General features: G+C 39.5%; 3 protein-coding genes across 4 annotated transcripts; 2 read left to right on the forward strand and 1 right to left on the reverse strand.

Moving 5' to 3' along the window:
* The first annotated feature begins 24043 nt into the window (after nucleotides 1-24043).
* Nucleotides 24044-136114, forward strand: LRPPRC (leucine rich pentatricopeptide repeat containing). Its single transcript, XM_007190096.2, has 38 exons — nucleotides 24044-24236; nucleotides 43838-44037; nucleotides 45344-45466; nucleotides 51720-51841; nucleotides 51946-52004; nucleotides 52691-52777; nucleotides 53400-53526; nucleotides 53860-54004; nucleotides 54318-54463; nucleotides 54720-54825; nucleotides 54907-55014; nucleotides 60703-60821; nucleotides 62556-62649; nucleotides 65757-65823; nucleotides 75805-75832; nucleotides 77600-77657; nucleotides 78731-78837; nucleotides 79051-79128; nucleotides 79852-79896; nucleotides 80258-80371; nucleotides 81432-81562; nucleotides 82274-82359; nucleotides 83778-83985; nucleotides 92311-92435; nucleotides 92933-93039; nucleotides 103043-103111; nucleotides 103915-104005; nucleotides 111729-111871; nucleotides 112012-112117; nucleotides 115737-115863; nucleotides 122166-122254; nucleotides 125899-126103; nucleotides 128182-128321; nucleotides 128458-128573; nucleotides 130920-130994; nucleotides 132261-132345; nucleotides 133933-134075; nucleotides 135955-136114. The coding sequence occupies exons 1-38, from the start codon at nucleotides 24088-24090 to the stop codon at nucleotides 136009-136011; spliced, it is 4185 nt and encodes a 1394-aa protein (XP_007190158.2). The 5' UTR covers nucleotides 24044-24087; the 3' UTR covers nucleotides 136012-136114.
* An 11481-nt stretch (nucleotides 136115-147595) lies between these two features.
* ABCG8 (ATP binding cassette subfamily G member 8) lies at nucleotides 147596-165154 on the reverse strand. Of its 2 annotated transcripts, XM_007190097.3 has the most exons (13): nucleotides 165039-165154; nucleotides 160570-160671; nucleotides 158781-158931; nucleotides 155208-155446; nucleotides 154610-154742; nucleotides 154250-154519; nucleotides 151829-151991; nucleotides 151657-151740; nucleotides 150588-150787; nucleotides 150084-150160; nucleotides 149148-149415; nucleotides 148033-148160; nucleotides 147596-147947 (listed from the first exon to the last, which is right to left on the reverse strand). In XM_007190097.3, the coding sequence occupies exons 1-13, from the start codon at nucleotides 165114-165116 to the stop codon at nucleotides 147810-147812; spliced, it is 2031 nt and encodes a 676-aa protein (XP_007190159.2). In that variant the 5' UTR covers nucleotides 165117-165154; the 3' UTR covers nucleotides 147596-147809. The 2 variants fall into 2 exon arrangements, with proteins under 2 accessions (XP_007190159.2, XP_057414311.1); XM_057558328.1 differs by lacking the exons at nucleotides 147596-147947; nucleotides 148033-148160 and adding an exon at nucleotides 148173-148267.
* Nucleotides 165155-165313: 159 nt separating this feature from the next.
* Nucleotides 165314-200400, forward strand: ABCG5 (ATP binding cassette subfamily G member 5). The gene is made up of 13 exons (XM_007190098.2): nucleotides 165314-165624; nucleotides 166316-166437; nucleotides 174070-174206; nucleotides 174290-174388; nucleotides 178512-178644; nucleotides 180223-180362; nucleotides 181121-181250; nucleotides 182081-182294; nucleotides 182377-182582; nucleotides 183396-183534; nucleotides 188647-188832; nucleotides 199043-199155; nucleotides 199957-200400. Exons 1-13 carry the CDS (start codon nucleotides 165479-165481, stop codon nucleotides 200148-200150), a joined length of 1959 nt encoding a protein of 652 aa, XP_007190160.1. The 5' UTR covers nucleotides 165314-165478; the 3' UTR covers nucleotides 200151-200400.
* Nucleotides 200401-207309: the final 6909 nt, after the last annotated feature.

Here is a 207309-nt window from a genome sequence, read left to right on the forward strand (position 1 = left end):
GGATCTAAATAGACAGGGCCATGCCATCAGAGATTGGATTTTGACATTTCTTGAGAGGTCTGGGAATTTTTATTTCTTAGACCTGCTTCCTTAGACCTTCCGCCAAATTACCCAACCACAGCTCAAATCCAAACCAAATAGGTTCTTTCCAGCACCCTCTTACTGAGACATCCCATGGTTCCCCAGGGTTTGTGCTCCCTCACTGCAACAATAAACCCAATTTGTTCAACTACAGTACAGGTGTGTCCCTGGTCATGTTTGGCTGAAGGGCATTAATAAAATACAAAAGCCTCTTTGGTAGTTCTAACATCTAAACAATTGCTGTAGTATCTGTTGATTTTTAATAAAACATACGCTACCTTCAAATTAGGCCATTTTTATTACTTTTAATAAACACTGTATTCTTTGTGAAAGTTAATTTGGAACACTCAGTTATACAGTTGTGTCCCATGCATATGAATTCAGCTATGTGCATTTATCTCAAGAGTAAGTTTGTAACAGTTTGGTATGGTTCTTGCTCTTACGTCTCCAGCCCCTATGATACTACATATTCCTGTGGATGTGTATTCCACTGCATATTCTAGTGGAAGGAGAGATCATCCAAGTCCACAAAGCACAAACATCACTTGACAGTAGATTAAAAATAACAATAACAGTATACAAAACAGTGATTGTAAAGAAACACAATTTTAAACACAAATACAAGCTCCAAATGGAAATATCTAGAAGTCTCTAGAGTCAGTCCTGAGGAAACAAAGACAAGGAGAATATTGCAGCCTCATATATACACTAATATGTATAAAATAGATAACTAGTAAGAACCTGCTGTATAAAAATAAAATAAAAAGAATATTGCAGTCTCTGGAATTTATTGTGAAATGGAATTTTTATGAATCTCTACCAAACTTTTCCTAATTATTTGCATGTTTGTTGCCTCATGTGAAAGAAACTTATCAAAATTACAATTAAATAAAAATGTTTTTGATCAACTATGAGTGAAGACACGTTGACAAATCTGGCTATACTGACTACTGAATGGGAATGTGCAAAGAAAAGCAGTTTTGATATAGTCAATGACAAAGATGCAGAAGCTATATTTCAAAACCAGAAACTATAATGTTAGTATTCGTTCAGCTACAGACCAATAAGTAGGTATAAGTTTTTTCCCCTTTTTCAAAAAAAAATACTTATTAAATTTAAACTGTCATTTTATTACCTTTTTCTTTTTTGTATAATATCTTTTTGTTTTATTTAAAGTTTTACAGGCACGATTATACACATGATATTCAGCAAAAGATTTTCACTATCTGCATTTTTCACAGGCCATTATTCTTGCGTGTGTTTACTGAGGTATAATTAACATTATAACTAATGTTAATTATAACTAATGTTAATTATAAACTAATTAACATTAGTTTCATGAGTACAACATAATGATTCCATATGCATATATATTGCTAAGCAATCACCACAATAACTCTAGTTAACATCTGTCCCCATACACAGTCACAAAAAATTTTTTTCTTGTGATGACTTTCATTATTCCTTTGTTTCATCAATGATTATTACTGAATAATTGTGTTGAATAGCGAGGGAGTATTTAACAAGAATCTGCTCTGAGTATCCAACATATGAGGTGCATCACTGCAGATGAGACTCTCTCTGCCTTGGGACCTCAGCCTGGAATGCACTTTCTCTTTCTCCTGCCAGGTAACCTTTACTCATGCTCAGGCCTTAGCTAAAGTGATATTTCTGGGAAACCACCTTTAAACCTTCTGCAGTCCAGAGCTCCTGTATATTTCCCTCTGGACCTATATTTCCTTTTTTCATATTGTCCATGCTCGTTTAACTGTTTACTACTTCAGCTAGCTTGTGAGCAGCATAAGGAAAGGGCTTGTATTTCTCCTGCTTGCTCAGTAAGTGTTTGCTGAGTGCATTAAATAATGAATCCCCACCCCAGACACCTAAGGAAACAGATCAAATAAGTAATTGGCCTGAGCTACAGAGCAAGTCTTTTGGTAGAATTCCCAAAGCAGGAAATTTCTAAATAGAAAGTTTTCTAGGAGGAATTCCCACAACAGACTTGTGAGAATCAAAAGAACCAACTTCAATTTTACCTTCTCTCTATTCTTCCAGTCCCTGCCTCTCTCTACGCTTTAATATCACAGAAGTGCCCCAGGAAAATTCAATGCAAAGACAAGGAAGGTAAAAATCCACTAGAGATGTCTAAAAACAAATAGAATATCAAGAGGAATAGGACTTGAGGAAAAAGAGAAGAGCAGGAATGTCCTCCACCCAGAATAGAACTGTGAGGAGCAAGCACTTCCCCCCTTAATCCCTGACCCTGACAGGTACAAAGTTCTCAGAATTAGGAGGAGTGAAGGGGCAACAAACTTGGGTCTCCAAGGCTGAGGCGAACCCAGAGGAGAGAAAACAAGACTGATTCCTGGGGGAGGGGATCAGAGAGCCTCCAGTTTTCCTGAAGATCCATTGCTAGTCCAGGTCAGCAGATAACAGGAGGCCAGGCATCCTGGATGAGCAATGCCTTGAGTTCTCCTTTGTCTTTTGCATTTTAACATGAGGATTCAGGGTGATAAACACTTACAAGCGACTCACGTTCCCAAGAGCCCTTGGATCGCTTGTGTTCAGGGTTGACACCCAATCCACAGGATGGCTCGCAGGGGACCCTGAGCAGGGCCGCAGCCTTGACCATCAGAGTTGCCCCAGATATGATATGAATATCTAGTGCTGATATGAATGTCCAGTGTGGGTAATTGAGTCTGCTTCCCCAGCAGAGAAACCCAGTATTCCACATACAGAACTGCCGTACTGATTAAAATGTATGTTTTGAGGCAGAAAAAGATTCCCTACATTATAGTGGGACTGAGAAACTTGCATGTCAGGGTGAAGCCTCATACAAATTAAACAAATGGGTAACAAACCTTTCTGGAGAGGAGCTTATAATGGAAACACTGACGGGATATAATTTTGATCCGGATTTTGATCACTACCTTCTTTGAAGACACCTCTGGTATACAGTAGTTATGTAAAATACCTGTACACTGTTGTCAAGTGGCATTTTAAAAAAGCATTAAAGTTAATTTTTAAGAGCCTCAAAAAACACAGTAATGATTAAATGAGGAAGCCAACACTGCATTCTCTTTGCTACAAAGGAATTCAAGAGAGGCAAGGGGAGGAGGTGACTGGTGGCAATCCACTTAAGTCCTGTCTGTTTTTCCTTCACTTCTAAGAGATTCTCAGCCTTCATAGTCTATTTTGAAGGTCTAATTGAAGGACTGGTACACAAATGTAGCCAGATAGCATTTTTCCAAATAATTAAACTCAACAAATACTTATGGATTGCTTGTGGTACATACAACATAAATCACAATTATCGCTCTCGAGGAATTTACAATCTAGTGGAAGAGAGATAATCCAAAGGCACAAAGTACCAATATGCAAAGCTATGCATTGTAGATACCATGGGGCCTTAAGGCTCCTTATTTAGTTGGGAGATTAGGAAAAGCCTCTGAATATTCAGGGCTTAAACAATAGGCAAAATCTTCAGGAGTAGACAAAGGTGAGGAGTGTTTAGGGCATGGCAGGCAGAGCGAACAGTAAGAACTATGGTGTGGAGGCCCTTAAGGTCTGAATTGGGCAAAGCACTAGACAAGAGAAGTAGAACTTTCCAATGCGTGACAGTCATTAGTACGAGGTCAGCCTGGAGTGAAAGACTGGAAAAAGACCCCATGAATGGCATGCTGAAGACTTACAACAGTAAGAATGCTTTATGCATTGAAGATTTGTTATCAGGAAGAAGTCCCATTAGAGTCATGTTAACATCTCTAAGCAAGAACAAACCTGATAATGCCCCTTAGTGACAGAATTGTCCCTTTAAAAAAACATAGATGTGCTTCAGATGCTTTTAATAGGTTCTAAATCCTTTTACACTTATCTTTCCTTCCTTTTTTTTCTCTCTTAATCAAAGAATACTACCCTGGCTCCAGCCCTCAGATGTCAAACCTGAAGCTAAGCCTGATTGAGAAGTTTGCAGATGAGAATTAAGAAACCAGAAAAAAAAAACAACCCCTCAGATTATACTCTTAGAATTAGACCACCCAGCTTCTGCAGCTTTCTTGTCCTTTTCTATCCTGGGCCTCAGCAGGAGGCAAGCTGGGGGCCTCAGACTAGGGAGGATTGGCTGGTCTTAGGATGCTATTATAGACAACAGAGTTCCATGTCTTGGTAATAAGGGAAAGTTGAGTTCAGAAGGGTAAAAGTGCCACTACTCATTTTCTTCTTCCAGGGTCCTTAATCTTTGTAAAAACAATTAGTTTTAATTTTCTGAAAGCTTTGAGTTTTCTGTACATCTGTACACATCTGTACATCAAGTCTCTAAAGAGAGCACATGTAGGGCTCTCCTCCCCCTGGTGGGAGTCCAAAGAAAGGGAAGCTTGGTAGAAAGATTCATCTTTGAATTTCCTGAAAGATTCCGTTCCACTTGTTTGGTACTGACAGATCTACTTCACCAAGTCTAAATTCCTCTGCCTAGAGATGCAGCGCGCCGCCACAGATTCGCTGTCCATGGTGCTGACAACCACTGTTCCGCTAAGAAGACATGGTTGTTTCTCTTATTTCTGAGACACTGTTGATGGTGAATTGAAGGTCCTTGTGTGCACTATGTCAAAATGGTCATAGTTGTATGTATTTTATCTTCTATCTGAAGAGTAACTTTATTTTTTACTATACTGCATAACAAAATTATGGTTTACATTTTCCAATGTAGGTAGAGGATTCACATACACTGAGAGTTCTACCATGTTTCCGTTGATGATAAAATATCTCCCTCTGGAAGGCATATGGGCTATCCACTCTTTCCCATATCTCTCTACTTATAACTCTACCTGGGTTTGAAAGTACTCTCCAATCTGATCATAATACCTGCATATCCCTATCTCCTGCTTTCAGCACACACTCTCAGCAGCAGAGAGCAACTGCCTTTTCACCCCTCACATGCCACTATCAATCCCCACTATTTCTTGACTCATTCTGGTTCCCAGACTGTAATTCCCCTCTATGACTTTCCTTCCTTCTCATAAAAACTCTACCCAGATTTCAATGTTCAGCTCCTACCCTGCCTCCTCCGTGTAACCTTCTTTGATAATCCAATTACTTTGTTCTTCCTCTTCACCAAATTCTTTCAGAATTTGTTATTTGGAAAATCTGGCGTTGCATCTGGGATCATAGCACATTTGGAAGGGAACCTCAACTTTAGTTCCATGCCTGTGCCAACACAGTGCAGTGGAAAGTGAATATGTTTTAGTATCAGACAATTCGTTTTTTTTTTTTTTTAGTATCAGACAATTCTTTTTTTTATTTTTTTTAAAGTTATTTATTTATTTATTTATTTATTTATTTATGGCTGTGTTGGGTCTTCGTTTCTGTGGGACGGCTTTCTCCAGTTGCGGCAAGTGGGGGCCACTCTTCATCGCGGTGCGCGGGCCTCTATCGCGGCCTCTCTTGTTGCAGAGCACAGGCTCCAGACGCGCAGGCTCAGTAATTGTGGCTCATGGGCCTAGTTGCTCCGCGGCATGTGGGCTCTTCCCAGACCAGGGCTCGAACCCGTGTCCCCTGCATTGGCAGGCAGATTCTCAACCACTGCGCCACCAGGGAAGCCCCTCAGACAATTCTTAATTTCAGTTCTAACTCCTCCATTCCCTAGCTTGAGTTGAGGTACTTAACCTTTTAAAGACTCCTTTCTTCTCTAATCATGAAGAAAAATGTTTAACCTATATATCATGAAATTATATATGCATTATAAATTATTTGGCACACAATAGGCCCTCGGTAAATGAGTTTTTGCTCTCTTCTTCCTCTCCACTGTAGCCTTCATACTACCTAGCACAATGTTGAACATATGGTAAATGTGACTTTACTGAAATGCACAGAAAATTCAGTTTGACTACTCAGCTTTTCTGTGAAATCTACCTGCAAGGAACTGGCCATCTCTCATCAAGCACATTTTGGGCAGAGAAGTGTCCACAAGGCCTGAGAGAGCAAACTTAAGAGAGACCATTAGAGTAGACGTTAAACTACTTGGCTCTTGAAATGGTTATAGTGATGGTTAATTTTATGTGTCAACTTGACTGGGCTAAAGGGATGCCCAGAGAGTTGGTTAGACATAATTTCTGGGTGTGTCTGTGAGAATTTCTGGATGAGATTAGTACTTGAATCGGTAGACTCAGTAAAGAAATTGACCTCATCAATGTAGGTGGGAATGATCCAATCCACTGAGGGCCTGAATAGAACAAAAAAGTGGAGGAAGGGCAAATTTGCTCTCTACCTGAGCTGGGACATCCATCTTCTCCTGTCCTTGGACATCAGCACTCCTGGTTCTCAAGCCTTCAGAGTAAGACTGAATTACATCACTAGTTTTCCCAGTTCTCCAGCTTGTGGATGGCAGATTTGGGGAATTCTTGCCTTCCATAATCCTGTGAGCCAATTCCTATAATATTACCTCCTTTTATATATATCTCTATATATCCTATTGGTTCTTTCTTTGGAGAACCCTAACACAGTCATGTTCTCAGTCAAGGTCTGATGACCAAGTACAAAACTCATGGACATGGGCACTGGCGAAGGATACATGTAGCTGTGAAAATCTGACTCCTGCACAACCTGTGCCCAAAACTCTTTAAAATTCAAAGTACAGTGTTGGAGGAAATTTGTACTCTCTACAGTTGCCAAATTTTGACATTTTCCCCCTGACATTTTTATTTTCTATTATCAGAAAGGGCAGAATTTCTCTGAAAAAGAGAAGAAAAAGAAGATACATAGAATATCGGTTTTAAGTGTTATTTTTGTTCTTGAAAAGGCTTCTCATAGACTTTAAAAGAAAGCTTTTTTCCTTCAGAGATTTATTTTGATAGAATTATCTGAGCCTTGTCAGGAAGAACAAAATTTTTGTGAGCCTACCGTACCAGTAAAATGCCAAATTATATGCTGTTAAGTTTTTTGTTTTATCTCTGGGTCCAGTCAAGGAGAGAAAAGATTTTGAATCCAGAACTATTAGCATTTGGAGACAAAAGAGAGCCTTCACTGCAGCTGATACCCTGAGGCTTGTTCCCCAGCCCTACAGGCTCCATCACTCAGGTGGGAAGATGCTATATCCCCGACACACACACACACACTTCTGGAAATCTAAGGAGTTTACAAACAAGATCAATTTCCTCAGTAACCTCTTTTTTTTTTTTTTTTTTTTAATTTTTTTTTTATAGCTACTTTATTTATTTATTTATTTTATTTTTGGCTGTGTTGGGTCTTCGGTTCGTGCGAGGGCTTTCTCTGGTTACGGCAAGTGGGGGCCACTCTTCATCGCGGTGCGGGGACCGCTCTTCATCGCGGTGCGCGGGCCTTTCACTATCGCGGCCTCTCCCGTTGCGGGGCACAGGCTCCAGACGCGCAGGCTCAGCAGTTGTGGCTCACGGGCCCAGCTGCTCCGTGGCATGTGGGATCTTCCCAGACCAGGGCTCGAACCCGTGTCCCCTGCATTAGCAGGCAGATTCTCAACCACTGCGCCACCAGGGAAGCCCAGTAACCTCTTTTAAAAGCGTTAAGTCAACTTTATAATGAGCACCAGGAGATGAGTGCACGCACACATGCACACACACACACACCACACCCCCACCAAAAAAGTAACATTTTACTGAGGGCATTAAGTCTGCACTGGTATATCCTGATCACAAAGAAGTAACAGAGTGCAGTGGGAAGAGTTTAGACTTTAAAACCAGACACACCTGGATGTGAATCCCAGTTCTACCACTGTCTGGCTCTGCTACTTTGGGCAAATTACCTAACCTCTCTGAGTCTCAGTTTCTTCATTTGTAAAGAGGAGATAATAATAATATCTATGTTGAGGAGTCATGGTTAGAATTAAAAATTATATAGGTAAAAATGCCTTATGTATTGGCTTGCCTGCAGTAGGAGCTCCATAAATCGTATACTGTTACTATAAATGAAACCTGGGACTGACACCTGAGAGACAAACTTCACGTGTTGGAGACACCACAGGCAGGCTAGTGTGAGTGGAAAGAGGCGCCAACAAGTCGGTGAGGCTGCAGAAGTGAGCAGGGGCCACATCAGGTAGGAGCTCGCGCAACCACAGTAAGGACTTTGGAATTTTGTTCTCAGTGTGACGGGAAAGCCAGAAAGAGTTTTGATTAGGGGAATACAATTTTTCGATTATGTTTTAAAAATATTTCTTCGGTTGCTATGTAGAAAACAGACTGTGGTTGAGTGGTTAGGAGGCTACTTTAGGAGTCCAGGTGAGAGCTGATAATGGTGGGAGATGATGATGCAAATGGCAAGAAGTGTTCTGAAGTGCAGTATGACTTGATGGTAGAGTTGACAGAACTTGCTGATAGACTGGGCGCATCGTATGAGAGAGAGGGGAGGAAAAATATGATTTTTAGGGTTCTGCACTGAGGAATTAGGAGAATGGAATGGCCATGAAACAGGGCAGACTGTGGGAGAAGCAGTTTGGGTCAGAGAGGGCAGGGAATGAAGAGTTCTGCTTTGGGCATGGGAGGTTTGCAATACCTATTAAACATCCAAGTAGGGATTGGAGACTGGACCTCAGAGCAGAAGTGAGATAGGAATTTGGATGCCGTCATCCTAAAGATGGTATACGGAGCCACGAGAAGAGGAGATTGCCAAGGCAGAGACAGAAGGAATCTGAGGCCCAGGGCACTGCAACATTTAGAGGCTGGAAAAGGAGGAAATCCAGTAAAAGAGACTTAGGAGGAATATTCACCCCTGGATTTAGCTACACAAACACATTGGTAAGTGGAATAGTGGGGACAAAAGCCTGATGTGAATAAGTTCCAGAGTGAATGGAAACTGATGGAGGAAAAAAAAAAATAACAGTATAGGCAACTCTTTTCAGGGATTTTATTGTAAGGGGGAAAAAGAGAGAATAGCTGGAAGGAGAAGTAGAGTCTTGAGAGTTTTTTTTTAAGATGGAAAACATATTAGAATGCATGCTGATGAGAATGATTTAGTAGAGAGGGGAAATTAATGGTGCAGGAAAAAGAAGAGAAAATTTCAGAAGTGAAGTCCTTGAGTAGGCCAGAGGAGGTGAGATCTGAAGAAAAGTGGGAGGGTTGGCCTTAGACACAGTGAATTGTAAGAGGAAAAAAAGCCAAGTTTATGAGCAGAGATTCAGGAGGCTGGTAGAATAATTGCCTCGCATATTCTAGAACCAGGCCTAGGCCAAAGCACATTACTGGAGAGTACCCTATATCGGGGATGGGGGCATTCTACAGTATGATATTTCACCACACAACATAGGGAAAGGTAATTTTGTTTTTCTCCTGGTTCCCTGCCATCGACCCCTCCTGCAGCCTCTGTGGCTTTTCTAACCAGACTCCAGCATGGACACTGCAAGCTAATGAGACAACACTTGGTCCATTCCCAGACACTTGTTTCTGAATAATTAATCTGGCATTTTATCAGCACCTACAGCCTTGGTTTTCCTGATGATTAAATAAAAGGCCAAGGCTCTTAACAACCATCAACTAGCTCTTTGGTGTGGTTTGGCTCCATGTCATATTAACCCACTGGGAAGTCTGGAACAATCTGATGAAAGGAGCACACCCTCCCCCTTTTGGGTCCTCCCCCAAAGCATAGCTCAGACAGCAGGGGTTCAGGTAAGTCTTTCTGGGAAGATGGAGGAGGACAGGATGTCCTGACAGTTTCAACTCCACACACCCATTTCGAGCATCACCTGGGCCCTCTGGCTTTCCTGAGTCCCTTCCCACCATTCAAAGGCCTTGTTTTTGTTTGCTTTCTGGCAATTCTCATGTCTCCCTCCTTTCCGTCTGCTAGTCTTCTATTTCTCCTGAATGTGATCAAAGTCAGCTTAAGTATGACTCAAGCCCTAAATTCAAAATAAAGGAAAGTCTCCTTCCTATTGAGAATTAAAAAAAAAAAAACCCAAACAAGAACAGGTTTCTCTCAGTTCAAGTTTGAAAATGCCAGGCAGAAGCTATACCTTTTAAATGAGCTTTGAGATTTCTTTGAAGATGGCAGAAAGATGGAAGAGAAAGAGGATCGGGTAGCAACTGGCTTTTGTGAAGTCCAGCTGGCACTGTAGAGCTTCCTGAATTCACAAGGGGCATCAGAGGCACTGAGATGGCAGAGATCGTTGTGGCAGAAGCAACTGGAAAATGTCCTGGGACTGAAACACAGACAGATTAACATCACCCCGGTGGACACTAATGACTTGCACTTTGAAATGCCAGAGGCTCATACTGCCAGTTAAGACAAGGGAAAAACACATTTCTAGTCTCCAAAGACCTTAGATCTTTCCAAACTCTGCAGGCAAATGCAGCCGTCATGAATTTCTGCAGCAGGGCAGCCCCTTTGTGCCAGTAGGGGAATCACTGCCAGAGTTGCTATGGGCAGCGTAGTCAGCAAAGCTGAATAAAACAATCCCTGAAAACCTCTCAGAAGTCAGTAATGATTCAATTTATAATTCAACGCAATCAAGCCTACAGCATTTCCAAACACCAAGCTTATTTTAGTGATACCAGGTAAAACACTTTTTCCTCTGAAGGTTTACAGGCTAGACAAAAGGGTTTCCAAAAAAGTTTTATGATTTACCATCAACAGATAATTAGAATGTCTTTTCAATCACTGGCATCTGGATAAAGTAATTTTGCCCCAGCATGGGCATTTCTAGGAAGCAAACAAAAGTCAAAGAGGAGGGCGGAGTCAGATGGCGTACTAGGAGGACGCAGAATTCACGTCTCCTCACAACTAGGGCACCTACCAGGCACCGGTGGGGGACCACGGACACCTCAGACGATGGGAGGAACCCCCAGCGACCAGGTAGGACGTGGGGCATGGGGGGAGTGAAGGGGGAGGAGAAGTGAAGGTGGGACTGGACTGGCTCCCCTAAGGGGCAGCTGGGGGAGGGGAAGGGATCCCATGTCGGAAGGGGTAAATTGGGGGACCACTGGGAGGGCAGAGGATCAAAAGGGAGCGTGGCCAGGTTTCCCCTGCCCACTTGGGCCCCCAGGAACCTGCTGAGCTCCCGGGCCTCATCCTCTGCCCCCCGGGGCCCCCTCCAGCCACGCGGGTCCTGAGGGAGTAGGAGGGAGGGAAGGGGGGGCAAAAGCAAAGGCCGGACCTCCAGGACCGGCACCCCTGAGGGGTGACTCGGGGAGGGGAGCTCCTACAGCCAGTGGGACCCACCCGCGGTTAGGGGTCCAGCGGTGATGAGGGACACCCTGGGGGAGACGGTGGGGGAGGGGCACGAAGGAACGGAAGGGAATGCGGCCAGTGCTTTGCCTGTCCACTTAGGCACCAGGGAGCCTGTTAGGCTCGGGCCTAATCCTCTGCCCTCGGAGCCTCCCTCCTGCTGCTCAGAACCTGAGCCCCGCCCCTACGCCCCCACCCAGGGCCCCACCTCTACACTCGGAGACCCCCTCTGAGACCCCCTCCAATGCACTGGGCCTAAACCCCACCCACACACCCTCACTCCGGCCCCTACCTCCAAACTCCAGAACCCCACACTCCAGAGGCATTCCCTTCCACGTGCTGCCTCTCCCCACCTGCACAGGTCCTAAGCAGAGGCCCTGCCCGACCTTGAACGTGTCCCAGTACCCTCCTAGGTCCTGCCCCACCCTACACCCCACCCCTGCCTAAGTTCCACACACACACACACCCCGCCCCCCTGCCTAAACTCCGCCCCCATAGCCAAGGCTTTTTTTTTTCCTCTTTTAGATTGGGGTTCTGTTTTACCTTGTTGATTCATTATTATTGATTCTTTTAAACTTTTATTTTTCCTAATAAATCTTTTATTTTTCTAATTTTATTTTATTCTTTATACTTTGTTATTGTTCTCTACTTTTGGCTTGTTCCCCACCCCCCCCCCCCCGCCCCGTTCCTTTTTTCTGTTGTGGTTTTATTTTACCTTGTAGTTGTTTCAATTACAGTTTTATTCTTCCTAATATATTTTTTATCTTTCTAATTTTATTTTGTTTTTTATTCTTTGATATTGTACTGCTCCTTTTTCTTTCTTTCTTTCTTTCTTTTTCTTTTTTTTTTTAACCACGCCACGAGGCTTGCAAGATCTTGGCTCCCAAGCCAGAGGTCAGGCCCGAGCTCCTGTGGTGGGAGCTCCGAGTCCAAACCACTGGACTAACAGAGAACCTCAGACCCCAATACTAATCAGAGTGAGGCCTCCCAGAGGTCCTTATCTCAGCACCAAGACCTGGCTCTATCCAACTGCCTGCAAACTCCAGTGCTGGACGGCTCAGGCCAAACAACCAGTAAGACAGGAATATAGTACCACCCATCAAAAAGAGAGAGAGAGAAAAAAAAAGAGACGACAAAAAAATATGTTACAGATGAAGGAGCAAGGTAAAAACCTACAAGACCAAATAAACGAAGATGAAATAGGCAAACGACCTGCAAAAGAATTCAGAGTAATGATAGTAAAGATGATCCAAAATCTAGGAAACAGAATGGAGAAAATACAAGAAACATTTAACAAGGATCTAGAAGAACTAAAGGGCAAACAAACAGTGATGAACAACACAATTACTGAAATTAAAAATACTCTAGAAGGAATGAATAGCAGAATAACTGAGGCAGAAAAACGGATAAGTGAGCTGGAAGATTAAATGGTGGAAATAACTGCTAAGGAGCAGAATAAAAAAAAAAAGAATGAAAAGAATTGAGGACAGTCTCAGAGACCTCTGGGACAACATTAAATGCACCAACATTCGAATTATAGGGGTTCCAGAAGAAGAAGAGAAAAAGAAAGGGTCCGAGAAAATATTTGAAGAGATTATAGTCGAAAACTTCCCTAACATGGGAAAGGAAATAGTCAAGTCCAGGAAGCACAGAGAGTACCATACAGGAAAAACCCAAAGAGAAACACACTGAGACACATATTAATCCAACTATCAAAAGTTAAATACAAAGAAAAATATTAAAAGCAGCAAGGGAAAAGCAACAAATAACATACAAGGGAATCCCCATAAGGTTAACAGCTGATTTCTCAGCAGAAACTCTGCAAGCCAGAAGGGAGTGGCAGGACATATTTCAAGTGATGAAAGGAAAAGACCTACAACCAAGATTACTCTACCCAGCAAGGATCTCATTCAGATTCAATGGAGAAATTAAAACCTTTACAGATAAGCAAAAGTTAAGAGAATTCAACACCACCAAACCAGCTTTACAACAAATGCTAAAGGAACTTCCCTAGGCAGGAAACACAAGAGGAGGAAAAGACTTACAAAAACAAACCCAAAATAATTAAGAAAATGGTAATAGGAACATATCAATAATTACCTTAACTGTAAATGGATTAAATGCTCCCACCAAAAGACATAGACTGGCTGAATGGATACAAAAACAAGACCCATACATATGCTGTCTACAAGAGACCCACTTCAGACCTAGGGACACGTACAGACTGAAAGTGAGGGGATGGAAAAAGATATTCCATGCAAATGGAAATCAAAAGAAAGCTGGAGTAGCGATCCCCATATCAGACAAAATAGACTTTAAACAAAGACTATTACAAGAGACAAAGAAGGACACTACATAATGATCAAGGTATCAATCCAAGAAGAAGATATAACAATTGTAAATATTTTTGCACCCAACATAGGAGCACCTCAATACATAAGGCAAATGCTAACAGCCATAAAAGGGGAAATTGACAGTAACACAATCATAGTAGGCGACATTAACACCCCACTTTCACCAATGGACAGATCATCCAAAATGAAAATAAATAAGGAAACACAAGCTTTAAATGACCCATTAAACAAGATGGACTTAACTGATATTTATAGGACATTCCATCCAAAACCAACAGAATATACTTTCTTCTCAAGTGCACATGGAACATTCTCCAGGATAGATCATATCTTGGGTCACAAATCAAGCCTTGGTAAATTTAAGAAAACTGAAATCGTATCAAGTATCTTTTCTGACCACAACGCTATGAGACTAGATATCAATTACAGGAAAAAAACTGTAAAAAATACAAACACATGGAGGCTAAACAATACGCTACTAAATAGCCAAGAGATCACTTAAGAAATCAAAGAGGAAATCAAAAAATACCTAGAGGGCTTCCCTGGTGGCGCAGTGGTTGAGAATCTGCCTGCCAATGCAGGGGACACGGGTTCGAGCCCTGGTCTGGGAAGATCCCACATGCCGCGGAGCAACTAGGCCCGTGAGCCACAATTGCTGAGCCTGGGCGTCTGGAGCCTGTGCTCCGCAGCAAGAGAGGCCGTGATAATGAGAGGCCCGTGCACCATGATGAAGAGTGGCCCCCACCTGCCGCAACTAGAGAAAGCCCTCGCACAGAAATGAAGACCCAACACAGCCATACATACATACATAAATAAATAAATAAATAAACCCAAAGTTTAAAAAAAAAAACAAAAAACCTAGAGGCAAATGACAATAAAAACACGACAACCCAAAACCTATGGGATGCAGCAAAAGCAGTTCTAAGAGGGAAGTTGATAGCAATACAATCCTACCTCAAGAAACAAGAAACTCTCAAATAAACAACCTAACCTTACAACTAAAGCAATTAGAGAAAGAAGAACAAAAAACCCCCAAAGTTAGCAGAAGGAAAGAAATCATAAAGATCAGATCAGAAATAAATGAAAAAGAAATGAAGGAAACAATAGCAAAGATCAATAAAACTAAAAGCTGGTTCTTTGAGAAGATAAACAAAATTGATAAACCATTAGCCAGACTCATCAAGAAAAAAAGGGAGAAGACTGAAATCAACAGAATTAGAAATGAAAAAGGAGAAGTAACAACTGACACTGCAGAAATACAAAGGATCATGAGAGATTACTACAAGCAACTCTACACCAATAAAATGGACAACCTGGAAGAAATGGACAAATTCTTAGAAAAGCACAACCTTCCAAGACTGAACCAGGAAGAAATAGAAAATACAAACAGACCAATCACAAGCACTGAAAATTTCTCAGAAAGAGAAAAACAAATACCGTATGCTAACACATATATATGGAATCTAAAAAAAAAAAAAAAAAGTTCTGAAGAACCTAGGGGCAGGACAGGAATAAAGATGCAGATGTAGAGAATGGACTTGAGGACACGGGGAGGGGGAAGGGTAAGCTGGGAAGAAGTGAGAGAATAACATTGACACATAAACACTACCAAATGTAAAACAGATAGCTAGTGGGAAGCAGCCGCATAGCACAGGGAGATCAGCTCAGTGCTTTGTGACCACCTAGAGGGGTGGGATAGGGAAGGTGGGAAGGAGATGCAAGAGGGAGGAGATATGAGGATATATGTATATGTATAGCTGATTCACTTTGTTATAAAGTAGAAACTAACACACCATTGTAAAGCAATTATACTCCAATAAAGATGTTAAAGGAAAAAAGAAAAAAAAAGTCAAAGAAGAAAGAGCTTGCTGGAAACTTTCTCAAAAGGAAAATCTTTCAAGAACTGCTCTCAGCTGCAGGAAGGGAACATTCTCACACCAATTTGATCAGCAAAATAAATCGGGGCTTTGAGCAGTGCAGATCAACAAAAGAATATCTGGTGTGACTGAAGGAAGGAAATCTCTGGTTAAACATCTAAAACTGCAAATGGGTAGGAACTGATTAAATGTAATGTCAATCTCATGAATTCAGTCCTAAATGAATCTAAAATTCACACGTCACATGTTTCTAAAGTCAATTTAGCACTTACAAATCTGGTCGACAAATAACTTTCCGATGCCCTGCACCAGGGGCTACAAGCACGGGGAGAAGTAAGACTAGACCTGAGTTCTCAATTTCTCATCCAGTTGAGAAGGCCAAACTAACAGAATGAAAGGGGCATAATTAAAGGCCAAATTGTGTGATACTGATTTTAAGTTGAATATAAGTTCAGAAATGAGAGAAATCAGTGTTGGTTGGGGTGGAAGAATTCCTGGGAGGCAGAGTAGCAAAAGACCCCCAATGAACCCAGACATATTCTTCTACAGGCCTGCCTGCAATTGTCACCATCATTGCTGTGCCTTTGCATTGTGGTTATTATTTTAAAACAGTGTAGGATAGTGGTTAGATACACACTGGCTTTGGAACCCGCCTGCCTGGTTTCAAACCTGGCTCAGTCACTTATTAGCTGTGTGATCTGGGGCAAATTAGCCTTTCTGTGCCTCAGTTTTCTCATTTATAAAATGTAGTTACTAACAGATCCCACCTTATAGAACCGTTAGGAACGTTAAATGAGTTAACGTATGTAATTCACGCAATGAATTTTTAATTTGGTGTGCATCAGAATCACCTGGGGAGTTATGTAAAATATGGGGTCTGTAGAAGTTAAAGAAACTAAGCTCCCTAGTGCAGCTAATTATATTTGGGGAGATGGTGGTAGAGTATAGTGTGGAGACTTTTTTGAGTGTCTTATTTCCAAGCCACTTGGTCAGCAGACCATTTCACCTTTGTTCTAGGGTGTTTCTCCTCAACCTCTTGCACAATTTTGCTGTGGAATATTTTTGGTGTGTTAGTTTCAATTTGGAGTATATCCGATTTTTTAAAACATTCATTTATTCTTGACTTGTTCCCTTTTGTTGAAACTTTGGAGTATAGCTTAGTTATATTTTAATCTTTCAACATTTTCAGTGTGTTATCTTTTTTTAATGTAATGAAGTTATAATCAACAAAATGATAAAGAAATGAGAACACAGAGAATGAATTAAAACAGTAAAAATAATTTAAAAATCAACTTACTGATGTTTAGAGGAAGCATGCTGTTAAAGAATTAAACCTAAAACTATGGAGAATAATGGTACTACCCAAAGTCAGTATGTATTAAGTTGGGCCTTTTTCTAGTGCAACAGCAAAAGCTCTCTCAAACCAGCTTAAGTACAAAGGTAATTTATTGGCTCATGTACCTGGTAACTCCAGGGGTAAATCTGGCTTCAAGCACAACTGGATACGGAAACACCAATAAAGTCATCAGGCTTCTCTCCAGACCTTGGCTCTGCTTCTCTGTGTTGTTCTCATTCTCTCCTACTACATACAGGTGTCTTGGTGGGGCAGGGAGAATGGCCACCAGCAATTGCTGATTCACGTTTTCATGGCTGATAACTCTAGGATAAGGTGTCTTTCCTACCAGCTGCCATTAAAAATTCAATGAATTATGCCATTTGCCTTATTTTGGGTCCCTATTACTCTAGCCAAAAGGATGGGATTCTCTCATAGGCTAGGCCTGGCTCATGTGCTGATCCCTTGACCACTAGTGGGGTGTAATATTGGAAATTAGAAGTATGAATGTAGGGGAAACATTGTGGAACAACGACAAAAAAATGCTGACAGTCTCCTCCTTCTAACATGCAGCGATAAACACCTATCTTTCTTGCCATATATAATTGAAAAAAGTGCTTTAATCTAATGTAATTCAACTGTCCCACACTCAACGAAAACACACCACTCACTTTCCAGTGGGAGACAACCCCAAGACACACATTGGTTCTACATCCTGCTTGCTGTGCCACATTTGCATTCCTCCTAGTCAGGCCTGGAAAGCAAGATGGGCAGCCAAGAACAATTGCCATATCAATGTCTTTGCAACTTAATGCAATGAAAAATCCATATATTCTTTACTAAGCACAAGTAAACTCCATTAGTTTCCCTCTCCAGCTTAAACTGAAATTATCAGAAGGTAAGTTGCATAAAAGTATCCAACTTGTAAAAGAAATTACTTTCCAACCCTTAGAGAGATATAAGCTAAAACAAAATTTCATATTACCTATTGCTCTTAGAAAATTAAATATATTTTCTAGTTCCTTAAAAACAACAACAACAAAAACTTCAGTTAAACAGGAAATTTAAGAGACCCATGTCACATTTTAGGAATTAACAATGACTGTTAATAAAGACTTCCTAAAGTTTATGTTCAGCTATTACAAGGATGATAACTGTTTTCTGTCTTGAAGGGATTCAGTTGTATAGTACATTGAAATGCCAATTACGTTTGACTATATTCTATATTGATTTACCCAGACACTATCCGCCCTGTGGGAAACACATAAACTTTCAGCCTTCACACATGGTAACACTGGGAAAATATCAGCAATAACCCCTTGTTGCCAATGCTGGTTACTTTCTTATAGTAAATGACCCTGCATCTGTCTTCCTGGTTTGTGCACTTAAGAAAGAATTATTGTTTGATGGAAGTGTTGCTGAAGGGTGTAACAATGACAAATTGGACCTCCACTTATAATGAGAATCTCGGGGCTGTGTGCAAATAAAGGTCTGAGCAGAATATTTTTTGAATAATTGGGAATTACATACATGTCTAAATTTGGATATGAAAAATGTAGTCACAGATGAAAGACGCCCTTGATTCATCAGACAAGTTGCCTTAAGAAAAAATACAATCATAACTAAACATTAAATCTGCTGCTTAAAATATGTTAAGGCTTTTAAGCAAACCAGGCTTTTAAACTCAAGGCAATCACTTGGTTCTTTGCTCACACTAGTTTGGATGTATTTGTGTGAAAATTGGAGGAGACTCCAAAAAGGCCAACAAACAATTATGAATGATCAGCTCTAGTTTTTGATTCTTTGCGATTCCTCATAATTTATATGAGGCCAAGAAAAGGTTAATTTGACCTAAGTGAGAGTAATGTCCACTGCCTTGTAAATTTCCCATTCAGGGCATTGAGTACCATACTTTCAGCTAAGAATTTTGAAGTTAAATCTTTTTTTTTTTTTAAACTTTGATCTTAAATGAAAATCTTTGTCTTAGATTGTATTAGCTACAATCTCAGATATTTCATGTTTTATTTAAAATGACTTAGCAACAACAGCAAGTTTTGATGTTTCAGCAGCTATTTGCTGGAGAAGTCAATCAACCATGTTGTTCCCATGAGCACGTCTCCAGTTCGAAGAGGTACAGTCTGAAACATTTATCTGCCTGTTTCTGTTTACCCTGCATTTATATTGACATGATTGAGTACGGTGTTTTTCAAACTCCAAGTCATGCTGTATTAATGAATAGTGAAATCAAAATACAACCAGCATTTAAGATCTTTTTCTTTATGAACACTTAAAACCATATACAAAGTAGAGAGAATAGTAAAATGAACTCCTATACACCCACCACCCAGATTTAAAAAATAGCAAGATATTCACACTTGCTTCTTATGTCCTTTTGTTCTAACTTTTATTCCTTGGGGAAGTTTCTTCAAGAAAATTCCACACAGCATGTTAATTTACTTCTACATATGCCAGCATGTATCTCTAAAAATATACAAGTATTTTCTTACATAGCAACAGAGCCCATTATTACACTAAAAAAGCAATAATTCTTGTATTGTGCATTATACTCGTCTAAAAAATGTCTTCTTATAGCTGGTTTGTTTGAATTAGGATCAATCAGCATTTTAAAAAATGAAATAGAAAATAGATAAGTAAATATCTAATGGCATCACATGTAGCAAGGCTCATTATTGTTTTATAAAATTTTTTGGTATGTGTGTATTTATGTCACTTATAAAACGTATTTTCTTACCATTGGTCATAGCCACGGAAGCGTGAACACCACTGGTTTAGAGATCCTCTCCTTTACTCGATAGGCTCTGGGCGGACTTCTGTGTCCAAAAACACTTTGCAGTTTAAGAAGGGATGTATATACAGAAAGGAGAGCTCTGTATCTTTACTTTTACTGTTCCCTCTGACTAGATGTCCTCTCGCCATGATGTCTACTACTTAACATCTTCCCCAGCCTACGAGGGCTGAAATATCATTCCCACTATGAAACCTTCTTCTGTTCTCCTGCCTGGCTATCATTTGGCTTGTCTCTTCTTCATTCAACTCATCACACTGCCTAATGTAATGGTTATCTATATACAATATGTGTTTTATCCTCTCCTATAAATTAAGCTCATCAAATGTAGTATGAATCATTTCTTTGCCCTGAGATGTAACTTGCCCCGTGCTTTGCTTACACTAAGCATTTAGCAACTAGAAAACTGAGTTAGGAATTTGGGACACTGGCTATAGATTATTAGGCAGTAAAGATGTTGGTGTCAAAACTGGACCCCAAGGAGAGACTGGAGAAGAACCCAGATTCATGAGGTTTAGACTTGATTATGAAAAGCAACAACAATATTGATGGTAGTAACATTATTTTTCACAGTTTCCTATGCACCTGTAAGTACGTCACTAATATTCCCAAATAATCCTGGGAGGAAAGGGTAGATATCACCAGTTTTACATATTAAAAAAAAAAGCAGTTAAGTACTTCTGCAAAGTCTGGCTTCTAAACTGTTAAGATTCTGTTCAGAGGCTATTCTATTTACTGGGATGGGGACCCCTAATTTTCTAACCAACAGCTGAACGCATTTCATAGTTCAGAATAACTGAGGGAGAAACCAAGGATGCTCAACCTGGGCTTCTCTTCCACTTTGTCACATCTTTGGAGACTAAAGAAATCTGAGAACAACTTGGTTAAGTCTGAACAGAAAAACAGGCAAAACCACTCTTTCTCTCTTACACACACACAGCACATACCTTGCGTGTGTTAACAGCTATTCATCCTTCAGACCTCAACTTAAAGATCCCTTCCCTGGAAATTTTTTGATTCCCAGGTGAGGCATACTCGCTCAAGGAAACATGTCTCTTTCCTTCAGAACCCCTGTTTCAGTGTTGAATTCATTTAGTGTGATTATTTGATTAATATCTGCCTTGTCCCTTAGAATGTAACTTCCATAACAGTAAGGACCATGCCTGCTTTTGCCCATCATATTTTTTTCTACACTTAACTTGCTGCCTGGCAGAACTTAGGGGTTTAATAGTGAATACATTCATGATTGAATAAATGAATGCCTAGACAAATTTCATCAGTATTGCCTCATACTTCACGAGGAAGCTTGGTACAAGAACAGAGAGAATCTTGGTTGGGGATTAAGGGTTTCAGAGCTAGAAGCAAGTAGAAAAGAATATGCATTCATTCTCACTACTACCTCTACCAGCCTCATTGGTTCTGCAACCACATGCCTTGTCTTTCCTTCTGTGACATTGGTTGGACTGTCTGGATTCTTACCTAAAGTCAATCCCTTCACTTTTGTACTGGATCCCATCCCGTCTTGCATATTCAATGTACTCTTTCTCCATCTTATGCTGCATTATCAATTTTTCACCCCTTACTGCAGCACTGTCCAGTAGAATTTTCTATGATGATGAAAATGTTCTCTGTGCTGTCCAATATGGTAGCTACTAGCTATATGTGGTTGAATGTGGTTAATTACTAAGGAACTGAATTTTAAAATTTATTTAAATTTAAATCTCCACTTCCCCTTCCTTCATGTACTCTTAAACTTGCTTCACTCAATCATTTAGCTCAATATGTCACCAAAATGGCTCTTCTAAGCATCACCAGGGACCTCTGAGTTGAGAAATCCTATGGTCAATGTTGAGTGCTCATTTTACCAGAACTAACAGCAGCATTTTACATGGTTGATAATTCCCATGGTTGAAAGATTTCTCTCTGTTATTTGTGAACTCACTACACTCTCTTGGTTCTCCCTCTACCTCTCTGACTATTCTTCTCAGTTTCTTGTGCTGGATTTTCATCTTCGCAACCTCTAAATACTGAAGTGTCATAAATCTCAGTACTTCGACCTCATCTTTTGTCTATCCATATTTTCCTCCTAGGTGCTTTCATCCATTTCTCATCCATTTCTATGGCTTCAAATAATGGATACAGACTGTAAACTCCCAAGTGTATCTCTAGCTCTGAACTCCAGACTTGTATGTCATACAGCCAACCCCCTACTCAAACTTGACATTTGGATGTCTAACAGGCACTTCAAGTTTAATATTCCAGACTACTTTTGATTTCACCTTTTAAATCTGCTTTTCCCTCAGTCTTTCCCTTCTTAATCAGTGCCATCTCTATCTTTCTAATGGCTCAGGTCAAAAATTTTGGAGTCATTTTTGACTTACATCCCATAGCCAATCCATCAGTAAATCCTCTTGGTTCTACTATTTAAATAGAGTGAGGATCTGACCCTTTTTCATTCTCTCACCTGCCCACCCCCCTTGTCCAAGCCACTACCATCTGTACTCTGGATTATTGCAAGGAGACCAGCCTCCTCACTGGTCTCCCTACTTTTATTTATCCTTATCCTCTTAAAATCACCTTTTCAAACAGCAGCCAGTGTGATCCTTTAAAAATGCAAATGGATTCATATCACAACATACTAAACTTTCCAATGGTTTCCCATCTCATTCTGAATAAAAATCAAAGTCCTTACTACAACGCTCTGCATGATGAGGCCCCGAACTACCTCTCAGATCTCAACGCCCACGGTCCCACCACCCCTTTTGCTCTTTCTTCTCATCCACACCGTCCTCATTGTTCTCCGAGGGGGTTAAGCGTACCACCCTCAATTCCTTTCCCCTTATTTATTTTACATCACAGTTCTTATCTGTCTTCCCAAACTAAACTTTGGAGCCAATCGAATCCAAATCCAGACTTGGTCTGTTTTGTTCTCTGCTGTATCCGCATCTCAAATAGTGTCTGGCACTGAATATGTGTTCAATAAATCAGTGTTGAATGAGTGAATAAATAAATTATATCCTAGTGCCTAGTAGTATAACCCAGAGTAAATCATTTAACCTTTCTTTGGATCTCATTTTTCTCATCTCTCAAAGGAGAAATGAGCTGGATAACCTCCAAACACATTTATTCAGTAATTATTTAATGCAACCTACCGTGTGCTTGGCACTGGGTAGGTGCTTCCGCTACAGGAAGAGGTCTCACAGTTCCTGCTTTCAAGGAGCTCCTCGTCGGGCTTCCGGAAAAAACTTCTGAGCTTTCACCTGGGAATGCTTAGAATACAGCTAGGTGGAGAGGGCGTTGGAAAGTTGTCTATACTTGAAGCCTGTTCTCGGCTTCCCACATAACTCCGATTGCCCCAACAGATACTGAACGGGCAAAACTTTACTGAGAAAGCTGCTCTGAATTGTGTTTGAAAATACATACATAACTTGACTATCAGTTAGTGTTTTTACAAACTGAGATGGCAAGATATCACAGTACTGTTTTAAAAGAGTTATGTTTATGAGTCGAAACCTTTGGGTAACTTGGGAACTTGTAACCCAACTATACATATATAATATGCAAAAAATCTTTAAGTTGATTTACATGCACAGGGTACCCTTCCAAGTCGTAAGGCTGGGGGCCTCCTATTTTATCCCCAGATTTGGCTTAGGACTTTTTTTTTTTTCAGGACTCTTAATTATACTGTTATCTTGCTGGTGCATTTACTGAAGGAAGGGGTGGGGTGGGAGTTGGGTAATATAATGCGTTCACCGCCAGCTTTAAAACTATACGACCTTCGTTACAATCCATCCATTTCATAAAGCAAGGCACTGCTCATGGACTTAAAAGTTGGACCTCCGTATACCTTTACACTGTCCCCTGGCCCCAAGCACACAAATCACATATTTAACCTTGGAGGCCACTAGCACAGTGCAAAGGTCCTTAACGTTTTTCAGGTCCCACACTTCTGACTATAGAACGTTGCTCTCCGTAGGCGCGGCATCTTGGGCTTGGAGCCGGAACCGCGTAACATCAGCCACTACTCCCGCACTCTGCAGAGAAATGTCCCACACTCCGGGATCTTCACAGTCGGCTCTTCTCGAGGGTTCCCGGGTGTTCTAGTTGGCCCCCCGCAAGCCCTTGCGCGAACCTGGGAGGAGTCGACCTCTTCCGACTCTACCAACTGAAAAGTGCAGGGGTGGAGGGACTGAACATGCTGACGTGAAGGAAAGAGAACGGAAAGAGACGCTCTCTGGAATGAGATATCAAGCCACCTTGTAATGCACATATCTCGTGGGGAATCATATGTCCTGGGAGAAACAGGTTTTTCCATCTTCCAAGTTATAACAACACGTGCCTCCCCCTATGTCTAGCGCGCCCGGCCTTTGGTCTCTCCCGCTCCGGGCGACCCGGCGGTCACGTGCTCCCCCTGTCCTTGCCCGGCGTGCAGCCTAAGGTGGGGACGGCTGAGCTATGGCGGCCCTGCTGAGACCGGCCCGCTGGCTCTTCCGCGCCGGGGCGGCCCCGCACCTCCCGCTCTCCCTGCGTCTTCTAGCGGGCGGCCCGAGCCGGCCGCACGCCGCCTTCTGTCCGCGCGCCGCTCGCGCCGGGCCCGTCGCCGGGTGAGTGCCCGGCCGCTTCCTCAGCCCGCCTGCAGCGCGGCAGTTCCTCGGGGTCGTGGACGTGGGCGAGGACCGGGTCCCACCTGTGCCCTTTCTACACCCTCCTCGCTGCTCCAGGGCCAGGCGTCCCCGGGCCTCGTATCACGCTCCTCTCCGGGGTGTTTAGGGTGACAGGGTTGGTCGCCTTCAGAAGGTTACGGCCACGAACGTGGCTTACTTCCGTCATGGATCCTGCCAACGCCGCCTCGGACTTGGTCTTCCTGCCCTCGGGTTATCGACGTCCTAAGAAGCTGAGAGGGGCTTTGAAGGCTGCTGCCGGGGGTCAGGTGTTACTCTTCTATGATTGACCGGCTCGGGTGTTGTCCCACGTGCAAGCGTTATTGGTGCTTAGAAAACATCTAGGACTTAAGTTTCGAGAGCTTTTTTTTTGGAGGGAGGATAGGTTGGGAATTTTGGGTGAGCTAGGGGTAGCTTAGAGGTGGAAGTTTAATTATCTATCATTAGTTTGGGCTTTTGCCTCCGTTTTCTTCAGTGGAGTTTACCTCTCAGTATTTATGAAGATGTGCAGCGGGTTGGGAGTTGTGACAGTAGGCTCTGTAAGTGTCAGTGAGTGGATATGTGGACACGTTCTAGGCACTCTGTGGGAGCTGGGGGTGCAAAGGCAAATTAAGTTCTCAGTGGGTGTCAAATGTGTGAATAAATGCTCTCATGGATTGAGGTTTATCAGGAGGTAAGTTTGGTATAGACTTTGACAAGGAGAGGATAAGAAAGTTTGATGAAGGTGTTAATTAGAGTAGTATTCTGATCACCTGAGAAGGGTAGGGGGGCACTGAGATTTTTGAATTGAAGAAAAACTGATTTTGAAAGACTAGTGTTTATAAATAGAGGTACTTTGGGAGACAGTATAAGGACTAAGAGCTGAGGGTCTGGAATAGGCCAGGGCTGGACTGCAGGCTTCTCTATTTGCATTGTGTCACTGGACAAGTTACGTAACGTTGACAGGCCTCAGTTTCTTTAGTTATAAGATGGGAGTAGTAATAGTGTTGGTGACATTGCATGAGGTTATTTATATAAAGCTCTTAACATAGGGCCTGGTGCCTAGTAAATGCTGTATTAGTTACTATAATAGTAACAGTAATAGCTGTGATTGCATGGATTTTTTGTGGTCCTCCTTGGAAACCTACTTTATGTGTAGAATTACATGGAGGAAATGTTTTATGACTTCTTTTTTTTTTTAATCAGTCATCAATTTTATACACATCATTGTATACATGTCAGTCCCAATCGCCCAGTGCAGCAAACCACCATCCCCACCCCACTGTGGTTTTCCCCCCTTGGTGTCCATACGTTTGTTCTCTACATCTGTGTCTCAACTTCTGCCCTGCAAACCGGTTCATCTGTACCATTTTTCTAATTTCCACATACATGCGTTAATATACGATATTTGTTTTTCTCTTTCTGACTTACTTCACTCTGTATGACAGTCTCTAGATCCATCCACGTCTCAACAAATGACTCAATTTCGTTCCTTTTTATGGCTAGTAATATTCCATTGTATATACGTACCACAACTTCTTTATCCATTGGTCTGTCGATGGGCATTTAGGTTGCTTCCATGACCTGGCTATTGTAAATAGTGCTGCAATGAACATTGGGGTGCATGTGTCTTTTTGAATTACGGTTTTCTCTGGGTATATGGCCAGTAGTGGGATTGCTGGATCATATGGTAATTCTATTTTTAGTTTTTTAAGGAACCTCCATATTGTTCTCCATAGTGGCTGTATCAATTTACATTCCCACCAACAGTGCAAGAGGGTTCCCTTTTCTCCACACCCTCTCCAGCATTTGTTGTTTGTAGATTTTCTGATGATGCCCATTCTAACTGGTGTGAGGTGATACCTCATTGTAGTTTCGATTTGCATTTCTCTAATAATTAGTGATGTTGAGCATCTTTTCATGTGCTTCTTGGCCATCTGTATGTCTTCTTTGGAGAAATGTCTATGTAGGTCTTCTGCCCATTTTTGGATTGGGTTGTTTGTTTTTTTAATATTGAGCTGCATGAGCTGCTTGTAAATTTTGGAGATTAATCCTTTGTCAGTTGCTTTGTTTGCAAATATTTTCTCCCATTCTGAGGGTTCTTTTCGTCTTGTTTATGGTTTCCTTTGCTGTGCAAAAGCTTTGAAGTTTCATTAGGTCCCATTTGTTTATTTTTGTTTTTATTTCCATTACTCTAGGAGGTGGATCAAAAAAGATCTTGCTGTGATTTATGTCAAAGAGTGTTCTTCCTATGTTTTCCTCTAAGAGTTTTATAGTGTCCGGTCTTACATTTAGGTCTCGAATCCATTTTGAGTTTATTTTTGTGTATGGTGTTAGGGAGTGTTCTAATTTCATTCTTTTACATGTAGCTGTCCAGTTTTCCCAGCACCACTTATTGAAGAGACTGTCTTTTCTCCATTGTATATCTTTGCCTCCTTTGTCATAGATTAGTTGACCATAGGTGTGTGGGTTTATCTCTGGGCTTTCTATCTTGTTCCATTGATCTATGTTTCTGTTTTTGTGTCAGTACCATATTGTCTTGATTACTGTAGCTTTGTAGTATAGTCTGAAGTCAGGGAGTCTGATTCCTCCAGCTCCTTTTTTTTCCCTCAAGACTGCTTTGGCTATTCGGGGTCTTTTGTGTCTCCATACAAATTTTAAGGTGATTTGTTCTAGTTCCGTAAAAAATGCCATTGGTAATTTGATAGGGATTGCATTGAATATGTAGATTGCTTTGAGTAGTATAGTCATTTTCACAATATTGATTCTTCCAATCCAAGAACTTGGTATATCTCTCCATCTGTTGTAATCATCTTTAATTTCTTTCATCAGTGTTTTATAGTTTTCTGCATACAGGTCTTTTGTCTCCCTAGGTAGGCTTATTCCTAGGTATTTTATTCGTTTTGTTGCTGTGGTAAATGGGAGTGTTTCCATAATTTCTCTTTCAGATTTTTCATATTTACTGTATACGAATGCAAGAGATTTCTGTGCATTAATTTTGTATCCTGCAACTTTACCAAATTCATTGATTAGCTCTAGTAGTTTTCTGGTGGCATTTTTAGGATTCTCTATGTATAGTATCATGTCATCTGCAAACAGTGACAGTTTTACTTCTTCTTTTCCAATTTGTATTCCTTTTATTTCTTTTTCTTCTCTGATTGCTGTGGCTAAAACTTCCAAAACTATGTTGAATAATAGTGGTGAGAGTGGGCAACCTTGTCTTGTTCCTGATCTTAGAGGAAATGGTTTCAGATTTTCACCATTGAGAATGATGTTGGCTGTGGGTTTGTCATATATGGCCTTTATTATGTTGAGGTAGGTTCCCTCTATGACCACTTTCTGGGGAGTTTTTATCATAAATAGGTGTTGAATTTTGTCAGAAGCTTTTTCTGCATCTATCGAGATGATCATATGGTTTTTATTCTTCAATTTGTTAATATGGTGTATCACATTGATTGATTTGCGTATATTAAAGAATCCTTGCATCCCTGGGATAAATCCCACTTGATCGTGGTGTATGATCCTTTTAATGTGTTGTTGGATTCTGTTTGCTAGTATTTTGTTGAGGATTTTTGCATCTATATTCATCAGTGATATTGGTCTGTAATTTTCTTTTTTTGTAGTATCTTTGTCTGGTTTTGGTATCAGGGTGATGGTGGCCTCATAGAATGAGTTTGGGAGTATTCCTTCCTCTGCAATTTTTTGGAAGAGTTTGAGAAGGATGGGTGTTAGCTCTTCTCTAAATGTTTGATAGAATTCACCTGTGAAGCCATCTGGTCCTGGACTTTTGTTTGTTGGAAGATTTTAAATCACAGTTTCAATTTCATTACTTGTGATTGGTCTGTTCATATTTTCTGTTTCTTCCTGGTTCAGTCTTGGAAGGTTATACCTTTCTAAGAATTTGTCCATTTCTTCCAGGTTGTCCATTTTATTGGCATAGAGTTGCTTGGCGTAGTCTCTTAGGATGCTTTGTATTTCTGCAGTGTCTGTTGTAACTTCTCCTTTTTCATTTCTAATTTTATTGATTTGAGTCCCCTCCCTCTTTTTCTTGATGAGTCTGGCTAATGGCTTATCAATTTTATCTTCTCAAAGAACCAGCTTTTAGTTTTATTGATCTTTGCTATTGTTTTCTTTGTTTCTATTTCCGTTATTTCCGCTCTGATCTTGATGATTTCTTTCCTTCTGCTAACTTTGGGTTTTGTTTGTTCTTCTCTCTCTAGTTCCTTTAGGTGTAAGGTTAGATTGTTTACTTGAGATGTTTCTTGTTTCTTGAGGTAGGCTTGTATAGCTATAAACTTCCCCCTTAGAACTGCTTTTGCTGCATCCCATAGGTTTTGGATTGTTGTGTTTTCATTGTCATTTGTCTCTAGGTATTTTTTGATTTCCTCTCTGATTTCTTCAGTGATCTCTTGGTTATTTAGTAACATATTGTTTAGCCTCCATGTGTTTGTGCTTTTCACGTTTTTTTCCCTGTAATTCTTTTCTAATCTCATAGCATTGTGGTCAGAAAAGATGCTTGATATGATTTCAATTTTCTTAAATTTACTGAGGCTTGATTTGTGACCCAAGATGTGATCTATCCTGGAGAATGTTCTGTGCGCACTTGAGAAGAAAGTGTAATCTGTTTTTGGATGGAATGTCCTATAAATATCAATTAAATCTATCTGGTCTATTGTGTCATTTAAAGCTTCTGTTTCCTTATTTATTTTCATTTTGGATGATCTGTCCATTGGTGTAAGTGAGGTGTTAAAGTCCCCCACTATTATTGTGTTACTGTCGATTTCCTCTTTTATAGCTGTTAGCAGTTGCCTTATGTATTGAGGTGCTCCTATGTTGGGTGCATATATATTTGTAATTGTTAATATCTTCTTCTTGGATTGATCCCTTGATCATTATGTAGTGTTCTTCCTTGTCTCTTGTAACATTCTTTATTTTAAAGTCTATTTTATCTGAAATGAGTATAGCTACTCCAGCTTTCTTTTGATTTTCATTTGCATGGAATATCTTTTTCCATCCCCTCACTTTCAGTCTGTATGTGTCCCTAGGTCTGAAGTGGGTCTCTTGTAGACAGCATATAGATGGGTCTTGTTTTTGTATCCATTCAGCAAGCCTGTGTGTTTTGGTTGGAGCATTTAATCCATTCACGTTTAAGGTAATTATCGATATGTATGTTCCTATGACCATTTTCTTAATTGTTTTGGGTTTGTTTTTGTAGGTCCTTTTCTCCTCTTGTGTTTCCCACTTAGAGAAGTTCCTTTAGCATTTGTTGTAGAGCTGGTTAGGTGGTGCTGAATTCTCTTAGCTTTTGCTTGTCTGTAAGCTTTTGATTTCTCCATCAAATCTAAATGAGATCCTTGCCAGGTAGAGTAATCTTGGTTGTAGGTTCTTCCCTTTCATCACTTTAAGTACATCATGCCACTCCCTTCTGGTTTGTAGAGTTTCTGCTGAGAAATCAACTGTTAATCTTATGGGGGTTCCCTTGTACGTTATTTGTCGTTTTTCCCTTGCTGCTTTAAATAATTTTTCTTTGTCTTTAATTTTTGCCAATTTGATTACTATGTGTCTCGGCGTGTTTCTCCTTGGGTTTATCCTGTATGGGACTCTCTGTGCTTCCTGGACTTGGGTGGCTATTTCCTTTCCCATGTTAGGGAAGTTTTCGACTATAATCTCTTCAAATATTTTCTCTGGTCCTTTCTCTCTCTCTTCTCCTTCTGGGACCCCTATAATGCGAATGTTGTTGCGTTTAATGTTGTCCCAGAGGTTTCTTAGGCTGTCTTCATTTCTTTTCATTCTTTTTTCTTTATTCTGTTCCGCAACAGTGAACTCCACCATTCTGTCTTCCAGGTCACTTATCCGTTCTTCTGCCTCAGTTATTCTGCTATTGATTCCTTCTAGTGTAGTTTTCATTTCAGTTATTGTATTGTTCATCTCTGTTTGTTTTTTCTTTAATTCTTCTAGGTCTTTGTTAAACATTTCTTGCCTCTTCTTGATCTTTGCCTCCATTCTTATTCCGAGGTTCTGGATCATCTTCACGCTCATTATTCTGAATTCTTTTTCTGGAAGGTTGCCTATCTCCACTCATTTAGTTGTTTTTCTGGGGTTTTATCTTGTTCCTTCATCTGGTATATAGCCCTCTGCCTTTTCATCTTGCCTGTCTTTCTGTGAATGTGGTTTTTATTCCACAGGCTGCAGGATTGTAGTTTTTCTTGCTTCTGCTGTCTGCCCTCTGGTGGTTGAGGCTATCTAAGAGGCTTGATGGGAGGCTCTGGTGGTGGGTAGAGCTGACTGTTGCTGTGGTGGTCAGAGCTCAGTAAAACTGGAATCCACTTGACTGTTGATGGGTGGGGCTGGGTTCCCTCCTTGTTGATTGTTTTGCCTGAGGCAACCCAACACTGGAGCCTACCTGGGCTCTTTGGTGGGGCTAATGACAGACTCTGGGAGGGCTCACACCAAGGAGTACTTCCCAGAACTTCTGCTGCCAGTGTCCTTGTCCCCACGATGAAACAGAGCCACCCCCCGCCTCTGCAGGAGAACTTCCAACACTAGCAGGTAGTTCTGGTTCAGTCTCCCATGGGGTCACTGCTCCTTCCCATGGGTCCCGATGCACACACTATTTTGTGTGCGCCCTCCAAGAGTGGGGTCTCTGTTTCCCCCAGTCCTGTCGGAGTCCTGCAATCAATTCCCACTAGCCTTCAAAGTCTGATTCTCTATGAATTCCTCCTCCCGTTGCTGGACCCCCAGGTTGGGAAGCCTGACGTGGGGCTCAGAACCTTCACTCCAGTGGGTAGACTTCTGTGGTATAAGTGTTTGCCAGTCTGTGAGTCACCCACCCAGCAGTTATGGGATTTGATTTTACTCTGATTGCGCCCCTCCTACTGTCTCATTGTGGCTTCTCCTTTGTCTTTGAATGTGGGGTATCTTTTTTGGTGAGTTCCAGTGTCTTCCTGTTGATGATTGTCCAGCAGCTAGTTGTGATTCTGGTGTTCTTGCAAGAGGGAGTGAGAGCACGTCCTTCTACTCCGCCATCTTGGTTAATCTTTATGACTTCTTAACAACTTAGTTATACATCTTTGGCATGTAGTCTGCTTATGACTTGGGGCCTACCTCAATTTTCTCATTAGGCCTGAACAGTTAACCTTTAGAAGTTGTGACTCTGCTTTCACAGATCTACACTTCTTGGCTTTCAGAGAGGTTCTTTTGAGAAAGTTGTGCCAATTATTTATATTTTTCTAGTCCTTAACATCCCCGTGAGGCCAGGGGAGGGTCGATGTTACAGTTCGTCTTCGCTGTTGCATTTGAGGAAAACAGTAGGGAGAACACAATCTAGTAGAAAGGGTGTTGGTCTGCTCATCAGACCTGGGTTTCATTTACTTGCTGCGTAACCTTACCTAACCTTTTTATTTATTATTTATTTTTGGCTGTGTTGGGTCTTCGGTTCATGCGAGGGCTTTCTCCAGTTGCGGCAAGCGGGGGCCACTCTTCATCGCGGTGCGGGGACCGCTCTTCATCGCGGTGCGCGGGCCTTTCTCTATCGCGGCCCCTCCCGTCGCGGGGCACAGGCTCCAGACGCGCAGGCTCAGCAATTGTGGCTCACGGGCCCAGTTGCTCCGTGGCATGTGGGATCTTCCCAGACCAGGGCTCGAACCCGTGTCCCCTGCATTAGCAGGCAGATTCTCAACCACTGCGCCACCAGGGAAGCCCCATTACCTAACCTTTTTGATCCTCAGTTCGTTGTCTGTGAAGTAGAGGTAACAAGGCCTTTCCCCCTTCTTTGTAAAGCTCGTTTCTTGTCATTCAGGACTCAACTTAAATGCTGTCTCTTCAGAGAGGCCTTACCTCAACACTCAGTGCAAACCCTATTTTAGTTGTATCATGGCATGTCTCACTTGTCTGATATTATTTATCTGCTCGCTGCTTGTTTCCTTAGAACTTTGTCTTGTTCACCACTGTGTGCTCAGCTCATAGCAGGCAGTAAAGAAGTATTTGTTTTCTTGTTCTCCTGGACTCTGAACATTTTCTATATGGTTTCCTACCCACAGCCTGTAAGCATGCTCACATCTTTCCCACCTGAAAAACAAAACCTTTCCTGAAACTGGACTTAACTCCACATGCTCCCCAGTCTCTTCTTCCTGTCTGTACTCCTGTCTCCTTCATTTCTTCACTTCGAATTCGCTCTTTGACCCACTGCAGTCACACCACTGGGAATAGCCATCATTGTTTTATTTATTAACTTTTTATTATGTATTTTTAAATTTTAGAACTTATGTGCCTTCAGGAGCAATTGCAAAATATTAGGGGGGAAAGCAATAAACTAAAAATCACGCTTAATTCTATCACCCACAGAGAGCCATTGAGATGTGTGTGTGTGTGCATATATATATGTGTATAGAGAGAGAGAGAGAGAGAGAGAGAGAGAGAGAGGGAGAGAGTGCTTTTAAAATTAGGTGTGTGTGAGATGTAAGTTTATTTCATTTAATTTTTTTAAGGGACTTGTTAATAATCAGATCCACTCTTTTTTTTATTTTATAAATTTATTTATTTTTTATTTTTATTTTTGGCTGCGTTGGGTCTTTGTTGCTGTGCGCGGGCTTTCTCTGGTTGTGGCAAGTGGGGGCTACTCTTCGTCACAATGTGTGGGCTTCTCATTGCAGTGGCTTCTCTTGTTGCGGAGCACGGGCTCTAGGCGCGCGGGCTTCAGTAGTTGTGGCACGCGGACTCAGTAGTTGTGGCTCACGAGCTCTAGAGGGCAGGCTCAATAGTTGTGGTGCACGACGGCCTTAGTTGCTCCACTGCATGTGGGATCTTCCTGGACCAGGGCTCCAACCCATGCCCCCTGCATTGGCAGGCGGATTCTTAATCACTGGGCCACCAGGGAAGCCCCCAGATCCACTCTTAAGGCCTTGATCTCTGGCATTACTGTCTCCCATTTCCCCCTTAATGAAACCCTTTTATTGGCATTGATGATGACACCACTCTTTCTTGATTTTATTCTCTTTAGAATTTTTCTCACTTTGTTGCATCCTTTTTCCTCTGTTCATCTCTTAAATGCTGATATCTTTGGTGGGTGGCGGTGGTTGTCCTTAGTCCTTTTGTTTTCTCATTTTTTTTCATTCCCTTTGGGCGACCTCTTCCATTTTTAGGGCATCAGCCCATACCTGCCTATCTGATGATGGCAATATTTTCCTTCCTGGAGGTGCCTGCCTGCTACTAGGCACCTCCACTGGTTGAACTATAGGTACTTCAAACCCATACATCTCAAAATGGATTCATCACTTTGCTGTACACCAGAAACTAACACAACATTGTAAGTCAACTATACTTCCATTTTAAAAATTAAAAAAAAAAGAAAATATCAAACTGGATTCATCTTTCCTCCCAAATCTGTTCCTCGTGCGTTCCCTGTTTTAGTGAATGTTGCTATTTCTGTCAGCTTTCTAGAGATTTTTCATTCATATTTCTTTGACACTTCCCTGTTCCCATCCTCCCTCCTATGTATTGATTGCACAAATGATTAAGTTCTGTTAGAGCTACTTCATCTGGAATGGTTTCCCTCTTCTTCCAGCCCCCACTTTATTCTGTAGTTTCCCTGGTAATTTGATCTTGTCTTTTTCCTACTTAAAAATTAGACAATGTGGTGGCTCCCATTTGTTCCAGGATAAGGTGCTTCATGATCTGGAGATGCCTCTGGAGCCTCACTTCTTGTGAGTTCATTCCCATGGTGTCCTCTGTCCTAGCCATATCAAACTCTACTTCAAAGTCCTCCATAGCAGGGCTTCTAAAACCATAATGAGCATAAGAATTCCCTGGGGATCCTCTGAAAATGTGGATTCTGACTTTGTAGGTATAGGTAGGGGACTGAGATTCCGCATTTTTCACAAGCCCCCAGATGATAAAGGTGCTGCTGGTCTGTGAACCAGCAAGGCTTCGATGGACCACGTTGTACATCTCTTTACCTTTGATTGTGATGTTCACTTTTGGGATGTGTCTCCTCTTCTCTGTTTAATCTCTGTTGCTGGCTTCTCCCTTTGACCACTCCCTTCTTGTGCTTTCTCTCAGATCCGGAATCACTAAAGCACCCATTAACACTATTGCATGTGTACCCACCAGCACTCCAGACCTGGTTGAAGGTTCCTTGAAGGCAGAGACTTTGTCTTACTCTTTTTGCCTCCCCTGGTGTCTGACTTTGTGGCACATAGTAGATGTCAAATGTTAGTTGAGTAAATCAATGAAAATCTTAGACATTGAGGAAGGAATGTTTGTGGGATGCAAAGGAGTTTGAAGGGGTACTTAATCCATTCATGTAGTGCGGTGGATCTCCACAAATTCACCCTGATCTTGATTTCCAGGAATGTCTGAGAAGGACAGATGAGTATTATTAAGTGAAATTATTAGAATTTATTAATCCTTAGGTGCTTCAGAGGAAAGGTAAGCTTTGAGCTAAATCAGTTTGGAAGAGGATCTGGATTGATGATTATCTTAAAGGTGAAGAGCACATATTGCCCTATGACAGAATGATGTGACTTCTGAAATTGAAAGGAGAGAAAACTTTTCCTTGTTTACCTCTCATTAAAAAAACTTTCTCAGCACATCTTAAAATCTGTCTGGGTCCTTCGGAGTTGCGATTCAGCCTCTGCTCCCTGTGGGTTTGAGTTTATCAATTACAGAGGACTATGATAGGCACGTGTACAACATATTATATATGTGCTATCCATAGAGAGGAATATAATACTGTGGCATTTCAGAGAGAAGAAGGAAAGAAACATTTGTTTTGTGGTAGGGGATCGCTCAAGTTTAAGAGGCCATGTGGTAATGAGTAGTCAGAATGTTGCAGGGGAAGAAAGAGGAGGAAGAAACTTGGAGGTCATACTTTTATCCTGTGTGTCTACATGGGGTGGGATGTAGTGGAAGTTGATACTGCAAAAGCCAATCAGTTTTTTTTTTAATAAATAAATTAATTAATTTTTGGCTAGGTTGGGTCTTCGTTGCTGCGCGCGGGCTTTCTCTAGTTGCGGCGAGCGGTGGCTACTCTTGGTTGCGGGTGCGCGGGCTTCTCATTGCGGTGGCTTCTCTTGGTTGCGGAGCACAGGCTCTAGGCACGCGGGCTTAGTTGCTCCACGGCATGTGGGATCTTCCCGGACCAGGGCTCCACCCCGTGTCCCCTACATTGGTAGGCGGATTCTTAACTGCTACGCCACCAGGGAAGTCCCCAGTCAATTTCTTAAAGCTACCAGGGTTGATTAGAAAGTTGGTCGGAAGCCATTGGAGGCTTTTGAGAGGTACAGGTCTTGACAAAGTTTACAAAGACCCTAGGAGAAATAGGGACTGGGGATAGATAGACCAGTGAGGAACAACATTGATACATACTGCAGATGAGGGTTAATAGGGCCACGACTAGGTGGTGCAGAACTGAAGAAAAGATACTTCCTTTTCTGAGAGAGAGAGAACAGGAGCTTGGCGAGAATGTTAGAATTAGGAAGAATTGATTTGGAGATTAGGATAAATAATAGTACCTTTGGGGTAGATCTTTACCGTTGTCAAACTGTGTATGAATTTATCACACACACGTTTCATCTTCTGTGGGTTGATATTACAAATTTGGGAAATTGAGGTTTAGAAGGGTGAAGTAATTTATCCAGGATCTCCAGTTGGGATTCAACTGCAGATGCTGTGATTCTCAGTTCCCAAGTGCTTTGAATATGTTGTGTTTTAGGTGCTGAAAGGATTACTCATGGACATAAAAACATTTTTTTAAAAAGGCAATACATAATACAGTATAAATTGAGGAATTAGAGACTATCACAAGTAAGTAAGCACATCATAAGATCTCAGAATGTAAACTTTGGAGGGCATCTCTAGAATAATCTAGTCTATGCCACTCTTGCTTTATATTGATAGATTCTACAGAGTATCTTGCTCCACATTACATCAAAGGTCCCAGCCTGGTTAACTGACTCTTATTACTTCCTGTCATAGCTGAGACAAAGGAAACATCCCTTTGGACTGGAAGAGCCTGAGATGGAGGGGACATCTGGATAGGTGGAAAGGAATGGCATTGGTGTTTCAAGCCAGAAGACTGTTACCAAGTGTAGAAGGGTTGCTAGTGACTTTTTTATTCTGAAGTTCTGTGACTTACTGTAAAGCATAAAGCAGTGTTTGGGGGACAGCTTAGCTGGGCAAGAGTTTTCGGAGAATTGAGGTCTTGCAAAATTCAAGGAGAATTTTTCAGGGAGAAAATAGTTCAGGGAGAAAGTTCATTGTGACAGCTTTACAAAGATTTTTTAAAAGATCAAACAGCAGATATTTATTGAGTACCTTCTATAATAAGAGCTATTTATTGAGCACTCTTTTTGTTAGGAATCTTGTATTTATTTTTTATGTGATCTTTACAAGGTAGGTATTTTTTCTCACGTGAGGGAACTAATGCTTAAACCAAATATCTTTCCCAGAGTCACGTACCTGTTAGATAGCATAGCTTGGATTTCAGTAGGCCTTTTAAAATAAGTCTTGTACTTTCTGCTAAGACATTTTAAAAAGAAGAAATAATGTAGTTGATATTTATTATGCTTACTTTGCTGGGTCCTTTATGTATACTTTTCTCAGTGTTGCCCAGACCTTGGGCATTTGTGTACTGCCTTCATATTTTTTGCCAAATCTAGTACTACCTAAACTATTATTTAAGTTTAGCATTTTTCTTTTCATTGGGTTTAGGTTTAAACTGACATTTTATAACTTAATTTTGTTTTAAGCAAGAATGCTAGGAAGATAAAGAGCTAGATGCAGTAGTTACTTTAAACTATTTATTGAAGTAAATAAAACTACAGAAATAGGAAGTCTTTGTCTACATGCTATCTAAAATCATTTTCCTGGCAGAAGTGCAATATTTTGGGAAATTATCTGCATTATCTCAGTCTTTGTGATATTCCTGTGAGGTGAGTACTATTATCTCTGAGATTTTACAGGCTTAGAGAGAGTTGTGGTAACTTGGCCAAAGTTACATATCTTAGAAATGGCAGAGCCTGAAATCAGGACAGACTGGTTTTTTTTGTGTTTTTTTTTTTTCCCTTCCAATGAGAATGTCTTGAATGACCTAACTTTTGCATAATGGCTAACCGTTTATCCTTTTTTTTTTTTTTTATAATTAGAGACTTTTGGCTTATAATTAGTGATAGTTCCCAGGAAACATGGCAACAGATATAAAAAGAATATGTTAGACGTTTCTTATTGGAATCTAGGTTTCTATTGAGTCTGGTGGTAGCAAATTTGGAATACTAGACTTTTCAGTACAAGCTCTTCTGTTCTTAAGCTTCTTTCTTTTCTCCTTATAATATAGACTTTACAGTTAGGGGCCATGTTGGAAATTCTTAATTTTTTTAAACACATAAAATATTCATGTTAAATTTGACTCTAAACAAGAATTTTAAGGACCAAAATTAGGAGTAATTGCCAAAATTTCCCCTCCTTATCCCAATAACCATTTTACATTTTTACATTCAAGCCCACACTCTGAAAGCTGGTGTGTTTCCACTATGCCATGGAGCCTTCTGTTTTTGTCTCTAAGATTGTGCTTATCAAGTGTTATGAAAATGATATGTAATACGTTAAGATATATACAGAGGATTAATTAAGACCCTCTAGGGCTCTTTTACATGCATTTTTCTCTATTACGTGGAAGTGAGAATTAACAAATTGTACTGGCAAGACTTGTTGCCTGGAATTTGCAGTTAAATCAGGTGGGAGCCTTGGTGATTCTCATCTCTGCGCCCACCCTCCTCTAAGCTTCAGTCTCTCACTCGGACTGCTGCAACAGCTTCCTAAGTGGTATCTCTATTAAATTCTTGCTGCTGTCTAATTTATGGTCCACCCTGCAGCTAGACTGATCTTTTCTAAACAGAAATAGATCATACCACAACCCCTGCTTACAAAACCTTCAGTAGGGTTCCATACAGTTTTGTACTTGGAATGAAATCTGTATCTAGAATAAAATCCAGACTCCTTACCTTCACAGTCCTCCATGATCTAGCCCAGCCTTCCTCTCCAATCTCATCCCATCTGTTGCTCACGCACTTGGTCTGCTGACTGTTCTACTTGGCCTAGAATACTCATCCTCTGCTATCTGTATGGCTGCTGCTTTTTATCCTTAGTTAGAAATTTTGAGTGTCATCATCTTTGTACGTTTAATCCAAAGTAGAACCCTACTGTTATTTCATTGGAGTCATAGAACTTAACACAACTGGTGGGTTTTGTTTTGTTTTGTTTTGTTTTTTAAGTTTAACTAATTGATTATCCGGTTTACTTACTAGATAAGTAGAAAGGCTGATCCTAGCACAGTGCTTTATACATAGAAGGTGCTTAATAAATCTTTGAATCAATAAATGAAACAATTTAGGTGTTGTGATACAAGTAAAAAAAAACAGTTATAGGATCCTAAAGAGGTAGTGACATGAAGACGGTCTTGGGGGAGATTGATCTGGCAGTTGTATGAAGAAAAGCTGAAGCCTGAGAAACTAATATGAGTTTTGTTGCAAAAATCCATGTGTTCTGGATTGAACAAGGGACTCAGAAATAAAGAGGTATCTGAGGGCTCAACAGATGCGCTGTGAAGGATGAGAGGGATTGAGCAATTATCCTAAGATTTTGAGCTTGAGGGAACAATGTAAAGATGGTGTAGTCAGTAGCAGTGAAGAAATTTGAAAGGAATACCAGCCACTTTTAGGAGGAGTCATTGTTTTTTGAATTTTTAACATGTTAAAACTTAATTGGAATCAGTATATACATAAAATGTATAAAAGAATTATATACTGCAATGAAGTTGGGTTTATTCCAGGTGTGCAAGCCTGGTTCAACATTTGAATAGTCAATTGATGTTATCAGCCATATCAACAGACTAAAGAAAACCCAAGTAGAATAGCTAAAATAAGGGATTGGTGAGAACATAAGAGAAATTTGGATACCTATTGCCTACAGAATAGTTCAGCAAAATATGCTGCTGTGAGAGCAGCATTGTGAAAATCAGTCTTGTATTTTATAAGCATGTCATAAAATCCAAATCCCGTAGTTATCAGCCATTGTAGACTTTCCCTTATCTCGTATCACATTCCCTGCCTAGGTTTAATTTTTACCACTTTCCAGTGTGAACTGCCTGTTGCAGCCAGATTAGTTTCCTTGATGCCCTTCCGCCATGTTGAGCTCATTTCAGAATGAAATTACCCAAGTACAAGTACAGGTCCTGTCAGTTAACTAGCTTTTACTGTGACTTTGGGCAAGTTACTTCACTTCTCTCATCTGTAAAGTCAAGATTATAGTCGTAATTTTCTATTACCTTGCATGTCTTAAATGCATAATAAACATTAGCTACTGACTATACCTGTTCTATCGCTGTATCTTTAAACTCTGATAGGTCTAAAGTGATGCCAAATTGGCTCATAATAGCAGTGAAAAAGGAAGAAGAGAATAGGGAAGGGAGAGTTTTAAAAATGTATGTGATTAGTTTGGTGTATATTCAGAGTTTAAAAGGAATGAATAACAGTTCAATAAAAAGTTTACTTGAAAGAAATAAACACTGAGACTATCCAAAACATACAAAGAACTCTTAAAACTCAACAATGAGAAAACTTAATGACCTAGTTGAAAAATGAGCAGATCTGAACAGTTCACCAAAGAAATACTGAAGGCAAATAAGTATATGAAAAGATGCTCATATCATATGTCATTAGGGAATTGCAAATTAAAACAACAATTAGATAACTACTACATACATGTTAGAATGGCTAAAACACCTATGGCATCTGTGGTGAGGATGTGGAGCAATAGGAACTCTCATTTATTGCTAGTGGGAATGCAAAATGGTACAGTCATTTTGGAAGATAGTTTGACAGTTTCTTACAAAGATAAATAAACATAAGCTTACCATATGATCCAGCAGTCACACTCCTAGATATTTACCCAAATGAGTTGAAGATTTCTGTCCACACAAAAACCTGCACACAAATGTTTACAGTAGCTTTATTCATAATTGCCCAAAATTGGAAGCAACTAGTATGTCCTTCAGTAGGTGAACTGATAAGCAAATTGTGGTACATCCCTACAATGGAATGTTATTCACTAAAAAGAAATGAACTATCAAGCCATGAAAAGACACACAGGAACCTTAAATGTGTATTGCTAGGTGAAAGAAGCCAATCTGAAAAAGATTACATCCTGTATGATCCAACTATATGACATTCTGGAAAAGGCAAAACAAGACAAGTAAAAAGTGCTTGCTAGGGGTTCAGGAGGAGGGGGAAGGGGATGAGTAGGTGGAACACAGGGCATTTTGAGGGCAGTGAAATATTGTGTGGTTCTGTAATGCATGTCATGTATTTGTCAAAACCCATAGATACGTACACACAGAGAGTGAACCTTTTTGTATACTATAGACCTTAGCTAATAAAAATGTATCAATATTGGTCATCATTTGTAATGAATGTACCACACTAATACAGAATATTAATAGAGGAAATTAGGTGGAGGGGGAAGAGGGTATAATACATGGGAACTCCGTACTTTCTGGACAGTTTTTCTGTAAACTTAAAAATGCCTTGAAAAAGTGAGGCATTGATTTTTAAAAGTGACAGGCTTAATAGGGGAGCCTATTAATTAGGGAACCCATGGAAGCCTGTTTATAATAATATAATAATCTAGTCCTTGTATCTTTTTGAAATATGGACGCTAAACTATAAAATCATTATTTTTTTCACTAAAGAGTCAAAAAACACTAGTACCAATTATAAAAAACAATAAAACCTGAGAAAAATAACTTTATAAATGCCAGATTTTGCCAGAGAAAATTCATGGGTAACCTGGAAGTTGGTTGTGAGTGCTGGAGTCTCAGGAGGGAACCTGAGAAATTTAACTCAAAAATATAAAGGAACCATTTATGACACTTGGGTGAAATGATAAAATAATTTTCCCTTATGTGTTTACATCACTTGGTCATCAGGTTTTGGAGGCAGTGCATTCCAGCTAGTGCAGGCCTGATGGTTAGGTTCCTGCCTTGCATGGACCCACCTTAACCCCTGCACTTGTTCTTTCCTTTCCTTTCTATCACAACATACCTATCATTCTAGGCTATGAACACACCCTTTTTCCTTCAGGGTGTGTTCAAGTGAATTTAAAAATAAATTCTGGGTCAAATAAGAAATGTAGAAAGCGCTGCTATGTGAGGAAGCACTGGAGAATCCTTTTGAAGAGTGAAGAATCCTTTGGTTTAAATATGTAACCCTTCCCCTCCCCAGTTTATTTTATAGTAGATTCATATTTTGACTTAACTAATTAAAGCCAAACACACGTGAAGGAGACTTGGCAGCATTAAAGATTTATTTTGTGAGAAAAATTAGCTTTAGAATGTTCAGCATGCAGTGCTGGTTTATTAACATCTCTGTTTTCTGCCTGAATTTTATTTGTGTTTGTTTGATCGTACATTTTATTTTATTTTTTAATATTTATTTATTTAGGCTGCACAGGGTCTTGGTTGCGGCCTGTGGACTCTTAGTTGCGGCATGCATGCGGGATCTAGTTCCCTGACCAGGGATCGAACTCGGGTCCCCTGCATTGGGAGTGCAGAGTTTTACCCACTGGACTACCAGGGAAGTCCCTGATCTTACATTTTAAAACTGCATTTTAAGCAGAGGTTTTATTTTTATGCCCCTTCACAGTTTATCAGATTTGGGTTGTGTAAAAAACACTGACAAATACACTTCACTACAATTTTGAAATCTCTTACGTTATTTAGCTTTCATTGTTGAACGATATTATTGCACACTCACCTGAACCTGACACATTGTTCTGGGTGATTTAAAATAATATTTTGTGTTTGCCTGACTAACAAGGGCATAGGTTAGTAACAGCCAGACAAACAGCCAGAGAAAACTTTTGAAAATAAGGGATAAATATATGTAGGCATGTATCTTCTGTGGTTTATAGGTAAAAATCTAGCATTTAATTAATTCAGTTCATTTAACTAACTTTAATCAATTAGCCATCTACAAGTGCTGATCATTAGGCTTCTTAACTAAACAGGATAAGACATTGTCTTGTTTAGTTAGTATTTTGATTTTTTCCATTGTTTTCCAGTCTACTGATTTACATAGGTGGAATCATTGATGGCCAGAGTGGTTGTGATTTGTCCCAGGTCACAGTGGTAGAATTTCTAGTCGAGTATCGGTTACTGCCTCTGTGTTTTACATAACCTTGTTGTGAAACTACTGGTGTAGCTTTCTTTAATGTAACATCACGTACTTAATCATTCAGTTTTGTGACTGGTTTTCCAGGTTAATAACATAGGATAGGAAGTCAACAATTTTATTTTTAAACTCACTAGTATGTAAATATTTATTTTGGTAATTGTGGTAAAAAATGTGCACATGCTAGAAAAATGTGGTTGTCATCCTAAAGGCATTCTCAAATTAATAAGTAGAGTGTTTTTACATTATACTTAGTTACTATATACTTAGTGTGTATTATTTAGTTATACTTACTGGCTACTTCTGAAAAGTCTTAAGATATTTGGGGATAAAGATGTAAATCTCTGTGAATTAGATAATTTTGTGTGAGATTTGAATGCACAGAAAGAGTTTAAATTCAATTCAAAGATTTATGACAGGGTTTCCTTCACACATAAGGATTATTTCTAAGTTTGATGTTTGTAAATCAGGTAGAGCCTTATTTCTACAGCGTAGAATACCTCTGATTTCATGTTTTGGAGCATTTGGTCTGCATGCTAGACCTGTTTTATTAAAATGTTGAATGGTTTAAAGGTTGTTTGCTTTTTGTAAACACACATGTACTAGTCTGACCTTAATTTATAAGCATTTTTTTTCCTTTTGACTTTCCCCAAATTAATGATGTTTAACAGCAGAAATCTAGTTTTATATTTGTTGGTTGCAGTTGTTAAAATGATTAGAAAAGTATACAGTTAGCATTTTGACACATGAATTGAGAGTTGAAACATCACTATAAAATGTTTCAGATTTATTTAGAAAGATGGGAAATTCCTTTGTCGTTAATGAGCCTTTAAAAAACTGCATAATTTTAACTTGGAAATTGGTCTTCTTAATAATTCATAAGAAGCAACACCTAGAAAGCATTTGAAGAATACTTTAGAATTCTTCAGAATTTTAGATATATTTTAGATCTCGTCTCATTTGTAGAGGTGAGAAGAGCTTTGTAGCGTAATCTTCATTTTCCTTCATTGACTTGGTTTTGGTTAAGGGAGATTTAAGAACACTTAAAACATACCATATTATTGTCTTAGTTTGAGTTGATTCCATGTGAAAAGTTATCGAGACATTGTCAGTTATTCAAGAGGTTAATTTGCATGCAATTTATGTGCATGTGACTTTATTTAAAGCAAAGGTCAAAACTTTCTTCCCTACCAATTTATACTTCTCTGCGCATTTTTGCTATTGTGCTATGAATTTAGGTATTTAGTAACTAATAAGAAAGCTTTGTATAAATTTTACTCACAAAGATGACCTATGTGGTTAGTAGTTTACATAGTTTATTTCTAATTGTCTTTCATTTTGTAGAGAGCTACTGAGCCAAGCCAGGCTATATGCCATTGCTGCTGAAAAAAAGAATTATCTTCAAGAGGAGCCCAGTTCTTCTCATAGAAGGAATGCCGGTCAGTTTGATTGGGCTCTAATGAGGCTAGATAATTCTGTCCGAAGAACTGGCCGCATCCCTAAGACTCTTCTACAGAAAGTCTTTGATAACATCTGCCACTCAGGTATTTCAAGATTTTCTGTTCAAAAAGTTGAACTTCTTAAGTACTGGTTTGGTGGTAAGCTCATTATAGAGCACATTACTTGATACTTTAAATTTTGTTATTTCTATTCATGATTTTATGTTATGATCTTTCTGTTTTTCCAACTCATCAGAGCAAAGTTTTGAGTAAAACATTTTATTTTGCATGTTTATTTCAAAATCAGCAAATAAAAACTGTCTTTTCCCACAGTTTATGAAGGAATCACTTTCAGTGGTAAATTTTCTTGGAAGGTATTAGTTTTTCTTATCTTCTATTGTATAGTGTCTGCTTTCCCTAAGATAGTCACATATGACAAATTCCCAGAAAGACTGATAATCACTATTTCCCTTTCATTTTCACTTAGCTATTAAAATTTATTTGAGTCACTTATGCAACTTTGATAATCTGATAGAAACTTGCCCTCAACACTCCCCCCCCCCAAAAAAAACCTAACCACACGTGCTCACACAAAAGCCCACGTGCAAGCCACACACATATTTTGTATATAGTTTGAGAGCATTCACCAGCTTCCCAAAGCCCATCCATGATTTCAGTCACATTAAGAAGCTGTAGAATCTAATGATGAGGGATACTAAAGAAGTATCAGTAATAACTTGCATTTAAAGACAGTTTTTATCATTTTCTCTCTTTGATTTATTGAGTTGTACGGCTATCATCACAGTCAATTTTAGAACATTTTTATCACCCCCAAAATAAACCTCCATACTCCTAAACATCAGTCCCCAAACCCCCATCCCTTCCAGCCCTAGGCAACCACTAGTGTACTTCCTTGTAGATTTGTTTATCCTGGATACTTTATATAAATGGAATCATGCAATAAGTGGTTTATTTTTGTTTTTGTTTTAAAGTCAGCTTTCAGAGACATGTGGATAAAGGGAGAAGGAAGTTAATATTTTGTAGAAGATTATAAACCTAAGTTGGATATTCTTGGGTTTTAATTGTACTGCTTTGTACTATTTTCATAAGATACTGAGAAGTTTAGCCTTTCAGTAAGCACTAGGTTCTTTGTATTTGTAGTCTTGCAGATTGTATAGATTTATAACCTTAGCTTCCCTAAGAAAACATCAGTTTTAAAAACTTGTAGTAACATTGTAAATGATACTTGTTGATTGGGATAGGATTTTTCTGATTTATGAGTACTCTTTTAATATTATCTTTAGTGAGGCAGGAGATTTTAAAATATTTACAGATTTCAACTTAAGTTTTGATATTTATCTGCATGGTACTGATACTATGTTAAATATTATCTGTTAACCTGTTTTCATAGGTAGCCCAGGTGGTAATCAAGCCTTGCTTCTGCTGCGCAGCTGTGGTTCTCTCTTGCCTGAACTAAAGCTCTCAGAGAGAACAGAATTTGCTCATAGGATATGGGACAAACTTCAGAAATTGGGTATGATTGTATGAATATATGGTGTGTATAAAGGGTGTAGATACTTTTTCTTTTAGTAAAAAAGAATTTCTTTGCATAAATGCTGTAATTCAGTTTTATGGAAGGGTTTTACTTGATTCATATTTTTTTGTGATATGACTTATTTGGTGAGTTACAGTGACATCTAGGGGCATTAAGAATAAAATAATTTTTCATAACAAGTATTACTTTTAGGGTAAGTTAAAAAGAACAAAATAGAAAGACACTTAGTCTGTCAAAGTTATAAATGCACATACCATTTGACCAAGCATTTCTATTTGTTAGAATTTATTAACATATCAAGCATTTCAGTGTTTTAATATGTTTATACTTAAAAAAATTCCTTTTGAAGTATAGTTGATTTACAATATTATATTAACTTGAGGTGTACAACATAGTCTATTTGTTAGAATTTAGATAGATATACTCACATATGCAAAAGGATAGTCTTCATTGTAGCTTGCTTGCAAAAGTAAGAAATTGGAACCAACTGTAATGTCCCTCACTAGGGGTTTGGTTAAATAAATTATGGAGTGTCTGTAAAATGGAATACGGTGCAACCATTAAAAGAATGGAGTTCTTCATAGACTAATGTGCGGTTTTCTCCAAAATATAATTAAAAATTAAGATGCAGAACAGAGTGTATAGTTTGATACCATTCTGAAGAAAAATGTTTATGTGCATATGTGTATGTGCATATAATATTAAAATATTTCTGGAAGGATGATAAACACTAGATACAATTTTTACTCTATACTTTTTAAAAAAATTATAGTTGATTACCCTATACTCTTTTATACTTTTTCATTTTGGGGCTATGACTAGTACCTATTCAAAAAATAAAATAGTTTAAAAGGTCATTTGATAAAATTCAGTGTTCATTCCTGATTTAAGAAAATCTTAACAAAGCAAACTAGAAATGTCTATATGTCAGTAAGTCACATAATTTAAAAACACATGTTGAACTGGGAGAAATATTTGTGAGAATGGTTATATTCTAAAATAGAAAAGAGTCCTTACATAGTAGTCATAACATTAAACACCTCATAGAAAGATAGACACGCATTACTTTCTATTACAATTGTTCACAGACATGTCTTTTCTCTATACTGTATATCCTCTGTGAGAGTAGAATTCATAACATCTTTGTTTTTCTCTTTGCCAGTAGAATAATGCTTTGAACTTATTACACTTGTTAACTAGTTGTTGAATTAATATTGTTAGAAACCTGGTAGATTGCCACCGTGACTCTTGTTCACAGACTTTTAAAGCTGTAAGAGATTTTTTAGCTTAGGTAATATGTCCAGAGTTACAGAATGAGCTGTGACAGATCCGAGACTGGAACTGAGTTTTCCAGACTAAAGGGGATTCTTTAGTCCCCTTTAGTCTGGAAATGATAGGCTCTCATTTCAGTGTTGCCATATGCTACATTTTTAAAAATAGAATGACTTCTGGTGTACTTCTTGGCCACATCGTGATAATATATATCTCCTTAAGTTTTTTTATTCAGGTTATTTATCTTTTCTGGAGTGTTCTTTTGTTTCTTACTCTTTATTTTTTTATTTTATTTTTTTTATAATGCAGTTGACAGTGTGATTTTTTTTTTTTTTTTAATTTTTATTTATTTATTTATTTATTTATTTTTGGCTGTGCTGGGTCTTTGGTTCGTGCGAGGGCTTTCTCCAGTTGCGGCAAGTGGGGGCCACTCTTCATCGCGGTGCGGGGACCGCTCTTCATCGCGGTGCGCGGGCCTTTCACTATCGCGGCCCCTCCCGTCGCGGGGCACAGGCTCCAGAAGCGCAGGCTCAGCAGCCGTGGCTCACGGGCCCAGCTGCTCCGCGGCATGTGGGATCCTCCCAGACCAGGGCTCGAACCCGTGTCTCCTGCATTAGCAGGCAGATTCTCAACCACTGCGCCACCAGGGAAGCCCCTTACTCTTTAAGTCAATCCATTTTTCAAGCTATAATTTAAATCCCTCCTTTCTAGAGTTTTACCTCCAGTCCCAATTAGCGTCTCATCAGTTGCCTGCATTAGAATTGTGAATTTGTCTTTTTTTTTTTTTTTTTTTTTTTTGGCTGCGTTGGGTCTTCGTTGCTGCATGCGGGCTTTCTCTAGTTGCAGTGAGTGGCATCTACTCTTCGTTGTGGTGCGTGGGCTTCTCTTGTTGCGGAGCACGGGCTCTAGGCACGTGGGCTTCAGTAGTTGTGGCACATGGTCTCAGCAGTTGTGGCACACGGGCTTAGTTGCTCCACGGCATGTGGGATCTTCCTGGACCAGGGATTGAATCTGTGTCCCCTGTACTGGCAAGTGGACTCTTAACCACTGCGCCACCAGGGAAGTCCCTGAATTTGTCTTTTTAATAGATATTCTTCTCTTGGAGGCTGATGATCTTATCTTATTCATATTTAGATCTTTGTCATGAACCTTCCAGTGTTTTGCACATGTTGGGTACCAAAGTAGTAATAGTTGAAATTGTAGAAAATGTTCAAGCAAATTTAACTTGACTTTAAAAAAATTTAAATTCTACTTCATTAAATAGTAAATCTATTAATATTAACATGGTTCAAATGCAAAAGGTTCAATAAAGTTTATAGTGAAAGGCTTTGACCTATGTTCCCCAGACACCCAGTTCCACTCTTGGGGGCAATCAGTCAAATCTAACTTAAAAAAAATTCTCTAAGATAATAATCACATTTTGGAAAAATATAGATGTAATTTTTTTAGAAAACTGTTTCTTACAAAGGCTGTTAATCTATTTGGGATTGCAAAAAACCTTGATCACTAGAACTCTGGTTTAGAGACAAAGGTAGGGAGGGATAAAAACTACTCTGAACAAAAAAGTGCAAACATGTTTTTAAGTACTGGTATTAGGGCAGGTCCACATTTAATATATTTATATAATTTTAATGAAGGGAACTATATAATGACATCTTAAAGTTTTCAGATGACACCATATTTTTCTTGAACAGTAAAATGCCAAGCTAATTAATATAACTACACATAAAAAGCCCTGTGAGATGCCAGAAAAGTGGCAGGTAACTTTTACTGTGGGCAAGCACAAGGTAATACATGGAGGAGAGAATAATTATCCAAAATACACCAATGGATGGGCACTAATCTAGCAAGAAACCTGGCTTTTATCTAAAATAGTAATATTTTAGGATATTCTTTCAAGTTTGAACAAAATAAGTGTAAGATAAATGTAAGTGGATGACAATTTACAAAATTATTACATGACGAGATTGAACAAGAACATAATATTAAAGTATTAAAAGCAATGGACAGCAGAGCCAGAGCCATGAGATAGTATTAGAGGTATAAGGGTATATGGTAAGGTACATAAGGAAATGCTATTATATAGCTTTTGATTATTAAAGTAAGATATTTTAGGATTATGTCCCTAAACTTTGAGTTATTAATTAAAATTTTAGACAGTTAAAGACTTTAATTCACTCTATGAAAGATACACTGTATTTTTAAAAAATCCTCTACAAGAAATGACCCATGAAATTAGCTAGACATAACAGTAAATATGGGGATAAAATTTTTACTGAAGTTCACAGAAACGTTTTTGTCATCTGTAGAACCATGTCAATGTGGCAGAAATAAAGAAATGAAACCCAGTTGAGTTATGTTAACATTAATCTTGACTAAAATCTGTATGAAAATCTAGAATAGATGTTACTTATCTGGATTTTCAGCAGTTTCCTCAGCTTTTCCAGCACACTAGAGTAAATACCTTTATAAAATTATAGAATATACCTTCCTCAGCCTTAGAGCTGTAGCCAACCATTGTTAGAGTTCAGCTTGAGTTGATGGTTTTTTGAAAGTTCTCAGACACTACATGGTAACCTTGTTGCATAATTATATTACAGATGTGGACTTGCACATGGTTCCCTATAAGGCCCTGTATAAAGTATTACAATGGTTAAGAGATTGAGCTCTCAAGGCAGACTACCTACATTCAAATTTATGGTCACATACTAGCCTTGTGGCCTTGGGTAAATGGAAGAGTCAGTTTTCCTAATCTGTAAGATGGGGATGATAATAGTACCTTCCTGAAAGCTGATGTGAAGAGTAATTCAACCTCTGTATGCAGAGCACTTAGTACAGTGCCTGAAACAAAGTAAGTACACTGCATGTCTAAGGTTAAAAACAAGTTTTAATTTAATAGAACAGGACTCTACTGCTTTGAATGTCAAACTGACACCACAGGCCTGTGTAGCCATAGGCAGTTGAATAAAGATATAAAATTTAATTCCCGACAATTTAGTAAAACATGTTAGCACTGTATTGATATGGTAACCATGATGTCATGTTGTGCGTTGCGTGTTGGTATAGTAAGGCTGAGTGGTAACCTTAACTGATATGGCCTTAGGCAAGATGAACATAGAAAGAAAAAAAAGGGCCTTGGAATACAGGTAATTAACAACAGCAGACTAGAAATGGTGTTCAGCAACTGGAAATGGAGCCTTCAAACACTGAGTAGCCTGGTTAGTAAATAAGCAAAATTGTTAGCACAGTCCTACCTGTATATAACAACTGCAGTCACAATCCATCCATCTCAGGGTATCTGTAATGTGGCAAGGACTGCTTTATAAGGAAAAATCTTTCAGCCACTTTAAATATAGGGGTCTTACTATTATAAAACTCTTAGAGGAAAACATAGGCAGAACACTGTATGACATAAGTCACAGCAAGATCCTTTTTGACCCACCTCCTAGAGAAATGGAAATAAAAACAAAAATAAACAAATGGGATCTAATGAAACTTAAAAGCTTTTTGCACAGCAAAGGAAACCATAAACAAGACGGAAAGACAACCCTCAGAATGGGAGAAAATATTTGCAAATGAAGCAACTGACAAAGGATTTTAATCTTGAAAATTTACACGCAGCTCATGCAGCTCAATATCAAAAAAACAAACAACCCAATCCAAAAATGGGCAGAAGACCTAACTAGACATTTCTCCAAAGAAGATATACAGATGGCCAACAAAGACATGAAAAGATGCTCAACATCACTAATCATTAGAGAAATGCAAATCAAAACTACAATGAGGTATCACCCCACACCAGTCAGAATGGCCATTATCAAAAAATCTACAAACAGTAAATGCTGGAGAGGGTGTGGAGAAAAGGGAACTCTCTTGCACTGTTGGTGGGAATGTAGATTGATACAGCCACTATGGAGAACAGTATGGAGGTTCCTTAAACAACTAAAAATAGAACTACCGTACAACCCAGCACTCCCACTACTGGGCATATACCCTGAGAAAACCATAATTCAAAAAGAGTCATGTACCACAATGTTCACTGCAGCTCTGTTTACAATAGCCAGGACATGGAAGCAACCTAAGTGTCCATTGACAGATGAATGTATAAAGATGTGGCACATATACACAGTGGAATATTACTCAGCCATAAAAAGAAACGAAACGGAGTTTTTTGTAGTGAGGTGGATGGACCTAGAGACTGTCATACACAGTGAAGTAAGTCAGAAAGAGAAAAATAAATACTGTATGCTAACACATATGTATGGAATCTAAAAAAATAAAATAAAAAATGGTTCTGAAGAACCTAGGGGCAGGACAGGAATAAAGATGCAGACATAGAGAATGGACTTGAGGACACGGGGAGGGGGAAGGGTAAGCTGGGAAGAAGTGAGAGATTGGCATGGACTTATATATGCTACCAAATGTAAAATAGATAGCTAGTGGGAAGCAGCCGCATAGCACAAGGAGATGAGCTTGGTGCCTTGTGACCACCTAGAGGGGTGGGATAGGGAGGGTGGGAGGGAGAGGCAAGAGGGAGGAGATATGGGGATATATGTATATGTATAGCTGATTCACTTTGTTATAAAGCAGAAACTAACACACCATTGTAAAGCAATTATACTCCAATAAAGATGTTAAAAAAAAGAAAATACAGGGGTCTTGTCAGCATTTTCTAACAGGAAGGGAATGCTATGCTTCCTAAGTAAGAGAACTTTTAATCCTTGAATAGGCAGTTACTTGTAACTGTCCATTAATTCAGTAATTACTCTCTTGTATACTTAGTTTCCTCTGTTCTGGCAGGATTTCTATATAGGTGGGTCTAAATATGGGGTATAACGCTGAAGTGATCATTTTACCCTCCTTGTTTGTTTGTTACATTTAAGTGCACATATTTCAGTTGTGATAAAGGGTATGACTTTTAAGTGCTCTTCTAAAAATTCGATTTAAATTTCATTTGTAGGTACTGTGTATGATGTAAGTCACTATAATGCTTTGCTTAAAGTCTACCTTCAAAATGAGTATAAATTTTCACCAACTGACTTCTTGGAAAAAATGGAGAAAGCAAACATTCAACCAAATCGAGTAAGTAGTTGCTATTATAAATGTTTATTGGTCATATCCACTTTTATTTTTACCCAGAAAAAAAAATTTATTAGGAAGTATTAACTGGCCCATTTCATTGACAGGTGACATACCAAAGGTTGATTGCTGCTTATTGTAATATGGGAGACATTGAAGGTGCCAGGTATGTAGTTCTATAAATGTATGTTTAAGCAAACAAATTTGTAAGTCTTGTAAACCTAGAATATTTTCATTCTTCTTCTTCTTTTTTTTTTAAGTTTCTACTTAGTAAGAAATTTATTTCAGAAGTATTTTAACCTAGCAAATTTGGTCATATGACTTAGATAAAATGTAAAATTTTGTAAAAGGGGAAATGTAATTGAAAATTGCTATTTTAATTAAAAATTTCATTTACTGGAGCAGAAGTTGAAAATTGTTGAGGTACAAAGCTGGCTTTACTTTTTTTTTTTAATTGCTGTTTCCAAAAGTAAATGTTCTTAACCATTTACACTGTATTCATTTATAAAACTGATAATATTCTCTTTATTTCAGTGATTTGTATAAAATTAGTTATGACATTGCTCATGTAAAATTTATTAGTACTTTTGGATGGAGGGTTTAGGAAATAAGGAATAAATTGAAATGTACAATCTCATTTTTAATGAAATGAATCATTAAACTTTACGCTTTTTAAAGGTTAATTAGTACAGAAGAAACAATCAGATTTTTAAAACTTACCTACTATTTTTAACAAGAGTACTTCAAGACTATTGATATAACTTCAGGGAGTGGAATTCTGTGTGCACGTGTTGTAAAAAGTGTTTTTCATGTGTATTTCCAAGAAGTATTTTTATTTCTCTTTTGTTGCAGCAAGATTCTTGGATTTATGAAAACTAAGGATCTTCCAGTCACAGAGGCAGTATTCAGTGCTCTTGTTACGGGGCATGCAAGAGCTGGGTAATGTTCCACCTAAGGTTTTATTCTCAAGTGAGATTTAAATTACAGAAAATTATTGTGGAAAATTCTTAAACTATGTTTATCTACCCTCTCAAAAAAAATCTTGAGTGTGTGTGGTAGAACATGCACATCTTAAAATAAATTATTCTTAAATTTATCTGTTTCATCAAACTTTTATTTGAAGATTTCAGTTTTAAAAATTGGACTTGATCCAAACTAACTGACTTTGTAAAGTTTATTAACTGCTCTGCTAGTGACCTGGAAAATATTTTTATTTTTGAAGAATAATTTACCAAATGTTATTCCTTCCTAAAAAGGTAAATTTGAGTCACAACATACCAAGTGAAAGAGGGCACGTTATTTAATGTCTATGTAATTATTATTTAATTTGGCTTCTCTTTTGGAAAAGTTACCTATAAAAATTTGAGATGTTTATGATCTTTATTATTTCAGAAACCTGTTACCAGTTTAATATGTATTTATCCTTTCTGATGTTACGATTCTAAATGGTACTTAAGAATTTTAATTTTAATAAGCGTAAGTAATACATTCTAGATTAAATGATAACGACATTTGGCAGTATTATGGTAATCTGTTTTATTTTCTTTGAATTAACTTACAGAGATATGGAGAATGCAGAAAATATTCTCACAGTGATGAAAGAGGCTGGAATTGAGCCTGGTCCGGACACATACCTAGCACTGTTGAATGCATATGCCGAGAAGGGTGACATTGACCATGTTAAACAGGTGTGACTTATATAAATAAACATACTTTAAAATCATTTGTATAAACTGTGCTACATTTTGCATGATGCAGAAAAATGTAGTTTATATCTGTTTTTAAAGATATCTCTTGTAGACAGTCTTGAAGGAGAATTCTTACTATAGTTCAGTACTTTGGTGTCAATGTTACAGTTAGTGTTGGAATAGAATGTTTTTCTGTTTTGTAAAAGAAGTCTTAAACCTTTAGATGGTATGTGTTTCTAATTTTTTAAAATCTTGGTATTTTAATTTATTTAGCTTTAATAAAAAAAAAACTTGTTTCTAATTTGTTCTTCTAATTTCTGGAACTGTCTATAGACCCTGGAGAAAGTGGAGAAGTCTGATCTTTACCTTATGGATCGTGATATATTGCAAATTATCTTTAGCTTCAGTAAAGCTGGGTATCCTCAATATGTCTCAGAAATTTTGGAAAAAATTACATATGAAAGAAGATATATTCCAGGTAGTTTTACAATTTTTATTTTCATGATTTTTCTAAAAATAAGAATTACTATTCTTACATGATGGAAAGGGCATTCTCTAACAATAGGGTATTGTGGTAGATGAACATAGGATTCTTTTAAAGTCAGCTTAATAAACTGAAAAACTTGAGTGAATGAATACATGGGAATGTTTTGATTTGGAAGTGTTTCACTGTTGTTTAGGCAGGTAAATCCTTTTGGTATTTGTAGTTCATAAGTTTGTCTTTCATATTGGTAGCAGTGTAGAAATATTGTTCAAATCAGTAACAAAAGATGTCTTTGTTTTCTTTCCAGATACAATGAACCTCATTTTGCTTTTGGTCACTGAAAAATTGGAAGATACAGCATTGCAGATTTTATTAGCATGTCCTATATCAAGGGAAAACAGTCTGAGTGACTTTGGCAGTTTCTTTTTACGACACTGTGTGACTATGAATACGGTATTTACATAGTCCATTTTTACTTTGTAGACAGTGTAATCGGCAGTGAAATAATATTCTTTAAAATACGAGAACATATTATGAGATTAGACCAACTATAAATACTAAGAGAACTTTGTTTTTGTGTTGGAAGATTATTGGATAGAAAGAGGGTGAGAGGTTCAAATTTTTTATCTCAAAAGTGGTAGAATATTTGCAGAAGGTCAAATGGTAGGATATTTGCAGATTCAGCTGATGTGGTGCCTTTCTTTTCTAGCCTGCAGAGAAGCTTAAAGACTACTGTAAGAAATTAAAGGAAGCCCAGATGCACACATCTCCTTTCCAGTTCACACTCCAGTGTGCTTTACTAGCCAGAAAATTCGGTACTATATTCTCGTAATTAAAACTCACATAAGTAAGTTTTGCTGAGGTAGCTTTGTAATATTTTATGGTGTCTCTTTCAGATTTGGCAAAAGCTCTAATGAAGGCTCTGAAGGAAGAAGGTTTTCCTATCAGAACTCATTATTTCTGGCCATTACTAGTTGGACATCAGAAGGAGAAAAATGTTCAAGGTTAGGTTTTACCTTTTACAGATTTAATAGTGGTTTAGATATCCAGTATAACAGTTTCTACACACATCTAATTGAATTATTTGGGAAAACATGCTTATTAGATCTTATGAGAAAATAGAATTAAGTCATAGTAAAGTATTAGGTAAACGTTTAAAAAACAAACATAATGGATTTCTTTCATCTTAATTGCATTTCTTAATTCATCTCTGATCTTGATATTCAGACTTGTGATTGTGGTTTTATATAGTTCATTATTTTTAAGTTTTTCAAAAAACTCTTTAGTTCTTGATTTTACATACATATAGTGTTTGAAATTAGTTTAGCCTTATTAAAGATAAAATATATACAATCAGACCATTTTCTTTGTGGACCAGTCTATTTCTTCTTAACTGAGCTGAGTTAAAATAATAGGAAAGGCAGGAAAACTTTTATTGCAGAATGAATGCTCATGACCTGACAGCCAACTGATTGAAGGACAGAAATGTTCAGTCTTTCAGGTTCTTAAGTACGTTTAAGCATTTAGCATACTTTTCCCTGTACACATGGGATGTCTATAGGATATGAATAAGAATTGAACAAATATTAAATTTTAGAGTACAGTATCTAATTCTTTGGTTTGCATTATTGGTAATTCAGAAAGAGTAGTCTCATAAAAAGATGCTTTTAACAGAAGTACTTCCCCCTTGGGGAAACAAAAAATGGTCTTTTTCATTTTATCTCGCTGTATAATGTGCTTTAGAATGAGATGCAGAGTTGTTAGTATGACATTGGGTGACAAACAAAATGCACAAACAACAAAAAAAAGTGCTTTTAGCAGACTTTCATATTGCAATTTTATTTAAATATATAGCCATCTTCTGGTTTAAAGGAAATAGTGAAACAAGTATTCCCTAATTGTTTCTGGCTGTAAAAGTCTCTGAATCCTTTTTAGAAAAATTTTTGTGAAAACAATATGCTAGTTGATTAACTCTTTGCATATCCTCCAGTTCTGAAAGCTCTAAGAGTTAACCTTTAACCCTAGTATTTTTGAACCACAGAAAGTTTACATCATTCCATGAAAATCTTTGGCCATGTTAGTATTGTCCACAATACATAGATATGAAAATACTTTTGGTATTCCTGTTGAAATGTTTGTTTATTCATCAGGTAAATTTGCTTTTCTCAACCTATCATGGTATCTAGACTTGAATTGGTTACTACATTTTTACTACTTAGTAAACATGAAAGAATTCAGGTAATTCTTTTCCATAGTTGTAACTCAAACTAGTAGAAAAATGGACTTTATCTTGAAGCCATTTTTTTCTTAGAATCCTAGAGTCAAAGGTGCCTTGTTGAAAGCTCACATTATATTAATGAAGGAACTGAGAGCCCAGAGAGATTCTGTGGCTGATCTTAGGTTCCACATCTAGTTGTCAGTAGTGCTGGGATTAGAACTAGGATTTCTGTCCTCTTGTTTTAAATACTTATTTTTAATACCATAACACCTCCATATTAGACACTTGTAAATATGCTGTACTTGTTTTATACAAATTCTTAGCTATTGGTTAAAAATTAGGTATCGATTTTGGCATTAAGGACATATTTAAAAAGTGGTACCAAGTTTTTTAATCAATGAAGGTTTTAACTGGAAAAATAGGAAAGCTGGAAAGTTAACTTGAGAGTACAAGAGATTGTCAGCTGTTTTACAGTTTTTAAAAAGTACTTTCTCCTTTGCAGGAAGTCCTGAAATAGAGTAAAGTATGTATTCTACAGTCTTTTCTTCATGTAACAGGGAAATGGCTGTATATATTCTGTATAGTTTCTTTAGTGTAAGATAAGAAAGTAAGATTCTTTTTAGTGCAGTGAATTTGTTTTTGTCTGGGGAAAGTCATTATAAACTGGTAGAAATAAATAATTAACAGAAGAAAATAATGGCTGCAGAGATGGAGGATGTAGAGGAGTGTTTCATAAGGAGTAAATAAAACCCTTCAGGAAATCAAAGAAAGGTATGTAGAGGTCAGATCAGACTGAACCAAGTGTTCAACAATAGGATGATCAGACTTTTATTGAATTCTGGAATTTTTCTGGCTGCAAATTTGGCCATCACCAACCCTTAAAAAAGATTCTTATAATGACTTCCTCATGGCTTATCTTGCTAGTACTTTTCTCTGTTGTGCAAATGGAAAAGTCCTCTCTTAGAATTTTAGCAAATTGGCCCAAGTGAGAGGAAATAATGCAGAATGATTGAGGGATTATCTACATCCCTTGGTATATTTAGGAAACATGAAAATAAGAATATAAAACAGGTAAAATATAAAAGGAAGGGCTGGTATGAAAACCTAAATGCCAGTTGAGTGAAATGGTTGAGTAGATGATACTTTTTAAAAAGTAAGAAATTGTCTCCTCATAAAGTGAGCGCTCTGGGTAGAGTCTAAAATTATGTGCAGTAAACAGTCCTAGTTGGTGGAATTTGTTCAGGAAAACCATTATCTTTCCCAATAGTTTGAACTACTTTAATTCTTATAAAACTTTTTGAATGGAGACTTTCCTTTAGATTCGTAAACTTTCTTGTGCCTACATTTGAAATATTTTTACTAGATTGTTTAGATTTTCTAAGTTCACAGAGGTTTGGGATCCTCGTTTATCTAAGTTAATATATGATTATTTTAATCTTTTATTTTAAAAAGAAATATGAATTGTATTTTTGAGGAGGATGTATGTAGGTATGTCAGATCCATCACCTTTCTTTCTCCTTATTGAGAAGTGTTTCCCTCTTCCTGTCCAGCTATAGTTACTGAAGGGAATATCCTTGTGTGCTTCCTCAGAGTGCTTGAGGGAGTGACTGAACTTGGCTGAGCAATGGTGTGAACCCAGGTTTTCTTAAACCTGCTTTAGTTTCAGTTGGAAAGATACATAAGTTACAAATGCTACCAACCCAGGTCATCTAAACGAGCAGAATGCACTCCTCTCCCTGAAAAACATTATTGGAAAAATGAATTAAGAGAATAAAATGTATTTGAGGCATAGATGATGAGGGGAAGTGTTTGTATAGGAATAGGAATCTTCTATCTGCAATCAATTTGTTGACCTGTTTTCAAACATTAGAAAATGAAATAGATTTACCTTATGCTAAATTTTAGAAATTATTAGAGTATTTTAAGACAGCTAAAAAAATTAAATCATTGTTACTATTAACATTTGTTTAGTATTTTTAGGGTTTCACACTTTTTTTTTTTAGTTTTAATGACCACCCTGAGAAGTAAATAGGCAGCTTTATTATCATTCCTGTATGCAAAATGACTTGATCCCAAGTCCTTCTGATTGGAGGGAAAAGTGAAGGTTTTTGCATTTTTGTAGTGTTACAAGCACCTGCCAGCAATTAGGAGACAAGGTTTCTTTTTCAAGACATGTCTCTGATCTTGAAGAAATCGCTTACTTCAACACTTTTATTAAAATACAGATTATTGGACTTCTAAAGGCATTTCCAGCTTTATTTAAATAGAGAAATATACACCCCCCTTCTCCCCGGCCACCCAGTAGGCTGAAATGAAAGCCTTGTTATTATGAACCTGATATATTGATCTAAACTGAGTTGCAATACTGCAGTTTTTTTTGTTCAGTATGTTCTCTTTTTCCTCTTGTCCTCCATCTTCCTGTAGGCCTAGACCACAGAATTTCTTCCATACCTGTGGGTAATATTTACAATTTTTGTTACTTTGCTTCTATCCATTCAATAGGCATGAACTCTTATAGGTCAGAAAATTGTTCTATTTATTGAGTGCCTTGACTCGTATTGCCTTGCTTAAATGGATGGTGGGTAGAAGGATCAAACCAAAAGGTACATGTTAAAGTGTCTAGAAGGCACGGTTCTGGCATATTGCCATTTCTAGTGTGTAAGCTAAGAAATTATGGCTCAGAAAAGTGGAGTTACTTGCTCAGATTTACACTGCCATTAAGTGGAAGAACAGGGTTGAAAGGTAGGTCTCTTTAAATTGCAAAACCTGTTTTTGTTTTGTCACTTCACTGTAGTGTCTTATCAGACATTTAGCTACGTACTTTAAGCCATGGTCATGAAAGCAGTCATTACTGACCAGAAGGGACATTGAGGACATTAGATTAGCACAAGTCTCTTACTAGTAATTGAAAAGCAGCTAAAAAGAAAAGAAAAACAAAGCAGCTATGTCCTCCTGTCAGGTGCTTAGTAATCTTTGCATATGAAGAAGAGCACAGTGTGATTGCCATTTTTATGATAGATATGAAGGTGACTAGTACTAATTCCCAGGAAATTGTTAGAGGAATAGTTCTAAATTTTGCTTACAATTATTGTTAGACTTGTGTGTGCTATATGGACCAACTCTACATGCATGTTCTCTTAAATTTATAAGTAAGCACATGCTTTGTCTTTCAGGATTTTTTCCCTCTGTTATTTTTACAACTTGAGAAATATATCTAATTATCTAAGGTTTTGAAGATATTAGGTAATTTTAAACATAATGAACTGTTTAAAATGTTTTGATCCATAATCTAAATTTTATCTAAAAGAATTGTGCAAATATTCATAATGTAGTTGGACTTGCATGTATGTTTCTGTATTCAGTGAGAATTTACAGTCAAGTTTTTGTATTAGAGTGTATTACATAACAAATATATGGAAATACAATTTTTCTGTAGATGATACCATAGGGCAAAAACAGGGACATTTAGGGGAAGTTTTAATACTGTGAAAGTAATGAAGCTAAAGAAGTAAATTTTAAAGAGGAAAACAAGTGAGTCCTTTCTTTTATTAAACTGCTGCCTCTGTCAAAAATAAGTAATACCTGAGTACTTTGACAATATTCTAGAATTAATTGGTCTGATTTAAATCAGTTTGTACTATTTGAAGCTAACTGTAGCTTTGGAAAACATGAACTGTACTTTTAAGAAGTTAATAAAAGATATTTTTACAAATGGGTGAAGATAAAGGACTTTTATAGTTTAAAATATAATGAGACATTCGTTAGAATCAGTTCTCTATTCATTTTTTGTTCTTGTATTATGAAATAGGAAATCACTAGTTGGTCACAATTAGGGAATTCTTTACGTAAGTGCTTAACTTTTTTTTTTTCCTTAAACTTATTTTTAATTTTTTATCAAAGTAATCACTCAGAAAAATCATACATAGTTTTACAAGTCAAATATACTGCAAGGTTTATAACAAAAGCAGCCATCCTCTGCCTACTCCATCCCATCTGAGTCCCATACCTGAGACAAAGTGTCCGTAAGTGCTTAACTTAAAAACACTTTTGTCTTGGAAAGATCTCCTCTCTTCCCATTCCTCTAATCCCTTCTCTCTGCAGTATTTAGTCATGTAAAGTTCTATTTTGTAGATCCATGTTGCTCTGTGATAGCAATGCTGTTTTATGATCTCTGTTCAATTGGGATACTGGAAATTACTAAGCATCTTGCTTGTTTTCATTTTTCTTATAATTTCTAGGGTATTTCCTTAGCACTTTCTCCTGAATTAATAGGGAGAGATGAAGGAAGGGGCCATAAAATTTTTTCATTTATCATCTTATTATCCAGTTCTGTTGTTCTTTCTCTTTCAGATAAACAAAATGCTGAGTACTTTTCCTATATTATAATTCAGAAAGTAAATGAACTGAACTTTTTGATTTTTTGTTAATTTATTCCAAGTTCCTCATCTTTGTGCTTCTAAATTTGACTTTACAGGTATAGTTGAAGTCCTCAAAGGAATGCATGAAATAGGAGTAACTCCTGATCAAGAGACATACATAAATTACGTGTTTCCATGCTTTGATAGTGTAAAGTCAGTTCGTGCTATTTTGCAGGTGAGTGCAAGTGTGGTTTTAATTTCATAATTGAAGAGAACATTTTTCCTCCCTAATGTTTCGTGGTAATCAAAAAAATAAAAAGTCACTGAGCTGAGGACTAAAATGGTTATGTTGGTATATAATTTTCTGAAGCTTTGTAAAAATATTGGTTAGTGTAACATCTGTAGTTTTTAAAAAATATTTATTTATTTATTATTTATTTATTTATTTTGGCTGTGCCAGGTCTTAGTTGTGGCATGTGGGATCTTTAGTTGTGGCATTCAGGCTTCTTAGTTGTGGCACATGAACTCTTAGTTGCAGCATGCGTGCGGGATCTAGTTCCCCTACCAGGGATCAAACCTGGGACCCCTGCATTGGGAGTACAGAGTCTTACCCACTGGACCCCCAGGGAAGTCTAGCATCTGTAGTTACTAAACTTAAAAGTCTTATAAAAGTAAAACAGTATTTTTCTTGTGTGTTGAAAAGACAGTATGCCAATATCAGACAAAATTTAAATGAAACAGTTTCACTTTTTAATCCCACTCTACAGTGCAACTGCACCTTTTATTTTTGAATATTGCTTTTCACTTCTATATGAATTTTCATAATAAACTCTTAGTATATTTATATTCTGTTTTTTTTTTTTTTTAAGTAATCTTTTGTTTGACCCCAGAGCATTGTTTTCCTGCCAGATAATTCCTGTCCCCACCAGAATAAGTAAGGCATTTATAAAGGGGCATATGAAAAATTGACCCAGTGCACTGACTCAGCAATGGTTACACTTTCCATTTTCAGAATAAAGTACTATACAATTAGGAACAACGTGGCGGAGTACCACACATTTTAGTAAGAAATATTTTGTTCAGAAGACCTGTTTCCTAGGTGGTTATTCACATAAAGCCTTTATTTTTCTAATATTGTTAGAGTGTTCTTTTCTTTCCTTGAAATGATTTCATAATTACACCTCTTAAAGGGAGAGTTTATGTCTTGAGTGTCTTTACCTTTCTTCCCTGAGTATTTAACAGTGTATTTTGACACTGTGCTATACATATTTTACTGTTAAAAAATATATTTAAAAAAGTAATTTTCCCACATATTCTTATTTCCCCAAAACCTACTTTTTTCACTTGGCACCTTTACATTATAGTATGTAATTCCACAAATGATTGCTTATGCTTGTATGATGTTTTATTGTGTGGATATACTGTAATTTATCTTTATTCATTTCTTATTATTGATTAGTGAATTTTTAATATTGTGCTCTTATTATAAAGTGGTTCAGTAAACATGTTTGGCTAAATTTCAACCCATATACTTAAATTATTAAATATGATGTTGAGATAAGTCATTAGCCATTTGGAGTTAAATAAAAATAAATTTGCTCTTTACCTCATTATATGTCTTAAAATATCATTTTAGATCAATGCATTCAATTTTTATTTTGTTGTTAATTAGAGAATTGTTCTAATGTCTTCAATAGTAAACTCTTCCTAGAAGGAAGGCACTCTAAGGGTAACAGATTATATGAATTTGAAGATAGCATTTAATTTGGGATGTTGGGACTGTATCTCATAGCTTTTGCTGAAGTTTGGTTATTCAGTTTATTTGCATTATTTTAGAAAACGATCTTTTTTAAATGAAAGATTATCAGAATAAGGTCATATAAAGAAACGGGAAAACAGGAAATTTGAATGACATATCAAAATATTTTTAGCTGAGGTGTATTATCATTGAAATATGCTTTATCCCTAGGAAAATGAATGTCTACATGAAGATAGTATATTTTCTCAAGCTGAATTGAGAATTGAAGCAGTAAATGGAAACTTAGACTATATTTTATCATTTTGTAAGTATGCAGCATTAGAAGTAAGCTTGACAGGTGTTAATTTCAGTTACTTTTGAGGGCATACAGGGTGGTTCATGCCCTCACTGCCTGCCTCAGGTAGTTCAAAGTATTTTCCTCAAAAGCAAGGAAGTTTTTATATGTTTTATTTAAGTTAGCCTTATAAGATAGTTTATGAGTTGAACTTGTAGATAATTTGGAAGTAACTTTAAAGTTAATAGGACCTTGGAGATAACATGGTGTTAGGTTGGACTGGGGATCCAGAGGACTTGGGTCCTATTTATAATTAAGCTGCTGATTATGGGACCTGAAACAAATATCCGTATCGTTCTTTTATTTCAATTTTATGAAATGGGATAGTATTGCCTATCTGTCTACCTTGTGAGAGTTGTGAGAATCATATGAGATCTTGTTTTTGAAAGTGTTTTCTAAACTAATGCCTATTATGGCCCTAAGTTACACGAAGCCATCTCCCAGTCCTCATTATTAAAAACACAGTAAATGTTTCCAAACACTTATAAATGATAGGGTGCTTTACAACGTTCATCACATGTTAATAAACTTCCATCTTTGATAGATGAAGAAAGGCATAGAGATGTTAAATGATTTGCCCAAAGTTAGTGATTAAGTCAGAACCAAGATCATCTAATCTTAAACTTATTTTTCCACTATACTATGTTTTAATTTTAATAAATTAGACATTTTTTAATTTTAATTTTTTAACATATCTGTGGCATTGTCTTGACAGTGTTTCAGATCTTGTGAAAGAGATATTTAAAAATAAATATACAAACATCAACTTGTAGCCCACTGAAATGTTAAAAGTTAAGCTTTTATTAACGTATATTCAAATTGTGTAAGTGGAAGCTTTGTAAAAACCAGATTACTGGTATATATTACCTGTGTTTATTTAAAATAGTTTATTGTATTATTATAAAGGGAAAGGCGAAGTGTTCAGTATGAAAGCGTTGACTGTTAGAGGTGTAGTTATTTGAGTGTAAGGTTGAGTATTAATGCTGGCTGCTATCCGAGAGTATTGATTTTGCCTTCTACTCTGTATAATATATAGATTTTTCCATACTGACAAGGTGAAAACAGAGAAGCATTAGCTGAGGAATCTGGGTGCATAAGGTGGATACATGAGAGCTGCCTTTTCCCTTTATCATACCACCCATTCCACTTCATTGTCAACCTCTTGAATTTTTTCACACTTGTTTGTTGCTAAGGAAACTAGATGCTTCTTGTCAGCAGCCTTCCAGCTTGCTGAGATGTTTCTGGTCACCTTTTTAATGAATAAAAACTTGATAATATTCTGTAAAATACTAATCTGAATAGTTTAGAAATAAGTTTCCAAGAGGCTCTTTATTAAATGTGAAAAAGAAAAATGCCATGAACTTAAAGACTAAAGAAGATTTCAGCTCCCTCACCCTTTGAATTACAGATCTTTGAAGAGCAGTTAGTTCTATAATTGCTGGTATTCCCTGTAGGCTGCTTATAGATAGGCACTTTTGGTTACTACAAGGAATGGCAGGTAGTAGAGAAAAGTAAATGGCTTGTCCTTTTTTTTTTTAATTGAGGTATAATTGATATACAATATTATATTAGTTTCAGGTGTACAACATAATGATTCAATATTTCTGTATATTGCAAAGTGGTCACCACAGTAAGTCTGGTTTACATTCGTCCACATACATGGTTACAAAAATTTTTTTTCTTGTGATGAGGATTTCAAAGATCTACTCTCTCAACTTTCACATATGAAATATAGTATTATTAACTGTAGTCACCATGCTGTACATTCCATCCCCCTGACTTATTAAATGGCTTATTTTGATCAAGTTTGTGGAGTAGTAAGAAACATTTTCCCACTTGATTTTGTAGGTGTGGAAATTAATTTGATCAAGCAAAATTAAAGGTTACCAAAAAGCATGTGGTGTATGCACTTTAAAATTCCTGAGTGACTAAATACAGCTCATTCCAGAGACGATTTTTAGAGTTTTAAATGCTACATGAAACCACTGAAAAACTTATGCTTCCTGTTCAAGGGATATAACAGTCAGTCTAAAGTATTTCTCCTTAGGTGTGCGGGTTAAATTTTTATTTATATTTAGGGAGATGAGCAAATCTTAAAACCTACTGTGATTTTTCCCATGAGTTTTTTGTTTTTCAAGTTAACCAGCTATCTTAATCTTTACCTAAACTGTATTTATTAATTGTGTCTTCAGAATTTGCCTCCACTATGAGTTCCTATCTAATTCCATCCCTCTTGAGTCATTCAGTAGCCACTTTGCATATATACTGAAAAGATTAAAACAATTACTTATAACATGGCACTATTTTAATATAGTGACAGGGGAAAATAAATTCAGGATATGCCTACTGTTATTCTATCCCAAGCTAATTATGGCAAGGGTTATGTGGAGAATCAGGTCTTATGCATTAAGACCTGATTCTTATACTAAGGCAAATCAGGCTTAGAATGTCAGCATTGAAACATACAAGGCTGTAGACTTAAATACCAAAATGAATAGTAGAGCAAACAAATCATCAGAAAAGTGAAAGATCAGTATAAATCAGTTACATAACAGAGGTAAAGAGGTTATTATGACTTTAGGTTGTCACTGTTGCATGAATGCAGGCCATAGATCATGTGGAAAATAGAATGAGAAAGTGTGAGTGGTTCAACAGAATCCAACACCACTCTCAGAAAGGAACTTTCCCCCTCATCTTCTGTCTTTAAAGGGTAGTTACAGTCTCTCCCTTCATAGTGCCATGTTGTCCAGGAACATACAGCCTTGGTATGTGTACCAGACTGACTTTGAGTATGCTGGTAGGTTAGTTATTGCCATTTATACAAAAGAATATTTATAAATTCATTAGTTGTATAGATTTATGTAAATGAAGTAAAGTGTTTTAAAAGGATAGCTTATATTGCCAATATGTATTTCTGCAATTTCTAATTAACTTTGTATGAAAACTTTTCCATTTTTAAAATAATATTTCCCAGATGAAAATTGAAAGGTATTGGTATAAATGTGCTTTCAAATAAATTGATAATTTAAGTTTTTGGTTTTGGTCTGGGGTTTCATGATGATTATTTTCTTTTGCAGTGGAATCAAATACATTGCCTTTCTCATTTGCTTCATTGAGAGGCAGCCTAATTCTAGGCTTTAGGAGGTAAGGTGATCACCTTATATAATCTTTGCCTGAATATAGACTGATTTCTCCTGTCTTTTTGACCTACTGTGTGAGGAAAGAAACGGATATTCTTATCTTCCAGTATACTAGTTACCTGAAATAACCTTCTCTATTTTATTCTTCCTACTAAGTAGTTGTGAGTTTAGGCTGCCTTTTTTTTATCATCTATTCCAAGAAATTCATACTGATTTGGTAGAGGTCTTGTTTCAAAAAAAGAAAGCACTCTTTGAAAATGGCGAGTTGGAGTTATAGACAAATTTGCATGTATATTTGACTTATACTTTGAGCGTTTAATTACAAGAGCACTTTTATTCAGTGTAATACAACTCTCCTCCTCGGTGTGCTCAGGGAATGTTAATGACCTTTTCTCCCAATTTTGTTATTTTGAAAATATTCAAACATAAAGACAAGTTGAAAGAGTGGTAAAGGAAATACTCACATACCCTTTATGTAGATTCACCAATTGTTGATATTTTGCCATATTGACTTGCTTTCTCTCTCATACACTTTTTCTCTGATATATACATATGGACATATACATATACATATATACACTTTTTCTCCTTTTTTGCTGAACTCCTTGAAGTTGTAGACATCATGATACTGGATCCTTCAATATATCTCTCTTAAGAATAAGGTCATCATCTATGTAATCACAATACCAGTATCACTCCTAAAAATTAACAGTACTGTAATATCAACTAATGTACATAGTGTGTGTTAAGATTGTCCCAGCTGTTCTAAAATTCTTTTATAGCTGTTTTACTTTTTGAGGATTCAGTTAAGTTCATGCACAGTATTTGATTGCTATCTCTTTATTCTCTTAAAAACAATTCCTTACTTTTTTGGTGGTGGTGGGGAAAGAGTCGAGGCTTCTTTCTCTATAGAATGTCCCTCTCATATTTTGTGTTTACCTAATTTTTCCCTCATGATCAGACTCAGATTGAACATTTTTAGCAAGTATATTTCATAGGTGATTGGCAGTTCTTAAGGAATATAATGTCAGGTGTCCAAATTTGGTGCCATCAGCTAATTTTGATCATTTGCTTACATTGGTGGCCCCCACTTCTCTTCCTTGCAAAGGAACCTCATCTCCTTTGTAATTAGTAAGGCGTCTGTGGGGTGATACTTTGAGATAGTGTGTCTACCCTGTTTTCTAGCACCTTTCACTCAGTGGTGATAGTAGCAGTTGGTAATCCTTGTTGAATCAGTTGTTAGCAGAGGTGGTTGCAAAAGGATGAGTTTCTAATATTGTCATTCTTTCTGTGTTTATAATGTTAATGACTTCTGATATTGATCCCAGCAATTTTTGGACTGTTTGTTGATGGAAGCCCTAGGTTTTCTGTTGACGTCTCCGGAACCTCCATTGCAGGCAAGAAGAGACAGAACAAGTAGGAGGGATTCTTGTTGTCATTCTTTATTTAGCCATTACAGTTCCACTCCTCTCATACACCTACATACATTTAAATAATTGCTGTTTTCCTGAAGTTAAGAAAAAAAAAAAAACAACCAAGGTCTGTGCCTTTAAAATAAAGTTTGAAAAATACAGAACACATAATCAAGTAGATAAAAATGCTAGTAGAGCCAGATTTTAAAACAAGAACCCATAATGCATTATGAAGTATATGTAATATAGTGACTTTTCATATAATTGTCCTTGACAAAAGACTTGAAAACAAGTTTTTCATACAAACTTCCAGATATGGCTATTTCCTTCTTTACCTTTATTATTTTTTTCAGTTTGAAAGGCAGTTGTTATATTTCACAAATCCTAGACTTCTTTTTTTCTTTTTAATAAATTTATTTATTTTATTTATTTTTGGCTGCATTGGGTCTTCGTTGCTGAGTGCAGGCTTTTTCTAGTTGCGGGGAGTGGGGGCTACTCTTGTTGCGGAGCAGGGGCTCCAGGCCTGCGGGCTTCAGTAGTTGTGGCGCATGGGCTTGGTTGCTCCGCGGCATATGGGATCTTCCCGGACCAGGGCTCGAACCCGTGTCCCCTGCACTGGCAGGTGGATTCTTAACCATTGTGTCACCAGCGAAGCCCAATCCTAGACTTCTTAAACAAAGTGCTTGGACTATAAAGTTGATTCATTATGATGAAAAAAACCTAATTGCGTATTCTGATATATACCTAGGTCAGTCATTGAGCTTTTAGTGGCTTAAAGATTATAGTATGGAGAGCTGCTCACCTCTCCAGTAAGTGTGTCTGGTTGCTGTGTTTTCTGTTTCTACTTTTTAATTTTGTGTCATCTTTGCTGTAAGATTTTTTTTTTTTACTGTCCCTCTTGACAACTTTCAGTGTACTTACCTTAACCTACATACACTAAAATAATTTGCTGTTTCTGGTTTATTGTGGGCTGGGAAGTTAGTTACCCTAATGCATTGCAATTTGGAAAAATAAAATGTCCTAAATAAGGGCATGCTTATCTTTTTTTGCTCCTATTTTGTGACAAAGATTTTGTGGTAGCTATTTTGATTATTAGAACATAAGTTCCATGTTTGTTTGGTTTATTGCACTGTCTTCAGCACGTAGATATTAATACCTGGCACATGATTAACACTGTTGAATTAATTATCGAGGCCTTATATATTCTGTGTTTCTGCCTCTGTTTTTGAGCATTCCCTTTAATTCAACAAGTATTTATTGCTGAGATTGGAGATGTTGGTTAGGATCAGATTGTAAAATATTTTTAAAAACATGAAGGAACTTGTCCTTTATTCTGAAGAAAGTAGACTAACTTGTGCAGTGTGGAGGCTGGCTGAAGCAGAGATACATCTAGGATGTATTTGAATCTCAGACGTTATATTGTTCATTTCTAGAAATTCAGATTTTTTTTTTTAATCTTCCATGTCTCCTTATCACGTTCATGCTTCTTTCTTCCTTCTTCTCTATATGGAGATATTAATGATAGATGTTTTGATGTTCTTGCCTACTAATTCTGTTAATTAATTTTTTTTTCAGGCATCATACATTTGTGCTTGTTTATAATTTCTGTTTGGATGCCAGATGTGGATTTTATGCTGGTGGATATGGATTTTTTTTTCAATTCCTCTAAATATTTTTGAGCTTTGTTCTGAGACAGTGTTAAGTTACTTGGAACAGTTTTCTTAGTGCTTGCTTCTGTGCCTTGTTAGGTAGGACTAGAGCAGCTTTTAGTCTAGGATTATTCCCACTAAATTAGTCAAGCCCTGCTATTAAGGTAGTATCCTCCTGATACTGATAATTCTGTCTGCTAGCCCATGTATTTTGAGATTATTAGGAATGTGAACTATTCCAATTCCATGTGTGGGTTCTGGGAAATGTCTTTTTTTGAGCTTCTGGAAAGTTCTCAGGTAGTTTCCTGGACTTCAGATTGTTTCTTCACTCAAATGTGCTTATCAGTACTTAGCTGAAGCCTGAGGACAACCCTCTGCAGTTCTCCAGGGCTCTCTATTTGTCAAGGTCTCTCTGCTCTGATAGTCTGCCCTACAAAAACAAGTTTTAATTAGTCCTGTCCAGAGAAATATTTTAAATCTGTAGGTTCTAAAACTATATTATGTTGATGAATTTTTCTTATTGTAGATACCGAAAAGTTTCAGGTTGTGGTAATTTGGCATTAATCATAAGAATGTGCAAAATTTGAAGTATTTGACTAGAAGTAATTTCTTTCTTTTCCTCCCACCCCCAAAACTATTAAAAATTCAAAATGTAGTCATTACAGTCCATTATCTTGGCATTAATGTAGCCTTCTATTCTTTCATTCGATGCTGAGCCAAATAGTATATATATTTTCAAATCCCTTTGTCAGTACATTCAGTACAGCTTTTGAAACGGTCACCTATCACATGCTTCTCAGGGTCCTGTTGTACTCTTCTGGCAACTTTAGAATTGGCTGAGTGACTGAAAGCTGTTCTGAAAACCAAACTGATTGGTATTGCCAGTAGAGTCCTGCAGCTCCTATAAGGATTAGCCCATAAGAGATTCACTTAAAGTTACCAAAAAAATTATTCATAGTTATAAAACATTAAATGAGATAGCATAGTCACTTTAGCTAATTCTAAGGGAAACTTGGATGTGCATTTTGGTATTGGAATGCAATTTTTGAAAGAGTTATCTGCCTTTAGTATTATCTGCCTAATAGTGGTAGATCCATGGTCCAAGAGGCAGTAGTTCCTCCCATGTGTTCTGTAACCTGTTTGGGCCCAGATTAATTTTTTATGCTATCCCACAATATTTTTGAAAGACCAACACTATTTTCTTCATATATTCTGGGAGTGGTGTTTGAGTGGTGTTTAAGTGGCAAGCTAGTGTTTCTGTAAATTGATAAGCTCAGGAGATGGTCATTGAATACCAATTAAGTGTCATGCCTTCCCAAAGTTTCCCAATGTATAAACCAAATTGGTAGCCTATAGAGGCGAAGTCACCTATATAAAATGTTTAAAATTCAGTTTTGCTATTAGTTAGGGTGAGATTATTCAAGGTTATTAGGGAATTTTTACTTTCAAATTTTTAAAAAAAAATAAAGCTATTTTAAAGTATTTGAAAGGGCATTTACTCTGGTTAAGTTAGTGAATTCTTCCGTCAAATCCAGGGCAAGAATATGTTTAGTATGAATAAGACTTTCTTTCCTCTTAACAATAGCACCAGCTGAACAAAGTTCAAATGAGAAAGAAGGCAGTGTACATTTTGTATATTACTGAAAACTCCACTCCAGAAATATTGAGTCACTTCTAAGAGACAAAATGTTGCTGAAGATAGTTCAGAATTTGGTTGGCAAATACCAAAAAGAGAAATGTTTGAGAATTGGCTTGGAGGCACTTAAGTCTTCGTAGTCCATAGATAAAGAGTTCTGTGATATAAGGAGAGATTTTTCTGACCCAGTGGCAAGAGTTTGAACTTGACAAAGTAGGAATCTGTACCGTTGGAGCAGAGCTGCCTTTCACATGTTGACAAAAGTCAAGTTTCTGACACTAGCCCTGTCACAATCAACCAAGTTAAGTGCCAGGTGTTAAGTTCCTCTTTTCAGTCAGCCAGTGAGGCTCCCACTCATGACATTTTTACAAGGAGAAGGGAAGTACTTCATGAAGTACAGTTTGTGAGTACTCAGGAAATACTAGCTCTTAGTGTGTGTTAAGGGCTGGGACTGTGAGGTAATAGGTAATTCAAGAATGAATAGGAATCTTCTTGCCCCCAACTTGTTAATTAGGTACCAGAAAATAGGAAAGCAACTGCAAACTTGTCTTGATAATTATGAGTATATAGAGAAGATACTATCTGAATGGATAAAGAAGATGTGGTGTATACACACGCGCACACACACACACACACACACACACACACACACACACACACACACACTGGAATACTACTCAGCCATAAAAAGAATGAAACAATGCCATTTGCTGCAACATGGAGAGACCTAGAGATTATCATGCTAAGTGAAGTAAGTCAGAAAGACAAATATCATATATCACTTATATGTGGAATCTAAAATGTGATACAAGTGAACTTATTTACAAAACAGAAACAGACTCACAGACATAGAAAAGAAACTTATGGTTACCAAAGGTGAAATGGGGGGAGGAATAAATTAGGAGTTCAGGATTAGCAGATGCAAACTACTATATATAAAAGAGATAAACAACAGGTCCTACTGTATAGCACAGGGAACTATATTCAATATCCTGTAATAAACCATAATGAAAAAGAATATGAAAAAGAATATATATATATATATATAACTGAATCACTGTCTCTTTCTGCCAAGGTTAGGGGAGGGATGGGTCAGGGCAAGATGTGTAGAGAAGGTGCTGAACTGAGGTTAAAGGATGAATAAGCATTTGCCCAGGGGAAGGAGGGGCATTCCAGGCAAAGGCATTGAAGCTGAGAGAACAGTGCATTTGGGAACCTGATGATAGATTGACATAATGGTTGCCCATGAAATAATGGCAAGAAATAAAGCCGAAATGGTAGCCTGGGGCTCTTCACAAATGATCTCATTCTAAGTTATGAAGTTTAGACCTTGAGTCATGGCTTTCAGCCTCTGAAAGATTGACATAATGAAGATAAGACTGACAATGGATATTTGAAGCGGGGAGAAAAGGGGACCGTAAGGGTAGGTGGGGGAATAGGACAACAGCAAGAGATAATCAGCAATTCGTGGGATCCTTTTAGGTGCCTGTGGAACTTCCGGTGAAGATAATTCTAAACTTAGCCTTTCTGAGTCGGTTTCTTCTTCTGTGAAACAAGGAATTTAAATACCTACTTGCAGGATTGTCTTAAAAATTAAAAAATATAATGCACTTGAAAGCTAGTACAGAGGATTGTTTTTAAGGAGCACCTAGGGCAGGAGAATTTCGGTAGCAGATTGAGTAGCATCACTGGAAGAATGGCAGGGAATGATCAACAGCACAAATCTCAAAACTTAGTCAAAGGGGACCAGAAGGTGTTAGTTGAATTTTGAATTGAGATTAGTGGTAATAGTAAGAGTACTTTCAGTGGAGGTTTGGGGTCAGAAGCCAGATTACAGGGATTGCGTGTGTGATGAAGAAGTGTTAACTATCCTTCACACAGCTTAGTTTAAAGGATTCTTTATGGGGTTTTTTAGTTTGTTTTTTCTGGACCTGTGCCATCTGTCATGAAGCTTCATGTTCAAGGTAGTGCTTTTAGTCATTTTCAGTTATTTTAGATACGTGTACAATTTTGAAACTTTGCCTCTATGCCTTCCCTAGGTACTTCATGCCAGGTTTGATGGCAATTTACTATCTTACGAATATTTTTTGTTCTACATTAAGTTGATGTTTGATGAAAGATATGATTAAAGTAGCTTTTCTTAAAAAGAAAGCCCAGTTTATTAATGCTGAGAGTTAGAATAGAGATGTAGAATTTAGACCAGAGATGGTATGTGTTTATTTTTCATTATGGAGCTTTCAGCCATTCACGAAAGTAGAACTCCAAAGTAGCCACTGCCCAGCTTCAACAGTTAAGATTTGGGCAGTCTTGTTTCATTTATTCCTTCCCCACCCCCACCCCCCTTTTTTCCCCTAGACTGTTTAAAATTATGGACCTCTTGTCATTCTGTCTCGTATATACCTCAGAACTTACTTTAAATAAAACAACCACTGTAACGTTATCACACCTGACAAAACTAACAGTAATTGAGAAAACGAATTCATCAAATTCCCAAGGGGGTCCATGGTACAGGACAGATGACAAACCACTGCAAATCTTGCCACTTAATATTGTACACTTTTGGGCCTTGGCTTCTCAAGTCCTTGCAAACTGATTTCCCTACTCCCCTTATCCCCACCTTCCTCCCCAGCACCACCAACCCCTACCCCAATTCCTTAGGTGTGGGAAGCATCTATCTACAGGTTCAGATTTCTTGGAATTAAAGCAGATTCTAGCCTAACCAAAAAAGATGCCTGATTTTTTTATCAATATAAACTTTTACTGTATCTTATTCTTCACTGCACAGCATTTTATCTTCTTTTTTTTAACTAATTAGTTTGGCTGCGCCAGGTCTTAGTTGCAGCACGCAGGATCTTCGTTGCGGCATGAGGGATCTTTAGTTGCGGCGTGTGGACGTCTTAGTTGCGGCATGCGGGCTTCTTAGTAGCAGTATGTGGGCTTCTTAGTAGTGGCGTGCATGTGGGATCTAGTTCCCCAACCAGGGATCGAACCCGGGCCCCCTGCATTGGGAGCGCGGAATCTTACCTGCTGGACTGCCAGGGAAGTCCGTATCTTCGTATTTTGAGTGCTCACTCTTCTTTCACTTACTATTTGGCCAAAAAAAAAAAAAAAAAAAATTTTTTTTTTAAACATATGGAAGTGTCAAGTAGTCAGAGGAGGCTGCTGTGTAATCAGTGGATGGATGAGATGAAAAACTTTCTTGTAACAGTTGAGAGGTTGTCTTCCAGTTCAGCCTAGAGATACAATTTTTAGGTCAGACAATTTTTGGGTCAGTTTATCATGTCTTCTGCTAACTGATTACTCAAAGAGTTTTATCCAAAATTGGAAGAAACACTATTAAATGCAGGGCATCGTAAACATTTTTTTCCCCCACTTATAAGATTTCATCTTTTTCAAAACTTTTTCTTAATGTGCTTTAGTAGGAGGGATGATTTTATCATAAGGCAGAGGATTCTAGAGGGGCATGGAACATGTTCTTATTTTTTGTTTTGGAAGTTGCAAAGATAGGACACAAAGGGCCTGTATATTCTCCATCCATTTTCCCCCAATGGTTACATCTCATTTTATCACACGTATAGATTCGTGTAACCATTACTGCAGTGAAGATACTATGCCATCACTACAAATTACCCCCTGCCCCCAGTACCTCTTTATCTCCCATCCACCATCCCTAACCTATGGCAACCACTAATTTGTTCTCAATTTTTATAATTTTAGTTTGCAAAGGTTATATAACTGGACTCATAGAGTATATCATATTTTGAGATTGGCCTTTTTTCACTCAGCGTAATGTCCCTGAAATCCATCCAAGTAGTCACGTGTGTCAGTAGTTCATTCTGAATGTTTTTAAAGTTAAAATAAGTGCCTTATTAACTCACTATACCAAAACAGTCCACCCTAAACTTCCCAACCTCAAGTTTAAAGAGGGCTATGAATTTTTGTGGGTATAGGTTTAAAAAGGCCTGTAAATTTTGTGGGTATTTTACAATGTTAAGTATAATATACATAATTATAATAAATATATAAATCATATTCGCATTGTAAAATTATCATTAAAACGTAACTAGTCTTCTTAAAGTAGATTCTGTGTTTGAATTAAATATACAAAGCTTATAGACATTAAGTTTACAAAGCTTAAATAGTATAAGACTAGGGTTCATTGGTTACCCAGTTTTGTAAATGATTTTTCATTTAAACAGTCAGAATTTGGGTGAGCCGTTCTTTTTGCTTTCCTGAAATAATTTCAAATTTATAGAAAATTACAAGAGTAGTACAGAGAACTTTTATATACCCCATTTATTAACTTTTAGCATTTTTTGACATTATACATTCTCTCCATCTATTTATACATGCATGTATATATAAATTTTAATTTTTGGGAACTATTTGGGCTTAGGTTGCATATGTCATGACCCTTTATCCTTAAATACGTCAGTATATAATTGCACAGAACAAGGATGTTCCCTTAACACAACTGCATCATAGTTGACAAATTCAGGAAATTTAACACTGATGGAATATTTTTATCTACTATAGCTCATATACCAGTTTTATCAATTATTTTCTCTTTCTCGCTCTCTTTTTTAAATTTAAAAAATTTTTTTTATTTTCCTCCCTCCAGAACAGAATCCAGTTCAGGGACGGATATTAGTTGTCTTTTCTCTTTAATTTTCTCTGATCTGGAACAGTTCTTCAGCCTTTGTCGTTTATGACATTAATAGTTTTGGAGAATACAGGCCGGTTATTTTCTAGAATGTTCTTCATGATGGTTCCCCATGATTAGTTTCATGTTACATCCCTGATTGGAATACCGCAGGAGTGATGTTCTGTCCTTCTCAGGGAATTAAATCTAAAATGTGTCCATCAGCATCTCATTAGTGGTGTTAATTTTGATCACTCAGTGAAGATACTGGTTTGATTTCTCCATTATGTGGTTACTGTCTTTACCATTACAAGTAATAAGCAGTCTTGGGTAGACACTTGAGACCATGCAAATATCCTGCTCCATCAAACTGGGACCCCAAGATTTACTGATTCTTGTTCTTGAGTCAGAGCAAGAGCAAGAATCAGTAAATCTCTTTATTTTGAGGGTTCAAAGTAAATGAGAGTCAATCTTTCTAAATTACCTTGCCCTGAAAATTCACCTTGATTTTGGAAACACTTATTTACTTATTTTTTTTAGGGCTTTGATCTGTATGCATTGCATATAATAATTGCTAGTGTCTTTTAACTTAAAAACGTTTTTTAAACTTTTGGGTTTATTTTTAATCCTTTGCTGCCCCCTGCAGGTCTATGAATATAAACCTTTGGAGCAAGGTAAGTATTCCTAATATTGCAAATCATAACATGGTATATAAAAAGCAAAAGTTATAATAGCTTCATATATTTGTCATGTATCATTATAAATTAAGTGAATTTAGAATCTTGAAGTTTGTCGTTTTAGTCTTAAAACTGCTTTCCTGGAGCATGAAATTTATTATTGAAGTGATCCTTTACTTCTAAATTCTTCATTAAGGTTTTCAACTTTTCCAAAAAACAACTGTTAACATTATTGCAGTAACCATACAGATTTAATAATTATTTTTAAAAATATATACATGTGTGTATATGTTTGTGTAAGTGTAGTCTATATGTATATATATGAATGATACACAAATTAATTTTAAACTGCTATCTTTTTAAGAAGTTAACTGCTTTTATGCAGGAAGTACAATGATCCTTATGCTGAATTACAAGAATATTTGTAGCTTAATAAAATCAGAATGCACATTATTGATTGGAATTCCCAATTTAAATATTTTTAAAAATCTTATTTTCATTCAGTTCTGTTTTTAGTATTACTTAAACTGCCATTCAAACTATATAGTCAGTTATAATATATGGTTGAGATATTTATATTTAGAACTAATTTTTTGACTAGAAAGATTTTTCATTGGTTTATTAAATGTGTCTTTGTTCAAAATTTGGTGTTAAATTTGGCTGTCATGTCTGATGTATGGCTACAACTTCTGGTAGAATTTATTGTCTACCTTCTACACATGTCTGTGTTGGTTAAAAAACAGTTTGTAGGTAAGGATTGTTTTGTTTTGCTTTGCTTTTGAACAGTTTCTACCTTAACCTTTGAATTGCTGTTAACAGCAGCATGATTTCATGGTGGAGTGAAGTGGGGTATGGTCAGTTTTGCCTAATTTTCCATATTAGAAAATAAATAGTTGAAGAAGCTGCTGTAGTTTGAGTTGTTAATACTTAACGGTATGTGCCAGGCACTATTTAAAGAACAAATAAGTTCAGTCGTAGTATACACATGAAGTAATTCAGAATTCCTAACTCATATCACTTCAGAAAACTATGTTCCTTTCTTATTATCTTCTGCCTGTGGATATATAGTCAAGTACTGTGTTCAGAAGTTAGATGTCAGTACTGTATGTAGGTTTTGTAATCGTTTTCATCATAAAATACATATTTGAATTTTTTAAATTGAAATTTTGTGGGCAGAATTAATGTTGATGAGTAAGTCTTTAGTTTTTGTGTATTCAGTTGATAAGAATCAATGAGAACAAACATGTTAGAACTTTCTACCCCCTTTTGTTTTAATGCCATTAAAATGACTGGGAAAATGTTGAAAAACTAAAAAAAAAGTTATTTAGTGGTTCAGGATATTTTACTTTCTTATTTCTGTAAAACTTCGTTTAAAAGGAGGAAACTGGACCAATTTCAACAAGACCAAAAACAATACAATGACAAATAACATTGGTTGATAATTTCTATAAGCTATTTCCTATTATAACAGTTTATTTAAAACAGTATATAAACAGATCAGTTTAGAGGCTTTCTTAGTGACATTTCATGAAACATTGCAGTTTTCCTTCAACATGGATTTGTTTTGTTTTTGTTTTTAAAAGACAAACCTATTATTTAAAAACGAAACAATCTCCTTGGCAGGTGGGGATGGTGTTGAATTACTATGATACAGAATAACACCTTACTGGGGAGAGGCTTTATTATTTCAAGAATTCAATTTCAGATTGTATTTGTTCTTGTTTGCTTCTCTTGCTGCAATGCACGCATTTTCTGTCTTACCAGATAACAGAACTGTTGTACAAGGATGGACGTTATTGCCAGGAGCCTCCAGGACCAACGGGTAGCGTTTCAATTTCGATGATTGTAACTTATCCACAAATCCATTCTTCTATGTAATGATGGACTAGAAGGATTACAGTAAACATTTTCTTTTTGAAAGTGAAATTTGAAAACATTTGGTTATAAATCTTTATATTGATAACCACAACATTTTGAGATCTATGAGGTGTTTGGTTTTATCATAATTGTTTTTTTAAAGGGAGGGTTGCGAGGGCTTTTTTTTTTAGATATTGAGGAAATGCTTCTTATAGAATCAATCAAAATAGGCTTAAAAATTAGTAATCCTTCATGTTTATGTGATTTTAATGTTTTGCCAGTATAATCAAACATATAAAATAGTAAAGCGGTCTTGTAGATTTTTCCACTTAAATATAATTTATTACCCAAAATATATTATTTGACATTTAATGATTTTTGTTTTCACGTAATAAAGCCTAGAATATATGGGTTTCTGTAAGAAGGTACCCTTCTTGAAAGTTCGTATTTTTCTATCCTAGGTATTAACACATGCCCTATACATTTTATGCTTGAATGCATAGGAAAATTACTGTTGTTACAAAACATCTTTGTTAATCTCAGTTTTTCATTGGTTAATAGGCAGCTCTCCACAGGATTACTGTATCTGCTTATTAAAATTATTTAACTTTCTATACTCAACATTTAACAATCCTCTCTAATTTTATGTTTCCCTAAGTATTGCCCACCAAAAAATTAGTATAGAAATGTGTACAAGGCATTTATTTATTCTCACTATTTGTGATTTGGACAGGAAAGGGGTAAGGCCTTGGGCAGGACAACTTCTGTCACAGAGTGGTGGAAAAAAATAGATTGAAGTAAGATTCAGTACTGAAAAGCTGTCACTCGGTCTGAAAATAATTAATATTCCTTTCACTCACCAGTTAGATATGTGCTCCCAAACCACATAATCTCTATGCCTCAGTGATCATTGTTGCCATTTCAGAGCCTCTCATCAGGGTGACATCTCACACCAAAATGATTTCTTATAAATTAATCTTGATAACATGACAGTCTCAGTAATTTTAGTGGAATGCTTTCTCTTGTTTTTTTCCACAGAAGCTGTTGGCTATTTTCTTTATAACTTGATTGACAGCATGAGTGACTCAGAGGTACAGGCCAAGGAGGAGCGTTTGAGACAATACTTCCATCAGCTGATGGAGATGGTACCATTTCATTTTTTGCTATATAATGCCTGTCCTGCCTGACATGTATCTATTAGATTTGAAATTGCTGCTTTTAAGTACAACCAGACCACTTCTCAATGACATAGATGAGTTGGAGACTTAAATTATGTCTGAGATAATTTCTGTTAGACAAATCTCAGTTTGGTTGTCTAAAACTCAGTTTTTTTTTTCTCCTCCCTTCCCTTTGCACAGAATGTAAAAATTCCTGAAAATATCTACAGAGGCATTCGTAATCTGCTGGATAGCTACCATGTTCCTGAATTGATTAAGGTGTGTGTGAAACAGTAATCAACTTTTTTAAATGCTTAATTTATATATAAAAGCATGTTAAAATTTTATTTAAAATGTTGCTTTTGTTTTTCTTGTTTTGTTTTTTTTAAATTTATTTTATTTATTTATTTTTGCCTGCTTTGGGTCTTCGTTGCTGCACACAGGCTTTCTCTAGTTGCAGCGAGCAGGGGCTACTCTTCGTTGTGGCACGCAGGCTTCTCATTGCAGTGGCTTCTCTTGTTGCAGAGCACGGGCTCTAGGCACACGGGCTTCAGTAGTTGTGGCACGCAGGCCCAGCAGTTGTGGCTCGCGGGCTGCAGAGCGCAGGCTCAGCAGTTGTGGCGCATGGGCTCAGTTGCTCCGTGGCACGTGAGATCTTCCCGGACTAGGACCTGAACCCGTGTCCCCTGTATTGGCAGGCGGATTCTTAACCACTGCGCCATCAGGGAAGCCCAAATATGTTGCTTTTGGCCAAAAGTTTATTTAAATGACAACCTTTAAAATAAGACTTTTCATTGATTGCTGGTAAATGCTGTTTATATATTGAAGAACGTGTTTAAAGTATTTATTACAGTGGTTATAAAGCATGAACAGAATTTCTGGAAAATTTTGGAAGATGGAAAAATAACAGTAAAATGAAATGAAATTTCCAAAATATGCTTTTGACATTTGCTAATATATTTTCCACATGTTTTCTGATTCTAATTTAAATCCCAATTTTAGGATGTTAATATGTTGGTTGAAAGAGAGAAGACAGACTCTCGAAAAGTAAGTAGGCTTTTTGAGTAGATTCTACATGCTATAATAACCGCATTTAATGAGAGTTCTAGACCGTGTCCTTGTAAAACCAGTGGTTCCTAACATTTTTGTCATCAGTGTACCTCTAAGAAGTTGGTAAAAGCTATTTCAGAAAAATCAGCATATCTCAAAAAAATCGACATATCTAAGAAATTTACATATAATCTCAGGAGCTTTATAAACCCCTGGAGTCCATCCCCAGATCCCCAGATTAATATCCATGATAGCATTTATGACATTTAGGAAAGGTCAGTTTAAAGGGAAGAGTGACAAAGGGTGCATTTTCTTTATAGGAAATTTCTTTCCTTCTTTTTTCTTTGCATTTCTGTAGACTACGCAGCCTACATCATCTGATTTGGAGTCTAAACTTGAAAAACTAAAAGCTGAAAATCAACCTATAGGAGATGTCCTAAAGCAACTCATATTAATGCTGTGTTCAGAAGAGGTAACTTTTAACTATTTCAAATATGCTATTAAGGTAAAAAAAAATTCTTTATAGAGAAAAGTAAGCAAAGCCAAATATAATATTTATGATTTTTACAATTAATTATTATACATCATGTCTGTGAAGAATGCAATTAAATGAAAGGTTAGCTAATTTCAGCTACACCTTGAATGGCATGTTTTCCAGTTGCTGTAGTTTGTTTACAATAACCTGCAAAGTGAATGATAGTAACAGCCATGATAGGTTTATCATACATGCCAAATGTCCTTTCAAGCCATGGCTCCAGTCTCTTATATCTAGATTGTCAAGCAACTGATACATGCAGTAGTCATTTGCAAGTCAAATATTACTGGGTTGTTAATGCAGGGATTGAAATTCCATTTTCCTGCTGGAAAAAAGTCTTTCTGAGATAAAGGGTCTCTTGCCTTTTTTCATCAGGCGTCCAGCTGTACTTTGTGTTCATTTTAGTGTGCGTCTGCAATTTGTGGTATATCACTAGACTTTTTCAGTTTCTAGTTCAGTATCATTTGGTTTTATGCCTGTGTTTCTAGGGGAACAAAAATAACAGCTGACTTTAAGGTTATAACATGGTACTATTAAATTCTAAAATATTTCCTTACATTACTTGGATATTGAACTAGACTGTGAGGAACGTTGCAATGATAGCTATTTCTGTGCATGGAAATTGGACGGTGAGTAAGGGCTCACTTGGTACATATTTAATCTGGAAGTCTTTTTTTTATAATACAATACCCAAACCTTAAAACATCAAATTTGGCATAGTGGCCTGTTTTGCAGTGTGGATAACAAATCTTTTAAACCCCACATATATATATCTTTTCCTGCTTTTCAAAAGGCAAATAAAAATACCTGGGAGCAAGGTGAAGTGAATAACATGAATCCATTTATTTTCAGGGAGCAAGGTGAAGTTAATAACATGAATCCATTTATTTTAAAAGTACTATTAACTTTTTTTACACTCTGAACATTGCAACTAGAAATTTTATTTTACTTTTATATTAATTTCTTATTTCTTTTTCACTTCCGTCCTTTATTTTAGAACATGCAAAAAGCTCTTGAATTGAAAGCAAAATATGAATCAGATATGGTTATTGGTGGCTATGCCTCTTTAATAAATTTGTGCTGTCGACATGATAATGCAGAAGAGGCATTGAACCTGAAACGAGAATTGTGAGTACCCTGGCACTGAAACAAATCATCAGCATGTATGCTGATATACAGTCCTTGATGGATCATGTAGATTGAATACTACTCTCATTTAATGTGAATTTAAAAAATTCTCTTTTGTGTTTTTGAAATTTCATACTATAAGAATGATTAATTATGGCTTGTTTTCAGCAAGGAGTCTTTGTTTAAGTATGATAAGACGTTCTATTCCTTAAAGCCAAAGTTTTTTTCCTCTTGATTATACAACTGCATATGATAGCAGTGGTGATGGTAACTATTTTATAAAGCTTGTTAAATATTCCACTTTCTGTATTGTAGTGTAAACAAAATTCTGTCCATTTCTAAGGTATCTTTGGTTTCCCATCCTGATAGATTTACCAAATAAAAATATGTCTTTCGGGGGTATTTCAGTATTCATGACAAAGTTAGAATCACCTTAAGTGCCATGAAGCAAAAGAGTTCCGTATTAGTGTCATTTGCAGATGGAAAGATGCAATATATATGTAGTGTTAGATTTTTACTTCGTCACTTTGAATATAATTACATGTGGATTTGTATATGGCTTCAAAAATAAACCTTAACTAAATTATAGAGGCCAATGTTAATAACAGTTCAGACTCTGATGAGTTTCTGAAAAGTGATCAAGTAGATATTGCAGTCCTTTTAACAGTTAAACAACTTCTAACATAATATAAATATGGCTTTAATTTTTAGTGACCGTTTAGATTCTTCTGCTGTCCTTGATACCAGCAAGTATGTAAGACTTGTAAAAGTATTGGGAAAACATGGCAAGCTCCAAGGTAAGCGTCAGCACATAAAGGAAACGTGTGATGCAAGTATCTTGCCACTGGAATAACATGTGAATTGATATTAATGGTATATCATGTCTTGCAAAGTGCTTGAACACTTTGCATACAAATTTGCATGTGAATCCAACCAGAGCTGCGTGGACAGTGTAGGCCATTAGTTTTAATGGATTGGCAAGCTTGTCATTTACATTTGCACAGCTCAGTGCTTTTTGCATTTCTGCAGCTAGTTTTTATTAGCGTTGCTGTTTGGATTGAGTTTGAAGATCATGACTTATGGCACAGTTTGCCTATGTGCCTGCACTAATAATGGCTTTGTTTTTGCTTAAGAACGTTAGAAGGCTGAACATAAAACCTATAAATATAACCTTTATTCAAGAATATGAATTTTGCAGGAGTCTTTGTCTTCACTTTTAATAACATTAACAAAATGTATACTTTAATAAGGTTTTACATAGAAGTTTGCAGGGAGAGCCTAGCTGATCATAATGTTGATGTACATACTCTAATTTTCTCGTAGTTGAGATAATGCTAAGGCTAATATAATTACACTTGATAATTTATTCTTACTCTTTGCTTGTTTCTTAACTTTCTCATTGGGTTTTATTTTGAAACTCTTTTTTAACCTCCCTCTCTTCCTTTTATTCCTAGAGAAGATTTTTAAAAAATCTTTATAGTGAAAAATGTGTGGAGAAAATATTTGATTTGAACATTGAATTTTTTCCTAGGAAACCCTTCTAACACAGAAAATTCTTTATGACGATTAGCCTGCTTTTTAAAAATCATTTTCTGTAAAGCGGTCAAAACATTTTGTCTGTGCAATAATTAAGAACAACATTATAAAAATGCACTTATTCCATATCCTAAAATGTTTGTTTCTGCCTTCCTAATGAAGCTTAATGAATCTAATGTATTAACATGCAGTCTTTTGGAAAGCTTTCATTGGCTCTGCTTGGCTAATTAGTATCGACATAGCAAACAGGCCCTATCGGTATCAGACCATTAGTCTGGCTGTATATACAGTGTAAACACATCTTTATTATCTGGCCTCCTGACAAGCCATCTGCTGAAGAAACAATGGTGTGATTTAGCAGATGTTAGCTCTGAACGATAAAAGCATCCATTTAGGAGGATCTTACAGCTATAGGGCAGACAGTACAGGGTTATGTGGTGCAGAGTGGGCACACAGTCCCTATCTATAATTTGTAGTCAAAGTTGCAGGGAAATGATAAAACCATGCTATTGTGGATTTATAATTGTAGTCTCGTTTAGAAATGCAAGTAGTAATTAACTTGAAATCGGCATTATACACTAGAATTTACATTCCTGCTGGGCTTGAAATGCTGTTTTAATAGCAGTTTGTTTTCCCTACATGAAATTACCTAAGGGTCTTTTGTGCTGCTTCATTGTAGATGCTATTAACATTCTAAAGGAGATGAAAGAGAAGGATGTTCTTATCAAAGATGCAACAGTCTTGTCCTTTTTCCACATCCTAAATGGCGCAGCTTTAAGAGGTGAAACTGAAACAGTAAAACAGTTGCATGAAGCCATCGTGACTCTAGGGTTAGCAAAACCATCTACCACCTTAAGTTCCCCATTGGTCACCCTGTATCTGGAAAAGTAAGTTAATTGAATTTTCAGTTTTAAATGTTGGCACTGAAAGAATGAATCTAATCATTTGGGGATTATACTTTGTAAATTCTCTGTGGTGCTGTGGAAGCCTTGGAGGTTATTCGCCACAGAATAAGAGGACTTCTGTGGAGCAGGTGACCTTTAAAATCACCAGCAGCCCTGTGGTCCTGTGGATTACTTCTCAATGGAATGATCTATGGTGATTTTTTTTGTGTGGGGCATGTGATGATATTACATGAAGCCAAATCTAGTTTTTCCCAGTTTTGAGCCTTGTAAGTGTTAATTATTAACAAATATAAGAAAGAAGGATTCTCTAGGGCTTTTATGCTTCATGACTGTTATTCAGGTAATGATGTGGCAGCGTCTCTTCATTGCTCCTTTCCTCCATGTAGTATTTTAATTGCATGTACCAATACAGTAGTTATTCTAGCTTTGATAAATATTGTAGAAGATGTCTCTGTGTCTTGTGGGAAGAAGATGAATTTTGTTAATAGGGTGAGATTTACTGAATTTGAAAATTTTTACATTTGGAATGTTCATGTTGGTGCCCAATTTAAGGTATTTTTTCCAGTGCAAATCATAAAGTCAACCTACTCTCTTGTAATGAGTGAAACATTTTAGTAAGATGATAAAGTATCCTTTATTCTTTTCTTTTTGTGTTTTTCTTTTCCGTTTTAAAAAATTTCTCAGATCTTCCTCTTTGTCATCTCTTCCATGACTTAATGCAATTTTTAATCTGCTTATTTTGTGATTGTGATTTTCTAATTTTAGTTTGGATGTTGCCGTATCAGTGTCAGGAGAAAAGTAAAAGATAAATCTTAACGGTTCTCATATTCTTCCCACATTTCTGGTAGTTTTTCTTTATTTATTAGGGGGTATAATTAGTTGACTATAATGAATGATTTAGTATTGAATTTAAAATGTGGAATAAAAACATCTCTTTTAACTAACTCTGTTAGGAAATATGTGTATACATATATATATATATGCACACACATACATGCACATAAATGTTTTATGAAATAATTTCTTTGCCATCCAATCAAAAAATAGTTTATCAACTTATATGATTTAGCTAAATCTTAACCTCCACAATCTCAGCATTACATCTTTTTAAAGAAGTAGTGATTCAAACAATTAATTGTGTTATTGAGTTCTCATGTTCACAGCCAACTTTATATAGAAATCCTATAATTAATATGCTTCCTCCTAGAATTTTTTTGATTGTTTAAAAGACCCGTCTCTGCAAATTGCATGTGGAGCTCTGCATAGGGATTTGAAAGAAATGGGCCCAGTGCCCAGAAGAATTAGGCCCTCCTCCACCATTGGGCAAAAATAAAATAATTAACAATGAAAATGAAGCCATGGTAGAAGAAATATCTTACAAATAGAAATACTTTGAAGACAGAGGAGATACAAAAGTTTTCCAGAAGAGGTCTGCAGATGGGGCTCATGAACCAAGGAGAACTTCCCCCAAGGGGAAATGGAAATAGCATGGGATTCAGATGTTAATGTGGAGCGTACTCTGTGCTTCCGATTTTACAGTACAGTCAGAGATTTGTGTGTCTCAGTAAATCTGACTGTCCCTGTTAATTGGGCTAGAGAAATCTAAATTAGGGTTTTTTATGATTTTTTTTACTACTTTCAGATACAAAGAGAAATTACCTTCTATTTTTATTTGCCTGAATTTGTTTTTGTTTTTGCTATCTTTGCTTTGCAGAGGCAGTTTCCATGACAAGATCTTCAGTTTCATCTGTCATGATGAAAAGGTTTTGTTGACTCTTTTAGAGTCAGGAGAATAATTAAAAGGAGATAAAGGAAATTTCATGTTTAGCAGAAAACAGTAGTAGCACTCCTGGTCGGGGCTAAGTTGGAGGAAAACACTGACTTTGCAACTTATTTTCAATTGTGTTTTCCCAACTGATGGAAGATAGCTAATTAATTCAGAATCATGACAAGTGCAGTACTAGGATTAATTACGCTAGCCTGCCCAAAAGTCTACATGTATTTGATTTGATTAAATATGTTTAATCTTCAATAATATCAGGTAATTGGCCTCAGCAGGTATGAGCTCATCTGGAGAATGAGGCTTTTATTCAAACTTGGGGTAGAATTATGAGAAACATTTCAGAACACTTTACAAAATCTTCCTCCTTTCAAAGGCAAGCATCTTTTTGGAAAGTCATTGCAAAGACTCTGAAGAAGGCTGTCACTTACAAATTGTAATTCTGGAACAAATTTGCAAGGTTGAGTTCCTTAGAAAGATGATCTTTAAGATTCAATAGATCTTAATTTTGGACTGACTTTTCCAGCATTGGATAAAACACAGGAGAAATTTAATACTGTATCAGTTTGTTACTTGGATATTGTATTAAAAGCTTTACAGTTATGAAAAATAATACATTTTGTTTTTATTCATTTGCCAAAGGAAATCCAAAATAACAACAGGTTTGCAAAATTTTGAAGTTGTTAAACTAATCTGATTTGTATCATCAAAATAATACTTGCACTGAAAAGAAAAGAAGTATGCTGAATTGAACAAAATTTTCATGTGTTTCGTTTACATTGGGACTGTTCTATAAGACACATGTCTACATGTAGTCCACATGAATGTTTTACATTTTCCTTTGTAACTACTTAAAAAAAATTTTTTTTAATTGAAATCATGCCTGATCCAGAAAGATGACCTGGATCCTCCATATTAAGGAAGAAAGAAATGCTTTAAAATAGGTTAAAAGAGCTTTTGATTAGTCTTTATGCTATGATAAAGGAAATAAAATTAATGAAATCTGGGCCATTAGTTTTAAAAGCATAAAAATTTGTATGATGCAGTTTCAGATTCACTTGTATAGCTGATCCATTTTGGTTTCATTTCATATGAAAAATATCTGAAGCTGTTTAACTGGATTATTTAGTGCAAATGATCAAAGAAGCTTTAATTTCTGCTTTCCATTTAGGATTTTTCTGTGCTGATTTGTGCTTTAATCTGTATATACCCACATGCATTTCATTTGAGTGAATCATGGATTTTGTCCATATAATCCTCCCAGAACTCTTGCTAAATTAATCTTGAGTTCTTCATAAAGGTCACAATTTCTGTAAGATGAACCTATACCAATACGTTTTAAAACTCACTGTAACACTTCAATATGTTGCAGAAGTGGGAAATACACTTTTTATAATGCTGGTTATTCTGTCATATACACTCCCCTTCAATTTTGGCATCTTCATTTGTACTGGACACTTTTATTATTTATGGGAATGCTCGCCTTCTAGAGTAAAACTCTTTATGTGCTGAAGGGAAATTAAGGAGGTTTGGCTCTTTTACTCCATTATTGCAATTAAGAATTTAGCATCATCAGTGCCAAAGGACAAAAGTGGTTCATTTGCCCTAGGGGGACAGGACAGTGATAAGATGATTTTTCGTCAAGGATCATTGGGTCGTAATTAAGTTACATTCATGGCTATTGCTTTTTGAAGGATGATTGGTAAATGACAGGCTTCATGTGCTTAGTACGGACAGTGTTCAGTAGGGTTTTTTCTCCCTCTGTCAGAAAATCCTGTTGAGCCTGATAATGTAAATGTGGCATTTTATTCTGAACAAAAGAGCAGGGAAATGAGCTATCTTGTCTAATCATTCAGTTGTTTAACACCGACTTCCAGTTTAGACTCAATTGGCTGGAAAGCACTTGACATGTGAAGTTAGTGCTGTTCCGAACGCATGTTTGAGTAAATTTGAAAGTAAGTGACAGCTAAATTGTACCTAGGGAAATTACAAAGCCTTCAACACAGTTAATTTTTTGGGGAGGATTAGTTGTAATTGCAACACCAGTCTCCTTGAAGATTCCGCATTTATAGATGATGAACAGAAAAAAAACATTTAGCTCTTTCAAGGGCTGGTTCTCTTCACAGAATAATTTTTGTGAAGTCGATGGTTTCTCCTGAATTGATTTCTTTCCACACTGAACATCTGCTTAAGATTTATAGAAAAGTCAGTTTTTCGAGTGTTAAGGTGTTTTTTGTTTCCCCCTCCCTTGTTTTGAACTTTTTTCTCCCCTAAAGCCCCTCTTTTCTCCAGTGATTTCAGATTTTGAGAGCTTTTCAGTCAGTAAGCTCTTTAGGTAAATCACCACTTCACTAACACTTTATGCGTAATGTTGAAGCACTTTATTCCAATTTAAAAATTAATATTTGTCATTTAAAATTTTGATTAAATTGGAAGTTATTTACTATAGGTAAGGAGACTAAGTTTAAAGCTACCAATAGGTAGATAGCTGTCACTGGTTGTTCTTGTTCAAGATTGTATGAAACACATTTGTGATTTTTACAGTTATATATAAAGGAATTTGAGTTAGGAGGACTTTGTTTTCTGGTACCTTTAAGTAGATATTTTTATGATCAGCCTCATATAAATGTTATGTCCAGGGTTTGTTTTTCTGTCAGTGACATAAAGCATACTTTCATTTCATAATAAGGACTAACACAAGAGGTAACATCAGATTTGCCATGTTCTTATTGGACTCAGTCTATTATATATATATGTGTGTTCTTAAAATTTAGAATTATAGAATCTTCCTTTCCACTGTTCTGTTTTTATTTCATAGGCTCCCAGAATTTTGTTAAAGACTATGTTGAGTTAATTTGCATCAATCAAAAATATTTTTAAATGATTGATTACTTTTTATTAGCATATATAGTTTTATTGATGAAAATCACGTTATGTATATCATTGAAATACTTTGGGGGGGTGTCTAGTCGTTGAAAATATCACAGTGGATTTTTCTTAGAGATAATAGTATGTTATAGAGTTGATTTTCACTTAGTATTATTTGAGGTTTGTGAAAGCAGTGGCTAAATTTTTATCAGGATTGGACTTTTAAAAATTTGTGACCCGTTTTTATATAAAGCTTTAGGAATTATGCGTGTATACTGAAATAAGCACGGAGTAAGTTTTTGTTTGTTTGTTTGTTTGTTTGTTTTTATAAATAATACTTTTTAATTTATTTATGGCTGTGTTGGGTCTTCGTTTCTGTGCGAGGGCTTTCTCTAATTGCGGCAAGTGGGGGCCACTCTTCATCGCGGTGTGCGGGCCTCTCGCTATCGCGGCTTCTCTTGTTGCGGAGCACAGGCTCCAGACGCGCAGGCTCAGTAATTGTGGCTCACGGGCCCAGTTGCTCCGCGGCATGTGGGATCTTCCCAGACCAGGGCTCGAACCCGTGTCCCCTGCATTGGCAGGCAGATTCTCAACCACTGCGCCACCAGGGAAGCCCACGGAGTAAGTTTTGAATCCAGAATTAATATTTTCAACAAAATTTCTTCAAAGGATTATTGTTATTTTAGAGTAGAGTTTTAAATCAGTTCTAGTGTTTTAAGGTGTACATAGGAAATCACGGAATCATTTTAGGTCACAGAAACTAGAATTACACTGATTGATAAAGTCTTCCCCCACATTTTGGGTATAAGGCAGTTTCCACCTTTTTCCATTTGATATTTTACTGCACTTACTGATTTCATCCTGCCTAATAAAAGTGGTATTTTCATGTGATGATTTTTTTCTGCTGGTATGAAACATTTGAGGTGATGAACCTAACAAGCTCAAGTTCATAGAACCTTGCGTTAGAGTATTAGAACTGGGAGGGAACCCAAAGGTCCTTGAGTTCAACTGTTGTGATAATCTTCTTTCATCACCACTTCTAGAAATGTGTCACACTGCTGTAGCCAAGCTTCATGTAGTACTTATCAATTGGGATTGAAATTCAAAAGTCCTATGAGTATACAACTATTTTCACAGCAATGTGAATTTTATATACTTTCTCAAATTTTTCATTTCCCTCACCCAAAGTTTTCAAGCTTTAATAGGAAAGATTAATGATGACATCAAATCATATGAGGAGTGGACATTTTTATCTCTTTTTAAAGTGACGTGATCCAACCAAACACAAGTCAGAATGTAGATAATAAGGACTGAAAAGAAACGACTAGACTTTAGTTCATTTCTATCATCAGTAAGCACGCTTTGTATGAAATGTTTCACTATAGATTTCTAATTCATTTTGTTGGCAACCTGGGGTCAGTTACATTGTTACTTAAAATTACTAACAAATATATATGAATTATTTCCATTTTGCTATACTTTTCTGTTGTTCTGAGCATGTATAATCTTCAGAAGCATATATTTGGAGACCAAAGACTATTAACATGTCTATTTGATTGACAGAACAATTATTCATTCATTTATTGATAGCTTTGACCTAATGTAGGGAAAATACAATTGAGACAGTATTATCCTAGTTTGGGAATTGATCTGAAAAAGCAAATTATACTGCTTTTTAAAAATCAGTATGTGTTAGTTTTTCTCTTAAAATATTTTGGTAGTTTTCCATTAAATGGAATTGTAAAAAGGTATAACTGAACTTGTATCTGAAGCAAGGGAAAATACTGATTATATAAAGCTTTATATCATATGTGGTAGCTACTGTAGCATTTCTCTTGTATGACAGTAATCTAGCCTGCAACATCTACTTGCAGTTTTGAAATTAACCTGTAATTTAGTCTTCACCCCAAATGACAAAAATTCAAATGACTCTGTGGGGTGCCGGAAGATGCACTGTAAACAGGGCTTACTTAGTAAGGGGATAAGGTAGAGTTCCATCAGGATAGGCTCATTTTCACTGTGTCAGTATTATTGTAGTAAAATTAATGCTTCTTCATGGTATTTTACTTTTTAGTACAGTTTAAAATCTTAATCTAGATAAAATAGTAATTCAATCTAGGGCAACATAACATTTGTATAATGAACCAAAATGTTAGGGCTTCAATGGAAAATTTTAAAAGGCTTCCTTCCTTTTGAAAACTGTTGCACATGTGAGAGAAATGTGTTTTCTCCACAAAGATTGTCACCGTTGTCACTACTTATACTTTGGTCCATGTCTCTAACCATGCTTCTTTTTTTAATACATTTCATACTTTTTTTTCAAAAATCTTTAATTTCTTATTCCATATTATACCACCTTATTAGGTTAAACAAACAACATTGCTTTTAATAGAGCATAATATATAATTAGATGTACTCAAAGGGGGGAGTCCAGGGACCTGAAGACAGTGCCTTTCTCTGTTTACCTGGTGGCCTTAGGCTAATCAGTCAATCTCTAGATGCCTTAATTTCCTCATCTATTTAAAAATAAAGGAAGGTGGCAAGTAGAATTGAATCACATAATCTCTACAGCTTTTTCAAGGTCTTAATAATTTCTCATACTGTCATTTTCCAAGGGAAACAGTAGGTTTTGAGGACCCACAGAATGTGTTTCCACACTTATTTAATAAACTGACTTAATGAAAATATCTTTTTATTTTAATTAATTAACCACGTAAGAGAAGCTTTGATTTTATAATTGGAAATAATTTTTAAAAGCTTACACTCTAATGAAAAACTTTTAAAGAGTTCTAGAATTCACCAACCCTAAGAATATCCTAGGTTTAGCAACAGTAAGTTTCTATATGTATGAATCCTGAAGTTACTTCTTCCTGGGACTTCCTTGTGGCACAGTGGTTAGGAATCTGCCTGCTAATGTAGGGGACACGGGTTTGAGCCCTGGTCCGGGAACATCCCACATGCCGCGGAGCAACTAAGCCCGTGCGCCACAACTACTGAAGCCCGAGTGCCTAGAGCCCATGCTCCGCAACAAGAGGAGCCACCACAATGAGAAGCCCACGCACTGCAACGAAGAGTAGCCCCTGCTCACCACAACTAGAGAAAGCCCACGCGCAGCGACAAAGACCCAACGCAGCCAAAAGTAAATTAAAAAAAAAAAAAGTTACTTCCTCCTTATCTGGAGAGGCAGCAGTATGAAACATATGATGAGAGAGGTGAAAGTGCTTGAAAAGTTCTTGATGACTGTTGATGGACATTTAATAAAGTTTCCCAAATCTGTAAATATTGAGGACCATAAACACAAAGTGGTTGGAAAAAATATTTGACAGTAGTCCTTGTTTTTAGAATAATGCATTCTTATAGCAATTTATATATAATCTTAGAGAATGCCTTCATCTTTTGGACTTTTTAAAAAGTGCCATTTAGCAAGCGAAATAATAAAAGATGAAGCAGGGAAAACGGGACCACTAATGATGTCTGTACTCTGAACATTGATTTTTATATAAGAATTGTTTCTTGTATTTTTTTTTTTTTTTCCTATTTGGCTTCGTGGTATTCTACCTTAAATAAAACTCGCTCGTGTACCTTTTGACTGGTCATTGTATAGCTCTCAAATTAATTAGATATATTTTATTCATTGTTAATATTTTGATGTTTCCAAGGGATGACTTACCTACTGCTCTTGAAGTCATGATTGACTGCTATGAAAAGTATAAAATACTACCAAGGATTCATGATGTCCTATGTAAACTGATAGAGAAAGGCGAGACTGATCTAATTCAGAAAGGTTAGTCACCTTCTAATACGTTAGTGTTGTTAGTTTTCTTTTTTCCCCTCTTGCTTATTTAATCTTAATGTGTTGCTGTGAAGAGAAAATTTAACAGGAAGGCAAGCACATCCTGAGAAACTTTGTTACACTTCTGAGTTGAAAAGAAAAATATCAGGTAGATTTTTAACATTATAAATGTACTTGATTTTAGTAACTGTTCATTTTGAAAAGTCACCCCTCTGTTATTTTTTGCTCCGCTTCTTGATGATCCGCCTTTGTGAGATTTTCAACCTTATCCTCACCAGTTCTCTTTGAAGCTAGTCACAGGTACTTTATGTCATAAATGTATGCTGTTAGATAAGGAATGTGACAGAAAATTGGTTGATTAAGCTATAACCTTTAAGTTATTCTAAATATTTGTTTTAAAGTTTTCTTGTATTTGTTCAGAACTCTTCAAGTGATACAGTGTTAGTCTATATTTTGTCTTCTAATATATTTCCTTCTTTCCTCTCTAGCAATGGACTTTGTGAGCCAAGAACAAGGTGAAATGACTATGCTGTATGATCTCTTCTTTGCCTTCCTACAAACAGGAAATTACAAAGAGGCCAAGAAGATCATTGAGGTATGATTTTAACTACAGTATTCTAATTGTACAGCTATTTAGACTCTTAATTAGAATATGTTTAAAAATTTTAACCTTTAATTACACATGTTCTGATTCATGTTAATATAATTCAGTCCCAATAATGTGGGGTGAGAGGGGGAGACTCGGCCAGCTTCTTTATTGTATATAATTACAGTTCAGAAAAGGCAGCCTGGTTGTATATTGAATTTGTTTCTTCACTTTGTTAAATTCACTGTTATATATCAAAATGATATTTGCATATTAAATCTTGGATTGTGGAACAATTAAATTAAACTGGCATTCCTGGGTGTAAAGTTGCTAATCCTCTTTGCCAAGGAATTCTTTGTTCTTAAAAGCAGTGGAATTTAATTTGCTGCAGACCATGCTCAGATTTATTTGTAATGCTTGTCTATAAGTTAATCAGCCAAACAAGTGCTGTCTGCAAGTGTTTGGCATTTAATTTAAAATTTCGTCTTCTTTTTTTTCACTATGGTAAGCAGCTTACGGGAAATGGTAGGTGACAAACCTGGGCTATTTAGGATTAGTATATTTTATCTAGGCTTGATTGAAATTTTGCTTACTGAAATTGATTAGTATATTTTCTCTAGGCTTGATTGAAATTTTGCTTACTGAAATTGATAAGTCAAAGGGCAACTATAAAGTCTGTCCAAATTGTGATTAATTTCACTATTAAACAATTCTGTATCTCCTAAAAAAAAATCATTTCAGAGAAGATGGACCCATTGCCTTAAGAAATATTACTTTTAATGTGAGTAAAATAAACTTGTAAATACATCAGTAATCATTTTTCTCTCAGATATACTTTACTGTTACTCCATGTCTTTTCCCAAAAGTGCCCATGGTGGATGAGACATAAAGGTGGTGTTTGGCCTCCTTGTTTTTATGTTGATGACTGCTTATAATGGATTTGAAAATACAGGCACACATCCCAGAAAATTATTAGTTTCTCTTGACATTTTTCAAAGAAGAGAAAAGTCTAGTATGAAAAAGGAGGACTGTGAAATTAATTCAGAACTTTCTTATCTTTCTGTCTGTCTTTAACTCAATCTGTCCTCCTGTCGGAGGGAAGTGTGGAGCATGCTGTCTTGGACAGGTGCTTCTGTAGCTCAAGTAGTTCATTTGTATTTTCTAGAAAATGTTATAAATTCTCTCATCGAAAGTGCACAGTGTATGTATCTGAAAATGAGGGAAGCTGTCTGCCTGTTGAGTTCTGTACTCTGTATGCATGTTATCAGTATTAGTAAGGCACTGATCAGAGCAGAAATAAAGCTCAGGTATTCAGATAATAGTGATTAGAGGTTCTGCAGCAGGAAATCACGTGCCTCTCTTTGTGTAATAAGCAAGACATAATAGGAAGCGCAAAAGGCATAAGAATGGGTTCTCCTTTTGTCATCTACTTGCTAGTGTGATAATGAATAAGTTACTAAACCTTTCTAAGCTTCCTCATCTCTAAAAGGGAATATAGTATCTTTCTTTAAGATTCAATCACATAATGTATGTAAAGCAGCTTGCATGTTTCCTGGATTATGGTAGTAATCAATATTATTAATTCTCTTTGCCCCTTAAAGGTAGAGATTGTGTTTTCTTCATCCCACATAATTCACAATATGATGCTTAGCATAAGGTGCATGTTTTTCACGTGAATAGGCGAGAGGAAGCTACATCTTAATTACTTTAAAGCTTTGCCAATGTACAACATCATTGAGTGTAATCATTTAGGAATGGCTGTCTACTGATGACACAGTTTTTATAGTGAATGTGTACAGAATTGCTTAAAGGATAAAGAATAGCTTTACAGAATCCCTCTGCAGTACCCTAGGGTAGGACAGCAAGGTGTGCAATATATGGAAATATACTGAAGCACGTTTTTAGGTTTTTTTTTGTTTTTTTTAATGGTTAGTTGGAGTTGAATTAAAGTGGGAACTTGATTTTTTGACTATTAAAATTCAAGACCTAGAGTTCTCGCTTGTGGTTTTCTAAGGATTATTGGAAATATTAAAAGTAATGAAAATGAATAAACTAGGACTGTATCACCATATGAAAGAATATTATAAATACTGAGCAACATTTTTATTATTCCCCAAAATGCAATAGTGTCTTATCAATGGGTAGATTCACTAGGGTTGAATTTCCAAAGCAAAATATACAATAAAGCTTCTTTGTATTTGAAACACTGTGGGAGATAAGATAAACCAAGTCATAAAAATGGTCTCATTAAATGAAGAAAGAGGCAAGATTCAGTGTATAATACAACCTGTGTTTTTAAAATGAGTTGGTATACATATATATATGTATAATACGTTTTAACATAGTTATATTTCATTTCTACCCATGGATTATTGCAGGAGGGTGGAATTATAGCTGGTATATTGCTATATACTTTTCTGTATTTTCTGAGTTTTCAGTAATGAGCATATGTATTCTTATTGTATATATACTCAGAAAGAGTGTTATTGTCTACAAAGAAAGAGAGAAAAGTAAATAAGACTTATATCCACCCTCAAGGAGTTAATGTGAGATTAATACATGAAGATAATGTCTATATAAGACTGAGAAGTTTTGACTGCTGTAAGAAAAATACAAATAGTTCTGAGAGTTCAAGAGAGAAAGTTATTCCCAGTGTAGGAAATTAGGTAAGACTTTATTGAGAAAATGGGGTTTAGGGTGTGGCTTGATGGATGTGGTAAGTACTGTTCACATTTGGGAGTTTGATAGGGTTGGGCATGTATTAAAGGTATTAGAGGTAGAACAAAGAAGTAGAAAAGGGAAGTCTCTAAGTAGTTCCTTTTTTTCTCCAGCTTCATTGAGATACAAGTGACATTTAACATTGTGTAAGTTTAAGGTGTACAACCTGTTGGTTTGATGTGCTTATATATTGCAAAATGATTACCACTGTAGTGTTAGTTAACACCTCCATTACCTCATGTAATTACCATTTCTTTTTTGTGGTGAGAACATTTAAGATCTACTCTTAGCATCTTTCAGGTATATGAGTGTGTGTGTGTGTGTGTGTGTGTGTGTGTGTGTGTGTACACGTGCACGCTGTATTGTTAAGTATAATTGCCATGTTGTACGTTAGATCCCCGGTACCTGTTCATCTTAGAACTGGAATTTTGTACCCTTTGACCAACATCTCCCCGTTTCTCCCCACCCCAAGACCCTGGCAACCACCATTCTATGCACTGTTTTTAGGAGTTCAGCTTTTTTAGATTTCACATGTAAGGGATATCATACAGTCTTTCATGTCTCTGTCTGAGTTATTTTCCTTAGCATAATGCTTTCATGGTCCATCTTCATTGTTGCAAATGGCAGAATTTCTTTCTTTCTCATGGCTGAATAGTGTGTGTGTGTGTGTGTATGACTTGCAAATATTTTCTCCCATTTCATAGGTTGCCTTTTAATTTTGTTGATTGTTTCTTTTGCTGTACAGAAGCTTTATAGTTTGATGTAGTCCCACTTATTTATTTTTGCTTTTTTCACTTATGCTTTTGTGTCTTATCCAAAAAATTGTTGCCAAGACCAGTATCAGGGAGCTTTTTCCTTGTGTTTTGTTCTAGGAGTTTTATGATTTCAGGCTTTATGTTAAAGTCTTTAATCCATTGCAAGTTAATTTTTGTAACTGGTAAAAGATAGGGGTTTAATTTTATTCTACTGCATGTGATTATCTAGTTTTCCCAATACCATTTATTAAAGAGCTATCCTTTTCCTGTTGAGTATTCTTGGCTCCCTTGTCAAATATTAGTTGACTGTACATGTGAAGGTTTATTTCTGGTCTCGATTCTGTTCCATTGGTCTTTGCTTCTGTTTTTATGCCAGTACTGTTCTGTTTGATTACTATAGCTTTGTAGTATAGTTTTAGGAAGTGTGATGCCTCCAGCTTTGTTCTTTTTCAGGGCTGCTTTGGCTATTTGTGATCTTTTGTGGTTCCATACAAATTTTAGGATTGTTTTTTCTATTTCTGTGAAAAATGCCATTCAGAATTTTGATAGGGATTTCACTGACTCTATAGATAGCTTTGGATAGTATAGACATTTTAACAATTTTAATTCTTCTGATCCATGAACATGGGATATCTTTTTTTTTTTTAATTTTTATTTATTATTCATTTATTTATTTATGGCTGTGTTGGGTCTTCGTTTCTGCGCGAGGGCTTTCTCCAGTTGTGGCAAGCGGGGGCCACTCTTCATCGCGGTGCGCGGGCCTCTCACTATCGCGGCCTCTCTTGTTGCGGAGCACAGGCTCCAGACACGCAGGCTCAGTAGTTGTGGCTCACGGGCCCAGTTGCTCCGCGGCATGTGGGATCCTCCCAGACCAGGGCTCGAACCCGCGTCCCCTGCATTGGCAGGCAGACTCTCAACCACTGTGCCACCAGGGAAGCCCGAGATATCTTTTTATTTATGTCTTCAATTTCTTTCATCAAAGTCTTATAGTTTTCAGTGTACAGATCTTTCACAACCTTGGTTAAATTTATTCCTAGGTTTTTTTAAAAATCATTTTGATAATCTTGTGAATGGTATTGTTTTATTTTTTTCAGATATTTTGTTGTTAGTGGATAGAAATGAAATTGATTTCTGTATGTTGATTTTGTGTCTTGCAACTTTACTGAATCCGTTGATTAGTTCTAATAGTTTTTTGGTGGAGTCTTTAGGATTTTCTGCATATAATATCTTGTCATCTGCAAACAAAGACAGTTTTATTTCTTTCTGATTTCCTAAATAGTTCTTTCATCCTGGGGTATAGGATTTATAGGAAGTATTTTGTTTGTAAGGGTAGATTGTTCCCAGAGATGCTTCAATATCAGAATAAGCAGGCTTGAGTTGATGCAGAATACAGTGAACTCTCAGCAGTGTTAGAAAGAAATTTATATTAGCAGAAGAATGTGTGATAGATGAAAGGGGGTTTGGGACAGTGAGATTAATAGGATCTGAATTAGGATAGTGGTTGTAGGTATTTTTAAGATACTTTACGTAGTCATCTCTAAATGATATCTAATAATTGAAGGATAGTGACCTTAATTAGCAGAAGGTATGGTGAATTAACAGAGGCATAAGATCATCTAAGCTCTGACTTGAGATAAACTAAGCTCTAACTTAGATCTGATAGAGCGTCTCCCATCATGAACCCTTATAAGTTGGCATTGGCAGATTTCATCACCTAAAACTTCGTGGATGAAGTCCTTTAACTAAGGTGGTTGATAATATTTGAGTGGCTTCCCAGTTTGACCAATTTCCCCTCCTTCCCTCCCTCCCTCCCACCCTTCAATAAATAATTATGGCTCACATCTTACAGTCTTGTTCTAAAGATAGACCTTAAAAAGAAGAATCCATAAAATGCAATAATCGCTGTAACAGAAAGTGCTGTAGAAAGCATCTGTTTCAGACTAGATCTTTCTGAGGAAGTGATGTTTGGGATAAGAACTAAAGGATGAACTGGGAGCCAGCCACATAAAGAGTGGGAGCAAAAGCATTTCACTTAGAGGGCACTGTCTGTGCAAAGGCCTGAGAAATTTTGTTATGTTTTTATAGATGGTACCTCTTTTATGGTTCATAGTAGCAAAGATTTGGACTAAAACCCAGGCCTCCTGAGTTCTAGTTCCATGCTCTTTTGCTAGAAATTATGATAAAATAGGTTGTATTTCTTTGTTTTTTTAAAAAAATGACTTCATTCTTTCAGCCAAGTGTCTTCTAAGGTACTTCATTCACCTCCCAGGAAAGAAGTGTTGCAGGTCATTTAAATAAATTAACAGTTTAGATCATTCATTTTGTGTATTAAGACTGGAGATTAAGTCCAGGGAGAGATGATAAAAACAAGTACAAAAAGTTAAATAATGACGTGAAATGTTAAATAACCATAGTAAAGGTTTCTATAAAGAATTATATTATTTAATTTTATTCTTAACCCTTTGAGCAGTTCAGTAATCACTTACTGATTGCCTGCCCTGTGCCAGGCACTAAGTTCTCAGGATACAAACACAAAGATGAGTAAGAGTCTGCTTTAAACTTATTTAGCATTTCTTTTTCTAACCTCATCCCTTGAGGTTCAAGCCTAGATTACAAGTTAAGCAGTATAACCAATATTGGTAACATTTTTATACTTCTCAAATGATTTTCATGTACATCTTCATGTGAGCTTCATGTAACAACTCTGAGAAGTAATTAGGGCAATGAAACTTCAGTTCAGGGTGTGAGTGTGGAGCTTAGTTAGTTAGTAGTAGTCATGGAATTTGAAATCACATCCTGATTTCACATTTCCTGTTGGTTCCCTTACACCATTTCTACCTCCATGATCTCTCTTTTTTAAAGATTGAGATACAATATAACATTTCATAAGTTTAAGGTGTAGGATGTGTTTATTTGATATATTTTTGTATTTCAGTACAACCTCCATGATCTCTCGACCCTTAATATCTGAACCACCAAAACAACTTATTGTTTCTCCAAACTTAACTCTTTCTTGACTTTTCCCTCTCGTCTTATCTGCTATTACCCTTCCATCACACTTCAGCCAGAGTAAATTTGCTGTCTTCTCAGGGGGCAAAACCCTTCTTTTTATGACTTTGCCTTTAGGACCAAAAGTTTGGATTACAGCAATCTCCCAACCTTTGTTCCTCTTCCCTTTGTTCTTTAATAGATCAAATTCAGGGTTTTATCCTAATTTGCCTTCCTTAATAAGCCTGAATGGATCTTACATATAAAGAAGGGATTTTGGAGCTAGTTTCCCCCTCCAGCCTTCGAATTTCAAGAGATGTCAGTTCTCATGCAAATTCATACCCACCTCCCATGAGTTAGTTTACTTAGTATCTTCTGTAACACCTGGATCATATTTAGTTAATGATAGTTAGACTGTTAGTTTGACTTGCTCAGACATATTTTCCTCCTTACTAGACCATGGTCCTTAAGTCTGTCTCTGGAGATTTTACAGAAAAGGACAATTATTGAAAGGTTTAATAGTTTTTTTCTCCTTGCTCTCTTGGCTATGGGGATAAATAGTTGCGTTCTTGCTGTTTTTGTTTGTCCCATCCACCTCGTGCACTTGATTTTCCTCCTACTACTCCAGCTAAAGGACATGAAGCCAGAGTACTTGTTTGTTTTCCATTTTCCATTTCTAGCAGTAATGGTAAGAAAACTCAGAGCAGGTAAAAATCACTATTTTAGTTAAATTTAAAATGATCGCCTTTGAGATAGAGTTTGAAGTAGAAGAATCTTCATCTGTTTTCACTTTAAAGGTAATAATTACTTGATACCTATTTTCACTAGTATACATCGAAGCCTATTATGATAACAGCAAATTTACATCAGAGTAATATAATGAAATTAATGAAAATTATTTTTTTATTTTGGACTACTTTTTTTCTTATACAAGTGAACCTAGTACTGAATTGGAACTGCACAAAGTGTTTTGAAGCACAGTAACCCAGGTGGAAACAAACATGCTGTATTTTGGTTTTGATGTTTTTTTGTTTGTTTGTTTGTTTTTATTTTTGCCTGCATTGGGTCTTCGTTGCTGCGTGCGGGCTTTCTCTAGCTGTGGCTAGTGGGGGCTACTCTTCATTGCAGTGTGCAGGCTTCTCATTGCAGTGGCTTCTCTTGTTGCAGAGCACAGGCTCTAGGCGCATGGGCTCAGGAGTTGCGGCGCATGGGCTCTAGGGCACACGGGTTTCAGTAGTTGTGGTGCATGGGCTTAGTTGCTCCGTGGCATGTGGCATCTTCCCGGGTCAGGCATCAAACCCATGTCCCCTGCATTGGCAGGCGGATTCTTAACCACTGCGCCATCAGGGAAGTCCCTTTTTGTTTTTTTTTAATTACAGTAATTACTTTATCCTCACTGTCTATTAAATAGATTGTATGTAACAAAAACAGGAAAGATTAAGAGTTGAGTTCATTGTTTTAACTAAGCAGTAACTGGTTTTGGATAAGTTATATTTAGCATCCCAATTAGAATTCTATTCTCCATATTTTATTACATTTTTCATTTTTATTTTAAACTTGCAATGTTTAAAATTCAATAAGATGTTAAGAGATAAGCCAGAAATGTAGACTATTACAGAAGCCTAGGAGATTTAGTTAATCTGACCTAGATGTTCTTTTGATGATTGAGATTTATTTGTGAAAACAGTTCTCAATTTTAAAATGAAGCATAGGAATATCTGCCATATAAGTCAGTTGTCCTGCCAGTGACAGGCAGATTAATCAGCCACAAAAAGGAAGAGTTTGCATAAAAGTTGTGCTAGTCAGATCACTGGCGTTTGGATGAGCCATAATATTGAAAGTTATAAGTGAATGTAGCTCTTGCATTTTACCATGCTCTAAAGAGGATTATCTAGTATTTTTTCAAGGGCTTTTTGTATACATTTGATGTTGGCTTCATTTTCAATGTAATGCATGTGAAACAAAACAGATAATGTGAGAAAATCCCTGAGTAGAAGTTGGGTGCAAATGTAAATATTAATGATGTTTGAGAATATATATCAACAGTTAATTTATTCAACATTTATTTCGTGTATCGGAAAATGTGGGTACTTGCACAGTTAGAATGAGAACACTTATACAACTTCTTCTGTACCAATTTTTCTGTCATTCTACCAAAGCTCTGAGATGTTAGTTCTTGTGTCAGTTTTTAATTTAACATTGTACAATACTATTTTTTTTTTAACTTATTTATTTTATTTATTTTTGGCTGCATTGGGTCTTCATTGCTGTGCGCGAGCTTTCTCCAGTTGCAGCGAGCGGGGGCTACTCTTCATTGTGGCACGCGGGCTTCTCATTGCGGTGGCTTCTTGTTTTGCGGAGCACACAAGAAGTGTGCTAGGTGTGTGGGCTTCAGTAGTTACAGCACGCGGGCTCAGTAGTTGTGGCTTGCGGGCTCTAGAGTGCAGCCTCAGTAGTTGTGGTGCACGGGCTTAGTTGCTCTGCGGCATGTGGGATCTTCCTGGACCAGGGCTCGAACCCGTGTCCCCTGCATTGGCAGGCGGATTCTTAACCAGTGCGCCACCAGGGAAGCCCCTACAATACTATTTTTAAGAAATAAAAAGTAATGAGGACTTATAAATAAGAGATCAGATTTGAGGGTTGCCTGGTGTCATCCACAAAACTGAGTGGAAAAAGCAGTAAACGTATGTCCTCTGGACTGGAGCAGCCAGGGTAATGAGTATGTTGTTTTCTTATCATAATGCTGGGATTGAAATGTAGTATTTAATAGGGAAGCCCTATTACAGATGATGAAAATACTGGAAGTAGAGTGACAGATCCTTGGAATTATATGTGAAGTGGTTTGCCTTTTATTTCAGTATCCAAAATTGTAAAGTAATTGTTTTGAAGCCAGAGTTATTGACTAAACCTTAGTAATTCCTAATTGAGGCTGTAACACACATCTCAATTACTGAAATAAACTAAGACTATGAACTAATTTTAAGTACTTAGCTTGTTTTTAGTACTTAGCTCTTTAAACGTTTAGTTTTAGATACTAGGCAAGCATGTATGGTAATCAGAGTACTTTTATCACTGAGTTTTACAAAGCATATTTCTTTAAAAGCCATTGGTTTTATCATTGTGACAATTGTTAGTAAGTCTACATAACATATTAATAATTTTTGCTTCCTGAATCTATTGGGATCTCTGAAGTGTGTGTGTGTGTTTAATTTGACATATTTTGGAGTTGATTTAGTCCATCATTTCAAGGTTTCTTTTTGAGCTACAGAAAGCTTAGCCATTTTTAATGATTAAAGATTTATGGAATGAAAATTGACCTACAAAGTAACATTTTGAAATAACCCGAATCTTCTAGACACTGGTTAAGTATAGGTTGTTTTAATCCTAAAGGTCTTTGATAACTGTGGGATTAAGTTATAGGTTTCTTTTAGTATACACATTTGGCAGGGAGGAAGCAGGGTCATTAGAAGGAAAACTATTTGTCTTTGAGGGAAGATTAACATTTAGTTAAAGCCTTACCTTGTGTGCTGTATGATTATTTTATTTTACAGACTCCAGGCATTAGAGCTCGGCCTACAAGACTTCAGTGGTTTTGTGATAGATGTATTGCAAGTACTCAGGTTTGTGTTTAATTTCTGGTCTCACTCACCTAAAACTGTGAGTAGAAAGCAAGTGTCCTACATGTCCTGTGAGCGTTTGGGGAGTTCAGGAGATGCAGCGTTGCTTATCTTGGTTGTTTTCCAAATAAGCAATAGCTTAATTCTGGTTTCTGAAGTCCAGTGGAATCCCTAAAAATTTTAACTTGGGCTCTGAAGATTTTAGCTTGCTTCATTCTACTTGTTGGTTTGAGCAGGCTAATGTTGTTTCTTTGGCAATTTAAATCTGCTTCAGTCATTAGTGACCAGAGGAGTCACTTGATGGGAGCCCACTGGAGTTTCTACTTTACCTCTACTCCAGCACAGATATCTGTTCACATCCTGCCAAGAAAATGCCACAGGGAAAGAGGAGTTTAAAGTTTGGGTGGAGGAATATTCCTATTAACAAATATAGATATACTCACTGAGTCCTCCACCGTAAATATCTTTGAATTCTACAGAATGCTCCTTTGTGGAGGTTCCCTCAACTAGATAATTATTCATGTGTTCTTGACTCCAAAGAGTCCTTTAGCCCTTTAACTTAAAATTTTTTAAAAATTATGATAAAATACATATAACATCAAGTTTATCATTTTAACTGTTTATAAGTGTACAGTTTAGTGGCATTAAGTACATTCACGATGTCGTACTCAGGCCTTTAACTTTTGAAGTGAAGTTAATCTGCCCTTTGGGTAAAGTTAATTTGAAGGATTATTCAACTGTGATTTGTCAATTATAAAATATGTCCTTTACACAATCTAGATCCATCTGTTAATCTTATTTTTAAGGTTGAAACTCTAGAAAAATTAGTGGAGCTGACACAGAAGCTATTTGAATGTGATAGAGACCAGCTATACTACAATCTGTTAAAACTATACAGTAAGTAATCTGACTATTCCTCGTGTTTTCATTTTGAGACATTTATTCTATGGAAGGCAGTAGCCAGAAAGGAATATCAGGCTATGAGGAAGCTCCAGGGGTTGTCAAATGTGGAGTCTTCAACAGAGGCTCATGTAGAGGCCAGATTGAATTTTATCACAAAATGTTATATTGTATCACTAGACACCCTACAGTCTTCATAATTTCTGACATTCTGGCTGCAATAATGAGAAGGTGAGAAAAATCTTCATCAGAGCCACAGAATTTAATAGGAGTTTTTGAGGAGAGACTATTCTTTTTTTTTCTTTTAATTTAATTTCTTTAGTAGATTTATCAGTCACTTCTATAAATAAGTAATCATTGACATGTTCATGTATATAGATCTTTTTCCAGAAAAATGCATATTGATGTACAAACTCATTGCTGAACAATTACTTTTTTAAATGTGATTGTATTATAATGTAGTTTTGACTCAGTTCTATATTACAAACGTTTTTCTACATTTTATCACCTACAAATGGCTACAATGAACAGATATACTAGAATTTACGCAACCAGTCTCCTACTCCTAGACAAGTGAATAGATTTCAGTTTTCCATATTATAAAATAACACTGCATTAGTCATCTTTGCATCTAATCTTTGTTCACACCCTTAATTGTTTCCCTAGGCTGAATTTGTATTTATATTAAGGGTTAAAAGTGATGAACTTTTCTGAAACCTTTGATCTCTATTGTCAAACAGTACTCTAGAACTGTGCAGTCTCTTAGGGTATTTGGGTAGAGAGGAACAACACTTAGAATAGTCAGTGACCTTTCTTCCTTCCTTCCTTTTCTTCATAGATATTTGATCTAGATTTATTCTTCTCTTTTTCTCTTGGGAAGTTTTCCTTCACCAAACATAGAAATGAATAAGGTGATTTCATTTGTCTTTTTGAACTTGTATTTATTATCATTGGAAGCTTTGTCTTACATCTTGATGGTGTATGTAAAATAAGACTTGCTGTAAAATTTACATTTCATTTGTTGGTTGCATTGACATACTATAATGTAATTCTTAAAACTTTGGCTTGAATATGATCAGATTCTGGCACACAGTGCTGAGGTTGTTGTTGAATGTATAGAATTTAAAAACTTAGGTTTTAGGTATTTAGTCCTTAATTAGTGGATTATAACCTGTATTTGAGTGCTGATTCTCCCTCCTTCCCCTGCTTTTTCTTACTTTTGAAGAACTGTTTCTTGCTTAAATTCTAATTTTATGCAAACTAAAAAAGAAGTACTAAACTTACATGTCCAAATGAGTCTCAGCCTTTAAAATCATCCCCATAAGAAGACTATATAAACTTTCATTCAGAAATACTCTGAAGCCCTTACTGTGCTAGCCTTTGAGGTAGGCACTGCAGATAGAAAGGTAGTGCTCTTCAGAAGAGTTAGACCTGAACCAACACTGACAATACCTTGGGGTGAAAGAACAGCTGTAAGGATGCATGAGGTACAGCTGTAGTCCAGGGAAGGATGAGAGGCGGTCAGCCTTACGGACTTCTTTTTCCTCTGCAGATGACCTTTTGCTGTTGCTTTTTTAAAAAGAAAGAAAAGAAAAAACAACTTTGAAGTTCATCTTAAAATTTCCTTTAGGGATAAGCAGGAACTCCTATAAATAAACTCTGAGGTTTATTACCCTTTTCTTTTCTTTAATCCCCTCTATCTGTTCTGATGGACACCCCACTTCCAGTTCTGTATTTGAGCCAGTAGTCGCAGACGCTCTCCTCTCCTTAGCTGAGGAGCCTCTGAGACTGAGGTAACATGAGGGTGGCCTCTCATGGAACTGGAAGCTGGGGGAATCATTATAGGGAAGTATACTTTTTAACCCAGTTTGTTTACTTCCCAACTTCTGTACTGCTATAAATCAATAATGTGGTTGTGATAACCCTGATCCTTCCCTTTCTGAAGAAAAAGCAAGGTTTCTGCTCCTGCGACCTGGCCCCCTCCGTTTTGCCCTCTGACTTGGACCACTACTTAAATATGCTAAATAAAGCACTGTGGACTCAATTTATTTGAAAAGGAACATACAGTATGGAATGACATGAAATGTGGCCCTGTAACACATGGAAAAAATCATGTTTTAGATTGTGGATTTCTGAGAAAACAATTTGTTTCACCTATTGGAATTTTTTATGAGCTCATTCTTTTTCGTGATGTAATTTTCACCCTTGAAAGGAGTTCATTTAATTATTTGGGTTTATTTGTTGAAGAGCAGTTTTGCTTGTTTATTTTAAAACAGTACCTTTCACACAGGTATACACACTTTTTTTGGTGTGAATTACAACATACTACGGAAACATGCGCAAGACAAAGATACATTGCTCCATGGTTCATGACAGCAGCATCCATATGACTATAATCTAGATCAAGGAATAGCAAATGTAACTCTTTCATTCCTTTAAATACTAGCTGACCTAAACGTGCTTTCATTTTCTACTTATTCCATATAATATGATGTTCATAGGTGGTCTGTTAAATGAATCTGCCGTAATTCAAACTTCTATCCTTTCTAATACATTTTGACCTTTCATTGTGATAGTCTTGTAAAATTAGTTCCTAAACATTACATGAATGAAACAACTCCCTCACCTGCATATGTACTATTATTTCTAAATGACAATACTATAAGGAATATTTTATTTCTAAATGACAGTATTTTCACCTTCTTACCATTTTCTTATATTTGAAACACTTCAGTTTCTTTACATATACAAAGTAAAGACAGTTTATTCTTTGTATACATAAGTACTCTAGGCAAAACTAAAGCTGCCTTACATTCATAATTTTGTAATAAAAATTCTTTGAATGTATTTTTAAAACCCCAACATTTAAAACCTGAGCATTTATCCTAAGAAGTTATTTATGTGCTATTTTCTTCAAGTACTTATGACCACTGACATTCCTTTTTACGTTGTGTGGTCTTTTCCCCCCCTCCATTATTACACAGATACAACATGAATATATTCTAAATTACTGAAGATTCAAGCAGTACAGTAGTGTACAGAGCAAACTTTGGAAATGTCATTGTGTGTCCACACCTCAGAGTTCACTTGTCAGTGTCGATCCTTCCAATTCATTCTCTCTACATTTCTATCCATGTATTTTTTTACATATAAACCTATTATTTTGATTGTTTAATGCTCTACATGTTTCCTGCTCTGTGTTCTGTGGCTTTTTAAAAATTATTATTAAATAAATTCACAGGAAAAGCTATATACTTGCTTTTTCTCCTCTTTTTTCTTTTAATTAATTAATTTACGGCTGTGTTGGGTCTTTGCTGCACGGGGGCTTTTCTCTAGTTGTGGCAAGCGGGGGCTACTCTTCGTTGCAGTGTGTGGGCTTCTCATTGCGGTGGCTCCTCTTGTTGCGGAGCGCGGGCTCTAGAGTGCAGGCTCAGTAGTTGTGGCGCACGGGCTTAGTTGCTTGGCGGCACGTGGGATCTTCCTGGACCAGGGCTCGAACCCGTGTCACCTGCATTGGCAGGCGGATTCTCAACCACTGCTCCACCAGGGAAGCCCTGCTTTTTCTCCGTTTAATTACCAATTTCAAGTGCTGGTGTCCCTGGAACCTCCTAAGTTGATCATTAAACATTTTTTTTAATACGTTTTTAAAATTTTTTTTGTATATTTGTGTTTCAGTTTGTTGCAGCCATTATTCTTTTGGGTGCTCAAATTGTCCCATCTTTGGCCACTGGGAGCCCCGTCGCATCAGCTCCTGTGTCATTTGACACACCCCATTAGTTTTTTTTTTTTTCCTGAAATACCTTTTTTTTAAGAAAAAAATTTTTTTGACATCTTTATTGGAGTATAATTGCTTTACATTGTTGTGTTAGCTGTATAACAAAGTGAATCAGCTATATGTATACATATATCCCCATATCCCCTCCCTCTTGCATCTTCCTCCCACCCTCCCTATCCCACCCCTCTAGGTGGTCACACAGCACTGATCTGATCTCCCCGTGCGATGCGTCTGCTTCCCACTAGCTATCTGTTTTACATTTGGTAGTGTATATATGTCAGTGCCACTCTCGCACTTCATCCCAGCTTACCCTTCCCCCTCCCCCTCCCCGTGTCCTCAAGTCCATTCTCTACATCTGCGTCTTTATTCCTGTTCTGCCCCTAGGTTCTTCCGAACATTTTTTTTTTTTTTTTTTTTAGATTCCATATATATGTGTTAGCATACAGTATTTGTTTTTCTCTTTCTGACTTACTTCACTCTGTATGACCGACTCTAGGTCCATCCACCTCTCTACAAATAACTCCATTTCGTTTCTTTTTATGGCTGAGTAATATTCCATTGTATATATGTGCCACATCTTCTTTATCCATTTATCTGTCGATGGACACTTAGGTTGCTTCCATATCCTGGCTATTGTAAATAGTGCTGCAATGAACATTGTGGTGCATGACTATTTTTGAATTATGGTTTTCTCAGGGTATATGCCCAGTAGTGGGATTGCTGGGTCATAACCCCATTAGTCTTTTTTTTTTTTTTTTTTTTAATTTTATAGCTACTTTATTTATTTATTTATTTATTTTTGGCTGTGTTGGGTCTTCGGTTCGTGCGAGGGCTTTCTCCAGTTGCGGCAAGTGGGGGCCACTCTTCATCGCGGTGTGGGGACCGCTCTTCATCGCGGTGCGCGGGCCTTTCACTATTGCGGCCCCTCCCGCTGCGGGGCACAGGCTCCAGACGCGCAGGCTCAGTAGTTGTGGCTCACGGGCCCAGCTGCTCCGTGGCATGTGGGATCTTCCCAGACCAGGGCTCGAACCCGTGTCCCCCGCATTAGCAGGCAGATTCTCAACCACTGCGCCACCAGGGAAGCCCACCCCATTAGTCTTTGATAGGTCGTTACTTTCAGGCAAAACAAGACCATCCAGGCTTACGTGACATAATTCCTGTCCCAAACCTGGAGTCCTTATTTTAGAGGGGAATGATATTTAGAGACCATAATCAGGTGATTGACACATGGGGAATTTAGAAATTGCCCCATCCTATCAGTAATATGTAAAAATTTATCAGCTTTATAATTAAAATCCTGGATCTCTAGAAATCTTCATCTCTTAGTTTAAATACCATAGAAACCCCGTGTGAAGTGCCAACTGTTGTTACACACTGGTCAGATAGCCATAAATGAAGCCCCATAACTATGTCTGTTCCTGTAAAATTCACTGATTCAATTTCTTTGACCTCTGGGAAATTCTGTACTTGTTATCTTTAGTTTAAATGTTATCTTAGTTTAGTTAAATGAAGCCCCATAACTATGTCTGTTCCTGTAAAATTCACTGATTCAATTTCTTTGACCTCTGGGAAATTCTCTACTTGTTATCTTTAGTTTAAATACCATAGAAACCCCGTGTGAAGTGCCAACTGTTGTTACACACTGGTCAGATAGCCATAAATGAAGCCCCATAACTATGTCTGTTCCTGTAAAATTCACTGATAGTGTCAAAAATCTTTGGTTTTATAGCTTAGGAGTTCTCAAATCATTTAGTAGTCAGCGCTCTTGTTCTTTAAAGAGGGCACAGTGAGTTCCAGGAAAGTGATGGAATTATTGAGGGAGTGTCCATTCCCTGGTCACAGCCCAGGTTTGTGGCTGTTTGATTCTTCAAATAACAAGTATATTGTTGTCTTGGTTGAAGGAATTTTAAGCCCCAGAGGGATATTATGAAAGAAAGGCATGGCCCTCTGTGCCTTCGTGAGAGCTTGGCTGCAGATTTTGGCACTGACTAGTTTGATTGCCTCAAATTTTTGTTATGTATTCTGTGATCCAGGTACATTTCCAAGATTTTTTTTTTTCCAAAAAAAAAAAGTGTGTATATCTCAGTTGTTCTATGCTGTGTGCACTGTCTAGTTCTCACCTGCATTTTGAAAAAATTTTCTTGTTACAAGCTGCTACTCCATTTGAACAGGTGCATCTCTGTTATGTCTTGTCCTCCCAAAGTAGAAGCTTTCCATATAGTTTGTGCTTTTTTAAAAAGAATTATCTTCCCAGAGTTCTTTCAGTCTGAAGGCAGAGTTGTACCTCATCCACCTCTTCACTGTCTGAAATAGTTATGTTAGCTTAAACATTAATCTCTTTAAAAAACACCTTAGCAGGGCTGTTCCCAGCGCTTGGAAATCTTCCCTGTGTCCTCCACAGTCCATAGTACCCTTTGGCACAGAAAAAAAGTGGTTCCCCTTTCCCCTTCTACAGAATTAAAGATTTGGGGGCTTGGGTTTTTGTTTTTAATTTATTTAATCAGATAAACTAAAGTGTATTTGATAACCGTGTATAAAGTTTTATACATTAACATACTTGAAAAATTACTCTTGAATTTTACATTACATGAGAACATTTTAATGAAGGAAAAGCGTAATTAGCTTATGAGAGTCTTGCTTTGAAAATTGATTGTAAATTTAATAAGGGTTTTATATTAGGCTGATTTTTATTGTCAAAGTATGTATATCACTCTGAACTTTAGGTTAATTTCTACTGTTTGGGCCACCTTTCAGCATATTCATTATGAAAGTTTGGGCTGCAATCTTTGTATGACCTCTGGGAAATTCTCTACTTGTTATCTTTTTCTTTATTGCAGGTTTTTGATGGAGTGTGAATGTGTTTCATTTTTGTTCTTTGAGTTTTTTACTTCCAGGAGTCAGTTATCAAAAAGCTTAGCTTTTCAGTTTTAGGGTGGGAGGGAAATCTAGGAAAATTCCATGTGTTTTAGTATTTTGGTATTTTTGAGAAACAAATTTACTCATGTTTTCTGGAATATTTGTGTCCTGAAACACACCCTCTTCCTGGAGCTGACCATACACCATTAAGATATTCCTTATTCATATTAGCAAATTTTTTTTAAAAGGCCACATTTAAAACAATACTTCTTTGTGCATAATAGGTGTATTGAATTTAGTGTCATAAGACATTTTTCATATTTTGCTCTAGTTTTTCACAAGCAGAAATGGCTTGATCTTTTCTTTTTTCAAAACCCGTTAGAATGTTTAAAAATAAAGTCTTGATTCTTAAGTCTTTGCTATTTGTGAAGACTAGGTTACCACATAGAAGGAACTAGATATTTCATTATGAAGGAAGCTGCCTATTCCTTTCCTGGAATAAATAAACTTCCTGTGATCTTACTTAGTCTGAGGGCATTATGAGAAATCTATTACACACTGACATAGAAATTCTTCACGTTGACAGAAGAGACAGAATTCTCCCTACTTAACTAAGGGAAAAAGGTTTGTTGATTTGTCAGTTTTGACAAAAATCATGCATTTGCACACTTTCAATCATTTTAGACCTTCAGCTGTGTACTGTACCGTATATGTGTATCCCATCGTCTTTCCAAAGTCTACTGGTCATAGTTGAATTGTTACCTGTTTCTGATTTTGATTTTAACAGTGGGCAATTTCTCAGTTACTTTAAAAAGGTAAACTTTGTATCAACATGATTTTCAAAGTTCTTAATAAAGTGTGAGGTTTTTTTTTCTGTTGTTTTTTAATAGGTAATTTCTGTGGTTTAAAATTCAAAAGATACAAAAAGGTATACAGAAAGAAGTCTTCTTACCTTTGGTCCACAATCACCCTGGTCCTTTCCCTGGAGGCAATGTTTGGAATACTTCCTTCAGCATCAAATAAAAACAGTTCTAAATATTGTCATGAATTCTACTTAGTACGTTCATTAATTTCTGCTTATTTTTACAGAAGTGAATGGTGACTGGCAAAGAGCTGATGCTGTCTGGAATAAAATGCAAGAAGAAAATATTATTCCTCGTGGGAAGACATTGAGGTTATTAGCGGAAATCCTTAGGAACAGTAACCAAGAGGTTCCATTTGATGTACCTGAGGTAATTTGTTTTTAACTGTAAGCATAACAGATTTTGTTGTTTGTCTATAACTTTAGGTTATAGATTAGCCCAGCTCTACACTGAAAAGGTCACTGTTGTGTTTACCACTTTTTGTTTAATTGAATAATTTTATTTTTAAGTTGTGGTATGAGGATGAAAAACATTCCCTGACTTCATCACCTTCACCTGTAGAAGTTAGTCTCCAGAAAGAGCTATTGAATGCCTGCCACGGGAGGAGAGACAAAGGTAAACGTGTACACTGGCGTCTTCTTTCTGATAGCAACATGGGATCTAAGCCCAACAAATTAGTAGTGATCTCGGATAGAGATGGAACTTAAATTGTATGTATTAATTATTTTCTTTCATTTTTTAAGTTAACAAAGACATTTTGGGACAGTTGGGAACATTTAAATATCGACTGAATAGTGGGTCATTAAGGAATCACTCATTTTATTAGATACGATAACAGCATTATGATTTATAGGAAAATGTCCTTAAATTTTGAGATCTGTAATGAAGTATTGAGAAATGGGAAAAAAAATCAAGATTTCTGTAATTTATTTTAAAGTGCTTAAGCCATAAAGAAAATGGTTAAACAAATCTGGCAAAATGTTAATTATTGGGTGTAGATGATGGGTATATGGAGGGGGTTATTATACTATGCTTTATATTTTTCTGTACATTTGAAATTTTTCATAATAAAAACTAAAATAGGCGTGCATTTTTTTCAAAAATTACACTTTGAAAATAGCATTATCATTAATTTTTTGGCAAGTGTAATTGTTACATATTTTTACGTGAAAGCAAAAAATGATTAGGGCGTTAACCATCACACTAGTGTATGTTAAGCAGTATCTCGAGGTTGAAGGCAGGACATGAGCCCTGTTTCTTGCGTTTCTTCCCTTTCTTCAGTGGTAAACTTTCCTGAAGGTATGCCTACCTCTATTGTGACTACTTTAAAATTTCTTTGACCATCTTGAACCCTCTGATACAAGCTTGCCTATCACATTCTAGATGTTTTCATTTAGACTTTGTTGTACTCTCCCCAGACATATATTACTTTTGTTTCCTTCATTTTTGTTAATTTTTCTCCATAGAATGCTACTGTTACCTTTAACTCCTCCAGTTTTTGTGTACATTTTCAAGTATGCTTTATAATAATTTAACCATTATGCAGCAGATTTTCTTTTCACTTTAGTATTGACAGTTTTGAGCTCCCTTCAGTAGAAAGTCATCAATTTAGAAATTTATAGAACCTTTTAATTTCTTTTTTTTAATATTGTATTTTTAATTTAATTTTATTTATTTGTTTATTTTTGGCTGCGTTGGGTCTTTGCTGGTGCGCACTGGCTTTTCTCTAGTTGTGGCAAGCGGGGGCTACTCTTCGTTGCGGCGCATGGGCTTCTCATTGCGGTGGCTTCTCTTGTTGCAGAGCACGGGCTCTAGGTGCGTGGGCTTCAGTAGTTGTGGCATGTGGGCTCAGTAGTTGTGGCTCGCCGGCTCTAGAGCGCAGGCTCAGTAGTTGTGGCACACGGGCTTAGTTGCTCCGTGGCATATGGGATCTTCCAGGACCAGGGATCGAACCCGTGTCCCTTGCTTTGGCAGGCAGATTCTTAACCACTGCGCCACCAGGGAAGTCCGAACCTTTTAATTCCTTAACTAGAAATTTTGTGACACTGACATAAAGTGTCTGAAGGAGGAATTAAGCTAAGCTCTTATGCTTTAATACTGCAGAGTAACTTTTTATTCTTTCTGAGTCATTTTCCTTTGTTGCATATTCAGTCTATATATCCTTGAGTCTTTCACCATGTATCTCTTAAACCTAAATATAAAGTTCATTATTATCAATACTATTTAAATATTCTAATGGAATTTTGATTTGATTGAAATGAATGTAAGGTTAGTGTATACTTCCTGTTTAAAGATTCCAAAGCTCCATATATTGCCTTTTTTTAATTGTTGTTTTTATTTAAGTAAAAACATTTTAACCAGCTAACGAAATATAATGCAGTGTATATTATAAATGTAAAGATATACCCCTATTCTCGTTTTTAAAAAATTTTTTTTAAAACAGATTTATTTATTTATTTATTTATGGCTGTGTTGGGTCTTCATTGCTGCACGCTGGCTTTATTTGCGGCGAGCGGGGGCTACACTTTGTTGCAGTGCACAGGCTTCTCATTGCAGTGGCTTCTCTTGTTGCAGAGCATGGGCTCTAGGCACGCAGGCTTCAGTAGTTGTGGCTCGTGGGCTCTAGAGCGCAGGCTCAGTAGTTGTGGTGCACAGGCTTAGTTGCTCTGTGGCATGTGGGATCTTCCTGGAACAGGGCTCGAACCCGTTTCCCCTGCATTGGCAGGCGGATTGTTAACCACTGTGCCACCAGGGAAGTCCCCTATTCTAGTTTTAATATACAATTTACACTTATCTAGTTGGTTTCATTCTGTTAATTCTGCAGAGGTTTGAGTTACTTTTGTGTATATCTCAAAATTGAATGCTTGGCAAAATATGAATACTTTGAAAATTGAATTCAAGACTACAGTTTTAGAAAACCACTAGTAAGCTCTTCTAGATTATTTTGTTACCTTAAATATTCAAATTGTACTTACTGTGTATTTTCATTCAGCCAAGTAGTGAACTATTATATATGCTTGTTGGGATGTAGCCAATAATTGCAGTACATCATAACTTCTAAGCTCTATTAAAAGGAAAATATATGCATTATGTACTGAATGATAGATTCTATCTCTTCTTAGTTAATATACAAATATTAAGATCATAACCTTTTTCTCTTGTTTTCTCTGAATTTAGCTTGAAAGTTAACTACGTTTTTGATATTGTCACTTCAGCTTAATTGAAGGGCTTATTCAAACTCCCCTAACTTGTAAACACAAGCATAATTTCTGCTTGTTTAGAAACCTCTAAAGTAGCTCAGAATGTTCTTCTGAGCATTAATATCATGTTCATTGCTATTTGTGTGTTCTATATTTATTTACATGGAGCTTTATATCCATAAAAGCTCTTACATGATAGTTAGTTATGCCCCATCTTTATTGTGATTTGTTTATACACACCAGAGTGTGGATTGTAGATTCAGTTGGATGTTTATAGCCAGGCAATTTTATTTCAGAAAAGTAAGTGACTGAGAAGTGTAGTTACTTCTCTTTTGGTAACATCTTTTCATTCACTGACAGTTATTGTGAACAAGTGAAATAAAACTGTTAATCAGTCAAACAAATGTTGCTTAGTTTACTTGTTAGATATCTGTATATTTGAAAATTGTATGTTTTTGTGTAAGTCCTGTCGTAGCCAAATAATTTGATCTCCTAATTTTAGAATTATAGGCTATACTCACTTTAATGCTGTTGTGTTGAAGTGTTAAACACAGTAACCACCCACTTATAAAGATCGCTTTAAAGTGAATCTTTTGCTCCCCTCAATCTAAATTATACCCCTGGTTTATTTGGACTTTAACACACATTTTGCAATTTATTTTGAAACTGGAAACTGGGATCATCTTTTGATAAACAAATTCAGAAGAGCTCTTTTTCGTTTTTATTGGCATGAAAATTATTGACTTTAGAGAGCTAGTATGAAAAATAATTTTAAAACGAAGCCCTTTCTGGTACCAACCATCTGGATTAAGTAGTAGTTTTCATAACTGTCACTTTGTTTTTTAAAGATTGGAAGAGTGATAACATCTGCTTGCTTGGTCAATGTGTGTGTCTCTGTAGAGTGGTATAGTGAGTGAGTATTAAAAGAAGCAGAAATATGGGGGTTTGGGGCTTTGTTTTAGGGCTTTTCCCCCTCCTTTTTTGCCATTTCAGAATAATGTCATCTCATTTTTTGTTGTTTTTTTCCTTCATAGATGCATTTAATATTTTCCTGAAAGCGAAAAAGCAAAACATTGTGTTCAATAGTGAAACTTATGCCTGTCTTATAAACTTACTGTTGATGAAGGATAATCCTACACAAGCAATGCAAGTGAAAGATTTGTAAGTATTAGTTCATCTATTAAACCTCACACTTAAAACAAAATATCAACTATCATTAGGATTTTCCTAATGATGTATTGTAGTAGCAGTTGCTTAATTGTCTTCAACTAGTCACAAAAATTATATGAAATGGTTTTCTAATTTTATGGGGGTTTTTAAAATTTTTTAATTTATTTTTTTATTATTATTTTTTAATTAATTAATTTATTTATTTATGGCTGTGTTGGGTCTTCGTTTCTGTGCAAGGGCTTTCTCTAGTTGTGGCAAGCAGGGGCCACTCTTCATCGCGGTGCGCGGGCCTCTCACTATCGTGGCCTCTCCTGTTGCGGAGCACAGGCTCCAGACGCACAGGCTCAGTAATTGTGGCTCATGGGCCCAGTTGCTCCGCGGCATGTGGGATCTTCCCAGACCAGGGCTCGAACCCGTGTCCCCTGCATTGGCAGGCAGATTCTCAACCACTGCGCCACCAGGGAAGCCCCTATGGGGATTTTTATTTATTTATTTATTTATTTATTTTTGGCTGTGTTGGGTCTTCGTTTCTGTGCGAGGGCTTTCTCTAGTTGCGGCAAGCGGGGGCCACTCTTCATCGCGGTGCGCAGGCCTCTCACTATCGTGGCCTCTCTTGTTGCGGAGCACAGGCTCCAGACGCGCAGGCTCAGTAGTTGTGGCTCACGGGCCTAGTTGCTCCGCGGCACGTGGGATCTTCCCAGGCCAGGGCTCGAACCCGTGTCCCCTGCATTAGCAGGCAGATTCTCAACCACTGCTCCACCAGGGAAGCCCCCTATGGGGATTTTTAACCTACAAAAAATATAACTTTTATTGGCCCTGCACACTGCAGTATATTTTATTTTACCTTATGTAACCTCACAGCTCATGTATTCTATTCATATGTAGAAAAGTAGTTTTTTAAGTCATATTCTGTTTCTTGTTCAGCAGCTCGATCTGTGTACCTTTTATGGTGGAAGCAGCCTGATACATGAAGACACCAAGGGCTTTGAACTTAGGCAAGGGTTTGAATCTTACTTGAAAGCTCGTGGGAGAATTTCCTCCTATCTCTGAGCCTCAGTTTTTCTTCTGTATAATGAGTAGATGATAATAAATCTTACATTAATGATTTCTTCTAGTTATTGAAGGAGATAGAGTGAAGTAGAGAAAATATATGGTACTCAACACATTTTAAATACCTTTTCTCTTTCCCCTTCTTGTTTTGTAATCTGTTTAGCGGTGTTGGTGTTAGTGGCGGTAGTGGTTTTGTCTCTGGCTAGTTCCCTAGAGTAAAATACTTTGTTAATCGGAACGAGAATAAAGTTTTCTTCCCTGGTGTTGTGTCAGTTAACTGACTGTTGTCTTATCCCCAAGGAGTTACCTTCAAAAGTTAAGTAATTAATCAGAAAGGGCCTAGAAAGGAGAAGATCAAGGTCACCTGCTCTGGAAGGTACACCTGTCCTGTTGATGAGTCAATAGCTTTATTTTCAATGGCAAAGGTCAGCCTTTTCCTAGTATATTGTAAGTTTTGAAATAATCTCTCCTGGCTAACTTTTGGCCTTCAGAATTTTTAAGTTGCAGCACTTTTGGAATATTAGGATCCTGAATAGAAAATGGGTGTTTGCCATTCTTGGAATTCACTGGAAAACCTGGCTTTCATATTAGTGTTATGTTAAAGTTATGCACCATAGGGCCGTGTTTACTGTTCATGTTTCAGTACATTTTGAAAAATACATTGTGTATGACTGTACTTGTCTGTGGAAGTATATCTGTATCTATTGACATATACACACACACACAGTATATATATATATTCATATATGTACATATAAGTACTATATATATATGGATACACACATACACCATATATATCTATGATCTTGAATCACTTGTATGTCTTGATGTAGGACAGTCACACTGAGACTTTTAAGTTCAGGTTTTTAATGCATTGTGTCTCATTTGTGTTTTTACTCAGTTGCTGATTAAATTATCTATCTCTGGAATACTCAGTACATCCTCAATTAGTGACTTGGAAAATGTGACACTGAACAACATCCTGTCATCTATAACCATTGAAGTCATCCAGGAGGTGCAGGTTTTTTCCTGCAGTTACTTTTCTTGGAAAATTATTGTCTAAACACTATCCACAATTATCAAAGGTGTTTTGAAGCAACAGTGATTTGGGAGGAAAGGGTGGCAGAAAAAAGAGAGGAACATTTTGTGTTGAGAATTGGGTATGATTAACTGAGGAGATGGAAGCAAAGAAGGAACTTTTTCAAAAGTCTTTTAATCCTGAGGTTGGTCACAAAGACCTCTGAAATACTTCCCAAAAGTACAGATTATAATTCTTTCATTTTAATTGGGCTTGCTCTAGAATGGTGAGCCTCACATTCTGGTAGCATAAACAGATAACCCACCGCCCACCCCAAAGGTTCTGACTCACCTGACCTGGCATGGGGCCCAGGAATCTGCATTTTACTAAACACCCCAGGTGAGTCAAGAATGACGTCTTAAACATTTTGATCACATACCATTATCAGTGAGCTGTACTACTGTAAGTATATGATATGTAAGTATATTATAGAACATACTCCAAATATAGCAATTTTTTGGAGAATAAGATTTAAAAATAGAAACTTAAACATTTTCTTGCCTCACCCTAGAGCATTCACACAGTGTGCATACCTCTTGCTGAAGACCCCTGATCTAGAGTAGTTTTTCAAATTGCATTTATAACCTGTTAGTGGATTATGGACTCTATTTAGTGGGGCAGAATCAACATGTTTTTTAGTGAAATAGAATAGAAAATATCAAAGCATTCCATGTAGTAAAGATACTTTGTGAATGTTTGCTTTCAGTTATATGTGCATCTGTATATCAATGCACTGGTATGTACCGTAAAACATCTTACTATGTCTGAGTGAGAATCTTGATCAAACAAGTGTGAAAGCTGTTGACCTAGCAGATGGTTATAAGCACAGCCCTTCTATTTACACTTATGTCCACAACCTGTAAAATGTAGGTTTATCTTCTTTCCTTCCCTCCCTCTCTAGATGTTCATGAAACCTTTCTGTACTCCTGAGGTTACTTTTATCTTCCCTGTGTTATCCTTCCGGGAGTGTTTTGTAGCTGCCTTCCCCATGTAGTTGTGTGGGCCCAAAGAGAATCCTAGATGCCAAGCTTTAGAATGCCCAGAGGCACTTAATCTGGGGATCTGTGCACATCCTTTTCCTTGAACCAATAAAACGTTATATCTGACTATGAAGAATCGTATCTTGGGTTAGATCTACATTGGGTACTTTTGAAAATAACTCTGGACTGGGAATTCAGAAGTGGAAGTTAGAGTTCCAGTTCTCTGTTACTGGAGGAATGTCATATAACTTCTCTGGATTTGTTTCCTCGTTCCAGTGTTGCCAGTGTTCCACTAGGTCATCTCTTCCCCTTCTGGCTCTGCATCAGTGATCAGAATGAAAAACAGTTGTTGCTTTTTTTTTTAGAGGCATCTTTATTATAATATGGTGTGACCAAATGAGCTACTGTAATAAGTGGTGGTACCCCCAGTATTATTCTGGCACTACTACTCTCATATTACTCTATAAATAGCAGTCTGTTACAGTTACCTACATGATGCCACCTGTTCAGTCTTAAGAGCAGTTGTTTTCCCTGTGAACTAATGCAGTCTTTGTTTTTGCTGTACCTTTGCTGTCTCTAATGTGTTGCAGATTCACTTGACTACTAGTGAGATTTCTGCAGTTTTATCAAGAAGGTTATTTAACCTTCCCAACAAGTAATGGAACCTCAAAAGTAACAGATGCCTTTAAAATTTTTGAAAGAAAAAATGACTTTCTTTCATTTTTAGTTAGAATTACAACATTTCCTCGTGTTTCAAAATAAAAATTTAGGTATAGTGAATTTTTTCAAGGGAGGGGAACTGCTTATTCGTAGAGCAGTAATGGTTATAAATTGTTATTTTAAATCTCTGTTAACACTGAACTGTATTCTTAGGAAACTTGAGAATCATGTGGTGATTAGCTCTGCTTTATCTTTCAAGAATAGCACTTCATTTTCTCTTGTTCCTACTAGCTTCGTATTTTATTCTGTCTAAAAATAATGCTAAATTAATAACTGATGGTTTTTACTGGATTGGCCAGTTTTTGTTTTCCAAAGTAAGATAAATTCTAATCACTGCCTAATGTCCTATGTGCGTGTTATATAAGTACAATCCATAGAGCAGTCATAGCTCTGAAATCTCTAATATGAAACTTTCCATGTGATACTATCTTCTTTGGTTAAGACAGAGTAATTTTTGCAGTTGATTGTAAGTTAAAAGATTGATACCCCTTCACTCTGCAATTTTTTTTCCTTTATTTTAGCAGTTCTAAAAATGACAAGAAAATGTCTGGAATTCTGTGCTGTCCAGTCCAGTAGCCACTAGCCATAAGTGCCCACTTAAATTTAAATTATTAAAATTAAATATAATTAAAGTTTCCATTCCTCCATCACAGTAGCCAGGTAGCCACATGTAGCTGGTGGCTACCCTATTGGACAGCATGGATAAAGAATATTCTCATCATCACAGGAAGTTTGATTTGACATCTCTGTACTAGATTTTTTTCCAAAAGGAAAGATCAAAATTATGAGTCAGAAGTAAACTTCTCTTATTTTATTGTATGAATGAGTCCACTGCAAAATCACCAGTACCTTCTGTAGTTTTTCTCCCTTTGCCAGTTTGGAATATATTTTGGTTGTGATTGGTCAGTTTCTACATATGTAAAACATGTATATGTTCAGCATGTAATAGAGGTGGGGAGAGTTTTCTTCCTATTTATCCTGACTTTCAAATGTGTATTGAATACACACCTTCTTGAGATAGGAAGAGATTATTAAAAGAAAAATGTTTTGAGATTTTCAAAAGGTTTGACAATCAAGTGTGATGTCAGAAGTTTTGTTACCTTATGGTTTTAATGAATTTTAGGAAATATTTTCAAGTAAATATGGTATAATACATGTAATAATGTTGGCATAAGAAGTGAGCTTAATTTTAATAGTGCCTCCTTGTTTATTTAATCATGCTAAAGACTGAGAAAGTAAATCCTTTATTTTCTGCAGTTTATAGTCTCATGTATGAGTTTTTGACTTAGGAGCTTTGACAGATGGGATAAAGGAAAAAAGTCAAACTGAGCAGTGGGTGCTTTGGTGGGATTAAGAGGATCGTTCGGGGGATAAGAAAATCCTTCCCCCAGGGACAGTAGGGGGGAACCTCAGAGGCTGAAAGTGACTGAGAGGATGGGCACGTCACTGTGTCTTTGGAGGATTTTCTTGGGGTTGACGAGAATAATTTAGCAGTGACCCTGCTTTTCTCGCAATCTGCTCAACTTAGATGTTCATGTCGGTAGGCCGAGGTTTTTGGCAGCAAGATCATCACTGAGCTTGATAAGGCAAATGGCAGCAATTGCTTTTGCTCCTTTTGACCTGTGGAGATTTCCTAATCGGGAGATAAACCCTAGGGGCATTAAGGATGCTGAAATTTCATCACAGGAGATATGCAAACAGTGTAGCAAACAGAAATCATCTCTGGCTAGGGTATTTCTTCTTCTTCTTCTTCTTCTTCTTCTTCTTCTTCTTCTTCTTCTTCTTCTTCTAATTATGTAGGTTTTATTCATAAGAAAAGCGAGTTTTTGCTCTTGAGTTTTAAAAAGTTGGGGGGTTTCAAATTTAAGGCTGGGACAAGATTGTATGAAATTTTACATTTTAATGTAACAGTGATTTTAGTTCTGCAGTATATTCACCTTTAAAAATTGTATGTATCTAGATGACAGAAATTTGAAAATTAATCAACCAAATGATACGGTGTTAGTAATATGCTTTAGTTTATATTTAAAATATAAAGTGCTGAAAATAAATGCTCATTTTTGTTGCCGAAAGAATAGTTTTACATTTTATAATTATGGTGAGTGTAGAAAAAAGAGGGAAAAGTATCCAGCTTAGGATACAGCAGAACAATGCAGGGCATGCAGTTATTTTAGTCATCTAATATGTCAGCATTCAAGAATCTGAACCGATTGTTTAAAAAAAATCTTGTACTTTGTTTCTTTTGTTGCTCATTTCCAACTTTGTCATCTGTCAGAATGCAAAAAAAAATTATCCTTCTATAACCATTGACAGGATAACACAAAAGCTGTCTCCAGGTCGATATTTTGCAGCAATATTTTTAACATACGAACAGTAGTTTTTATAATTTCACCTTGGTGCTCAACCATTTATTATCGTATCAGAAGCATGTCAGTAATTCCTTTCTAAATGTCTGCTTCTTTTAGCGCTGAGACCCACATCAAGGGCTTCACACTGAACGATGCTGCCAACAGCCTCCTCATCATAACGCAAGTTAGGCGGGATTATTTGAAAGGTATGTCACAATGCTTGACCTTTACGTCACATTAATGCCTCTGCAGATTTTTCTTGTAACGCCCTTCGAATACTTGGATAAAGGAGTCCATTTAGCAAATTACCTGCTTATCAAGAGCCTTTTGTGGTAGCTGAGAGACGTAAATTACTGTACATGCATTTATAATACAGCTTGAATATGAATGTACTTGTCATTTGACCACTTAGTCCAGTTTCCATTCCATTTAACACAAGATGGGTTTTCTTAAGATGAATCACAGCTCTTCAGACATGCAAAATTTGTGTTCCAGAAGGAGAGAAAGTACAGGCTTTCAAGTGCGTTAAAATTCACAGCACAAGTCATTTTGCTTTGGAAATTAACATACTTTAGAGCATCTGAAACAATTCCCAGCAGTTGTTTCTTGCATATTGTGTTGGTTGTATGTGAGTTAGCAAATGAGTTAAATTGAGTGTTAAATGTGTGGGATTGTGCACCAAATGATTATAATATTGATTTTTAAAACTTCATCTAATACTTTTTTAATAGTTCATAATACCAACAGCAGTAAGATACGGTGTTTGTTTGGAGTTTTGAGTTTTTGAATTAAGAGGATAACACCAGAAAAATGTGGAGATGACTTTGGGGAGGGTTGGGATGAGGCCATTTGTTTGGTAGAGGCTGTTTATGGGTTTGCAGAGGGATGGATTTGGATCGGATGGTCTTATGAATGAGCTCCCAAGGGGAAAAATGATGAATCTCTTAAATTTAGATAAGCATCTTTTCACATTTAATTTTACATTTGAATTTTAGTCGATACAGTAACACCATGATTTTGCCGATACAACAAAACACACTTAGGAACTCTTTAAGGAAGGTTGAAACAGCTCTTTAACCGTTAAATATGTTGCCTAGTTTCTTCCTCACTCTGTATATACTCCTCACTTGCATGCTTATAAAATAATTTCACATCTCTGAAAGTTGCTGTCTAATTGTGCAGCTTTAATGTTGCCTGTAATGCCTAGAGGTATTGGTCTTTGGACGTCTTCCTAATTGGTTAGGACTGAGTATGTAAGTGATGATTTCTGCCTATGCAAAATTGCTGCCTCAGTATTCTACAGGCAGGACCAGCCTATTAGACAGCCTTCAGTCATAATTGAGTGTTGTAGGGCTTGCTATTAAAACTTTAAAAGCTTTCATTTTCTTTGCAATAAAGAGTCTTTTTGGCAAGTAGATATTTAAAAACAATTTTTTTCTACTTTTTAAAATTTTATTTTATTTTTTGGCCACGACACACGGCATGTGGAATCTTAGTTCCCTGACCAGGGATTGAACCCGTGCCCCCTGCAGTGGAAGCGTGGAGTCTTAACCACTGGACCTCCAGGGAAGTCCCTGATAAACAATTTTAAAACATTGAAAAATTAAACTCGCTCCCCATATAAATAAGCTCATTTTTGTAAATGACATTTTGTAGACATGGAGATCAGAATAAAACACTTTTTTAATTTCAAGGGGTTAATTTTTGAGCTCAATCTGATCAGTGTTTAACTTGACTGCTATCCCACTTGTATGTTAGGTACCCTGTGAAGACAACAAGAAACTATGATATAATTTCACATCTGTTTTCAGCTGTTCACGTGGAGGTTGGTTGAGAGCAGAAGCTATGAACCCACCTCCCAATGCCTCGCCACGGACTAACCTACTGTGGTCATTGTCAAGGATGGGAATGCTGTTGGCACTATCCACATCTCCTTATTTTGCTCCATGGCTGACTAGAGCTCCCAATTAAAAAAAAAAAATTCAGGTTGCTTTTTCTCAATTCCATCTAAAGCAGGCAGAAAAATAAAGCCAGTTCAAATGCTGTTCTGGAATATTAATAACTGATACATCATACCTTTGCAATATAATCAATATTACTAGTAAATTAGGTGACAGTGTGATAAGGACTCAGGGGGAGGGGTGTGGATGGATACTGCTTTTGGTGTCCCGTAAATCATGAACTGTCCAGAAGGCCAGCCCTGTATGGGAATATGATTTCGGCTCCAAGGTCCCATGCTCCCTTTGCATAGACATAAAATGATCTCTTCTCCTCTATCCTCCACTCTTTCACACACACATGCACCCATAGATGCAGGCTCTGGGGTGGTTAGATTCTTGGGTTGGTGTCTAACAGTATGACCTTGGGGAAATTATTTAAATTATCTGTGCCTCAGTTTCCCACATATAAATTTGGTACTTACCTCAGAGGGTAGTTGTGAGTGTGACTGCTTAATACTGTGTCTGGCATGTAGTAAGTGCTCAACAAATGTAGTAAAAGCTCAATAAATGCGAGTTACTGTCATCACCATTGTTATCTTATTTTTGTTGCCATTTGATCCACTGGTGTGGGAAGATCCTTCCTGGCTGACAATATTCTTGGCTAATAAAAGTATTCCATATAATCTGTGTATGACCACCAGTTAAGATTTTATCAAGTTTATTTTCTATAGATAATATTATTAAAGTAGTATAAATAACATTTTTTGTTTCCTGTATGTTCGTGTGTATTTATAAAATTTTATTGAATATGCCTTTTAAACTGCCTATTTTCCCTTTTCCCCATTTGAGAATCACTGGTTTAGAATGTAGATTTGGAGTAATAATAAATTGTTTATTCAGTAATAAATACTTAAATTCATGATGTCTTTTACTGTATCACTTTTAATAGAGTGTTTAATTATTACCCTTTCCCCATTCTCTGTTAAAGATAGACTGTTATTTGGAAAGCTGCTTTGAGGGTCTTAGTTTTGTGTAGGTTACACTGCTTTAATTTCTATAGAGCCATGAAGTTTTCTTTGGTAGCAGTGATTGTTGTGCTAAGCATTACATTTTCCCTGCAGTCCACCACTTTATTTAATATAATGATTTTGCTACCCTGGCACTTAAATCAGTAAATCAGAAGGATATTCCATATTTATCCATAATCACATACTTGTAAATATGATACTTAAAAAAAAAAAAAAAGAAAGAAAGAAACTCCTGAGGGGTTTCTCCCTGGGAATCTGATGAGCTTTATTTTCTCCGAAAAATCAGTGTAAGAAAATATCTGCAAGATATGTAATCGTGTAAAATAAATTTGTTAGTGTGTAAGTTGAATGTTCCAGTTTGGCTGCTCTTCTTGTATGATCAGTCCTTTTTGGATTAGAAAGAGACATTGTTTTCAAGAAAGAATCTTTGCGGTATTAGAAGATTTTGATAATCATGAATCTTTTGAGTGTAATAAAATCTGGGAAAGTATCAATGTGGGTAGAGGTTACATACTTTTGGAAGGTCTTTATTTTTTAAAATTTTTCCTTATTTATATTTCTCTGAACTTGTCAACTTCTTTGAGATTAGTCACTAAATGTTATCCCTGAATGGAATCCACATTCTGTCAGTAACATCTGCATTTTCTCTGTGACTTAAAGAAGAAATTTCTCTGGTCTCTGATATCTTACAGTCAAATAAATCTTTATTTTTTTTTTTAGGTTTCTCATAAAGTATTAATATTTTCTGTAATATAGAATAAATTATTCATAGCTTTTTGTGTATAGTCATTTGGTGCTCATATTTAAAAGCTAGTTTTCAAAACACATTAAGTCAGTACGGTTCATATAAGAAAAGCTCTGTCACCTGCTCTTCTATTGTAGATGCTGTAACAACACTAAAAACAGCCTTGGATCTGGAGCAGATACCTTCTAGGGTAGCAGTGACCCGCCTTATTCAGGCATGTGCCTTGAAGGGTGATACAGAAAGCATACAAGACATTCAGAAGTTGGTAAATGGACTGGAAGATTCAATTGGACTTTCCCGTATGGTTTTCATCAATAACATTGCTTTGGCACAAATAAAGAAGTGAGTATTTTCGAGCTTTCTTTTTCTCCATTGGATACTGGAAGGAACGTTATCTCAAATCCCACCTTTTAAAAAACTAGGGTATTAGAAACCGTATCAACTACAGAGGAAGTATTGATGCCAGTTGCTGATTATTCTGTAGCTATCAGGGAATAATTATATGTTAACAAAATATGTTTTAGCTTTAAATTAAATCTTAAACAACATTTATCAAAATTTTCAAATTCATAAAACTTGCTTCACGGTTGGTAACTTTTCTCATTCATACATTCCAGGCCGTTGTTGAAACACTTGGTTGCAAAAGTGAAAAATAAGTTCATTTGAATGTCAGCAGCACTTGAAGGTGACACTCTACCAGAACATAGTGAAACGGAAGGCCCAGCAAGCTTGTTAAAAATACACATTTCCATCTTCCCCACCCTCCTACCCATCCACCCCTGTCAACACACATCCACACAAAGGGAGGTATTTAGAGATGATTCTCATGCCACCATTTCTAGATTCCTTGTTGAGAATCACTACTGTAGAAGTAAATAAGAACTAGATTTTTATTAACCTCACTAGTAGCAAAGTTAAAGATTCATGGGGGGTAATTATGGAATTGACATTTTTCATGCTTTTAGAAAAAAATGTTCTTTAGCAGTTAATCCTACATACATTTAATGGGTTGTGATATGAAAATGTCATGTTGGTTTTTACAGGGGTTTTTGTTCCTCTTTCTTTGGGCAGAGAAGAGGTTTTGTTTTGTTTTTCACCCTTTTAAAACTATTTCCCCAGATAGAACTTCAAACTTTTCCTTTAATAGGAAAATGTGATTATTTTAAGTTAGAAGATCCAGAAAATTATCCAAGTCTTTGTTGCTGCACACGGGCTTTCTCTAGTTGTGGTGAGCAGGGGCTACTCTTAATTGCAGTGCGCAGGCTTCTCATTGCGGTGGCTTCTCTTGTTGCGGAGCATGGGCTCTAGGCGCACGGGCTTCAGTAGTTGTGGCACGCGGGCTTCAGTAGTTGTGGCACGCGGGCTCTAGAGCACAGTCTCAGTAGTTGTGGCGAACAGGCTTAGTTGCTCAGTGGCATGTGGGATCTTCCCGGCCCAGGGCTCGAACCCGTGTCCCCTGCATTGGCAGGCAGATTCTTAACCACTGCGCCACCAGGAAGCCCCTGGATGAAATTTTAAATGTTACTATATAAACAGAGTTTTATATGAGGCCGAGAATATGTTTTTATTCACTGTTAAATAATTCTCTAACTAAAACCTGTAAGAAAAATTTATTGTAATGGCGTACTCATTTTTAGAGAATTCTTGTTTTAGTTAATAATTCCAACATAAAATTGATTATTTGGATTTCGAGTGCCATATCATAACTAAAGTATCAATTAAAGAGCACCTTAACCAAAAAGATAGTCATAAAGATAATTTTTTATCATAACTTGTTACATAAGGCCATGTGGTTAATTTTTTAAAATAAAAAGTGTGAAGATACTTTTTTCTGAGAATTTTAGTATAAATTGAATATTTTTCAAATGTTATATATTACCTGACAAAAACAAATTGTAGTGACTGTGGGTTGAGAGACATGAAAATATACCTTTCGAAGACATCATCAGCATTTTTTTTTTCATCAGCATTTTTAAGAATCCTGAGATGTAATACATTATCTTTACTTCATGCAGTAGTGACCAGTGCAGATTATAATGCCAGAGTTATATAGCATTTAAACAAGTTTTCATTTTACATCCAAACAGCTGCAGAATCAAATCTTTGAGATACAATAATTTAAGTTACCATCTTTAATTCTTACTCTATATAGTTGTTTGATCTTGTCTCTAGAGCAGTTTTTTAAAATAAGCAGCTACTTCAGTTACTGTAGCATGAAGCACCCAGTGATTGCTTTTGCCACCTAAATGTGATTGGGTTCAACTTGCATAGTGTTTTTTATCTGGTTAATTGTAAATATAGTTCCTTTTTTTCCTAAAGTGCTTGCATGTGTGAATCCCAAAGTACTCATACTGAAACTGCCTGCAATATTAATACTAAAGCAAATATTTCCTTATAATTTATTTTACTTTCTTTTACAGCAATAACATAGATGGTGCAATAGAAAACATTGAAAATATGCTTACTTCAGGGAACCAAACCATGGAACCTCAGTACTTTGGCTTGGCATACTTATTCCGAAAAGTCATAGAGGAGCAGTTGGAACCAGCACTTGAAAAGAGTAAGTTAGCTGTTCTAGCCAAAGAACACAGGAGCACTTTTTCTCTCTAGTGAGTCTGGACTGACTTTCTTTGGTGGATGAGTTAGTTATACCACTGTTTAAATGAAAGATTTTTCTTACCTGTCATTTTTTTCAGTAAGCATCATGGCGGAGAGATTGGCCAATCAGTTTGCAATTTACAAACCTGTCACCGATCTTTTCCTTCAGCTTGTGGATTCAGGCAAGGTGGATGATGCCAGAGCTCTCCTACAGGTAATGACCCCCCACACATGGAGCAGTGGGGCTTGTGGCTTGTGAGAAGTCAGTTGAGAAATTACTAGACTCAGGTGTGTGGTAGAATACCGGAAATGAAGTGTGGTGCTGCCTGCACATTTAAATTTGAACGTGAATCAAGGTTACATGACAGGGACTGGATTGTAAGTTACAGGTTGCTGGTTTTAAAGATGCCAAATCGGACTAGAAATGTCTTTAGCTTTGAGTGGGGGTGGGGGAAGACATGTTTTGCCAAAATGATTTAAAGACAAATGTTTCTGTGCAGATAGGTAAAGCAGAGCAATTCCTTTGATTTCCTAGTTTAATTTCTCTAACGCTCTATAAATACCGTGCATCGCCATGGCAACACAGTTTGTGAACAAAAAGTAGGAAATGTTTGCTTTTCAAGTACAGCTTTTCTTGAATACTCAAACATTCTCAGTGCCTTATTCAAGATTTATTAAGAATTTGCTTTCTATTCACTTGTGTGTCACAGACACATTAAATGACAAATGCAGGTCTCTGTGGCCCGCACTCTCTCAGTTAAATTAGCAATCTTCAGGGAAGGAGACAACTGCATTCATGCCATTTTAACAGCACTAAATATAAAGCCGCGCGCCAAGTGCCGAGAGAACGGTGGGTGATCGTAGCTGCCACTGGTAATGTACACAAACAGGCACCGCCGGGGAGCCCCTTCCCAGCAGGTGGCAGTCAAACAGTCACCGTGATCCCGCCAACGGCTGTGTTTGTATAGACTCCCTGTGTCAAATTGAGGCCTGGGACCAATTTCTGGTAGTAAATAGTATTATATTCACTTAACGTTTTTGCAAGCTGCGACACCTCTTAAGTAGTAGATAGGGAAGGTAAAACTGTACTCATTTGCTGGAGCTCTACTTTTGATCCTTAAAGTTCATGTAGTTTGACAGTAGAATCCAAGCCATTTTTTAAAGGAATTCCTGAGAAATTTCTCTGTGTTAACATTTTTGTAAAAAGTGTAAATTGGCACTGCCTCTAAGGCTTTTTTACTTTTGTTCCGGGAGAGAGAGAAATGCTAGTTAGTTGAGACTTTTCTTGTTTGGTTTGGTATGTTTACCTTTTATCTTGAAAAGAATAAATTCTAATGCTTTACGTTTGTGTGTACATACCTAAGTGTACCCACTCAGGGTATATGCATGTCTAGCTGGACGTGTGATAGTATTCATTCAGCTTTAACACATTATTGTGATAGCTCTTTAGGAAGTCACACTTGGTATTTCATTTACCAGCTTGTTGATCAAGGCTCTTCTTAGCGAGCAGTCCAGAGTGGGAGACAGTGGGGATGTGGCAGCCGCCTTCAGAGCTGCATGTACCCACAGTGGCCTGTCGAGGGCTCTTGGTGACAGCCGAGTGTTGCTGTAACAGCTGTCTTTTCGTTTTTATCCCTTCGGTAGACTGAGGTTTCAGATGATAAACCCTTTACCCATTCTTTACCTACTTGTCAAACAGTAAAAGATTATTCTTGCTGTAGTGAAAAATACTTTATTCACAGATGTCGAAAGCATCAGTTTATAGTGTAAATGTTCTGTGTGTCCCCAAAAGTTCTTTTTATACTAGTCATTTTAGTATTGACAGTGTTTTAAAGCTTTGAAAGAGCAATGTGCTTTTAGAAACTTAAGAGAATGACATCTGTGATGAGTGTAAACTAAAATAATGTCTTGCCATATTTGATTTTACTGTAGCATCTAAGATGGGATAGACACTTGATTTATCTGGTCTGTCATGTAAACTTTTTTTTTTTTTGAGTTTAACTTTTGTCTCTTTCTCAAGCACTGGCTGTCTATCGCAATGAAAGCCTTTTATAAAATAGAGAGATTGAAATCAGTCCTTTTGTATGCATAAGTGTAGGTAATTATACTTTAAAGAGAACTTGCTTTGTACATTTTAATTTTTATAAAGAAACGAGCAGTTATCTCCCTGACACCTTATTAAATGTATAATTAACCTTATGATCCCTAGCTCACTTGTGAATGCTTGGCAGTATAATTGGAGGGGAATAGTGTTTCTTTTTTCCCTCTTTCTTTGCAGTCCTAAACCTCATTCTGTGGTTGTGGAAGCGTTGGTTGAATTTTTCCCTTTGCTTTTTAAACAGACCTTATACTTGCAGCGCCAAGGACAACATGCACGAAAGCCTGGCCTAGCTTGCACTTGTTTTCTTTTTTTTTGCCTTAAAAAACATTGGTCGACTGTTAGACCTTCCTATTGGTAATGATACATTACTGTATTATTGTGAACTTTCTTAACTGGAAATATTCACCTTTGCTTGTTTATCAAAAACCTTCACTTACCAAATAATGTTTCAATTTTTAGAGATGTGGTGCAATTGCTGAACAAACCCCAATTTTCTTGGTGTTCTGTATTAGGCATTCTCGGAGACCCGGAAAGGTACGGTGCTATTGTACTTGCTGACAAATCAATAATGCTATGAGCTAGTCTTGTTCAAAGGTATTGAGTATCATGTAAGAGCTTGTCAGTTCAGGACCTTTTCTAAAAATACTATAGAGATTGAACAGTTGCTGGCCTGTGCTTGTTTACTTCTTTAGATGTTGATGCAGAGTCAGTTCTGGCTCCTTGGTTGTATTGGAAATGCAAAACAAGTTCATGCAGTGAATTCTCTATCCTTGTAGTTACGCATTGAGCCCCAAGGAAGGGCCCTTAGAAATGTAAGAAACAAATCCCGTAGCTTGGGTCACTGGGTAAGTTTCACAGTGCAGAGCACTGCTGAGGGAGACACCTACTGCAGAGTGTCTCCTGTCAGGTGGCTCAGGTGGAAACCATGAGGTAGATGAACCCGTTAGCTTTAAAACTGGTATGTGCCACGGATTCATGTTCTCAGTTTGTACAGTTACCTTATTTACACTAAAAGGTATGTGTGTATGTGTGAAACAGAGCCAAGTCTTATTTTTGATGTTTTAAAAAAAAAAAAAAAGAATAAAAGCATATTTCAAAAATTTTTTTTAGATTCGATTTTACATGGTGAGTGGGCACCAGAAACCCTGTTCTTAGTTTATTTGGGCATATTAGGAGGTTTTAAACTGAGCACCAATTGTAATGTTTGTTTTATGTGAAACATTTAGGTTGTTTCCAACTCTGGGAGGTCTAGTTTTCCTTAATTTTCACATACTTCCCCCACACATAAACACATTTTAAAAAAAAATTTACCTAATTGCACTTTTTATCTCTGACTCATGTATTTATTTACAACAAACATCATTTAGAAAATATTTAGTTGTCCTTTTTTTTCCTTTCAAAGAGACTGTATAAAATGATGTAGTATTGGCAGATAACCTACCACACATCACCTGTATACTTTAAATCATCTCTAGATTACTTATAATACCCAATACAGTGTGAATGCTATGTAAATATTTGTAGCAAGTTCAATGTTTGCCTTTTTGGACTTTCTGGATTTTTTTTTTTTTTTTTTTTTTTTTTTTTGGTCCGTGGTTGGTTGAATCCACAGATTCAGAACCCACTGGATACAGGGGGCTGACTGTACTAAGATATACAAAAGGGAAAATAGTCCATTAAATTGAATAGGCAGTTCTGTTGTGCTTTTGTCAGGTTTTTTGGGTATAATGTCCATATATCAGTGTTTTATTTCACTGTTCTTTTGAGTCATGGTAATGTTACCTATATTTAATTTTCTAGGCACCAACTGTGAAGTCTTTGTTAGAATTGATTCCTGAATTAACTGAAAAGGAAGAAGCATACACTTCCATCATGAAAAGCTATGGTAATAAGTTTAATCTGACTTCATTATTTAAGTGATTTAAATATTTGTAATATAGTCAACTAAGTCTTCAGCTCAAAGGCAGTAATCCTAAATATCAGAGAATTGCTTATGGTACAGAATTTATTTAGCCTTAGGATATGTTTTAAAACTATTTAAGAAAAATATAAAATTATTCATATAGTGTTAACATAAAGTATCTCTGAGCATCTTTTGAGGGGCCCTGATTTGTTGAGTAAGATCCCAGGTTCCTGGAAGGACTTGGAAGTCCACTTGGGTGTACACATTGGGAACCAATCCAGTCTCTCCAAGATGTTACGGGAAAACCTGAACGAACTTTTTGGCCAACCCAATACAATGTAAAATGGGTGCATATTTGAGACTGCCACGTGACTTGCCTGTTTACTCCTTCAGTGGCCTACCTACTCCTTTGGAATAACAAACACCTTAATTAAAAAGTGAGCCCCAAGGTTTTACCTACAGTCACAACTGAAATTCTAGTCTTTTAAGCAGTTTCCTCCCTGATTGCCAGGCAATCACACATGAAAGGGAACCAGTCTAAAGTTTCCCCAGTAATCAAGATAAATGTTAGGATGTGTAAATTATGATCACCTGTCCATCTGACACCCACTGATTTGCTCACTTGAGGCAATGGGTAAATAAAGAGTTGCTTTGTCGATTTTATTGTTGGCAGGACACCAGACTGAGCAATCAGAATTCTCCATTTTTCTACCTTTATGAGTGGAGCATGATATATTTCAAAATAGTGCTATAATCATAAAGTTTCTTAAAGTTTCGTTTGAGGAATTGGCAGATATTAAATAATAACTAAGATGATGTAGTGTAAAACAGCGTAAAATTACTATTAAATTGTGTAATCCTACTTGGGAATTGGGAGGGAGAAGAGCAGGGAAATCAGGAAGTTTTAGTAAAAGGGAAAATATTAAAATTTTTGCAAATCAGCCACAAGTAGAAAGCCAGCTAAACTTAGCCCCTAGGCTACTTCATCATCCAATTAAGTGAAATATTAGTGTAACTTGTATAGATGTATGTAGATTTTTTAATGTATATTAATGTATATAACATTTTTTTTGGTCATTGTAGCTAACTGTATTCCTCATTTGCTTATTTTGCTTATTAGGATAGGAGAATATATGGAAAGTCTTTCGGTGTTATTTAGCTGCTGATCTTGATGTTGGTGTAGACATAGACTTCCACATAATTTATTTTACACACTCCTCACCACAGAAGTCCCTGGATTAGCTTAATTTCAAAGTGTGGTTTTAAGCAGAAGAAGATTGAATGGTGTGTGCTTACTTTACGATTGAAGACTTCAGTTTGTGGTCACTTTAACTAACATGGGTCTTTAAAATAGCGGTATTTGTCATTTTCCTTCTCTTTCATAGCCGGTGATGCTGAATGAGAGGTGTGGGGAAGGAAGGGCGGAGCTTGTAGATTATGAATGCTGAAGGTAGTTAAGTATCCATTTGCTTTGGGATAAAGGGATCCAGGAGTCCCTGAATGGCTAAGTGTTTTGGGAAAAGAAGAAGATAGGTTGGCTTTATCTGTGATTAATATGTTTTTCTCTAGTCTTGGACAGTGATGTCGCATCTGCTAAAGCACTATATGAAAATTTGACGGCGAAGGATGTAAAATTGAATGATCTGTTTCTAAAGCGTTATGCAGTTTTGCTGAAGAATGCTGGAGAGTCTGTCCCTTTCACTGAACCCCCTGTGAGTATTTCTTAATTAAGAGGGGAAAAAAATACCTCTAAAGATTTGTGTGTGCTTCATAATAATGTATAAAAAATAAGTTGAATACTTAATTACATGAGGATTAGATCTCTGTGAAGGATCCTCCAGAGAGGGCTTCGGGAACTGAACAGTCATGCCATGGGTTTGGCTGCAGGAGAACATAGCCCTCTGGGGCTGAGGTTTAAAATACAAGGTCAGTCTCAGACCTTCAACTGTAGGTATGAATTTATCAAATGTACTTGGGGCAGTTCCCTCTTCATTTCAACTTGAAATAGGGTTTAATGGCCTGTATTTCAATAGCTAAGCATATTATGTCACTGTTAATTACTTGTTCATTTCCATTTTAAGTAAGTTGGGTTTTCTTTATCTAGGATTTTTTTTTAATTGAAATATAATTGACAACATTATATTAGTTACAGCTATACAACATAATAACTCAATATTTGTATACATAGCAGAATGATCACCACAATAAGCCCAGTTAACATCTGCCACCATGCATAGTCACAAAAGAAAAATTTTTTTCTTGTGATAAAAACTTTCAAGATCTGCTCTCCCAGCTGTTTTCAAATATACAATCCAGTATTATTAACCATAGTCACCGTGCTGTACATTGTATCCCCTTGACTTACCCATTTTATAACTGGAAATTTGTGCTGTTTGAACCCCTTTACCCATCTTCATCCTCCTCAGACCTGCCCCCACCGGCCTCAGGCAACCACTGATCTGTTCTCTGTATCCATGAGCTCAGTTCTGTTTGTTTGTGTTTTTCAGATTCCAGATGTAAGTGAGATCATACAGTGTTTATCTTCTTCTGTCTGACATATTTCACTTAGCATAATACCATCAAGGTCCATCCATGTTGCAGATGACAAGATTTCATTCTTTTTACGGCTGGATAATATTCGTGTGTGTGTGTGTGTGACATTTTCTTTATTCTTCATCCATCGATGGACATTTAGATTGTTTCCATGTCTTGGCTATTGTAAATGCTGCAGTGAACCTGGGGGAGCATATATCTTTTTTGAATTAGTGTTTTCATTTTCTTTGGATGAATACCCAAAAGTGGAATTGCTAGATCATATGTTAGTTTTATTTTTAATTTTTCGAGGAACCTCCATACTGTTCTCCGTAGTGGCTGCACCATTTACATTCCCACCAACAGTGCACAAGGGCTCCTTTTTCTCCATATCTTCGCCAACATTTGTTATTCCTAGTCTTTTTGATAATAGATATTCTAACAGGTGTGAAGTGATATCTCACTGTGTTTTTTATTTGTATTTCCCTGATTATCAGTGATGTTGAGCAACTTTACGTGTACCTGTTGGCCATCTGTAGTTCCTCTTTGGCCACATGTCTGTTCAGTTCCCCTGTTGCTATTGAGTTATATAAATTCTTTGTATATTTTGACTATTAACCCCTTATCAGCTATATATGTTTACAAATATTTTCTCCCATTCAGTAGGTTGCCTAGGAAATTTTGTTTTACTTTGCTTCGTTTAATAAGAGAAATCATGCGTGCAAAATTCCTTTTTATTGTTTCATTGAACTGAAAGTCACTAAAACATGTTTATTTCAAACCCCTCGACCTTGCATACCCAGGTGTAAGTACCTGCATGCACTTGCCCATGCACACACACAGCAGAGGCTCCTGGTGCCTTAATTCTCAGTTGGGGGCCCTTGAACTGGTGATTTCGTGAAACAGAGGAGTGCTGAAGCTTGAGGAGAGGGCAGCTGCTGTGGGCCCAGCAGTCTTTGCTACCAGTTTGCAGTACTTTATGTTTTTAAGTTTTGTACCATCACCTCTTGCTGGTAACTTTTATCTGTAACTTCCCTTCCTTTTTTTTTTTCTCTACAGGAAAGCTTTGAATTTTATGCAAAGCAGCTAAAGGAGTCAAAGGAAAACCCTTTGTGAAGCAAGCCGGCACTACTTTATTTTGTGTGTATTTGTGATTCTGTGTCTAAAATGTTACTTTTTAAATGTATTTGAGAGGACAGAATAAACAAATGAAAAGTTACTTTGTTTATGTACTTTTATTTATTCATAATATATGATAATCAACATCTTATTGACAATAACTGTGTATACTAAGTCACTAGACTTCTTTGGGTTTTGCCTACAATGTAGGTCTGTGGCATTTTCCTTGAGGCTCCTGGTGTAAAAAGCCATAGTTTTTCAAGGTTCTTCTCCCATTTGACTTTTCAGATTCCCAGCTCTATTTCATTTATTATTTTCATAAAAAGATTGTTCCTTTAGTTAAGACTTGCTTGTCAATATTGTTTATCTGAAAAATTTTGGAGCTGGACAAAATGATGCTTAGTGGGCTTTCTAATGCTTAATATTCTATGAAGTAACAATTCTTTATTACTGTAAAGCCCTGCGTACTTTTCCAGTTTTGTAAAATGTTGGCGCCAGAAGGCATCCCAGGAGTCATCAAATCCAGCACTCTTCATTTCCCAGTGAGAAGCTAAGACTCAAAGAGACTTGTTTGGTCAGGGTGCTCCCTCCATGCCTTCCCTTCTACCACGGAGGCTCCCACAAACCTCTGTTCACTGGAGTCTCCAAAACTGCATCTGAGTGTGAGTTTGATCATGAAGTAAGAGCAATGCATTTCCTTCATCTTGGTTTCAGGTCTTCATCAGCACAAGCTACACCCTACACTGGACTTGTTACTTCATACTGCATATCAGTGAACATGTGAGTAAGTATATGAAGGAGTGAAACCTCTGTTTGAATTCAGTTTTATCAAAGTTATCCTCAAATTGGCCTTCATGCCTGTTAAGATCTATACTGTAAATAGTTACTATAAAAGAATTTAAGATGGGTAGTCAAGACAGTTTACCATCTTAATGTAATGTTAACCTATTTGGGGATTATATTATTTAAGAAGTTGAAAATGCTTTGTTGAGAGTTATCCCCACTTTGGTGTATCCCTTGTTCATTTGAAATCGGTGATTAGCTACTGTTTTGGTTTCAGTTAGATTACTTGGTTCCCACCATTTACGTGAAGGGAGACCTTGCCTTGGGGAGTAAGCCAGCCTCACCCTGTATGCCGCTAACCTGTGTCTTGTGGGATCAACCATTCTGCATCTACAGCCTGCAGATGGCATGAGAGGGAGGGTTGATGGAGGGAAGCCAAAAAATAAATGTCATCGTGGCATCAACCATGCTTCATCTCTGTTTTGTAGAGTTAGACCTAAGGAATAGGGCTCAGCCAGTGCCGAGTCCCAGCCTAGAAGACTTAGTAAAGCTTTCCTTTGTGTACTCCTCAGGTAGGTGCAGGACCTGTACGTGTTGTTTTGACACTACCTGATTTACCATGAACCTCACTCCATTAGGGCTTCCACTGAAGCAGGCTTTATATTTTGTAGTTATGCCAACCATAAGATAATTGAGCTAAATTTTATTGATAGTCATTGAATTAGGTCTCTAAGATGAGGAACAACATTGGGGCATAATCTGGACTTCCCAGTTATCTTTAGGGAAGCTCAGAGTACAATCTCATTTGCATGAAGTGACTCCAAGCCAGCCTTGTATATGGACTCTGGTAAAATGTGGGTCTAGTGCAGAGGAAATAGATATAAATCCCTCGATGAGCTTTCTACTGCTTAATAACATTTCTAGCATTCTGAACAGCAGGCTGGACCATTCAATATATTACATACATTAAAGAACTATCAAGTCATGCATCTGTAATACTGTATTGGCTTCCTGTTTTGAATGTAAATATTTAACATGTAATCATTGTATATTCTAGGTGAGCTTACGAATGCTTTCTAAATATCTAATAGCAAAATTGAAATAAATAGAAATATAAACACAATTATAGCAGCACTCAATGGTACCTTTTAGATTCAAATTATAAGCAAACAGCTAATTCTAAAAAGTAAATGTCATTATAAACTTTGGGGAGGTACAGTGTTTTATATGTAATTGTATGTTCGTGTATTTAAACCTAATAATTTTAATGTGAAATGCTTTGAATAAATTGTATTCCAGCAACCTGTGGGCTTCTTCGTTTTTATCTTATTAAATTTTTATATAACCACTTTAAGCCATTTCAAGGACTTGAGTCTTAAAATTTTTAATTAAAAATCGTGTGGTGGCCTCTGTTATGGCCGGAATTTCCTTGTTTTAAATGGTGTACAGGTTGTGAGCGGGGGAACCAGGGAAGTCACTGCTTATCTGTTTTAAGGACAGACAGATACTCAGTCTGAGATCTCTGAGGTACAAAGTTGGCAAGAATTAGAGTTGGGTGTGTGGTGAATGACACTTAAAAGGGAGCGGGTTTTATCTTGCGTTAAGTGTCAGACGGAGGGCGCATTTTACAGCTGCACGGATGAGTGGGGCTCCACTCCACCAGGGCCGTCTGCAGCACACTCCCGTCTTCCTCCTGTTCCTCGCTTGTGCATGCTCACGGAGGCCGCTTCAGTGTCCCCTCTCCCACCCGGAATACTAATTGTTCTCTCTCCAGGGCCCACCTGAAGCCACTTGAAAGCGCAGCAGGTACCAACCACACAGGTTGTAAACTCCCTGAGGATCAGTTCTTTGTCTCCTGTCTGTGTGTCCCCAGCTTAGCGCATTCATGAGTTGTCAGTGGTCAGTTCTGTGGGTTCTACCATGTGTCAGGTGCCCCTCTTGCCTGATATTCACGGTGAGGAAACTTAGGGAAGTTAAGAAGGGAACTTAGGGAAGTTAAGTTGCCCAGAATCACAGCGATAATATCACACGTCCAGGACTTTGAGAGTCATGTACTTACTATGAGGTTACAAAAAAACCGATGGAATCCAGCCTAAACTCAGTTAAAAATCCAGTTAATGGTCAAATTGGAATCTCTAAACTATAAGAATATTTTTTAAAAACCTTTCACATGAATACAAGTGTTCACAGTCTCTGGACAGCTAGCACTGTATTTTCTTCCAGTTAATCAAATACCCAGTGCCTGGCGTAATCACTGAGTTTTCAAGTTCCAATAAATTATTAAGCAAGCTTTATATTGCAAATTGTTCTTCCCGGTACAATTTATTTCTCCAGTCTGTCTGCAGTGTGTGTGCTGTGCACATTTTTTCTCATGTCTTCGAGCAAACAATATTCACTTAATATTTGCCTTTTTGAAAAACCAATATTTGTAGTTTCTGTAAGTGAAAGCAACATTCCTGAAGTATGGTCGAACTAGTAGCTGTAGGGGGTACAAAATCATGGTAATTTATCGCTTTGCTGTTGTACAATCATGAGCTTGAGTGTTTCCAATAGAAACGTATCCTGCTTTCAGGCTTGTGGACTTTACAAAGCCCACATTATGCAGCCTTGGTACAAATAAAATAGCTGCATTAGCAAATTCAAAATAGGCACTTGTCTTTTTTTTTTTGCATGAAATAAACATCATCAGGTCCAGGTAGAGCAAAAAAAACACTTAACCAACTTAGGATCTACCATCTCTGCACATTCATTTGGACAATGGTTGGCTCTTGGGATCCATGTTTCAAGAGTTCACTAGAGAATAGATCTCACCAGCCCTGCCCCCTGTGTGCACTTGCTGAGGTTCTCTTAATTATTTACTTGTTTTTGTAGTTTCCTCCCCCAAGAACTTGTGCTCTCCCAGTGCTCTGCAGCCCCACCAGTTAGAACAGCCTGGCACTGATAGGTGCCCAGTGAGCATCACTGATTGAACCAATGGGCACATCACCTGTCCCCCTTTCCAAGGCATGTTCTTTCTGAGATGTATGGTTTGTGTGCATTGGGGGGTTTCTTCCTCACACACAAATGTCTTTATAGGAGATAGAGGTGCCACTTTTTAGCTCAGAGCTAGGATATTGGGGGTTGAGAGCTGAGAAGTCTTTCAAACCCTGTGTGCCCACATGTTAGCATTTCCGGATTTGCTGCCAGGAGGAAGAGGGCTCTCAAATGTGTGATGAAATCAGACAACCTCAAGCTGAGTACAAGCACAGTGCAAGAGTGGAATCAACAAAAAGCTTCATTTTTAACATGGGGCCACAGAGCTTTTTAGAGTTTGGGGGAAAAAGGAACACCTCCAGTTTTACGAAAAGACTAGACCACCGCACGAACGATAACTGTGAGGACTATTACATGGAAAGCTGAGAAGTGTTATCCATCCTTTGAGCTGGTGTATTAAAATCTCAACCCACTGCTTAAAACATCATTGTTTTAACTATTAGCTGTTAACACCACATGCACGGCTGTTCCCGGGCCACCACCAGAAAATGGGCTGTGCTCCATCTGCCTGCCTCTGCCCAGGCTGTCTCAGGCAGACCATGGAAAAAAGACGGGATATTGCTCTATCCCCTGGCCAGTTTAGAAGAACCAATTGTTTTATCAAAAACAAATGACAGATGAGATTTGAATTACCTAGTTTAGACTATTTGCAAATAAGGATGCTTTCTTTCAGGCATGAGCATGGGATGTATTTTCCAAATAAGCACAGATCCACCGGTAAGATGCTTCCTCACTCCTGCATCCTAGCATCCCACTCTCTCGCTCTCTTCCTCGGAGTCTGCTTGGTGCTCCAGATCCATGACTGGACCCAAAGGAGAGTGGCTCAGGGCAGCTGTGCTAAACTCTGCCAAGTGACTAATGTGCGTCTCAGTAGAAACCCCTATAGCCCCAGGTCTGTAGTTAACACTTGGATTGGTGTAGCTTTAAATAGCACTGCTGCTAGCTGTTTCATCTGGGATCAAAACAAGAGCGTGGAAGAAAAGAAGAAAACAAGTGCAAGATCTACTTCTGTGAGCCTGACCAGGGAGATCAGCTTGACCAAGGGCATGATTGTGTCTTAAATAATCTTTATAGGAACGGAAGCCGTTTAAAAAAAATCACCTCAGGAAATATTTGAGTTAATATAGGTAATTATTTTCTGCTTAATTAAAATTTCCCCGTCAGTAGCACAACTTGAAATTGGAGGGCTTAAAATGCCAATTTCAAAACCTTTACCTGTTGACCAAGGGCCTGCAAACTACAGCCTCAGGCCAAGTCCAGCACGCTCCCTGTTTTCATAAATAATGTTTCACTGGGACACAGCCACACCACCCATACTTCAGAGTTGTCTGTGGTGCCTTCACACTGCGACAGCCAACTTGGGTATTTGCGACAGACTATATGGCCTGCAAAGGAAATATTTGCTATCTGACCCTTAATGGGAAAAGCTTGCAGCCCCTGCTTTTTTTTTTTTTTTCCAATTGAAATATAGTTGATTTACAATATTGTGTTAGTTTTTGGTGTACAGCAAAGTGATTCATTTATATATACATTTTTTTAAGGTTATTTTCCATTAGAGGTTATTACAAGATATTGCATATAGTTTTCTGTGCTATATAGTAAATCCTTGTTGCTTATCTATTTTATGTGTAGTAGTTTGTATCTGCTAATCCCATACTCCTCATTTATAACCCCCCCCTTCCCCTTTGGTAACCATAAGTTTGTTTTCTATGTTTATGAGTCTGTTTCTGTTTTGTATATAGGTTCATTTGTATTATTTTTTAGATTCCACATGTAAGTGATATCATATAATGTTTGTCTTTCTCTGTCTAACTTACTTAACTTAGTATGATATTCTCTAGGTCCATCTGGGCTGCTGCAAATGTTACCAGAGTGGGACCCCCTTCCGAGGCCCGAGAGTGGGCTCTCGTATAACACTAGGAAGTGAATTGTCTGAGGAGACACACGGACTGACAAAGCAAAAGACTTTATTGAGAAGGGCCGCCTGGGTGAAGAACAGCAGGGTAAGGAAACCCAGGAGAACTGCTCTGCCATGTGATTCGCAGTCTCAGGTTTTATGGTAATGGAGTTAGTTTCTGGGTTGTTTCTAGCCAATCATCTTCCTTGTGCCCATATGTGGTCTGACTCAGGGTCCTTCCTGGTGGCATGTGCATCTCTCAGCCAAGATGGATTCCATTGTGAGGGTTTCTAGGAATTTGGCAGGACATATTACAGACTGGCATCTCCTCCCTCCTACTGGCCCCTCCTGAATTCTCCTGGTTAGTTTTTGGTGGCAGCACCGAGTTCTTTATCAGGACCTCCTGTTGTGAGACAACTCATAGAGCAGTTATTATTGTGCCTGGCCAAGGTGGGTGGTTTTGGTCAACAGTTTCCTAACACAAATGGCAATATTTCATTCTTTTTTATGGCTGAGTAATATTCTGTTGTGTATACATATACACCACATATTCTTAAACCAATCGTCTGTTGATGGGCACTTGGGTTATTTCCATGTCTTGACTATTGTAAACAGTGCTGCTATGAATGTTGGAGTGGATGTATCTTTTCAAATTAGAGTTTTTATCTTTTCTGGGTATATGCCCAGGAGTGGGATTGCTGGATCAAAATAAGCTCTATTTTTAGTTTTTTGAGAAACCTCCATACTGTTTTCCACAGTGGCTGCACCGATTTACATTTCCACCAACAGTGCAGGAGGGTTCCCTTTTCTGCACATCCACTTCAGCGTTTATTATTTGTAGACTTTTTGATAATAGCCATTCTGACTGGTGTGAGGTGCTATCTCATTGTAGTTTTGTTATGAATTTTTCTAAAAATTAGCGATGTTGAGCATATTTTCATGTGCCTGTTGACCAAGGGTCTGCAAACTACAGCCTCAGACCAAATCCAGCATGCTCCCTGTTTTTGTAAATAATGTCCATTATTTACGAAATAAATAACTATTCTGCCCATTTTTTTGATTGGGTTTTTTGTTGTTGTTGTCGTTGAGTTGTATGAGCTGATTGTATATTTTGGATATTAACACGTTGTCAGTTGCATCATTTGCAAATATTCTCTCCCATTCTGTAGGTTGTCTTTTCATTCTATTGATGGTTTCCTTTGTTGTGCAAAAGATTGGGTCCCATTTGTTTATTTTTGTTTTTATTTCTTAGGCCTTGAGAGACTGATCTAAGAAAATACTGCTATGATTTATGTCCAAGGATGTTTTTCCTATGTTCTCTTCACAACCCCTGTTTGTGGTAATTACACAGAAGCAGATCTCTACCCTTCTAATTCAGGGAGGGCTCACTGAACTGTGTGCACGCCTCTAGAACAGTGGTTCTTCTCCTTGGCCTCACATGCCCTGAGGAGCATTTTTTTTAAAACAGACCAGTTGAACCAATCTCTGGGGGTGGGCCCACATTGGCATCTGTTAAAGCTCCAAGGTAGAGAACCACTGCTCTAGGGAAAAAAGAGGGAGAGAGAAAGAAAGAAAGGAAGAAAAGACTGAATGGTTCTAACACTCATGACGTCACATGATGTACCTCAGTGGCTGTCAACTCTCACTTCACTCTGGAATCACTGGAGAGTTAAAGAAAAAACCCAGTCTTCTTCCTCCTTCTCCATTCTCCATTCAGGCCTAAAGCCACTAGCTGACCACACTGTAGTTGGGAGCGGCTGTGGGGTGTGAGTTGGGGTGGGAGAACTCACCCCAGAGTAGTGGGCCAGAGTAGGGTGAGGAGGACACCTCTGCAGACTTAGGGACAACTTGATTTGGGAGTTAGAGCCTTAGCAAGGTGTCCACACGGGGGAAGGCATGCAGTGGAGTTGGGAGATTGGTTACATATTGGAGGTTAATTAAATGAGTGAAAATATTAAGGCTAGTGGAAGCCAGGTTTCTTACAATTGGAGGAGGGAGTTATAATTGCAAAAAGGGAAAAAAACTAGACTCAACTCTGTGGTGGTAGATTGGAATTGGATGTATCAATGTGGGGAAAAAATATATTTATATATATAAAAATTTGGACAGATGTGTCTGTGTGTGTATGTCTGTACACACATACATACACACGTATACACATAAACATATATGCATGCATATAGTCCCTAGCTTTGTCCACTGAGAGGGCCTGGGGGCAGTAATGCCCCAGTACCAATGAGCATACTTATCACTCAGATCTTGGCTTCTAAATACCATTTTCCACTGAAAGGAACCAAGATTCTTTAGAGAAATGTCTGCTTCCATGACTAGGGGTTGGGAAAGTACACGATGAGCCTGAAACAGTTTGTTGTGAAAGTGTTCAGAGAATGATGGGGACCTGTCAAAGGAGGCAGAAGCCAGCTTGAATGGGCTCCCATTGCCACATCAGGGACAATCTGAACGTCCAAGTTAATGATGGTAAAAGATTACAACCATGGAAGAAACCAGGAAACTGCAAGTTGATATTGATATAAATTTTAAAATGAATTAATGGAAAGTGATGAGGAATAGGCCATTTACACAGTTTCTAAATACCTGCCTACAAATGCTTATTAATTACAAAAGGAGGGAAAATCGTTGACTGTGGTGAAGCCTGGCAAGTACTCCTTTGATCACGTGATCAAAGTGAACAACATCAGTTTGGGACAAATCGAAATCATGCGCCACTGATAGGATGTAATGAGAAAAGCACATCTCTTCTGTGATATTCCTGCCAGAGGTGCGTGACCTGAATTTAATCATGAAAATATATCAGACAAACCAAATCTAGATATATTCTACAAAATCTTCATGTGTCAAGGTCATGGAAGTTAAGGAAAGCTGATGATTATTCTAAACTAAAAGAGAATTGATGACTAGATCCAATGCTTGATCCTGATCTGGATCCTTTTGCTATGAAGGACATTGTCAGAACAGAGTCTTTTTTTTAAATACATCTTGATTGGAGTATAATTGCTTCACAATACTGTGTTAGTTTCTGTTGTACAACAAAGTGAATCAGCCATATGTATACATATATCCCCATATCTACTCCCTCTTGAGCCTCCCTCTCATCCTCCCTCTCCCACCCCTCTAGGTCGTTGCAAAACACTGAGTTGATCTCCCTGTGCTATGTTGCTGCTTCCCACTAGCTATCTATTTTACACTTGGTAGTGTGTATATATCGATGCTATTCTCACTTTGCTCCAGCTTCCCCCTCCCCACCATGTCCCCAACTCTATTGTCTATGTCTATGTCTTTATTCCTGCCCTGCCACTAGGCTCATCAGTACCTTTTTTTTTTTTTTTAGATTCCATATATATGTGTTAGCATACAGTATTTGTTTTTCTCTTTCTGACTTACTTCACTCTGTATGACACACTCTAGGTCCATCCACCTCACTACAAATAACTCAATTTCGTTTCTTTTTATGGCTGAGTAATAGTCCATTGTATATACGTGCCACATCTTCTTTATCCATTCATCTGTCGGTGGACACTAAGGTTGCTTCCATGTCCGGGCTATTGTAAACAGTGCTGCAATGAACATTGTGGTACACGTCTCTTTTTGAATTATGGTTTTCTCAGGGTATATACCCAGTAGTGGGATTGTTGGATCATATGGTAGTTCTATTTTTAGTTTTTTAAGGAACCTCCATACTGTTCTCCATAGTGGCTGTATCAATTTACATTCCCACCAACAGTGCAAAAGGGTTCCCTTTTCTCCACACCCTCTCCAGCATTTATTGTTTCTAGATTTTTTGATAATGGCCATTCTGACTGGTGTAAGGTGATATCTCATTGTAGTTTTGATTTGCATTTCTCTAATAATTCATGATGTTGAGCATCTTTTCATGTGCCTTTTGGCCATCTGTATGTCTTCTTTGGTGAAATGTCTATTTAGGTCTTCAGCCCATTTTTTAACTGGGTTGTTCGTTTTTTTGATATTGAGCTCCATGAGCTGTTTGTATATTTTGGAGATTAATCCTTTGTCTGTTGTTTCATTTGCAAATATTTTCTCCCATTCTGAGGGTTGTCTTTTTGTCTCATTTATGGTTTCCTTTGCTGTGCAAAAGCTTTTAAGTTTCAATAGGTCCCATTTGTTTATTTTTGTTTTTATTTTCATTACTCTAGGAGGTGGGTCAAAAAAGATCTTGCTGTGGTTTATGTCAGAGTCTTTTTCCTATGTTTTCCTCTAAGAGTTTTACAGTTTCTGATCTTACATTTAGGTCTTTCGTCCATTTGGAGTTTATTTTTGTGTATGGTGTTAGGGAGTGTTCTAATTTCATTCTTTTACATGTAGCTGTCCAGTTTTCCCAGCACCACTTACTGAAGAGGCTGTCTTTTTTCCATTGTATGTTCTTGCCTCCTTTGTCATAAATTAGGTGACTATGTGTGGGTTTATCTTTGGGCTTTCTATCCTGTACCATTGATCTATATTTCTGTTTTTGTGCCAGTACCATACTGTCTTGATTATTGTAGCTTTGTAGTATAGTTTGAAGTCAGGGAGCCTGATTCCTCCAGCTCTGTTTTTCTTTTTCAAGATTGCTTTGGCACTGTAACACTGCACATGTGTTACTTTTACATCACCACCATCCAAAGGGCAGACATCATTCAAGACTCACAATAGTCAAAATAGCCAAAGTAAGTGAGTCTTGAATGATGTCTGCCCTTTGGATGGTGGCGATATAAAAGTGACACATGTGCAGTGTTACAGTTTCACCACATGAATATCCCAAGTTTGATGGTTGTATTGTATAAGGGAAGTGTGCTAGCACTGCTCTTCAAGTCTGAATGTGCATTCTAATCTCCTGGGGATCTTTTTAAAACGCAGATTCTGATTCAGTGGGTCTCGGTGGGGCCTGAGATTCTGTCAGTCTAACCAGCTCCCAGGCAACACCCATGCTGCTGGCCCAGCGACCGCACTCAAAGTAGCAAGGGCCTAGGAAACCTATGGAGAACATTCACTCTTTGCCTCTTAAACATCCACCTTCCCCCTTCCTTTGGTTCCAGACTCTGGTTTTCCTTTGGGGATCATTCCCTGCCTGCTTTCTGTGCACCTGTTTTGGGTCAGCTTGTCCTCAAGGCTCAGGCATGAAGCATGTGACCTGGGCCTGCTCCATCCCATACCGAGCCACTGTGAAAGGTTCCAGGTTGGTTCTGAGACTCAGCCAGGGCCAGTGAGATGCAACTGTAAGAGTCCTGGCTGAGCTGACACAGTGTCTATAAACCTCTCCATCTTCTGGAGCCTTCCTTGGCTTCCAAGCCTCACAGTGGCTCAGACTTGCCTTCTGCCCACTAACTCCTAAAGGCCTCGAAGGCCTTTCTGACCCCCCATGACTCCACCACATAGTAGCCCTGTGACCTTACTTAGCAAACAATTACTCTGTGCCTCTCTTTCTTCATCTATAAAACAGGATACTGTCCACCACAAAGGGTTGTTTTAACAGAAGTTAATGATGTGATCCACATAAATAAAGTGCTTTGCCCTGAACCTGGTGTGGAGCAATTGCTCAGTAAATATTTAATTGTTGAGTTTGGCTTTTGGAGCTCATTACCTCACACAAAAAGAAGGGATGGCACCTCGCTGGTATGTTTTAGGTCCTTTTCTGTACTGAGAATGGCTCAACAGAGTTTGAGGACCCTGGAAGATGAAGCCAAATATTCCACTAACTATTTTGTTGTTGTTTCCGCATAGCCTAACTACTCGATTCATACCTAATTTGCTCCTGTCTTGTATTAGTTGCCTATGCAAATACATATCAAAAGGAAATAAATTAGCGACATTGTAGGTGTCCCCAAGTATGGTTTTCACATTCCCAGTAATCACAAGCTCTGGCCGGGGCTCAGAAATATCTTTCGACTGTCTTTATTCTACTGCCATCCTGTGGCCAGCCTGTGCCACTGCAGCACTGTGGACAGGATGTAGCTGAGCTTTGTGTTCTCACGGTCCTCCTTGTGCCTGGGAAGGGGCTCCTTGGGAGGGAATGCAGCGGAAGGGCCTTCTCGAGTCCCCCACCGGCGGGCAGGAGTCTGGGCATGAATCACCAGTCCTGACTTGACTTCTGTTTGATGAACTTTAAGGACATATAGTACAGGACCATGAAGCCACCACTGATGCCTATGATGAAGAGGTAGATGGCGTAGAGCGGGTATGAGCCCAGGCCCATGGCGTTGAGGATCTGGGGACAGAGACATCAGTGAGCTCATTAAGAACATGCTCAGACAGCTGCCATCTCTTTAGCGTCCAAGGCCTTGGCTCCTTACCGTGTCTCCTGGGATAGGGATGGTGATGTTGCCAGCTGCCAGGTGATATGTGTGCCCACCAAACTGGATCTGCATCAGCCCTTCAAAACACCATCGGAGGAAGGACACCTTGGAAATCCACGCGGGCACTGGAGGCGGTGAGAGTCACATTACTCACACAGTCTAATCATCTGCTCCCTGGGAAGTGAGCCTGGAGAGTGGCCATGGTGGCTCTGACCCAAGGACAGCAAGTCCCCTGAGGGAGCAAGGAGGGGTGGGGGTGAGAACAAAAGGGTGAACGGGCAGAGGGGAAGCTCGGGACATGGACTGGGGCAGAGGGACCTAGTGGCTGCAGGATCACCACACGTTTGACCCATAATAACCCCAGAGAGTAATTTCATCAGGTGTCCAGCATGTGCTCAGCTTCACATAGCTTACGGACTGGAGAGACTCAGCAGCCCCAAACCAGAGATTACTGAGTCTGTACCCTGACCCTGCGGAGGCATCATGGTTCAGGGAGGAGGAGGAAGGAACGAACCCTGACCGCACGGGACGGGAAAGGCCTGTGGATGGTAGGGAGTGGAGTTCCTATAGAGAAGGGATGCACAGGCTCCATCGTGTGAGCATGGAGTGTCTTGGGGGCTTCAGAAGAGCTGGGTGAGGCAGCAGGAAATGAGCAGCCCCAGGAGCACTCGAGGAAAGCAGTGGCTGGATTAGCACCTTAGGAAGCTCGCGCTGCATGGGTGAGGGTTGAGAGGGACATGGAGGAACCAGGGTCACAGATACCGGACTATCACAGTGGCCCAAGATCGGCTGATAGGGGCCAGGGTCGGGGGATAAGGCAAGAGGACATTTCAGAAAGACACGGGAGGCAGAATTGACTTGACTCACTGGTGACGTGGAGGGTGAGGGAGAGTCAAGGGTGGCCCCTGGGTGTCGGCCGGGCTGTATGAGAAGGTGCCATCTGCACCCCGTCCCACGCCCCCTGCGTAGAGCCACTCCCTTGGCACCTGCTCCCAGAAGGGCCAGCTTTGAGTTGGACCTAAGGGATGAGCTCTCATCTCCAGGGGAAAGCAGGCTGATCCAGCCACAGAAGGCCTCAAAAAGCTTGACCAGGTGAGGGGAGCAGGCCTCACCTGTCCACAGGTTGTCCAAGCTTATCATGAAGCCCCCAGTGAGGTAGAAGGTGTTGTAGAGAGCGTTGCCGAAGAAGGAGGACATGTGGAAGGTGGGCAACAGGGCGGCGGTGGCCAGGGCCATGGTTCTGCAGCAGAAGACCACCAGCCACACCAGCAGGAAGTGCAGCAGGAAGGGCTCGGGGCCCGGGCGCAGGTTGGCCAGCCAGTAGATAGGCATCCCATAGATGATGATATAGACACAGTGCTCGGGAAGCTCCCCTAGGATCTGCGAAGGACAGCCCTTGCGAGGATGTGGAGCCAATGCCTTCATCTGCTACTGTTCTTTAAATGTTCAAAAGCAGCAGCCCCCGGTGACACCAACCTTCCCTCCTGGTGGTTTGATTGGGGTTGCAGCACGGAGGGCTGGTGGGCGCGGGTGTGTGGGACTCTCAAGCATGAGCTCACTGCTGGCTTCCCCCTGCAGATGTCATGTGCTCCCTCTGGGGCAGTTCAGAGCTCCTAAGACCTGGTTTCAAGTCCCCACCCTGCCTGCCCAGACCTGGTAGCTGTGTGGCCTTGAGACAGCCACATAACCTCTCTGAGCCTCCGCTTCCTTGAAATGAGGACAGTCACACCTGCTTGACCCGCTTCCCAGGGACATGGTGAGACTGGAGAGGTGAAGTATGCTAGGTGTTTCCCACCTCTTCTTTGTTAGGTTTCTGATGACCAGAAAAACGTCATTCCTGGTCCATGGTCCTGGCCTTGTGGCAAATGTTTAAACAATATCAAGTCTCTGAAACTCCCCTGAGCTACGTGGCATTTGTAACCACAGATGATGCACGGCCCCACAGTTCAGCAAAACGCTTCCCTGTAACTTCTGTACAATGTGGAGCAGCTTTTCCTGCTCCTCCTCCCACCCAGGGTGGCCACTCACTCTCAGGCCTGACCAGTCACCTTGGCAAAGAAATATGGCTCCACAGCGTACAGCCCATCTTCTAGTTCATAGTAAAGCAACGCCCTCTCCGAGTGACCTAGAAAGGGGAGAAAAGGAGAATGAAAAAGCGAAATTAATTTACAGTGTCTCTGTTTCTGAGTCTCTCTTAGTACAATTAAAAATAGTTTTATTGCCTCAATGTCATGTATTTTTTTTTAAAAACAGCCAATTTTAGATCCTAATTTAGATGTTTGTAATTTTGTGAGTTCTGCATTGCTGTCAGTGTAACTCCTGCTAGGACAGGAATGCCTCAGACTCCTTGGTAATTTGTTCTCATTTGCATACTAATACTAATGTTCGAACTTGAAAAACAACCATCATCTTTTATTTCACAGTCACGGTGAAATTATTCAGCAAACCCGTCTTCTCCAGGAGCTCAGAGGAGCTCAGGCCGGCCCTGGACCAGCTCATAGCATGGCCAACGCTGCTGCACGTGTGGGTCATGGAGAGCAGGCCACACTCACATTTGGCGATGACATCCAGGATCACGTTGAAAGGGACGAGAGCTCCGATCATGAACAAGAGGGCCACCGTGTCCATGAAGGAGAGCTTGACGGTTCCATGGCCATAGTAGAGGAACCCGATGATCAGGGACATCAAGCAGGCCTCTGCCCCGTGGATGAGGAGGGCTGGCAGGTCTCGGAAGTCGTTGGAAATCTGACGACTTAAAAAACAGAATAAAGATGTGCCAAGGGGACAATAGGCACCAGCACTGTGACCTTGGCAATGTCCTTGAATCTCTGTAAGGCTCATTTTTCTCCTCTGTACAATGGGGAGGGCAGTGCCCACCTCACAGTTACTGTGAGGTATCAAACGAGAAAATCGATGAACGCATCTGTCTCACAGTAGGTACTCAGTCAAGGATTGTGACTTTTATCACCAATGTATCGCCTTGCGATTTTATTTAAAGAAGTTATCCTGAGGAAATTACCAATCAAGAGCGTAAAGGTGTATGTATAAGCATGTTTGTCATAGAGTTACTTGTAATAGCAAATGACTGAAGGTGATCTGACCATCCATATGGACTTAATGGGTAAATGAATTATGGCTAGATTTGGAAACCCTGAGGAAGACCTAACCAGATGAGAGGCAGAGGTGCTATTCTAAGTGGGGGGGAAAAAAGAGGGTTATGGAACAACACATATGATCCCATTTATGTATTAAAATGGTTATGTGCATGGAAACATTTTAGACTCACACCAAACACTCAGGTCTGGTCTTCTCTAAGGGCCAGTGTATCAGGGAACCTTCCCTTTCCACTTGAGGGTCTCCTGTATCGACTGAATTTTTCATAGTGATTCTGGGTGATTTCTATGAGCATCTGGCTGTCAAGGAAATTTTGATTTTGTTTAAAGAATCAAAGTAAGAGGAGTGCTCTGTAGCACGTGGAGGGCTGGTGCTGGTTTTTTTCAAATGATTCTGCCTCTTCAAATTCCTCCTTCAAATTCACTTTAGATCCAAAGGGCTTAATATGATACAACAAAGACTTTTGGGGAGTGTGGGTGTGTGTGTGATGAAATGGCAGACAATTACCGGATCAGCGTGTCAAACTGCTGTAGGGGGCCAGGCAGCTTAGTGGGAGTCTGTAAGGGGTTGGTGTCCCTCGGGGAAGCCGGGCTGTCAGGAGACAGAGAGTGTCATGGGGGCTTGGGGGCGGCCACCTTTTGCAGGGCGCTCTCCACGCAGGGCCATCTGGCTGCCTTACCTCCGCATGTAAGTGCCCACACCCTGCTCCCTTGACTCCACTGTCCACAGAAAGTCATCGAAGCCACGTATTCTTTCTTGAAACAAGGCTGCAAGGGACTGAGCCTTCTCCCTGGTGGCCACTTCCTGCTCTTTGCTCCGCCTGTCGATGCTGGTCAGGTCCACTGTAAGCAAAGGGCGACCCGGGCCCCGCAGGTGCTCACAGCCCATGATGCTGCTCAGCCCCCGGGGCCCCCGGGACATGCTCCCCACCCTCTGAGAGTGGACCATGAAGTGACGGTCAGAGCAGAGAGAGGCCGAGAGATGCCCAGGGCTGTCCCCGAGGTCTACAGAGAGCCTTCCTCGGGAGAAGGGCCAGTGAACGCTGGCACTGGTCCCACCAAGCAGGCTTATTATGGGGACATCCCCAGGACAGAGAAGGAGGCTTTGGGCTTTTGGAGCCCAAGGCCACAGCACAGTTATGCCCTGGCTCCAACTCCAGCCGTGCAAGAAGCTTGTGATGAGGACTCAGCCTCCCGGGTGTGCCTACCACGGGGAGAAGGCGGGCCGGCCGCGGGGAGGCTGAGCAGTCTGGCTCCCGGCAGCTCTAGTTCTCAATGTGAATTAGTCACTTTGGCTTCCCAAGCAGCCTGCCCAAAAGGGAAGAATGTTTTGGCTGGAGGGTGCCAGGGTCTGGCCAAATATTAAGTATAATTCTCACTGCCCCGGGAGAAGGGAGCCAGCACGACCAGCTGGAGAACAAGGCTGGGCCACACCACCCCCATGTCACCCCGCTGGCAGCACCTGGTAGCCCCAGACCACAGCCCTCCTCTCCCGGGGCCCCTGAAAGGCCAGAAGGGCACACCCGCCAGTCACAGCCAGGGCCTTCCTAGGCCTCTCCTCCCTCCATCCCTCCCTTGGGCAGGGGGTTCCTCTTAACCTCTCAGCTTCTTCCCTCCTCCCATTTTCATGACACATCTCAAGGCAGGATAACATCTCGGAGAGGCCTTGTAAACCATGAAAGTTCTCTTCAGTGTGCGGGGCCCTAGCTTCAAACGCCAGATTCTCTGCCAGACCGTGCGGCCCGGATCCGTGAGGGCCATCTGCCCCAGGGTTTGTGGGCAAGAGCTCCCCCCGCCACCAAAAAATGATAATAATATAAAATTAAGAAAAAGAAAAAGCTTTTTTTTTCAGATCTGGCCACCTGACTTCTGGCAACTTCTCTCTAGGGTTACAGCATATTGTTCCCAATGGCCAGGCTGGCATGTGCCCTCTACCCCCTTATCTGGGGATGACCGGCCAGAGGATGACACACTGGCAGGAAGCCAAGCTGGCACGTGGGCACAGGGAGGGAGGGTGACCTCTAGGTGAGTTCACACAGTGGCAGTGAGTGCAGAGGGCGAGGGCTGGTGGGCCAGAGAGAGTGGCCTGTCCTCCTAGGGGAGGGTTGGAGGGTAGATGCCGGGAGGAAGGCGTGGGCAGCAGGGCCTGGAGTCTGGGAGGGGCTGGGCTGGGAGGTGGGAGGCCCAGTTCTGCCACCTGACTATAAGGACTCCAGTTTTCTCATCTATAAGGACGAAGATGACCGTGGCCTGGCAGGGCTGTGAGGGTCAAAGGGACACCCTCTGGTGCTTGGCACCTGTGGGCACAGTGTCTGCCCTCAAGGAGCTGGTCCTTGTCATCATGTTTACTGGGGAGGCCCTTGCTACTCCAGGCCATCCTCGGAGGAAGGCTGGGCTCCAGGTGACCTATGTTTGGGACAAGCCACAGCTGCTGCTTCCCCAGCCCTGGTACAACCACGCAGCCTGTCCGGCAGTCATAGCATTCCTCAGCACTCAGGATCCAGGCACCTGCTTTCAGGGTGGGCATCTGGAAAGGCAACTGTCCCCACAAGAACTGAGGGCCATACGCTGAGGCCTCAGGACCCCAAGCAGAAAGGCATCTCTGATGCTGACCGCAATTTTCATATCTAGAGATTCATTGGCCAAGACCACCAAAAAGCCCTGAGCTGGCCTGGGCCCTGGGTCCCCCTCCACCACCCAGAGCCTCTGGGCTCCCTGCTTTTGTGGGGGAACAAGGGCATGGCTTTAAGATTTCCTGGTGGCTTCCGACCTCAAATATCCTGTTTCCCTACAGAATCTGAATAAAGACCACAGTTCCAGAAACTGATCCAAACTCTCTTGGATTATATCTCCTCTGGTTTGGAGCTCTCAGAAGGTTCTTATCTGTCATGCACACAAGGGTGGCTATGTCAGAAGCTGCTTTCTTCAGGCCCCCATTCCCAGCATTGGATGCTTGGCAAACTGAAGCCTGTAATACACCCCATCTGCCCCCCTGTCTCCATCCTCGGTCCTGTTCTCCTGAAGCTTCTGAGAGTTTCTCTCCTGGCGGGGTTCGGGGTGTAGGGGAGCCCTGTTCCTTGCCTCCGGCCCGGCTGGCTCACCATAGTAGTCGGCAGGGTTGCTGTAGCGGGGACAGGGGTGGCCGGCTGCCGTGAAATACTGGACCATGTGCTGGGCTGACCCCAAGTAGATGGTGGTGCCGGACGTCATCAGCAGGACCAAATCAAACAGCCTGAAGATGTCGGAGCGAGGCTGCTGGATGGAGATGAGCACCAGCCTGTTGCCTTTGGCCAGCCTGGACAGGGTTTTCACCACGTTGTGGGCCGTGAAGCTGTCGAGCCCAGAGGTGGGTTCATCCAGGATGAGGATTCCTTCCCAACAAAGAGAAGCCTGGTTAAGGGGCAGGGCTCCGGCTGGACCGGATTAAGCCAGGCGGGCGGTGCAGGCCCCTCCGGCCTCACCTGGGTTCCGCAGCAGCTGCACTGCGATGCTGACTCTGCGCCGCTCGCCCCCGGACACGCCCCGCACGTAGGCGTTGCCCATGCGCGTGTTGGCGCACTGCCGCAGACGCAGCTCCGCGATCACGTCGTCCACCTGGGAGGCAGGGGCCTGCGGGTTTAGGAGGGCTGCGCCGGCCTGCTCGCCGCCAGGCCTGTGCTGACCCGCAGTGGAAAGACGCCTGGGTTTACGGCGCCAGCCTTCACTTCCCTGATGCAACGTTTGTTCCCTGATTCTTTCCACACATCCAGAGCAGCTCCCACGTGCCGAGGACGGCACCACTTACTGGGAACGTGGCCATGCCCTGGCTTTCAGCCCGCACGGAGAACCGGAAAACAAGTAAGCGAATATTCATCACTCATTTGGGGCTAAGATGGGACTTTAAAGGAAAGCGGGAGATGGAGGGGCAGGGCTGAGCACACGGTGGACGTTTTCGGATGGACAGATGGTAAGCTGGGTTGCTCAGACTTGACCTGTGGCTGGACCCTGAGGCAGGGAGTGAGGGACGGGGAGGGGAAGGGTGTTCTGGCTCCTTGGGGGTCACTGGGGTCTGTTAGTTACCCTTTTGTCACGCTGGGCCTGGGAGAAGTCTCTGGGCAGGCGCAGCTGAGCAACAAAAGCCAGCGTCTCGCGGACGGTCAGGTTGGGGAGCAGCTGATCGTGCTGGCGCACGTGGGCCACGCACTTCCTCACCAGCTGGGGCGTGCTGCGCTGCCCGTTGATCCAGATTTGGCCTGACTTAATTTTGCCGCCGTGGCCTCGCCCGGTGATCACATCCAGCAAAGAGGCTCTCCCACAGCCTGAGAAGCCACCAGAAGTATCCCTGAGAGCGGAGCTTCTGCGGGGGCCAGCCTGGAAGCCACTGCTGCCCGTGCACTCTCCAGCCACCCCAGACCGCTCTGTCCTTGCAGATGTAACCAGCCCTTAGGGAAGGTGGCACAGCTCTCAGACCTGCCTGGGGCAGCCAACTTGAGCATCCTGGGGGGTGCGGGGTGTTCAGGCCAGGTGGGCCTGTGGCTGGGTGACAGAAGAAGGCTAGAGTCCTAGTTGCCGCATGACTGCCTATGCCTGGAGCGATGCCCCCCACCCCGTCCTCCAAGCAAGGCTGGTGTTAATTGCACTGTGAAGCTTAACTATTTTTGCCTGGCAAACATGCCAGCAACATTTCATCATTCAAACATCATTTGGCTCAGAAGCTGGCATTGTGGGAAGAACTAATTTTGGAGAATTAATAGGGTGTCTTTTAAAAATGCAAAACTGGAACCTATTTTCAGAAAGGGAGAAAAATAGAGAAGTAATAAATGTGGAAATGATTTTAAAACTACAGTACAGTGTACATATGGGTTCTGAATTTCTCTACACCCTCTGCACTCTTATTTTTCTCAGTAGTACCTTCCACTCTTAAAAAAAAAAAAGGATCCATGACACGCAAATTAACACCATCCACTTCTGAATGACATAGTGATTGCTATCAATTTGGGGAAGTAAGTGTCAGATTGGATCAGGTTCCATGAGATTCCATGAGACTCTTTCTTTGGCAGCCATTTGAACTGTAAATGCAAATAGGGTTCAGGCTCTGAGAAGGCCTTCTTGCAAAGGTGCTGGGAATAGCTCAGTCCAATTCCCCCAGGTGGGGTTTTGGTTTCCTTATTGCAAACTCCTTTTGGAGGGCCAATTTTTCAAGTAGTTTTAAACCGGGAAAACTTCAATACACAGTGTAGCAGCGCTTCCTTGCCACATGTCCAGGGCTTCCGCAGGCAGCCCCCTGCCCCCAGTGCAATAAACAGAGTTCCAGAGGCCTCCCCGGTGATCCTGCTGCTTACCCACCGGAGGTTCTCAGGGTGGAAGGGGACCTGTACGCTGCCTCCTAGGTGTACCTCATTCAAGGTATCTGAGAACTTAGGTGGCACAAAATAGCCAGGACAGAAACCAGAGGGGAGAGCTCTGGCCCTGCTCCCGGCTCAGCCTTGGACATCATAGGATCCAGGCTCTGGGAGCGCAGGGGACTTTGCTAACATTTATAGGGACCTTAGGATTCCCAGTCAGGGAGCAGGACAACTACATTTCCTAAACAAAACCGTGGGAGGTGTGGGCAGCCTTTCCAGGGGAGGTTGCCAAGTATATTTGGGGAAATCTTCCGCGAACCAGGAGAAAACACCCACAGGCATGCAAGACCCTTATAAAATGGCTGGAATCTCCAAATCAGTAAATTCATTCATGGGAAAACGCCTTTGGCACTACTGCTGATTCTGTAGAAGAAGCTAAAATGCCGGGGGGGCTGTTTTAATTAATTTCATTTTACTATTATAATTTTGGTGAGCGGAATATAGATCACAGGTGGTATAATTGGTAAACCTTTCTAAGAAATCATCTAAATAATTTCAGCCAAGTAAACCTGCAGCTAAACAACACTGAGCCTAGAGTCGAAAGTTCTGGAGACGCTCATTGTGATTCCTGCTTGGCCTCTCCCGACTTCCCTTTTCTTCAGCTGCAAATCAGGGATGCTGACAGCTCCAGGGCTGTGTGTGGCCAGGATTAACAGTGATGACTCTCAGCTTTGTGGAAGTACCTAGAAAGGCCCACGTATCCGCTCGGCTCTCAGTTCATGAGAAAAAGCAGGTATAACCAGAAAAGCCACCAGGTGTTACAGACAAAAACAAAATTGGCCTGTGAAGTTTCCACGTTTTTCTTGTTTAGATCCGAATTGCAGGGGCAGGACCAGAAGTTGGCGGGACTTGATTTGTGGGAGTTGTTTCAGTTACAAAGTGCTTTTGCACACATCGTCGCATTTGATCTTCGGTTAGACAATAAACAGAACTTCCCCATCAGAAGACTAAAGACTAAAATGTTCAAAAAGTTGAGTAATCTCTACTTCTGGAAATTATTAATTGAAAGGTATAAAGTGCTCCCCCTAACACTGTGTAAGGGAGAAATGCCTTGATCTGTGTTTAAAAAGAAAGAAGGAAAGAAACAGCAAACCCCAAATGGAGTCACTTGTCCTAAGTCCCACACCACGGGACTGAGACTTAATACCTAACTTAATTACAGTTTCAATCTCTCCCGGGAGTGGAATCTTTAACCAGCCCATCTGACATTACCTGGTCAGCACTGATAGACCCCTACTGTCCCCCAAAGGAAGGTGACCTTGCCTAAAACAATCAGCCCTTTGCTAGAATAACTTCCTTGTCCTACCTCCTTCTGTCTATGAAAGTCTTTCATTTTGTACGGCTCTCCAGTGCTACTTTCTGTCTGCCAGATGGGTTGCCGCCCAATTCATGACTTGTTGAATAAAGTCAATAAGATCTTTAAAATTCAGTCAGTTGAATTTGTTTCATCATCTGAGAACCAGGAGACCAGAGTTCTAGTTCTTGCTCCGCATTAAATGTATGTCCTTAGACATCATTCCTCTTTTCTAAACTTTGGTCTTCTCATATGTCAGATGAAGGGAGAGTGGTATGGGGCAGGAAGATACTCTAGCAATATTGAGAACTAGGTAATTTGAAAACCCTCCTCTAAAGATGCTTCCAGGCTGGTCAGGAGAAAGAAAGGTAGAATACAGTGGAAGGGAATGAACTCTGTTCTCCAAGCCCCCTTCCAGCTCTGGCATTCTACACTTTTAAGTTTGGCCTGCAGAAGTGACTTTTTGAAGCACTCCAAAAATCTGGATCTTTACAGATGGTTGGAGGTTAAGCTAAGACTTGGGGTATCTGAGAAGTGAATTGCGGCAGGGGGTGTGCCTACCCACTGACCAAAACAGGAATCTGATTCAGGGGGAGCAATCAATGAGTGCTTCCTGTGGTGGAGGAGTCCCCTGGAAAGAACATTCAATTCCAAAGCTGCATGATGCTCTTGGAAAGGCCTTACCTTGATATTAATGAAGGACCAAAACTCTGGCTGTAGCTGTAAGAGGCCCACTCATGATTCATAAGGGCAGTGACTGCCTGAGAGCTAGTAAATGGAGGAGCTGAGATTTGAACCCAGCTGTCAGACACAGAACTTGTGCTCTTATCACTCTGCTATATTATTCTGCTGGTCAGCAAAGGGTTCTGTGAAGAGCATCTGTTTGTTTGAGGGACCACTCTGCATCCCAGGAGAGAGAGAACCCATTGCCCCACTCTTTGCCCTTATTGGTACCTGAGCTCCCTATGACGGCCAGCATCTGTCCACTCCTCACTTTGAAGCTCAGATTCTGAATGCCCAGCTCACAAGAGTCCTTGTGAGATGTCCAGGGCATCCTGAAGTGAGACAGCTGCTTAAACCAAGGCACCTGGGAGGCTATGTCCGCCTGTGGGGAGACATGGAAAGGTTCCTCAGAGAGCTTCACTTCTGTCCAGCTCCCTCCAGGAGACATCCTCCTGCTGATACACAACAGGCCTGAGGGGTCCCCCGCTCAGGTTCTATCAAACATGGAGGTGGACCCCACCATGCTGAGAACCTGAAGCTGCCATTTCCAAGTCTGAAGAGAAGACTTGGGAAGCATGTGTAATAGCAGAACAGAAATAAATACACAACATGGAGGGACTTCCTTGGTGGCCCAGTGGTTAAGAATCCACCTGCCAATGCAGGGGACATGGGTTTGATCCCTGGTCTGGGAAGATCCCACATGCTGCGGAGCAGCGAAGCCCATGAGCCACAACTACAGAGCCTGCGCTCTAGAGCCCGCAAGCCACAACTACTGAAGCCCGCATGCCTAGAGCCCATACGCTGCAACAAGAAAAGCCACTGCAATGAGAAGCCCGCGCACCACAACAAAGAGTAGCCCCTGCTCGCCGCAACTAGAGAAAGCCCGCATGCAGCAACAAAGACCCAATGCAGCCTAAAAAAAAAAAAATACACAACATAAAAAAATTTAAAAAAACACAACATGGAGCAAAACAATGTTTTTATTTAATAGTAATTTACTAATAACTTACCGAGCATTTACTGTGTGCAAGGCATTGTATTCATCTGCTTATTATATCCATTATCATTCAGTCCTCATTGAAAACCTACTATAACATATGTACTGTTATAATCCCTGTTTACAGATGAGGCTCAGAGCAGTGAAGTACCTTGCTCAAGTTCACACAGCTAGTAAGTGGCAGAGCAGAGAAAGGTTATGGTGTGGCTTGTCAGCTTGTTCTAACTCACTTCCCCAGGAAGCCAGACTTGGGCCTCTGAGGTTTACCATCCCAGGTCTCAGCATGTTCTGCCTGGGCCACCTGGTATCTGGCCCTGGGGAGGTGTGGGAAATAGGGGTCTTTGAATCTGACCAGGAGATTCCTGAGAGCCTCTGAAAGGGCAGCAGTCCTTGCACTCTGATATTTTATTAGCTCCAGGGAAGTACATTTTACAAAAAGGAAAAAAAAAAAAATATATATATATACTTATGTATATACATATATATGTGTATATATATATATATATATATACACACACACATATGTGTATATATATGTATATAAAACTGATGAGATCTGAATAAAGTCTGTAGTTTGGTTAATAGTATTATATCATGGTTAATTTCTTAGTTTTGATCACTGTGCTATGGGTAAGCAAGATGTTAAAATTAGGGGAGGGTGGGGAAACTGTATATGGGAACTCTGCACTATTTTTGCAACTTTTTCAAAAGTCTAAAATTATTTCAAAATATAAAGTTAAAAATGAGTTTTAGAGATTTTTTTCCCACGGGGTCACATGGTTGGCTTTATGTTTTAACAAAGGTCTCATTCTCTTTTTCATGCCTGTCAACCTCCAGCTCCAATATGTGTAGTTGAGGGAAGTCTCCGTGGTGCTTGCACCCAAAACGTGAGGTATCACTGTGGCCTGGACTCTGTCCTTAGGGGCAGAGGGCCCCCAGATGGGTTCACCCTTCCCTTCCACTTGGGGAATTGTTTGGCCCTCCCTGCCTGCTCCTCCCACCTGCACTCAGGTGTGCCTCTACCTGGTAGCTGAGATCTCGGACCTCCAAGGTATTGGACTGGCCACTGTAGGTGAAGTACAGGCTGTTGTCACTTTCAGAGGAGAACACGCTGTCCTGGAGGCCCTGCCGGGAGACATGACAGGTGAGGGGCTCCTTCAGAAGGAGGAGGACATAGGAGAAAACAGAGAGAGGAGACCCAGAGAGGTGAGAGCAGGAGCTAGCGTGGGTGAGGTCCCGAGTGGACAAGAGATGGATTTGCAGGAGGAGCCCAAGGGCTCTGAAGACAGGAGCATCCGTGGGGGCAGGGCTCCTCTTCCCTCCAGAGAGAGCTTTGGGGCTTCCCTCCAGCATGGCTTCTGGCCCCAGAGAAGCTCAACCACAGGCTGCTGGAACCTGAACGCAGGTCTCTCGTGGAAGAGACCCAGACCCTGGACTGGAGAGAGCTTTGTGAGCCTCTGTGCTCAGGGAAGGCCTGACCTGGGGGCTGGCCTTTAACTTTCTCTTCCCTACATCTGGCTTAGTATCTCCTGATGCCAAACAGACTTTCCATACCCAGCATGTGAGAGGAAGACAGCTGTCAACAAGCTAGTGCTCAGTACTTGTGAAAACACTACCATTAGAAAAGTTGCATCTTATCTTGGTAAGGATTTTTCACAACAAAGCTCTTCAAAATGCTGTTGGGAGATTTTAGAGGAAGTCCCTATCATCACCATCGTTGTCATCTCATCCTCATCACCATCTTGTTGCTGTTTTTGGAGTGCTGCTTTATTTGAATGTACATCAAACAAATCAGTGTTTCATGGTATCAGCTGATAACTTCGAATGATATTAACCACCTGCAGATCTGAATTCCTTCTGTTTTATCAATTCAATCATTTAAATCACTGAGGCCCAAGCAAGGAAGAACCTGCGTCATAAGATTTCTGTTATTTTTTTTTTAACATATTCAATTTTTCTTCCATTGCAGTAGTGCAGGGGAAAGTACGCATTCATTAATAAGTTCCTGTTGATAACAAGTTCCTGTTGATTCCGATCTTCCCTCAGAGCTGCCATTCCCCCACTGATGTGTTCCTTCAGTCAATCAATCAAGCATCCAACAAATAATTATGGGGGCCCACATCATGCTTTAGTCTTGGAGTTTGGGGTGTGACTGTGAAAAGGACAGTCTTTGAGAAGCTTAGATTTCAGTGGATGAGACAGGTGATGAGGATGGAGCAAGACAGGCCAGACGTAGAGGCAGGCTGACCTTGAGCACCCAATCAGGCTATATTTTCACTGTCTCCACAGCTTTATGTGTGCTTTATGTGAAAACAACATGGCTTGTGGCTTCTGTGAAAATAACATCCAGCAGTCTTTGTCAAAGCATCCCTGCAATGTTGGAGGTAAAAGGTCCTTAAAAAGGACATTGAGACCAATGGAAGTGGAGGGAAGTAAATACGGGGGGCAGTCTGTTGCAGGCTCACTGTGAGTAGCCCCCAGAGTTCTGGGAGAGTGTGGAAATAGCAGACCATAGCTACTTACCTTGTTTAATGTTTAAACTAGTACAGTAAAGATCCTATATTATATAGAAAAACATAGGAAAGATCAACAGCTAAGTCAGCAGAAGGACTGTCTTTGGGGTATAGGAAGGGTTACAAGAGAGAAGGGTCCATGGTGGGTAGGGGGAGTGGATGGGCTTCAAAGCTATTGGTAATTTGTGATGGGTGTGGGAGTTCACCATTCTTTAAACTGCTTTGTCTGAAATATTTCAAAATATGTTTTCAAGTTGAGAGAGTGTGTCTGTGAGGAGAAGTCCAGAGTTCCACTCTCACCTCGACCCCCAAGCTGCAGGAGCCGGAGGTGGAGGTGGAGGAGGCGAGAGGGTCACGCCCTCAGAGATGGAGAATGAAGCTGGTGGGGAGGTCATGGGCAGTTCTGGATTCCGGCGGGTCAGCCCTGCAGCCCTGCCCCTCAGTCACCACCTCCACAACCAGCATTCCCACTACCTAGTTTTCCTCTTGTATTTGGTTAAACCATCAGAAAGTTTGTCCATTGCTGAGAGACTCATTTGGGCTAACATGCATCCTGCTTGTTTGTTCTTAAAAGGTAAATATCTGCAGGAGGAACATTAGTCAATTGTATAAGGTATGAGTTAGCTCAGAATTTGCTTCTGCAACAAACACCTGGGCCAGAATCTCCCCAGGTTAGATTTGGAGGTGGAGGTGCTGCTGAGAAAGGAGGGCTGGACAGTATGGGGCGGTGACCTTAAGCCTAGAGGCTTCCACCCTCCAGGCGGGAGCTTGGAGAAGGTGGAGGGTGCTGGGGCCCTGGGGAAAGAGGTGTCAGGTGGGAAGACAGATAAAAGGAAGGAGAGAGGTGCATGCTCCCTGCTCCTCGGCTTCTCCAACCCCCCTTCACCCTGGGCTAAGTCGGCAGGCGCAGGCCAGCCAGGGGCCCCAGCCACCATCAAGGGCCTGTGCCATCCAGAGCTGCGTAGACGGCTCAACTTTCAGAAGAGGAGAATTCGTGGCTAGGCTGGGGACCACCTCTGTTCCATTTTGAAATATTTTCCTTGGCTCCCAGGAAGGATTTGTTAGAGCCTTCCTGAGGTTTTGACAAACTCTCTGTATTTTTCGAATGCTTAAATATCTATTCGGCTGACATCTTAATCAGTATGACTGTCAGAACATCACTTGAATTTCTGACAGGTGACACCCAAAAAAGCAAAAGCAGGTTTATTTGTAGGTAACCAGCTCGGCTGCTGCTGGGCTACATTGTAATTTCTCCGTGTATTAACTTCTGATCAAATTCCTGAGTCAGAAGCAGAGAAGAGAAGGAAACTCAGGGAGTGCAGAACCCAAGTTCCTTGCTCTAAGATGAGCAGCCCGTGCCCTGGAGAAGCAGTGTCATGCTGAGGACTCCACACTGAGGCCTGGGTCCCTCTTGTCCTCCTCTGGCCAGGCTTTTGCCCACAGACTGAGGAGCCTGTGGGCCGAGGGCACCTGCCACTCTGCGTACCCACGACCCCAGAATGCCCTGTGCAGGTGGCCACAAGCCCACTCCCAGGGCTGCATGAACTTCGTCCCAGGCCTATCCTCCTGGGCACCCCAGGCCAGAGGGGCATTTGTTTGCAGAGGGTATGGATGGAATGTGGGTGGGCAGGATGGGGCGACCATGTAGGGGTGTGTGTGGTCCTGTGTGGCGTTGGGTGTGGGCAGATAAGGGAGACAGGCTGTGGCTTGGGCTGGAAGCCACAAATCCTAGAATTTTTCAATTTACACCTGGCCTTCCACGTTGTGAAGAAGGTATGTCAAGCTAAGGGGATAAAAACTATTTTATTTAATAGCTTTTAACTTGACTGATAACTTTTAAATATCTAGACATAGAGCACATAGCCCTCAGCCTCTTGTTCCAGGCTCCATAAATGTTAGGGGCAAACTGTCGCTTGGCACCTTGAATAACGGGAGTGGAGAAAAGGCAATTGGAAATGGCAGGGCCTGCACACATTCCTGGATGTCAGATTCGGGCAGTTCTTTGCATCCCAAGAGGTGGTGGCTGAATTGTCAGACCTTCTAGAAAGTGTCCCCGAAGCCATGGGGGACTTTGTCTCCTGTTCAGGCTGTGAGCAAGCACTGCAGTCACGGCTCCTAGGAATCCTTTCCCGGCAGCGGTTGGCCCCATGGGGTGGTCCCAGAGCACAGCTGGTCACCTGCTGTGGCTGTGGAGCTGGCTGGGAGCGGTGGGTTCCTGGGCCCTGGCAGAAGTCAGGTCCTAGCCACTCAAGGCCAGTCCAGGTGGCCTGTGGCCCTTCCTGTGGTGTGGAGCCCTCAGCCCTTCATGTCTTTCTGTCTCCACCCCTCAGCCCACTCACAGCCAGAGAAGACAGATGGGACAGTGGCATGAGGCGGGGGTGGGGGGTGGGCATCTGCTTCCTTTCTGTCTTCCGATTTCACTTCTTGCTTCAAACCCCACCCACATCCTGATTTCAGTCAAAGGCCATTTTTCAGGCAAACATTTCTCACGTAAAATGAGGGCAGAGACCCTGTACCTCTTGGCCCCCTCGTGTCGTGTGTTCCTTCTAGCTCTCTCCGGGATCTTACGACCGCCTGCCGTATTTGGAGCATAAATTCTGATGTTCGCACAGAGTCCTCTGCCATCCTGTCTCATCAGTTTGCTGCCACTGAGGCTCTGAGCTTGACAGCCACACGGACAGAGGAGACACTGCAACGTCCCCGGGAAAGAAGCCAGATCAGCTCAGGTCACAAGCAAGGACATCATTTCCCTGTAGGAGCACGTCTTAGGACAGGAAGTGACCTCAGAGGCCCCCCACCACCCCCTGGCCCCTGAGTCCGCTCCCCTCAGCCCTCTGATGCCCAGGAAGTGGCGTCCTGCTGTCACGTCCTCACTCTCCTTGTGGTCCTGCTGGGGAGTTAGGACCGCAAGTTCCTGAGGGAGAGAAAGGTCCGATGCGCCCCCTCCCTCCAGCACTGTGGTGACCGCCCATCACTCACCGAGACATCCTGGGGAGCAGCCCTGTCCCCCGGCCCTGTCTCCTGTGGGGTCTCCTCAGCCATGGGGCCCAGTGGCATCCGCCCGTCTCTGCAGCTTCCTTTGGACTTCACCACTGCCGGCCAGGGCCAACGTTCTCTGTCTCCCAGAGCCAGGCAACCTCTGATCTGGCTCCCAGCATTCCTCTCTGGCAAGCCCTCCCGCAAACACGGGCTGTGAGCTCTGCCCGCTGCCGAGATAACACACAGACACACTCCGGCTAAAGGTACATCAGATAATGGCATCCACGGCCAAACCCCAGGCCCGCCACTGGGAAGGCCTGAGGAGCGGCTCCAGGGCCAGGTGAGGGGCAGGCGGGACTGTCTGTCTCTGGCTCCTTGGCTGAGGCCGCCCCAGGGAGGGTCAGGCGAGAAAATTCACCTGTCTCTGCTGCCCGCTGGCCATGAGTGAACTCCGCTTTTTGACCCCTGCGGGGTCCTCGGGACTCCAGGTAAACAGAAGCTCCCCGTGCTCCCTCGAGGAGGCTCCTGCAGCTGCTTCTAAGCCTCGACACAGCCTGGGCGTTCTCCACGCCTCCTACAGTGTCAGGTAAGGCCAGGGCCTCTCCCATCTGCTGGGAGCTTTGAGCCGTGGTCAGGGACAGGCATGGCCTGAGGTGGGTGGGCCTCTCTGCCCTCTGCTGGCTTTCCTCACTGATGGGGGGCATGCATGGAGGCTTGGGCTCCTTCTCTAGTGGGTGGAGGTGGAGAGAGGGGAGGGGAAGGGCTGCCAGAGGGAAGTGAGGAGCCATGGTGAACGGCCCCTCCTGCTGTCCACCGCAGGACTGGAAGCTATGACACACGACAAATGCAGCAGCTGTGCTCTGCCCCCTTCCCCTGCTTTATGCCCCTTCCCCCGCGTCTCCCTTGTCGATGGCCTTCCCTATTTGGATGGCGAGCACTTGGGGAATGGGGGTGCTTGGAGCATGAGGTGCAATGAAACCGGGTGAAGGAACGCAGGGTCAACCGAAGGAATAAACAAACAGTGTCCTGTTTGCCATCTGCCAGCCAGCCAAAGAGAGCTGGTATTCAGAGCGGCTGCTGGACAGGTGCTTTATAGAGATGATCTTCTGTCACTACCTGCCAGGGTCTACAGAGGAGGACACTGAGGCTAGAGCACACTTAGGAACCTGTCCAGAGACAACTCGGGCTGGGCAGAGCTGGGATCGGTGCTGGGGGACAAGGGGCTGGACCCTTCCAGAACCCCATGCTGCCTTTCCCTCGCGGGGTTTCCTTTAAAGCCACTGCGCAGGGCCCTGGTGGGACATCGCATCTCGCCGACAGAAGTGGACCAGGCAGATCCTCAAAGATGTCTCCTTGTACGTCGAGAGTGGGCAGATCATGTGCATCTTAGGGAGCTCAGGTAAGCTGGGGAGGGAGTTCCCTAAACTCTCCACGAGAACTCGAAAGAGGCTGTGGCTTGATTTGAACACCACACTGAGGAAACAGGTTTAAGTTGTACCAAGGAGGCCACACACAGGTCTGATATTAGAATGAAATCTGATGACCTGCGTGACTGTGAATAGAACCTGGTGCTAATGTGAAATCTTTAGGAAGATCCTTGAAAAAAACGAAGTCCTGCCGAACGTGTAAGTTAATTCATATTTCAGTTTGGAAAGCACCTAACACAGTGCCTGGCATATAGGGGTGCTCAGTAAACACAATTTTCCTGCCTGGAGATGGGAAAAGGAATTAAATAAGCACAGAGATGCTCATTTATCCCCCATATTCATTGGTCTTTTAAAAATTATGATGTATTTCAAACACACAGGCAAGATAGAGAGTACATAAAGAATGTTCGTGTCTTAACCTCTGCTTTATCAGATCTTAACATTATACCGTACTTACTTCAGATCCTTTTTTGTTTTTTTAAAGGAGTTAAATATCACAGATTCCACTGAGGCTATCTATGTGCCCGTTCCCCACCTCATTCTTCCCCTCCTCTTTCCCTGCATCAGCAAGTCATTGCTGGGGAGGGTGGAGCCTCCGGGGAGGCAGCCCCTTGAGGCTGGGGCGATGCCCTGTGAAGGTCACAGCTATGGGGGGATGGGTGCGTTGGCCCTGAAGAGGGCATCTGTGTGGTACATCACAGGGTCCACTACACTAGGTTATCCTGCGCATTTTAAGGTTGAAAGATTCGGACAAATTGGCTTCCCAGGAGCCTCTTGATGGAGCTCTTGCTTGCAAATTGTTGACACTTCCTGCCAGTCTTCACTTGCATTGCTCTCTTTAATAGAGGTGAGCAATATGAGTCTGTGATAAAAGTTAAGCATGGTTAGCCTCTTTCGACCCGGGGAGTTAAATCCACAGCCACTCCCCTGCTGCAGTGGGGGGACAGCTGGATGGCAACAGTAGTGTTGTTAAGATGAAATGAAAAGGAATTCACTGGTGAGAATGGTTACACTTCCCTGAGATTTCCTTTTTTTTTTTTTTTTTTTTTTCCTATTTTGGCTATGCCACGCGGCTTACGGGATCTTAGTTCCCTGACCAGGGATTGAACCTGGGCCCTTGGCAGTCCTAACCACTGGACCGCCAGGGAAGTCCCTCCTTTTATTTTCTTTTTACAATTTTTAACCATATCTAATTGTATGCATGTACCATAACATCCAGGATCATCCTAATTTTCCTTTTGATAATTATACTTCTTTAAAAAGAAAAGCTGAGTTATTCCTATAATAACGTGTCACTTGTTTCCTTCCTCGTGTAGGATAAAAAAGGGTGGCATTGCAGCACAACAAAGAATTGAACCCACTTCTCGGAAGTGTGTCCCAAGGGCCAATGTACATCTTCATGCACATCTCAGCAAAACAGTGGGTGGAGCCCCCTGTTCTAGGGGCTCATGGGCTGGTGTCTGATGATACCTTATCATGGTTTTATGACTGTCCATCCTTTTATACTGAACATGAATTCAAGGTAGACTGCAAGTTCCCTGAGGGTGGGAGCTTGGTCTTTTTTTTTTTTTCCTGCTGTATCCTCAACAGTTAGGAGATGGCTGGCCACATCGTAGGTACTTAATAAGTATTTGCTGAATAAATGATTAAGCAAATGAATTCTATGAATTACTCTTAGTTTTTCAGAAAATAACATGATTTCATTGGTGTCTCATCTAAAGCAGTATTGTTTATCAAATCTTTACTAGTGAGGCAAAAGATGACTTAGGTGTTCAAAGTCTCACTAGAGAATAGTCTGCATAATGCAAGCCTGCCTACGGTCAACCAACACTCCAGGGGAAGGTAATTTTACTTGACTCATTATTTTTGATCATTTAGGACCTAGACTCTAGGCTGCATGCTCCCTTGCAGAAGACTATTTAGTTACAGGTGATTTCTGTCCTTTTAGAGAGGATAAACCCAAAGGTCACAGTTTTATGGCCCTGTAGGGCGTTAACCCTTTTTTTCTTTTTTTTTTTTTATTGTGGTAAAATATACATAATGTAAAATTTGCCATCTTAACCATTTAATTTATTTTTATTTTTATTTTTTATTGAAGTATAGTTTATTTATAACGTGTTAGTTTCAAGTGTACAGCAAAGTGATTCAATTATATATATGTTCTTTTTCAGACTCTTTTTCATTATAGATTATTATAAGATATTGACTATAGTTCCCTGTGCTATACAGTAGGTCCTTATTGTTTATTTTATCTACTTTATTATTTTTTTTGGCCACGCCATGAGGCATGCGGGATCTTAGTTAGCCGATCAGGGTTTGACCCTGTACCCCCAGCAGTGGAAGCGTGGAGTCTTAACCACTGGACCGCCAGGGAAGTCCCCTTGTTTATTTTATATATAGTGGTGTGTATCTGTTAATCCCAAGCTCCTAATTTATCCCTACCCCCTCCCCCTTTCCCCTTTGGTAACCATAAGTTTGTTTCTCTGTCTGTGAGTCTGTTTCTGTTTTGTAAATAAGTTCATTTGTGTCATCGTTTAGATTCCACATATGGGATGTCATAAGATTTTTGTCTTTCTCTGTCCTACTTCACTTAGTATGATAATCTCTAGGTGTGTCCATGTTGCTGCAAATGGCATTATTTTATTCTTTTTTATGGCTGAGTAATATTCCATTATGTCGTGTGTGTGTGTGTGTGTGTGTGTGTGTGTGTGTGTATTTTTATATTTATATATTTATATTATATATATATATATATATATATATATATATATATATATATATATATATCTCACATCTTTATCCATTCATCTGTTGATGGACACTTAGGTTGTCTATTTGTAGTTTTTTAAGGAACCTCCATACTGTTTTCCATAGTGGTTGCACCAATTTACATTCCCACCAACAGTGTCGGAGGGTTTCCTTTCTCCACACCCTCTGCAGCATTTGTTATTTGTAGGCTTTTTAATGATGGCCATTCTGACTGGCGTGAGGCAATACCTCATTGTAGTTCTGATCTGCATTTCTCTAATGATCAGTGGTGTTGAGCATCTTTTCATGTGCCTGTTGGCCATCTGTACGTCTTCTTTGGAGAAATGTCTACTTAGGTCTTCTGCCCATTTTTTGATTGTTGTTTGTTTTTTTGATATTGAGCTGTATGAACTGTTTGTATATATTGGAAATTAAGCCCTTGTTGGTTACATCATTTGCAAATATTCTCTCCCAGTCTGTAGGTTGTCTTTTTGTTTTGTTGATGGTTTCCTTTGCTGTGCAAAAGGTTATAAGTTTGATTAGGTTCCATTTGTTTACTTTTGCTTTTACTTCTTTTGCCTTGGGAGACTGACCTAAGAAAACATTGCTGCGATTTATGTCAGAGAACGTTTTACCTGTGCTCTCTTCTAGGAGTTTTATGGTGTCTTGTCTTGTATTTAAGGCTTTAAGCCATTTTGAGTATATTTTTGTGTACCTTCTTAACCATTTTAAAGTGTACAGTTCAGTGGTATTAAATACATTCACACAGTTGTGCAACCATCACCACCATCCATCCCCACAACCTTTCATCTTGTAAAACTAAAACTATTCTTCTTTTTTTTTTGGCTGCATTGGATCTTTGTTGCTGCATGCGGGCTTTCTCTAGTTGTGGCGAGCGGGGGCTACTCTTCGTTGCGGTGTGTGGGCTTCTCATTGTGGTGGCTTCTCTTGTTGCGGAGCACAGGCTCTAGGTGCGTGGGCTTCAGTAGTTGCAGCACGCGGGCCCTAGAGTGCACGGGCTTCATTAGTTGTGGTGTATGGGCTCAGTAGTTGTGGCTTGCGGGCTCTAGAGCACAGGCTCAGTAGTTGTGGCGCATGGGCTTAGTTGCTCTGCGGCATGTGGGATCTTCCCGGACCAGGGATCCAACCCGTGTCCCCTGCACTGGTAGGCAGATTCTTAACCACTGCGCCACCAGGGAAGTCCCAAAACTATTCTTATTAAATAATAACTCCCCTTCTGTCATTTTCTCAGCCCCTGGCAACCACCATTACTCTTCGTGCTTTTATGATTTTGACTACTCAAAGTACCTAATATACATGGAATCATACAGTATTTATCTTTTTTAACTGGCTTATTTCACTTATGTCTTCATTGTTCACCCATGTTGCAGCATATTGCAAAATTTCCTTCATTTTTAAGGCTGAGTAATATTTCGTTGTATGTAGAGACATAGTTTGCTTATCCATTCATCCATTAATGGACACTTTGATTGCTTCCACATTTTAGTTATTGTGAATAATGCTGCCATGAACAAGGGTGTACAAATATCTTCAAGACCTTGTTTTCAGTTCTTTGGAGTATATATCCAGAAGTGGAATTGCTGGATCATATGGTAATTCTATTTTTAATTTTTTTAGAACCTCTATACTCTTTTCCACAGTGGCTATACTATTTTATATTCCCAGCAATAGTGCACAGAGGTTCCAGTTTTTCCGCATCCTAACCAACACTTGTTATTTTCTATTTTTTTTTATTGTAGCTGTTGGGTATGAGGTAGTATCTCATTGTAGTTTTGATTTATATTTCCCTAATGATTAGTAATGTTGAACATTTTTTCATGTGCTCATTGGCCATCTGTGTATCTTCTTTGGAGAAATGTCTATTCAAGTCCTTTACCCAATCTTGAACCGGGTTTTTTGTTTTCTGTTGTTGTTGTTGTCATTGTTGAGTTTTAGAAGTTCTCTCTATATATTCTGGATATTAATCCTTTATTAGATATAAGGTTTGCAAATATTTTCCTCTCATTCTGTGGGCTGCCTTTTTGCACCATGGATAGTGTCTTTGGTTGAAAAACATAAGTTTAAAATTTTCATGAAGTCAGTTTCTCTACTTTTTCTTTTGTTACCCGTCCCTTTGGTGTCACATCCTAGGGCATTAACCATTTTTGCATCTAACTTTGCCACTTATTCCAATCTTCTTTTCTCCACTGCTTGAACATACTAGTTTCTTATATCCTTTTTTTTTTTTTTTCCTGGCTGCATTGGGTCTTCGTTGCTGCACATGGGCTTTCTCTACTTGTGGCAAGCGGGGGCTACTCTTTGCTGCGGTGAGCGAGCTACTCATTGCAGTGGCTTCTCTTGTTGTGGAGCACAGGCTCTAGGCATGCAGGCTCAGTAGTTGTGGCATGCAGGCCCTAGAGCACGTGGGCTTCAGTAGTTGCAGTGTGTGGGCTCAGTAGTTGTGGTGCACGGGCTTAGTTGCTCCGCGGCATGTGGGATCTTCCCAGATCAGGGATTGAACCCATGTCCCCTGCATTGGCAGGTGGATTCTTAACTACTGCACCACTAGGGAAGTCCCTTATATCCTTTTTTTTTTTTAATAATTTATTTATTTGTTTTTATATTTGGCTGTGTTGGATCTTTACTTCTGTGCACAGGCTTTCTCTAGTTGAGGCGAGTGGGGGCTACTCTTCGTTGCCGTGCGCGGGCTTCTTATTGTCCTGGCTTCTCTTGTTGCGGAGCACGGGTTCTAGGTGCGCGGGCTGCAGTAGTTGTGGCTCGTGGGCTCAGTAGTTGTGGCTCACAAGCTCTAGAGCGCAGGCTCAGTAGTTGTGGCACCCGGGCTTAGTTGCTCCAGGGCATGTGGAATCTTCCCGGACCAGGGCTTGAACCCATGTCCCCTGCACTGGCAGGCAGATTCCCAACCACTGCACCACCAGGGAAGCCCTATCCTTTTTTGAATGAGGGTATGAATCCTTTTTTGTCATCCTGCTGGTACCATCATTAATGAGTTAATAGGTATTTGACACATGTTCAAAAAAGGATAATATTAGTTACCTTTTTCTATGTTTAAAAAAGGATCCCCAACCTAAGTAACTTAATAAAAATCATTAATTATCTCTCAGTGTTTCTACAAGTCAGAAATTTGGAAGTGCCTTGGTTGGATGCTTCTGTCTGGGGTCCCTCATGAGGTGGTAGTCAGATGTCAGCTGGGGCTGCAATCATCTGAAGGCTTGAATGGGGCTGGAGAAGCTACTTCCAAAGTGGCTCCCTCACATGCTGTCTAGCAAGTTGGTGCTCACTATTGCTCAGTGAGGATGTGTGACATGAGAGGAGCCCTGAGGGTCACCCACAAGAGGCTGAGAAGGAGCAGCCAGACCAGCAGGATTAAACCAAGAGGATGAGGTGGCATCAAGGCCAAGGGAGAGAGATTTACAGAGAAGGGCAAGCAGCAGTATCAACCACTGCTGAGAAGTCAGACAACATACAGAGAAGCATCTACTGGATTTGGCAACAAAGAAGGAGGCTAGTTTTGAGATAGTGGTGGAACTGGAATCCAGGTTACAGGCTGTTTGGGAGGTCTGTCAGAGTTGAGATTGGATCCCAGAAATGTAAGGCTAGGGAGGCTACTAGTTAGAAGAACCACAGACAAGGCTTAATATCGTGACTGAGACACTTCAGAGCACATTTTGAAAGACAACCCCAGTGAAGTCACATTTTGTTTCTTTACAAAAACTCTGCTCCCTTCCCCACGCTGACCTCTACCTGAACATACTGGGGCTGATTCTGAGCTTTGTCAGTCATGGGTTAGATAAGAAAACCACTGCTCCAGGAGCTTGGCTTATTCATCTTTGCACCCCTCAGAGCAACCAGCAGCTTCTTTAAAATATTTGAACAAAAGATCTTTGCTTTGGTTTTGCACAAGTCATCACATCCTCAGTAGAATTCTATTGCCGTCTTCTCAGACAGCCCAGAACCTCTTGCCTGTTTCCTGTGTTACTCATTCTAACTGCTTAAAAGCCTTGGTCAGGAAAGGCCTGGTGACTCCTGTTCCTGTCTCCATTAACTCTCTGGGCCCATGTAAGCTTGTGTATGGGAAGGGCCGGCTGGTGTCTTACCCTAAAGGATCACTCTCACCCTAGAAAAAGCAAACCAGGAGAAACCTCACCCTCCACCCACCTCGGCACAGGGCAGTTAGTTCATCCCATCTCCTCTGTGGGCAAGTTCTTAGCAACAACCAGCTGGGTTATGCCCAAGGCTCTCAGTGTAGGCTGAGGCCAACTTGGTTTTAACCAGAGGACTCACTAAGCTAGTGCTTCTCAAACTCTAATATGCGTGAGAACTACCCAGGGATCTTGTAAAAAGCAGAATCCGAGTCAGGAGTTGGGGCCTGAGATTCTGCATTCCTAACAGAAGCTCTCAGGTGGTGCTCGTCCTCAGACCACACTTGATTAAATCAATGAGGCTCTGGGCAGTGTCACCTACATTCAGGAACCACCAGAGGATCCCAAGGGGTCACAAAAACAAATTCAGATGTCCTAGGGTCCAAACGTTTCCAAGAACCCTGGTTTTCCTTTTATTCTGATCCTGTATTTTCTTTTTCAGCCTCAAGCAGCTTTAAAAACAAATAAGCAGGCGGACAAAGCTCCTCCAGTCCTGATGTGGAGGAGGGAAACAGCTTGTCCCCTCTCACTGAGGAGACAAGCTGGAAGGACTCATTCCAGCCATGAGCTTGTCCCATGAGGCCAAAGGGAGAACACGCCAGGGCTGGACCGCGGGTTCACCGAGGGTCTCGGGAAGTGTCCGCGAGGCCTCGTGCAGGGCCTCCTCCAGGACCTTCTCTTGTCGCCTCCCAGGCTCGGGGAAAACCACGCTGCTGGACGCCATGTCCGGGAGGCTGCGGCGCACGGGGACGCTGCTCGGGGACGTGTTCGTGAACGGCCGGGCGCTGCGCAGGGAGCAGTTCCAGGACTGCTTCTCCTACGTCCTGCAGGTGCGCGCGTCCCCGGCCCCTGCCCGGCTGCCCGCTGGCCCCGCAGCCAGCGGGGGCGCCGCTGACACATCCCTCCCCTGCAGAGCGACACTCTGCTGAGCAGCCTCACGGTCCGCGAGACGCTGTGCTACACGGCGCTGCTGGCCGTCCGCGGCGGCTCCCAGGGCTTCTTCCAGAAGAAGGTAGGTACCGCCCCGGGGCCACCCAGGGGATCACCCCGCTGTGGTTTGCACCCCCTTGTCCCTCCGCTTGCCCCTTCCTCCCCTTCGCTCTTCACCCTTTAAGCGTCTAGGGCTGCGCTGGCAGCCGCTAGTCACAGGTGGCTTTGGGGCACTTGAAACTGACTAGACCTACTTGAGATGTGCTGTGAGTGTAAAATACACACCAGATTTCAGAAACTTAGTCTGGAACCACAGGATGTGAAATATTTCATTAATAATTTTTAAGATATTGATTATTGGTCAAATTGGAAATATTTTGGTTGTATTGGGTTAAAGAAATGATACCACTGAAATTCACTTCATCTGTTTCTTTTCACTCTAAAATGTGGCCACTAAAATATTTAAATTCTGAATGTGGCTTGCGTGATATTTCTGTTGGGTGGCGCTGTCCTGAGAGCTCTGTGTTTGAACAGATATGGCTATTTTCCTCACTGTGCGTTGCCCTGCAGCCCTGTTGAGATTTTTCTCAGCTTTCTTTGAGGCGTCTTGAACGTGCCTCATCCAAACTGGATTCAGTTGGTGAAGAAGGAACTATTGAATTGTCAACTCTAAGTTCCAATCTGTTTCTTTAAGTGGACCTGATTTGGAAGAGGCTGCAAGTAAACTCACAGGGACCTTACCTGGAAACATTGCCTCGTTTCTGTCTGGGCTGGAAACATACAACCAAGGACAGGTCAATGTGCCACCTGCAAAGCAGGCACAGTTCTCTGGGAAACTGGCTCTCAGAGGTGCCAGAGACCACTGGTGACATCTGCCTCAGAGGCTCCACCACTCTGAGGCCTCAGTGAAGGTTCCTCCTGGGCACACAAATTACATCTGCACTTCAGGCTCCAAAGCTAGCTTTTCTTTAATGCCACTGAGGCTCCGAGGGAATCCTCCATCTCAGCTGAAGGGGCAGTAGGTTACTCCATTTTTATCAGGCACCTCTGAGCCTGTCACCAGGGAGTTACTCCTCTTGTCCCTGGTGCTGGGCTCTCAGACAGGGTTTGGTGAGTGCAGCTAGGTCTGGACTGTGTCCAGAGTACCAGCAGGCTTGTTTGTTGTCATGCCAAGTCAGGAAAGGGCATTCTTCTGTTTCAGAGTCCTGGATGTGTTGGAGCATAGCTTTCACTCCAGAGGAACCTTCAAGAAAGACCATTAGCCCCACAGAGTGAGGACTAGCCTTGTTCCTACCTGGAGGTTACCTTAGAGTGCTCAGAAGGCATTGCGAGGTTCTTGCTATTCTACCAGCTTATTCTCTGGGCTCTCACATGTGGCTGGCATCCATCAGGCCTTGTTCACACACATCTCATTTCACTCTGGCATCAGCTCTATGAGGGAGGCGTTATCTCCAACTTTCAGATCAAGAAGCTGACCCCCAAGGATATTAAGATCCAACACCTCGGACTGGCAGGGCTGGGACATGGACCCAGGTCCTCTGGCTCCATCATGCCTCCCTGGGCCTCACTGTGGTCTGAGAAGACAGAGGTCGGAATTCGGCCCACGGGGAGGCACAGGCATGTTCACATGACTTAGCTGCCCTGACAGCAAGTGACAGGTGAGCCCCTATGTAGGCTTCCTGTCTGCCTGCTTTAGTATTTTTGTGTCTAAAATGGGTAGGAGAGGATCTCATTGGTATTTGAGTTGGAGAAATGAAGTCTTAAGCAGATTCTTTTGAGATAGTGATCCATTTACATCACATACCCCAGGGAGAGAATCTGAGAAAGCCACCGAAACTTTTCCCCTGAAAATGCACATATTTGCACAAATATTCAGAAAATTCAAGGTACCTGCAGTTGGTTGATGGCAAATTTGCCCCCTGTGAATGGTCCCTCTCCCTGGCACTGGCAGCCCCTAAGTGTCCTGCGGAGTTTCCTATCATACAGTTCTCCCTGCTTGAGAGTACTTTCTGAGCAAATCCAGTCCACAGGATGTAAAATCCTGACAAGGTAGTTTAGGGAGAAGGAAGTGTCTGTGATAACAGAGCAGAGAGTGCAGGAGATCTGCTTTTGTCCTCTGCGAACCTGAACATAAAGCCATGATTGATGTGGCAGGCTTTGTCCGCCCTTGTGCTGCTTGGACCACTTGAGAACCCACACGGTTTACTCTCAGTCCCAGCTCTGCCATTTGCTAATGGTGTGACCTTGGGCAATCTATGAACCTGTCTGAGGATCTGTTTGCTTTTCTATAATAGATAGAGTAATAATGCATCTCTCCTGGAGCTGATGTGAGGAACGAATCAGTTTATGTGAAATCACATAGCATGGAGAGGATTGATGATCCCAGTGGTCCCTTCCAGGACTCTGTGAATTCTGTTCCCAGCAGTGTTTGCAAAACATGGGAGGGGCTTCTAGCCAGAGACATCTGAAACAGATGAAGTGAAGGTCTCCTCTGTCCATTGCTTCTGAGCCAGGAGGGGCAAGCTTTACTCCTTTCTTGCTGTTGCAGAGCAGATGAAAGGGACACTCAGGAATCTGCCCTGGCTGGTGAACACATAAACCTTGCCATGTCAAGTGACGCTCAATTCCAGAATCCTTCCACTCTGATGGCGAGAAGAGACAATCATACTGGTTTACTTACGCATTTCTAACCTCCTCCTTATTCCTTTGTATCTGTTTCAAATGTATCCCTTTCTTTTGGTCAAAGCTTCATCTATTGATCCCACTCCCTGTCTCTGGAACTTTGTTCCATAAATCATCCCCTCCTTTACTCCAATTTAGTTTGCTGTTGTTATTTTTTAATAGGGTATTTTTAAAAAAAATAAATATATTTATTTATTTTTGGCTGCATTGGGTCTTCGTTGCTGCATGTGGGCTTTCTCTAGTTGTGGTGAGCGGGGGCTACTCTGTTGCGGTGTGTGGGCTTCTCTTTGTTGTGGCTTCTCTTGTGGAGCATGGGCTCTAGGTACGCGGGCTTCAGTAGTTGTGGCATGTGGGCTCAGTAGTTGTGGCTCGCAGGCTCTAGAGCACAGGCTCAGTAGTTGTAGCACACAGGCTTAGTTGCTCCGCAGCATGTGGGATCTTCCTGGACCAGGGCTCGAACCCGTGTCCCCTGCATTGGCAGGCGGATTCTTAACCACTGCACCACCAGGGAAGTCCTCTTTTTTCATTATAAAAGAAACACAATCTCATTAGAGATGTATGGGAACAAAACTCATTACCATATATATAAGTATTCTCAGTCTCTTTCTCTCTGCTTTCCCCAGAGCCTAATGCAGATAGGGGTACTCAGGCAGGGGAGGGCCAGAAATAGAGATTTTTGAAAGGGCCTCTGGTGAGGAGATCAGCTAAGGAAGGAAAGAGGGAGAGGGAGGGAAAAGGCCAAACTTCTTGATTAGAGAGTCAGTAAAGAATTTTTTTTTAGTGATTATTGTTTTGGGGAGTTGAGGAGTAAGCAGAGGGTTTCAGGGAGCTGCAGGGTATAAGATAAGCAGAGTGAGGAGAATTAGGGGAAAGGAAATTTTTAAAAGTGTGGCTGTAAGTTATAAACTGGGTTCCTTTTAAAGTCCTTAAAGAGATTCCAGTAAAGATTGGCTTTATTTTTAATTACTTTTGATAGCTGGATTATATTTGATGCAAAACCCCAGTGAGATTGGGCCACATGGGACTCCAGGACTTATTTGGGTTACATAGGGGAAGCCAGGTTTAGTTCAAACCAAATTGATTTTTTTTACATGTAAAACATTTATTATAATAAAGTTTCAAAAGCCAAAGACTAAAAAAATAAGCTCTATTGTAACTATGCCTTAGGGGGGTTTTGTCTACGGGCTGAACTGACTGTAGCATCTGAAAACAGGAGTCCAACAAAGTCTGCATTGTTTCCTGCTGACTTTCCCTGAAGCAAGTTGAAACAGTTTTTTGTTGCTGTAAGGACTTTTGAAAAAAAATTCATGTCAATATTATTTATTTTAATCTGATACATATATTGTGATTTAAACCAAACTGGATTCTCTTGTAATAGGCGTGCTTTCCCTAGGATGTGGTGAGTCCGGAAGTGGCCCAAGCACTCAAGGGAAGTGTGTTGCCTCTCCCCTGCCATCCTCAGCCCATGAATTGGGACACAGCCCAGCAGTGACCAGCCTTCCTGGACATTGTGTCTCTTACAGGTGGAGGCAGTCATGGCAGAGCTGAGTCTGAGCCACGTGGCAGATCGACTGATTGGCAACTACAGCTTTGGGGGAATTTCCCATGGTGAGAGGCGCCGGGTCTCCATCGCAGCCCAGCTCCTCCAGGATCCCAGTAAGTGGGACCCAGAACTGCTACTGGCTGCTGCCTGGCATCTTCCACGTGTCTGCAGACATTTTCAGCCCTTTCTTCACAGTCTCCGTTTGGAAAGGGGTTGGTTGGTTGGGAACTGAAGTCACTGAGGTTTCTCAAACTGGGGACCCAGTTTCTTTGGAAATCTAAGTAGTTCCTGATGCGATTCCATCATCCAAGTACAAAACAGCTGTTGGACTTGGAAGCACTGCGTTTGTGTTGATGTTCAGTTAGGGTCTTCCATGAATGCCCTGTCCCTCCTTACTTCTTACTAGAGCAGCACCACCGTGTCTACTCTGGAAAGCCAGGGAGTTTTGCTGTGACTAGAAGTATTTATGAAACGGCAGGAATTAAAATAGGACTTTAAGTGATACATGAGAAAGTATATATATTGGAAGGAGGGGCTGTCCAGATCGGGTAGCCAGTCACCTGCCTCTCCTGCCTGGCTTCATTCTCTCCACTGTCTGGGGAAACCTTGCCACTTATATACACTTGGAAGAGGACATGATACATTTAGATACTTTCTTCACATCGGGGTAGACCAAGACTGCCTGCTCTTCAGAACAAATAAGAGGAATGTTCTTAAGAGCCCCTGTACTTTTTGGGTAGAAATAAGCTACAGTTAAACCTTCTAAAGAATCCAAATGCCTGTCCCATCTCAGACTTTGTTTCACAGGTCAGAGTTTTTTGCAGTGCAAAGATGCAGTTGGTGTTGGAAAGTGTTAGACATGAAGTGAGATTATGTCTTTTTAAAAAATTTATTCAAGTATAGTTGATTTATAATGTGTTAATTTCTGCTATGCAGCAAAGTGATTCAGTTATACACACACACACACACACACACACACACACACACACACACATATATATACAAATTGTTTTTCATATTCTTTTCCATTATGGTTTATCACAGGATACTGACTATAGTTCCCTGTGCTATACAGTAGGACCTTGTTGTTTATCTATCCTATGTATAATAGTTTGCATCTGCTAATCCCAAATTCCTGATCCACCCTCCCCTACCCCCCTCCCCCTTGACAACCACAAGTCTGTTCTCTATGTCTGTGAGTCTGTTTCGTAGATAAATTCATTTGTGTCATATTTTAGATTCCACATATAAGTGATATCATATTTGTCTTTCTCAGTTGGACTTACTTCTCTTACTGTGATAATCTCTAGGTCTATCCATGTTGTGAGATTCTGTCTTTTTCACCAGCCTCCTCTCAGCCTTTTAGAAACACCTGGGTGCCAGCCTGCCAGCCCTCGTTCCCTGTCAGGGTCCCCTGGATGGAGCCCAAACAGTCTCTAGTGCCACGTGAGAGGCCTGATGTAGTTGCTGCCTTGTCCCGTGAAGGATTAAGGCTGGGATGTGCTCTGGAGCTGGGAGTTGGGCCCTTCCAGGTCAGGTGCTTTCTCCTGGGCTCAGGCTAAAGTACTGCTCACTGCACACTGTTTGGATGGGATAAGACAGTTCAATAAGGAGCTGTTCAAAATTCCGAGGCTAGAGCACAGAGCCCAGGCTCGGCAGTGACTCAGATGTCTGACCTTTCTTTGCCGCAGAGGTCATGCTTTTTGATGAGCCAACCACAGGCCTGGACTGCATGACTGCGAATCAGATCGTTGTCCTCATAGCAGAGCTGGCTCGCAGGGACCGCATCGTGATCGTCACCATCCACCAGCCCCGCTCCGAGCTCTTCCAGGTGAGGGGGACGTCTGTCGTTCCAGCTCAACTCAGCCAGGGTGGGTATATGTGTGCCAGGCTGGGGATCTCGGAGTAGAGATTAGTACTTAAACCAGAGCAATCCTGATATGGGAAGGGCAAAGGATGGAAACTCAGTTCTTTTAGCACCTATCATGTACCAAATACCTTCTATACACTAGCTCTTTTAATCCACACGACAACCCTATGAGGTGGGTACCAGTATTTTCACTTTACAGAGGGGAAGAGTGAGACTTAGAAATGATACAAAATTGAGCCAATGTCACAGTTAATAAAAAGCTGGAATTGGCATTCATATTCCAGTTGGCTTTCAAGGCTGTGTTTTTCCACTAAATCATATAGATTTCCTTCCCCAAAATCTCACCTTAATCTCCTAGGATCCTTTAAGGGAGCTATTATTTGCCTTTTATAGATGAGGATCTGAGATTTAAAAAAATTTTTTCTGTCCAAGGTCACTCATTCCGGGGCACGGCTGGGGCTCAAACCCAGGTCCTCTGACCAGGTCCATGAGCTGTCCTCTATCCTAGACATGATGCAGGGTGCAGGCTGGGAGGCAGCAGGACCCACAGTGGCAACCCAGGCTGGAAAGAAGAGGGATGCATTTTGAGCGGTTCCGATGGCCGCAGTAAGAGCACTGATGTATGGCTGAGACAGTCAAAGGACTGACTACTTGAGACTTATTTTACATAAGGATGTGGTGACCTGATTACACACTAACACTGTCTGTCGTTCAATCAGCTCTTTGATAAAATTGCCATTCTGAGCTGCGGAGAGCTGGTTTTCTGCGGGACACCGGTGGAAATGCTTGATTTCTTCAGTGGCTGCAGTTACCCTTGTCCCGAACATTCAAACCCTTTTGATTTTTATAGTAAGTTTTTCTTTCACAGTCCCCATCATATATGTTTTTTAAACTTTATCATCTCAGATTTCTGCCTAGGTGACACCAGCACAAGTGGGTTTTATTTCTCCTTTTGTTTTGGTGTTTTTACTCTTCAAAAAATTAATTTGGCTGAGCCAATTAACTTGCCATAGATGACCTATCAGAATGAGGTGGGGGATCTTTTCTTTTTAAACATTTTACCACTACTCTTCACTTTCTTAAAAAAATAATTTTATTTATTTATTTTTGGCTGCATTGGGTCTTAGTTGCTGTGTGCGGGCTTTCCCTAGTTGTGGTGAGCAGGGGCTACTCTTGGTTGCGGTGTACGGGCTTCTCATTGAGGTGGCTTCTCTTGTTGTGGAGCACGGGCTGTAGGCACATGGGCTTCAGTAGTTGTGGCACGTGGGCTCAGTAGTTGTGGTGCACGGGCTTAGTTGCTCTGTGGCATGTGGGATCTTCCTGGACTAGGCCTTGAACCCGTGCCCCCTGCACTGGCAGGCAGATTCATAACCACTGCGCCACCAGGGAGGTCCCAGGGATCTCTCTTGAAATGGTGCATTTCTACTTTGTCGGAGAAAAATTAGCTGAACTTCTGAATTCTCCCAGACAGACCTATCAGGATCCTCATGGCCCTGCTGTGGTAGCTTTAAAATATTCTGATTTTATAGGTGGGCATTAACAACAGGTATTATTTTGATGAGATGAGGTATTATGGCTAGCACTCCTAAATCAATGATGGAACATATATTATTAGTCCCTGTGTATATATGTGCATTTAAAAACACATTAGTCATTTTTTTGTGGGAAAAAAATTTCAGTGGACCTGACATCAGTGGATACCCAAAACAAAGAACGGGAAATAGAAACCTACAAGAGAGTCCAGATGATTGAATCTGCCTACAAAGAATCAGCAATGTATCGCAAAACCTTGGAGGATATTGAAAGAACAAAACACCTGAAAACATTACCGGTGATTCCTTTCAAAACCAAAGATTCTCCTGGAGCCCTTTCTAAACTGTGTGTTCTCTTGAGGTAAGAGCCTCACCCCATTTTAGATAGGTAGCCATCCACCCATAAAAGAAAAGCAATTAAAACGGGGTTGTTTGGCTTTCAGGAGAGTGACGCGAAACTTAATGAGAAATAAGCTGGCAGTGGCTATGCGTCTCACTCAGAATCTGATCATGGGTTTGTTCATCGTTTTCTTCCTTCTGCGGGTCCAGAACGACGTGCTAAAGGGTGCCATCCAGGACCGTGTGGGTCTCCTGTACCAGTTTGTGGGTGCCAGCCCGTACACAGGCATGCTCAACGCTGTGAACCTGTGTGAGTGCCCTGCCCAGGAGGTGGGCCCCGGGGTCGGGGGAGCTTCTCTCTCCCTGAATATCTCCTTTCTCCAGCCGACACCTTGCAAGACTCCACCATTATAGGGGTATTTCTCTGAGCTCAACCTGGCCCCCTCCAGGTTCTCTCTCTGGGACAAGGTAACTCGTGAATTAGTAACACCTTAGTGGGAATTAGCTCACCAAGTGGATCTCCCTGAGGGTCTCTGAGGATCCAGGGAAGCATGAAGTTATGAGGAGCTGATGCGGCAGAGTCTGGGCAGGGTTTTTAGAAGATCAGCCCTGGTATCTTCTCTTATCCATTAGGAGGCACAGCCCATGGGGGCCCGGATGCCTGGCCAACTTTGCACTGTTAACGTTCTTTTTGGAGCCTATTTTAGGACAGCCGACACCCGGTTTTCAAACTCAGTGGGAGTCCCGAAGCAATACCTAGTTGCCTGATGTTCTGTGCCAACACCCTGCATGAAAAGAGGACAGAGTGCCTCACGTCACTCATCTGTGTCCCTTTTGCATGTGTGTTCTTGAATTGGTGACACCCCTCCCCACCACTTTAGAGAGACGGAAATAAATTGTGACAGCTTTTGTAATCCTATTGTAATTCAGGTAGAGTGTGGATTTCTGGGGTGGGGGTATTTATAGTTCTATGGATGTCAGGTTCCTTTTCTCCATGACCAGGGGGCCCCAGCTGGTCCTCACCATCCAGTGCTGATAGATCTTAAGTTCAGCCTGGGCTAGCACCCCACCTCCTCCAGCTGTGTGGTGACCGGCTGTTCCGAAACCTGCCTTCCATGCCCAGTTCCCGTGTTGCGAGCCATCAGCGATCAGGAGAGCGAGGATGGCCTGTACCAGAAGTGGCAGATGCTGCTAGCCTACGTGCTGCACGTGCTCCCCTTCAGTGTCATTGCCACCATGATATTCTGCAGCGTGTGCTACTGGTAAGGAAGAGGGTGTCCAGAGACCTTCAGTTTTCCCGGGCCATGCTTCCCGGTTGGTGGGGTCCCAGATGGCCAGTGGGACCTGTGGAGGGAGAGCCCCAGGGTAAACAGCTCTCTGCTCTGGAGGGTCTGTCTTTGCCCACCAATGTCCAGTACAACGTCCTGTCCTTCAGGACAAAGAGAGGAACCCCACTGTGGGCCACACGGGACCTGAGAGCAGACCAGCAAGACTACATGCACCAGGGAATAGCCTGTCCCACATTCACTGCGGGGCCTGGCCTGAGGGGAGGGCTCTGGAGTAGCTGGGACCAGGTGCAGAGGCAGCGAGGCTGTCCGCCCAGCTCAGCGTGGCTCCCAGGCTGCTGTGAGCTGGAGTAGCAACGCTGCCTGAGGTTTCATTTGACCGACCTGGGGCATCGCAGTTGGGCTGCGGTGATGGGGGGGGGGGGTGGAGGAATCAAGAGTGACGATGGGAAGAGGGCTTTGGAGAACCATGAAGCACCCCTGATGCTGGGTTTTGATTGATGGTTTGTAGACAGTGCTTTTTATTTCATAGAACTTTTTACAGATGCAAATCTGAAAATGTGTAGAGTTATTTGTTGATTTGTTGTCATAGGGAGATGTACCTTCCCTAATCCCTCTGGCTTTCCCTTAAGAAAAGATGGGGGGAATCATCCAGCATTCTGTGATTCCAGTAGTGAAAGGTGCCCAGCTAGTCGTTCCAAGAGAGGACTTCAGGCGGTTCTGGAGACACTGTCTTTCTTTAGGCCACTGGATTCATGTGCAGGTGCTCCTACCCATAACCAGTATAAACACCCATGATATATGATGTGAATAATTATTATGAATCAAGTGAAATACAAGTAGAAGATAAGTGAGGGCCTGGTTAGTTTGAGCTCCAAGATGAAGAGTTGGAAGGTCTTATTGTGCAGACTCTTTAGACGTTGGTGTCACCCTGGGGAGTGACAGAGGCAAAGCTGCTTGCTCTGGTTAGCAAGAGGGCGGACTCTCGCAACCAAGGGCGATGGCAGGGACCACATGGCCCTCCTTGCTGGCCCTGATGAAGCCTCCTTATCCTCTGACACTCAGGAACATGCTGAATCTCTGATCTGTGATGTAAACCACAGGCCCGTCTAGTTTAGGCTAAATGATCCAGGAGCAGATTTTTTAAAACTGACCATTTTTGAGTAAGCCAAGGTTGGTTGGAAATTGAGAACCTTGTTAATTTAGAACCTTGCTCCTGAATGTGGCCCACGAAGCACAGTGTCAGTGTTACCTTGGGGCTTGTTTAACCTGCAAAATCTCATGCCCAGCCCTGCTGAATTGGATTCCACATTTTACAAGATCCCCCAGGTGATTTATATGCACTTTAAAATTTGAAAAGCACTGATTTTGAAGACCATATAATATTTGTAAAACTGCCCATGAGAAAGAGTTCTGTACGATTTGAGAAAACAGGGCAGTTTTAAACTAGGTTCAGTATTGTCATGACTCTTTTTGACAAAAACACAGAATCATTTCTAGTGGCAGCACAGCTGTTAGCAATGTAGCAAATACTTTGATTCAGTGATAGAAAAGTTTGTTGAATGCCTACTAGGTGCCAGGCACAGTGCCAGGTGCAGCTGGGGATTTAAAGGGGAGTAAACTGAAGGGACTGCCCTCAAGCTTGCAATTCTGAACTGAGACAGCCCTGAAAGCCGGAGTGTTTTCTGACTCTTAGCAGCACGTCAGACCTGAACTCACTCAGTAGCAAAATCTGATCTGAACCAACATGAGGTTCTTTGTACTTGTCCCACAGCAACACTCCTGTTTAGTAGATATGTTACAGGTGGAGTCCCAGACCCCACTGCAGCAAGTATGGTCTACGCAGTGTGAAGTCTTTCCCAAATCTGTAAATTGCCGCATTCCAAAACACATCTGGCCCTAAAGTATTTCAGATGATGGATTGTGGACATAAATCTCCAGATGACTTTAATTCAAGGAAGTGTAAGATTAATATTATAAAGAAGCACAAACACTATGCTGAGGAATATAATAACAATAATGGCTGACACACACTGAGCACTTGCTTTTATGTCAGGCACTAAAAGGTTTAAATATATCAATTCATGTAATCCTTGCCACCATTCTATTAAGGTGGCATTATTAATTATCCTTGTTTGAAGACGAGGAAGCTGAGGCACCGATGGGGAATGTCTCTTCCCCGTCTCACATTCATTATCACAGTGAATTACAAAGGAGACCAAGGGTCCATTTGACTGGATGGGGAGAGGGGCTCTTGGAGGCTTTATAAAGGAGAACTTGAGAGATGAGCAACATTTGAGTAGATGGAAAAGGAGCAAGGGCGTTTCAGGGGAAGAAAGAGAAGGAGCATAGGTTCAGAAGCAAAAACACACAAGACCTTTCCAGAGGAAAAATTCAGTTGTGCTGTGGGGAAAGGAGAATTGGAAGGAGTAATATGAAAATATGACTGACAGCCTTGGAGCCTGGTAGGCGAGGTGCTGAATTCCAGGCTAAGGGGCTGAAGTGGATTAGATACCGGTACATAGTAGAGGATTTTGATCCCCAGGGAGTGACCCATCTGTGTTGGACTCTGGAGGGTGAGGCTGGCATCACTTTGGTCTCAGACTGGAGAGTTAGGGCAGAGATGCTGGACAGCCCAGTGAGGAGCCTTGGTAAGAGTCTGGGAAAGGCAGAGGCTCTGGTGAAGAGAGCAGCAATGGCAACAGAAAGGGGGTTTCACTTTGAGATGCTGGGAAAGTAGAATCGAATGGACTCAGAAATGGAATGGATTTGCTGGGGGTAAAGAGAGTCATGGATGATGCCCGAGTTTTCAGCCTGGGAGAATGGGAAGGTGACAGCATCGTTATCAAGTTTGCCAGGAAAGAGAATGGATTTGGTTTTGAATATGTTGCATCTGAGATGCTACAGGACACCCAAATGGAGATGTCAATCTGAGGTTTGCACAATAGGTTGGTGTAGAAAGAAAAGGCAAGAGGAGTGAGAGTAGAGGCCTGGGAATGGATTCTATAGGCGAGAATGTCAGAAAGGGAGGAAGTGGTCTGAGGGTAATATCTTAAGAGGCACATTCAGAGGGTGGGAAGAGGAAAGCAATCTGGTGAGAGAGGCAGAGAGGTGGTTAGAGAGGTGGAAAGAGAAGCAGGATCAGGCAGCATCAGAGAAGGCAAGAGGGGAGAGAGTTTCAAGAAGGTGTAGTGAACCTGTTCAGTACTGCAGAGGTTCAAGGAGGTGAGGCATAGGATTCGGAGGTCATTGGTGCTCTTCCAAAAAAGAGTTCAGTAGAGTGGTGGGGGTGCCAGTCAGGTTTACAAGGGAACAAGGAATGAGAACAAGGGAGAAGCAGGTGCTGTTTGAGAAGCTTCGTAGTACAGGAGAGGATGAAGAGGGGGCAGTTGCTTAAAAGGTTACCAGACTCAAGGAGTGGTTATTTTACAATACGGTAAGTAAGACCATTAGGGAAAACCATTAGATTGAGAGTAGATGAAACTACAGAAAAATTGGGTAATTCGCAGATCAAGTTTCCAGATTAGACCAAGGCAGAAATAGGAAAATCAGATTAACATAGTACCAAGGATGCAAGTAGACAGGATAAAGCTTGGCAAAGATGGGGTAAGAGATAGAGACAGGGAGAAAGAGAGGAGATGCAAAGTAGGGAAGATAAAGATAGAAATTCACAAAATGGGAGGTAAATCCATCTGCTGAGCACTGGGGAGAGAGTTTGAAATTCCCTGGGAAGAGGGCATAGTTTACAGTAGAAGTTTTTATTAGCCATGATGAGACATGACATTGGAACCCAATAAGCAATGAGGAAGAATTAGGGGGCCCAGGAATCAGCTGAGGCAAAGTGGCAGAGTGGATCCAATTAGCACAGCTTAATTGAGAGAGCAAGGTCCCCAGGTGGGGATTGGTAAGGCAAAGAATAGCAGAAGGGATGAGGATCTGATGCATTGAGGGCTTTGGGGAAATGGGAGACAGGAGGAGGCCATGATCAGAAAGGGCATTTTCAGAATGTGAAATCTTGGAAGTGGAACAGTTTTGAGTAGCAAGTAACATTTAAATCCAAGACATGGTGAGTGATCAAGATTAGGTGGGTGGAGCCACTGGAATTGATCAGGTTCCCTAATTAGGAGGCACTGGTGTTGATGGATTATCAAGGTTAAAAACCTTGAGGATAATGATGGTGGACAGGAGTGCAAAACTGACCCTGGTCTAAAAGCTATAAAATCATCAAAGGTGAGAGAATGTCTTAAAAGTCGCAGAGGACTGCCTTCAGGCAGAGAATTAATAGTATAAGCCAACTTCCTGATTTGTATAGGAGGAAAGGCAGATGGCCTTGAAGAGTGGTAGGGAGGGGTGAGTGTAAGACATGCCAACTCCTCTTACTTACTCTACAAATGGAAGAAAGAGCAGCCATGTCTAAGGGTTGTTGAGGACGTGCTATCACCAGGGAAATGCTATTTGGTGAAAGGAATGTAAGAGGTTAAGGGGCACGGATATAGGGTAGCTTGTTTACAAGAACATGAAGGTCAAATCAGTGGAAGGGGTTGGTAGAATAAAAGACAAGAATGGAATGGAACAGGCCTGGGGAGGGCTAATCCATTGGAGGATGAAAGCAGTGAAGGGTTTTCATGCTGGCAGTAACCCCATGTAACAAGGATGAGGTTCAGGGAAGGAGGGGCTGAGAAGCAGGTGGGTGAGTCCTTAGCATTAGGGGAGTAGGCTGGCTAGGGTGGGAGCAGTGCCAGCCAGGCAGAATGTGGTTGCTTATGGAGAAGCCTGGACAGTTCAGCCTTACTTACTGCAGTTGGTTGTGACCATCCTCTGAGTATGAGTATTTTTCTGTGAGAGCTGAGGAGCTGTAAAAAGGAAAAGGTGGCTCCATTGACTTGGGGCGACAGAAACAATTTGAGGGACTAAATGGCCTCAAGTGTTGCCCCTGTTCCGAAAAGGCCTTTCAAAGGGGAGTTTGGCCTGTCCTGCAGACTCTCCCCACCCACTGAACCACCATGGATTTATCCACAGAAGTCAAGTGTGGAATTTTTCTTAAATGATAACCCTTGGAGAGGAACTAAAGACCTTATGTTTTTCTAGGACTCTGGCCTTATACCCTGAGGCTGCCAGATTTGGATTTTTCTCTGCTGCTATCTTGGCCCCCCACTTAATTGGTGAATTTCTAACTCTTGTGCTACTTGGTGTGGTCCAAAACCCAAATGTGGTCAACAGCATGGTGGCCCTGCTCTGCATTGCTGGGGTGCTTGTGGGCTCTGGATTCCTGAGGTAAGATCTAATAATTCCAACGATTTAGATTGGTATGATTTGATGTTAATGATCACCTAATAATGATTATTATAAGGCATTACAGAGAAGCGCTGTGTGATATTCTATCACCTTACAGTCCAGAGTATTTATAGTGCTTCCTAGTCAGTATTGCTTAGACTTTGAACTGTTCAATATTTGTTAAATAAAATGTCTTCAAAATGAGAATCAGGAAATGACAATTGAAGCATGTTATCACATGTCATAAGCCATTATAACAAGAGGAGGAAAACCAAGCTGTCCTCCAGAAATACTCACAGCCTATTACAGGCTAAATAGCATGCATTTAGTTCATTTCTTCCCTGGCACTGTTGAGTTTCTATTCCAGCTCTCAATTCTCAGTTACTTTAAGAAAGTAAGAATAGTCAGATAAGAAAAGAGCCTGCAGGATAAAAGACTGCTCAAGAAAGCATCAGGACTAGAAGGACACACACCAAATGTAAACAGTAGTTATCTCTGGGTGATACTTATTTTAATTTTCTTCATATTTTCCTATATTTTGTGAATTTTCTATAATGGACAAGCATTATTTTATAACCAAACAAAAATATATGTACACATACATACATACTGTACATTTTTTAAAAGTAGCAGGAAGGGCAGAAAATTTTAGAAGGGTGAAAGTGGTTTCAGGTGGGTGATGTGAGTCGGATCCAGTAAGTAAACTATGGGTCCCTGAGAAAATGTGAAGACAGCTCTGTTTCTTTGACTTAAAAATCAAAGGGGCTTCCCTGGTGGCGCAGTGGTTGAGAATCTGCCTGCCAATGCAGGGGACACGGGTTCGAGCCCTGGTCTGGGAAGATCCCACATGCCACGGAGCGGCTGGGCCCGTGAGCCACAATTACTGAGCCTGCGCGTCTGGAGCCTGTGCTCCGCAACAAGAGAGGCCGCGATAGTGAGAGGCCCGCGCACCGCGATGAAGAGTGGCCCCCGCTTGCCACAATTGGAGGAAGCCCTCACACAGAAACGAAGACCCAACACAGCCATAAATAAATAAATAAAAATAAAAAATTAAAAAAAAAAAATCAAAGAAAAGGGCCTGGAGACCTTCAAGATGGCAGAGGAGTAAGACGTGGAGATCACCCTCCTCCCCACAAATACATCAGAAATACATCTACATGTGGAACAACTCCTACAGAACACCTACTGAATGCTGGCAGGAGACCTCAGACTTCCCAAAAGGCAAGAAACTCCCCACGTACCTGGCCATGTGGCTGACAGGGTCTTGGTGCTCTGGCCAGGTGTCAGGCCTGTGCCTCTGAGGTGGGAGAGCCGAGTTCAGGACATTGGTCCACCAGAGACCTCCCGGCTCCACATAATGTCAAATGGTGAAAACTCTCCCAGAGATCTCCATCTCAATGCTAAGACCCAGCTCCACTCAACGACCAGCAAGCTACAGTGTTGGACACCCTATGCCAAACAACTAGCAAGACAGGAATACAACCCCACCATTTAGCAGAGAGGCTGCCTAAAATCATAATAATATCACAGACACCCCAAAACACACCACTGGACACGGTCCTGCCCACCAGAAAGACGATCCTCATCCACCAGAACACAGGCACCAGTCCCCTCCACCAGGAAGCCTATACAACCCACTGAACCAACCTTACCCACTGGGGGCAGATACCAAAAACAACGGGAACTACGAACCTGCAGCCTGCAGCCTGCGAAAAGGAGACCCCAAACACAGTAAGTTAAGCAAAATGAGAAAACAGAGAAACACACAGCAGATGAAGGAGCAAGGTAAAAACCCACCAGACCGAACAAATGAAGAGGAAATAGGCAGTCTACCTGAAAAAGAATTCAGAGTAATGATAGTAAAGATGATCCAAAGTCTTGGAAATAGAATGGAGAAAATACAAGAAACATTTAACAAGGACCTAGAAGAACTAAAGAGCAAACAAACAATGATGAACAACACAATAAATGAAATTAAAAATTCTCTAGAAGGAATCAATAGCAGAATAACTGAGGCAGAAGAACGGATAAGTGACCTGGAAGATAAAATAGTGGAAATAACTACCACAGAGCAGAATAAAGAAAAAAGAATGAAAAGAATTGAGGACAGTCTCAGAGACCTCTGGGACAACATTAAATGCACCAACATTCAAATTATAGGGGTCCCAGAAGAAGAGAAAAAGAAAGGGTCTGAGAAAATATTTGAAGAGATTATAGTTGAAAACTTCCCCCATATGGGAAAGGAAATAGTCAAGTCCAGGAAGTGCAGAGAGTCCCATACAGGATAAATCCAAGGAGAAGCACACCAAGACACATATTAATCAAACTATCAAAAATTAAATACAAAGAAAAAATATTAAAAGCAGCAAGGGAGAAACAACAAATAACATACAAGGGAATCCCCATAAGGTTAACAGCTGATCTTTCAGCCGAAACTCTGAAAGCCAGAAGGGAGTGGCAGGACATATTTAAAGCGATGAAAGAGAAAAACCTACAACCAAGAATACTCTACCCAGCAAGGATCTCACTCAGATTCGACGGAGAGATTAAAACCTTTACAGACAAGCAAAAGCTAAGAGAATTCAGCACCACCAAACCAGCTCTACAACAAATGCTAAAGGAACTTCTCTATGCAGGAAACACAAGAGAAGGAAAAGACTTATAATAACAAACCCAAAACAATTAAGAAAATGGTAATAGGAACATACATATAAATAACTACCTTAAATGTAAATGGATTAAATGCTCCCACCAAAAGACATAGACTGGCTGAATGGATACAAAAACAAGACCCGTATATATGCTGTCTACAAGAGATGCACTTCAGACCTAGGGACACATACAGACTGAAAGTGAGGGGATGGAAAAAGATATTCCATACAAATGGAAACCAAAAGAAAGCTGGAGTAGCAATACTCATATCAGACAAAATAGACTTTAAAAGAAAGACTATTACGAGAGACAAAGAAGGACACTACATAATGATCAAGGGATCAATCCAAGAAGAAGATATAACAATTGTAAGTATTTATGCACCCAAAATAGGAGCACCTCAGTACATAAGGCAAATGCTAACAGCCATAATAGGGGAAGTCGACAGTAACACAATCATAGTAGGGGACATTAACACCCCACTTTCACCAATGGACAGATCATCCAAAATGAAAATAAATATGGAAACACAAGCTTTAAATGACCCATTAAGCAAGATGGACTTAATTGATAATTATAGGACATTCCATCCAAAAACAACAGAATACACTTTCTTCTCAAGTGCTCATGGAACATTGTCCAGGATAGATCATATCTTGGGTCACAAATCAAGCCTTGGTAAATTTAAGAAAATTGAAATCGTATCAAGTATCTTTTCTGACCACAATGCTATGAGACTAGATATAAATTACAGGAAAAAAACTGTAAAAAATACAAACACATGGAGGCTAAACAATACGCTACTAAATAGCCAAGAGATCACTGAAGAAATCAAAGAGGAAATCAAAAAATACCTAGAAACAGGGGCTCCCTGGTGGCGCAGTGGTTGAAAATCTGCCTGCCAATGCAGGGGACACGGGTTCGAGCCCTGGTCTGGGAAGATCCCACATGCCACGGAGCAACTGGGCCCATGAGCCACAACTACTGAGCCTGCGCGTCTGGAGCCTGTGCTCCGCAACAAGAGAGGCTGTGACAGTGAGAGGCCCGCACACCACGATGAAGAGTGGCCCCCGCTCGCCGCAACTAGAGAAAGCCCTTGCACAGAAACGAAGACCCAACACAGCCAAAAATAAGTAAATAAATAAAATAAATTTATAAAAATTAAAAAAACCTAGAAACAAATGACAATGAAAACACGACAACCCAAAACCTATGGGAATGCAGCAAAAGCAGTTCTAAGAGGGAAGTTGATAGCAATACAGTCCTACCTCAAGAAACAAGAAACTCTCAAATAAACAACCTAACCTTACAACTAAAGCAGTTAGAGAAAGAATAACAAGAAAACCCCAAAGTTAGCAGAAGGAAAGAAATCATAAAGATCAGATCAGAAATAAATGAAAAAGAAATGAAGGAAACAATAGCAAAGATCAATAAAACTAAAAGCTGGTTCTTTGAGAAGATAAACAAAATTGATAAACCATTAGCCAGACTCATCAAGAAAAAAAGGGAGAAGACTGAAATCAACAGAATTAGAAATGAAAAAGGAGAAGTAACAACTGACACTGCAGAATTAGAAAGGATCATGAGAGATTACTACAAGCAACTCTATGCCAATAAAATGGACAACCTGGAAGAAATGGACAAATTCTTAGAAAAGCACAACCTTCAGAGACTGAACCAGGAAGAAACAGAAAATATAAACAGACCAATCACAAGCACTGAAATCGAAACTGTGATTAAAAATCTTCCAACAAACAAAAGCCCAGGACCAGATGGCTTCACAGGTGAATTCTATCAAACATTTAGAGAAGAGCTAACACCTCTCCTTCTCAAACTCTTCCAAAATATGGCAGAAGGAGGAACACTCCCAAACTCATTCTACGAGGCCACCATCACCCTGATACCAAAACCAGACAAAGATGTCACGAAGAAAGAAAACTACAGGGCAATATCACATAGATGAACATAGATGCAAAAATCCTCAACAAAATACTAGCAAACAGAATCCCAACAGCACATTAAAAGGATCATACACCATGATCAAGTGGGGTTTATCCCAGGAATGCAAGGATTCTTCAATATATTCTTCAATATACGCAAATAACTCAATGTGATAAACCATATTGACAAATTGAAGGAGTAAAACCATCATCTCAATAGATGCAGAAAAAGCTTTTGACAAAATTCAACACCCATTTATGATAAAAACCCTCCAGAAAGTAGGCATAGAGGGAACTTACCTCAACATAATAAAGGCCATATTTGACAATTCCACAGCCAACATCGTTCTCAATGGTGAAAAACTGAAAGCATTTCCTCTAAGATCAGGAACAAGACAAGGTTGTCCAGTCTCACCACTATTATGCAACATAGTTTTGGAAGTTTTAGCCACAGCAATCAGAGAAGAAAAAGAAATAAAAGGAATCCAAATCGGAAAAGAAGAAGTAAAGCTGTCACTGTTTGCAGATGACATGATACTATACATAGAGAATCCTAAAGATGCTACCAGAAAACTACTAGAGCTAATCAATGAATTTGGTAAAGTAGCAGGATACAAAATTAATGCACAGAAATCTCTTGCATTCCTATACACTAATGATGAAATATCTGAAAGAGAATTTAAGGAAACAGTCCCATTTACCACTGCAACAAAAAGAATAAAATACCTAGGAGTAAACCTACCTAAGGAGACAAAAGACCTGTATGCAGAAAACTATAAGACACTGATGAAAGAAATTAAAGATGATACAAATAGATGGAGAGATATACCATGTTCTTGGATTGGAAGAATCAATATTGTGAAAATGACTATACTACCCAAAGCAATCTACAGATTCAATGAAATCCCTATCAAATTAGCAATGGCATTTTTCACAGAACTAGAATAAAAAATTTCACAATTTGTATGGAAACACAAAAGACCCCGAATAGCCAAAGCAGTCTTGAGGGAAAAAAATGGAGCTGGAGGAATCAGACTCCTGGACTTCAGACTATACTACAAAGCTACAGTAATCAAGACAGTATGGTACTGGCAAAAACCCAGAAGTATAGATCAATGGAACAAGATAGAAAGCCCAGAGATATACCCACGCACATATGGTCACCTTATTTTTGATAAAGGAGGAAAGAATATACAATGCAGAAAAGACAGCCTCTTCAATAAGTGGTGCTGGGAAAACTGGACAGCTACATGTAAAAGAATGAAATTAGAACACTCCCTAACACCATACACAAAAATAAACTCAAAATGGATTAAAGACCTAAATGTAAGGCCAGATACTATAAAACTCTTAGAGGAAAACATAGGCAGAACACTCTATGACATAAATCCCAGCAAGATCCTTTTTGACCCACCTCCTAGAGAATGGAAATAAAAACAAAAATAAACAAATGGGACCTAATGAAACTTAAAAGCTTTTGCACAGCAAAGGAAACCATAAACAAGACGAAAAGACAACCCTCAGAATGGGAGAAAATATTTGCAAATGAAGCAACTGACAAAGGATTAATCTCCAAATTTTACAAGCAGCTCATGCAGCTCAATATCAAAAAAACAAACAACCCAATCCAAAATGGGCAGAAGACCTAAATAGACATTTCTCCAAAGAAGATATACAGATTGCCAACAAACACATGAAAGGATGCTCAACATCACTAATCATTAGAGAAATGCAAATCAAAACTACAATGAGGTATCACCTCACACCAGTCAGAATGGCCACCATCAAAAAAATCTACAAACAATAAATGCTGGAGAGGGTGTGGAGAAAAGGGAACCCTCTTGCACTGTTGGTAGGAATATAAATTTATACAACCACTATGGAGAACAGTATGGAGGTTCCTTAAAAAACTAAAAATAGAATTACCATAGGACCCAGCAATCCCACTACTGGGCATATACCCTGAGAAAACCATAATTCAAAAAGAGACATGTACCACAATGTTCATTGCAGCTCTATTTACAATAGCCAGGACATGGAAGCAACCTAAGTGTCCATCGACAGATGAATGGGTAAAGAAGATGTGGCACATATATACAATGGAATTACTCAGCCATAAGAAGAAACGAAATTGAGTTATTTGTAGTGAGGTGGATGGACCTAGAGTCTGTCATACAGAGTGAAGTAAGTCAGAAGGAGAAAAACAAATACCGTATGCTAACACATATATATGGAATCTAAAAAAAAACCAAAAAGGTTCTGAAGAACCTAAGGGCAGGACAGGAATAAAGACGCAGACATAGAGAATGGACTTGAGGACACGGGGAGAGGGAAGGGTGAGCTGGGACGAAGTGAGAGAGTGGCATGGACATATATACACTGCCAAATGTAAAACAGATAGCTAGTGGGAAGCAGCTGCATAGCACAGGGCGATCAGCTTGGTGCTTTGTGACCACCTAGAGGGGTGGGATAGGGAGGGTGGGAGGGAGACACAAGAGGGAGGAGATATGGGTATGTATGTATATGTATAGCTGATTCACTTTGTTATAAAGCAGAAACTAACACACCATTGTAAAGCAATTATACTCCAATAAAGATGTTAAAAAAAATCAAAGAAAAAAGCTATTGAGCAGCTATTGTATGTAATCATATTTATTTGTTTAATTAACTCTCAGAGCAATCCACATTCAGGTAAGAAAACTAAGCTCAGACTTGACTTTGCTCTGATCACACGACTGTAAAGACTCTCCCAGGAGGCATGTGGCTCCCTGGAGACAGCACCGACCCTGGAGTCAGAGTCTTCCTCCTACCACTTAGTTGCCAAGTGACCATTGGCAAGTTACTTTTCTACCTAAATTAGTTTCATCATTTATAAAATGGAGATAATGATCTCAGCCTCACCTGCCTCAAGGGATCATGAGACTTGAATGAGATCAGCAACGTGGAAACACTTCATGAACGGTAGTGAGTTATTAAAAGGTGAGATATTATAAAGCCAAGTGAGTTCGGTTTTGACCAGTCAGGGAGGATATTTTTTTACAGTGACACCATTACATTGTATTTGTCTGTGTTGCTTAATTGGCTTGTTAGCATCTATGAAAAATGCACAGATAAGATCACCCCAATGGCATGGGATCAAGCCAGCAAATTACAGACCCAATCTTCAGCAGCATCTCCTCTTTCATATTTGAAACATTATGTGCTGCAATCAGTCTGGCACTATTTCACGTATTTGGTTTATAGGAAAGGGGATTGATTATTGTTGAGAGGGGGGCAGTGGCCAACATTATCAAAATGCTGTTGGGTTCTTTGCAAGATCTCAACATCCCAAGGCTTCACCTGGGTTCCGCTCCATCACTGGGGTGAAACTGTGCTCCTGAAGGCCCCATCAACCTCCTAGTCATTGAGTTTATGTATTTGCCCTCAAGTCATCATCTTTCCTGACTGAGTGCCTGCAACATGGGCACTTTCAGCTGCCTCTTCCTTTAAACACAAGTGGAAATAGCTTTGTTGTTCTTTCTGCTTACAAAATAATGCAAGTTCTTTGGGGGAAAATGCACACAATACAGAAATGTATAAGGAAGTTAAGTAAAAGTTAACTGAAGTATCACAACCCAGAGTTAAATTTTGTTGTGTATTTTGCTAGACTTTTATAGAATCTTTGATTAAAATGAGCTCATACTATTGTGAAGGAGTAAGGTATGCGTGCTTTTCCCCCCTTTTAACAATATAATGTAGATGGTCCCACATCAGTAAATTTAGATCTGTGGTTCCTCCCTCTCGGATGTACTGCAAGGATTGCCGTGACGCAGCCTAGTTCTCCTCCTGTGTCTTTCACTGATCCATTTGTCCCCCCTCTGCCGCCTGCACGAAGCCTGGCTGTTGTTCCCTTGGCAGGGCGAGCTCTCTCTGAAAGGCCCCTTTGTTGGGTCTCACAGCCCATCACATGCTGCTCACGTTGCAGTCAGCCTCTTGAGGGCAGCAGCTGTGTCTCGTTCATCATCATAGCTCTTCTCAGTGGCCGGCCCAAGGCCTTTAACCAATTAGGTTTGCCAAAAATATTTGGATCGAGTGAATAAATGAATGACTACTCTCTCTTCTTGGACTGCCTACACACTGGATCAGTCACCAAATCACGTTGGTTTTCTTCTCTGATGTCAGATCACAGATGCACGTGGAGCTTTTGAGTTTGCCTTGTGTGGTATGGTACAAGATGAAGGCACATGGCTCCTACCTCACACTCTAGCCGTCTGGGCAGCCGTCTTCTCGTGGCCATCATCCTCTTACAAGCCTTTGTCATTGCATCCTTGAACTTCTGCTGTGGCCTGCTCTCTTTTTTGCTGTTCCTACTCTACTCTTATTCTGGTCCATCCTACTTGCCGGTGCCACTTTAATTTTCTTAAAACATCGATTGCGATGTGACTTTTATCATGGTCCTTCAATGCCAACTGCCTGCAAGGCCCTGAAAGAGCCGGTTCGTGGCTACCATTCCAACCTCACCTCCCGCCGCTCCCACTTCGGATCCTCAGCCTTTCTAGCCCATCCAGTCGCACGTGCCTGTGCTCATACCATTCTGCCTTCCTAGAGTGTCCTTCCTCTGCCCCTACATCCTCCCCAGACTCCGATCTGTCCTTTCCAGTCAGCAGCCTCTCAATGTGGCTAATTCAACTTTGTGCCTCAGAAAATTGCCAATAACCGAAAGTCATGGAGTTTGGGGATCACTTGGTGAAACCATAAATACTAAATTCAAGAATATCACGGACATGTAGTACTGGTTTTCTATACTTTCTAAGCACAAATTGTTCACCACTGTATTTTTTATAGCCTTGAGAATATATAGTTTATGTCTCCCAACTACATTATGAGTCTTCAAGGGTAGGATGCTTCTTTCAAATTCCGTAAGCACCCAGAACTAGTGCCTTGCAAATAGAATGTAACACATATTTGTTGGTTGATAAAAGCTATTGAGTGGACTAAGAAGGCCACAAGGTCAGCATGAAGTTTCTCCTGAAGCAGGTTTCACAACGAATGTCTGCTTGTTCTCGCCATCCTTTTCCCCTTGTATTATAGTTTAGTTCTCACTTCATACATTAGCACCCTCAAATCTGTTTAACCACAAACATCCTCCGCTAATGTGGTGTGTTATTTGTTTTCTTTTATGTTTATATAAATGGTGCTTACCAATAAAATTAGACACCAATCCATCATCAGGGGTGTGTTAAATTAAGGTTCCTACTATAATGGATCACCAAGCTGTGATTAAAAATGATGGTGTGTTATGCTTACTGACTTGAAAGGATGTCTGAGGCATACGTTTGTTTGAAAAAGCAGGTTAGGAAAGAGGATGAGGAGTTTAATTCCATTTATGTAAAATGTTATAAATACACATTACATATATCACCAAAATGTTAACAATAGTTATTTCTGGGCAGTGGTATTTCTTTATACTTCTCAGTGTAGTTTTAAGTTTTTCTAGTGAACATACTTTTTATAATGAGAGATGAAAAACTATGTATATTCCTGTTGGGAAACATAAGGGTTGCCTTTCTTTTCATGTGGTAGGACTGCTACCAGAGCCTGTTGAAATTCATCTTTCTTTCTTTTTGTTTTTTCTTAAGAAACACAGAAGAAATGCCCCTTCCTTTTAAAATCTTCAGTTATTTTACATTCCAAAAATATTGCTCTGAGATTCTTGTAGTCAATGAGTTCTATGGACAGAATTTCACTTGTGGTAAGTATTCAATTTTGGAATTTATTTTTACATATTAGTTTGAAACAAACAATTCCTTGAGGGTAATATATTTTTTAAGTAAATGCTATATTGTAAAATAGATTTAAAACTTTGTTTTGAAGAGTCTAACATTTTCTCTGATATTTAAAATAATAAGCAGTAGTCAAGCTAGTCACTTGTCAAAGGTCAATAGCTTAAGGGCACTCTGATGTTTTTAGAAAATGATAGACTTAATGTATACTGAGGTAAACTCTAGTATATTCTGGATGGATCAGTTCCTATACCTACTGAACAGGTTGAAGCAGGCTGCAGTGGCTTCTTCTTCCCCCAAATGTACAGAGTATGTAGCTGAGTGAAGCCATTTTTGGCAAAAATCTGTTCCCTAATCCCACAAGAGGGCAGTGGGAGCACGGCAAGGCCCTCCTGGCCATTGGAAATCCCAGGCCACTCTGTGAAGACACCTAAAGAACAGGGCAGAATTTAGTAGTTGTTTTAGGTATCTTTAGGTGATAACATTAGTAACCTTGGGATATTCAGTGCTAAGTGATCATAATTTTTATCAGTACTATGGTACTGAATATACACCCAAAATGGAAACAAACCTGTTTCCATCTTCAAGGCCCCCAACTCTCACTATTGCTTCATCTAATAATGAATTTGGGCTCTCTAAAATTTCCTGTATCTTCATGAAGAAGGGTACTTAGCAGAATGCTGAGCATTTAGTGGGCATCTGATAAATACGTGTTGATTAAATTACCTTGCAAGTACCATATTTGACATTGTCAATCTTTTCCCTGGCAGGCAACTCAAATGGTTCTATGTCAACTAATCCAATGTGTGCCTTCAGTCAAGGAATTCAGTTCATTGAGAGAACCTGCCCAGGTGCAACATCCAGATTCACAGCCAACTTTCTGATTTTGTATTCATTTATCCCAGTTCTTGTTATCCTAGGAATAATTGTTTTTAAAATCAGGGATTATCTCATTAGCAGATAGTAAAGAACATTGCTGCAAAATGGAACTTAAGCTCCCAGATGTACATGACTGCTTTGAATTTCTGAAATAAGAATGTCACGTGATTCTTAATAGTACCTTGTAAGACTTTTAACCATTAAGACTCCCTGTGCCCCTTAGATCCATGCAGGCCTTGAATGCTATTCCAGGAGGGACATGTGGTATTTGGAAATGGTGACTGAGCTGGTCCAAAGATGTAAATAATAATTCATAAAGTTATGGGAGACTAGTGTGACATTTGTTTTCTTTGTTCTAGACACAGAAAAATAGGTTAAAGCTTATGCTTATATTTGATAAAGGCTTTGGTAAAAAAGAAAACATTTGAATGATTGTAAGTAACAGAACAAGAGTTGTGGTTTCATTGAAGCAAAGCATCATGCAGAATTGGGTAAGAATGCTTTCATTTTCATTTAAAAACCCTATTTACGTGCACATGTCTACATAAGTTAACTGATCACATGGAGAGGATGTTGGACAGATGTTGGATAAAGACCCCTGACACAGAGCATCCACTCATTTTACTGATGGTTAAAATGAAAAGTGGCAGAAATGGGCTGAATTGAGAACAGCACACTAGACAAAAAGATAGTTTGCTATTTTTCACTTTCCGCTTAGTTTACTTATAAAATTAAAAGTAAATGTTACTAAAGTGTATGCACTGAGAAATGACATTTTTAAGGTTGGAGAGCAGCTGTTATTTAAAGTCCACATAGAAAAGATGCTCAATTGACACAACATTTACACTAAGAACAGAGTCACACACTAGGAATTCATGTTCTTGAATTGTAAAGAGAAAGAATGCTGATAAATACATATTTTTAGGGATTAAATGATGTATATAGATTACTAAAAGTGGGTTCTGGACTAAATAACTGATCTTTCTGATCTTCAGGTAATTCATGTACAAGTCTGAAATGAAACTGTCTTCATGTTACCATGGTAACTTTGAGTGAGAATATCTTAGATAGTACATGAACTTGTTCAGTTACTGTGACCTAACTTGTAATGAATGATAAATTATAGTATTTGAAAGATCTCACATTATAGTGGGAAAGATCATTTCATTAAGGAAACCACAGTAAAATTCTATTTCTTAGAACAGTGTTTAAGGATCAGCAGACATTGGTAAAGTACCAGAATAGTATTGTCAATTTTTATAAAAGGTCTTTGACACTGATGATTATGGTATAATAGTTCCATATTGTCTTACAGATTACATATGTCACATCAGTTATAGACAATTCTGGAGATGATAATCTATTAAAGTAGTTCAAAGAGAGTCCCACAGGAACCTCTTTTGAAATCACTGATTTCAACTTACTAAAGATATGGGTGTACAATGTAAGTGGAAACACTTTCTACTATTCATATGCAGATGAATTTCATTCTAGCTCAGAAACATTTGGAAAATTGACATAGCACGTGACTTCAAGCTATTAAATGTTAGTGATACCATCTTAGAAAAACACAATGACTTTCAACATGTGACAGTTTGTCTCAGTCAAAAATGGACAGTGATGTATAAGAAAATCAAAATATGTAATAAAAATTCCTGTTCCCAAGTCAGTGATATTTCTGAGATCAAAACGTTCACTGTTGATTTAAAGGGAGCTCTTTCTCCACAGCACTCAAGCAGGGTGCCTGTCTGCTCCTAAGACTGCAGTTCCTTGTAGACATGGTGAAATTCTGTTTTCCAGAGTGTTGGAACCACATGCATTGTAACTAGTTTAGGAAGTCGTATTTCACTGCAATAACCAGGTAGTTTGCTATCCACTTGGATACCACTCATCAGTCTTGGTGTTCTTGAGGTTAGTAAGTGTGCTTATTTGAAGCTGGGTGCATGGCATATTAGAGTCAACATATTTTATAGTGGAAATGGAAGAACAGAGAATAAATTACTTTCCTGTTTAATGACAGCAATTATGCTTACTCCAACTGAACTTGGCTAGCAGATACACAAGTCTCCAGGAGTCTGAAGACTTCTTAAAGGCTATTCCACCTTGGAAATGATCTTAGTTATTACTAACTCATGCAGTCTTGGCCTGCTTATTGATAGACTATCTCCTTAAATTTGCCTGTTCTTCAAAAAGTTATACTCAAAGTAAGTATGTCAGAATCACCAGAGGTGCTGATGAAAAATGCAGATTACTGAGCCCCATTCCAGACTCACTGATTCAGGATCTCTGGGTGTGGGGACTCAGGAATGTGCATTTTATTTTATTTTTTTTCTTTTTTTAAAAATTGAAATATAGTTGATTTACAGTGTTGTGTTAATTTCTGCTGTACAGCAAAGTGATTCAGTTATACATATATATACATTCATTTTTATATTCTTTTCCATTATGGTTTATCACGGATACTGAATATAGTTCTCTGTGCTATACAGTAGGACCTTGTTGTTTATCCATTCTATATATAAAAGCTTACATCTGCTAACCCAACTTCCCACTCCATCCCTCCCCAACCCCTCCCCCTTGGCAACCACCAGTGCCCTCTGTGATTCTCTTTCTGTTTCATAGATAGGTTCATTTGTGTCATATTTTATTATTATTGTTTTAAATTTATTTTTTGTTGAAGTATAGTTGAATTACAATGTTGTGTTAATTACTGCTGTATAGCAAAGTGACTGTTATACATATATATACATTCTTTTTCTTGCATTATGGTTTATCACAGGATATTGAATACAGTTCCCTGTGCTATACAGCAGGACCTTGTTGTTTATCCATTTTGTATATATATCAGTTTTCATCTGCTAATCCCAAACTTCCAATCCAACCCTCTCCCAGCCCCTCCCCCTTGGCAACCACCAGTCTATTCTCTATGTCCCTGATTCTGTTTCTATTTCATAGATAGGTTCATTTGTTCATATTTTAGATTCTACATATATATGATATCATATGATATTTGTCTTTCTCTTTCTGACTTACTTCACTTAGTATGATAATCTCTGCAAATGGCATTATTTCATTCTTTTTTATGGCTGAGTAGTATTCCGTTGTATATATGTACCACATCTTTATCAATTCATCTGTTGATGGACATTTAGGTTGTTTCCATGTCTTGGCTATTGTGAACAGTGCTGCTCTGAACATATGGGTGCATGTATCTTTTTGAATTATAGTTTTGTCTGTATATATGCCCAGGAGTGGGACTGCTGGATCATATAGTAATTCTATTTTCAGTTTTCTGAGGAACCTCCATACTGTTTTGCACAGTGGCTGCACCAGCTTACATTCCCACCAACAGTGTAGGAGGGTTCTCTTCTCTCCACCCCCTCTCCAGCATTTGTTATTTGTAGACTTTTTAATGATGGCCATTCTGACCAGTGTGAGGTGGTATTTCATTGTAGTTTTGATTTGCATATCTTTAAAAATTAGCGATGTTGAGCATCTTTTCATGTGCCTATTGGTCATCTGTATTTCTTCTTTGGAGAAATGTCTATTTAGGTCTTCTGCCCATTTTTCTTTTTATTTATTTATTTATTTATTTATTTAATTTATGGCTGTGTTGGGTCTTCGTTTCTGTGCGTGGGCTTTCTCTAGTTGCAGCAAGCGGGGGCCACTCTTCATCGCGGTGCGTGGGCCTCTCACTATCGCGGCCTCTCTTGTTGCAGAGCGCAGGCTCCAGACACACAGGCTCAGCAGTTGTGGCTCACGGGCCTAGTTGCTCCATGGCATGTGGGATCCTCCCAGACCAGGGCTCGAACCCGTGTCCCCTGCATTGGCAGGCGGATTCCCAACCACCGCGCCACCAGGGAAGCCCTGCTCATTTTTCAATTGGGTTGTTTGTGGGTTTTTTTTGTTTAGTTGTATGAGTTGTTTGTATATTTTGGAAATTTAGCCCTTGTTGGTCGTGTTGTTTGCAAATTTTTCTCCCGTTCCATAGGTTGTCTTTTTGTTTTGTTTATGGTTTCCTTGGCTGTGCAAAAGCTTGTAAGTTTGATTAGGTCCCATTTGTTTATTTTTGTTTTTACTGCCTTAGGAGACTGACCTAAGAAAACACTGGTACAATTTATATCAGAGAATGTTTTGCCTATGATCTCTTCTAGGAGTTTTATGGCGTCATATCTTGTGTTTAAGTCTTTAAGTCATTTTGAGTTTATTTTTGTGTATGGTGAGAGAGAGGGTGTGTTCTAACTTCATTGATTTACATGTGGCTGTCCAACTTTCCGAGCACCACTTGATGAAGAGATTGTCTTTTTCCCATTGTGTATTCTTGCCTCCTTTGTTGAAGATTAATTGACCATAGGTGTGTGGGTTTATTTCTGGGCTCTATATTCTGTTCCATTGATCCATATGTCTGTTTCTGTGCCAGTACCAAGTTGTTTCAATTACTGTAGCTTTGTAGTATTGTCTGAAGGCTGGGAGCGTTATGTTTCCTGCTTTGTCCTTTTTCATCAGGATTGCTTTGGCAATTCTGGGTTTTTTATGGTTCCGTATGAATTTTAGGATTATTCTAGTTCTGTGGAAAATGTCATGGGTAATTTGATAGGTGTTATATTAAATCTGTAGATTGCTTTGGGTAGTATGGCCATTTTAACAATATTAATTCTTTCAATCCAAGAGCATGGGATACCTTTCCGTTTCTTTGAATCATCTTCAGGCTTCTTTATTAATGTTTTATAGTTCTCAGCATATAAGTCTTTTACCTCCTTGGTCAGGTTTATTCCTAAGCATTTTATTTTTGGGGGTGCAATTTTAAAAGCTATTTTTTTTTTACATTCCCTTTCTGATATTTCATTGTTGGTGTAAAGAAATGCAACCGATTTATGTATGTTAATCTTGTATCCTGCTACATGCTGAATTTGTTTATCAGTTCTAGTAGTTTTTGTGTAGAGTCTTTAGGGTTTTCTATATATAGTATCATATCATCTGCATAAAATGACAATTTTACCTTTTCCCTTCCAATTTGGATACCTTTTATTTCTTTTTCTTGTCTGATTGCTGTGGCTAGGACTTCCCAGTACTATGTTGAATAGAAGAGGTGAGAGTGGGCATTCTTGTCTTGTTCCAGATTTTAGTGGGAAGGCTTTCAGCTTTTCACCATTGAGTATTATATTGGCTGTGTGTTTATCATAAATAGTTTTTATTATGTTGAGATTATGTTCCCTCTATACCCACTTTGGTAAGAGTTTTTATCGTGAATGGATGTTGAATTTTGTCAAATGTTTTTTCTGGGTCTATTGAAATGATCATGTAGTTTTTGTCTTCTCTTTCATCTATGTGGTGTATCACATTGATTGATTTGTGTATGTTGAGCCATCCTTGTGAACTTGGGATGAATCCCACTTGGTCGTGGTGTATGGTCTTTTTTTATGCATTGTAGGATTCGGTTTGCTAATATTTGTTGAGATTTTTTGCATCTATATTGGCCTTAGTTTTCTTTTTTGGTGGTGTCTTTGTCTGGTTTTGGTATCAGGGTGATGGTGGCTTCATAGAATGTATTTGGGAGTGTTCCTCTTCAATTTTTTGGAAGAGTTTGAGAAGGATCGGTACAAGTTCTTCTTTGTATGTTTGGCAGAATTGGCCATTTGGTCCTGGACTTCTGTTTGTAGGGAGTTTTTATTTTTATTTATTTTTAAAATTATATTTACTTATTTATTTGGCTGCCTCGGGTCTTAGTTTTGGCATGCGAGATCTTTCATTGCAGCACTTGCGTTCTTTGTTGCGGAACGTGGGCTTCTCTAGTTGTGGCGCACGGGTACTAGAGTGCATGGACTCAGTCATTGCGGCGTGCGGGGCTTTCTAGTGGTGTGCGGGCTCCAGAGCACACAGGCTCAGTAGTTGTGGCATGTGGGCTTTCTAGGTGTGGCTCGCGGGCTCTAGAGTGCGCAGGCTTAGTTTCCCCATGGCATGTGGGATCGTAGTTCCCCAACCAGGGATTGAACCTGCATCCCCTGCATTGGAAGGTGGATTCTTGACCACTGGACCACGAGGGAAGTCCCTGTAGGGAGTTTTTAAATTACAGATTCTATTTCACTTCTTGTGATCAGTGGTTCACATTATCTATTTCTTTTTGATTTAATTTTGGTGGGCTGTATGTTTCTAGAAACTTGTCTATTTCTTCTAGGTTGTTGAATTTGTTGGCATATAATTGTTCATAGTATTACCTTATGGTTTTTTGTATTTTTGCAGTATCAGTCGTTATGTCTCCTTTTTCATATCTTGTTTATTTGGGTTCTCTCTCAGATTTCTTCTTCATGAGCCTGGCCAGAAGTTTGTCAATCTTGTTTATCCTTTCAAAGAACCAGCTCTTGGTTTTATTGATTTTTTTCTATTTTTTTAAATCTCTTTTATTTATTTCCTCTCTGATCTTTATTATTTCTTTCTTTCTGCTGACTTTAGGTTTTGTTTGTTCTCCTTTTTCTGATTTTTTTAAGTGGTAGGTTAGGTTGTTTGAGATTTTTCTTGTTTTTTTGAGGAAGGCCTGTATTGCTCTGAACTTCCCTCTAAGAACTGCTTTTGCTGCATCCCATAGATTTTGTATGGTTGTGTTTTCATTGTCATTTGTCTCAAGGTATTTTTTAAATTTCCTCTTAGATTTCATCGATGACCCATCTGTTTTTTAGAAGCATGTTGTTTAATCTCCACGTAATTGTTTTTTCTCACTTCTTTTTCTGTGGATACTTTCTAGGTTTATGCTGTTGTGGTCAGAAAAGATGCTTGAGATAATTTCTATACTCTTAAATTTGTTGAGGCTTGTCTTGTGCCCTAGTATGTGGTCAATCCTAGAGAATGTTCCATGTGCACTTGAAAAGAAGGTATATTCTAGGTTTTTTGGATGTAATGTCCTGAAAACATCAATTAAGTCTAACTGTTCTATTGTATCATTTAGGATCTCTGTTGCGTTATTCTCTGTCTAGAAGATCTGTCCATTGATGTGAATGGGTGTTAAAATCTCCTATTATTACTGTATTCCTGTCTATTTCTCCCTTTACGTCAGTTAGTATTTGTTTTATGTATTTGGGTGCTCCTATATTAGGTGCATATATGTTGATGAGTGTAAAATTCTCCTCTTGTATTGAACCTTTTATCACTGTATAGTATCCCTCTTTATCTTTCTTTATGGCCTTTGTTTTAAAGTCTATTTTGTCTGAGTATTGTGACCCCTGCTCTCTTGTCATTTCCGTTTGCATGAA

This window comes from Balaenoptera acutorostrata, chromosome 12 (assembly GCF_949987535.1).
Source record: "Balaenoptera acutorostrata chromosome 12, mBalAcu1.1, whole genome shotgun sequence".
Lineage (NCBI taxonomy): Eukaryota > Metazoa > Chordata > Mammalia > Artiodactyla > Balaenopteridae > Balaenoptera > Balaenoptera acutorostrata.

What these genes read in the sequence shown, in the direction of transcription:
- ABCG8 (XM_007190097.3), bottom strand. Translation starts at nt 165,116, where the DNA reads ATGCCACTGGGCCCCATGGCTGAGGAGACCCCACAGGAGACAGGGCCG. An exon ending in GGCCGTCATAGGGAGCTCAG is followed by an intron (nt 155,447 to 158,780) that starts GTACCAATAAGG and finishes GTGGCTTCTCAG; the next exon opens with GCTGTGGGAGAGCCTCTTTG. An exon ending in AGGCCCAGCGTGACAAAAGG is followed by an intron (nt 154,743 to 155,207) that starts GTAACTAACAGA and finishes CCTGCCTCCCAG; the next exon opens with GTGGACGACGTGATCGCGGA.
- LRPPRC (XM_007190096.2), top strand. Translation starts at nt 24,088, where the DNA reads ATGGCGGCCCTGCTGAGACCGGCCCGCTGGCTCTTCCGCGCCGGGGCG. An exon ending in CTAATTCTAGGCTTTAGGAG is followed by an intron (nt 65,824 to 75,804) that starts GTAAGGTGATCA and finishes TGCCCCCTGCAG; the next exon opens with GTCTATGAATATAAACCTTT. An exon ending in AAAACATGGCAAGCTCCAAG is followed by an intron (nt 82,360 to 83,777) that starts GTAAGCGTCAGC and finishes GCTTCATTGTAG; the next exon opens with ATGCTATTAACATTCTAAAG.
- ABCG5 (XM_007190098.2), top strand. Translation starts at nt 165,479, where the DNA reads ATGAGTGAACTCCGCTTTTTGACCCCTGCGGGGTCCTCGGGACTCCAG. An exon ending in GCTTCTCCTACGTCCTGCAG is followed by an intron (nt 174,207 to 174,289) that starts GTGCGCGCGTCC and finishes CCTCCCCTGCAG; the next exon opens with AGCGACACTCTGCTGAGCAG. An exon ending in CCCGCTCCGAGCTCTTCCAG is followed by an intron (nt 180,363 to 181,120) that starts GTGAGGGGGACG and finishes TCGTTCAATCAG; the next exon opens with CTCTTTGATAAAATTGCCAT.